Source organism: Drosophila suzukii, chromosome Y, assembly GCF_043229965.1.
Source record: "Drosophila suzukii chromosome Y, CBGP_Dsuzu_IsoJpt1.0, whole genome shotgun sequence".
Taxonomy (NCBI): Eukaryota; Metazoa; Arthropoda; class Insecta; order Diptera; family Drosophilidae; genus Drosophila; species Drosophila suzukii.
In genome coordinates, this window is record NC_092085.1 from 1,124,154 (window position 1) to 1,408,737 (window position 284,584).

The 284,584-nt window shown below is 41.5% G+C and overlaps 30 protein-coding genes, 11 long non-coding RNA genes and 1 pseudogene across 60 annotated transcripts; 17 read left to right on the forward strand and 25 right to left on the reverse strand.

Moving 5' to 3' along the window:
• Positions 1–24,332: 24,332 nt before the first annotated feature.
• On the reverse strand, positions 24,333–24,860 carry LOC139353575 (uncharacterized). Its single transcript, XM_070997930.1, has one exon. The coding sequence runs from the start codon at positions 24,858–24,860 to the stop codon at positions 24,333–24,335; it is 528 nt and encodes a 175-aa protein (XP_070854031.1).
• A 5,429-nt stretch (positions 24,861–30,289) lies between these two features.
• Positions 30,290–30,988, reverse strand: LOC139353576 (uncharacterized). The gene has a single exon (XM_070997931.1). It carries the CDS (start codon positions 30,986–30,988, stop codon positions 30,290–30,292), a length of 699 nt encoding a protein of 232 aa, XP_070854032.1.
• A 4,323-nt stretch (positions 30,989–35,311) lies between these two features.
• Positions 35,312–37,461, forward strand: LOC139353546 (uncharacterized). Its single transcript, XM_070997904.1, has 2 exons — positions 35,312–35,497; positions 35,549–37,461. Exon 2 carries the CDS (start codon positions 36,061–36,063, stop codon positions 37,459–37,461), a length of 1,401 nt encoding a protein of 466 aa, XP_070854005.1. The 5' UTR covers positions 35,312–35,497; positions 35,549–36,060.
• A 450-nt stretch (positions 37,462–37,911) lies between these two features.
• On the forward strand, positions 37,912–45,579 carry LOC139353577 (uncharacterized). Its single transcript, XM_070997932.1, has 3 exons — positions 37,912–39,228; positions 43,697–44,884; positions 44,968–45,579. Exons 1-3 carry the CDS (start codon positions 37,912–37,914, stop codon positions 45,577–45,579), a joined length of 3,117 nt encoding a protein of 1,038 aa, XP_070854033.1.
• A 1,173-nt stretch (positions 45,580–46,752) lies between these two features.
• LOC139353578 (uncharacterized) lies at positions 46,753–47,419 on the reverse strand. Its single transcript, XM_070997933.1, has 2 exons — positions 46,928–47,419; positions 46,753–46,830 (listed from the first exon to the last, which is right to left on the reverse strand). Exons 1-2 carry the CDS (start codon positions 47,417–47,419, stop codon positions 46,753–46,755), a joined length of 570 nt encoding a protein of 189 aa, XP_070854034.1.
• A 3,327-nt stretch (positions 47,420–50,746) lies between these two features.
• Positions 50,747–51,445, reverse strand: LOC139353579 (uncharacterized). The gene has a single exon (XM_070997934.1). The coding sequence runs from the start codon at positions 51,443–51,445 to the stop codon at positions 50,747–50,749; it is 699 nt and encodes a 232-aa protein (XP_070854035.1).
• An 11,061-nt stretch (positions 51,446–62,506) lies between these two features.
• On the reverse strand, positions 62,507–62,905 carry LOC139353580 (RNA-binding protein Raly-like). The gene has a single exon (XM_070997935.1). The coding sequence runs from the start codon at positions 62,903–62,905 to the stop codon at positions 62,507–62,509; it is 399 nt and encodes a 132-aa protein (XP_070854036.1).
• Positions 62,906–76,944: 14,039 nt separating this feature from the next.
• LOC139353645 (uncharacterized) lies at positions 76,945–77,907 on the forward strand. Of its 2 annotated transcripts, none has more exons than XM_070997989.1 (3): positions 76,945–77,367; positions 77,425–77,654; positions 77,725–77,907. In XM_070997989.1, the coding sequence occupies exons 2-3, from the start codon at positions 77,472–77,474 to the stop codon at positions 77,881–77,883; spliced, it is 342 nt and encodes a 113-aa protein (XP_070854090.1). In that variant the 5' UTR covers positions 76,945–77,367; positions 77,425–77,471; the 3' UTR covers positions 77,884–77,907. The 2 variants fall into 2 exon arrangements, with proteins under 2 accessions (XP_070854090.1, XP_070854091.1); XM_070997990.1 differs by having other exon boundaries at positions 76,945–77,318; positions 77,441–77,654.
• Positions 77,908–82,213: 4,306 nt separating this feature from the next.
• LOC136117803 (uncharacterized) lies at positions 82,214–88,990 on the reverse strand (annotated as a pseudogene).
• A 969-nt stretch (positions 88,991–89,959) lies between these two features.
• LOC139353581 (uncharacterized) lies at positions 89,960–91,142 on the reverse strand. The gene is made up of 2 exons (XM_070997936.1): positions 90,574–91,142; positions 89,960–90,134 (listed from the first exon to the last, which is right to left on the reverse strand). Exons 1-2 carry the CDS (start codon positions 91,140–91,142, stop codon positions 89,960–89,962), a joined length of 744 nt encoding a protein of 247 aa, XP_070854037.1.
• Positions 91,143–92,892: 1,750 nt separating this feature from the next.
• LOC139353660 (uncharacterized) lies at positions 92,893–93,588 on the forward strand. The gene is made up of 3 exons (XR_011604876.1): positions 92,893–92,942; positions 93,117–93,405; positions 93,463–93,588. It is a non-coding gene; the product is annotated as an uncharacterized lncRNA (long non-coding RNA).
• Positions 93,589–97,681: 4,093 nt separating this feature from the next.
• LOC139353582 (uncharacterized) lies at positions 97,682–98,395 on the reverse strand. Its single transcript, XM_070997937.1, has one exon. It carries the CDS (start codon positions 98,393–98,395, stop codon positions 97,682–97,684), a length of 714 nt encoding a protein of 237 aa, XP_070854038.1.
• Positions 98,396–99,822: 1,427 nt separating this feature from the next.
• LOC139353680 (uncharacterized) lies at positions 99,823–100,829 on the forward strand. Of its 2 annotated transcripts, none has more exons than XR_011604902.1 (3): positions 99,823–100,174; positions 100,349–100,637; positions 100,695–100,829. It is a non-coding gene; the product is annotated as an uncharacterized lncRNA (long non-coding RNA). The 2 variants fall into 2 exon arrangements; XR_011604903.1 differs by having other exon boundaries at positions 100,349–100,588; positions 100,711–100,807.
• Positions 100,830–101,001: 172 nt separating this feature from the next.
• LOC139353679 (uncharacterized) lies at positions 101,002–101,618 on the forward strand. The gene is made up of 3 exons (XR_011604901.1): positions 101,002–101,157; positions 101,221–101,385; positions 101,476–101,618. It is a non-coding gene; the product is annotated as an uncharacterized lncRNA (long non-coding RNA).
• Positions 101,619–104,943: 3,325 nt separating this feature from the next.
• LOC139353583 (uncharacterized) lies at positions 104,944–105,657 on the reverse strand. The gene has a single exon (XM_070997938.1). It carries the CDS (start codon positions 105,655–105,657, stop codon positions 104,944–104,946), a length of 714 nt encoding a protein of 237 aa, XP_070854039.1.
• Positions 105,658–107,180: 1,523 nt separating this feature from the next.
• On the forward strand, positions 107,181–108,881 carry LOC139353659 (uncharacterized). Of its 4 annotated transcripts, none has more exons than XM_070998009.1 (6): positions 107,181–107,457; positions 107,632–107,920; positions 107,978–108,207; positions 108,278–108,344; positions 108,504–108,668; positions 108,759–108,881. In XM_070998009.1, exons 3-5 carry the CDS (start codon positions 108,025–108,027, stop codon positions 108,539–108,541), a joined length of 288 nt encoding a protein of 95 aa, XP_070854110.1. In that variant the 5' UTR covers positions 107,181–107,457; positions 107,632–107,920; positions 107,978–108,024; the 3' UTR covers positions 108,542–108,668; positions 108,759–108,881. The 4 variants fall into 4 exon arrangements, with proteins under 4 accessions (XP_070854110.1, XP_070854109.1, XP_070854107.1 ...); XM_070998008.1 differs by having other exon boundaries at positions 107,195–107,457; positions 108,278–108,440; XM_070998006.1 differs by having other exon boundaries at positions 107,302–107,457; positions 107,978–108,344.
• A 3,316-nt stretch (positions 108,882–112,197) lies between these two features.
• On the reverse strand, positions 112,198–112,911 carry LOC139353584 (uncharacterized). Its single transcript, XM_070997939.1, has one exon. The coding sequence runs from the start codon at positions 112,909–112,911 to the stop codon at positions 112,198–112,200; it is 714 nt and encodes a 237-aa protein (XP_070854040.1).
• Positions 112,912–114,470: 1,559 nt separating this feature from the next.
• LOC139353615 (uncharacterized) lies at positions 114,471–115,453 on the forward strand. 2 transcript variants are annotated; one of them, XR_011604854.1, is made up of 3 exons: positions 114,471–114,630; positions 114,805–115,093; positions 115,151–115,453. It is a non-coding gene; the product is annotated as an uncharacterized lncRNA (long non-coding RNA). The 2 variants fall into 2 exon arrangements; XR_011604855.1 differs by having other exon boundaries at positions 114,805–115,044; positions 115,167–115,453.
• Positions 115,454–119,768: 4,315 nt separating this feature from the next.
• On the reverse strand, positions 119,769–120,482 carry LOC139353585 (uncharacterized). Its single transcript, XM_070997940.1, has one exon. The coding sequence runs from the start codon at positions 120,480–120,482 to the stop codon at positions 119,769–119,771; it is 714 nt and encodes a 237-aa protein (XP_070854041.1).
• A 1,443-nt stretch (positions 120,483–121,925) lies between these two features.
• On the forward strand, positions 121,926–123,707 carry LOC139353650 (uncharacterized). Of its 4 annotated transcripts, none has more exons than XM_070997998.1 (6): positions 121,926–122,283; positions 122,458–122,697; positions 122,820–123,033; positions 123,104–123,275; positions 123,330–123,494; positions 123,585–123,707. In XM_070997998.1, the coding sequence occupies exons 3-4, from the start codon at positions 122,851–122,853 to the stop codon at positions 123,260–123,262; spliced, it is 342 nt and encodes a 113-aa protein (XP_070854099.1). In that variant the 5' UTR covers positions 121,926–122,283; positions 122,458–122,697; positions 122,820–122,850; the 3' UTR covers positions 123,263–123,275; positions 123,330–123,494; positions 123,585–123,707. The 4 variants fall into 4 exon arrangements, with proteins under 4 accessions (XP_070854099.1, XP_070854100.1, XP_070854097.1 ...); XM_070997999.1 differs by having other exon boundaries at positions 121,934–122,283; positions 123,104–123,170; XM_070997996.1 differs by having other exon boundaries at positions 121,935–122,283; positions 123,104–123,266.
• Positions 123,708–127,422: 3,715 nt separating this feature from the next.
• Positions 127,423–128,136, reverse strand: LOC139353586 (uncharacterized). Its single transcript, XM_070997941.1, has one exon. It carries the CDS (start codon positions 128,134–128,136, stop codon positions 127,423–127,425), a length of 714 nt encoding a protein of 237 aa, XP_070854042.1.
• Positions 128,137–136,501: 8,365 nt separating this feature from the next.
• LOC139353587 (uncharacterized) lies at positions 136,502–137,215 on the reverse strand. The gene has a single exon (XM_070997942.1). The coding sequence runs from the start codon at positions 137,213–137,215 to the stop codon at positions 136,502–136,504; it is 714 nt and encodes a 237-aa protein (XP_070854043.1).
• Positions 137,216–143,806: 6,591 nt separating this feature from the next.
• Positions 143,807–144,418, reverse strand: LOC139353588 (RNA-binding protein 4.1-like). The gene has a single exon (XM_070997943.1). The coding sequence runs from the start codon at positions 144,416–144,418 to the stop codon at positions 143,807–143,809; it is 612 nt and encodes a 203-aa protein (XP_070854044.1).
• A 2,125-nt stretch (positions 144,419–146,543) lies between these two features.
• On the forward strand, positions 146,544–147,384 carry LOC139353653 (uncharacterized). 2 transcript variants are annotated; one of them, XM_070998003.1, is made up of 4 exons: positions 146,544–146,662; positions 146,720–146,949; positions 147,020–147,182; positions 147,246–147,384. In XM_070998003.1, exons 2-3 carry the CDS (start codon positions 146,767–146,769, stop codon positions 147,176–147,178), a joined length of 342 nt encoding a protein of 113 aa, XP_070854104.1. In that variant the 5' UTR covers positions 146,544–146,662; positions 146,720–146,766; the 3' UTR covers positions 147,179–147,182; positions 147,246–147,384. The 2 variants fall into 2 exon arrangements, with proteins under 2 accessions (XP_070854104.1, XP_070854105.1); XM_070998004.1 differs by having other exon boundaries at positions 147,020–147,086; positions 147,246–147,311.
• Positions 147,385–150,950: 3,566 nt separating this feature from the next.
• On the reverse strand, positions 150,951–151,664 carry LOC139353589 (uncharacterized). The gene has a single exon (XM_070997944.1). The coding sequence runs from the start codon at positions 151,662–151,664 to the stop codon at positions 150,951–150,953; it is 714 nt and encodes a 237-aa protein (XP_070854045.1).
• A 2,414-nt stretch (positions 151,665–154,078) lies between these two features.
• Positions 154,079–154,835, forward strand: LOC139353672 (uncharacterized). 2 transcript variants are annotated; one of them, XR_011604891.1, is made up of 3 exons: positions 154,079–154,279; positions 154,439–154,603; positions 154,694–154,835. It is a non-coding gene; the product is annotated as an uncharacterized lncRNA (long non-coding RNA). The 2 variants fall into 2 exon arrangements; XR_011604890.1 differs by having other exon boundaries at positions 154,080–154,375.
• Positions 154,836–158,140: 3,305 nt separating this feature from the next.
• LOC139353590 (uncharacterized) lies at positions 158,141–158,838 on the reverse strand. Its single transcript, XM_070997945.1, has 2 exons — positions 158,293–158,838; positions 158,141–158,218 (listed from the first exon to the last, which is right to left on the reverse strand). The coding sequence occupies exons 1-2, from the start codon at positions 158,836–158,838 to the stop codon at positions 158,141–158,143; spliced, it is 624 nt and encodes a 207-aa protein (XP_070854046.1).
• A 2,052-nt stretch (positions 158,839–160,890) lies between these two features.
• Positions 160,891–161,759, forward strand: LOC139353665 (uncharacterized). 2 transcript variants are annotated; one of them, XR_011604883.1, is made up of 3 exons: positions 160,891–161,094; positions 161,152–161,614; positions 161,678–161,759. It is a non-coding gene; the product is annotated as an uncharacterized lncRNA (long non-coding RNA). The 2 variants fall into 2 exon arrangements; XR_011604884.1 differs by having other exon boundaries at positions 160,894–161,045; positions 161,168–161,614.
• Positions 161,760–165,401: 3,642 nt separating this feature from the next.
• Positions 165,402–166,099, reverse strand: LOC139353592 (uncharacterized). The gene is made up of 2 exons (XM_070997947.1): positions 165,554–166,099; positions 165,402–165,479 (listed from the first exon to the last, which is right to left on the reverse strand). Exons 1-2 carry the CDS (start codon positions 166,097–166,099, stop codon positions 165,402–165,404), a joined length of 624 nt encoding a protein of 207 aa, XP_070854048.1.
• A 2,635-nt stretch (positions 166,100–168,734) lies between these two features.
• On the forward strand, positions 168,735–169,271 carry LOC139353640 (uncharacterized). Its single transcript, XR_011604860.1, has 3 exons — positions 168,735–168,810; positions 168,874–169,038; positions 169,129–169,271. It is a non-coding gene; the product is annotated as an uncharacterized lncRNA (long non-coding RNA).
• A 3,304-nt stretch (positions 169,272–172,575) lies between these two features.
• Positions 172,576–173,273, reverse strand: LOC139353593 (uncharacterized). Its single transcript, XM_070997948.1, has 2 exons — positions 172,728–173,273; positions 172,576–172,653 (listed from the first exon to the last, which is right to left on the reverse strand). Exons 1-2 carry the CDS (start codon positions 173,271–173,273, stop codon positions 172,576–172,578), a joined length of 624 nt encoding a protein of 207 aa, XP_070854049.1.
• A 6,565-nt stretch (positions 173,274–179,838) lies between these two features.
• Positions 179,839–180,536, reverse strand: LOC139353594 (uncharacterized). Its single transcript, XM_070997949.1, has 2 exons — positions 179,991–180,536; positions 179,839–179,916 (listed from the first exon to the last, which is right to left on the reverse strand). Exons 1-2 carry the CDS (start codon positions 180,534–180,536, stop codon positions 179,839–179,841), a joined length of 624 nt encoding a protein of 207 aa, XP_070854050.1.
• Positions 180,537–187,405: 6,869 nt separating this feature from the next.
• Positions 187,406–187,804, reverse strand: LOC139353595 (uncharacterized). Its single transcript, XM_070997950.1, has one exon. It carries the CDS (start codon positions 187,802–187,804, stop codon positions 187,406–187,408), a length of 399 nt encoding a protein of 132 aa, XP_070854051.1.
• Positions 187,805–189,879: 2,075 nt separating this feature from the next.
• Positions 189,880–191,077, forward strand: LOC139353649 (uncharacterized). Of its 3 annotated transcripts, none has more exons than XM_070997995.1 (5): positions 189,880–190,058; positions 190,116–190,345; positions 190,416–190,482; positions 190,642–190,806; positions 190,897–191,077. In XM_070997995.1, exons 2-4 carry the CDS (start codon positions 190,163–190,165, stop codon positions 190,677–190,679), a joined length of 288 nt encoding a protein of 95 aa, XP_070854096.1. In that variant the 5' UTR covers positions 189,880–190,058; positions 190,116–190,162; the 3' UTR covers positions 190,680–190,806; positions 190,897–191,077. The 3 variants fall into 3 exon arrangements, with proteins under 3 accessions (XP_070854096.1, XP_070854095.1, XP_070854094.1); XM_070997994.1 differs by having other exon boundaries at positions 190,416–190,578; positions 190,897–191,075; XM_070997993.1 differs by having other exon boundaries at positions 190,116–190,482; positions 190,897–191,046.
• A 3,600-nt stretch (positions 191,078–194,677) lies between these two features.
• On the reverse strand, positions 194,678–195,076 carry LOC139353596 (uncharacterized). The gene has a single exon (XM_070997951.1). It carries the CDS (start codon positions 195,074–195,076, stop codon positions 194,678–194,680), a length of 399 nt encoding a protein of 132 aa, XP_070854052.1.
• A 1,533-nt stretch (positions 195,077–196,609) lies between these two features.
• LOC139353674 (uncharacterized) lies at positions 196,610–197,363 on the forward strand. 2 transcript variants are annotated; one of them, XR_011604894.1, is made up of 3 exons: positions 196,610–196,735; positions 196,910–197,198; positions 197,256–197,363. It is a non-coding gene; the product is annotated as an uncharacterized lncRNA (long non-coding RNA). The 2 variants fall into 2 exon arrangements; XR_011604895.1 differs by having other exon boundaries at positions 196,910–197,149; positions 197,272–197,357.
• Positions 197,364–197,409: 46 nt separating this feature from the next.
• Positions 197,410–198,184, forward strand: LOC139353675 (uncharacterized). Of its 2 annotated transcripts, XR_011604897.1 has the most exons (4): positions 197,410–197,485; positions 197,556–197,718; positions 197,782–197,946; positions 198,037–198,184. It is a non-coding gene; the product is annotated as an uncharacterized lncRNA (long non-coding RNA). The 2 variants fall into 2 exon arrangements; XR_011604896.1 differs by lacking the exon at positions 197,410–197,485 and having other exon boundaries at positions 197,503–197,718; positions 198,037–198,178.
• Positions 198,185–201,481: 3,297 nt separating this feature from the next.
• LOC139353597 (uncharacterized) lies at positions 201,482–202,195 on the reverse strand. The gene has a single exon (XM_070997952.1). The coding sequence runs from the start codon at positions 202,193–202,195 to the stop codon at positions 201,482–201,484; it is 714 nt and encodes a 237-aa protein (XP_070854053.1).
• A 10,461-nt stretch (positions 202,196–212,656) lies between these two features.
• LOC139353668 (uncharacterized) lies at positions 212,657–213,537 on the forward strand. Of its 3 annotated transcripts, none has more exons than XM_070998013.1 (4): positions 212,657–212,784; positions 212,842–213,071; positions 213,142–213,208; positions 213,368–213,537. In XM_070998013.1, the coding sequence occupies exons 2-4, from the start codon at positions 212,889–212,891 to the stop codon at positions 213,403–213,405; spliced, it is 288 nt and encodes a 95-aa protein (XP_070854114.1). In that variant the 5' UTR covers positions 212,657–212,784; positions 212,842–212,888; the 3' UTR covers positions 213,406–213,537. The 3 variants fall into 3 exon arrangements, with proteins under 3 accessions (XP_070854114.1, XP_070854113.1, XP_070854112.1); XM_070998012.1 differs by having other exon boundaries at positions 212,658–212,784; positions 213,142–213,304; XM_070998011.1 differs by having other exon boundaries at positions 212,689–212,784; positions 212,842–213,208.
• Positions 213,538–234,827: 21,290 nt separating this feature from the next.
• Positions 234,828–236,056, reverse strand: LOC139353681 (uncharacterized). 2 transcript variants are annotated; one of them, XM_070998014.1, is made up of 2 exons: positions 235,001–236,056; positions 234,828–234,942 (listed from the first exon to the last, which is right to left on the reverse strand). In XM_070998014.1, exon 1 carries the CDS (start codon positions 235,920–235,922, stop codon positions 235,086–235,088), a length of 837 nt encoding a protein of 278 aa, XP_070854115.1. In that variant the 5' UTR covers positions 235,923–236,056; the 3' UTR covers positions 234,828–234,942; positions 235,001–235,085. The 2 variants fall into 2 exon arrangements, with proteins under 2 accessions (XP_070854115.1, XP_070854116.1); XM_070998015.1 differs by having other exon boundaries at positions 234,995–236,056.
• Positions 236,057–243,529: 7,473 nt separating this feature from the next.
• Positions 243,530–245,041, reverse strand: LOC139353670 (uncharacterized). The gene is made up of 2 exons (XR_011604888.1): positions 243,932–245,041; positions 243,530–243,873 (listed from the first exon to the last, which is right to left on the reverse strand). It is a non-coding gene; the product is annotated as an uncharacterized lncRNA (long non-coding RNA).
• A 13,551-nt stretch (positions 245,042–258,592) lies between these two features.
• On the reverse strand, positions 258,593–260,003 carry LOC139353677 (uncharacterized). The gene is made up of 2 exons (XR_011604899.1): positions 258,991–260,003; positions 258,593–258,932 (listed from the first exon to the last, which is right to left on the reverse strand). It is a non-coding gene; the product is annotated as an uncharacterized lncRNA (long non-coding RNA).
• Positions 260,004–284,584: the final 24,581 nt, after the last annotated feature.

Genomic DNA, 284,584 nt, shown 5'->3' on the forward strand with positions numbered 1-284,584 from the left:
CTTTGTTTTCGATATTAAATTTATTTTGGATTTCTTTTACTACTAAAAATTTTGAGTAAGCGTCAATACAAGTTATGAAAGTTAGACTCTGCGCGTAATATATGTCGATGTGTAAATTTTCGCCTTCTTTACTCGGGATTGCAATTTTACAATTTTTTATATATTCTTTTAGTTTTGTAAGTAAGTTTGGCCAATAATACAATCTACTGATTTGTTTATAATTTTCGTCAAGTCCCCTGTGTGCTCTGCAATGTGTTTCTTCGATTATAAGTGCTCTGTCCTCAGGAGTTTCTACATCTTGGAAAAATATTTTTGTATACAAAAATTTATTCACAAAATTATCTTTAAGTGGTTTTTGAATTCTATAAAAGTCCTCTAAAGTACAATGAATACCTACCGTTAAATTAGGAGGAATATATTCTCTTAAGATTGATATCAAATTTTCGGGAGTGTCAAATTCTATTATATGTCTGGTATTTTCGAATATATTAATCGACTCATGTATTGTATACCTCCCCGTTGCTAATAGCAATTGTTGCTTAAACTGGTTTAAGGGTTTACGGGTTTCTCAAAACTACTCTCTGCTGAATGCTGAGTGATTTGATCTGAGACCGATTCGTTACTGTCAGTTAAGTTGTTGATCTGAATTCTTGATAAGGCGTCTGCAACTACATTAGTTGTACCTGGCTTATAAATGACTTTAGGAGTGAAACTTTCTATGAAGGAGTACCAGCGTTTCATTTCAATATTAGGATTTTTATCAGAGATTGCGAAAGATAATGGTTGATGATCGGTTTGGATTTCAATTCCAATCACTCCGTATAAGTACTTTCTTAGATTTTTAAGAGCCCATACTATGGCTAAAAGTTCCTTCTTATTAGTTGCATAAACTTGTTCCGTTTTAGTCAAGGTTTTTGAAATAAAAGTAATTGGTTTACCTTCTTGAGATAATACTGCACCAATTGCGACGTCCGAAGCTTCGGTGGTCAGGGTAAATTTTTTATTATAATCCGGTTGAACTAATTCTACTTGAGCAATGAGATTTTCTTTCAGCTCGTTAAAAGCTTTAATAGCTGGGTCATCCAGCTGAATTAACATTTTTGTTGACATTCTTTTTGAAATTTTGCCATTATGACCTCCAAGATATTTTGTTAGAGGTTTGGCTATAGAGGCGTAATTTAAAACAAATTTTCTATAATAGCCCGTAAGGCCTAAGAAACTTCATAGTTCCCGAATATTTTTTGGAAGGGGATATTTAATTATGGTGTCAATTTTTTCTGGGTCTGTCTTGATGACGTTATAAGATACGATGTATCCTAGAAAACTGGTTTCACGTTTAAAAATCTTTGATTTTTTTTTTTTTTTTTTTATCTTTATTTTTATTTACAATCTGTTTGTTTAAACAATAAGTAAATTGTATAATTTATATTAAATTAACAGAAATAGCAGTTTTCCAGTGAGCCCTGCTATTATATATAACATCTTTCCTGTTTGTTGAATTTATCTATGAGGGAGATCGAGAATATGATATCTTTTCAGTCTTCTTACTGTTAAACTGTTGTCTACTAGACTTAAGGCTAAATTATTTTCGTGGTTGTGAAGTCTGTCGATATATTTCTTACTAGTTTTATTTATTTCTTCTTTTATGGTTGGAATATTAAGATCTTTATGAATATTTGCATTGGATACGTAAAAAGGAGCATTGACAATTTGTCGCAAAGTTTTTGATTGGTAACGCTGAAGTATCTCAATATTTGTGTTGCTAGCAGTTCCCCAGAGCTGTATAGCGTAGGTCCAAACAGGCTTCAGTATGGATTTGTAGAGGCGAATTTTGTTTTCCAAAGTGGTTTCCGATTTTCGACTTATCAACCAGGACATTTTTAGTGTTTTAAGTCTGAGCTGCTGGCATTTTGCTTTAATGTGGTTTTTCCATGTTAATCTCCGGTCGAGATGCAAGCCGAGATACTTCACACAGTTACTTTGTGGAATTGGTGAGCCGTTAAGTGTAACATTTGGGCAGCTACCTTGTCTTAACGAAAAAGTTTTGATTTTTCTAAAGAGATTTTCATGTTTGCCTTTAATAATATATTTATAATTTTGTTTAAGTCTTTATAATGTTGTTCAATCGAGTTTGAGAATATTATAATGTCGTCCATGTAGACATGACATGTTTTCCCTATTTGTTCTCTTAGGATGTCGTCCATTGCTCTCTGAAAAATTCTTGGTGCATTTGTTAGTCCGAATGGCATTCTTAAAAATTCGTATTTTTCATTGTTTATTGAGAAGGATGTTTTTTCTACATCAGATTCTTTCATTAATATCTGATGAAAACCTGATTCTAAATCTATTGTTGAAAAATATCTTGCTTTTCCCAAATTAGATAGAATTACTGATGGGTCTTGCATTGGGTACCTGTCAGGTATGGTATTTTCATTTAATTTTTTATAGTCAATGACGAGTCTTAATTTACGGCTTCCGTCTTGATTTTCTCCTTTCTTTGGTACTACCAGAACTGGTGAATTATAAGGGCTTCGACTAGGCCTTATAATTTCCTCTGCTAACATTCTACTGATTTCGCTGTTCACAAAGTCGGTGACAGAAAAAGCGTACGGATATTGTTTCCCGTATATTGGCCTGTCGTGAATAAGATTTATTTCCCCCTTTATGTCTGTTCTAAAAGGAATTTGCATATTTATCTTTGAATGCTCTTTTTCAATATAGAGAACTATTTTTTCCTTTAGTCCGTCTAATTGATCAGTACCTATATTGTTTATCTGTTGTTTGTCGGATAACTCAACGACGGCGGGCTTGAAATTTTTATATTTCAAGCGATTTTTATTTATTTGATTTTTGACGGTAATTACTTCGTCGGCACTCTCAGGATTTTTAATTCCCAAGATAATTGTATTTTTATTGACGGTATTTACTTCGTCGGCACTCTCAGGATTTTGAATTCCCAAGATATTTGTATTTTTATTGATGGTATTTACTTCGTCGGCACTCTCAGGATTTTGAATTCCCAAGATATTTGTATTTTTATTGACGGTATTTACTTCGTCGGCACTCTCAGGATTTTGAATTCCCAAGCTTTTTTCACTAGTTTCCACAAATAATAAATCTGTGTTTTCGCTATTTTTTTCATCAAAATATTTTTTTATAATAAATTCTTTTAACGGAAGAATATTATTTTCTTCAATTAAACTTATTTCATTTTTTTCCTCATTGCCATAATATTTTAACTTTTCTGTTTTCCCTTTATATTCCAAGACTCCCTTTTCTATATTTATTATAGCTCCAATTTTTCTTAATAAATTAAATCCAATTAGCAGATCGGATTCTAATCCTTCGATTTCATAAAATAATTGCCTTGTTTCAAATATATTTATAATATGGTAATACCTAATAATTGAATACCCATGAACTGTAGTTACCTTTTTGTATATTGATAACTCATTTTTATTTTCGAAAATTCCCTCTTTTATATAACAAGCAGTGGCTCCTGTATCTATTAAAATCTTTAACTGCTTCTTGGTTTTTCGGTCTGTCCTATTTAAATAATGCATTCCCCTGTAGGGGTCTGGTCTAAAAAATGATCTTCGTTGATATTGTTTAATATGGTTACTTTATTAGCTGGCTGATTTACTGTTCCTTCTGGTTCCCTTTTCTGAGCTTGAGTTTGCTCTTTATTTTGATTAGCGCGATAGTAATTTGATCGATTATTATTTTGATTATAATTATTATTGTATCTACCTCGATTATTATTTGCCTGCCAATTATTATTCGGCTGTCGATTATAACTAGGTTTATTCTGGAGTTGAATCGATGGGTCAACATCCATTGGCTCGACGGCTTGTTGCTTTTGATTATTATTATGATTATCGTTTTGCCAAAAATTTCCCTTTTGTGGCCAATTATAATTCTGGTTATTACTCCAATAATTTCCCGTTTTATTAGTATTATTGTTCTGTCTTTTTTGATCAAATCGTAAGTTGTTTCCCTGATATTTATTTTCATTTTTAAATCCATTAAACCTGTTTGCAAATTGTGCACGGAAATTGTTTGATTCTAGTTCTTGGACCTTTGCCAAAGCATTGGGTAAATCTGGTGGATTTAATGAGAAAAGAGTTTCTGAGATAGATCCATTTAGCCCAGATATAAAAATTCGTAAAGCATTGCTCCTTATTGTTTTGTTTGTTTCTTTGGCAATTACGCTGTCCTTTAGTAGTAGGGAAAGACGGGTTCTGGGACAATTAGCATATTAATGGCCCCCGCCCCCTTACTAATTAGCATATTAATGACCCCCGCCTCTCACTAATTAACATATTAATGACCCCCGCCTCTTCATTAATGTAAGCGGGTTCTGGGACAATTAACATAATCCATAAATTATCTGATTTTAAGGGGTTTAGATGTCATAAAAATGTCACGATCATATCCATAAAGAGTGTACTAAATTGCCCCCCCAACCCCACACCACCATGTGACAATACTGATCACGTGACCTTTTTGCCTCATTATCAGCAATTAATATTCAGCAGGTGTTGCTGTACACGGGAGAAAGGTCGCACACTTTCCCCACATCTCCATGTGACAATATTGATCACGTATTCTTTTCCTTATTATCAGCAATTAATATTCAGCAGGTGTTGCTGTGCACGTGAGAAAGGTCGCAAACCCAAAACATCTAAAGCTGGTTGCCTTAGAGGGACATGTCCGATCATGTTGGGGAATAACGTTTCCTATGATTGTAAAACTAATTTAGAAATCAAAAGAACCCCAAATAAAATAAATCCCACAAGTTAATGATTCTCAGATGTCGAATATTTTCAAACAGACTTTTTTTTCTCCCCAGAATGTTTAACTGGTAAATTTTTTCAAGATCTCTCCTTTCTACAAACGGGTCATAAACATATCATAAAAGGGATTCAAGCAAGAGCTACCCGAACATGCGCACCTGTCTATTACCTGACCGGAATAAAAGGGACACATGCACAAGTCTGAAGGCGCACGCCCATTGACAAAATCATGAGCCTCACGCCAACGACCTCACGGCTAAGTGCGAGCTCTAATACGTTCCCATAATAGGGGTTGAAGTCACGACCGCGCAACAACTCGCAAGTAGCCGACATATCTCAGTCAAGGAAATATTTTCCATTCTCCGTACCTGTAATTTTAACTCGAAATAAAATGTCAGAAGTTTATTTTGTACCATAAAAATACATTTATTCATTTACATTTATTTATTTTGGTATTGCGAACATTTTTTTTGTATATATAGAAATTTATTTTCTGCTATGATTCCGGCGATTTGCATAGAAGAAGCAGGCGCACGTTTCCGACGTCATTTCTGGATTACAAAATGTAAAGTGTTCACCATAATTCGTAGTTTTGAGGTCATGTCCACCTCGATTCATGAACATAGTTTTTGTGTTTAGAAGGTATTGAAAATGCTGACCAATTATCTCTCCTTTAAATTGTTCAATAAATTGGTCAATTTCCTCATGAAACTTAATTTGGTTAATTTTGTTTTCTTGCACATCCTTACACATCTAGTCTCAACTTTAAAATAATGTATAAAAATTATTTTATTGTTTTGAAGCTACTTTTAAAAAATGTCAAAATAATGTATGCATTGTTTAGAGCACAAACCCCGCCCTTAAGGTGTGTTTCACAATAGGGAAACCGGTTTCCTTTAAACCTGTTTAATGACGGACAGCCCATTTCCTCGACATTAATGAGCTGACGACTCCCAAAAAACGTCTGTAGAAATCGTTTCTTTTCCACACCTTTACAAATAATTTGTTTTCCGCTTGTAATTGTCCTTAGATACTTTCGAGTTTGTGGAAAACTATTTTCTCCATCGTTCCAAAAAATTTTGTGATGTGTATTGGTTAACCAAATTGCAGTCTTTCGAGATTTTGTATTTAGCAAAGTAAAATCATATGGTGGTTCTATTAAAAAACTTTTATTCAAGTTTGGATCTTTTTCGAATACAATTCCAATTTCCTTTAGAATAAAATTTTTATTATTATCAAAGAAACCTTGAACATCAATCGAAACAGTATCTTTCAACATTTTTCTAATGTTAAACAACTCGTTGTACTAGTCCGTTTAGTGGGTTATATTCAACTAAACGGTCTTGTATGAGGAGACAATAATCTTGGGTATTTTCATGACTTGGTGTCTTTAGTTCTATTGAAATTCTCACATCAATAGGACCAATTTTACTGATTCATTTTGATATGAAAGATCAACCACAATAATAGGGGTCTTCAATTTAAATTCATTTGGGGTCAAAAATGGTTGTGATTCACGATTATAGTAACTAGATTGAAATCTTGTATACATTTCATATAGGTGAGCATACTAATTCTTACTAAAATCAACATTCAGATTATCATATGGATATGACTCAGAATTAAAGTGAACTTTCAAGTTTGATAAGTTATTTGTGATAAGTTCTCCATTTAGTGTAAATCCAATTATGGCAAGTCTTGGTTTTTCGCGGTTAGCCGACAATTTCACATTCCAGCTTTGTTGACTTCCATACCCCAATTTGGGGTTAACATATGAATCCCAACTCCGGAATGCGATTGGTAGGTTTACACCACTTTTAATAATATCGTACATCTTAATTTTTTGCAAAATCGCTCAGAGTTACATGGGGAATTTTCCAGATTTTATTCGTAATTTCCAACTTAAAAGTTTGTTCATTTCTGGTTTGCTCAAACACATCACCAAGATTCTTAGTTAGCATCAACACTAGTTCATGCTTACAATTTAACAAAACTTTTTTATAATCCTCAGTCAATCCCAACAAATTTTTTAATGGTACAGAAAAATTTTAATTGGGGATCCCGTAGAAATTTCGTCTCCACTGCTCCATCCAGAATTTAATAGGTATTGACTTTGAAGATTATCCAGAGATATACAATTTTTTAGGGTAGTAGCCATACCGACATAGACTTGACACGTTGGACTCGTTGTATTTAGTTGTTACCTAGCAGTATTTTGATGGTTACTTTCTTTTTAGTCTTGCTTTTGGATGGTTACTTTTTGTATAGTACCTGTACAGTACTTGATTTTGGATGGTTACTATCTGTATAGTATCTGTAAAGTACTTGGTTTTAGATGATAACTAAATGTTAACAAGTATTATGAGTCGCTATAGTCTCTTATTAAGAACTATCAAAGTACACAAGTTAAAGTTTCTAAGATGTGTTAGCCAAACACACTTGCAGTGAACTATCATTACCTGACCGTCATCAAAGTCACATGCCCAAGACCCAAGGACATTGAATAAAATACTTCCCCTTCATTTGTACCTGGAGTTTTAATTACAGTCAGATACAAAATTTGTAGGATTATTCAATATTTCTTTATATATTTTATTATTGTAAACATATTTCATTAAATTCATAATTAATTATATTTTATGTATATTTGTATATAATTAATTTTCTTACTTCAGCCCTCTGTAAGAAACATGTCGCTTATTAATCTTCGTTCCAAGCGTAGATTTTCGCTTGGTTCCCATAGATAGATGTAAAATAGTTCTCACAATGTAATCTTTCTCAGATGCTGAATTATTTTTAAAGCATTCATTTGTTCCATCCCATAATAATATTGTAACATATTTCGAAGGCATCATTAGCTAGCATAGGAGCGCCTATCAATTTAATTTTTGATTGAAGTTTATGATAGAGGTGTTGGGACCTGATAATATCGGTTTTTGTTGTCAACTATTTTTCTAGTTCTAGTTTTCTAATTCTATTCTATTTGTATACTATTTGTATGAGTAAGGCATCATTGTCTAAGATTCTGAATAAGTTTAATAAACTCTTTAATTACAATACTGATTAGCTGGTTACTATATATTTAGTAGATGTATACAAGTTGTTTAGTATCTGGTTTGATATGTTTAATAGATGTATACAAGTTGTTTACTAGATGTATACAAGTTGTTTACTAGATGTTTAGTATCTGGCTACTATATATTTAGTAGATGTATACAAGTTGTTTAGTATCTGGTTACTATATATTTAGTAGATGTATACAAGTTGTTTAGTATCTGGTTTCTATATGTTTAATAGATGTATACAAGTTGTTTACTAGATGTATACAAGTTGTTTACTAGCTATTTAGTATCTGGTTACTATACATTTAGTAGATGTATACAAGTTGTTGAGTTCTGGTTACAATATATTTAGTAGATGTATGCAAGTTGTTTAGTATCTATGTTTAGTAGATGTATATAAGTTGTTTACTAGATGTATACAAGTTGTTTACTAGCTGTATAGTATCTGGTTTCTATATGATTAGTAGATGTATACAAGGTGTTTAATAGATGTATACAAGTTGCTTACTAGCTGTTTAGTAACTGGTTTATATATCTTTAATATCTGTTTACTTGATGTTTACTATTTATTAGCTGGTTACTAGTTGTTATTAACGTCTACGAGCTTTTATAGTCTTTTGTTAAGAATGATCAAAAATTCTTGATCACTAGACGACTTTCGATGTGAAGTAAAAACTTACACTCTGATTTTCAGTGTGTTTGCTATGTACGTAAGAAAGAATGCAAAGCCAAAATAGCTCAAGATTGATATATAAATCTTAGAGGAACATGTCCGATTATGTTGGGGGAAGATGTGTCCTGTGATTGTAAAACTAATTAAGATATAAATTGTTCACAAGTTGTCTAAAAGCTGTGTAGAAGCTGCTTTGATAAACAATTTTGATTCATAATTACAGATATTAAGAATATATAATAATATCATCCACTTTAACTAGTATATTGTTAAAATAAAACATTTCCATTTTTCATATTCTTTCATCTTATGTAGGTATAATAAATGTAATCTTAACTACGATAGCTAGCCTTACATCCCATAACTATAGTTATTAGCTACAATAAAATGTCTAGAAAGAACAAAATATATGAATGTCCAAAAACCATTTAAAACTAACTATAATTGGGAAAGTAATTGAAATCGCTCCGGCGTAATACAGTAAAAAACAAAAAACACTGTGGTTATCCCATTTTCTATCACCATAACAAATGTGTATACCCACACCTAAATGACCAATTATATCCTTTGTCCAAAAATGTCTGTGACTTTCACTTATAAATTTGTCACCGATAATTTAAATCCCATTAAGCAAACCACCCATTGCTAACCGTACCATAACCCCAGAGTCAAGTTGGTTACCTACAATAAACATAGGTGGTGGTGTAAAGGATTGCTAAAATGCCTCGACGCAGGCGCAAATGTCATAAAAAATGATCATAAAAATATAATTAGGAAAGTATTTTTTATTTGCGAACCATTTATAACTGTTACCAACAACACAAATAGTTATGTTACAAAGGATTTGCTTCAATGCCTCGACGCAGGCGCAAAGGTCAAGGTATTGGAAAAAAATTCATGGAATATTATCCCTTCATAAAAGAGGTCATATAATATATAATTAGGAAAGTATTTTTTATTTGCGAACAATTTATAAATGTTACCAACAACACAAATAGTTGTTACAAAGGATTGCTAAAATACCTTGATGCAGGCGCAAAGGTCAAGGTATTGGAAAAAAATTCATGGAATATTATCCCTTCATAAAAGAGGTCATAAAATATATAATTAGGAAAGTATTTTTTATTTGCGAACAATTTATAAATGTTACCAACAACACAAATAGTTGTTACAAAGGATTGCTAAAATACCTTGATGCAGGCGCAAAGGTCAAGGTAAAGGAAAAATTCATGGAATATTATCCCTTGACCAAAAACGAAAGTTTCTTCTATTTGGATAATAAAAAAATATATATTAATTCAATACTTTGATTTTTCCATCAAAATGCTTGATAAATCTAGTTGTTTGATATTCTCTAACTAATTGAGTAATATGTTTTCATGTGCCTATTTAATTTACCAAAAACAGTATTAGTCTTCTCTCATAAAATCCCTCTAATTCCCCACCGGTGAAATATATGTTCCTCATATTTAATAATGATGGTTTGTCATAGATGGGTACTTGTAATTCATATTTAAGATACTTACATCCTTCTCTAACTAATATCCTTTTATCCATCATGTAAACTGGTTTAGAATTGTATTGCGTGCTTCAACCCCTAGCCACACCCACCACTGTAACAGATTTCACTTTTCCAATGGCTGCCCCAGCTACCTAAACTGTACATTTCTTTTGATTTTCTCTTTTCCTTTCTAAGCAATGTACACAATTTTTAAACTGGTTCTGACCTCCCTCTTTAATGGCATCCTCTACTTTATTTTCGTTATATTTCTGATCTTTTCCTAACAGTAGGTTGTTAAACTTTTGTTATTTTATGGGATTATTGAGCACCCGAAATCCCTGATATTAAGTCATAACATGTAACTAGCAGAATATAGTAAAAGACATTAGACTCTAAAAAGACTAGATTTACCTACAATTCAATTTACCATCTACAATCCCTGGAGAAGAGCTTAGTATTTGCAGTTTAATTTTCAAATTTATTGATTTCACAGATTCCCGCTGGTAAATACCAATTTTTAACAAATGGCTGCCAACTCCATACCATTCAGACACTGGTTTACAACCTCATAGAACTGACTCTCAAGGTATCTGTAATGCACAATATATTTCTGTCTCTTTTCTTCTAATCAATATTAAAAAATTTCATAAACTGGTTTTGGAGTTCATTTTATTCTTAGAATTAAATTATTAAAAATTATTAAGCCAACAGAGATAATAATGATTTTGTGATAGTATCCCGTTAATAATACATACATAATTCTTATTTGTATATTTTCAAATTTTTTTTTTTTTTAGAAAATTATTCATTAATCACATTCAAATAATATTCATAATATATCTTACAATTTTTTAAATTTATCAATAATGTTTCCCAATTATTAATATTAAATGATATTGCATCATATCTATTTTTAAGATTAAATATTAAGATGGGGTCGTCCTCGCGAGACATAGCGCTGACCAACTCACATTGCTCTGCCTCACCATTAAATTTAAGATACTCTAAGTCTGATATTGAATCCCTTATACGAAAAATCATCTCCTTAACTTCCAGGAGCAGTCGTGAGAGCGGATTATTTTCGATTTCCGCATCGTGAAGATCAATTTGCTGTTGAAACTTGGTTGTCTCCATCATCAGCTCGGTGATTCGATTTTCCACGTTCTCAATATCAAAGAGATGGGAATCGTTATTGTTTTCGCTCTGCAAATCCACCAAGCGCCATTTCAGGATGTCCAACTCTTCTATAGTATCATAATAGATACTACCGAATTCTCGCCGCGACTCTTTGGAAACCTTTAAAATTTCCTTGAAGATTCCTATCTCAACCAACAAATCTTCATTTATTTTAAAATCACAGTGGTTGATTTGCTTGTTGATTTCAGTCATCTTATGTCCTTCGATTCAAATTTTGTACTGTTTTAGGTTTTGTAATCTCATCAACCAGGAAAAGAGAGAACGTAGAATCGAGCAGGTACTTTATATCCAAGGATCAAACCCCCTCCCCCAAGAATCAAACCACCATCCTATGCGATTGGCTTAAGTAAAACCATTCCATACTGTGTCAAAGTGAGAAGAAGAATACATAAGAAACCGGAAATCAAAGGCAAAGTAAGATTGTAGGCCAGCATATATCGATATTGGGAACTGTTGTTATATGAGTACGCATACATTTAATTGTATTTAATATAATAGTTGTTGATAATTATAATTTTATAATGGTCATCATTAAGTAGGAGGAGTGGAAAAGAATTTTTATTCTTAATATTTAATCTTAAAAATAGATATGATGCAATATCATTTAATATTAATAATTGGGAAACATTATTGATAAATTTAAAAAATTGTAAGATATATTATGAATATTATTTGAATGTGATTAATGAATAATTTTCTAAAATAAAAAAATTTGAAAATATACAAATAAGAATTATGTATGTATTATTAACGGGATACTATCACAAAATCATTATTATCTCTGTTGGCTTAATAATTTTTAATAATTTAATTCTAAGAATAAAATGAACTCCAAAACCAGTTTATGAAATTTTTTAATATTGATTAGAAGAAAAGAGACAGAAATATATTGTGCATTACAGATACCTTGAGAGTCAGTTCTATGAGGTTGTAAACCAGTGTCTGAATGGTATGGAGTTGGCAGCCATTTGTTAAAAATTGGTATTTACCAGCGGGAATCTGTGAAATCAATAAATTTGAAAATTAAACTGCAAATACTAAGCTCTTCTCCAGGGATTGTAGATGGTAAATTGAATTGTAGGTAAATCTAGTCTTTTTAGAGTCTAATGTCTTTTACTATATTCTGCTAGTTACATGTTATGACTTAATATCAGGGATTTCGGGTGCTCAATAATCCCATAAAATAATAAAAGTTTAACAACCTACTGTTAGGAAAAGATCAGAAATATAACGAAAATAAAGTAGAGGATGCCATTAAAGAGGGAGGTCAGAACCAGTTTAAAAATTGTGTACATTGCTTAGAAAGGAAAAGAGAAAATCAAAAGAAATGTACAGTTTAGGTAGCTGGGGCAGCCATTGGAAAAGTGAAATCTGTTACAGTGGTGGGTGTGGCTAGGGGTTGAAGCACGCAATACAATTCTAAACCAGTTTACATGATGGATAAAAGGATATTAGTTAGAGAAGGATGTAAGTATCTTAAATATGAATTACAAGTACCCATCTATGACAAACCATCATTATTAAATATGAGGAACATATCTTTCACCGGTGGGGAATTAGAGGGATTTTATGAGAGAAGACTAATACTGTTTTTGGTAAATTAAATAGGCACATGAAAACATATTACTCAATTAGTTAGAGAATATCAAACAACTAGATTTATCAAGCATTTTGATGGAAAAATCAAAGTATTGAATTAATATATATTTTTTTATTATCCAAATAGAAGAAACTTTCGTTTTTGGTCAAGGGATAATATTCCATGAATTTTTCCTTTACCTTGACCTTTGCGCCTGCATCAAGGTATTTTAGCAATCCTTTGTAACAACTATTTGTGTTGTTGGTAACATTTATAAATTGTTCGCAAATAAAAAATACTTTCCTAATTATATATTTTATGACCTCTTTTATGAAGGGATAATATTCCATGAATTTTTTTCCAATACCTTGACCTTTGCGCCTGCATCAAGGTATTTTAGCAATCCTTTGTAACAACTATTTGTGTTGTTGGTAACATTTATAAATTGTTCGCAAATAAAAAATACTTTCCTAATTATATATTATATGACCTCTTTTATGAAGGGATAATATTCCATGAATTTTTTTTCCAATACCTTGACCTTTGCGCCTGCGTCGAGGCATTGAAGCAAATCCTTTGTAACATAACTATTTGTGTTGTTGGTAACAGTTATAAATGGTTCGCAAATAAAAAATACTTTCCTAATTATATTTTTATGATCATTTTTTATGACATTTGCGCCTGCGTCGAGGCATTTTAGCAATCCTTTACACCACCACCTATGTTTATTGTAGGTAACCAACTTGACTCTGGGGTTATGGTACGGTTAGCAATGGGTGGTTTGCTTAATGGGATTTAAATTATCGGTGACAAATTTATAAGTGAAAGTCACAGACATTTTTGGACAAAGGATATAATTGGTCATTTAGGTGTGGGTATACACATTTGTTATGGTGATAGAAAATGGGATAACCACAGTGTTTTTTGTTTTTTACTGTATTACGCCGGAGCGATTTCAATTACTTTCCCAATTATAGTTAGTTTTAAATGGTTTTTGGACATTCATATATTTTGTTCTTTCTAGACATTTTATTGTAGCTAATAACTATAGTTATGGGATGTAAGGCTAGCTATCGTAGTTAAGATTACATTTATTATACCTACATAAGATGAAAGAATATGAAAAATGGAAATGTTTTATTTTAACAATATACTAGTTATAGTGGATGATATTATTATATATTCTTAATATCTGTAATTATGAATCAAAATTGTTTATCAAAGCAGCTTCTACACAGCTTTTAGACAACTTGTGAACAATTTATATCTTAATTAGTTTTACAATCACAGGACACATCTTCCCCCAACATAATCGGACATGTTCCTCTAAGATTTATATATCAATCTTGAGCTATTTTGGCTTTGCATTCTTTCTTACGTACATAGCAAACACACTGAAAATCAGAGTGTAAGTTTTTACTTCACATCGAAAGTCGTCTAGTGATCAAGAATTTTTGATCATTCTTAACAAAAGACTATAAAAGCTCGTAGACGTTAATAACAACTAGTAACCAGCTAATAAATAGTAAACATCAGGTAAACAGATATTAAAGATATATAAACCAGTTACTAAACAGCTAGTAAGCAACTTGTATACATCTATTAAACACCTTGTATACATCTACTAATCATATAGAAACCAGATACTATACAGCTAGTAAACAACTTGTATACATCTAGTAAACAACTTATATACATCTACTAAACATAGATACTAAACAACTTGCATACATCTACTAAATATATTGTAACCAGAACTCAACAACTTGTATACATCTACTAAATGTATAGTAACCAGATACTAAATAGCTAGTAAACAACTTGTATACATCTAGTAAACAACTTGTATACATCTATTAAACATATAGAAACCAGATACTAAACAACGTGTATACATCTACTAAATATATAGTAACCAGATACTAAACAACTTGTATACATCTACTAAATATATAGTAGCCAGATACTAAACATCTAGTAAACAACTTGTATACATCTAGTAAACAACTTGTATACATCTATTAAACATATCAAACCAGATACTAAACAACTTGTATACATCTACTAAATATATAGTAACCAGCTAATCAGTATTGTAATTAAAGAGTTTATTAAACTTATTCAGAATCTTAGACAATGATGCCTTACTCATACAAATAGTATACAAATAGAATAGAATTAGAAAACTAGAACTAGAAAAATAGTTGACAACAAAAACCGATATTATCAGGTCCCAACACCTCTATCATAAACTTCAATCAAAAATTAAATTGATAGGCGCTCCTATGCTAGCTAATGATGCCTTCGAAATATGTTACAATATTATTATGGGATGGAACAAATGAATGCTTTAAAAATAATTCAGCATCTGAGAAAGATTACATTGTGAGAACTATTTTACATCTATCTATGGGAACCAAGCGAAAATCTACGCTTGGAACGAAGATTAATAAGCGACATGTTTCTTACAGAGGGCTGAAGTAAGAAAATTAATTATATACAAATATACATAAAATATAATTAATTATGAATTTAATGAAATATGTTTACAATAATAAAATATATAAAGAAATATTGAATAATCCTACAAATTTTGTATCTGACTGTAATTAAAACTCCAGGTACAAATGAAGGGGAAGTATTTTATTCAATGTCCTTGGGTCTTGGGCATGTGACTTTGATGACGGTCAGGTAATGATAGTTCACTGCAAGTGTGTTTGGCTAACACATCTTAGAAACTTTAACTTGTGTACTTTGATAGTTCTTAATAAGAGACTATAGCGACTCATAATACTTGTTAACATTTAGTTATCATCTAAAACCAAGTACTTTACAGATACTATACAGATAGTAACCATCCAAAATCAAGTACTGTACAGGTACTATACAAAAAGTAACCATCCAAAAGCAAGACTAAAAAGAAAGTAACCATCAAAATACTGCTAGGTAACAACTAAATACAACGAGTCCAACGTGTCAAGTCTATGTCGGTATGGCTACTACCCTAAAAAATTGTATATCTCTGGATAATCTTCAAAGTCAATACCTATTAAATTCTGGATGGAGCAGTGGAGACGAAATTTCTACGGGATCCCCAATTAAAATTTTTCTGTACCATTAAAAAATTTGTTGGGATTGACTGAGGATTATAAAAAAGTTTTGTTAAATTGTAAGCATGAACTAGTGTTGATGCTAACTAAGAATCTTGGTGATGTGTTTGAGCAAACCAGAAATGAACAAACTTTTAAGTTGGAAATTACGAATAAAATCTGGAAAATTCCCCATGTAACTCTGAGCGATTTTGCAAAAAATTAAGATGTACGATATTATTAAAAGTGGTGTAAACCTACCAATCGCATTCCGGAGTTGGGATTCATATGTTAACCCCAAATTGGGGTATGGAAGTCAACAAAGCTGGAATGTGAAATTGTCGGCTAACCGCGAAAAACCAAGACTTGCCATAATTGGATTTACACTAAATGGAGAACTTATCACAAATAACTTATCAAACTTGAAAGTTCACTTTAATTCTGAGTCATATCCATATGATAATCTGAATGTTGATTTTAGTAAGAATTAGTATGCTCACCTATATGAAATGTATACAAGATTTCAATCTAGTTACTATAATCGTGAATCACAACCATTTTTGACCCCAAATGAATTTAAATTGAAGACCCCTATTATTGTGGTTGATCTTTCATATCAAAATGAATCAGTAAAATTGGTCCTATTGATGTGAGAATTTCAATAGAACTAAAGACACCAAGTCATGAAAATACCCAAGATTATTGTCTCCTCATACAAGACCGTTTAGTTGAATATAACCCACTAAACGGACTAGTACAACGAGTTGTTTAACATTAGAAAAATGTTGAAAGATACTGTTTCGATTGATGTTCAAGGTTTCTTTGATAATAATAAAAATTTTATTCTAAAGGAAATTGGAATTGTATTCGAAAAAGATCCAAACTTGAATAAAAGTTTTTTAATAGAACCACCATATGATTTTACTTTGCTAAATACAAAATCTCGAAAGACTGCAATTTGGTTAACCAATACACATCACAAAATTTTTTGGAACGATGGAGAAAATAGTTTTCCACAAACTCGAAAGTATCTAAGGACAATTACAAGCGGAAAACAAATTATTTGTAAAGGTGTGGAAAAGAAACGATTTCTACAGACGTTTTTTGGGAGTCGTCAGCTCATTAATGTCGAGGAAATGGGCTGTCCGTCATTAAACAGGTTTAAAGGAAACCGGTTTCCCTATTGTGAAACACACCTTAAGGGCGGGGTTTGTGCTCTAAACAATGCATACATTATTTTGACATTTTTTAAAAGTAGCTTCAAAACAATAAAATAATTTTTATACATTATTTTAAAGTTGAGACTAGATGTGTAAGGATGTGCAAGAAAACAAAATTAACCAAATTAAGTTTCATGAGGAAATTGACCAATTTATTGAACAATTTAAAGGAGAGATAATTGGTCAGCATTTTCAATACCTTCTAAACACAAAAACTATGTTCATGAATCGAGGTGGACATGACCTCAAAACTACGAATTATGGTGAACACTTTACATTTTGTAATCCAGAAATGACGTCGGAAACGTGCGCCTGCTTCTTCTATGCAAATCGCCGGAATCATAGCAGAAAATAAATTTCTATATATACAAAAAAAATGTTCGCAATACCAAAATAAATAAATGTAAATGAATAAATGTATTTTTATGGTACAAAATAAACTTCTGACATTTTATTTCGAGTTAAAATTACAGGTACGGAGAATGGAAAATATTTCCTTGACTGAGATATGTCGGCTACTTGCGAGTTGTTGCGCGGTCGTGACTTCAACCCCTATTATGGGAACGTATTAGAGCTCGCACTTAGCCGTGAGGTCGTTGGCGAGAGGCTCATGATTTTGTCAATGGGCGTGCGCCCTCAGACTTGTGCATGTGTCCCTTTTATTCCGGTCAGGTAATAGACAGGTGCGCATGTTCGGGTAGCTCTTGCTTGAATCCCTTTTATGATATGTTTATGACCCGTTTGTAGAAAGGAGAGATCTTGAAAAAATTTACCAGTTAAACATTCTGGGGCGAAAAAAAAGTCTGTTTGAAAATATTCGACATCTGAGAATCATTAACTTGTGGGATTTATTTTATTTGGGGTTCTTTTGATTTCTAAATTAGTTTTACAATCATAGGAAACGTTATTCCCCAACATGATCGGACATGTCCCTCTAAGGCAACCAGCTTTAGATGTTTTGGGTTTGCGACCTTTCTCACGTGCACAGCAACACCTGCTGAATATTAATTGCTGATAATAAGGAAAAGAATACGTGATCAATATTGTCACATGGAGATGTGGGGAAAGTGTGCGACCTTTCTCCCGTGTACAGCAACACCTGCTGAATATTAATTGCTGATAATGAGGCAAAAAGGTCACGTGATCAGTATTGTCACATGGTGGTGTGGGGTTGGGGGGGCAATTTAGTACACTCTTTATGGATATGATCGTGACATTTTTATGACATCTAAACCCCTTAAAATCAGATAATTTATGGATTATGTTAATTGTCCCAGAACCCGCATACATTAATGAAGAGGCGGGGGTCATTAATATGTTAATTAGTGAGAGGCGGGGGTCATTAATATGCTAATTAGTAAGGGGGCGGGGGCCATTAATATGCTAATTGTCCCAGAACCCGTCTTTCCCTACTACTTCCTTTCCGTATGTCATTATGGTTTTGTTTATTAGTAGTGTCATTTTTTTATTGACTTCATTATAGTATTCTGTAACTGTCATTCGTCCCTGCCTGAGGATACTCAGTTCTGACTCGAGAATATGTATTGGTCGTTTATCGCTATATATAAAGTCCAATCTAGATAAGATTGCTCTAAAATTTAAAACGGTGCCATGATTGGTAAGAGCATCATGGGCAGCTCCCAAAATTTTATTTCGTAGAATTGTTAAGGCGATAAAATATTGTTCACTTTGAATTTTATAGAGACTCATTACAGTTCTGCGGCTTCCCTCCAACCTACATATTGTGTTGGTTCCCCCATGAATTTTGGTAAAGATTTTACCACTTCAAGTGTTGTATCGCATTTTATAGTTGGGTCGATTGTTTGTATTTTATAATCCTCCACAGTGTTTGCATCTGTGGCTAACTTTCCTTCCAAACCTTCTATTTTCCTGCTCACTTCATTTAATTAAACATTTATCAATCTATTTATTAATTCCACTGTTAAGCCGCCTGCTGTGGCTATACTACCTGCAGAAAAATTTGGTGCTGAACCTCCGGTTGCCATGGTTAGATTTATTTCACCAAAGCTATTTATTAAATCTTCCAGATTGTTTAATATTTTTTTTTTTTTTAAATCGTGAATCTATTTTACTTTCTATCAATGTTTAAATCTTATATTATTTATATTTTTTTTTTTTTTTTTTTTAATTCCCTGATCTTAGATTATAATTTTTAATTTAATTTTTTTTATTGAAAATTAATTTCTCACGAGACTGTCCCGATGGGGTCTTCCTTCTGCGAGGTTGTAGGTTGATCTTCCTTCCTGGACTCAGTAGAAATTATTGGCAATAAAATGCCCTTCCTTCCTTCTTTAATTTTTCCTGTTTCAGCGATTTGTGATTTTGTTGTTGTTGTTGTAAGAGCTGGTTTGTTTAACTGTTTTTGTTTAGTGCGTTTCTGGTTTTGCTTTATTTTGTGTTCTTGTATTTTTTTTTATTTAAGATTTTGGTCCACCCTTTTTTTAAAAGTTCACCTTTAAATGGATTATTTCATTTATTAGTTTCCATTTAATTACTGTTAACGACCACTGTCACTTTGTTGTGATGTTTGGTGGATTTTTTAATTTCTCCACTAGAAATGTTGAGTTGTTGGCCGCGCGAGCTCCGTTTATATTTAACTTATTTTTCACTAAATAATTTTTGGAACTTTTTAATTAACGCGGCCCCACATTGGGCGCCAATTAAATTCGTCGTTAATAGATGAATTAAAAAAATTTATTTTTTTTTATTTTTTAAAACTTGGGTGATAAACCTTTATTCTTAAACTGAATTAATACAAGACACTATTTAAAGATTGTGAACCGATCGCGGTCTCGGATAAAATAGGACTGAATCTTAATTCTAAAAAATTATCCAATGAACCTCGGCCAGAAGCTTTCCTTTTCTTAAGCTTCCAGAACTTTAATTTTTGTTTAAAATAAAAGCTTATGCTGAAACTGTCGCATCTCGTTGTGAAATGAAATTATGCTGACCGATGCAATTTGATTGAAAATCGGAACGCAATATGTTCTGAACTTAGAACGCAATACTGTGGGCTTTGAACGGAAAAGTTTGGGCTTCGAACGGAAGCCCACGATTGGTTTATTTATCTTAGCAGGACGGTCAAGCGCGGCCCTCGACGTAAATGGCAAAGGCAAAGGCAGAGTCTTTAAACAAAGGCAATGTCGCTGAAGGCAAGGGTAACATAAATGAGATTGAATTCAAAAATTTGTTTATAAATTCCATAAGTGGAACCGTTTCACGGGTTGGATAACTTACACACACATACACGCGTAAAAACATTTAGCATTGTCTGGCTCTGACGTCATAGCTTTTTTCTTTGGAGGTTTGTGGGCGTTAGAGTGGGCGTAGCTAAATTTTTTTTTGGTCAATCGATAGGTATTGACAAGACTAATACATTTCAGTTAAAATTTTCTATCTAGCATCAAAACTGTAGGAGTTACATTTTAGGGCGGTTTGTGGGCGTTAGAGTGGGCGTGGCATTCTACTGAAACAAACTTATGCTGCGTAAGAAGCTCAGGAATCTGTACGCCAAATCTCAATAGCCTAGCTCTCATAGTTTCCGAGATCTCAGCGTTCATCCGGACAGACGGACATGGCTAGATCGACTCGGCTAGTGATCCTGATCAAGAATATATATACTTTATGGGGTCGGAAACGCTTCCTTCTGCCTGTTACATACTTTCCGACGAATCTAGTATACCCTTTTACTCTACGAGTAACGGGTATAATAATAATTATAGTTTGTGGCATGAGAGGCTAGGTCAATTGAGTAAGGGAAAGTTTTTAGAAATTAAAACCAAAAATATGTTTGACGATACAGATTTGCTGAATAACATAAAACCAGAAAATGAATTATATGAAGCTTGTGTCAAGGGAAAGCAGGCGAGATTAAGTTTTAATAAATTTAAAAATAAGGACCACATAAATCGACCATTATTTGTTGTACATTCTGATGCGTGTGGTCCAATAACCCCATCTACTGTTGATCATAAGAATTATTATGTAGTTTTTATTGATGAGTATACGCATTATTGTGTAACTTACCTGTTGAGTTATAAGTCAGAAGTTTTTAGTGTATTTCAAGACTATGTAGCTAAAACGCAAGCTTTGTTTAATTTAAATATAGTTAACCTTTATATTGATAATGGTAGGGAGTATTTATCGAATGAAATGAAAGAGTTCTGTGTTCAAAAAGGCATTAGTTACCACTTAACCGTTCCACATACTCCACAACAAAATGGTGTATCCGAAAGGATGATTAGATCTATAACGGAAAAAGCTCGAGCTTTAGTTATAGGGGGCAAGATTCAGAAAACTTTCTGGGGTGAAGCAGTGCTAACAGCCACCTACCTTATTAATAGAAGCCCAACTAGTGCATTACATGAATGCAGAAAGACACCTTTTGAAATGTGGCACAGCAAAAAGCCGTGCATGAAGTTCTTAAGAGTTTTTGGTTCGACAGTATACGTTCTCAATAAAACGAGAAAAAGAAAATTTGATGACAAATCATGGAAAGGTATACTTGTCAGGTATGAACCAAATGGATATAAAGTATGGGATGTGGAGAATAACAAATTTGTTATTGCAAGAGATGTAGTGTTTGATGAATCAAGCAGGATAATGTCTAGAGCTGTGGATGGTGATAACAACATGGATTTTCCCATTCTTGAAGAAAATATTGAACCTGCTTTTCAAGTCTCTGGTCTTATTGAGAGTGAAACGGTTCAGAAAAACACTGATATGGTAGTATCAGATGTGCAGCCTAGTGAAATTGAAAATGAAGTGGAGAATGAAGTGGAAAATGCCGATCCAGAGATATCTGGTGTTTTATCTGAAGGTGAACCAAGTGACTCTAATACTCAAATTCGAAAAAGCAATAGACTAAAAGAAAAGCCCAAATTGTCATATAGAGATATGATTAAAAATTGTGTTATGAATGCGCAAACTTTAACAGGTAGTGCTCCAATATCATTTGATGAAATTAATAATAGGAGTGATAAAGAACAGTGGAGAGCAGCTATTGAAGATGAGCTTAATTCTCATGAAATTAACAAAACATGGTCACTGGTAGAAAGACCTGAAAACAAAAACATAGTCGATTGTAAATGGATATTTACAATAAAACAGAACGAGTTTGGTAGACCAGTAAAATATAAAGCCAGACTTGTAGCACGAGGATTTACACAGGAATGTTTAATCGATTACGACGAAACATTTGCCCCTGTGACTAGAATTGCAAGTTTCAGACTTATAATGTCTTTTTCAAACCAGTATAGCCTTAAAGTACATCATATGGATGTAAAAACTGATTTTTTAAATGGAGATTTAAAAGAGAAAATATACATGAGAGTTCCTCAAGGACTGTCTTGTAATAGCAGTCATGTTTGTAAATTGAATAAAGCAATTTATGGTTTTAAGCAGGCGGCTAGATGTTGGTTTAAAGTGTTTGAAAAGGCTTTAAAAGATATTCGTTTTAAAAATTCACCTGTAGATAGATGTATATATATTTTGGATAAAGGGACTATTTTAAAAAATATATATGTTTTGTTATACGTAGATGACTTGGTTATTTGTACAGAAAACATTTTAACAATGAATAAATTTCAGTCATATTTAATGAGCAAGTTTCAAATGACAGATTTAATGGAAATTAAGTATTTTATTGGTATTAAAATAGACACAAAAGAAAGTAAAGTGGAATTAAGCCAATCAGCTTATATTAAAAATATTTTATTAAAATTTAAAATGGAGCAATGTAGTTCTGTAAATTTACCACTTCCAAGTAAACTGAACTTTGATTTATTAGACTCTGATGAAAGAGACGATTCTCCTTGTCAAAGTTTGATTGAATGCCTTATGTATGTAATGCTATGTACAAGGCCAGATCTCAGTATATCTGTAAATCTTTTGAGTCGGTATAGTCAGAAAAATAATAAAGAGCTTTGGCTATGCTTAAAAAAGGTATTAAGATATCTGAAAGGTACAATTGATTTTAAGCTAACACTCACTAAAACTGAGAAGAATGACGACTTCTTTGTTGGATATGTAGATTCAGATTGGGGTGGAAGTCAATTCGATAGGAGAAGTACAACTGGATATCTTTTCAAGATGTTTAAAACAAACGTTCAAAACATATAGACATCAAATATCATTTTTCACGTGAACAAGTTGAAAATAAACTAATAAAACTTGAGTATATTTCTACAGATCATCAACTGGCGGATATATTAACAAAACCACTCCCAGCTCCACGCTTCGCACAACTAAGACAGCGTCTTGGCTTAACCGATTGATGGATGCAGACGACAATTTTTTTTTATATACTTACATAAAAGTTGAAGACATAATTTAATTTATCATTTAAAAGAATAATTTTTTGAAACTATGTTATTGAATTTAAAATCTGTTATATTTTCTAGTTATTAAGTTTGGAAACAGAAGATATTCCTAATTACTTTACAAATTTCAAATTTATAAGATTACTTCCTGAAATTGCCTTTAATTGTTTTGTATGTTAATTTTGCATCACATCATTTTGTCATTTTGAATATTCATTTTTCTTTGTATTAATTTTAAGATTGACCTAATTGGGTTTTACTGGGTTTCCCCAATTCAAGCAACTAATGTTGGGTCAATGTGCACTCCCAGAAATATCTTGTCTTGCCAATTCAAATTTCAAATTTTTTATTAAACTTTAAATTTATAAATCATGAGCATCAGACTTTTGAGGAGGTGTGTTGGAATATAACATTACTTCATATCGATAAGAATATCGTATAAGCAAAAGTATTCTGCTCACTACTGGTAACACAAATATCGTTTTGGTTCCGATGAGCTGGTTCAGCTCTCACTTATTCCGCATAATTTTGAAGTGAAAAGACGTGAAATCTGGATTCTGACGAAATAGTGTGACGCTTCCAGGAAATCACACACACACATAAATAAATTGTGTGTATTCTTATATTTACAAATTAACTTTACCGTGATTCCTGGAGTATTATCACAGGGTTTTGAATAGAATTTTATTATAAGTTAACAACCTCAGTCACGAACACCATGCGCTGAATTAAAGACATGGCGGCGGTTGAAGTCCGACACAACCATCTCGATGGCCTGATCCTTCGGCAAGTCGGGATGCTCAGAGCGGTCCTCATACAAGTAGTGCACTGACGCCGAGCCCATGCTCTCATTCACGGACGTCAAGACAATGGCCTACTGGGTGCCAAGTGCTGCGAGCTCCTCCAGACTGGAGAGCGGTTCGTTATCATCCATTGCGATCGGCGAGCGAACTTCCGTGCACAGTCCCTTGGCGATGAGGCGATCCCGGTTGCGCATAGCACCTCGGAAGCCTTGGAGATCCATGGCTATGATCTCGCAGTCGGCAATCAGATCCTGCCCCGAAGAGTCGGCCTCGGCGACGAGCACATCCTCCCCGAACTGTCTGGAGTCATGTCCGTGTTCCTCCATAGATTGAAAGGTGGAGCTGTGGACAGTCAGGGTTTTGGCCTTGAATCGCGACTGGTGCAGAGCCAGAATAGCTATGTTGGCCTGTCTTTCGCTCTCGAACTGAACAAAACCAAACGTCTCCTCTATCATTGTACCCAAAACTTTTCCATAACGTGCACATAGCTGAGCAAGTTCCTTGCGTCTGCATGGCGTCAGGTTTCCTACGAAGATTCGACTGGTAAGATGGGTTGGTCCCCTGAGCAGCAAATATCCTTCGATCGGCGTATTGGACATGTTGAAAACTTTCACTCGAGCTTGTCAAACGTGAAATAGTTTCCATTGACACGTGCGACTAGAGATTAACCTTTCTCAGTGTTGGAAAATGTTGTTGCGATAGTATCAGATAACGTTGACAACCCTGTACCATACTCACGGTACCAATTATTAACTTTGAAAATTATATTAATACTCTCCTTTTCTTGTGGAACTGGTAACTATTGGTTTTAAAAGGTCGTTCCTTGAGTTATGAAAATGTTTGGTGCATTTTCAATAATCCCGTGCTTGTTAAATAAATAAGTATTCGTCTGGTGTAGCTTTGAAGGATGAGTATACTTTCTTTTCTTTTAATTATAAAAACAAGGAAGAACGCTATAGTCGAGTACCTCGACTATCAGATACCCGTTACTCAGATAACAAACTTTAAAATAAGTTAGCCGCGCACTTTGTTCTCTCTCCCTTGCTCTCATTTCTCGGCTCTGCTTTTGTTTCAGCCAGCGCCAAGAATGAGAAAGCAACACATAAAATAGACAAAAAACATTTATATTTATGTATGCTTGCTAAACATACACAATTTTAAAGCACATTCTGTATTTCAAAATATTTGGTTGAATTGCTTTGTTTGAAAGAACTCTATTTGCCGCGGATATTAGATTGCAATTTTGTACGTCCACACACATGCATAAATACATATGTATGTATGTATGTCGTTTTCTGGCTCTAGTGTCAAGGCTTGTCCTAACTACTTTGGTTTGAGAGCATTGGACTGAAAACGGAAAAGTTTTTTTGGGACAATCTATAGGTAATTCATATTCTTTGAAAGAGATAAATAAAGATGTACAGATCTATAAAGGTTTTTGCCCGTCAATGGGACAAATGGATAAAGGGTTCATTATTCAATAGAATAAGTTAGCCGCGCACTTTGCTCTCTCTGAGCGCAAGCAGGGCTTTTTTCTTTGCCGCTAAGTTCGGCCGGAAACTACATACACGCGTAAAAACATTTCGCATTGTCTGGCTCTGACGTCATAGCTTTATTCTTTGGAGGGTTGTGGGCGTTAGAGTGGGCGTAGCAAAATTTTTTTTGGGTCAATCGATAGGTACTGACAAGACTAATACATTTCAGTTAAAATTTTCTATCTAGCATCAAAACTGTAGGAGTTACATTTTAGGGCGGTTTGTGGGCGTTAGAGTGGGCGTGGCAGTCTACTGAAACAAACTTACGCTGCGTAAGAAGCTCAGGAATCTGTACGCCAAATCTAAATAGCCTAGCTCTCATAGTTTCCGAGATCTCAGCGTTCATCCGGACAGACGGACAGACGGACATGGCTAGATCGACTCGGCTAGTGATCCTGATCAAGAATATATATACTTTATGGGGTCGGAAACGCTTCCTTCTGCCTGTTACATACTTTCCGACGAATCTAGTATACCCTTTTACTCTACGAGTAACGGGTATAATAATAATTATAGTTGGCATGAGAGGCTAGGTCATTTGAGTAAGGGAAAGTTTTTAGAAATTAAAATCAACAAGGAAGAACGCTATAGTCGAGTACCTCGACTATCAGATACCCGTTACTCAAAGGGAAATGGAGATATGCAAGCAGCAAAGCGAAATTAAAATGCGCCACCTACCGGCGGTAGACAGATTTAAGCGTTATGGGCGTTAGAGTGGGCGTGGCAAATTTATTTTTAGATCAATCGATAGGTATTGATGACACCAATACATTTCAGTTAAATTTTTTATCTAGCATGCAAATTGTGGGCGTCACAGGTTTTCGCGGTTTGTGGGCGTTTAAGTGGGCGTGGCAAACTTTTTTTTAGGTCAATCGATAGGTATTGATGAGAACAATACATTTCAGCTAAAATTTTCTGTCTAGCATCAAAACTGTAGGAGTTACAGTTTTGGGCGGTTTGTGGGCGTTAGAGTGGGCGTGGCAGTCTACTGAAACAAACTTGCGCTGCGTAAGAAGCTCAGGAATCTGTACGCCAAATTTTAATAGCCTAGCTCTCATAGTTTCCGAGATCTCAGCGTTCATCCGGACAGACAGACGGACAGACGGACAGACGGTCAGACGGACAGACGGACATGGCTAGATCGACTCGGCTAGTGATCCTGATCAAGAATATATATACTTTATGGGGTCGGAAACGCTTCCTTCTGCCTGTTACATACTTTCCGACGAATCTAGTATACCCTTATACTCTACGAGTAACGGGTATAAAAATATGTTTGACGATACAGATTTGCTGAATAACATAAAACCAGAAAATGAATTATGTGAAGCTTGTGTCAAGGGAAAGCAGGCGAGATTAAGTTTTAATAAATTTAAAAATAAGGACCACATAAATGACCATTATTTGTTGTACATTCTGATGTGTGTGGTCCAATAACCCCCTCTACTGTTGATCATAAGAATTATTATGTATTTTTTATTGATGAGTATACGCATTATTGTGTAACTTACCTTTTGAGTTATAAGTCTGAAGTTTTTAGTGTATTTCAAGACTATGTAGCTAAAACGCATGCTTTGTTTAATTTAAATATAGTTAACCTTTATATTGATAATGGTAGAAAGTATTTATCGAATGAAATGAAAGAGTTCTGTGTTCAAAAAGGCATTAGTTACCACTTAACGGTTCCACATAATCCACAACAAAATGGTGTATCCGAAAGGATGATTAGATCTATAACGGAAAAAGCTCGAGCTTTAGTTATAGGGGGCAAGATTCAGAAAACTTTCTGGGGTGAAGCAGTGCTAACAGCCACCTACCTTATTAATAGAAGCCCAACTAGTGCATTACATGAATGCAGAAAGACACCTTTTGAAATGTGGCACAGCAAAAAGACGTGCCTAAAGTACTTAAGAGTTTTTGGCTCGACAGTATACGTTCTCAATAAAACAAAAAAGAAAATTTGATGACAAATCATGGAAAGGTATACTTGTCGGGTATGAACCAAATGGATATAAAGTATGGGATGTGGAGAATAACAAATTTGTTATTGCAAGAGATGTAGTGTTTGATGAATCAAGCAGGATAATGTCTAGAGCTGTGGATGTTGATAACAACATGGATTTTCCCATTCTTGAAGAAAATATTGAACCTGCTTTTCAAGACTCTGGTCTTATTGAGAGTGAAACGGTTCAGAAAAACACTGATATGGTAGTATCAGATGTGCAGCCTAGTGAAATTGAAAATGAAGAGGAGAATGAAGTGGAAAATGCCGATCCAGAGATATCTGGTGTTTTATCTGAAGGTGAACCAAGTGACTCTAATACTAAAATTCGAAAAAGCAATAGACTAAAAGAAAAGCCCAAATTGTCATATAGAGATATGATTAAAAATTGTGTTATGAATGCGCAAACTTTAACAGGTAGTGCTCCAATATCTTTTGATGAAATTAATATTAGGAGTGATAAAGAACAGTGGAGAGCAGCTATTGAAGATGAGCTTAATTCTCATGAAATTAACAAAACATGGTCACTGGTAGAAAGACCTGAAAACAAAAACATAGTCGATTGTAAATGGATATTTACAATAAAACAGAACGAGTTTGGTAGACCAGTAAAATATAAAGCCAGACTTGTAGCACGAGGATTTACACAGGAATGTTTAATCGATTACGACGAAACATTTGCCCCTGTGACTAGAATTGCAAGTTTCAGACTTATAATGTCTTTTTCAAACCAGTATAGCCTTAAAGTACAATATATGGATGTAAAAACTGATTTTTTAAATGGAGATTTAAAAGACGAAATATACATGAGAGTTCCTCAAGGACTGTCTTGTAATAGCAGTCATGTTTGTAAATTGAATAAAGCAATTTATGGTCTTAAGCAGGCGGCTAGATGTTGGTTTAAAGTGTTTGAAAAGGCTTTAAAAGATATTGGTTTTAAAAATTCACCTGTAGATAGATGTATATATATTTTGGATAAAGGGACTATTTTAAAAAATATATATGTTTTGTTATACGTAGATGACTTGGTTATTTGTACAGAAAACATTTTAACAATGAATAAATTTCAATCATATTTAATGAGCAAGTTTCAAATGACAGATTTAATGGAAATTAAGTATTTTATTGGTATTAAAATAGACACAAAAGAAAGTAAAGTGGAGTTAAGCCAATCAGCTTATATTAAAAATACTTTATTAAAATTCAAAATGGAGCAATGTAATTCTGTAAATTTACCACTTCCAAGTAAACTGAACTTTGATTTATTAGACTCTGATGAAAGAGACGATTCTCCTTGTCAAAGTTTGATTGGATGCCTTATGTATGTAATGCTATGTACAAGGCCAGATCTCAGTATATCTGTAAATCTTTTGAGTCGGTATAGTCAGAAAAATAATAAAGAGCTTTGGCTATGCTTAAAAAGGGTATTAAGATATCTGAAAGGTACTGTTGATTTTAAGCTAACATTCACTAAAACTGAGAAGAATGACGACTTCTTTGTTGGATATGTAGATTCAGATTGGGGTGGAAGTCAATTGGATAGGAGAAGTACAACAGGATATCTTTTCAAGATGTTTAAAACAAACGTTCAAAACATATAGACATCAAATATCATTTTTCACGTGAACAAGTTGAAAATAAACTAATAAAACTTGAGTATATTTCTACAGATCATCAACTGGCGGATATATGAACAAAACCACTCCCAGCTCCACGCTTCGCACAACTAAGACAGCGTCTTGGCTTAACCGATTGATGGATGCAGACGACAATTTTTTTTTATATACTTACATAAAAGTTGAAGACATAATTTAATTTATCATTTAAAAGAATAATTTTTTGAAACTATGTTATGGAATTTAAAATCTGTTATATTTTCTAGTTATTAAGTTTGGAAACAGAAGATATTCCTAATTACTTTATAATTTTCAAATTTATAAGATTACTTCCTGAAGTTGCCTTTAATTGTTTTGTATGTTAATTTTGCATCACATCATTTTGTCATTTTGAATATTCATTTTTCTTTGTATTAATTTTAAGATTGACCTAATTGGGTTTTACTGGGTTTCCCCAATTCAAGCAACAAATGTTGGGTCAATGTGCACTCCCAGAAATATCTTGCCTTGCCAATTCAAATTTCAAATTTTTTATTAAACTTTAAATTTATAAATCATGAGCATCAGACTTTTGAGGAGGTGTGTTGGAATATGACATTACTTCATATCGATAAGAATATCGTATAAGCAAAAGTATTCTGCTCACTACTGGTAACACTAATATCGTTTTGGTTCCGATGAGCTGGTTCAGCTCTCACTTATTCCGCATAATTTTGAAGTGACAAGATTCTGACGAAATAGTGTGACGCTTCCAGGAAATCACACACACACATAAATAAATTGTGTGTATTCTTATATTTACAAATTAACTTTACCGTGATTCCTGGAGTATTATCACAGGGTTTTGAATAGAATTTTATTATAAGTTAACAACCTCAGTCACGAACACCATCCGCTGAATTAAAGACATGGCGGCGGTTGAAGTCCGACACAACCATCTCGATGGCCTGATCCTGCGGCAAGTCGGGATGCTCAGAGCGGTCCTCATACAAGTAGTGCACTGACGCCGAGCCCATGCTCTCATTCACGGACGTCAAGACAATGGCGTACTGGGTGCCAAGTGCTGCGAGCTCCTCCAGACTGGAGAGCGGTTCGTTATCATCCATTGCGATCGGCGAGCGAACTTCCGTGCACAGTCCCTTGGCGATGAGGCGATCCCGGATGCGCATAGCACCTCGGAAGCCTTGGAGACCCATGGCTATGATCTCGCAGTCGGCAATCAGATCCTGCCCCGAAGAGTCGGCCTCGGCGACGAGCACATCCTCCCCGAACTGTCTGGAGTCATGTCCGTGTTCCTCCATAGATTGAAAGGTGGAGCTGTGGACAGTCAGGGTTTTGGCCTTGAATCGCGACTGGTGCAGAGCCAGAATAGCTATGTTGGCCTGTCTTTCGCTCTCGAACTGAACAAAACCAAACGTCTCCTCTATCATTGTACCCAAAACTTTTCCATAACGTGCACATAGCTGAGCAAGTTCCTTGCGGCTGCATGGCGGCAGGTTTCCTACGAAGATTCGACTGGTAAGATGGGTTGGTCCCCTGAGCAGCAAATATCCTTCGATCGGCGTATTGGACATGTTGAAAACTTTCACTCGAGCTTTTGGACTAGAGATTAACCTTTCTCAGTGTTGGAAAATGTTGTTGCGATAGTATCAGATAACGTTGACAACCCTGTACCATACTCACGGTACCAATTATAAACTTTGAAAATTATATTAATACTCTTCTTTTCTTGTGGAACTGGTAACTATTGGTTTTAAAAGGTCGTTCCTTGAGTTATGAAAATGTTTGGTGCATTTTCAATAATCCCGTGCTTGTTAAATAAATAAGTATTCGTCTGTAGTAGCTTTGAAGGATGAGTACACTTTCTTTTCTTTTAAATATAAAAACAAGGAAGAACACTATAGTCGAGTACCTCGACTATCAGATACCCGTTACTCAGATAACAAACTTTAAAATAAGTTAGCCGCGCACTTTGTTCTCTCTCCCTTGCTCACATTTCTCGGCTCTGCTTTTGTTTCAGCCAGCGCCAAGAATGAGAAAGCAACACATAAAATAGACAAAAAACATTTATATTTATGTATGCTTGCTAAACATACACAATTTTAAGGCACATTCTGTATTTCAAAATATTTGGTTGAATAGCTTTGTTTGAAAGAATTATATTTGCCGCGCATATTAGATCGCAATTTTTTACGTCCACACACATGCATAAATACATATGTATGTATGTATGTCGTTTTCTGGCTCTACCCTTCAGTTCCAAAAAAAAAGTTTCACTTGTGAATCACCTTGGGAATCACCTGGGACATGTCCTCGTGCACAAGTGAAGAACAAGTGACGCTCCATATAGAAAATTGAATGGGATGTCCGCATTTTCACAAGTGAAAATTCAAATGAAAATATTTCGAAGTCCTACGGGATTTCACTTGTTCCTTATAATCATTTTTCGTATGGCCTGTCACGTGCCGGTGACACGTCCCAAGTGAATCACTTGGAAAAATCACCATTTTTCCTTGAGTTTTCACTAGTGAAATCACTTGCAAGGGACACGTCCCAAGTGAATCACTTGGGAAAATCAGAATTTTTCCTTGAGTTTTCACTTGTGAAATCACTTGCAAGGGACACGTCCCAAGTGAATCACTTGGGAAAATCAGAATTTTTCCTTGAGTTTTCAATTATAAATCAAGGGAGAACCAAAGACCATAGAATAACAAGATGCGTAACAGCCATACAACTGAATGTACGGCATAATTTTTGGTGTGGATTTTCGATGTGGATTTTCGATCTTGCTTGTGAGCGTTGTCCGTGTAAAGCTCTTTGGTTTTGTTGGTGAATCATTTCGTGTTGTCTGCTGCAATAAGGGCTCAATGTCGCAATCGACTAACGCAAGTTGTCAAAGGCCTGTAGGCCAGGAGTCTAGTCGCTCAACCGCGAGAATTGCAGGTCGGAGTTCAACCCCAGCAAAAGATGTGAAGCGATTATTTTAAAACAGGGAGAAATGTTAAATTCGCCTTCCGAAATTTTTATTGCAGAAAAAAATTTCTGTAACGATTCGGACTTTGGAAAGTTAAGTGCTCTTTCAGATATATTTTTAATGTATGTAAAATACATATAAAGGTTTTTGAAAACATTTTTAATACTAATAAGAAACAAGAACACATTTAACAGTTTATAATGAGTAAACGTGTAACGTGTACTGGAGAAAGCCATTTTTCATCGTGGTTTGATGAAAATGTTGAGTGCTATTCACATAAAATGCTAATGTTAGATAAATTAATTAGAGTTTTGCTGTACAAACATTGTAAGTGGCTAGACTCCGCAGACAAGTGTAAAAGTAGCGATAAGCTTAATATACTGCGTCATAAATAAATAAATATCTGGGGATCTTTGAACAGTAAAGCTGAAATCTATTTATCGAACATTTGCATTTTATATGGAAAGCACTCACCATATTCATCAAAATATAATGAAAAATCCTTTTCTCGAGTACATACTTTGATTCAAAGTGAATTACTTATTGTGTTCATGTTTTTATTGTTATTAGATATTTTATTAAAACCTTTAATATGTAATTTACACAAAATAAAATATATCTATAGGAGCGATTAATTCCTAAAGTCCCAGTTGGTACATCTAAAAAAACATTAAAAAAACTAAAAAAAAAAAGGAAGAAAAACTAAAAAAAATAAAAAAAAACAAAAAATAAATTTAAAAAAAACTAAGAAATCTATTTGAGAAAAACTAAAAACAATAAAAAAACAAAAACGAATTTAAAAAAACTAAAAATACTATCAAAAATATTAAAAAAAAAATTGTCAAAAAAGTACAGCTAAAAAAATATTAAAATAAAAAAAAAATATAAAAAAATATTAAGTTGAATCCAGCCTCAGAGTGGACTCGAACATCGAACTCAAATCCATTATCCACGGGCCACCAACATACGCAGAGCGCAACAGCCCTCTTATAATTCGCATTAGCAATACGTCTTTTAGATCGATTCCTTTTCGTCAACATATTTCAAGAATCGACAAATGAGACAAAAATTGAATTTTGACTACACGCGAAGTGTAGTGAGCGAGATAGCAAGAGAGAGGTAAAGAGAAGGAAGCAAAGCAACGGCATTCTAAAAATAGATTCCTATACGTGTAAGGGTTGCTTTGCAAAAATTAGCCCGCCTGTGTACATTTTCTTACTCCTAGTTACGCATCTTGTTATTCTATGGTCTTTGGGAGAACGCTATAGTCGAGTAGCTCGACTATCAGATACCCGTTACTCAGCTAAATGGAGATATGCAAGCAGCAAAGCGAGATTAAAATGCGCCACCTACCGGCGGTATACAGATTTAAGAGTTATGGGCGTTAGAGTGGGCGTGGCAAAATTTTTTTTGGATCAATCGATAGGTATTGACGAGACCAATACATTTCAGTTAAAATTTTTTATCTAGCATGAAAATTGTGGGCGTCACAGGGTTTTGCGGTTTGTGGGCGTTAAAGTGGGCGTGGCAAACTTTTTTTTGGGTCAATCGATAGGTATTGATGAGAACATTACATTTCAGTTAAAATTTTCTATCTAGCATCAAAACTGTAGGAGCCACAGTTTTGGGCGGTTTGTGGGCGTTAGAGTGGGCGTGGCAGTCTACTGAAACAAACTTGCGCTGCGTAGGAAGCTCAGGAATCTGCACGCCAAATCTCAATAGCCTAGCTCCCGTAGTTTCCGAGATCTCAGCGTTACATACATACTTTCCGACGAATCTAGTATACCCTTTTACTCTAAGAGTAACGGGTATAATAATAATTATAGTTTGTGGCATGAGGGGCTTGGTCATTTGAGTAAGGGAAAGTTTTTAGAAGTTAAAACCAAAAATATGTTTGACGATACAGATTTGCTGAATAACATAAAACCAGAAAATATATTATGTGAAGCTTGTGTCAAGGGAAAGCAGGCGAGATTAAGTTTTAATAAATTTAAAAATAAGGACCACATAAATCGACCATTATTTGTTGTACATTCTGATGTGTGTGGTCCAATAACCCCGTCTACTGTTGATCATAAGAATTATTATGTAGTTTTTATTGATGAGTATACGCATTATTGTGTAACTTACCTGTTGAGTTATAAGTCAGAAGTTTTTAGTGTATTTCAAGACTATGTAGCTAAAACGCATGCTTTGTTTAATTTAAATATAGTTAACCTTTATATTGATAATTGTAGGGAGTATTTATCGAATGAAATGAAAGAGTTCTGTGTTCAAAAAGGCATTAGTTACCACTTGACGGTTCCACATACTCCACAACGAAATGGTGTATCCGAAAGGATGATTAGATCTATAACGGAAAAAGCTCGAGCTTTAGTTATAGGGGGCAAAATTCAGAAAACTTTCTGGGGTGAAGCAGTGCTGACAGCCACCTACCTTATTAATAGAAGCCCAACTAGTGCATTACATGAATGCAGAAAGACACCTTTTTAAATGTGGCACAGCAAAAAGCCGTGCCTACCGTACTTAAGAGTTTTTGGTTCGACAGTATACGTTCTCAATAGAACGAGAAAAAGAAAAGATCTCAGTATATCTGTAAATCTTTTGAGTCGGTATAGTCAGAAAAATAATAAAGAGCTTTGGCTATGCTTAAAAAGGGTATTAAGATATCTGAAAGGTACTATTGATTTTAAGCTAACATTCACTAAAACTGAGAAGAATGACGACTTCTTTGTTGGATATGTATATTCAGATTGGGGTGGAAGTCTATTGGATAGGAGAAGTACAACAGGATATCTTTTCAAGATGTTTAAAACAAACGTTCAAAACATATAGACATCAAATATCATTTTTCACGTGAACAAGTTGAAAATAAACTAATAAAACTTGAGTATATTTATACAGATCATCAGCTGGCGGTGTCGACGGTCGAACATTGTAATCGATAGGTAGACTAAGTATTGTAAGAGAAATCTAGTATTTGTTAATTTATCCGATCTCGTATGGATTTCTTGGCCCTTGAAGTGCGGGCCTACTAATATCGGTTTAATGGATGCCGCCATAAATTGTGCTTCTCATTGTCTTGTGAATCGTAGGAGGGCACACTGCGGTAAGATTAAGTTAGTTTGAAATGTATGAGGCTGATTTGAATTGTTAACAGAATAAAACGATCGCCCCGATCGCACCAATCGAGCGCCACCAGGCGCACGCCGCCCTTAAAGTTCACCCTCTCTTCGGACCTACGCGTGTGGGGTAGTCGTTAACAAGGCAACTCCATATGATGCAAGACAACTCCTTTTATTCGCAGTCCTAGGGAGACTGTGAGGGCAACTTGCGCTGGAGGACGGCTTGACGACCAGCTAGAGAGTTGCCAGGAGCAATTCCCGTACCAGTAGAGGAGTCGCAGGCAGCGACATAGACGGGCGCAGACAGCGCCGAACACTGGGTACGGACGGAGTCGCAGTCAGCGACAGGGAGACGCAGGCCGCGTCAGTTAAGGAGACCGCAGACAGCGGTCAGGAGGCGCAAGGAGCGCCAAGCACGGGGTCCGCAGACAGCGGGCCAGAAGACGCAAGGAGCGTCAAGCATCGCCTGCCGCAGCCAGCGGCTAGAAGGCACAGGTGCCGCCATTTTGGAGAGCGCTGAGGCAGCGCCGTATTTGGACCTGTTAGGATGCAGCATTCCCCGAAGAGGAGCTCGCGGCTGAGAGGAGGGGAAGCCACCCCTACAGCAAGGCGAGCGGATCAGCAGCCAGTGAGTAGTGGAGCAGAAAACCGGCCGCGAGTGAACATAACCTCGGCGGCGGCCATTTCTAGCCCAGCCACTACGGTGACTACAGTAGCGTCCCAACCGAGGAGTACTGCTGTGACAGCTGCGGGATCAGAGCCAGAGCGGGAGACGAACCAGTCCCTCACGTCGGACCTTTTGAAAAGGATCGCGGCGTTGGAGGAGGAGCTAAAGCAGGTTAAAGCCCTGAACAGTGTGAGCACCGCCAATTGCGCGCCAATCGCAGTTGGCCCAAGCGCAGATGGCGCCATCAGTGGAGCGTCGGTGCGGCCGCCATCTTGGAGCGGACCGCCATTAGCCACATCTAACGGTGAGGCCTCAACTAACGGGGTCGGGCCGGTCCCACATAGCGGTGTCGGTGCGAGCAGTGCGGCCTGCACGCTGCCGCCATCTTGGAGTGGACCGCCATTGCTAACGACTAGCAATCATTTTGTGGAGCCACTGTGTGCTACAAGTGTTGCGCAGACAGCGCATGGATTCGTGCTACCGGGCGGGAGCACCCACAACGTGGCAACAGCATCGCCATTTGTCGGATCCTACGCCCCGATAACGCCGAATGAATCCCAAAGAGTGTACGGGCCAAGGAAGCTTCCGGACCTGCCTGTATTTGGAGGGCAGCCCGAGGAGTGGCCGATCCTTAACTGTGCGTTTGTGGAGACGACCCAAGCATACAACTGCACAGACTTGGAGAACAACCAGAGGTTGTTGAAGGCGCTGAAGGATGAAGCACGCGAGACAGTGAAGTCGCTGCTGATTCACCCTGGGAACGTCAGCGCCGTGATGGAGCAGCTGCACTTTAGGTTCGGCCGACCGGAGCAGCTTATACGCAGCCAGCTGAACAGCGTGCGAGAGGTGCCGCCGATTTCGGAGCAGCACCTGGCGAGGATCGTTCCCTTCGCAACCCGAGTGAGTAACCTCACGGCCTTCTTGCAGTCAGCGAAGGCGGAGCAGCACCTGCGGAACCCAACGCTAATGGAGGAGCTTGTGGCAAAGCTTCCTACGAGCAAGCGAGTAGACTGGGCCAGGCACGCTGCATCGATCGAACCCTTTCCCACTGTGGCGCACTTCAGCGTGTGGCTGCAGGAGTACGCAAACGTCGTGTGTACGGTTTTGGGCGTCGAGGGAAAGGAGCCGAGGCGTCGAGTTCTACATGCGAGCGTCGACCAGAACGGATGCGATCAACAGATGATCGGCATGGAGGTTGTCCAATTTGTGGAGGGCAACATGCTGCGACGAGCTGCAGGGAGTTCATTGGAGCTTCGCCACCGGGTAGGTGGAGCATGGTGAGGAGGCATCGGCTCTGCTTCACATGCTTACGGAGTGGACATACGACCAGAACCTGCGATGTACATGGCGGGTGCCAGATCAACGGATGCCGCAGATTGCATCACCGTCTGCTACATGGTGCGGACGAGGAGCGAAGATGGCCGGCGCAGCGAGGTGGCTTCAGGAGCCACAACGGAGGAAACCAGCAGTCAGCAGTTTCCAGACGCGGCCCGGACAGGAGGTCTTCGCCACGAGGTGGTTACAGGGACCACGAGGGGAGCCTACAGTCGGCTGTCCCCAGAAACAGCCTGGAGATAAGGGCCCCGCAGCCAGCGGAGGCGCCCGTGCAGAGGAACTTAAACTGCGTTGACGCCGAGGGAGGCCGACTTTTGTTCCGTATACTGCCAGTAACGCTGTACGGAGCGCCAGGTGGATACATACGCGCTCTTGGATGAAGGATCCTCCGTCACGATGATCGATGACGAGCTACGGAGGAATCTGGGAGTGCGAGGCGTGCATCGACAGCTGAATATACAATGGTTTGGAGGAAGGGCCAGCAGAGAGCCCAGCAACGTGGTGAGCCTAGAGATAAGTGGAGCTGGGAAGCCCACTCGCCACGCTTTGAGGAACGTGTACTCCGTTTCGAGCCTGAGTCTGCCAATGCAGACGTTAGGTCGACAAGATGTCCAGGGCGTGCATAAGGATGCGCGTCTGCCGATGAAGCCCTACATCAATGTGGTGCCTAAGTTGCTCATCGGACTGGACCATGGACATTTGGGATTGCCACTTAGGACGAGGCGGTTTGCCAGAGAGGGACCGTATGCGGCCGCAACCGAGCTTGGATGGGTTGTGTTTGGGCCAGTAAGTGGGCAACCGACTACGCCGTCACCGAGGTCCTGCCTTCTAGCCGTGTCAATGGATGATACGATGGAAAAGATGGTGGAGGACTACTTCGAGATGGAAGGCTTTGGTGTGAAGCTCGCGCCACAGGTCGCAGGCAGCGATGACGCGCGGGCACAAATGATCCTCGAAGATACCACGGTGAAAGTGGGGCGTCGCTACCAGACGGGATTACTCTGGAAGGACGACTACGCTGTGCTGCCACGGAGCTATGAGATGGCGCACAGACGGCTGATCAATGTGGAGAAGAAGTTGAAGCGCAACGGGCAGTTGGCGCTGGAATACGATCGTATCATTAAGGATTACGTATCCAAAGGATATGCGAGGAAGCTGCAGCAGGATGAGGTCGCGGTGACGAGCGACCGGCTATGGTATTTGCCACATTTTGGTGTCGAAAACCCGAACAAGCCCGGTAAGGTCCGGCTTGTGTTCGATGCTGCAGCCAAGGTTGGAGGAACCTCGCTAAATTCGGCGCTGGACAAGGGGCCTCAGCATTACAAGCCCTTGCCAGCCGTGCTCTTCCACTTCAGGGAAGGAGCAGTCGGAGTCTGCGGTGACATCAAGGAGATGTTCCACCAAGTGCTGATCCGACCCGAGGATCGATGTTCCCAACGATTCCTTTGGAGAGATGGCAACGACGATCGAGACCCGGATACGTACGAGGATGACAACGTGATGGTTAGCTTCGTGTGCGCAAAGACGAAGTGCGCGCCGATGAGAACGATGTCGATCCCAAGGTTGGAGCTGCAGGCAGCGGTTCTTGGAACCAGACTGATGAACACTGTCCAGGAGGAGCACAGTGTGGACATCAGCGAGACGGTGTTGTGGACGGACTCAAAGACGGTGCTGAGATGGATCGGCAGCACCCACCGCCGGTACAAGCAGTTTGTTCGTACCCAACGGTACTCAACATGACCACACCCAACAAATCAAGCAGTAGCCAAGTTGGGAACAGTACCAGGCGCTCAGTAGCACCCACTGCATATGAGAATGGCTGATCAGCATATTATATGTCTCACTAACTCACCGTCTCACCGACTCAACGGCACACTGACCGGCCAATGCAGTCAGCACATTTTGCAATGTCTGCCGAGCTAACCAGACAAACTGCTACCATAATCAAAACTCCCTGACCTACCTACCTACTTTAGAATATAGCGCACTTCACTAATCATTCCACTAAACTTCCGTGTTCCAAGTAGTATATAAGCAGGTATCAAATGAAGAATAAATCAGTTATCAACACACCTCTTAACTCCGCGGTTCTACTTCCTACAACTGGGAACAGGTCTCGTAATACACTATCTCCACTAGCAGCTAACCACGTTAGCTCACCCTCATCGCAGTTCGGCATCGCCTGTGGTCCGGCATCGCAGTAACTATCGTTACCATTGCCGCGACGCGATCGTCCTGCCAGCAAAGCGTCCCCGTGCCAGCGACAAGTGCTCATTACCCCCTTGTCCCGCGGTGTGACCCGGAAGTGTCTACTTCGGTTAGGCACAAACATTGGTGACCCCGACGTGATCCTTTAACAACAAAGGATCACACTCAAGCAACCCCCTTCCCACTAAAGGACTCACAGCTTTATCCAGCTTCACAGGATACGCTTCGTCTTCCAGCGTCACAGGAACTTCAGCTTAATCCAGCTTCACAGGATTCGCTTCATCTTCCAGCGTCACAGGAACTTCAGCTTCATCCAGCTTCACAGGACTCGCTTCTTCTTCCAGCGTCACAGGAACTTCAGCTTCATCCAGCTTCACAGGATTCGCTTCTTCTTCCAGCGTCACAGGAACTTCAGCTTAATCCAGCTTCACAGGATTCGCTTCATCTTCCAGCGTCACAGGAACTTCAGCTTCATCCAGCTTCACAGGACTCGCTTCTTCTTCCAGCGTCACAGGAACTTCAGCTTCATCCAGCTTCACAGGATTCGCTTCTTCTTCCAGCGTCACAGGAACTTCAGCTTAATCCAGCTTCACAGGACTCGCTTCTTCTTCCAGCGTCACAGGAACTTCAGCTTAATCCAGCTTCACAGGATACGCTTCTTCTTCCAGCGTCACAGGAACTTCAGCTTCATCCAGCTTCACAGGATACGCTTCTTCTTCCAGCGTCACAGGAACTTCAGCTTCATCCAGCTTCACAGGATACTCAGCTTCATCCAGCTTCACAGGATACTCAGCTTCATCCAGCTTCACAGGATACTCAGCTGCATCCAGCTTCACAGGATACTCAGCTTCATCCAGCTTCACAAGATTCTTTGTTTCCAAGACACACAATATGTCTACTTCATTCATTGAGGAAACAAGTCACACAAGAATCGATTTACACAATCGATTACTAGACACCCAAAACGAGCTGCAAGGGAAAATCCAACAGCTCATTAAGAATTATGGCAAGGATTCTGCCGACCGACGCCACCGAGACGGCTATTATTCCGGTAAGCTAAATCAGTTAAACGATCTCTGGCAGCAGTTTTGCGACCTAGATGAAGAAGTCCAGCAAGCGGCATTACCCACTGGAAGTGAGTACTCTTCACGATTACTAGCACTTAAGGAGCTGGTCGAAAAATATCAGAATATCTTTCTGGACAACATGCCGACTGGAAGCGGGCTTCCGAAGGCCCCGAGACGAACGTCGGCCAACATCAAGATCACAACAAGAGATCAAGTCAAAGGAGATTCCGCAACTGACACGGTGATCCGACAGTTGCAGAGAAGATGCAACGAATTGGAGTCATCATTAACATTAGCATCGAACGCCCCAACCGTCACCCCAGCCCTACAAAGGCACCTGGATCTCCATTGGGCGTTGCTGAGGCAAGCCCACGACGAATTGGACAGCACACCTGGAGCCGCAGCCCTGGCAGAAGCAGAGCTAGCTCAGTTCCACACATTATACGAGGAATACGAAATGAACCTGCTTCGAGAAAACGACTCGCCAATGAGCCTAAACTTGGCACTACCGCCAATTAGCATTCCGGAGTTTAACGGCGAGTATCTAGACTGGCCACGGTTCCATGATCTCTTTGTGGAATTGGTACATAATAAACCATATTCGGCCAGTCAAAAACTACATATTCTACAGAGTTCGCTTCGTGGTGAAGCGAGAAACGTCTTGACAGACACAGCCTTCTCACAGGGTGGCTATGACGACACCTGGTTGCGTTTAAAGGCCAGGTACCAGAACGGAAAAATACTAGTATTTACCGCCGTTGCAAAAATTATTGACCATACGCCTATAGAAGGTTCCTCGCGCCAACTAAGGGCCTTACATGACACTATAAAAAACTCAATGAGTACTCTTCAAAACCTCGATATCAGCACAAAATCTTGGGATCCAATCCTGTGTTTTCTTATCAGAAGAAAACTAGACCAGCAGTCTCTAGCTGCTCTAGAAAATTCAGCAGATGCACCAACGGAAATTCCAACGTTATGGAGTGTACTGACGTTTATTGAGCGGCGCGCTTGCATGCTGGAGACGATAAGCGCTCAACCTACAGCAACACTACGACATCAGTCAGTTCACAACGAAGAGAGCTGTAAGATTTGTCACCTAGGACCACATAATCTTAGAGCATGTAGCCGTTTCCAGGAAATGGACCCCAAAACACGGCGCCAAGCCATTATTCAAATAGGAGCATGCACAAATTGTTTGTCTACAGCTCATATGGTTGAAAACTGTGGATCACCGACCAATTGTCGAGTCTGCCAGCAACGGCATCATTCACTGTTACACAAAGGACCAACTAGCAATCCAGTGGCCGGGGCAGTAACCATTGCAGGCTACGACGACGGAGGAGGATATACTCTGCTCGCGACCGCCAAGGTCTCATTACAAGGGCCAAACGGTCAATTACAAACATGTCGCGCTGTAATAGATGGTGGATCACAGGTGAATCTTATCTCAAGGAGAATGGCAGATCTGCTATCTCTTAAGGAAAGGTCATCGATTGAAATATCTGGAATCGGAGGAAAGATATCAACAGCAATTAGATCAACACTGAATCTCTCATCATGTACATCAGGGTTTGAAAAACTATTAGAGGTATTTATTATGCCCACAGTCATTACAGACCAACCGTCAGTACCGATTACAACCGATCTTAATATTCCCGAGGGACTGCCATTAGCAGATCCTGACTTTCGGCAACCTGGACCCATTGACCTAACCTTAGGGGCTGAGGTGTATTCTCGAGTAATAACCGGTGAACTTCTTGAACTAGGACCTAATAAACCTTTGGCACAAGGCACTAGGCTTGGTTATGTAATCACAGGTTATCTCAATAAAGAAACCTCATCTGATACGGAAATCAACACTAATCTGGTAGAAGGCAGAGGTGATTTTGCAGGACCGAACGCTGCTTATGAGCCAACAAAAGATAAAAATCCGATGAATATAGAACCGACTTCTCATCAATCTAAAACCTACAAGAAGGCTGACTTTGGTTCAACATGTCCAAACCTAACCAAGAAATATCTTAGTTTTATTGCAGAATGTCCACATACCATAGACGTGCCAAATGATCAAGTTCTACGAGAGCACAATTTCAGTCCCCACGGTAATGTCAATTTTATCGCAAAGGGGAGTGTTAAGCAGCATCAAGAAGATGTGAAGGACCTGAATAACAAACCGCAGTTGAAGGAAAGATCCCCCTTGGTCAATGATTTGTAAGGTTCTTCCGATACAATTCGGTCAAGGGCTGACCGACATCACGACCTAATTGAGGGTACCCCTCAATGGGGGGGAGAATGTTCGTACCCAAAGGTACTCAACATGACCACACCCAACAAATCAAGCAGTAGCTAAGTTGGGAACAGTACCAGGCGCTCAGTAGCACCCACTGCATATGAGAATGGCTGATCAGCATATTATATGTCTCACTAACTCACCGTCTCACCGACTCAACGGCACACTGACCGGCCAATGCAGTCAGCACATTTTGCAGTGTCTGCCGAGCTAACCACACAAACTGCTACCATAATCAAAACTCCCTGACCTACCTACCTACTTTAGAATATAGCGCACTTCACTAATCATTCCACTAAACTTCCGTGTTCCAAGTAGTATATAAGCAGGTACCAAATGAAGAATAAATCAGTTATCAACACACCTCTTAACTCCGCGGTTCTACTTCCTACAACTGGGAACAGGGCTCGTAATACACTATCTCCACTAGCAGCTAACCACGTTAGCTCACCCTCATCGCAGTTCGGCATCGCCTGTGGTCCGGCATCGCAGTAACTATCGTTACCATTGCCGCGACGCGATCGTCCTGCCAGCAAAGCGTCCCCGTGCCAGCGACAAGTGCTCATTACCCCCTTGTCCCGCGGTGTGACCCGGAAGTGTCTACTTCGGTTAGGCACAAACACAGTTTCTTGGCAACCGAGTGGCGGAGATTTTGGAGTTGTCGAAGGTTTCCCAGTGGAGGTGGGTACCTACAGCTGACAACGCAGCGGATGATGCGACGCGGTCGCAGAATAAGGCGGACCTTAGCCCGGAATCACGTTGGTTAAGCGGACCCGCATTTTTGAGGCAGCCAGCGAGCGGCTGGCCGGCGCCTAAGGAGGGAACTAAGCGTGTTCCAGATGCGCCTGAGGAGGGAACTAAGCGTGTTCCAGATGCGCCTGAGGAGGGAACTAAGCGTGTTCCAGATGCGCCTGATGAAGAGGAGATGCCCGGTGAGTTTGCATTGATGGCCGCGGATGAATTTGCCATTCCGCTCCAGAGATTCTCGAGCTTCAGTCGCCTGGTGAGGACCACAGCATGGGTCTTGAGGTTTGCGCGTTGGTGTCGCAAGCAGAGAAGCAAGATCGAGGAGTACGGACTCACTGCATCGGAGTGTGAGGCCGCGGAGAACCTGTTAGTCAGACAGGACCAGTTGGAGTCGTTCCCCGACGAGATGAGGTCGGCGGAATGCGGAAAGGACGTTGCCAGCTCGAGTGAGATTCGAGGTCTGGCGCCTTACGTGGATGAACATGGAGTTCTGCGAGTTTATGGCAGAGTTGATGCCGCGCTGTGCATGCCGTACAGTGCGAGGAGGCCCGTAATACTGTCACACAGGCACAGTCTTACGGAATTGATTGTGAGGCACTTTCATGCCCAGATGAAGCATCAAAACGTGGATGCGACGATTGCTCAGATTCGGACGAGATTCTGGGTCACGAAGATGAGACGAGTGCTGAAGGAAGTAATCTCGTCGTGCAACGAGTGCAAGTTGCAGCGAACGCGGGCGATGCCGCCGATAATGGGACCCCTACCAGAGGATCGACTGGAAGCGGGAGGATGGCCATTCAAGTACACCGGATTGGATTACTTTGGGCCACTGCTGGTGACTGTATCCCGTCACAGAGAGAAGCGTTGGGTCGCCTTGTTCACATGCTTGACGACAAGGGCGATTCATCTGGAGTTGGCTAATGACCTGTCGACGGATTCCTGCATAATAGCGATCAGGAACTTCGTCTGCCGTAGAGGACCAGTACATAGACTGCGGAGTGATAACGGCAAGAACTTCGTGGGAGCTGACAGGGAGGCCAAGCGATTTGGAGACGTGTTCGAGACGGAGAGGATACAGAGTGAGCTGTCCAGCAGAACATTGAATGGGATTTCAATTGCCCATCGAACCCGTCTGAGGGCGGAGTATGGGAGCGGATGGTGCAGTGCGTCAAACGAGTGCTGCGCCATACCCTGAAGGAAGTTGCGCCGAGGGATCATGTGTTGGAGAGTTTCCTGATCGAGGCGGAGAATGTAGTCAACTCGCGTCCGCTCACCCACTTGCCGGTGGATGCGGACCAAGAGGCGCCGTTGACGCCAAATGATCTGCTCAAGGGAGCAGCTAACCTGCCGAATACGCCTGGATTGGATGCGGAGCTGCCCAAAGAGGGTTCTACGCGAAAGCAGTGGAGGATTGCTCGCATGCTGCGAGACCGTTTCTGGAGGAGGTGGGTCCTGGAGTACCTGCCTACGCTTGTGCGCCGCGAGAAGTGGTGCCGGAGAACGGAGCCCATCCGCCAGGGCGATATGGTCTTCGTCTGCGATCCTGCCTTGCCCAGACGAGAGTGGCGCAAGGGAATCGTGGAGGAGGTCTACAGCGGAGCTGATGGAGTCGTCAGACGCGCTACTGTGCGCGTGAACGACAATGGCCTATCTCGGACAATGTTGCGGCCCGTCTCAAAACTTGCAGTTTTGGATTTGAGTGAAGCGGTTCTTCACGGGGTCGGGGATGTCGACGGTCGAACATTGTAATCGATAGGTAGACTAAGTATTGTAAGAGAAATCTAGTATTTGTTAATTTATCCGATCTCGTATGGATTTCTTGGCCCTTGAAGTGCGGGCCTACTAATATCGGTTTAAGGATGCCGCCATAAATTGTGCTTCTCATTGTCTTGTGAATCGTAGGAGGGCACACTGCGGTAAGATTAAGTTAGTTTGAAATGTATGAGGCTGATTTGAATTGTTAACAGAATAGAACGATCGCCCCGATCGCACCAATCGAGCGCCACCAGGCGCACGCCGCCCTTAAAGTTCACCCTCTCTTCGGACCTACGCGTGTGGGGTAGTCGTTAACAAGGCAACTCCATATGATGCAAGACAGGCGGATATATTAACAAAACCACTCCCAGCTCCACGCTTCGCACAACTAAGACAGCGTCTTGGCTTAACCGATTGATGGATGCAGACGACAATTTTTTTTTATATACTTACATAAAAGTTGAAGACATAATTTAATTTATCATTTAAAAGAATAATTTTTTAAAACTATGTTATTGAATTTAAAATCTGTTATATTTTCTAGTTATTAAGTTTGGAAACAGAAGATATTCCTAATTACTTTATAATTTTCAAATTTATAAGATTACTTCCTGAAATTGCCTTTAATTGTTTTGTATGTTAATTTTGCATCACATCATTTTTGTCATTTTGAATATTCATTTTTCTTTGTATTAATTTTAAGATTGACCTAATTGGGTTTTACTGGGTTTCCCCAATTCAAGCAACAAATGTTGGGTCAATGTGCACTCCCAGAAATATCTTGTCTTGCCAATTCAAATTTCAAATTTTTTATTAAACTTTAAATTTATAAATCATGAGCATCAGACTTTTGAGGAGGTGTGTTGGAATATGACATTACTTCATATCGATAAGAATATCGTATAACCAAAGGAATTCTGCTCACTACTGGTAACACTAATATCGTTTTGGTTCCGATGAGCTGGTTCAGCTCTCACTTATTTCGCATAATTTTGAAGTGACAAGACGTGAAATCTGGATTCTGACGAAATAGTGTGACGCTTCCAGGAAATCACACACACACATAAATAAATTGTGTGTATTCTTATATTTACAAATTAACTTTACCGTGATTCCTGGAGCATTATCACAGGTTTTTGAATAGAATTTTATTATAAGTTAACAACCTCAGTCACGAACACCATCCGCTGAATTAAAGACATGGCGGCGGTTGAAGTCCGACACAACCATCTCGATGGACTGATCCTGCGGCAAGTCGGGATGCTCAGAACGGTCCTCATACAAGTAGTGCACTGACGCCGAGCCCATGCTCTCATTCACGGACGTCAAGACAATGGCGTACTGGGAGCGGTTCGTTATCATCCATTGCGATCGGCGAGCGAGCTTCCGTGCACAGTCCCTTGGCGATGAGGCGATCCCGGATGCGCATAGCACCTCGGAAGCCTTGGAGATCCATGGCTATGATCTCGCAGTCGGCAATCAGATCCTGCCCCGAAGAGTCGGCCTCGGCGACGAGCACATCCTCCCCGAACTGTCTGGAGTCATGTCCGTGTTCCTCCATAGATTGAAAGGTGGCGCTGTGGACAGTCAGGGTTTTGGCCTTGAATCGCGACTGGTGCAGAGCCAGAATAGCTATGTTGGCCTGTCTTTCGCTCTCGAACTGAACAAAACCAAACGTCTCCTCTATCATTGTACCCAAAACTTTTCCATAACGTGCACATAGCTGAGCAAGTTCCTTGCGGCTGCATGGCGGCAGGTTTCCTACGAAGATTCGACTGGTAAGATGGGTTGGTCCCCTGAGCAGCAAATATCCTTCGATCGGCGTATTGGACATGTTGAAAACTTTCACTCGAGCTTGTCAAACGTGAAATAGTTTCCATTGACACGTGCGACTATAGATTAACCTTTCTCAGTGTTGGAAAATATTGTTGCGATAGTATCAGATAACGTTGACAACCCTGTTCCATACTCACGGTACCAATTATTAACTTTGAAAATTATATTAATACTCTCCTTTTCTCATGGAACTGGCAACTATTGGTTTTAAAAGGTCGTTCCTTGAGTTATGAAAATGTTTGGTGCATTTTCAATAATCCCGTGCTTGTTAAATAAATAAGTATTCGTCTGGTGTAGCTTTGAAGGATGAGTACACTTTCTTTTCTTTTAAATATAAAAACAAGGAAGAACGCCATAGTCGAGTACCTCGACTATCAGATACCCGTTACTCAGATAACAAACTTTAAAATAAGTTAGCCGCGCACTTTGTTCTCTCTCCCTTGCTCTCATTTCTCGGCTCTGCTTTTGTTTCAGCCAGCGCCAAGAATGAGAAAGCAACACATAAAATAGACAAAAAACATTTATATTTATGTATGCTTGCTAAACATACACAATTTAAAGGCACATTCTGTATTTCAAAATATTTGGTTGAATAGCTTTGTTTGAAAGAATTATATTTGCCGCGGATATTAGATTGCAATTTTTTACGTCCACACACATGCATAAATACATATGTATGTATGTATGTCGTTTTCTGGCTCTAGTGTCAAGGCTTGTCCTAACTACTTTGGTTTGAGAGCATTGGACTGAAAACGGAAAAGTTTTTTTGGGACAATCTATAGGTATTTATTAAGCTAATTCATATTCTTTGAAAGAGATAAATAAAGATGTACAGATCTTTAAAGGTTTATGCCCGTCAATGGGACAAATGGATAAAGGGTTCCATATTCAATAGAATAAGTTAGCCGCGCACTTTGCTCTCTCTGAGCGCCGGCAGGGCTTTTTTCTTTGCCGCTAAGTTCGGCCGGCAACTATTTACATACACACACATACACATACACTTTGGAGGTTTGTGGGCGTTAGAGTGGGCGTAGCGAAATTTTTTTTGGTCAATCGATAGGTATTGACAAGACTAATACATTTCAGTTAAAATTTTCTATCTAGCATCAAAACTGTAGGAGTTACATTTTAGGGCGGTTTGTGGGCGTTAGAGTGGGCGTGGCAGTCTACTGAAACAAACTCGCGCTGCGTAAGAAGCTCAGGAATCTGTACGCCAAATCTCAATAGCCTAGCTCTCATAGTTTCCGAGATCTCAGCTTTCATCTGGACAGACGGACAGTCGGACAGTAATCCTGATCAAGAATATATACACTTTATGGGGTCGGAAACGCTTCCTTCTGCCTGTTACATACTTTCCGACGAATCTAGTATACCCTTTTACTCTACGAGTAACGGGTATAATAATAATTATAGTTTGTGGCATGAGAGGCTAGGTCATTTGAGTAAGGGAAAGTTTTTAGAAATTAAAACCAAAAATATGTTTGACGATACAGATTTGCTGAATAACATAAAACCAGAAAATGAATTATGTGAAGCTTGTGTCAAGGGAAAGCAGGCGAGATTAAGTTTTAATAAATTTAAAAATAAGGACCACATAAATCGACCATTATTTGTTGTACATTCTGATGTGTGTGGTCCAATAACCCCATCTACTGTTGATCATAAGAATTATTATCTAGTTTTTATTGATGAGTATACGCATTATTGTGTAACTTACCTGTTGAGTTATAAGTCAGAAGTTTTTAGTGTATTTCAAGACTATGTAGCTAAAACGCATGCTTTGTTTAATTTAAATATAGTTAACCTTTATATTGATAATGGTAGGGAGTATTTATCGAATGAAATGAAAGAGTTCTGTGTTCAAAAAGGCATTAGTTACCACTTGACGGTTCCACATACTCCACAACGAAATGGTGTATCCGAAAGGATGATTAGATCTATAACGGAAAAAGCTCGAGCTTTAGTTATAGGGGGCAAGATTCAGAAAACTTTCTGGGGTGAAGCAGTGCTAACAGCCACCTACCTTATTAATAGAAGCCCAACTAGTGCATTACATGAATGCAGAAAGACACCTTTTGAAATGTGGCACAGCAAAAAGCCGTGCCTGAAGTACTTAAGAGTTTTTGGTTCGACAGTATACGTTCTCAATAGAACGAGAAAAAGAAAAGATCTCAGTATATCTGTAAATCTTTTGAGTCGGTATAGTCAGAAAAATAATAAAGAGCTTTGGCTATGCTTAAACAGGGTATTAAGATATCTGAAAGGTACAATTGATTTTAAGCTAACACTCACTAAAACTGATAAGAATGACGACTTCTTTGTTGGATATGTAGATTCAGATTGGGGTGGAAGTCAATTGGATAGGAGAAGTACAACATGATATCTTTTCAAAATGTTTAAAACAAACGTTCAAAACATATAGACATCAAATATCATTTTTCACGTGAACAAGTTGAAAATAAACTAATAAAACTTAAGTATATTTCTACAGATTATCAACTGGCGGATATATTAACAAATCCACTCCCAGCTCCACGCTTCGCACAACTAAGACAGCGTCTTGGCTTAACCGATTGATGGATGCAGACGACAATTTTTTTTTATATACTTACATAAAAGTTGAAGACATAATTTAATTTATCATTTAAAAGAATAATTTTTTGAAACTATGTTATTGAATTTAAAATCTGTTATATTTTCTAGTTATTAAGTTTGGAAACAGAAGATACACCTAATTACTTTATAATTTTCAAATTTATAAGATTACTTCCTGAAATTGCCTTTAATTGTTTTGTATGTTAATTTTGCATCACATCATTTTGTCATTTTGAATATTCATTTTTCTTTGTATTAATTTTAATATTGACCTAATTGGGTTTTACTGGGTTTCCCCAATTCAAGCAACAAATGTTGGGTCAATGTGCACTCCCAGAAATATCTTGTCTTGCCAATTCAAATTTCAAATTTTTTATTAAACTTTAAATTTATAAATCATGAGCATCAGACTTTTGAGGAAGTGTGTTGGAATATGACATTACTTCATATCGATAAGAATATCGTATAAGCAAAAGTATTCTGCTCACTACTGGTAACACTAATATCGTTTTGGTTCCGATGAGCTGGTTCAGCTCTCACTTATTTCGCATAATTTTGAAGTGACAAGACGTGAAATCTGGATTCTGACGAAATAGTGTGACGCTTCCAGGAAATCACGCACACACATAAATAAATTGTGTGTATTCTTATATTTACAAATTAACTTTACCGTGATTCCTGGAGTATTATCACAGGTTTTTGAATAGAATTTTATTATAAGTTAACAACCTCAGTCACGAACACCATCCGCTGAATTAAAGACATGGCGGCGCTTGAAGTCCGACACAACCATCTCGATGGCCTGATCCTGCGGCAAGGCGGGATGCTCAGAACGGTCCTCATACAAGTAGTGCACTGACGCCGAGCCCATTCTCTCATTCACGGACGTCAAGACAATGGCGTACTGGGTGCCAAGTGCTGCGAGCTCCTCCAGACTGGAGAGCGGTTCGTTATCATCCATTGCGATCGGCGAGCGAACTTCCGTGCACAGTCCCTTGGCGATGAGGCGATCCCGGATGCGCATAGCACCTCGGAAGCCTTGGAGATCTATGGCTATGATCTCGCAGTCGGCAATCAGATCCTGCCCCGAAGAGTCGGCCTCGGCGACCAGCACATCCTCCCCGAACTGTCTGGAGTCATGTCCGTGTTCCTCCATAGATTGAAAGGTGGCGCTGTGGACAGTCAGGGTTTTGGCCTTGAATCGCGACTGGTGCAGAGCCAGAATAGCTATGTTGGCCTGACTTTCGCTCTCGAACTGAACAAAACCAAACGTCTCCTCTATCATTGTACCCAAAACTTTTCCATAACGTGCACATAGCTGAGCAAGTTCCTTGCGGCTGCATGGCGGCAGGTTTCCTACGAAGATTCGACTGGTAAGATGGGTTGGTCCCCTGAGCAGCAAATACCCTTCGATCGGCGTATTGGACATGTTGAAAACTTTCACTCGAGCTTGTCAAACGTGAAATAGTTTCCATTGACACGTGCGACTAGAGATTAACCTTTCTCAGTGTTGGAAAATGTTGTTGCGATAGTATCAGATAACGTTGACAACCCTGTACCATACTCACGGTACCAATTATTAACTTTGAAAATTATATTAATACTCTCCTTTTCTTGTGGAACTGGTAACTATTGGTTTTAAAAGGTTGTTCTTTGAGTTATGAAAATGTTTGGTGCATTTTCAATAATCCCGTGCTTGTTAAATAAATAAGTATTCGTCTGGTGTAGCTTTGAAGGATGAGTACACTTTCTTTTCTTTTAAATATAAAAACAAGGAAGAACGCTATAGTCGAGTACCTCGACTATCAGATACCCGTTACTCAGATAACAAACTTTAAAATAAGTTAGCCGCGCACTTTGTTCTCTCTCCCTTGCTCTCATTTCTCGGCTCTGCTTTTGTTTCAGCCAGCGCCAAGAATGAGAAAGCAACACATAAAATAGACAAAAAACATTTATATTTATGTATGCTTGCTAAACATACACAATTTTAAGGCACATTCTGTATTTCAAAATATTTGGTTGAATAGCTTTGTTTGAAAGAATTCTATTTGCCGCGGATATTAGATTGCAATTTTTTACGTCCACACACATGCATAAATACATATGTATGTATGTATGTCGTTTTCTGGCTCTAGTGTCAAGGCTTGTCCTAACTACTTTGGTTTGAGAGCATTGGACTGAAAACGGAAAAGTTTTTTTGGGACAATCTATAGGTATTTGTTAAGCTAATTCATATTCTTTGAAAGAGATAAATAAAGATGTACAGATCTTTAAAGGTTTTTGCCCGTCAATGGGACAAATGGATAAAGGGTTAATTATTCAATAGAATAAGTTAGCCGCGCACTTCGCTCTCTCTGAGCGCCGGCAGGGCTTTTTTCTTTGCCGCTAAGTTCGGCCGGCAACTATTTACATACACACACATAAACGCGTAAAAACATTTCGTTTTGTCTGGCTCTGACGTCATAGCTTTTTTCTTTAGAGGTTTGTGGGCGTTAGAGTGGGCGTAGCAAAATAGACTAAAGACTAATACATTTCAGTTAAAATTTTCTATCTAGCATCAAAACTGTAGGAGTTACATTTTAGGGCGGTTTGTGGGCGTTAGAGTGGGCGTGGCAGTCTACTGAAACAAACTTGCGCTGCGTAAGAAGCTCAGGAATCTGTACGCCAAATCTCAATAGCCTAGCTCTCATAGTTTCCGAGATCTCAGCGTTCATCCGGACAGACGGACATGGCTAGATCGACTCGGCTAGTGATCCTGATCAAGAATATATATACTTTATGGGGTCGGAAACGCTTCCTTCTGCCTGTTACATACTTTCCGACGAATCTAGTATACCCTTTTACTCTACGAGTAACGGGTATAATAACAATTATAGTTTGTGGCATGAGAGGCCAGGTCATTTGAGTAAGGGAAAGTTTTTAGAAATTAAAACCAAAAATATGTTTGACGATACAGATTTGCTGAATAACATAAAACCAGAAAATGAATTATGTGAAGCTTGTGTCAAGGGAAAGCAGGCGAGATTAAGTTTTAATAAATTTAAAAATAAGGACCACATAAGTCGACCATTATTTGTTGTACATTCTGATGTGTGTGGTCCAATAACCCCATCTACTGTTGATCATAAGAATTATTATGTAGTTTTTATTGATGAGTATACGCATTATTGTGTAACTTACCTGTTGAGTTATAAGTCAGAAGTTTTTAGTGTATTTCAAGACTATGTAGCTAAAACGCATGCTTTGTTTAATTTAAATATAGTTAACCTTTTTATTGATAATGGTAGGGAGTATTTATCGAATGAAATGAAAGAGTTCTGTGTTCAAAAAGGCATTAGTTACCACTTGACGGTTCCACATACTCCACAACGAAATGGTGTATCCGAAAGGATGATTAGATCTATAACGGAAAAAGCTCGAGCTTTAGTTATAGGGGGCAAGATTCAGAAAACTTTCTGGGGTGAAGCAGTGCTAACAGCCACCTACCTTATTAATAGAAGACCAACTAGTGCATTACATGAATGCAGAAAGACACCTTTTGAAATGTGGCACAGCAAAAAGCCGTGCCTGAAGTACTTAAGAGTTTTTGGTTCGACAGTATACGTTCTCAATAAAACGAGAAAAAGAAAATTTGATGACAAATCATGGAAAGGTATACTTGTCGGGTATGAACCAAATGTATATAAAGTATGGGATGTGGAGAATAACAAATTTGTTATTGCAAGAGATGTAGTGTTTGATGAATCAAGCAGGATAATGTCTAGAGCTGTGGATGTTGATAACAACATGGATTTTCCCATTCTTGAAGAAAATATTGAACCTGCTTTTCAAGACTCTGGTCTTATTATACCCGTTACTCGTAGAGTAAAAGGGTATACTAGATTCGTCGGAAAGTATGTAACAGGCAGAAGGAAGCGTTTCCGACCCCACAAAGTATATATATTCTTGATCAGGATCACTAGCCGAGTCGATCTAGCCATGTCCGTCTGTCCGTCTGTCTGTCCGTTTGGATGAACGCTGAGATCTCGGAAACTATGGGAGCTAGGCTATTGAGATTTGGCGTGCAGATTCCTGAGCTTCTTACGCAGCGCAAGTTTGTTTCAGCACAAACCGCCCAAAACTGTGGCTCCTACAGTTTTGATGCTAAAATAAAAATTTTAACTGAAATGTATTGTTCTCACCAATACCTATCGATTGACCCAAAAAAAAGTTTGCCACGCCCACTTTAACGCCCACAAACCGCGAAAACCTGTGACGGCCACAATTTTCATGCTAGATAAAAAATTTTAACTGAAATGTATTGGTCTCGTCGATACCTATCGATTGATCCAAAAAAAATTTGCAACGCCCACTCTAACGCCCATAACGCTTAAATCTGTATACCTCCGGTAGGTGGCGCATTTTAACCTCGCTTTGCTGCTTGCATATCTCCATATAGCTGAGTAACGGGTATCTGATAGTCGAGGTACTCGACTATAGCGTTCTTCCTTGTTGAGAGTGAAACGGTTCAGAAAAACACTGATCCAGAGATGTCTGGTGTTTTATCTGAAGGTGAACCAAGTGACTCTAATACTCAAATTCGAAAAAGCAATAGACTAAAAGAAAAGCCCAAATTGTCATATAGAGATATGATTAAAAATTGTGTTATGAATGCGCAAACTTTAACAGGTAGTGCTCCAATATCTTTTGATGAAATTAATAATAGGAGTGATAAAGAACAGTGGAGAGCAGCTATTGAAGAAGAGCTTAATTCTCATGAAATTAACAAAACATGGTCACTGGTAGAAAGACCTAAAAACAAAAACATGGTCGATTGTAAATGGATATTTACAATAAAACAGAACGAGTTTGGTAGACCAGTAAAATATAAAGCCAGACTTGTAGCACGAGGATTTACACAGGAATGTTTAACCGATTACGACGAAACATTTGCCCCTGTGACTAGAGTTGCAAGTTTCAGACTTATAATGTCTTTTTCAAACCAGTATAGCCTTAAAGTACATCATATGGATGTAAAAACTGCTTTTTTAAATGGAGATTTAAAAGAGGAAATATACATGAGAGTTCCTCAAGGACTGTCTTGTAATACCAGTCATGTTTGTAAATTGAATAAAGCAATTTATGGTCTTAAGCAGGCGGCTAGATGTTGGTTTAAAGTGTTTGAAAAGGCTTTAAAAGATATTGGTTTTAAAAATTCACCTGTAGATAGATGTATATATATTTTGGATAAAGGGACTATTTTAAAAAATATATATGTTTTGTTATACGTAGATGACTTGGTTATTTGTATAGAAAACATTTTAACAATGAATAAATTTCAGTTTTATTTCAGCAAGTTTCAAATGACAGATTTAATGGAAATTAAGTATTTTATTGGTACTAAAATAGACACAAAAGAAAGTAAAGTGGAATTAAGCCAATCAGCTTATATTAAAAATATTTTATTAAAATTTAAAATGGAGCAATGTAATTCTGTAAATTCACCACTTCCAAGTAAACTGAACTTTGATTTATTAGACTCTGATGAAAGAGACGATTCTCCTTGTCAAAGTTTGATTGGATGCCTTATGTATGTAATGCTATGTACAAGGCCAGACCTCAGTATATCTGTAAATCTTTTGAGTCGGTATAGTCAGAAAAATAATAAAGAGCTTTGGCTATGCTTAAAAAGGGTATTAATATATCTGAAAGGTACTATTGATTTTAAGCTTACATTCACTAAAACTGAGAAGAATGACGACTTCTTTGTTGGATATGTAGATTCAGATTGGGGTGGAAGTCAATTGGATAGGAGAAGTACAACAGGATATATTTTCAAGATGTTTAAAACAAACGTTCAAAACATATAGACATCAAATATCATTTTTCACGTGAACAAGTTGAAAATAAACTAATAAAACTTGAGTATATTTCTACAGATCATCAACTGGCGGATATATTAACAAAACCACTCCCAGCTCCACGCTTCGCACAACTAAGACAGCGTCTTGGCTTAACCGATTGATGGATGCAGACGACAATATTTATACCCGTTACTCGTAGAGTAAAAGGGTATACTAGATTCGTCGGAAAGTATGTAACAGGCAGAAGGAAGCGTTTCCGACCCCGTAAAGTATATATATTCTTGATCAGGATCACTAGCCGAGTCGATCTAGCCATGTCCATCTGTCCGTCTGTCCGGATGAACGCTGAGATCTCGGAAACTATGAGAGCTAGGCTATTGAGATTTGGCGTACAGATTCGTGAGCTTCTTACGCAGCGCAAGTTTGTTTCAGTAGACTGCCACGCCCACTCTAACGCCCACAAACCGCCCTAAAATGTAACTCCTACAGTTTTGATGCTAGGTAGAAAGTTTTAACTGAAATGTATTATTATTATTATCGATTGACAAATAAAATTTTGCTACGCCCACAAACCTCCAAAGAAAAAAGCTATGACGTCAGAGCCAGACAATGCAAAATGTTTTTACGCGTGTATGTGTGTGTATGTAAATAGTTGCCGGCCGAACTTAGCGGCAAAGAAAAAAGCCCTGCCGGCGCTCAGAGAGAGCAAAGTGCGCGGCTAACTTATTCTATTGAATAATTAATCCTTTATCCATTTGTCCCATTGACGGGCAAAAACCTTTAATGATCTTTACATAAAAGTTGAAGACATAATTTAATTTATCATTTAAAAGAATAATTTTTTGAAACTATGTTATTGAATTTAAAATCTGTTATATTTTCTAGTTATTAAGTTTGGAAACAGAAGATATTCTTAATTACTTTATAATTTTCAAATTTATAAGATTACTTCCTGAAATTGCCTTTAATTGTTTTGTATGTTAATTTTGTCATTTTGAATATACATTTTTCTATGTATTAATTTTAAGATTGACCTAATTGGGTTTTACTGGGTTTCCCCAATTCAAGCAACAAATGTTGGGTCAATGTGCACTCCCAGAAATATCTTGTCTTGCCAATTCAAATTTCAAATTTTTTATTAAACTTTAAATTTATAAATCATGAGCATCAGACTTTTGAGGAGGTGTGTTGGAATATGACATTACTTCATATCGATAAGAATATCGTATAAGCAAAAGTATTCTGCTCACTACTGGTAACACTAATATCGTTTTGGTTCCGATGAGCTGGTTCAGCTCTCACTTATTCCGCATAATTTTGAAGTGACAAGACGTGAAATCTGGATTCTGACGAAAAAGTGTGACGCTTCCAGGAAATCACACACACACATAAATAAATTGTGTGTATTCTTATATTTACAAATTAACTTTACCGTGATTCCTGGAGTATTATCACATGTTTTTGAATAGAATTTTATTATAAGTTAACAACCTCAGTCACGAACACCATCCGCTGAATTAAAGACATGGCGGCGGTTGAAGTCCGACACAACCATCTCGATGGCCTGATCCTGCGGCAAGTCGGGATGCTCAGAACGGTCCTCATACAAGTAGTGCACTGACGCCGAGCCCATGCTCTCATTCACGGACGTCAAGACAATGGCGTACTGGGTGCCAAGTGCTGCGAGCTCCTCCAGACTGGAGAGCGGTTCGTTATCATCCATTGCGATCGGCGAGCGAACTTCCGTGCACAGGAATAAATTGTTAACAAGGATGTCCCTGTCCATTTCGCCGTTCATAATGCCTTCTATCTTCCCTAGGGGACCTACGCCCGATGCGGTGAAACGGCCCCAGACCATAATCGAAGCCCCACCATGTTTAATAGTCTTCTTCGTGTATTTGGGGTCCAATTGTTTGTTGGGAGAACGTCGTACATATGGTTTACCATCACTCCCAAAGACATTAAACTTGCATTCGTCGCTCCAAACAAGCATGTTCCAAAAATTGGGCTCTCTGGCGAATTGAAGGCGCTTTTTAACATTTTTAATTGACAGCAATGGTTTTTTTAGGCAATGCGTCCATATAACCCAAATTCATTTAGCCGTCTTCTTATGGTCTGAGGTGACACATTCACGCCATAATCTGCCACCATTTGACCCCTGATTTGCGTCCAAGTCTAGAACAGATCGGCTTTACTGATTTTGGAAATCCGTCTATCGTCGTTTAAAGTGGTTTTTCTGGGCTTTTCACGTGGAACACTTTCCCAGGTTCCATGTTTCTTATAAAATGCAATCGCATTTCTGACTTGGCCACGCGAAAAATGTAAAGTCTTACAAATTTGTAGAATATTTGTGTTTTTCTTTCGGCCGAATTTGAATTCTTATTTTTAGCCATAGCGGTCAAATTGTTTTCGGAAACGTATTTAGTATTCAATACATTAGTTTAGAAAATAACTAGCACAACTTTTCCGGAAAAAACACAAGTTTGACGATTTTAGCTAAAGGTGGCTTAAGTATATGAGCAGAGCACAATACTCCTTTTTGACATTTAGTCAATTTTTTGGAAAATACGAATACCTACTTGTCATTTTTTACTGTGATCAGATGCTTAAATAACAGTGTTGCAAAATGCAAAAATTTCAGGCCGAAATAAATATCTTCAAAAAAGTTATTAAGAAAACAGTTTATGGTAGTGTCAGTGGCCTAAGTCTATGAGCACCACTGTATGTATGTCGTTTCTGGCTCTAGTGTCAAGGCTTGTCCTAACTACTTTGGTTTGAGAGCATTGGACTGAAAACGGAAAAGTTTTTTTGGGACAATCTATAGGTATTTATTAAGCTAATTCATATTCTTTGAAAGAGATAAATAAAGATGTACAGATCTTTAAAGGTTTTTGCCCGTCAATGGGACAAATGGATAAAGGGTTAATTATTCAATAGAATAAGTTAGCCGCGCACTTTGCTTTCTCTGAGCGCCGGCAGGGCTTTTTTCTTTGCCGCTAAGTTCGGCCGGCAACTATTTACAAACACACACATACGCGCGTAAAAACATTTCGCATTGTCTGGCTCTGACGTCATAGCTTTTTTCTTTGGAGGTTTGTGGGCGTTAGAGTGGGCGTAGCAAAATAGACTAAAGACTAATACATTTCAGTTAAAATTTTCTATCTAGCATCAAAACTGTAGGAGTTACATTTTAGGGCGGTTTGTGGGCGTTAGAGTGGGCGTGGCAGTCTACTGAAACAAACTTGCGCTGCGTAAGAAGCTCAGGAATCTGTACGCCAAATCTCAATAGCCTAGCTCTCATAGTTTCCGAGATCTCAGCGTTCATCCGGACAGACGGACATGGCTAGATCGACTCGGCTAGTGATCCTGATCAAGAATATATACACTTTATGGGGTCGGAAACGCTTCCTTCTGCCTGTTACATACTTTCCGACGAATCTAGTATACCCTTTTACTCTACGAGTAACGGGTATAAATATGTTTGACGATACAGATTTGCTGAATAACATAAATTCAGAAAATAAATTATGTGAAGCTTGTGTCAAGGGAAAGCAGGCGAGATTAAGTTTTAATAAATTTAAAAATAAGGACCACATAAATCGACCATTATTTGTTGTATATTCTGATGTGTGTGGTCCAATAACCCCATCTACTGTTGATCATAAGAATTATTACGTAGTTTTTATTGATGAGTATACGCATTATTGTGTAACTTACCTGTTGAGTTATAAGTCAGAAGTTTTTAGTGTATTTCAAGACTATGTAGCTAAAACGCATGCTTTGTTTAATTTAAATATAGTTAACCTTTATATTGATAATGGTAGGGAGTATTTATCGAATGAAATGAAAGAGTTCTGTGTTCAAAAAGGCATTAGTTACCACTTAACGGTTCCACATACTCCACAACAAAATGGTGTATCCGAAAGGATGATTAGATCTATAACGGAAAAAGCTCGAGCTTTAGTTATAGGGGGCAAGATTCAGAAAACTTTCTGGGGTGAAGCAGTGCTAACAGCCACCTACCTTATTAATAGAAGCCCAACTAGTGCATTACATGAATGCAGAAAGACACCTTTTGAAATGTGGCACAGCAAAAAGCCGTGCCTGAAGTACTTAAGAGTTTTTGGTTCGACAGTATACGTTCTCAATAAAACGAGAAAAAGAAAATTTGATGACAAATCATGGAAAGGTATACTTGTCGGGTATGAACCAAATGGATATAAAGTATGGGATGTGGAGAATAACAAATTTGTTATTGCAAGAGATGTAGTGTTTGATGAATCAAGCAGTATAATGTCTAGAGCTGTGGATGTTGATAACAACATGGATTTTCCCATTCTTGAAGAAAATATTGAACCTGATTTTCAAGACTCTGTACTTATTGAGAGTGAAACGGTTCAGAAAAACACTGATATGGTAGTATCAAATGTGCAGTGGAGAAGTGGAGAATGAAGTGGAAAATGCCGATCCAGAGATATCTGGTGTTTTATCTGAAGGTGAACCAAGTGACTCTAATACTCAAATTTGAAAAAGCAATAGACTAAAAGAAAAGCCCAAATGTTCATCGATTACGACGAAACATTTGCCCCTGTGACTAGAATTGCAAGTTTCAGACTTATAATGTCTTTTTCAAACCAGTATACCCTTAAAGTACATCATATGGATGTAAAAACTGCTTTTTTAAATGGAGATTTAAAAGATGAAATATACATGAGAGTTCCTCAAGGACTGTCTTGTAATAGCAGTCATGATTGTAAATTGAATAAAGCAATTTATGGTCTTAAGCAGGCGGCTAGATATTGGTTTAAAGTGTTTGAAAAGGCTTTAAAAGATATTGGTTTTAAAAACTCACCTGTAGATAGATGTATATATATTTTGGATAAAGGGACTATTTTAAAAAATATATATGTTTTGTTATACGTAGATGACTTGGTTATATGTACAGAAAACACTTTAACAATGAATAAATTTCAGTCATATTTAATGAGCAAGTTTCAAATGACAGATTTAATGGAAATTAAGTATTTTATTGGTATTAAAATAGACACAAAAGAAAGTAAAGTGGAATTAAGCCAATCAGCTTATATTAAAAATATTTTATTAAAATTTAAAATGGAGCAATGTAATTCTGTAAATTCACCACTTCCAAGTAAACTGAACTTTGATTTATTAGACTCTGATGAAAGAGACGATTCTCCTTGTCAAAGTTTGATTGGATGCCTTATGTATGTAATGCTATGTACAAGGCCAGATCTCAGTATATCTGTAAATCTTTTGAGTCGGTATAGTCAGAAAAATAATAAAGAGCTTTGGCTATGCTTAAAAAGGGTATTAAGATATCTGAAAGGTACTATTGATTTTAAGCTAACATTCACTAAAACTGAGAAGAATGACGACTTCTTTGTTGGATATGTAGATTCAGATTGGGGTGGAAGTCAATTGGATAGGAGAAGTACAACAGGATATCTTTTCAAGATGTTTAAAACAAACGTTCAAAACATATAGACATCAAATATCATTTTTCACGTGAACAAGTTGAAAATAAACTAATAAAACTTGAGTATATTTCTACAGATCATCAACTGGCGGATATATTAACAAAACCACTCCCAGCTCCACGCTTCGCACAACTAAGACAGCGTCTTGGCTTAACCGATTGATGGATGCAGACGACAATTTTTTTTTATATACTTACATAAAAGTTGAAGACATAATTTAATTTATCATTTAAAAGAATAATTTTTTGAAACTATGTTATTGAATTTAAAATCTGTTATATTTTCTAGTTGTTAAGTTTGGAAACAGAAGATATTCCTAATTACTTTATAATTATCAAATTTATAAGATTACTTCCTGAAATTGCCTTTAATTGTTTTGTATGTTAATTTTGCATCACATCATTTTGTCATTTTGAATATTCATTTTTCTTTGTATTAATTTTAGGATTGACCTAATTGGGTTTTACTGGGTTTTTCCAATTTAAGCAACAAATGTTGGGTCAATGTGCACTCCCAGAAATATCTTGTCTTGCCAATTCAAATTTCAAATTTTTTATTAAACTTTAAATTTATAAATCATGAGCATCAGACTTTTGGTTTTTTCTGCTCACTACTGGTAACACTAATATCGTTTTGGTTCCGATGAGCTGGTTCAGCTCTCACTTATTCCGCATAATTTTGAAGTGACAAGACGTGTAATCTGGATTCTGACGAAATAGTGTGACGCTTCCAGGAAATCACACACACACATAAATTGTGTGTATTCTTATATTTACAAATTAACTTTACCGTGATTCCTGGAGTATTATCACAGGTTTTTGAATAGAATTTTATTATAAGTTAACAACCTCAGTCACGAACACCATCCGCTGAATTAAAGACATTGCGGCGGTTGAAGTCCGATACAACCATCTCGATGGCCTGATCCTGCGGCAAGTCGGGATGCTCAGAACGGTCCTCATACAAGTAGTGCACTGACGCCGAGCCCATGCTCTCATTCACGGACGTCAAGACAATGGCGTACTGGGTGCCAAGTGCTGCGAGCTCCTCCAGACTGGAGAGCGGTTCGTTATCATCCATTGCGATCGGCGAGCGAACTTCCGTGCACAGTCCCTTGGCGATGAGGCGATCCCGGATGCGCATAGCACCTCAGAAGCCTTGGAGATCCATGGCTATGATCTCGCAGTCGGCAATCAGATCCTGCCCCGAAGAGTCGGCCTCGGCGACGAGCACATCCTCCCCAAACTGTCTGGAGTCATGTCCGTGTTCCTCCATAGATTGAAAGGTGGCGCTGTGGACAGTCAGGGTTTTGGCCTTGAATCGCGGCTGGTGCAGAGCCAGAATAGCTATGTTGGCCTGTCTTTCGCTCTCGAACTGAACAAAACCAAACGTCTCCTCTATCATTGTACCCAAAACTTTTCCATAACGTGCACATAGCTGAGCAAGTTCCTTGCGGCTGCATGGCGGCAGGTTTCCTACGAAGATTCGACTGGTAAGATGGGTTGGTCCCCTGAGCAGCAAATATCCTTCGATCGGCGTATTGGACATGTTGAAAACTTTCACTCGAGCTTGTCAAACGTGAAATAGTTTCCATTGACACGTGCGACTAGAGATTAACCTTTCTCAGTGTTGGAAAATGTTGTTGCGATAGTATCAGATAACGTTGACAACCCTGTACCATACTCACGGTACCAATTATTAACTTTGAAAATTATATTAATACTCTCCTTTTCTTGTGGAACTAGTAACTATTGGTTTTAAAAGGTCGTTCCTTGAGTTATGAAAATGTTTGGTGCATTTTCAATAATCCCGTGCTTGTTAAATAAATAAGTATTCGTCTGGTGTAGCTTTGAAGGATGAGTACACTTTCTTTTCTTTTAAATATAAAAACAAGGAAGAACGCTATAGTCGAGTACCTCGACTATCAGATACCCGTTACTCAGATAACAAACTTTAAAATAAGTTAGCCGCGCACTTTGTTCTCTCTCCCTTGCTCTCATTTCTCGGCTCTGCTTTTGTTTCAGCCAGCGCCAAGAATGAGAAAGCAACACATAAAATAGACAAAAAACATTTAAACATACACAATTTTAAGGCACATTCTGTATTTCAAAATATTTGGTTGAATAGCTTTGTTTGAAAGAATTCTATTTGCCGCGTATATTAGATTGCAATTTTTCTCTCGAACTGAACAAAACCAAACGTCTCCTCTATCATTGTACCCAAAACTTTTCCATAACGTGCACATAGCTGAGCAAGTTCCTTGCGGCTGCATGGCGGCAGGTTTCCTACGAAGATTCGACTGGTAAGATGGGTTGGTCCCCTGAGCAGCAAATATCCTTCGATCGGCGTATTGGACATGTTGAAAACTTTCACTCGAGCTTGTCAAACGTGAAATAGTTTCCATTGACACGTGCGACTAGAGATTAACCTTTCTCAGTGTTGGAAAATGTTGTTGCGATAGTATCAGATAACGTTGACAACCCTGTACCATACTCACGGTACCAATTATTAACTTTGAAAATTATATTAATACTCTCCTTTTCTTGTGGAACTAGTAACTATTGGTTTTAAAAGGTCGTTCCTTGAGTTATGAAAATGTTTGGTGCATTTTCAATAATCCCGTGCTTGTTAAATAAATAAGTATTCGTCTGGTGTAGCTTTGAAGGATGAGTACACTTTCTTTTCTTTTAAATATAAAAACAAGGAAGAACGCTATAGTCGAGTACCTCGACTATCAGATACCCGTTACTCAGATAACAAACTTTAAAATAAGTTAGCCGCGCACTTTGTTCTCTCTCCCTTGCTCTCATTTCTCGGCTCTGCTTTTGTTTCAGCCAGCGCCAAGAATGAGAAAGCAACACATAAAATAGACAAAAAACATTTAAACATACACAATTTTAAGGCACATTCTGTATTTCAAAATATTTGTTGGAATAGCTTTGTTTGAAAGAATTCTATTTGCCGCGTATATTAGATTGCAATTTTTTACGTCCACACACATGCATAAATACATATGTATGTATGTATGTATGTCGATTTCTGGCTCTAGTGTCAAGGCTTGTCCTAACTACTTTGGTTTGAGAGCATTGGACTGAAAACAAAAAAGTTTTTTTTGGGACAATCTATAGGTATTTATTAAGCTAATTCATATTCTTTGAAAGAGATAAATAAAGATGTACAGATCTTTAAAGGTTTTTGCCCGTCAATGGGATAAATGGATAAAGGGTTCATTATTCAATAGAATAAGTTAGCCGCGCACTTTGCTCTCTCTAAGCGCCGGCAGGGCTTTTTTCTTTGCCGCTAAGTTCGGCCGGCAACTACATACACGCGTAAAAACATTTCGCATTGTCTGGCTCTGACGTCATAGCTTTTTTCTTTGGAGGGTTGTGGGCGTTAGAGTGGGCGTAGCAAAATTTTTTTTTGGTCAATCGATAGGTATTGACAAGACTAATACATTTCAGTTAAAATTTTCTACCTAGCATCAAAACTGTAGGAGTTACATTTTAGGGCGGTTTGTGGGCGTTAGAGTGGGCGTGGCAGTCTACTGAAACAAACTTGCGCTGCGTAAGAAGCTCAGGAATCTGTACGCCAAATCTCAATAGCCTAGCTCTCATAGTTTCCGAGATCTCAGCGTTCATCCGGACAGACGGACAGACGGACATGGCTAGATCGACTCGGCTAGTGATCCTGATCAAGAATATATACACTTTATGGGGTCGGAAACGCTTCCTTCTGCCTGTTACATACTTTCCGACGAATCTAGTATACTCTTTTACTCTACGAGTAACGGGTATAAAAATATTAGCAAAGATACCAGTCTAAAGGTTATGCAGGCTGTAAAAAAGGACAGTAAGCCTCAATTTTCTTATAAGAAAAGTAGCAAATTTGCAACAAATAGAGTTTCAAAGTTCCAGAAAAAATGTTTTCATTGCGGCAAGAGTGGTCACATTTAAAAAGATTGCTTTGCTCTAAAAAGGGAAAAGGAGAAACATGGAAATGGCAAACAGGCGCAGATGACTTCCACACAAAGCCAAGGAAATCATAATGGGATCGCATTTATGATGAGACGCGCAAATAGCCAACCAAACATTGGGTTCTTATTGGATTCTGGCGCATCAGACCATTTGGCCAACAATGAGAGTTTGTTTACAACTATCACTGAACTAGATGAACCTATTAAAATTTCTGTTGCCAAGAACGATGTATTCATTTATGCAGTTAAGAAAGGAACAGTGAAGCTGTACACAGATTCAAATGATAAAATCGAGCTTAAAGATGTCTTATACTGTCCTGATATCCCTGAAAACTTGATCTCAGTTAAAAAAAGTGCAGGAGGCAGGCCTTACCATTGTATTTCACCCAGGAGGTGTAACTGTTAGAAAAGGTAAAATAATTGTAATGAATGGAAGTATATTTGGAAATGTTCCATTGGTTAATTTCTTTTCTAATAAACTAGCTTGTATTGCAAATGCAGCTAAAAATAATAATTATAGTTTGTGGCATAAGAGGCTAGGACATTTGAGTAAGGGAAAGTTTTTAGAAATTAAAACCAAAAATATGTTTGACGATACAGATTTGCTGAATAACATAAAACAGAAAATGAATTATGTGAAGCTTGTGTCAAGGGAAAGCAGGCGAGATTAAGTTTTAATAAATTTAAAAATAAGGACCACATAAATCGACCATTATTTGTTGTACATTCTGATGTGTGTGGTCCAATAACCCCATCTACTGTTGATCATAAGAATTATTATGTAGTTTTTATTGATGAGTATACGCATTATTGTGTAACTTACCTGTTGAGTTATAAGTCAGAAGTTTTTAGTGTATTTCAAGACTATGTAGCTAAAACGCATGCTTTGTTTAATTTAAATATAGTTAACCTTTATATTGATAATGGTAGGGAGTACTTATCGAATGAAATGAAAGAGTTCTGTGTTCAAAAAGGCATTAGTTACCACTTGACGGTTCCACATACTCCACAACAAAATGGTGTATCCGAAAGGATGATTAGATCTTTACCGGAAAAACTCGAGCTTTAGTTATAGGGGGCAAGATTCAGAAAACTTTCTGGGGTGAAGCAGTGCTAACAGCCACCTACCTTATTAATAGAAGCCCAACTAGTGCATTACATGAATGCAGAAAGACACCTTTTGAAATGTGGCACAGCAAAAAGCCGTGCCTGAAGTACTTAAGAGTTTTTGGTTCGACAGTATACGTTCTCAATTAAACGAGAAAAAGAAAATTTAATGACAAATCATGGAAAGGTATACTTGTCGGGTATGAACCAAATGGATATAAAGTATGGGATGTGGAGAATAACAAATTTGTTATTGCAAGAGATATAGTGTTTGATGAATCAAGCAGGATAATGTCTAGAGCTGTGGATGTTGATAACAACATGGATTTTCCCATTCTTGAAGAAAATATTGAACCTGATTTTCAAGACTCTGTACTTATTGAGAGTGAAACGGTTCAGAAAAACACTGATATGGTAGTATCAGATGTGCAGCCTAGTGAAATTGAAAATGGAGTGGAGAATGAAGTGGAAAATGCCGATCCAGAGATATCTGGTGTTTTATCTGAAGGTGAACCAAGTGACTCTAATACTCAAATTCGAAAAAGCAATAGACTAAAAGAAAAGCCCAAATTGTCATATAGAGATATGATTAAAAATTGTGTTATGAATGCGCAAACTTTAACAGGTAGTGCTCCAATATCATTTGATGAAATTAATAATAGGAGTGATAAAGAACAGTGGAGAGCAGCTATTGAAGATGAGCTTAATTCTCATGAAATTAACAAAACATGGTCACTGGTAGAAAGACCTGAAAACAAAAACATAGTCGATTGTAAATGGATATTTACAATAAAACAGAACGAGTTTGAAGGACCAGTAAAATATAAAGCCAGACTTGTAGCACGAGGATTTACACAGGAATGTTTAATCGATTACGACGAAACATTTGCCCCTGTGACTAAAATTGCAAGTTTCAGACTTATAATGTCTTTTTCAAACCAGTAAACCCTTAAAGTACATCATATGGATGTAAAAACTGCTTTTTTAAATGGAGATTTAAAAGAGGAAATTTACATGAGAGTTCCTCAAGGACTGTCTTGTAATAGCAGTCATGTTTGTAAATTGAATATAGCAATTTATGGTCTTAAGCAGGCGGCTAGATATTGGTTTAAAGTGTTTGAAAGGCTTTAAAAGATATTGGTTTTAAAAACTCACCTGTAGATAGATGTATATATATTTTGGATAAAGGGACTATTTTAAAAAATATATATGTTTTGTTATACGTAGATGACTTGGTTATTTGTACAGAAAACACTTTAACAATGAATAAATTTCAGTCATATTTAATGAGCAAGTTTCAAATGACAGATTTAATGGAAATTAAGTATTTTATTGGTATTAAAATAGACACAAAAGAAATAAAGTGGAATTAAGCCAATCATCTTATATTAAAAATATTTTATTAAAATTTAAAATGGAGCAATGTAATTCTGTAAATTCACCACTTCCAAGTAAACTTAACTTTTATTTATTAGACTCTGATGAAAGAGACGATTCTCCTTGTCAAAGTTTGATTGGATGCCTTATGTATGTAATGCTATGTACAAGGCCAGATCTCAGTATATCTGTAAATCTTTTGAGTCGGTATAGTCAGAAAAATAATAAAGAGCTTTGGCTATGCTTAAAAAGGGTGTTAAGATATCTGAAAGGTACTATTGATTTTAAGCTAACATTTACTAAAACTGAGAAGAATGACGACTTCTTTGTTGGATATGTAGATTCAGATTGGGGTGGAAGTCAGTTGGATAGGAGAAGTACAACAGGATATCTTTTCAAGATGTTTAAAACAAACGTTCAAAACATATAGACATCAAATATCATTTTTCACGGGAACAAGTTGAAAATAAACTAATAAAACTTGAGTATATTTCTACAGATCATCAACTGGCGGATATATTAACAAAACCACTCCCAGCTCCACGCTTCGCACAACTAAGACAGCGTCTTGGCTTAACCGATTGATGGATGCAGACGACAATTTTTTTTTATATACTTACATAAAAGTTGAAGACATAATTTAATTTATCATTTAAAAGAATAATTTTTTGAAACTATGTTATTGAATTTACAATCTGTTATATTTTCTAGTTATTAAGTTTGGAAACAGAAGATATTCCTAATTACTTTATAATTTTCAAATTTATAAGATTACTTCCTGAAATTGCCTTTAATTGTTTTGTATGTTAATTTTGCATCACATCATTTTGTCATTTTGAATATTCATTTTTCTTTGTATTAATTTTAAGATTGACCTAATTGGGTTTTACTGGGTTTCCCCAATTCAAGCAACAAATGTTGGGTCAATGTGCACTCCCAGAAATATCTTGCCTTGCCAATTCAAATTTCAAATTTTTTATTAAACTTTAAATTTATAAATCATGAGCATCAGACTTTTGAGGAGGTGTGTTGGAATATGACATTACTTCATATCGATAAGAATATCGTGTAAGCAAAAGTATTCTGCTCACTACTGGTAACACTAATATCGTTTTGGTTCCGATGAGCTGGTTCAGCTCTCACTTATTCCGCATAATTTTGAAGTGACAAGACGTGAAATCTGGATTCTGACGAAAAAGTGTGACGCTTCCAGGAAATCACACACACACATAAATAAATTGTGTGTATTCTTATATTTACAAATTAACTTTACCGTGATTCCTGGAGTATTATCACATGTTTTTGAATAGAATTTTATTATAAGTTAACAACCTCAGTCACGAACACCATCCGCTGAATTAAAGACATGGCGGCGGTTGAAGTCCGACACAACCATCTCGATGGCCTGATCCTGCGGCAAGTCGGAATGCTCAGAACGGTCCTCATACAAGTAGTGCACTGACGCCGAGCCCATGCTCTCATTCACGGACGTCAAGACAATGGCGTACTGGGTGCCAAGTGCTGCGAGCTCCTCCAGACTGGAGAGCGGTTCGTTATCATCCATTGCGATCGGCGAGCGAACTTACGTGCACAGTCCCTTGGCGATGAGGCGATCCCGGATGCGCATAGCACCTCGGAAGCCTTGGAGATCCATGGCTATGATCTCGCAGTCGGCAATCAGATCCTGCCCCGAAGAGGCGGCCTCGGCGACGAGCACATCCTCCCCGAACTGTCTGAAGTCATGTCCGTGTTCCTCCGTAGATTGAGAGGTGGCGCTGTGGACAGTCAGGGTTTTGGCCTTGAATCGCGACTGGTGCCGAGCCAGAATAGCTATGTTGGCCTATCATCCTATCATTGTACCCAAAACTTTTCCATAACGTGCACATAGCTGAGCAAGTTCCTTGCGGCTGCATGGCGGCAGGTTTCCTACGAAGATTCGACTGGTAAGATGGGTTGGTCCCCTGAGCAGCAAATATCCTTCGATCGGCGTATTGGACATGTTGAAAACTTTCACTCGAGCTTGTCAAACGTGAAATAGTTTCCATTGACACGTGCGACTAGAGATTAACCTTTCTCAGTGTTGGAAAATGTTGTTGCGATAGTATCAGATAACGTTGACAACCCTGTACCATACTCACGGTACCAATTATTAACTTTGAAAATTATATTAATACTCTCCTTTTCTTGTGGAACTGGTAACTATTGGTTTTAAAAGGTTGTTCTTTGAGTTATGAAAATGTGCATTTTCAATAATCCCGTGCTTGTTAAATAAATAAGTGTTAGTCTGGTGTAGCTTTGAAGGATGAGTACACTTTCTTTTCTTTTAAATATAAAAACAAGGAAGAACGCTATAGTCGAGTACCTCGACTATCAGATACCCGTTACTCAGATAACAAACTTTAAAATAAGTTAGCCGCGCACTTTGTTCTCTCTCCCTTGCTCTCATTTCTCGGCTCTGCTTTTGTTTCAGCCAGCGCCAAGAATGAGAAAGCAACACATAAAATAGACAAAAAATATTTATATTTATGTATGCTTGCTAAACATACACAATTTTAAGGCACATTCTGTATTTCAAAATATTTGGTTGAATAGCTTTGTTTGAAAGAATTCTATTTGCCGCGGATATTAGATTGCAATTTTTTACGTCCACACACATGCATAAATACATATGTATGTATGTATGTCGTTTTCTGGCTCTAGTGTCAAGGCTTGTCCTAACTACTTTGGTTTGAGAGCATTGGACTGAAAACGGAAAAGTTTTTTTGGGACAATCTATAGGTATTTATTAGGCTAATTCATATTCTTTGAAAGAGATAAATATAGATGTACAGATCTTTAAAGGTTTTTGCCCGTCAATGGGACAAATGGATAAAAGGTTCATTATTCAATAGAATAAGTTAGCCACGCACTTTGCTCTCTCTGAGCGCCGGCACGGCTTTTTTATTTGCCGCTTCGGCCGGCAACTATTTACATACACACACATACACGCGTAAAAACATTTCGCATTGTCTGGCTCTGACGTCATAGCTTTTTTCTTTGGAGGTTTGTGGGCGTTAGAGTAAGCGTAGCAAAATTTTTTTTTGGTCAATCGATAGGTATTGACAAGACTAATACATTTCAGTTAAAATTTTCTATCTAGCATCAAAACTGTAGGAGTTACATTTTAGGGCGGTTTGTGGGCGTTAGACTGGGCGTGGCAGTCTACTGAAACAAACTTGCGCTGCGTAAGAAGCTCAGGAATCTGTACGCCAAATCTCAATAGCCTAGCTCTCATAGTTTCCGAGATCTCAGCGTTCATCCGGACAGACGGACAGACGGACATGGCTAGATCGACTCGGCTAGTGATCCTGATCAAGAATATATATACATTATGGGGTCGGAAACGCTTCCTTCTGCCTGTTACATACTTTCCGACGAATCTAGTATACCCTTTTACTCTACGAGTAACGGGTATAATAATAATTATAGTTTGTGGCATGAGAGGCTAGGTCATTTGAGTAAGGGAAAGTTTTTAGAAATTAAAACCAAAAATATGTTTGACGATACAGATTTGCTGAATAACATAAAACCAGAAAATGAATTATGTGAAGCTTGTGTCAAGGGAAAGCAGGCGAGATTAAGTTTTAATAAATCGACCATTATTTGTTGTACATTCTGATGTGTGTGGTCCAATAACCCCATCTACTGTTGATCATAAGAATTATTATGTAGTTTTTATTGATGAGTATACGCATTATTGTGTAACTTACCTGTTGAGTTATAAGTCAGAAGTTTTTAGTGTATTTCAAGACTATGTAGCTAAAACGCATGCTTTGTTTAATTTAAATATAGTTAACCTTTATATTGATAATGGTAGGGAGTATTTATCGAATGAAATGAAAGAGTTCTGTGTTTAAAAAGGCATTAGTTACCACTTGACGGTTCCACATACTCCACAACAAAATGGTGTATCCGAAAGGATGATTAGATCTATAACGGAAAAAGCTCGAGCTTTAGTTATAGGAGGCAAGATTCAGAAAACTTTCTGGGGTGAAGCAGTGCTAACAGCCACCTACCTTATTAATAGAAGCCCAACTAGTGCATTACATGAATGCAGAGACACCTTTTGAAATGTGGCACAGCAAAAAGCCGTGCCTGAAGTACTTAAGAGTTTTTGGTTCGACAGTACACGTTCTCAATAAAACGAGAAAAAGAAAATTTGATGACAAATCATGGAAAGGTATACTTGTCGGGTATGAGCCAAATGGATATAAAGTATGGGATGTGGAGAATAACAAATTTGTTATTGCAAGAGATGTAGTGTTTTATGAATCAAGCAGGATAATGTCTAGAGCTGTGGATGTTGATAACAACATGGATTTTCCCATTCTTGAAGAAAATATTGAACCTGCTTTTCAAGACTCTGGTCTTATTGAGAGTGAAACGGTTCAGAAAAACACTGATATGGTAGTATCAGATGTGCAGCCTAGTGAAATTGAAAATGAAGTGGAGAATGAAGTGGAAAATGCCGATCCAGAGATATCTGGTGTTTTATCTGAAGGTGAACCAAGTGACTCTAATACTCAAATTCGAAAAAGCAATAGACTAAAAGAAAAGCCCAAATTGTCATATAGAGATATGATTAAAAATTGTGTTATGAATGCGCAAACTTTAACAGGTAGTGCTCCAATATCTTTTGATGAAATTAATAATAGGAGTGATAAAGAACAGTGGAGAGCAGCTATTGAAGATGAGCTTAATTCTCATGAAATTAACAAAACATGGTCACTGGTAGAAAGACCTCAAAACAAAAACATAGTCGATTGTAAATGGATATTTACAATAAAACAGAACGAGTTTGGTAGACCAGTAAAATATAAAGGCAGACTTGTAGCACGAGGATTTACACAGGAATGTTTAATCGATTACGACGAAACATTTGCCCCTGTGACTAGAATTGCAAGTTTCAGACTTATAATGTCTTTTTCAAACCAGTATAGCCTTAAAGTACATCATATGGATGTACAAACTGCTTTTTTAAATGGAGATTTAAAAGAGGAAATTGTTGTGTCCTGCTTTTCGCGCAGTGTAGATGCCGGCTAGTCAACGAACATCTCAGGGAGGGGAACAACCAACAATGTTGTCTACGCAGCAGACACAACAAAAACAAAACGGAAATTCAAAATCGGACAACGGCAATTTCACGACAGATTTTTCTCGAACATCTGGACTGGACAACACAGCTGGTCCTGGAGTCTCTCCCAACCATGAGCGTATCCTTCAACACCCTTTGGACACATCTCCCAATCCTGTTCGGTGGATCATGCTACTTCGCCTAACTCATCTCACCCCCCAACACGAATTTCTACTCACACGACTTCATTTCTTTTCACGTTATAATTCACTATTTTCTCTTAAATTTTAACATTTTATAATCCTACCTACGGTACCGCACTTTTACAGGGAACACATATATATATATATAAATAAATAAATAACAATAAACAATATTCCAATAGTTTTGGATTGGTGTAAGTGAATGGGTTAAATAAATAATTAATTTAAATGGATATAATTAGGAATAAATTAATTTGGGCGGGTTACATAATCAATAACGTCAGTCTCAATTTTTTTTTTGTATTAATTTTCGGCTTTTTGAATTTGTTTGCCGCTTGTAGTTTTCGTGAACCTTTTGCTAATTCTGGGTGGCAAATATAAGGGGCGAATAAAAACCTGGGGCCACCCGGGGATGAGTGGCCAATTTTCTTGTCGAAAATGTAGATCTCCTCCTGGTGGCTGGTCTTCGTCTCTCCTTACGTCAGTATATTTTCCTGCTCCAGGCTTTTCCCTCACGGAATATTCTATAAATATTTATATTTCAACTACACTCACATTAACAAGGATTTTTTTTATCACTCACTGGAACTTGACTTCTAATCTTATATATATTTTTTTCCACCAGAACCGTCTGCGACCAACTATATTTGCCCTTTAAACACCCTTGCTTGTTTCAAATTTTCAAGCCTCTCTTCGCCCAAAAACCACTCCAACTTTTCGAATTTCAACCTTGGTTCATTTGGGAGTTATCCGGTTTAAGGAACCAGTTCCATGAACACACGAGTCGTCGATAGTGTTGTATCGATTTTTCGCCTATCGTTATCAGTCTTAAGGTAAACAGCTTTGCTAAATTCCAATTTGTGCATATTTTTGTCGTTTAGCACATAACAAGCACACTACGGTTTCGATGCTCGTCTCGGAACTGGAGTGGAGGATGTGCGTGTTCTGCTGGTTGTACTGCCCAACGTAGGCCACCACCCACAACCCTGAGATTAATGCCTGGTGAGTGTGATTTGCTAGCCGGGCACTATTGTTTCAGATCCTTTGCATGGAAAACTCCCAAAGGATTGCCGCGCAAGTTTTCTAAAGCGTACAAAGAGTTTCCCAACGCTTTTGTGACTCGACATTTAGTGTACTTTCTGCAAAACTTGGAATTCCTATTCTTGCTGAAGTCACTTAGGACAAAGTTTCTCTTGTATATTTCTTGCCCCGGTGAGTATCGAATCTCTCGGGCCTTTAAGTTGTAACTCTTCGCTGCTTTCTCGTAGGCCTGATGTATCCTTTCCTTTATTTTTTCTCTGGATATCTGTTGTCGTTCCGACCTGGGCAATAGGGCTATCTCAGCTTCATTCAGGGCATTCAACTTGCGAGCCAGCGAGTAATCTTTCCCGTTCGTGAACATGTGCTGTCCGAACATGGCAAAACACGGCGAAGTTCCGGTGCTGCTATGTATGGATGACCTCAGCGACGCTTGTATGTCCGGTAAGTGTTCATCCCATCGCGTGTGGTCATCTTGGATGTTTACTCGGATTGCTGCTAATACGGATTGGTTCACTCTCTCCGAAGCATTGAATTGTGGTGCGTATCTCCCTGTCTTCCTGTGTGTAACTCCATATTCTTGTAGCATATTCTCGAATTCCTTGGATATAAACTGTCTTCCGTTGTCCGTGTGGATTGTTTCCGGCACTCCGAATTGGGTGAATATTTCTTCTTGCAGGTATCGGAATACACCTGTCGATGTGGCCTTCGGCATCGCTTTTAGCCACACAAACTTGGTCAAGTGATCTAATGCGATAAATAGCATGGTATTTCCTCGGCGAGACCGCGGATATTTTCCTAAGAAATCCAGGTACATCTTTTGCATGGGTCGATCTGTCCGTACTTCCTTCCCCATCACTGGTCGCTTTATCTGTGTGGTGTGCTTGTTCTCTTTGCAGTTTTCGCAGGCTGCTACAAAGTCTCGGACTTGAACTACCATTTTGGGCCAGTAATACATCTGCTGAAGTCTCGCCAAGGTCTTTGCCATACCCCCATGCATCGCCATGTCGCCGCCGTGGGCTTGCTGAATTAGAGTTGTCGTCAATGCTTCCGGAATCCACAGTTTCCATTCAAATTTCCCACTTTCCTCTCTATTGAAGTGTGTCTTTTTGAATAGAAGTCCTTCTTCCACACGTAAGTCCGGAAATTTATCTCTTCCTTGCTTTTCAACCAACTGCAGTCTTTCCAGGTATTCAGGACTCTCAAACTCAGTTGTTTCAAACTCGAAGAACTCTACTTCGGCGGTTTCATTCGGCCGAGATAGCATGTCGGCCACGATGTTGTCTTTCCCTTTCCGATGCTCTATGTTGAAGTCGAATGCCTGTAACGCTAATGACCACCGCGCCAGCCTCCCGTTCAAGTCCTTGAGCGTCATAAGCCATTGCAGGCTTGCATGGTCGGTAACGATCGTGAACGGCATCAACTCCACATAGGGACGGAATCTTTCTACGGCTTTTACTGCTGCGAGACACTCTTTTTCCGTTACGCTGTAATTGAGTTGTGCTCCTCTCAGCTTCGCCGAAAAGAATGCTATTGGCCGGTCCGATCCTTCTACGTCTTGCTGGTATAATACTGCCCCAATTCCTTCATGGCTGGCGGAACACCAGAAGTGTTTTCCAAAGTCTGGATGAGCTAATACCGGCGCACAGGTAAGTGCTTTCTTCAGCGTTTCGAATGCCGTAGTTGCTTCCTCCGTCCACATAAATTTTGTTTTATTTTTAAGGCAGTCCGTGAGCGGCGCACTTACACCGGAGAAAGTTTGGATGAATCTGCGATACCAGCCTGCGGTTCCTAAGAAGCTGCGTAGTTGTCGCGTATTTTTGGGCACCTCTATCTTCATAATCGCCTCAACTTTCTTCAGATCCGTCCGCAAGGCCCCATCACCGATTATGAATCCCAAATATCGCAAGTATTTAAAACAAAATTTTGACTTGTGTAGCCCGATCGTCAAATTTGCTTTATTCAAACACTCTGCCACTTCTTTCAGCAACATGCAGTGATCTTCGAAAGTCTTGGATATCATCAACAAGTCATCCAAGTATACAAAGACGCGGCTGCGAAGACGCTGTGGGATTACCTTGTCCATTACCCTACACAACCTTTGAGCCGAATTACATAATCCGAATGGCATCCGTCGAAACTGGTAAAGTGGCGTTCCAGGTATTGTGAAAGCGGTCAAGGGACGACTTTTCTCATCGAGTTCCACTTGCCAGAACGCATGTTTCAAATCGATACTGCTGATGAAAATCGTCTCATCCACCCGGCTTAAAATCGACTCAATGTTCTGTAGCGGGTAAGCATCCTTCACTGTAAGTGTGTTCAGTTTTCTTGCGTCTAAGCACAGCCTATTCTTTCCAGGTTTCTGTACCAGCGTCGTTCGGTTGTTCCAGGGAGTTTCACTTAACTCGATGACTCCTAACCGTAGCATTTCATCGACTTCTGCGAATAGCAGTTGTTGTTTCGCCGGAGACACGGGAAAGAATCTCTCCTTGACGGGTACAGCTCCTTCAACTAACTGGATCGAGTGTTCTTCTACTTTGGTAAGTCATAATCCTTGACTTTCGTAGGTCAGAAAACGTCCTTTTGCTTCTTCCAGTTGCTCAGTCTGTTCGGGGGATAGGATATGTGCCTCTATCGGTTCTCCTTTGGCCATAAATTCGGATTCCACCTGGTGTAAGGATTCTACACCCACCACCTCTGGTGCCAATTCGAATTTTCTCAGAAATCTATGCCCAGGTACAATTTTTGTTTCAAGGATGGACAAAGGAGTATCGGCAATCGATGTGTTACCCCATTATACGAGATGCTGGGTTGAATCTTCCCCACTACTCGATGCTGTGTACCTCCTGCTGATTTCATTATCGATTGTGATCTCTCTAATTTCAGTCCTAACCTTTCCACTGTTTCTAGGCAACCTTCCCCAAGCAAGCTTACTGATGCCCCGGAATCCAAGAGACCCACGAACTCCAGGTCTTCGATCTTCACCTGTGCGAATGGTCTGTTGTCGCCTTCCACCGCAGCTCTGATGGCCGAACAAATCATCCTTCTTTCTGCCTTCCGCTGCTGACTTCTCCTACGGGCTCTGGCAATTTTTGGCGAAATGTTCCGGTCCGGATCATTTTTCCCAAATATTCGGTTCCTGACCTCTTGGTAATGTGCTTCCCGGACTGCTATCGGTTCACGTTTCGACCATTTAATGGTATGTGCTGGTTTATTTATATTTATCAGAATTTTACTAATTTTATTCTCCTTACAGCTATCCTTATCATTAGGCATGCAATTTGACGAGGCTTTCACTTGTTCATGGCAAACGGATTGGAGCGTGGTTCCTTGTTCTTGCCCAAGCTCCTCACGCCGTTTCCCGTCTGGCATCGAGTACATCTTGGAGTCCTCACACCGGGTAGTCCACACTTGAAACAGAACACCTTTAAAACCTCCGATTCACACGCGTTGAATGGGTGTCCCACGGTTCCACAATTCCAGCATGTCAGTGGCTGTCGTTCCCTGTTGGTCTCCCAGTGTCTAGCTAATGCCTCCACTTTCTCTTGTTCTCCAGGTACACTCTCTTCTCCGACTGATTCCGGACAAAGCTCATCGATCCTCGGACGATCTTTATACCCTCGGTGAGTTTCGAGGTTGCTGGGATGTCGGGTCCACCGAGTCGCCAATATTCTCTCCGCATCGTGGCAATCATGTCGGAGTTGATCCATATTAGTGATGTATATCGGGTATATAATTCTCGAAATCTGATCCCTAATGTTCATTTTTATTACTTTTATCAGGTCAAAGTAGGAAAACGGCATCTCTAGTCGAGATCTGAGCGCTAGCATGGTCTGGATATACACCTCAATGGTTTCTCCCGGCTTCTGCTTCCGTTCTCGCAGCTCATACTCTCGCTCGAAGTTGGATCGGTGACTCTGGAACTGCTGCTGTAGTGCGTACCTCAGGTAAGTCCACTCTTGCATCTCCGTTGACCTCACGTACATCCAGTACCATTCCTTGGCTTGTCCTTCAACTAACACGTGAAATTCTCTTAGGACCTCCTTCCACGGCACCTGATACGACCTTTGGAGATGTTCGAGGCGGAATATAAACTCTGACACGGGCATGCTTCTGGGACTTCCATCAAAACTGAGCCCCCACTTCCGCAGTTGGCCGACTTTAAACGCAGAATCGCCCACTGCCCCGCTTGACCGACGCTGATCCGGCCCTGGATTGAAGTTGTTGTAAGTCCCACCGTTTCCAGGAGGATGCTCTGGCGGCGTCATGTGAGACCCATTCCATCTCCTTGGTTCCTGCTCCGTCGACCAGGCGGTTTGCCGATACCCTTCCGATGCGTGACGATTCATCTCCTGCTTCTCGGACAGAGCCCCAGATGTTGGCGGCGGGAAACCCATGTGGTGACTTACCCCCGGCAGTATGATTGGCGGAGGTTGTTGTAGCATCCTCGGGTGGAATGGTGGCAACTGACTCGGATTTGCCCGCGGCTGCTCGGCAAGGCCATGAGGTGGCGGCATCGGCGTCCCCGAAGAAGGTATTTGGCCCTGTCCAACTTGTTGTCCTTGGGCCTGGCGAACCTGCGTAGATGCCTGCCATGCTGCTTTTTCCTTTACGAAATCCCTGCGCCACTCCGCCATGCAGTCATTGATGTCCTTCATGAACTGCATCATATCCTGCTGCATCTGCTGTTTAAACATTTCGTACTCCGTCGACATTCCCACCTGGTACGTATGTTGAGCCTGAACCAGTGCCGCATTAACCCCTGATTTTATCTCAGATGGCAAAGACTTTGGTATGGCCCCGGTTCCGCCTACCGCTTGAAGACCACTAGCTTCTCCTGGACTTCCGCTTCCCATTCCTTCAGGATTCTGCTCCCTTAGCGACTTCATGCCTTCGGGTGCCGATATGTTCTCCAATTTCTCCTCTTGATTTGCTTGTGAACGAGTTACTGGCGGAGTCATACCTGCTGGTCCCCTATTCCGGATGAACTCCAAACTTCTCCTCAATTTTCTTCCGATTTGAACTCTATTCCTATCACTATTTGGCATATCCTAGTTCCTTTCTCATGTATATTTGTTTTTCTTATCTCTTTCTTCAAATTTTTCTAATCTGTGGGGGATGAGACGTAGCTATTTACATTATCCACTAACTTTTCTCTCCTTTCCTTCAGTTCCTAATCCGTTCGTGTCAATTTTTCACAAGTATTTAAACGATTTTAATAATTTAATTTACTCCTTATCTTTCAGACTCTACTTGAAACTGGCTGGGCACCGATGTCACACTTTATTCACAGCGTTCATGGACCACACCAACTCCAAACATAGACAACCAATTTAGATAAGTTACTACACATTTACTTTACCACAGACAACATATTAAAAAGACAATTGTTTTCTTTTTCTATTTCATATACTGATGAACCTCCTAGCCTGGCTTCGCATGTCCCGCTTTACTCGGTCATGGGTCCACTTCTAATCGGTCTTCTCTCTCTCAGCAAGGATTGTGCTTAGCAGAAAGGACCTTTCGGAATTTCACTCACTGGGGCTACGATGGGTTCGACCTTTTAAGCCCGCCCACGGTCCAAACAGCTGGTTTCCGATGTCGCTTTCTATTGACGCACTCTCTGGTGAGTATTTACTTTCTACGTTATGCTTGAAAATTTTTACTTTTATTGATTCCATTTCATTAATTTCTTATATTTTCATTGGGCGCCATTTGTTGTGTCCTGCTTTTCGCGCAGTGTAGATGCCGGCTAGTCAACGAACATCTCAGGGAGGGGAACAACCAACAATGTTGTCTACGCAACAGACACAACAAAATATACATGAGAGTTCCTCAAGGACTGTCTTGTAATAGCAGTCATGTTTGTAAATTGAATAAAGCAATTTATGGTCTTAAGCAGGGGGCTAGATGTTGGTTTAAAGTGTTTGAAAAGGCTTTAAAAGATATTGGTTTTAAAAAATCCACCTGTAGATAGATGTGTATATATTTTGGATAAAGGGACTATTTTAAAAAATATATATGTTTTGTTATACGTAGATGACTTGGTTATTTGTACAGAAAACATTTTAACAATGAATAAATTTTAATCATATTTAATGAGCAAGTTTCAAATGACAGATTTAATGGAAATTAAGTATTTTATTGGTATTAAAATAGACACAAAAGAAAGTAAAGTGGAATTAAGCCAATCAGCTTATATTAAAAATATTTTATTAAAATTTAAAATGGAGCAATGTAATTCTGTAAATTCACCACTTCCAAGTAAACTGAACTTTGATTTATTAGACTCTGATGAAAGAGACGATTCTCCTTGTCAAAGTTTGATTGGATGCCTTATGTATGTAATGCTATGTACAAGGCCAGATCTCAGTATATCTGTAAATCTTTTGAGTCGGTATAGTCAGAAAAATAATAAAGAGCTTTGGCTATGCTTAAAAAGGGTATTAAGATATCTGAAAGGTACTATTGGTTTTAAGCTAACATTCACTAAAACTGAGAAGAATGACGACTTCTTTGTTGGATATGTAGATTCAGATTGGGGTGGAAGACAATTGGATAGGAGAAGTACAACAGGATATCTTTTCAAGATGTTTAAAGCAAACGTTCAAAACATATAGACATCAAATATCATTTTTCACGTGAACAAGTTGAAAATAAAGTAATAAAACTTGAGTATATTTCTACAGATCATCAACTGGCGGATATATTAACAAAACCACTCCCAGCTCCACGCTTCGCACAACTAAGACAGCGTCTTGGCTTAACCGATTGATGGATGCAGACGACAATTTTTTTTATATACTTACATAAAAGTTGAAGACATAATTTAATTTATCATTTAAAAGAATAATTTTTTGAAACTATGTTATTGAATTTAAAATCTGTTATATTTTCTAGCTATTAAGTTTGGAAACAGAAGATATTCCTAATTACTTTATAATTTTCAAATTTATAAGATTACTTCCTGAAGTTGCCTTTAATTGTTTGTATGTTAATTTTGCATCACATAATTTTGTCATTTTGAATATTCATTTTTCTTTGTATTAATTTTAAGATTGACCTAATTGGGTTTTACTGGGTTTCCCCAATTCAAGCAACAAATGTTGGGTCAATGTGCACTCCCAGAAATATCTTGTCTTGCCAATTCAAATTTCAAATTTTTTATTGAACTTTAAATTTATAAATCATGAGCATCAGACTTTTGAGGAGGTGTGTTGGAATATGACATTACTTCATATCGATAAGAATATCGTATAACCAAAGGAATTCTGCTCACTACTGGTAACACTAATATCGTTTTGGTTCCGATGAGCTGGTTCAGCTCTCACTTATTTCGCATAATTTTGAAGTGACAAGACGTGAAATCTGGATTCTGACGAAATAGTGGGACGCTTCCAGGAAATCACACACACACATAAATAAATTGTGTGTATTCTTATATTTACAAATTAACTTTACCGTGATTCCTGGAGCATTATCACAGGTTTTTGAATAGAATTTTATTATAAGTTAACAACCTCAGTCACTGTACGCCGGGGGGCCGCGGGGTACCGTGCTGGCGCTGGTGGAATGGCGTGGGAGGCGACGGCGGGAAAACGTTCGGCGTCGGCGGGCTGGTTCGAAGGGCTTCGCTGGCTTGCTGCTGGTGCGGTTTGCTGCTGGTGCTGATGAAGCTGTAGGGGAGAAACCACTCGAACGCGTATTTGCCCCTTAGTCGGAAATAAATGTGCACAAGAAGTTAACTGGGTAAAAGTAGGCGGGGGTACGACCGCGGTTTATTGTACTGAACTTCAGAAATCGAACTGACTTAGTCTAAGCTCCGCTCTGCGCTCCAAAGCGCAGCGGAGACTTCATGGTGGGAGCTAGGAACAGCGCAGAAGAGCGGGAGCGCGAGAGAGCGGGAGAGCGGTAGAGCGGTGCAGCTGGATAGCGGGGCCAGTCCAGATTCGCCGGACAGTGGGCCTGAACATTCCGCCCCCCTTGCAATCGCTAGCGTTGCAAAAATAATAACGGAGACGGAACTTCGGCCAGACGCCTACGTCTCAAGCCTGCGTACAGGCGCCGGAGACGATCCACCCGAACACCGTCTTCTGGGCTACCGGCAGTCCCTCGTCGACCATGTGAAAGCCCGGCTTTATCAACTTCGGGTAGACGTCTGCGCCCAGGATCAATGAGATCGTGGCTGGCCGGTGGAAAACCTCATCCGCGAGCGGTAGCTCCTTAAATTTTTGGACGACGCTCTCACTGAGCGCACGGATGGGAGTGCGGATGCGCACGTTCGGCTCGATCTTGAGGACCACCTCCAGCTTGATGGCCTCGTCGACCTTCGAACGAATCGTCGCCGTGCATATGCTCTCGTCGCCCACGTTCGTTGTCGGCAAACGCAACGCGGCGGCCAGGGATGCATCAATGGAGCTTGTCGGGGTGCACGGATCGATGAGTGCGGCGGTGTCGAACTTCTTCTCTCCAGTCTCGACGATCACCACAGCAGTCGGGAGGACATTAACGCTATGCCGCTGGAGAAGTGCGGCGAGCGACGGAGCTGGTGTCGAGGATGCTGAGCGCGGTGGAGGAGCAGGCGTTTGGCGAGTTGGCGGATCTTGCCGGCGCGAACGCTGCGGAGAAGCGGGCTGTGGCTTGGAGCGGGACTTTTGCTTGGAGCGGGACTTTTGCTTGGAGCCGGACTTTTTCCGGGAACCAAGGTCATGCATGTGCAGCAGCGTGTGATGATCCCGCTACGACAGCTCCCAGTGGAGTGCTCGTGTGCGAGACAGTTCGCGCAGTACTTGTTAATAAGCACTGCCCGCAGCCGCTTCTCTGCGCTCAGCTTTAGGAACCTCTGACACTTCCGAAGAGGATGGATTCCGCGGCAGACTCGGCATCGGTAGGACTGAGTACCTCGAGTACGTCTGCTATCCAGAGCCTGAGCGCTACGTGGACGGGGAGCCATTTTCCTGTTTAGAGCGTGGATAAGGAAAAAACAAACGGCAGATTAACACTGACGTGGAAAATGGCTACGGACTAGGGTGTGTAAGAAACGCGGCTCGTTACGAGGTAGTTTTGGGCGGCTCTCTTGGAAGAAGAACCACCTTGGTCACTGGACGTTTGACAATGCCGCGTGTCGTACTAATGTCGACTACGCGGACATTACCATCGGCTCCCGGAAAAACGGAGTCTATTCTTCCGAGTCGCCACTCATTTGAGGGCAAATTGTCATCCTTAATGACGACCAGATCGCCAACACGCAGATTTTCTGTGGGGACTTGCCACTTGTTGCGCTTGTGGAGCTCCTTAAGGTACTCATCCTTCCATCGAGTGCGGAATTGTTGATGGAGAGACTTTAAGTGCTGCCACCGGTTCAGAATGGACTTGGATTCGCCCTTTACTTCAGGTTCCACTATGGATAGAAGAGGTCCACCAACAAGAAAGTGCCCTGGTGTTAACGCTAAGAGATCAGTTGGATCCTCGGACATGGGAGATAGCGGTCTGGAATTCAGACAAGCTTCGATTCTCGCTAGGAGGGTGGACAGCTCTTCAAAGGTGTACTTCCGCGTAGCGGTGGACTTGTAAAACAAGGTCTTGAAGCTCTTGACACCAGCTTCCCATAGGCCTCCCATGTGGGGTGCCCCCGGAGGAATGAATTGCCAGGTGAGCTGCTGATGACTATAGGCATCGGTCACAGACTCCTTAACGGCTTGCATGAAGTCTCGGGAAAGCACGGTGGAGGCGCCGACGAAGGTCTTTCCATTGTCGGATTGGACTTGGCGAGGACACCCTCTTCTAGAGACGAAACGAGCGAAAGCGGCCAGAAACTTTTCAGTCGTTAAGTCGGATGTAGGCTCTAGATGGATGGCCTTTGTAGAAAAACAAACGAAAACCAACACATACCCTTTCGTAATGAGACAAGCTCTTCCGGTATAATTTTTTATGTCAAACGGGCCGGCGTAGTCCATCCCTGTGTACGTGAACGGGCGGGAAAAGGACACCCGCTCTTTCGGAAAACTTCCCATCATCTGGACTTGCAATCTCTTTTTGTGGATAACGCAGACCTTGCAGGAGTTAACCACTGCCTTCACCAAGTTCTTTATTCTCGGAACCCAGTATCTGGACCGAGTGAGACGCACCACTAACTGGTTGCCACCATGCAACGTAATGAGATGCGTGAATTTGACCAGAAGCCGCGAGAGTGCACATTCGTACGGCAGGATTATCGGATGTCGTTCATCATACCGCAAACTGTCGGAGGCCGTTACGCGGCCGCATGCCCTGATTACCCCTTTCTTATCTAGAAAGGGGTTCAGGGAGAGAATCGAACTCGCCGCGGGCACAGGACGCTTCTGACTCAAGCAGCGGTATTCTTCAGAAAAATACCTGCGCTGAGTGCAAATCGTCATGAGTTCTTCCGCGGCGGCAACGTCCTGGGCATCGTTGGACAAATCGATGGACATACGCGAGGACCCGCAAAGCTCTATCTAAATTGGAAAAACGATCTAGGAAATCTTCTGACGGCATAGACGCCACATGGACTTTAACGGCACGCTTTTCGATCTCAGTCACCGGCAGGTCGGTTCCCTGGCTGGGCCACTGATCGCGTGGACGTTGCAGCCAAGTGGGTCCATGCCACCAAAGCGGGTTATCCACCAGCTCTTGAAGGAGAACTCCTCGACTAGCCAAATCAGCTGGATTATGTTCGGATTGAACGTGCGACCAATTGGCCGCCTCAGTGGACTCGGTGATCTTCGTCACCCTGTTGGCAACGAACGTAGTCCAATGGCACGCTGGTTTTGCTAACCATGCTAGCACAATCGTGGAATCGGTCCAACAGTGGAATTTTGAGGTCAGCCTCGGCACAATTTGAAGAATGGCATCGGCCATCTCGGACAAAAGGAGAGCCCCACATAACTCCAGCCTGGGAAGGGACACCGTTTTGACTGGCGCCACACGCGTCTTGGCCGTGAGCAAGTGCACCATCGTCTTATGGCCCACTTCTACGCGCACATAGATCGCAGCACCGTATGCCTTTTGCGAGGCGTCACAGAATCCGTGATGCTCTACGCGGAACTCTGGACGGAAGGAAACCCATCTGGGTATTCTGACCTGGTCTAGGACCGAATAGCTCTGGAGAAAGCTGTTCCACCTTTGGCACAGCTCAATTGGAAGTTTATCGTCCCAGCCTAGATCCTGAAGCCAAATCTCTTGCATAAAGATTTTGGCACACACAACAAATGGAGCGAGCCAGCCTGCTGGATCAAATAGCTTGGCAATTTGGGAAAGGACTTGTCGTTTCGTGTCGGAGATTTCCGTTGCTAAATCTGGTGGGACGAAAAAGAACTCATCGGACGTCGCCTTCCATCGTACGCCGAGAGTTTTGGCTGTGCTCTCAGTGTCGATCTCGAGGAAGTCGGCTGTCAGAAGATGATCGCTTTGGATATGAGCTAATATTTCTTTGTGGCTGGAGGTCCATTTTCTCAGTGGAAACCCCGCGGAATCTAGAGCACTTTGTAGCTCGCGAACAATGGACTTAGCGTCCTCGGCGGAGTCAGCTCCCGAAAGGACATCGTCTACATACATATTATTTCGAATGACATTGCTCGCTCTTGGATGGCTGAGCTGCACGTCAGTTGCCAACTGTTGCAGGACTCGAATGGCCAGGAATGGCGCGCAATTGACTCCAAAAGTTACCGTCTGTAATTCGAAATCTCGAATGTGCCCCTCGCTGTTGCGGAATAAAATGCGTTGGAACGGGGAATGCTTCGGATCTACCCATATCTGCCGATACATTTTCTCGATATCGGCACTGTAGACGTATCGGAAATATCGCCACTTCAGGATCTGGATAGTTAGATCGGACTGTAAGACTGGGCCAGCATGAAGGATATCATTTAAGCTGACCCCATTCTCTGAAGGGCTGGAGGCATTGAAAACCACACGTAACTTAGTGGTTGTACTTTCCGGCTTGAGCACGGCATGATGCGGAAGGTAATAACTGGCAGAATTATGGGTAGGACGGACCTCTTTCATGTGATTGAGGTCGAGATACTCTTGAATCACGGAGTCGTATTTGGCTTTTAGCTGACAGTCCCTCTTCAGGCGTTGCTCGGTTCTTAGGAACTGCGACAACGCGGAAGATCTGGAGTGACCGAGGGCGGATTTTACGTTCTGAGGATCACGAAACGGAAGACTTACGACGTACCTGCCGTTATCGTCTCTCGTAGTCGTTCGGAGAAAATTTTCCTCACAAGCCAAATCGGAAGATTTTGTCACTTTTACTGGCAGATCCTCCACCTCCCAAAATTTGGTGAGAAGCCTATCCAAAGACGTGTCAACTGTGTGGGAGATTCGTGTGGAAAAAACGGAAATCTGATTTTCCCTTGGAGCAGGAACGGGTCCTGTTAGGATCCACCCGAAAATGGTTTCTTGCCCGAGGAGAGAGCCACAAATATTCGGCCGGGTGCCGCTTAGGAGAATGGATGGCAGTATGTCGGCCCCGACCAGAATATCTATCTGTGCACTCTCGTAGAACTTTGGATCCGCTAGTGACAGTTCGGGAAGATCACGTAGAAACTGTTGCGGAATCGGACAAGATGGAAGGTTTCCAGCTAATTGAGGAAGAACATAGGCCGTCGTGTTTATTTGCAAGCCAGGCCTGGTCGGAGAACGGATGGCAAACTGACAGAGCTTTTTGGATTCAGCGGATACTGTCTGGTTTAAACCTGATACTTGGGCTCGGATTACCTGGTGAGGCAACCTAATTAGTTTGAACAGCCGCTCAGAAATGAAGGTTGCCTCTGATCCTGAATCTATCAAGGCACGAGCTTTAAAATTCGACCCCAAGTGACATATGTCAATTATGGCGGTGCCCAGCAAGACGGATCTATACCCCGCCGCGAAGTAATTTTGTACTGTAGAGTCCGTGGACCGGGAAGCGGTGGCAACTGGTGTAATTGGTCTTGATCTGGGTCTTGGGGCGGGATTCGAAGGCGATTGGGAGGAGTTGCCTCTGTGTAGTAAGGTGTGATGGCGGCCGCGGCACGTAAAGCAACTATGAGTGCTCTCACAATCACGCAGCTGGTGCCCTCGTGCGAAGCAGTTTAGACAGAGCTGCTTCCTCTTTATGTATGTCGAACGCTCGTCGACCGTCATCTGGAGGAACCGTGCACATGTGCGGACAGGATGGTTTTCCTTCTTACAAAGGTCACATCCTTTTGGCTTGGGTGCTACCCTTGTCTCGTAAGAATTTATTCTTCGAGGCGCTGCAGTGGGGACGGATGTTTTTGGCAGAGATTGACTCGATCCCGACGGCCGTACGTCGTCTATGGCTTCTAAGGTCCGGTGACGCTCCGTAAGGAAGGCGTTCAGTTCCTGCCACGTCGGAATCTCTGCCTTATTGTGCAGGGACTGTTCCCACAAGGATAGCGTGAGCTTAGGAAGTTTGGAGGAGCACATGTACACTAGGAGGCAATCCCAATTTTCTTTTTCAATTCCGGACATTTCTAAAGCCGTAAGGCAACCCTGGATGGTACGTTGAAGTTCACGGATAGCTGACCCAGATTCCTGATTAACGGACTGCACATTGAAAAGTATTTTCAATTGGCTATTTACTAACAACCGCTTGTTTTCGAAACGCTCAGTTAGGTTAGCCCAAGCTGAGCGAAAGCCGTCGTTAGTAAGGGGGGAGTTTGACACTATCGTGTGTGCATCGCCGCTTGTTTTGGCATTTAGGTGAAACAATTTTTCGACTGGCGTCAGCCTTGGATTGTTTATGTAAATGGCCGTAAACAGATCCCTAAAGGTCGGCCACCGCAGATAATCTCCGGTGAAAACCTCGGTATCGCACGGAGGCAGCCGACATCCAGAGGGAATGTAAGTCTGGGTAGGAACAGCTTGAACTTGGGGAGCCTGGGCTATCATATCCGCGATCTGAGCCCCACATCTCTCGTAAACGGAATAGCAGTAGCCGTATTTAGCCTTGAGAACTGGCAAACTATCAGCTGCACTGTCTCCGGCTTCTGCTATGCACCCGGTGCATTCATCGTATTCTGCCTTGATGCGATCCCATAACGCGCGTATTTCTTCGCGGCGGATGTTCAGCATAGACAGAGTAGGAGGGATCGGCGAAGGAGTGTTTGCTCTGGATTCAAACTCACTCAGCCGATCTGAGACCTCAGTAAATTTGCTTAGAGCGATCTGGGAATGTGTTAGTGCCATTTTGACGTTTGCACGGGTGACCCTTTTTCGGGGCGACGAGGTCTTGGCAGTTAGTTCGGGTGTGGGCGGATCTACGGATATGCCTGGGACTACGGCAGGTGGAATAGACAACTTGTTGTTATCACTTCCAGCGGACATTTAAAGAGAAATTACCTTTATTTGGGTCTGAATCTGTTCGCCTTTGTTTATGTCGGATAAATAGGAAACCTGGCCCACTTCTGGAACAGTGGAACGAGGTGTCGACAAAAAAGTAGTGGATCGGAGAAATAGAAATTGGAAGCAAGCACCGACCTGGTTACTTTGCGGAATTAAACCCAATAATACGGATTAGGAACAGTGAGTGATGAGTTCGAATATCACCCGTTGAGAAGTAATTCTATAATATTTAACCCTTTTGGTATATGTATTATGGTTGGGATCAAGTTTGGTATATTTTTTGCTGGTATTTTTGCGTTTGGATAAATTGAGGGGGGAAAATACCAACTATGTGTATATATATAGTCCCCGGTGGAGTAATTGTAATATTTTCGCCTTTATTTAAACTTCTAAATGAAGAAAAAATACCAAAATTTGTTGGTCGGAGGATGCGATCGGTTGATTATTTAATATTGGAGTATTGCTTTATTTGATTTAATATTTCGAGGAAAAAATACTAAAAATATACCAAAAAATGGTGGACGGAGGATGCTATGCATGCAGTGGAGTGCTGGTATTTTTCCCGTTTAAATAAAATAACTTTTACGGAGTAAATACCAAATACCAAAAAAATACTAAAAAAGTTTGATGGTAAATAAAACACAATGACCAAAAAATTTTCTCGTCGGTTGGTGTAATTTTTGTATTTTATTATTTTTTACCGGATGGCCGACGGAAAACTTTAATTAGTCGGAACGGGATGGTGGAGTTAAAAATTATATGTGACTGTATGTAGATATGTGTATATATGTAGATTTTTGTATGGATTTAGATATGTGTATATATGTAGATATTTGTATGGATGTAGATATGTGTATATATGTAGATATTTGTATGGATGTAGATATTTGTATGGATGTAATATATTTGTATGTATGTAATTTTCGCCGGTTTTAAATTTGTTAAATAATTATTGCCGGCGGGGTATGTGTTGTTGTGGAAGTTTTCGATTTATTGTGTGTGGACTGTATTTGGAAAAACGAAAAAATATGTGCAAGTATTTTAGCGGCTGCGGATATACAGAGAGAAAAATCTTGAAAAGTTTTGGGGGCCTGAATTGGCAGAACACTAGAAATTTAATAATTCTCACTGTATGCTTGGCTTATATTTGCACAATATTTTCTCTAAGCTTGGAATTTTTTCTCGATGTGTATGTAAGTATGGATGAGCGGCCAAATGCAATTAAAAAAGGAGTCGGAAAAAATTGGCAATATGGCCGCACGTAGCAAAAGGAAAATCGAAGAAAAAAAATGGCGAAGTAATTTTTAATTGCCGTTGTCGGATTTAATCGGACTAGGATTTTAGACAAATCGTACAGAAAGTCAAACGAATTATTTTCGAGTGGCTGACTGCAGACCGGCAATTAATATAACGAAAACCTTTACTTATCTTATCGGCTCGAATGGATCAAAATGTACGCCGGGGGGCAGCGGGGTACCGTGCTGGCGCTGGTGGAATTGCGTGGGAGGCGACGGCGGGAAAACGTTCGGCGTCGGCGGGCTATTTCGAAGGGCTTCGCTGGCTTGCTGCTGGTGCGGTTTGCTGCTGGTGCTGATGAAGCTGTAGGGGAGAAACCACTCGAACGCGTATTTGCCCCTTAGTCGGAAATAAATGTGCACAAGAAGTTAACTGGGTAAAAGTAGGCGGGGGTACGACCGCGGTTTATTGTACTGAACTTCAGAAATCGAACTGACTTAGTCTAAGCTCCGCTCTGCGCTCCAAAGCGCAGCGGAGACTTCATGGCGGGAGCTAGGAACAGCGCAGGAGAGCGGGAGCGCGAGAGAGCGGGAGAGCGGGAGAGCGGTAGAGCGGTGCAGCTGGTGCAGCTGGATAGCGGGGCCAGTCCAGATTCGCCGGACAGTGGGCCTGAACAGTCACGAACACCATCCGCTGAATTAAAGACATGGCGGCGGTTGAAGTCCGACACAACCATCTCGATGGCCTGATCCTGCGGCAAGTCGGGATGCTCAGAACGGTCTCATACAAGTAGTGCACTGACGCCGAGCCCATGCTCTCATTCACGGACGTCAAGACAATGGCGTACTGGGTGCCAAGTGCTGCGAGCTCCTCCAGACTGGAGAGCGGTTCGTTATCATCCATTGCGATCGGCGAGCGAACTTCCGTGCACAGTCCCTTGGCGATGAGGCGATCCCGGATGCGCATAGCACCTCGGAAGCCTTGGAGATCCATGGCTATGATCTCGCAGTCGGCAATCAGATCCTGCCCCGAAGAGTCGGCCTCGGCGACGAGCACATCCTCCCCGAACTGTCTGGAGTCATGTCCGTGTTCCTCCACAGATTGAAAGGTGGCGCTGTGGACAGTCAGGGTTTTGGCCTTGAATCGCGACTGGTGCAGAGCCAGAATAGCTATGTTGGCCTGTCTTTCACTCTCGAACTGAAGAAAACCAAACGTCTCCTCAATTATTGTACCCAAAACTTTTCCATAACGTGCACATAGCTGAGCAAGTTCCTTGCGGCTGCATGGCGGCAGGTTTCCTACGAAGATTCGACTGGTAAGATGGGTTGGTCCCCTGAGCAGCAAATATCCTTCGATCGGCGTATTGGACATGTTGAAAACTTTCACTCGAGCTTGTCAAACGTGAAATAGTTTCCATTGACACGTGCGACTAGAGATTAACCTTTCTCAGTGTTGGAAAATGTTGTTGCGATAGTATCAGATAACGTTGACAACCCTGTACCATACTCACGGTACCAATTATTAACTTTGAAAATTATATTAACACTCTCCTTTTCTTGTGGAACTGGTAACTATTGGTTTTAAAAGGTCGTTCCTTGAGTTATGAAAATGTTTGGTGCATTTTCAATAAAATCGTGCTTGTTAAATAAGTAAGTATTCGTCTGGTGTAGCTTTGAAGGATGAGTACACTTTCTTTTCTTTTAAATATAAAAACAAGGAAGTACGCCATAGCCGAGTACCTCGACTATTAGATACCCGTTACTCAGATAACAAACTTTAAAATAAGTTAGCCGCGCACTTTGTTCTCTCTCCCTTGCTCTCATTTCTCGGCTCTGCTTTTGTTTCAGCCAGCGCCAAGAATGAGAAAGCAACACATAAAATAGACAAAAAACATTTATATTTATGTATGCTTGCTAAACATACACAATTTTAAGGCACATTCTGTATTTCAAAATATTTGGTTGAATAGCTTTGTTTGAAAGAATTCTATTTGCCGCGGATATTAGATTGCAATTTTTTACGTCCACACACATGCATAAATACATATGTATGTATGTATGTCGTTTTCTGGCTCTAGTGTCAAGGCTTGTCCTAACTACTTTGGTTTGAGAGCATTGGACTGAAAACGGAAAAGTTTTTTTGGGACAATCTATAGGTATTTATTAAGCTAATTCATATTCTTTGAAAGAGATAAATAAAGATGTACAGATCTTTAAAGGTTTTTGCCCGTCAATGGGACAAATGGATAAAGGGTTTATTATTCAATAGAATAAGTTAGCCGCGCACTTTGCTCTCTCTGAGCGCCGGCAGGGCTTTTTCTTTGCCGCTAAGTTCGGCCGGCAACTATTTACATACACACACATACACGCGTAAAAACATTTCGCATTGTCTGGCTCTTACGTCATAGCTTTTTTCTTTGGAGGTTTGTGGGCGTTAGAGTGGGCGTAGCAAAATTTTTTTTTGGTCAATCGATAGGTATAGACAAGATTAATACATTTCAGTTAAAATTTTCTATCTAGCATTAAAACTGTAGGAGTTACATTTTAGGGCGGTTTGTGGGCGTTAGAGTGGGCGTGGCAGTCTACTGAAACAAACTTGCGCTGCGTAAGAAGCTCAGGAATCTGTACGCCAAATCTCAATAGCCTAGCTCTCATAGTTTCCGAGATCTCGGCGTTCATCCGGACAGACGGACGGACGGCTTAAAATCGACTCAATGTTCTGTAGCGGGTAAGCATCCTTCACTGTAAGTGTGTTCAGTTTTCTTGCGTCTAAGCACAGCCTATTCTTTCCAGGTTTCTGTACCAGCGTCGTTCGGTTGTTCCAGGGAGTTTCACTTAACTCGATGACTCCTAACCGTAGCATTTCATCGACTTCTGCGAATAGCAGTTGTTGTTTCGCCGGAGACACGGGAAAGAATCTCTCCTTGACGGGTACAGCTCCTTCAACTAACTGGATCGAGTGTTCTTCTACTTTGGTAAGTCATTATCCTTGACTTTCGTAGGTCAGAAAACGTCCTTTTGCTTCTTCCAGTTGCTCAGTCTGTTCGGGGGATAGGATATGTGCCTCTGTCGGTTCTCCTTTGGCCATAAATTCGGATTCCACCTGGTGTAAGGATTCTACACCCACCATCTCTGGTGCCAATTCGAATTTTCTCCAGAAATCTATGCCCAGGTACAATTTTTGTTTCAAGGATGGACAAAGGAGTATCGGCAATCGATGTGTTACCCCATTATACGAGATGCTGGGTTGAATCTTCCCCACTACTCGATGCTGTGTACCTCCTGCTGATTTCATTATCGATTGTGATCTCTCTAATTTCAGTCCTAACCTTTCCACTGTTTCTAGGCAACCTTCCCCAAGCAAGCTTACTGATGCCCCGGAATCCAAGAGACCCACGAACTCCAGGTCTTCGATCTTCACCTGTGCGAATGGTCTGTTGTCGCCTTCCACCGCAGCTCTGATGGCCGAACAAATCATCCTTCTTTCTGCCTTCCGCTGCTGACTTCTCCTACGGGCTCTGGCAATTTTTGGCGAAATGTTCCGGTCCGGATCATTTTTCCCAAATATTCGGTTCCTGACCTCTTGGTAATGTGCTTCCCGGACTGCTATCGGTTCACGTTTCGACCATTTAATGGTATGTGCTGGTTTATTTATATTTATCAGAATTTTACTAATTTTATTCTCCTTACAGCTATCCTTATCATTAGGCATGCAATTTGACGAGGCTTTCACTTGTTCATGGCAAACGGATTGGAGCGTGGTTCCTTGTTCTTGCCCAAGCTCCTCACGCCGTTTCCCGTCTGGCATCGAGTACATCTTGGAGTCCTCACACCGGGTAGGCCACACTTGAAACAGAACACCTTTAAAACGTCCGATTCACACGCGTTGAATGGGTGTCCCACGGTTCCACAATTCCAGCATGTCAGTGGCTGTCGTTCCCTGTTGGTCTCCCAGTGTCTAGCTAATGCCTCCACTTCCTCTTGTTCTCCAGGTACACTCTCTTCTCCGACTGATTCCGGACAAAGCTCATCGATCCTCGGACGATCTTTATACCCTCGGTGAGTTTCGAGGTTGCTGGGATGTCGGGTCCACCGAGTCGCCAATATTCTCTCCATATTAGTGATGTATATCGGGTATATAATTCTCGAAATCTGATCCCTAATGTTCATTTTTATTACTTTTATCAGGTCAAAGTCGGAAAACGGCATCTCTAGTCGAGATCTGAGCGCTAGCATGGTCTGGATATACACCTCAATGGTTTCTCCCGGCTTCTGCTTCCGTTCACGCAGCTCATACTCTCGCTCGAAGTTGGATCGGTGACTCTGGAACTGCTGCTGTAGTGCGTACCTCAGGTAAGTCCACTCTTGCATCTCCGTTGACCTCACGTACATCCAGTACCATTCCTTGGCTTGTCCTTCAACTAACACGTGAAATTCTCTTAGGACCTCCTTCCACGGCACCTGATACGACCTTTGGAGATGTTCGAGGCGGAATATAAACTCTGACACGGGCATGCTTCTGGGACTTCCATCAAAACTGAGCCCCCACTTCCGCAGTTGGCCGACTTTAAACGCAGAATCGCCCACTGCCCCGCTTGACCGACGCTGATCCGGCCCTGGATTGAAGTTGTTGTAAGTCCCACCGTTTCCAGGAGGATGCTCTGGCGGCGTCATGTGAGACCCATTCCATCTCCTTGGTTCCTGCTCCGTCGACCAGGCGGTTTGCCGATACCCTTCCGATGCGTGACGATTCATCTCCTGCTTCTCGGACAGAGCCCCAGATGTTGGCGGCGGGAAACCCATGTGGTGACTTACCCCCGGCAGTATGATTGGCGGAGGTTGTTGTAGCATCCTCGGGTGGAATGGTGGCAACTGACTCGGATTTGCCCGCGGCTGCTCGGCAAGGCCATGAGGTGGCGGCATCGGCGTCCCCGAAGAAGGTATTTGGCCCTGTCCAACTTGTTGTCCTTGGGCCTGGCGAACCTGCGTAGATGCCTGCCATGCTGCTTTTTCCTTTACGAAATCCCTGCGCCACTCCGCCATGCAATCATTGATGTCCTTCATGAACTGCATCATATCCTGCTGCATCTGCTGTTTAAACATTTCGTACTCCGTCGACATTCCCACCTGGTACGTATGTTGAGCCTGAACCAGTGCCGCATTAACCCCTGATTTTATCTCAGATGGCAAAGACTTTGGTATGGCCCCGGTTCCGCCTACCGCTTGAAGACCACTAGCTTCTCCTGGACTTCCGCTTCCCATTCCTTCAGGATTCTGCTCCCTTAGCGACTTCATGCCTTCGGGTGCCGATATGTTCTCCCATTTCTCCTCTTAATTTCATTGTGAACGAGTTACTGGCGGAGTCATACCTGCTGGTCCCCTATTCCGGATGAACTCCAAACTTCTCCTCAATTTTCTTCCGATTTGAACTCTATTCCTATCACTATTTGCCATATCCTAGTTCCTTTCTCATGTATATTTGTTTTTCTTATCTCTTTCTTCAAATTTTTCTAATCTGTGGGGGATGAGACGTAGCTATTTACATTATCCACTAACTTTTCTCTCCTTTCCTTCAGTTCCTAATCCGTTTGTGTCAATTTTTCACAAGTATTTAAACGATTTTAATAATTTAATTTACTCCTTATCTTTCAGACTCTACTTGAAACTGGCTGGGCACCGATGTCACACTTTATTCACAGCGTACATGGACCACACCAACTCCAAACATAGACAACCAATTTAGATAAGTTACTACACATTTACTTTACCACAGACAACATATTAAAAAGAAAATTGTTTTCTTTTTCTATTTCATATACTGATGAACCTCCTAGCCTGGCTTCGCATGTCCCGCTTTACTCGGTCATGGGTCCACTTCTAATCGGTCTTCTCTCTCTCAGCAAGGATTGTGCTTAGCAGAAAGGACCTTTCGGAATTTCACTCACTGGGGCTACGATGGGTTCGACCTTTTAAGCCCGCCCACGGTCCAAACAGCTGGTTTCCGATGTCGCTTTCTATTGACGCACTCTCTGGTGAGTATTTACTTTCTACGTTATGCTTGAAAATTTTTACTTTTATTGATTCCATTTCATTAATTTCTTATATTTTCATTGGGCGCCATTTGTTGTGTCCTGCTTTTCGCGCAGTGTAGATGCCGGCTAGCCAACGAACATCTCAGGGAGGGGAACAACCAACAATGTTGTCTACGCAACAGACACAACAAAATATACATGAGAGTTCCTCAAGGACTGTCTTGTAATAGCAGTCATGTTTGTAAATTGAATAAAGCAATTTATGGTCTTAAGCAGGGGGCTAGATGTTGGTTTAAAGTGTTTGAAAAGGCTTTAAAAGATATTGGTTTTAAAAAATCCACCTGTAGATAGATGTGTATATATTTTGGATAAAGGGACTATTTTAAAAAATATATATGTTTTGTTATACGTAGATGACTTGGTTATTTGTACAGAAAACATTTTAACAATGAATAAATTTCAATCATATTTAATGAGCAAGTTTCAAATGACAGATTTAATGGAAATTAAGTATTTTATTGGTATTAAAATAGACACAAAAGAAAGTAAAGTGGAATTAAGCCAATCAGCTTATATTAAAAATATTTTATTATAATTTAAAATGGAGCAATGTAATTCTGTAAATTCACCACTTCCAAGTAAACTGAACTTTGATTTATTAGACTCTGATGAAAGAGACGATTCTCCTTGTCAAAGTTTGATTGGATGCCTTATGTATGTAATGCTATGTACAAGGCCAGATCTCAGTATATCTGTAAATCTTTTGAGTCGGTATAGTCAGAAAAATAATAAAGAGCTTTGGCTATGCTTAAAAAGGGTATTAAGATATCTGAAAGGTACTATTGGTTTTAAGCTAACATTCACTAAAACTGAGAAGAATGACGACTTCTTTGTTGGATATGTAGATTCAGATTGGGGTGGAAGTCAATTGGATAGGAGAAGTACAACAGGATATCTTTTCAAGATGTTTAAAGCAAACGTTCAAAACATATAGACATCAAATATCATTTTTCACGTGAACAAGTTGAAAATAAAGTAATAAAACTTGAGTATATTTCTACAGATCATCAACTGGCGGATATATTAACAAAACCACTCCCAGCTCCACGCTTCGCACAACTAAGACAGCGTCTTGGCTTAACCGATTGATGGATGCAGACGACAATTTTTTTTATATACTTACATAAAAGTTGAAGACATAATTTAATTTATCATTTAAAAGAATAATTTTTTGTAACTATGTTATTGAATTTAAAATCTGTTATATTTTCTAGTTATTAAGTTTGGAAACAGAAGATATTCCTAATTACTTTATAATTTTCAAATTTATAAGATTACTTCCTGAAGTTGCCTTTAATTGTTTGTATGTTAATTTTGCATCACATAATTTTGTCATTTTGAATATTCATTTTTCTTTGTATTAATTTTAAGATTGACCTAATTGGGTTTTACTGGGTTTCCCCAATTCAAGCAACAAATGTTGGGTCAATGTGCACTCCCAGAAATATCTTGTCTTGCCAATTCAAATTTCAAATTTTTTATTAAACTTTAAATTTATAAATCATGAGCATCAGACTTTTGAGGAGGTGTGTTGGAATATGACATTACTTCATATCGATAAGAATATCGTATAACCAAAGGAATTCTTCTCACTACTGGTAACACTAATATCGTTTTGGTTCCGATGAGCTGGTTCAGCTCTCACTTATTTCGCATAATTTTGAAGTGACAAGACGTGAAATCTGGATTCTGACGAAATAGTGTGACGCTTCCTGGAAATCACACACACACATAAATAAATTGTGTGTATTCTTATATTTACAAATTAACTTTACCGTGATTCCTGGAGCATTATCACAGGTTTTTGAATAGAATTTTATTATAAGTTAACAACCTCAGTCACGAACACCATCCGCTGAATTAAAGACATGGCGGCGGTTGAAGTCCGACACAACCATCTCGATGGCCTGATCCTGCGGCAAGTCGGGATGCTCAGAACGGTCTCATACAAGTAGTGCACTGACGCCGAGCCCATGCTCTCATTCACGGACGTCAAGACAATGGCGTACTGGGTGCCAAGTGCTGCGAGCTCCTCCAGACTGGAGAGCGGTTCGTTATCATCCATTGCGATCGGCGAGCGAACTTCCGTGCACAGTCCCTTGGCGATGAGGCGATCCCGGATGCGCATAGCACCTCGGAAGCCTTGGAGATCCATGGCTATGATCTCGCAGTCGGCAATCAGATCCTGCCCCGAAGAGTCGGCCTCGGCGACGAGCACATCCTCCCCGAACTGTCTGGAGTCATGTCCGTGTTCCTCCACAGATTGAAAGGTGGCGCTGTGGACAGTCAGGGCTTTGGCCTTGAATCGCGACTGGTGCAGAGCCAGAATAGCTATGTTGGCCTGTCTTTCACTCTCGAACTGAAGAAAACCAAACGTCTCCTCAATTATTGTACCCAAAACTTTTCCATAACGTGCACATAGCTGAGCAAGTTCCTTGCGGCTGCATGGCGACAGGTTTCCTACGAAGATTCGACTGGTAAGATGGGTTGGTCCCCTGAGCAGCAAATATCCTTCGATCGGCGTATTGGACATGTTGAAAACTTTCACTCGAGCTTGTCAAACGTGAAATAGTTTCCATTGACACGTGCGACTAGAGATTAACCTTTCTCAGTGTTGGAAAATGTTGTTGCGATAGTATCAGATAACGTTGACAACCCTGTACCATACTCACGGTACCAATTATTAACTTTGAAAATTATATTAACACTCTCCTTTTCTTGTGGAACTGGTAACTATTGGTTTTAAAAGGTCGTTCCTTGAGTTATGAAAATGTTTGGTGCATTTTCAATAAAATCGTGCTTGTTAAATAAGTAAGTATTCGTCTGGTGTAGCTTTGAAGGATGAGTACACTTTCTTTTCTTTTAAATATAAAAACAGAGCGCTATAGCCGAGTACCTCGACTATCAGATACCCGTTACTCAGATAACAAACTTTAAAATAAGTTAGCCGCGCACTTTGTTCTCTCTCCCTCGCTCTCATTTCTCGGCTCTGCTTTTGTTTCAGCCAGCGCCAAGAATGAGAAAGCAACACATAAAATAGACAAAAAACATTTATATTTATGTATGCTTGCTAAACATACACAATTTTAAGGCACATTCTGTATTTCAAAATATTTGGTTGAATAGCTTTGTTTGAAAGAATTCTATTTGCCGCGGATATTAGATTGCAATTTTTTACGTCCACACACATGCATAAATACATATGTATGTATGTATGTCGTTTTCTGGCTCTAGTGTCAAGGCTTGTCCTAACTACTTTGGTTTAAGAGCATTGGACTGAAAACGGAAAAGTTTTTTTGGGACAATCTATAGGTATTTATTAAGCTAATTCATATTCTTTGAAAGAGATAAATAAAGATGTACAGATCTTTAAAGGTTTTTGCCCGTCAATGGGACAAATGGATAAAGGGTTTATTATTCAATAGAATAAGTTAGCCGCGCACTTTGCTCTCTCTGAGCGCCGGCAGGGCTTTTTCTTTGCCGCTAAGTTCGGCCGGCAACTATTTACATACACACACATTTCGCATTGTCTGGCTCTTACGTCATAGCTTTTTTCTTTGGAGGTTTGTGGGCGTTAGAGTGGGCGTAGCAAAATTTTTTTTTGGTCAATCGATAGGTATAGACAAGATTAATACATTTCAGTTAAAATTTTCTATCTAGCATTAAAACTGTAGGAGTTACATTTTAGGGCGGTTTGTGGGCGTTAGAGTGGGCGTGGCAGTCTACTGAAACAAACTTGCGCTGCGTAAGAAGCTCAGGAATCTGTACGCCAAATCTCAATAGCCTAGCTCTCATAGTTTCCGAGATCTCGGCGTTCATCCGGACAGACGGACGGACGGCTTAAAATCGACTCAATGTTCTGTAGCGGGTAAGCATCCTTCACTGTAAGTGTGTTCAGTTTTCTTGCGTCTAAGCACAGCCTATTCTTTCCAGGTTTCTGTACCATCGTCGTTCGGTTGTTCCAGGGAGTTTCACTTAACTCGATGACTCCTAACCGTAGCATTTCATCGACTTCTGCGAATAGCAGTTGTTGTTTCGCCGGAGACACGGGAAAGAATCTCTCCTTGACGGGTACAGCTCCTTCAACTAACTGGATCGAGTGTTCTTCTACTTTGGTAAGTCATAATCCTTGACTTTCGTAGGTCAGAAAACGTCCTTTTGCTTCTTCCAGTTGCTCAGTCTGTTCGGGGGATAGGATATGTGCCTCTATCGGTTCTCCTTTGGCCATAAATTCGGATTCCACCTGGTGTAAGGATTCTACACCCACCACCTCTGGTGCCAATTCGAATTTTCTCCAGAAATCTATGCCCAGGTACAATTTTTGTTTCAAGGATGGACAAAGGAGTATCGGCAATCGATGTGTTACCCCATTATACGAGATGCTGGGTTGAATCTTCCCCACTACTCGATGCTGTGTACCTCCTGCTGATTTCATTATCGATTGTGATCTCTCTAATTTCAGTCCTAACCTTTCCACTGTTTCTAGGCAACCTTCCCCAAGCAAGCTTACTGATGCCCCGGAATCCAAGAGACCCACGAACTCCAGGTCTTCGATCTTCACCTGTGCGAATGGTCTGTTGTCGCCTTCCACCGCAGCTCTGATGGCCGAACAAATCATCCTTCTTTCTGCCTTCCGCTGCTGACTTCTCCTACGGGCTCTGGCAATTTTTGGCGAAATGTTCCGGTCCGGATCATTTTTCCCAAATATTCGGTTCCTGACCTCTTGGTAATGTGCTTCCCGGACTGCTATCGGTTCACGTTTCGACCATTTAATGGTATGTGCTGGTTTATTTATATTTATCAGAATTTTACTAATTTTATTCTCCTTACAGCTATCCTTATCATTAGGCATGCAATTTGACGAGGCTTTCACTTGTTCATGGCAAACGGATTGGAGCGTGGTTCCTTGTTCTTGCCCAAGCTCCTCACGCCGTTTCCCGTCTGGCATCGAGTACATCTTGGAGTCCTCACACCGGGTAGTCCGCACTTGAAACAGAACACCTTTAAAACCTCCGATTCACACGCGTTGAATGGGTGTCCCACGGTTCCACAATTCCAGCATGTCAGTGGCTGTCGTTCCCTGTTGGTCTCCCAGTGTCTAGCTAATGCCTCCACTTCCTCTTGTTCTCCAGGTACACTCTGTTCTCCGACTGATTCCGGACAAAGCTCATCGATCCTCGGACGATCTTTATACCCTCGGTGAGTTTCGAGGTTGCTGGGATGTCGGGTCCACCGAGTCGCCAATATTCTCTCCGCATCGTGGCATTCATGTCGGAGTTGATCCATATTAGTGATGTATATCGGGTATATAATTCTCGAAATCTGATCCCTAATGTTCATTTTTATTACTTTTATCAGGTCAAAGTCGGAAAACGGCATCTCTAGTCGAGATCTGAGCGCTAGCATGGTCTGGATATACACCTCAATGGTTTCTCCCGGCTTCTGCTTCCGTTCTCGCAGCTCATACTCTCGCTCGAAGTTGGATCGGTGACTCTGGAACTGCTGCTGTAGTGCGTACCTCAGGTAAGTCCACTCTTGCATCTCCGTTGACCTCACGTACATCCAGTACCATTCCTTGGCTTGTCCTTCAACTAACACGTGAAATTCTCTTAGGACCTCCTTCCACGGCACCTGATACGACCTTTGGAGATGTTCGAGGCGGAATATAAACTCTGACACGGGCATGCTTCTGGGACTTCCATCAAAACTGAGCCCCCACTTCCGCAGTTGGCCGACTTTAAACGCAGAATCGCCCACTGCCCCGCTTGACCGACGCTGATCCGGCCCTGGATTGAAGTTGTTGTAAGTCCCACCGTTTCCAGGAGGATGCTCTGGCGGCGTCATGTGAGACCCATTCCATCTCCTTGGTTCCTGCTCCGTCGACCAGGCGGTTTGCCGATACCCTTCCGATGCGTGACGATTCATCTCCTGCTTCTCGGACAGAGCCCCAGATGTTGGCGGCGGGAATCCCATGTGGTGACTTACCCCCGGCAGTATGATTGGCGGAGGTTGTTGTAGCATCCTCGGGTGGAATGGTGGCAACTGACTCGGATTTGCCCGCGGCTGCTCGGCAAGGCCATGAGGTGGCGGCATCGGCGTCCCCGAAGAGGGTATTTGGCCCTGTCCAACTTGTTGTCCTTGGGCCTGGCGAACCTGCGTAGATGCCTGCCATGCTGCTTTTTCCTTTACGAAATCCCTGCGCCACTCCGCCATGCAGTCATTGATGTCCTTCATGAACTGCATCATATCCTGCTGCATCTGCTGTTTAAACATTTCGTACTCCGTCGACATTCCCACCTGGTACGTATGTTGAGCCTGAACCAGTGCCGCATTAACCCCTGATTTTATCTCAGATGGCAAAGACTTTGGTATGGCCCCGGTTCCGCCTACCGCTTGAAGACCACTAGCTTCTCCTGGACTTCCGCTTCCCATTCCTTCAGGATTCTGCTCCCTTAGCGACTTCATGCCTTCGGGTGCCGATATGTTCTCCAATTTCTCCTCTTGATTTGCTTGTGAACGAGTTACTGGCGGAGTCATACCTGCTGGTCCCCTATTCCGGATGAACTCCAAACTTCTCCTCAATTTTCTTCCGATTTGAACTCTATTCCTATCACTATTTGGCATATCCTAGTTCCTTTCTCATGTATATTTGTTTTTCTTATCTCTTTCTTCAAATTTTTCTAATCTGTGGGGGATGAGACGTAGCTATTTACATTATCCACTAACTTTTCTCTCCTTTCCTTCAGTTCCTAATCCGTTCGTGTCAATTTTTCACAAGTATTTAAACGATTTTAATAATTTAATTTACTCCTTATCTTTCAGACTCTACTTGAAACTGGCTGGGCACCGATGTCACACTTTATTCACAGCGTACATGGACCACACCAACTCCAAACATAGACAACCAATTTAGATAAGTTACTACACATTTACTTTACCACAGACAACATATTAAAAAGACAATTGTTTTCTTTTTCTATTTCATATACTGATGAACCTCCTAGCCTGGCTTCGCATGTCCCGCTTTACTCGGTCATGGGTCCACTTCTAATCGGTCTTCTCTCTCTCAACAAGGATTGTGCTTAGCAGAAAGGACCTTTCGGAATTTCACTCACTGGGGCTACGATGGGTTCGACCTTTTAAGCCCGCCCACGGTCCAAACAGCTGGTTTCCGATGTCGCTTTCTATTGACGCACTCTCTGGTGAGTATTTACTTTCTACGTTATGCTTGAAAATTTTTACTTTTATTGATTCCATTTCATTAATTTCTTATATTTTCATTGGGCGCCATTTGTTGTGTCCTGCTTTTCGCGCAGTGTAGATGCCGGCTAGTCAACGAACATCTCAGGGAGGGGAACAACCAACAATGTTGTCTACGCAACAGACGCAACAAAATATACATGAGAGTTCCTCAAGGACTGTCTTGTAATAGCAGTCATGTTTGTAAATTGAATAAAGCAATTTATGGTCTTAAGCAGGGGGCTAGATGTTGGTTTAAAGTGTTTGAAAAGGCTTTAAAAGATATTGGTTTTAAAAAATCCACCTGTAGATAGATGTGTATATATTTTGGATAAAGGGACTATTTTAAAAAATATATATGTTTTGTTATACGTAGATGACTTGGTTATTTGTACAGAAAACATTTTAACAATGAATAAATTTCAATCATATTTAATGAGCAAGTTTCAAATGACAGATTTAATGGAAATTAAGTATTTTATTGGTATTAAAATAGACACAAAAGAAAGTAAAGTGGAATTAAGCCAATCAGCTTATATTAAAAATATTTTATTAAAATTTAAAATGGAGCAATGTAATTCTGTAAATTCACCACTTCCAAGTAAACTGAACTTTGATTTATTAGACTCTGATGAAAGAGACGATTCTCCTTGTCAAAGTTTGATTGGATGCCTTATGTATGTAATGCTATGTACAAGGCCAGATCTCAGTATATCTGTAAATCTTTTGAGTCGGTATAGTCAGAAAAATAATAAAGAGCTTTGGCTATGCTTAAAAAGGGTATTAAGATATCTGAAAGGTACTATTGGTTTTAAGCTAACATTCACTAAAACTGAGAAGAATGACGACTTCTTTGTTGGATATGTAGATTCAGATTGGGGTGGAAGTCAATTGGATAGGAGAAGTACAACAGGATATCTTTTCAAGATGTTTAAAGCAAACGTTCAAAACATATAGACATCAAATATCATTTTTCACGTGAACAAGTTGAAAATAAAGTAATAAAACTTAAGTATATTTCTACAGATCATCAACTGGCGGATATATTAACAAAACCACTCCCAGCTCCACGCTTCGCACAACTAAGACAGCGTCTTGGCTTAACCGATTGATGGATGCAGACGACAATTTTTTTTATATACTTACATAAAAGTTGAAGACATAATTTAATTTATCATTTAAAAGAATAATTTTTTGAAACTATGTTATTGAATTTAAAATCTGTTATATTTTCTAGTTATTAAGTTTGGAAACAGAAGATATTCCTAATTACTTTATAATTTTCAAATTTATAAGATTACTTCCTGAAGTTGCCTTTAATTGTTTGTATGTTAATTTTGCATCACATAATTTTGTCATTTTGAATATTCATTTTTCTTTGTATTAATTTTAAGATTGACCTAATTGGGTTTTACTGGGTTTCCCCAATTCAAGCAACAAATGTTGGGTCAATGTGCACTCCCAGAAATATCTTGTCTTGCCAATTCAAATTTCAAATTTTTTATTAAACTTTAAATTTATAAATCATGAGCATCAGACTTTTGAGGAGGTGTATTGGAATATGACATTACTTCATATCGATAAGAATATCGTATAACCAAAGGAATTCTGCTCACTACTGGTAACACTAATATCGTTTTGGTTCCGATGAGCTGGTTCAGCTCTCACTTATTTCGCATAATTTTGAAGTGACAAGACGTGAAATCTGGATTCTGACGAAATAGTGTGACGCTTCCAGGAAATCACACACACACATAAATAAATTGTGTGTATTCTTATATTTACAAATTAACTTTACCGTGATTCCTGGAGCATTATCACAGGTTTTTGAATAGAATTTTATTATAAGTTAACAACCTCAGTCACGAACACCATCCGCTGAATTAGGGACATGGCGGCGGTTGAAGTCCGACACAACCATCTCGATGGCCTGATCCTGCGGCAAGTCGGGATGCTCAGAACGGTCTCATACAAGTAGTGCACTGACGCCGAGCCCATGCTCTCATTCACGGACGTCAAGACAATGGCGTACTGGGTGCCAAGTGCTGCGAGCTCCTCCAGACTGGAGAGCGGTTCGTTATCATCCATTGCGATCGGCGAGCGAACTTCCGTGCACAGTCCCTTGGCGATGAGGCGATCCCGGATGCGCATAGCACCTCGGAAGCCTTGGAGATCCATGGCTATGATCTCGCAGTCGGCAATCAGATCCTGCCCCGAAGAGTCGGCCTCGGCGACGAGCACATCCTCCCCGAACTGTCTGGAGTCATGTCCGTGTTCCTCGACAGATTGAAAGGTGGCGCTGTGGACAGTCAGGGTTTTGGCCTTGAATCGCGACTGGTGCAGAGCCAGAATAGCTATGTTGGCCTGTCTTTCACTCTCGAACTGAAGAAAACCAAACGTCTCCTCAATTATTGTACCCAAAACTTTTCCATAACGTGCACATAGCTGAGCAAGTTCCTTGCGGCTGCATGGCGGCAGGTTTGCTACGAAGATTCGACTGGTAAGATGGGTTGGTCCCCTGAGCAGCAAATATCCTTCGATCGGCGTATTGGACATGTTGAAAACTTTCACTCGAGCTTGTCAAACGTGAAATAGTTTCCATTGACACGTGCGACTAGAGATTAACCTTTCTCAGTGTTGGAAAATGTTGTTGCGATAGTATCAGATAACGTTGACAACCCTGTACCATACTCACGGTACCAATTATTAACTTTGAAAATTATATTAACACTCTCCTTTTCTTGTGGAACTGGTAACTATTGGTTTTAAAAGGTCGTTCCTTGAGTTATGAAAATGTTTGGTGCATTTTCAATAAAATCGTGCTTGTTAAATAAGTAAGTATTCGTCTGGTGTAGCTTTGAAGGATGAGTACACTTTCTTTTCTTTTAAATATAAAAACAAGGAAGAACGCCATAGCCGAGTACCTCGACTATCAGATACCCGTTACTCAGATAACAAACTTTAAAATAAGTTAGCCGCGCACTTTGTTCTCTCTCCCTTGCTCTCATTTCTCGGCTCTGCTTTTGTTTCAGCCAGCGCCAAGAATGAGAAAGCAACACATAAAATAGACAAAAAACATTTATATTTATGTATGCTTGCTAAACATACACAATTTTAAGGCACATTCTGTATTTCAAAATATTTGGTTGAATAGCTTTGTTTGAAAGAATTCTATTTGCCGCGGATATTAGATTGCAATTTTTTACGTCCACACACATGCATAAATACATATGTATGTATGTATGTCGTTTTCTGGCTCTAGTGTCAAGGCTTGTCCTAACTACTTTGGTTTGAGAGCATTGGACTGAAAACGGAAAAGTTTTTTTGGGACAATCTATAGGTATTTATTAAGCTAATTCATATTCTTTGAAAGAGATAAATAAAGATGTACAGATTTTAAAAGGTTTTTGCCCGTCAATGGGACAAATGGATAAAGGGTTTATTATTCAATAGAATAAGTTAGCCGCGCACTTTGCTCTCTCTGAGCGCCGGCAGGGCTTTTTCTTTGCCGCTAAGTTCGGCCGGCAACTATTTACATACACACACATACACGCGTAAAAACATTTCGCATTGTCTGGCTCTTACGTCATAGCTTTTTTCTTTGGAGGTTTGTGGGCGTTAGAGTGGGCGTAGCAAAATTTTTTTTTGGTCAATCGATAGGTATAGACAAGATTAATACATTTCAGTTAAAATTTTCTATCTAGCATTAAAACTGTAGGAGTTACATTTTAGGGCGGTTTGTGGGCGTTAGAGTGGGCGTGGCAGTCTACTGAAACAAACTTGCGCTGCGTAAGAAGCTCAGGAATCTGTACGCCAAATCTCAATAGCCTAGCTCTCATAGTTTCCGAGATCTCGGCGTTCATCCGGACAGACGGACGGACGGCTTAAAATCGACTCAATGTTCTGTAGCGGGTAAGCATCCTTCACTGTAAGTGTGTTCAGTTTTCTTGCGTCTAAGCACAGCCTATTCTTTCCAGGTTTCTGTACCAGCGTCGTTCGGTTGTTCCAGGGAGTTTCACTTAACTCGATGACTCCTAACCGTAGCATTACATCGACTTCTGCGAATAGCAGTTGTTGTTTCGCCGGAGACACGGGAAAGAATCTCTCCTTGACGGGTACAGCTCCTTCAACTAACTGGATCGAGTGTTCTTCTACTTTGGTAAGTCATAATCCTTGACTTTCGTAGGTCAGAAAACGTCCTTTTGCTTCTTCCAGTTGCTCAGTCTGTTCGGGGGATAGGATATGTGCCTCTATCGGTTCTCCTTTGGCCATAAATTCGGATTCCACCTGGTGTAAGGATTCTACACCCACCACCTCTGGTGCCAATTCGAATTTTCTCCAGAAATCTATGCCCAGGTACAATTTTTGTTTCAAGGATGGACAAAGGAGTATCGGCAATCGATGTGTTACCCCATTATACGAGATGCTGGGTTGAATCTTCCCCACTACTCGATGCTGTGTACCTCCTGCTGATTTCATTATCGATTGTGATCTCTCTAATTTCAGTCCTAACCTTTCCACTGTTTCTAGGCAACCTTCCCCAAGCAAGCTTACTGATGCCCCGGAATCCAAGAGACCCACGAACTCCAGGTCTTCGATCTTCACCTGTGCGAATGGTCTGTTGTCGCCTTCCACCGCAGCTCTGATGGCCGAACAAATCATCCTTCTTTCTGCCTTCCGCTGCTGACTTCTCCTACGGGCTCTGGCAATTTTTGGCGAAATGTTCCGGTCCGGATCATTTTTCCCAAATATTCGGTTCCTGACCTCTTGGTAATGTGCTTCCCGGACTGCTATCGGTTCACGTTTCGACCATTTAATGGTATGTGCTGGTTTATTTATATTTATCAGAATTTTACTAATTTTATTCTCCTTACAGCTATCCTTATCATTAGGCATGCAATTTGACGAGGCTTTCACTTGTTCATGGCAAACGGATTGGAGCGTGGTTCCTTGTTCTTGCCCAAGCTCCTCACGCCGTTTCCCGTCTGGCATCGAGTACATCTTGGAGTCCTCACACCGGGTAGTCCACACTTGAAACAGAACACCTTTAAAACCTCCGATTCACACGCGTTGAATGGGTGTCCCACGGTTCCACAATTCCAGCATGTCAGTGGCTGTCGTTCCCTGTTGGTCTCCCAGTGTCTAGCTAATGCCTCCACTTCCTCTTGTTCTCCAGGTACACTCTCTTCTCCGACTGATTCCGGACAAAGCTCATCGATCCTCGGACGATCTTTATACCCTCGGTGAGTTTCGAGGTTGCTGGGATGTCGGGTCCACCGAGTCGCCAATATTCTCTCCGCATCGTGGCATTCATGTCGGAGTTGATCCATATTAGTGATGTATATCGGGTGTATAATTCTCGAAATCTGATCCCTAATGTTCGTTTTTATTACTTTTATCAGGTCAAAGTCGGAAAACGGCATCTCTAGTCGAGATCTGAGCGCTAGCATGGTCTGGATATACACCTCAATGGTTTCTCCCGGCTTCTGCTTCCGTTCTCGCAGCTCATACTCTCGCTCGAAGTTGGATCGGTGACTCTGGAACTGCTGCTGTAGTGCGTACCTCAGGTAAGTCCACTCTTGCATCTCCGTTGACCTCACGTACATCCAGTACCTTTCCTTGGCTTGTCCTTCAACTAACACGTGAAATTCTCTTAGGACCTCCTTCCACGGCACCTGATACGACCTTTGGAGATGTTCGAGGCGGAATATAAACTCTGACACGGGCATGCTTCTGGGACTTCCATCAAAACTGAGCCCCCACTTCCGCAGTTGGCCGACTTTAAGCGCAGAATCGCCCACTGCCCCGCTTGACCGACGCTGATCCGGCCCTGGATTGAAGTTGTTGTAAGTCCCACCGTTTCCAGGAGGATGCTCTGGCGGCGTCATGTGAGACCCATTCCATCTCCTTGGTTCCTGCTCCGTCGACCAGGCGGTTTGCCGATACCCTTCCGATGCGTGACGATTCATCTCCTGCTTCTCGGACAGAGCCCCAGATGTTGGCGGCGGGAAACCCATGTGGTGACTTACTCCCGGCAGTATGATTGGCGGAGGTTGTTGTAGCATCCTCGGGTGGAATGGTGGCAACTGACTCGGATTTGCCCGCGGCTGCTCGGCAAGGCCATGAGGTGGCGGCATCGGCGTCCCCGAAGAGGGTATTTGGCCCTGTCCAACTTGTTGTCCTTGGGCCTGGCGAACCTGCGTAGATGCCTGCCATGCTGCTTTTTCCTTTACGAAATCCCTGCTCCTTCATGAACTGCATCATATCCTGCTGCATCTGCTGTTTAAACATTTCGTACTCCGTCGACATTCCCACCTGGTACGTATGTTGAGCCTGAACCAGTGCCGCATTAACCCCTGATTTTATCTCAGATGGCAAAGACTTTGGTATGGCCCCGGTTCCGCCTACCGCTTGAAGACCACTAGCTTCTCCTGGACTTCCGCTTCCCATTCCTTCAGGATTCTGCTCCCTTAGCGACTTCATGCCTTCGGGTGCCGATATGTTCTCCAATTTCTCCTCTTGATTTGCTTGTGAACGAGTTACTGGCGGAGTCATACCTGCTGGTCCCCTATTCCGGATGAACTCCAAACTTCTCCTCAATTTTCTTCCGATTTGAACTCTATTCCTATCACTATTTGGCATATCCTAGTTCCTTTCTCATGTATATTTGTTTTTCTTATCTCTTTCTTCAAATTTTTCTAATCTGTGGGGGATGAGACGTAGCTATTTACATTATCCACTAACTTTTCTCTCCTTTCCTTCAGTTCCTAATCCGTTCGTGTCAATTTTTCACAAGTATTTAAACGATTTTAATAATTTAATTTACTCCTTATCTTTCAGACTCTACTTGAAACTGGCTGGGCACCGATGTCACACTTTATTCACAGCGTACATGGAGCACACCAACTCCAAACATAGACAACCAATTTAGATAAGTTACTACACATTTACTTTACCACAGACAACATATTAAAAAGACAATTGTTTTCTTTTTCTATTTCATATACTGATGAACCTCCTAGCCTGGCTTCGCATGTCCCGCTTTACTCGGTCATGGGTCCACTTCTAATCGGTCTTCTCTCTCTCAGCAAGGATTGTGCTTAGCAGAAAGGACCTTTCGGAATTTCACTCACTGGGCTACGATGGGTTCGACCTTTTAAGCCCGCCCACGGTCCAAACAGCTGGTTTCCGATGTCGCTTTCTATTGACGCACTCTCTGGTGAGTATTTACTTTCTACGTTATGCTTGAAAATGTTTACTTTTATTGATTCCATTTCATTAATTTCTTATATTTTCATTGGGCGCCATTTGTTGTGTCCTGCTTTTCGCGCAGTGTAGATGCCGGCTAGTCAACGAACATCTCAGGGAGGGGAACAACCAACAATGTTGTCTACGCAACAGACACAACAAAATATACATGAGAGTTCCTCAAGGACTGTCTTGTAATAGCAGTCATGTTTGTAAATTGAATAAAGCAATTTATGGTCTTAAGCAGGGGGCTAGATGTTGGTTTAAAGTGTTTGAAAAGGCTTTAAAAGATATTGGTTTTAAAAAATCCACCTGTAGATAGATGTGTATATATTTTGGATAAAGGGACTATTTTAAAAAATATATATGTTTTGTTATACGTAGATGACTTGGTTATTTGTACAGAAAACATTTTAACAATGAATAAATTTCAATCATATTTAATGAGCAAGTTTCAAATGACAGATTTAATGGAAATTAAGTATTTTATTGGTATTAAAATAGACACAAAAGAAAGTAAAGTGGAATTAAGCCAATCAGCTTATATTAAAAATATTTTATTAAAATTTAAAATGGAGCAATGTAATTCTGTAAATTCACCACTTCCAAGTAAACTGAACTTTGATTTATTAGACTCTGATGAAAGAGACGATTCTCCTTGTCAAAGTTTGATTGGATGCCTTATGTATGTAATGCTATGTACAAGTCCAGACTCAGTATATCTGTAAATCTTTTGAGTCGGTATAGTCAGAAAAATAATAAAGAGCTTTGGCTATGCTTAGAAAGGGTATTAAGATATCTGAAAGGTACTATTGGTTTTAAGCTAACATTCACTAAAACTGAGAAGATTGTCGACTTCTTTGTTGGATGTGTAGATTCAGATTGGGGTGGAAGTCAATTGGATAGGAGAAGTACAACAGGATATCTTTTCAAGATGTTTAAAGCAAACGTTCAAAACATATAGACATCAAATATCATTTTTCACGTGAACAAGTTGAAAATAAAGTAATAAAACTTGAGTATATTTCTACAGATCATCAACTGGCGGATATATTAACAAAACCACTCCCAGCTCCACGCTTCGCACAACTAAGACAGCGTCTTGGCTTAACCGATTGATGGATGCAGACGACAATTTTTTTATATACTTACATAAAAGTTGAAGACATAATTTAATTTATCATTTAAAAGAATAATTTTTTGAAACTATGTTATTGAATTTAAAATCTGTTATATTTTCTAGTTGTTAAGTTTGGAAACAGAAGATATTCCTAATTACTTTATAATTTTCAAATTTATAAGATTACTTCCTGAAGTTGCCTTTAATTGTTTATATGTTAATTTTGCATCACATAATTTTGTCATTTTGAATATTCATTTTTCTTTGTATTAATTTTAAGATTGACCTAATTGGGTTTTACTGGGTTTCCCCAATTCAAGCAACAAATGTTGGGTCAATGTGCACTCCCAGAAATATCTTGTCTTGCCAATTCAAATTTCAAATTTTTTATTGAACTTTAAATTTATAAATCATGAGCATCAGACTTTTGAGGAGGTGTGTTGGAATATGACATTACTTCATATCGATAAGAATATCGTATAACCAAAGGAATTCTGCTCACTACTGGTAACACTAATATCGTTTTGGTTCCGATGAGCTGGTTCAGCTCTCACTTATTTCGCATAATTTTGAAGTGACAAGACGTGAAATCTGGATTCTGACGAAATAGTGTGACGCTTCCAGGAAATCACACACACACATAAATAAATTGTGTGTATTCTTATATTTACAAATTAACTTTACCGTGATTCCTGGAGCATTATCACAGGTTTTTGAATAGAATTTTATTATAAGTTAACAACCTCAGTCACGAACACCATCCGCTGAATTAAAGACATGGCGGCGGTTGAAGTCCGACACAACCATCTCGATGGCCTGATCCTGCGGCAAGTCGGGATGCTCAGAACGGTCTCATACAAGTAGTGCACTGACGCCGAGCCCATGCTCTCATTCACGGACGTCAAGACAATGGCGTACTGGGTGCCAAGTGCTGCGAGCTCCTCCAGACTGGAGAGCGGTTCGTTATCATCCATTGCGATCGGCGAGCGAACTTCCGTGCACAGTCCCTTGGCGATGAGGCGATCCCGGATGCGCATAGCACCTCGGAAGCCTTGGAGATCCATGGCTATGATCTCGCAGTCGGCAATCAGATCCTGCCCCGAAGAGTCGGCCTCGGCGACGAGCACATCCTCCCCGAACTGTCTGGAGTCATGTCCGTGTTCCTCCACAGATTGAAAGGTGGCGCTGTGGACAGTCAGGGTTTTGGCCTTGAATCGCGACTGGTGCAGAGCCAGAATAGCTATGTTGGCCTGTCTTTCACTCTCGAACTGAAGAAAACCAAACGTCTCCTCAATTATTGTACCCAAAACTTTTCCATAACGTGCACATAGGTGAGCAAGTTCCTTGCGGCTGCATGGCGGCAGGTTTCCTACGAAGATTCGACTGGTAAGATGGGTTGGTCCCCTGAGCAGCAAATATCCTTCGATCGGCGTATTGGACATGTTGAAAACTTTCACTCGAGCTTGTCAAACGTGAAATAGTTTCCATTGACACGTGCGACTAGAGATTAACCTTTCTCAGTGTTGGAAAATGTTGTTGCGATAGTATCAGATAACGTTGACAACCCTGTACCATACTCACGGTACCAATTATTAACTTTGAAAATTATATTAATACTCTCCTTTTCTTGTGGAACTGGTAACTATTGGTTTTAAAAGGTCGTTCCTTGAGTTATGAAAATGTTTGGTGCATTTTCAATAAAATCGTGCTTGTTAAATAAGTAAGTATTCGTCTGGTGTAGCTTTGAAGGATGAGTACACTTTCTTTTCTTTTAAATATAAAAACAAGGAAGAACGCTATAGCCGAGTACCTCGACTATCAGATACCCGTTACTCAGATAACAAACTTTAAAATAAGTTAGCCGCGCACTTTGTTCTCTCTCCCTTGCTCTCATTTCTCGGCTCTGCTTTTGTTTCAGCCAGCGCCAAGAATGAGAAAGCAACACATAAAATAGACAAAAAACATTTATATTTATGTATGCTTGCTAAACATACACAATTTTAAGGCACATTCTGTATTTCAAAATATTTGGTTGAATAGCTTTGTTTGAAAGAATTCTATTTGCCGCGGATATTAGATTGCAACTACTTTGGTTTGAGAGCATTGGACTGAAAACGGAAAAGTTTTTTTGGGACAATCTATAGGTATTTATTAAGCTATTTCATATTCTTTGAAAGAGATAAATAAAGATGTACAGATCTTTAAAGGTTTTTGCCCGTCAATGGGACAAATGGATAAAGGGTTTATTATTCAATAGAATAAGTTAGCCGCGCACTTTGCTCTCTCTGAGCGCCGGCAGGGCTTTTTTCTTTGCCGCTAAGTTCGGCCGGCAACTATTTACATACACACACATACACGCGTAAAAACATTTCGCATTGTCTGGCTCTTACGTCATAGCTTTTTTCTTTGGAGGTTTGTGGGCGTTAGAGTGGGCGTAGCAAAATTTTTTTTTGGTCAATCGATAGGTATAGACAAGATTAATACATTTCAGTTAAAATTTTCTATCTAGCATCAAAACTGTAGGAGTTACATTTTAGGGCGGTTTGTGGGCGTTAGAGTGGGCGTGGCAGTCTACTGAAACAAACTTGCGCTGCGTAAGAAGCTCAGGAATCTGTACGCCAAATCTCAATAGCCTAGCTCTCACAGTTTCCGAGATCTCGGCGTTCATCCGGACAGACGGACGGACGGCTTAAGATCGACTCAATGTTCTGTAGCGGGTAAGCATCCTTCACTGTAAGTGTGTTCAGTTTTCTTGCGTCTAAGCACAGCCTATTCTTTCCAGATTTCTGTACCAGCGTCGTTCGGTTGTTCCAGGGAGTTTCACTTAACTCGATGACTCCTAACCGTAGCATTTCATCGACTTCTGCGAATAGCAGTTGTTGTTTCGCCGGAGACACGGGAAAGAATCTCTCCTTGACGGGTACAGCTCCTTCAACTAACTGGATCGAGTGTTCTTCTACTTCGGTAAGTCATAATCCTTGACTTTCGTAGGTCAGAAAACGTCCTTTTGCTTCTTCCAGTTGCTCAGTCTGTTCGGGGGATAGGATATGTGCCTCTATCGGTTCTCCTTTGGCCATAAATTCGGATTCCACCTGGTGTAAGGATTCTACACCCACCACCTCTGGTGCCAATTCGAATTTTCTCCAGAAATCTATGCCCAGGTACAATTTTTGTTTCAAGGATGGACAAAGGAGTATCGGCAATCGATGTGTTACCCCATTATACGAGATGCTGGGTTGAATCTTCCCCACTACTCGATGCTGTGTACCTCCTGCTGATTTCATTATCGATTGTGATCTCTCTAATTTCAGTCCTAACCTTTCCACTGTTTCTAGGCAACCTTCCCCAAGCAAGCTTACTGATGCCCCGGAATCCAAGAGACCCACGAACTCCAGGTCTTCGATCTTCACCTGTGCGAATGGTCTGTTGTCGCCTTCCACCGCAGCTCTGATGGCCGAACAAATCATCCTTCTTTCTGCCTTCCGCTGCTGACTTCTCCTACGGGCTCTGGCAATTTTTGGCGAAATGTTCCGGTCCGGATCATTTTTCCCAAATATTCGGTTCCTGACCTCTTGGTAATGTGCTTCCCGGACTGCTATCGGTTCACGTTTCGACCATTTAATGGTATGTGCTGGTTTATTTATATTTATCAGAATTTTACTAATTTTATTCTCCTTACAGCTATCCTTATCATTAGGCATGCAATTTGACGAGGCTTTCACTTGTTCATGGCAAACGGATTGGAGCGTGGTTCCTTGTTCTTGCCCAAGCTCCTCACGCCGTTTCCCGTCTGGCATCGAGTACATCTTGGAGTCCTCACACCGGGTAGTCCACACTTGAAACAGAACACCTTTAAAACCTCCGATTCACACGCGTTGAATGGGTGTCCCACGGTTCCACAATTCCAGCATGTCAGTGGCTGTCGTTCCCTGTTGGTCTCCCAGTGTCTAGCTAATGCCTCCACTTCCTCTTGTTCTCCAGGTACACTCTGTTCTCCGACTGATTCCGGACAAAGCTCATCGATCCTCGGACGATCTTTATACCCTCGGTGAGTTTCGAGGTTGCTGGGATGTCGGGTCCACCGAGTCGCCAATATTCTCTCCGCATCGTGGCATTCATGTCGGAGTTGATCCATATTAGTGATGTATATCGGGTATATAATTCTCGAAATCTGATCCCTAATGTTCATTTTTATTACTTTTATCAGGTCAAAGTCGGAAAACGGCATCTCTAGTCGAGATCTGAGCGCTAGCATGGTCTGGATATACACCTCAATGGTTTCTCCCGGCTTCTGCTTCCGTTCTCGCAGCTCATACTCTCGCTCGAAGTTGGATCGGTGACTCTGGAACTGCTGCTGTAGTGCGTACCTCAGGTAAGTCCACTCTTGCATCTCCGTTGACCTCACGTACATCCAGTACCATTCCTTGGCTTGTCCTTCAACTAACACGTGAAATTCTCTTAGGACCTCCTTCCACGGCACCTGATACGACCTTTGAAGATGTTCGAGGCGGAATATAAACTCTGACACGGGCATGCTTCTGGGACTTCCATCAAAACTGAGCCCCCACTTCCGCAGTTGGCCGACTTTAAACGCAGAATCGCCCACTGCCCGCTTGACCGACGCTGATCCGGCCCTGGATTGAAGTTGTTGTAAGTCCCACCGTTTCCAGGAGGATGCTCTGGCGGCGTCATGTGAGACCCATTCCATCTCCTTGGTTCCTGCTCCGTCGACCAGGCGGTTTGCCGATACCCTTCCGATGCGTGACGATTCATCTCCTGCTTCTCGGACAGAGCCCCAGATGTTGGCGGCGGGAAACCCATGTGGTGACTTACCCCCGGCAGTATGATTGGCGGAGGTTGTTGTAGCATCCTCGGGTGGAATGGTGGCAACTGACTCGGATTTGCCCGCGGCTGCTCGGCAAGGCCATGAGGTGGCGGCATCGGCGTCCCCGAAGAGGGTATTTGGCCCTGTCCAACTTGTTGTCCTTGGGCCTGGCGAACCTGCGTAGATGCCTGCCATGCTGCTTTTTCCTTTACGAAATCCCTGCGCCACTCCGCCATGCAGTCATTGATGTCCTTCATGAACTGCATCATATCCTGCTGCATCTGCTGTTTAAACATTTCGTACTCCGTCGACATTCCCACCTGGTACGTATGTTGAGCATGAACCAGTGCCGCATTAACCCCTGATTTTATCTCAGATGGCAAAGACTTTGGTATGGCCCCGGTTCCGCCTACCGCTTGAAGACCACTAGCTTCTCCTGGACTTCCGCTTCCCATTTTTTCAGGATTCTGCTCCCTTAGCGACTTCATGCCTTCGGGTGCCGATATGTTCTCCAATTTCTCCTCTTGATTTGCTTGTGAACGAGTTACTGGCGGAGTCATACCTGCTGGTCCCCTATTCCGGATGAACTCCAAACTTCTCCTCAATTTTCTTCCGATTTGAACTCTATTCCTATCACTATTTGGCATATCCTAGTTCCTTTCTCATGTATATTTGTTTTTCTTATCTCTTTCTTCAAATTTTTCTAATCTGTGGGGGATGAGACGTAGCTATTTACATTATCCACTAACTTTTCTCTCCTTTCCTTCAGTTCCTAATCCGTTCGTGTCAATTTTTCACAAGTATTTAAACGATTTTAATAATTTAATTTACTCCTTATCTTTCAGACTCTACTTGAAACTGGCTGGGCACCGATGTCACACTTTATTCACAGCGTACATGGACCACACCAACTCCAAACATAGACAACCAATTTAGATAAGTTACTACACATTTACTTTATCACAGACAACATAATTAGGGTATTCAATTGCGTTGCAATCGTTTGAAAAGTGTAAAAGTGTAAGCAGTTCCAACAACAATTTCCATACAAAATAGTTTTCAAGGCCTACAACACCCCAGCCTATGTATACAAATCTGTTGTACTTGTGTAGAAATAGGGGGTTAATAATGGGTAGGAATTTTATCTAAAATACTAAAAATATACTGAAAAGTTGGGTTTTAATGACAGAAAATATCATAGCCTTCTTTTCACAAAAATTTAAAAGTTGGCGTTATTTTGTACGTCAATTTCCTGCAACGATATTTAAAAATAGAGGGCGTTCACAATTCTCGTCTGGCAAACTTACAAAGTTTACACTTTTGCAACGCAATTGAATACCCTAATTAAAAAGACAATTGTTTTCTTTTTCTATTTCATATACTGATGAACCTCCTAGCCTGGCTTCGCATGTCCCGCTTTACTCGGTCATGGGTCCACTTCTAATCGGTCTTCTCTCTCTCAGCAAGGATTGTGCTTAGCAGAAAGGACCTTTCGGAATTTCACTCACTGGGGCTACGATGGGTTCGACCTTTTAAACCCGTCCACGGTCCAAACAGCTGGTTTCCGATGTCGCTTTCTATTGACGCACTCTCTGGTGAGTATTTACTTTCTACGTTATGCTTGAAAATTTTTACTTTTATTGATTCCATTTCATTAATTTCTTATATTTTCTTTGGGCGCCATTTGTTGTGTCCTGCTTTTCGCGCAGTGTAGATGCCGGCTAGTCAACGAACATCTCAGGGAGGGGAACAACCAACAATGTTGTCTACGCAACAGACACAACAAAATACACATGAGAGTTCCTCAAGGACTGTCTTGTAATAGCAGTCATGTTTGTAAATTGAATAAAGCAATTTATGGTCTTAAGCAGGGGGCTAGATGTTGGTTTAAAGTGTTTGAAAAGGCTTTAAAAGATATTGGTTTTAAAAAATCCACCTGTAGATAGATGTGTATATATTTTGGATAAAGGGACTATTTTAAAAAATATATATGTTTTGTTATACGTAGATGACTTGGTTATTTGTACAGAAAACATTTTAACAATGAATAAATTTCAATCATATTTAATGAGCAAGTTTCAAATGACAGATTTAATGGAAATTAAGTATTTTATTGGTATTAAAATAGACACAAAAGAAAGTAAAGTGGAATTAAGCCAATCAGCTTATATTAAAAATATTTTATTAAAATTTAAAATGGAGCAATGTAATTCTGTAAATTCACCACTTCCAAGTAAACTGAACTTTGATTTATTAGACTCTGATGAAAGAGACGATTCTCCTTGTCAAAGTTTGATTGGATGCCTTATGTATGTAATGCTATGTACAAGGCCAGATCTCAGTATATCTGTAAATCTTTTGAGTCGGTATAGTCAGAAAAATAATAAAGAGCTTTGGCTATGCTTAAAAAGGGTATTAAGATATCTGAAAGGTACTATTGGTTTTAAGCTAACATTCACTAAAACTGAGAAGAATGACGACTTCTTTGTTGGATATGTAGATTCAGATTGGGGTGGAAGTCAATTGGATAGGAGAAGTACAACAGGATATCTTTTCAAGATGTTTAAAGCAAACGTTCAAAACATATAGACATCAAATATCATTTTTCACGTGAACAAGTTGAAAATAAAGTAATAAAACTTGAGTATATTTCTATAGATCATCAACTGGCGGATATATTAACAAAACCACTCCCAGCTCCACGCTTCGCACAACTAAGACAGCGTCTTGGCTTAACCGATTGATGGATGCAGACGACAATTTTTTTTATATACTTACATAAAAGTTGAAGACATAATTTAATTTATCATTTAAAAGAATAATTTTTTGAAACTATGTTATTGAATTTAAAATCTGTTATATTTTCTAGTTATTAAGTTTGGAAACAGAAGATATTCCTAATTACTTTATAATTTTCAAATTTATAAGATTACTTCCTGAAGTTGCCTTTAATTGTTTGTATGTTAATTTTGCATCACATAATTTTGTCATTTTGAATATTCATTTTTCTTTGTATTAATTTTAAGATTGACCTAATTGGGTTTTACTGGGTTTCCCCAATTCAAGCAACAAATGTTGGGTCAATGTGCACTCCCAGAAATATCTTGTCTTGCCAATTCAAATTTCAAATTTTTTATTAAACTTTAAATTTATAAATCATGAGCATCAGACTTTTGAGGAGGTGTGTTGGAATATGACATTACTTCATATCGATAAGAATATCGTATAACCAAAGGAATTCTGCTCACTACTGGTAACACTAATATCGTTTTGGTTCCGATGAGCTGGTTCAGCTCTCACTTATTTCGCATAATTTTGAAGTGACAAGACGTGAAATCTGGATTCTGACGAAATAGTGTGACGCTTCCAGGAAATCACACACACACATAAATAAATTGTGTGTATTCTTATATTTACAAATTAACTTTACCGTGATTCCTGGAGCATTATCACAGGTTTTTGAATAGAATTTTATTATAAGTTAACAACCTCAGTCACGAACACCATCCGCTGAATTAAAGACATGGCGGCGGTTGAAGTCCGACACAACCATCTCGATGGCCTGATCCTGCGGCAAGTCGGGATGCTCAGAACGGTCTCATACAAGTAGTGCACTGACGCCGAGCCCATGCTCTCATTCACGGACGTCAAGACAATGGCGTACTGGGTGCCAAGTGCTGCGAGCTCCTCCAGACTGGAGAGCGGTTCGTTATCATCCATTGCGATCGGCGAGCGAACTTCCGTGCACAGTCCCTTGGCGATGAGGCGATCCCGGATGCGCATAGCACCTCGGAAGCCTTGGAGATCCATGGCTATGATCTCGCAGTCGGCAATCAGATCCTGCCCCGAAGAGTCGGCCTCGGCGACGAGCACATCCTCCCCGAACTGTCTGGAGTCATGTCCGTGTTCCTCCACAGATTGAAAGGTGGCGCTGTGGACAGTCAGGGTTTTGGCCTTGAATCGCGACTGGTGCAGAGCCAGAATAGCTATGTTGGCCTGTCTTTCACTCTCGAACTGAAGAAAACCAAACGTCTCCTCAATTATTGTACCCAAAACTTTTCCATAACGTGCACATAGCTGAGCAAGTTCCTTGCGGCTGCATGGCGGCAGGTTTCCTACGAAGATTCGACTGGTAAGATGGGTTGGTCCCCTGAGCAGCAAATATCCTTCGATCGGCGTATTGGACATGTTGAAAACTTTCACTCGAGCTTGTCAAACGTGAAATAGTTTCCATTGACACGTGCGACTAGAGATTAACCTTTCTCAGTGTTGGAAAATGTTGTTGCGATAGTACCAGATAACGTTGACAACCCTGTACCATACTCACGGTACCAATTATTAACTTTGAAAATTATATTAATACTCTCTTTTTCTTGTGGAACTGGTAACTATTGGTTTTAAAAGGTCGTTCCTTGAGTTATGAAAATGTTTGGTGCATTTTCAATAAAATCGTGCTTGTTAAATAAGTAAGTATTCGTCTGGTGTAGCTTTGAAGGATGAGTACACTTTCTTTTCTTTTAAATATAAAAACAAGGAAGAACGCTATAGCCGAGTACCTCGACTATCAGATACCCGTTACTCAGATAACAAACTTTAAAATAAGTTAGCCGCGCACTTTGTTCTCTCTCCCTTGCTCTCATTTCTCGGCTCTGCTTTTGTTTCAGCCAGCGCCAAGAATGAGAAAGCAACACATAAAATAGACAAAAAACATTTATATTTATGTATGCTTGCTAAACATACACAATTTTAAGGCACATTCTGTATTTCAAAATATTTGGTTGAATAGCTTTGTTTGAAAGAATTCTATTTGCCGCGGATATTAGATTGCAATTTTTTACGTCCACACACATGCATAAATACATATGTATGTATGTATGTCGTTTTCTGGCTCTAGTGTCAAGGCTTGTCTTAACTACTTTGGTTTGAGAGCATTGGACTGAAAACGGAAAAGTTTTTTTGGGACAATCTATAGGTATTTATTAAGCTAATTCATATTCTTTGAAAGAGGTAAATAAAGATGTACAGATCTTTAAAGGTTTTTGCCCGTCAATGGGACAAATGGATAAAGGGTTTATTATTCAATAGAATAAGTTAGCCGCGCACTTTGCTCTCTCTGAGCGCCGGCAGGGCTTTTTTCTTTGCCGCTAAGTTCGGCCGGCAACTATTTACATACACACACATACACGCGTAAAAACATTTCGCATTGTCTGGCTCTTACGTCATAGCTTTTTTCTTTGGAGGTTTGTGGGCGTTAGAGTGGGCGTAGCAAAATTTTTTTTTGGTCAATCGATAGGTATAGACAAGATTAATACATTTCAGTTAAAATTTTCTATCTAGCATCAAAACTGTAGGAGTTACATTTTAGGGCGGTTTGTGGGCGTTAGAGTGGGCGTGGCAGTCTACTGAAACAAACTTGCGCTGCGTAAGAAGCTCAGGAATCTGTACGCCAAATCTCAATAGCCTAGCTCTCATAGTTTCCGAGATCTCGGCGTTCATCCGGACAGACGGACGGACGGCTTAAAATCGACTCAATGTTCTGTAGCGGGTAAGCATCCTTCACTGTAAGTGTGTTCAGTTTTCTTGCGTCTAAGCACAGCCTATTCTTTCCAGGTTTCTGTACCAGCGTCGTTCGGTTGTTCCAGGGAGTTTCACTTAACTCGATGACTCCTAACCGTAGCATTTCATCGACTTCTGCGAATAGCAGTTGTTGTTTCGCCGGAGACACGGGAAAGAATCTCTCCTTGACGGGTACAGCTCCTTCAACTAACTGGATCGAGTGTTCTTCTACTTTGGTAAGTCATAATCCTTGACTTTCGTAGGTCAGAAAACGTCCTTTTGCTTCTTCCAGTTGCTCAGTCTGTTCGGGGGATAGGATATGTGCCTCTATCGGTTCTCCTTTGGCCATAAATTCGGATTCCACCTGGTGTAAGGATTCTACACCCACCACCTCTGGTGCCAATTCGAATTTTCTCCAGAAATCTATGCCCAGGTACAATTTTTGTTTCAAGGATGGACAAAGGAGTATCGGCAATCGATGTGTTACCTCATTATACGAGATGCTGGGTTGAATCTTCCCCACTACTCGATGCTGTGTACCTCCTGCTGATTTCATTATCGATTGTGATCTCTCTAATTTCAGTCCTAACCTTTCCACTGTTTCTAGGCAACCTTCCCCAAGCAAGCTTACTGATGCCCCGGAATCCAAGAGACCCACGAACTCCAGGTCTTCGATCTTCACCTGTGCGAATGGTCTGTTGTCGCCTTCCACCGCAGCTCTGATGGCCGAACAAATCATCCTTCTTTCTGCCTTCCGCTGCTGACTTCTCCTACGGGCTCTGGCAATTTTTGGCGAAATGTTCCGGTCCGGATCATTTTTCCCAAATATTCGGTTCCTGACCTCTTGGTAATGTGCTTCCCGGACTGCTATCGGTTCACGTTTCGACCATTTAATGGTATGTGCTGGTTTATTTATATTTATCAGAATTTTACTAATTTTATTCTCCTTACAGCTATTCTTATCATTAGGCATGCAATTTGACGAGGCTTTCACTTGTTCATGGCAAACGGATTGGAGCGTGGTTCCTTGTTCTTGCCCAAGCTCCTCACGCCGTTTCCCGTCTGGCATCGAGTACATCTTGGAGTCCTCACACCGGGTAGTCCACACTTGAAACAGAACACCTTTAAAACCTCCGATTCACACGCGTTGAATGGGTGTCCCACGGTTCCACAATTCCAGCATGTCAGTGGCTGTCGTTCCCTGTTGGTCTCCCAGTGTCTAACTAATGCCTCCACTTCCTCTTGTTCTCCAGGTACACTCTCTTCTCCGACTGATTCCGGACAAAGCTCATCGATCCTCGGACGATCTTTATACCCTCGGTGAGTTTCGAGGTTGCTGGGATGTCGGGTCCACCGAGTCGCCAATATTCTCTCCGCATCGTGGCATTCATGTCGGAGTTGATCCATATTAGTGATGTATATCGGGTATATAATTCTCGAAATCTGATCCCTAATGTTCATTTTTATTACTTTTATTAGGTCAAAGTCGGAAAACGGCATCTCTAGTCGAGATCTGAGCGCTAGCATGGTCTGGATATACACCTCGATCGTTTCTCCCGGCTTCTGCTTCCGTTCTCGCAGCTCATACTCTCGCTCGAAGTTGGATCGGTGACTCTGGAACTGCTGCTGTAGTGCGTACCTCAGGTAAGTCCACTCTTGCATCTCCGTTGACCTCACGTACATCCAGTACCATTCCTTGGCTTGTCCTTCAACTAACACGTGAAATTCTCTTAGGACCTCCTTCCACGGCACCTGATACGACCTTTGGAGATGTTCGAGGCGGAATATAAAATCTGACACGGGCATGCTTCTGGGACTTCCATCAAAACTGAGCCCCCACTTCCGCAGTTGGCCGACTTTAAACGCAGAATCGCCCACTGCCCCGCTTGACCGACGCTGATCCGGCCCTGGATTGAAGTTGTTGTAAGTCCCACCGTTTCCAGGAGGATGCTCTGGCGGCGTCATGTGAGACCCATTCCATCTCCTTGGTTCCTGCTCCGTCGACCAGGCGGTTTGCCGATACCCTTCCGATGCGTGACGATTCATCTCCTGCTTCTCGGACAGAGCCCCAGATGTTGGCGGCGGGAAACCCATGTGGTGACTTACCCCCGGCAGTATGATTGGCGGAGGTTGTTGTAGCATCCTCGGGTGGAATGGTGGCAACTGACTCGGATTTGCCCGCGGCTGCTCGGCAAGGCCATGAGGTGGCGGCATCGGCGTCCCCGAAGAGGGTATTTGGCCCTGTCCAACTTGTTGTCCTTGGGCCTGGCGAACCTGCGTAGATGCCTGCCATGCTGCTTTTTCCTTTACGAAATCCCTGCGCCACTCCGCCATGCAGTCATTGATGTCCTTCATGAACTGCATCATATCCTGCTGCATCTGCTGTTTAAACATTTCGTACTCCGTCGACATTCCCACCTGGTACGTATGTTGAGCCTGAACCAGTGCCGCATTAACCCCTGATTTTATCTCAGATGGCAAAGACTTTGGTATGGCCCCGGTTCCGCCTACCGCTTGAAGACCACTAGCTTCTCCTGGACTTCCGCTTCCCATTCCTTCAGGATTCTGCTCCCTTAGCGACTTCATGCCTTCGGGTGCCGATATGTTCTCCAATTTCTCCTCTTGATTTGCTTGTGAACGAGTTACTGGCGGAGTCATACCTGCTGGTCCCCTATTCCGGATGAACTCCAAACTTCTCCTCAATTTTCTTCCGATTTGAACTCTATTCCTATCACTATTTGGCATATCCTAGTTCCTTTCTCATGTATATTTGTTTTTCTTATCTCTTTCTTCAAATTTTTCTAATCTGTGGGGGATGAGACGTAGCTATTTACATTATCCACTAACTTTTCTCTCCTTTCCTTCAGTTCCTAATCCGTTCGTGTCAATTTTTCACAAGTATTTAAACGATTTTAATAATTTAATTTACTCCTTATCTTTCAGACTCTACTTGAAACTGGCTGGGCACCGATGTCACACTTTATTCACAGCGTACATGGACCACACCAACTCCAAACATAGACAACCAATTTAGATAAGTTACTACACATTTACTTTATCACAGACAACATAATTAGGGTATTCAATTGCGTTGCAATCGTTTGAAAAGTGTAAAAGTGTAAGCAGTTCCAACAACAATTTCCATACAAAATAGTTTTCAAGGCCTACAACACCCCAGCCTATGTATACAAATCTGTTGTACTTGTGTAGAAATAGGGGGTTAATAATGGGTAGGAATTTTATCTAAAATACTAAAAATATACTGAAAAGTTGGGTTTTAATGACAGAAAATATCATAGCCTTCTTTTCACAAAAATTTAAAAGTTGGCGTTATTTTGTACGTCAATTTCCTGCAACGATATTTAAAAATAGAGGGCGTTCACAATTCTCGTCTGGCAAACTTACAAAGTTTACACTTTTGCAACGCAATTGAATACCCTAATTAAAAAGACAATTGTTTTCTTTTTCTATTTCATATACTGATGAACCTCCTAGCCTGGCTTCGCATGTCCCGCTTTACTCGGTCATGGGTCCACTTCTAATCGGTCTTCTCTCTCTCAGCAAGGATTGTGCTTAGCAGAAAGGACCTTTCGGAATTTCACTCACTGGGGCTACGATGGGTTCGACCTTTTAAACCCGCCCACGGTCCAAACAGCTGGTTTCCGATGTCGCTTTCTATTGACGCACTCTCTGGTGAGTATTTACTTTCTACGTTATGCTTGAAAATTTTTACTTTTATTGATTCCATTTCATTAATTTCTTATATTTTCATTGGGCGCCATTTGTTGTGTCCTGCTTTTCGCGCAGTGTAGATGCCGGCTAGTCAACGAACATCTCAGGGAGGGGAACAACCAACAATGTTGTCTACGCAACAGACACAACAAAATATACATGAGAGTTCCTCAAGGACTGTCTTGTAATAGCAGTCATGTTTGTAAATTGAATAAAGCAATTTATGGTCTTAAGCAGGGGGCTAGATGTTGGTTTAAAGTGTTTGAAAAGGCTTTAAAAGATATTGGTTTTAAAAAATCCACCTGTAGATAGATGTGTATATATTTTGGATAAAGGGACTATTTTAAAAAATATATATGTTTTGTTATACGTAGATGACTTGGTTATTTGTACAGAAAACATTTTAACAATGAATAAATTTCAATCATATTTAATGAGCAAGTTTCAAATGACAGATTTAATGGAAATTAAGTATTTTATTGGTATTAAAATATACACAAAAGAAAGTAAAGTGGAGTTAAGCCAATCAGCTTATATTAAAAATATTTTATTAAAATTTAAAATGGAGCAATGTAATTCTGTAAATTCACCACTTCTAAGTAAACTGAACTTTGATTTATTAGACTCTGATGAAAGAGACGATTCTCCTTGTCAAAGTTTGATTGGATACCTTATGTATGTAATGCTATGTACAAGGCCAGATCTCAGTATATCTGTAAATCTTTTGAGTCGGTATAGTCAGAAAAATAATAAAGAGCTTTGGCTATGCTTAAAAAGGGTATTAAGATATCTGAAAGGTACTATTGGTTTTAAGCTAACATTCACTAAAACTGAGAAGAATGACGACTTCTTTGTTGGATATGTAGATTCAGATTGGGGTGGAAGTCAATTGGATAGGAGAAGTACAACAGGATATCTTTTCAAGATGTTTAAAGCAAACGTTCAAAACATATAGACATCAAATATCATTTTTCACGTGAACAAGTTGAAAATAAAGTAATAAAACTTGAGTATATTTCTACAGATCATCAACTGGCGGATACATTAACAAAACCACTCCCAGCTCCACGCTTCGCACAACTAAGACAGCGTCTTGGCTTAACCGATTGATGGATGCAGACGACAATTTTTTTTATATACTTACATAAAAGTTGAAGACATAATTTAATTTATCATTTAAAAGAATAATTTTTTGAAACTATGTTATTGAATTTAAAATCTGTTATATTTTCTAGTTATTAAGTTTGGAAACAGAAGATATTCCTAATTACTTTATAATTTTCAAATTTATAAGATTACTTCCTGAAGTTGCCTTTAATTGTTTGTATGTTAATTTTGCATCACATAATCTTGTCATTTTGAATATTCATTTTTCTTTGTATTAATTTTAAGATTGACCTAATTGGGTTTTACTGGGTTTCCCCAATTCAAGCAACAAATGTTGGGTCAATGTGCACTCCCAGAAATATCTTGTCTTGCCAATTCAAATTTCAAATTTTTTATTAAACTTTAAATTTATAAATCATGAGCATCAGACTTTTGAGGAGGTGTGTTGGAATATGACATTACTTCATATCGATAAGAATATCGTATAACCAAAGGAATTCTGCTCACTACTGGTAACACTAATATCGTTTTGGTTCCGATGAGCTGGTTCAGCTCTCACTTATTTCGCATAATTTTGAAGTGACAAGACGTGAAATCTGGATTCTGACGAAATAGTGTGACGCTTCCAGGAAATCACACACACACATAAATAAATTGTGTGTATTCTTATATTTACAAATTAACTTTACCGTGATTCCTGGAGCATTATCACAGGTTTTTGAATAGAATTTTATTATAAGTTAACAACCTCAGTCACGAACACCATCCGCTGAATTAAAGACATGGCGGCGGTTGAAGTCCGACACAACCATCTCGATGGCCTGATCCTGCGGCAAGTCGGGATGCTCAGAACGGTCTCATACAAGTAGTGCACTGACGCCGAGCCCATGCTCTCATTCACGGACGTCAAGACAATGGCGTACTGGGTGCCAAGTGCTGCGAGCTCCTCCAGACTGGAGAGCGGTTCGTTATCATCCATTGCGATCGGCGAGCGAACTTCCGTGCACAGTCCCTTGGCGATGAGGCGATCCCGGATGCGCATAGCACCTCGGAAGCCTTGGAGATCCATGGTTATGATCTCGCAGTCGGCAATCAGATCCTGCCCCGAAGAGTCGGCCTCGGCGACGAGCACATCCTCCCCGAACTGTCTGGAGTCATGTCCGTGTTCCTCCACAGATTGAAAGGTGGCGCTGTGGACAGTCAGGGTTTTGGCCTTGAATCGCGACTGGTGCAGAGCCAGAATAGCTATGTTGGCCTGTCTTTCACTCTCGAACTGAAGAAAACCAAACGTCTCCTCTATTATTGTACCCAAAACTTTTCCATAACGTGCACATAGCTGAGCAAGTTCCTTGCGGCTGCATGGCGGCAGGTTTCCTACGAAGATTCGACTGGTAAGATGAGTTGGTCCCCTGAGCAGCAAATATCCTTCGATCGGCGTATTGGACATGTTGAAAACTTTCACTCGAGCTTGTCAAACGTGAAATAGTTTCCATTGACACGTGCGACTAGAGATTAACCTTTCTCAGTGTTGGAAAATGTTGTTGCGATAGTATCAGATAACGTTGACAACCCTGTACCATACTCACGGTACCAATTATTAACTTTGAAAATTATATTAATACTCTCCTTTTCTTGTGGAACTGGTAACTATTGGTTTTAAAAGGTCGTTCCTTGAGTTATGAAAATGTTTGGTGCATTTTCAATAAAATCGTGCTTGTTAAATAAGTAAGTATTCGTCTGGTACACTTTCTTTTCTTTTAAATATAAAAACAAGGAAGAACGCTATAGCCGAGTACCTCGACTATCAGATACCCGTTACTCAGATAACAAACTTTAAAATAAGTTAGCCGCGCACTTTGTTCTCTCTCCCTTGCTCTCATTTCTCGGCTCTGCTTTTGTTTCAGCCAGCGCCAAGAATGAGAAAGCAACACATAAAATAGACAAAAAACATTTATATTTATGTATGCTTGCTAAACATACACAATTTTAAGGCACATTCTGTATTTCAAAATATTTGGTTGAATAGCTTTGTTTGAAAGAATTCTATTTGCCGCGGATATTAGATTGCAATTTTTTACGTCCACACACATGCATAAATACATATGTATGTATGTATGTCGTTTTCTGGCTCTAGTGTCAAGGCTTGTCCTAACTACTTTGGTTTGAGAGCATTGGACTGAAAACGGAAAAGTTTTTTTGGGACAATCTATAGGTATTTATTAAGCTAATTCATATTCTTTGAAAGAGATAAATAAAGATGTACAGATCTTTAAAGGTTTTTGCCCGTCAATGGGACAAATGGATAAAGGGTTTATTATTCAATAGAATAAGTTAGCCGCGCACTTTGCTCTCTCTGAGCGCCGGCAGGGCTTTTTTCTTTGCCGCTAAGTTCGGCCGGCAACTATTTACATACACACACATACACGCGTAAAAACATTTCGCATTGTCTGGCTCTTACGTCATAGCTTTTTTCTTTGGAGGTTTGTGGGCGTTAGAGTGGGCGTAGCAAAATTTTTTTTTGGTCAATCGATAGGTATAGACAAGATTAATACATTTCAGTTAAAATTTTCTATCTAGCATCAAAACTGTAGGAGTTACATTTTAGGGCGGTTTGTGGGCGTTAGAGTGGGCGTGGCAGTCTACTGAAACAAACTTGCGCTGCGTAAGAAGCTCAGGAATCTGTACGCCAAATCTCAATAGCCTAGCTCTCATAGTTTCCGAGATCTTGGCGTTCATCCGGACAGACGGACGGACGGCTTAAAATCGACTCAATGTTCTGTAGCGGGTAAGCATCCTTCACTGTAAGTGTGTTCAGTTTTCTTGCGTCTAAGCACAGCCTATTCTTTCCAGGTTTCTGTACCAGCGTCGTTCGGTTGTTCCAGGGAGTTTCACTTAACTCGATGACTCCTAACCGTAGCATTTCATCGACTTCTGCGAATAGCAGTTGTTGTTTCGCCGGAGACACGGGAAAGAATCTCTCCTTGACGGGTACAGCTCCTTCAACTAACTGGATCGAGTGTTCTTCTACTTTGGTAAGTCATAATCCTTGACTTTCGTAGGTCAGAAAACGTCCTTTTGCTTCTTCCAGTTGCTCAGTCTGTTCGGGGGATAGGATATGTGCCTCTATCGGTTCTCCTTTGGCCATAAATTCGGATTCCACCTGGTGTAAGGATTCTACACCCACCACCTCTGGTGCCAATTCGAATTTTCTCCAGAAATCTATGCCCAGGTACAATTTTTGTTTCAAGGATGGACAAAGGAGTATCGGCAATCGATGTGTTACCTCATTATACGAGATGCTGGGTTGAATCTTCCCCACTACTCGATGCTGTGTACCTCCTGCTGATTTCATTATCGATTGTGATCTCTCTAATTTCAGTCCTAACCTTTCCACTGTTTCTAGGCAACCTTCCCCAAGCAAGCTTACTGATGCCCCGGAATCCAAGAGACCCACGAACTCCAGGTCTTCGATCTTCACCTGTGCGAATGGTCTGTTGTCGCCTTCCACCGCAGCTCTGATGGCCGAACAAATCATCCTTCTTTCTGCCTTCCGCTGCTGACTTCTCCTACGGGCTCTGGCAATTTTTGGCGAAATGTTCCGGTCCGGATCATTTTTCCCAAATATTCGGTTCCTGACCTCTTGGTAATGTGCTTCCCGGACTGCTATCGGTTCACGTTTCGACCATTTAATGGTATGTGCTGGTTTATTTATATTTATCAGAATTTTACTAATTTTATTCTCCTTACAGCTATTCTTATCATTAGGCATGCAATTTGACGAGGCTTTCACTTGTTCATGGCAAACGGATTGGAGCGTGGTTCCTTGTTCTTGCCCAAGCTCCTCACGCCGTTTCCCGTCTGGCATCGAGTACATCTTGGAGTCCTCACACCGGGTAGTCCACACTTGAAACAGAACACCTTTAAAACCTCCGATTCACACGCGTTGAATGGGTGTCCCACGGTTCCACAATTCCAGCATGTCAGTGGCTGTCGTTCCCTGTTGGTCTCCCAGTGTCTAGCTAATGCCTCCACTTCCTCTTGTTCTCCAGGTACACTCTCTTCTCCGACTGATTCCGGACAAAGCTCATCGATCCTCGGACGATCTTTATACCCTCGGTGAGTTTCGAGGTTGCTGGGATGTCGGGTCCACCGAGTCGCCAATATTCTCTCCGCATCGTGGCATTCATGTCGGAGTTGATCCATATTAGTGATGTATATCGGGTATATAATTCTCGAAATCTGATCCCTAATGTTCATTTTTATTACTTTTATCAGGTCAAAGTCGGAAAACGGCATCTCTAGTCGAGATCTGAGCGCTAGCATGGTCTGGATATACACCTCAATGGTTTCTCCCGGCTTCTGCTTCCGTTCTCGCAGCTCATACTCTCGCTCGAAGTTGGATCGGTGACTCTGGAACTGCTGCTGTAGTGCGTACCTCAGGTAAGTCCACTCTTGCATCTCCGTTGACCTCACGTACATCCAGTACCATTCCTTGGCTTGTCCTTCAACTAACACGTGAAATTCTCTTAGGACCTCCTTCCACGGCACCTGATACGACCTTTGGAGATGTTCGAGGCGGAATATAAACTCTGACACGGGCATGCTTCTGGGACTTCCATCAAAACTGAGCCCCCACTTCCGCAGTTGGCCGACTTTAAACGCAGAATCGCCCACTGCCCCGCTTGACCGACGCTGATCCGGCCCTGGATTGAAGTTGTTGTAAGTCCCACCGTTTCCAGGAGGATGCTCTGGCGGCGTCATGTGAGACCCATTCCATCTCCTTGGTTCCTGCTCCGTCGACCAGGCGGTTTGCCGATACCCTTCCGATGCGTGACGATTCATCTCCTGCTTCTCGGACAGAGCCCCAGATGTTGGCGGCGGGAAACCCATGTGGTGACTTACCCCCGGCAGTATGATTGGCGGAGGTTGTTGTAGCATCCTCGGGTGGAATGGTGGCAACTGACTCGGATTTGCCCGCGGCTGCTCGGCAAGGCCATGAGGTGGCGGCATCGGCGTCCCCGAAGAGGGTATTTGGCCCTGTCCAACTTGTTGTCCTTGGGCCTGGCGAACCTGCGTAGATGCCTGCCATGCTGCTTTTTCCTTTACGAAATCCCTGCGCCACTCCGCCATGCAGTCATTGATGTCCTTCATGAACTGCATCATATCCTGCTGCATCTGCTGTTTAAACATTTCGTACTCCGTCGACATTCCCACCTGGTACGTATGTTGAGCCTGAACCAGTGCCGCATTAACCCCTGATTTTATCTCAGATGGCAAAGACTTTGGTATGGCCCCGGTTCCGCCTACCGCTTGAAGACCACTAGCTTCTCCTGGACTTCCGCTTCCCATTCCTTCAGGATTCTGCTCCCTTAGCGACTTCATGCCTTCGGGTGCCGATATGTTCTCCAATTTCTCCTCTTGATTTGCTTGTGAACGAGTTACTGGCGGAGTCATACCTGCTGGTCCCCTATTCCGGATGAACTCCAAACTTCTCCTCAATTTTCTTCCGATTTGAACTCTATTCCTATCACTATTTGGCATATCCTAGTTCCTTTCTCATGTATATTTGTTTTTCTTATCTCTTTCTTCAAATTTTTCTAATCTGTGGGGGATGAGACGTAGCTATTTACATTATCCACTAACTTTTCTCTCCTTTCCTTCAGTTCCTAATCCGTTCGTGTCAATTTTTCACAAGTATTTAAACGATTTTAATAATTTAATTTACTCCTTATCTTTCAGACTCTACTTGAAACTGGCTGGGCACCGATGTCACACTTTATTCACAGCGTACATGGACCACACCAACTCCAAACATAGACAACCAATTTAGATAAGTTACTACACATTTACTTTATCACAGACAACATAATTAGGGTATTCAATTGCGTTGCAATCGTTTGAAAAGTGTAAAAGTGTAAGCAGTTCCAACAACAATTTCCATACAAAATAGTTTTCAAGGCCTACAACACCCCAGCCTATGTATACAAATCTGTTGTACTTGTGTAGAAATAGGGGGTTAATAATGGGTAGGAATTTTATCTAAAATACTAAAAATATACTGAAAAGTTGGGTTTTAATGACAGAAAATATCATAGCCTTCTTTTCACAAAAATTTAAAAGTTGGCGTTATTTTGTACGTCAATTTCCTGCAACGATATTTAAAAATAGAGGGCGTTCACAATTCTCGTCTGGCAAACTTACAAAGTTTACACTTTTGCAACGCAATTGAATACCCTAATTAAAAAGACAATTGTTTTCTTTTTCTATTTCATTTACTGATGAACCTCCTAGCCTGGCTTCGCATGTCCCGCTTTACTCGGTCATGGGTCCACTTCTAATCGGTCTTCTCTCTCTCAGCAAGGATTGTGCTTAGCAGAAAGGACCTTTCGGAATTTCACTCACTGGGGCTACGATGGGTTCGACCTTTTAAACCCGTCCACGGTCCAAACAGCTGGTTTCCGATGTCGCTTTCTATTGACGCACTCTCTGGTGAGTATTTACTTTCTACGTTATGCTTGAAAATTTTTACTTTTATTGATTCCATTTCATTAATTTCTTATATTTTCATTGGGCGCCATTTGTTGTGTCCTGCTTTTCGCGCAGTGTAGATGCCGGCTAGTCAACGAACATCTCAGGGAGGGGAACAACCAACAATGTTGTCTACGCAACAGACACAACAAAATATACATGAGAGTTCCTCAAGGACTGTCTTGTAATAGCAGTCATGTTTGTAAATTGAATAAAGCAATTTATGGTCTTAAGCAGGGGGCTAGATGTTGGTTTAAAGTGTTTGAAAAGGCTTTAAAAGATATTGGTTTTAAAAAATCCACCTGTAGATAGATGTGTATATATTTTGGATAAAGGGACTATTTTAAAAAATATATATGTTTTGTTATACGTAGATGACTTGGTTATTTGTACAGAAAACATTTTAACAATGAATAAATTTCAATCATATTTAATGAGCAAGTTTCAAATGACAGATTTAATGGAAATTAAGTATTTTATTGGTATTAAAATATACACAAAAGAAAGTAAAGTGGAGTTAAGCCAATCAGCTTATATTAAAAATATTTTATTAAAATTTAAAATGGAGCAATGTAATTCTGTAAATTCACCACTTCCAAGTAAACTGAACTTTGATTTATTAGACTCTGATGAAAGAGACGATTCTCCTTGTCAAAGTTTGATTGGATACCTTATGTATGTAATGCTATGTACAAGGCCAGATCTCAGTATATCTGTAAATCTTTTGAGTCGGTATAGTCAGAAAAATAATAAAGAGCTTTGGCTATGCTTAAAAAGGGTATTAAGATATCTGAAAGGTACTATTGGTTTTAAGCTAACATTCACTAAAACTGAGAAGAATGACGACTTCTTTGTTGGATATGTAGATTCAGATTGGGGTGGAAGTCAATTGGATAGGAGAAGTACAACAGGATATCTTTTCAAGATGTTTAAAGCAAACGTTCAAAACATATAGACATCAAATATCATTTTTCACGTGAACAAGTTGAAAATAAAGTAATAAAACTTGAGTATATTTCTACAGATCATCAACTGGCGGATACATTAACAAAACCACTCCCAGCTCCACGATATTTAAAAATAGAGGGCGTTCACAATTCTCGTCTGGCAAACTTACAAAGTTTACACTTTTGCAACGCAATTGAATACCCTAATTAAAAAGACAATTGTTTTCTTTTTCTATTTCATTTACTGATGAACCTCCTAGCCTGGCTTCGCATGTCCCGCTTTACTCGGTCATGGGTCCACTTCTAATCGGTCTTCTCTCTCTCAGCAAGGATTGTGCTTAGCAGAAAGGACCTTTCGGAATTTCACTCACTGGGGCTACGATGGGTTCGACCTTTTAAACCCGTCCACGGTCCAAACAGCTGGTTTCCGATGTCGCTTTCTATTGACGCACTCTCTGGTGAGTATTTACTTTCTACGTTATGCTTGAAAATTTTTACTTTTATTGATTCCATTTCATTAATTTCTTATATTTTCATTGGGCGCCATTTGTTGTGTCCTGCTTTTCGCGCAGTGTAGATGCCGGCTAGTCAACGAACATCTCAGGGAGGGGAACAACCAACAATGTTGTCTACGCAACAGACACAACAAAATATACATGAGAGTTCCTCAAGGACTGTCTTGTAATAGCAGTCATGTTTGTAAATTGAATAAAGCAATTTATGGTCTTAAGCAGGGGGCTAGATGTTGGTTTAAAGTGTTTGAAAAGGCTTTAAAAGATATTGGTTTTAAAAAATCCACCTGTAGATAGATGTGTATATATTTTGGATAAAGGGACTATTTTAAAAAATATATATGTTTTGTTATACGTAGATGACTTGGTTATTTGTACAGAAAACATTTTAACAATGAATAAATTTCAATCATATTTAATGAGCAAGTTTCAAATGACAGATTTAATGGAAATTAAGTATTTTATTGGTATTAAAATATACACAAAAGAAAGTAAAGTGGAGTTAAGCCAATCAGCTTATATTAAAAATATTTTATTAAAATTTAAAATGGAGCAATGTAATTCTGTAAATTCACCACTTCCAAGTAAACTGAACTTTGATTTATTAGACTCTGATGAAAGAGACGATTCTCCTTGTCAAAGTTTGATTGGATACCTTATGTATGTAATGCTATGTACAAGGCCAGATCTCAGTATATCTGTAAATCTTTTGAGTCGGTATAGTCAGAAAAATAATAAAGAGCTTTGGCTATGCTTAAAAAGGGTATTAAGATATCTGAAAGGTACTATTGGTTTTAAGCTAACATTCACTAAAACTGAGAAGAATGACGACTTCTTTGTTGGATATGTAGATTCAGATTGGGGTGGAAGTCAATTGGATAGGAGAAGTACAACAGGATATCTTTTCAAGATGTTTAAAGCAAACGTTCAAAACATATAGACATCAAATATCATTTTTCACGTGAACAAGTTGAAAATAAAGTAATAAAACTTGAGTATATTTCTACAGATCATCAACTGGCGGATACATTAACAAAACCACTCCCAGCTCCACGGTTCGCACAACTAAGACAGCGTCTTGGCTTAACCGATTGATGGATGCAGACGACAATTTTTTTTATATACTTACATAAAAGTTGAAGACATAATTTAATTTATCATTTAAAAGAATAATTTTTTGAAACTATGTTATTGAATTTAAAATCTGTTATATTTTCTAGTTATTAAGTTTGGAAACAGAAGATATTCCTAATTACTTTATAATTTTCAAATTTATAAGATTACTTCCTGAAGTTGCCTTTAATTGTTTGTATGTTAATTTTGCATCACATAATCTTGTCATTTTGAATATTCATTTTTCTTTGTATTAATTTTAAGATTGACCTAATTGGGTTTTACTGGGTTTCCCCAATTCAAGCAACAAATGTTGGGTCAATGTGCACTCCCAGAAATATCTTGTCTTGCCAATTCAAATTTCAAATTTTTTATTAAACTTTAAATTTATAAATCATGAGCATCAGACTTTTGAGGAGGTGTGTTGGAATATGACATTACTTCATATCGATAAGAATATCGTATAACCAAAGGAATTCTGCTCACTACTGGTAACACTAATATCGTTTTGGTTCCGATGAGCTGGTTCAGCTCTCACTTATTTCGCATAATTTTGAAGTGACAAGACGTGAAATCTGGATTCTGACGAAATAGTGTGACGCTTCCAGGAAATCACACACACACATAAATAAATTGTGTGTATTCTTATATTTACAAATTAACTTTACCGTGATTCCTGGAGCATTATCACAGGTTTTTGAATAGAATTTTATTATAAGTTAACAACCTCAGTCACGAACACCATCCGCTGAATTAAAGACATGGCGGCGGTTGAAGTCCGACACAACCATCTCGATGGCCTGATCCTGCGGCAAGTCGGGATGCTCAGAACGGTCTCATACAAGTAGTGCACTGACGCCGAGCCCATGCTCTCATTCACGGACGTCAAGACAATGGCGTACTGGGTGCCAAGTGCTGCGAGCTCCTCCAGACTGGAGAGCGGTTCGTTATCATCCATTGCGATCGGCGAGCGAACTTCCGTGCACAGTCCCTTGGCGATGAGGCGATCCCGGATGCGCATAGCACCTCGGAAGCCTTGGAGATCCATGGCTATGATCTCGCAGTCGGCAATCAGATCCTGCCCCGAAGAGTCGGCCTCGGCGACGAGCACATCCTCCCCGAACTGTCTGGAGTCATGTCCGTGTTCCTCCACAGATTGAAAGGTGGCGCTGTGGACAGTCAGGGTTTTGGCCTTGAATCGCGACTGGTGCAGAGCCAGAATAGCTATGTTGGCCTGTCTTTCACTCTCGAACTGAAGAAAACCAAACGTCTCCTCAATTATTGTACCCAAAACTTTTCCATAACGTGCACATAGCTGAGCAAGTTCCTTGCGGCTGCATGGCGGCAGGTTTCCTACGAAGATTCGACTGGTAAGATGGGTTGGTCCCCTGAGCAGCAAATATCCTTCGATCGGCGTATTGGACATGTTGAAAACTTTCACTCGAGCTTGTCAAACGTGAAATAGTTTCCATTGACACGTGCGACTAGAGATTAACCTTTCTCAGTGTTGGAAAATGTTGTTGCGATAGTATCAGATAACGTTGACAACCCTGTACCATACTCACGGTACCAATTATTAACTTTGAAAATTATATTAATACTCTCCTTTTCTTGTGGAACTGGTAACTATTGGTTTTAAAAGGTCGTTCCTTGAGTTATGAAAATGTTTGGTGCATTTTCAATAAAATCGTGCTTGTTAAATAAGTAAGTATTCGTCTGGTGTAGCTTTGAAGGATGAGTACACTTTCTTTTCTTTTAAATATAAAAACAAGGAAGAACGCTATAGCCGAGTACCTCGACTATCAGATACCCGTTACTCAGATAACAAACTTTAAAATAAGTTAGCCGCGCACTTTGTTCTCTCTCCCTTGCTCTCATTTCTCGGCTCTGCTTTTGTTTCAGCCAGCGCCAAGAATGAGAAAGCAACACATAAAATAGACAAAAAACATTTATATTTATGTATGCTTGCTAAACATACACAATTTTAAGGCACATTCTGTATTTCAAAATATTTGGTTGAATAGCTTTGTTTGAAAGAATTCTATTTGCCGCGGATATTAGATTGCAATTTTTTACGTCCACACACATGCATAAATACTTATGTATGTATGTATGTCGTTTTCTGGCTCTAGTGTCAAGGCTTGTCCTAACTACTTTGGTTTGAGAGCATTGGACTGAAAACGGAAAAGTTTTTTTGGGACAATCTATAGGTATTTATTAAGCTAATTCATATTCTTTGAAAGAGATAAATAAAGATGTACAGATCTTTAAAGGTTTTTGCCCGTCAATGGGACAAATGGATAAAGGGTTTATTATTCAATAGAATAAGTTAGCCGCGCACTTTGCTCTCTCTGATCGCCGGCAGGGCTTTTTTCTTTGCCGCTAAGTTCGGCCGGCAACTATTTACATACACACACATACACGCGTAAAAACATTTCGCATTGTCTGGCTCTTACGTCATAGCTTTTTTCTTTGGAGGTTTGTGGGCGTTAGAGTGGGCGTAGAAAAATTTTTTTTTGGTCAATCGATAGGTATAGACAAGATTAATACATTTCAGTTAAAATTTTCTATCTAGCATCAAAACTGTAGGAGTTACATTTTAGGGCGGTTTGTGGGCGTTAGAGTGGGCGTGGCAGTCTACTGAAACAAACTTGCGCTGCGTAAGAAGCTCAGGAATCTGTACGCCAAATCTCAATAGCCTAGCTCTCATAGTTTCCGAGATCTCGGCGTTCATCCGGACAGACGGACGGACGGCTTAAAATCGACTCAATGTTCTGTATCGGGTAAGCATCCTTCACTGTAAGTGTGTTCAGTTTTCTTGCGTCTAAGCACAGCCTATTCTTTCCAGGTTTCTGTACCAGCGTCGTTCGGTTGTTCCAGGGAGTTTCACTTAACTCGATGACTCCTAACCGTAGCATTTCATCGACTTCTGCGAATAGCAGTAGTTGTTTCGCCGGAGACACGGGAAAGAATCTCTCCTTGACGGGTACAGCTCCTTCAACTAACTGGATCGAGTGTTCTTCTACTTTGGTAAGTCATAATCCTTGACTTTCGTAGGTCAGAAAACGTCCTTTTGCTTCTTCCAGTTGCTCAGTCTGTTCGGGGGATAGGATATGTGCCTCTATCGGTTCTCCTTTGGCCATATATTCGGATTCCACCTGGTGTAAGGATTCTACACCCACCACCTCTGGTGCCAATTCGAATTTTCTCCAGAAATATATGCCCAGGTACAATTTTTGTTTCAAGGATGGACAAAGGAGTATCGGCAATCGATGTGTTACCCCATTATACGAGATGCTGGGTTGAATCTTCCCCACTACTCGATGCTGTGTACCTCCTGCTGATTTCATTATCGATTGTGATCTCTCTAATTTCAGTCCTAACCTTTCCACTGTTTCTAGGCAACCTTCCCCAAGCAAGCTTACTGATGCCCCGGAATCCAAGAGACCCACGAACTCCAGGTCTTCGATCTTCACCTGTGCGAATGGTCTGTTGTCGCCTTCCACCGCAGCTCTGATGGCCGAACAAATCATCCTTCTTTCTGCCTTCCGCTGCTGACTTCTCCTACGGGCTCTGGCAATTTTTGGCGAAATGTTCCGGTCCGGATCATTTTTCCCAAATATTCGGTTCCTGACCTCTTGGTAATGTGCTTCCCGGACTGCTATCGGTTCACGTTTCGACCATTTAATGGTATGTGCTGGTTTATTTATATTTATCAGAATTTTACTAATTTTATTCTCCTTACAGCTATTCTTATCATTAGGCATGCAATTTGACGAGGCTTTCACTTGTTCATGGCAAACGGATTGGAGCGTGGTTCCTTGTTCTTGCCCAAGCTCCTCACGCCGTTTCCCGTCTGGCATCGAGTACATCTTGGAGTCCTCACACCGGGTAGTCCACACTTGAAACAGAACACCTTTAAAACCTCCGATTCACACGCGTTGAATGGGTGTCCCACGGTTCCACAATTCCAGCATGTCAGTGGCTGTCGTTCCCTGTTGGTCTCCCAGTGTCTAGCTAATGCCTCCACTTCCTCTTGTTCTCCAGGTACACTCTCTTCTCCGACTGATTCCGGACAAAGCTCATCGATCCTCGGACGATCTTTATACCCTCGGTGAGTTTCGAGGTTGCTGGGATGTCGGGTCCACCGAGTCGCCAATATTCTCTCCGCATCGTGGCATTCATGTCGGAGTTGATCCATATTAGTGATGTATATCGGGTATATAATTCTCGAAATCTGATCCCTAATGTTCATTTTTATTACTTTTATCAGGTTAAAGTCGGAAAACGGCATCTCTAGTCGAGATCTGAGCGCTAGCATGGTCTGGATATACACCTCAATGGTTTCTCCCGGCTTCTGCTTCCGTTCTCGCAGCTCATACTCTCGCTCGAAGTTGGATCGGTGACTCTGGAACTGCTGCTGTAGTGCGTACCTCAGGTAAGTCCACTCTTGCATCTCCGTTGACCTCACGTACATCCAGTACCATTCCTTGGCTTGTCCTTCAACTAACACGTGAAATTCTCTTAGGACCTCCTTCCACGGCACCTGATACGACCTTTGGAGATGTTCGAGGCGGAATATAAACTCTGACACGGGCATGCTTCTGGGACTTCCATCAAAACTCAGCCCCCACTTCCGCAGTTGGCCGACTTTAAACGCAGAATCGCCCACTGCCCCGCTTGACCGACGCTGATCCGGCCCTGGATTGAAGTTGTTGTAAGTCCCACCGTTTCCAGGAGGATGCTCTGGCGGCGTCATGTGAGACCCATTCCATCTCCTTGGTTCCTGCTCCGTCGACCAGGCGGTTTGCCGATACCCTTCCGATGCGTGACGATTCATCTCCTGCTTCTCGGACAGAGCCCCAGATGTTGGCGGCGGGAAACCCATGTGGTGACTTACCCCCGGCAGTATGATTGGCGGAGGTTGTTGTAGCATCCTCGGGTGGAATGGTGGCAACTGACTCGGATTTGCCCGCGGCTGCTCGGCAAGGCCATGAGGTGGCGGCATCGGCGTCCCCGAAGAGGGTATTTGGCCCTGTCCAACTTGTTGTCCTTGGGCCTGGCGAACCTGCGTAGATGCCTGCCATGCTGCTTTTTCCTTTACGAAATCCCTGCGCCACTCCGCCATGCAGTCATTGATGTCCTTCATGAACTGCATCATATCCTGCTGCATCTGCTGTTTAAACATTTCGTACTCCGTCGACATTCCCACCTGGTACGTATGTTGAGCCTGAACCAGTGCCGCATTAACCCCTGATTTTATCTCAGATGGCAAAGACTTTGGTATGGCCCCGGTTCCGCCTACCGCTTGAAGACCACTAGCTTCTCCTGGACTTCCGCTTCCCATTCCTTCAGGATTCTGCTCCCTTAGCGACTTCATGCCTTCGGGTGCCGATATGTTCTCCAATTTCTCCTCTTGATTTGCTTGTGAACGAGTTACTGGCGGAGTCATACCTGCTGGTCCCCTATTCCGGATGAACTCCAAACTTCTCCTCAATTTTCTTCCGATTTGAACTCTATTCCTATCACTATTTGGCATATCCTAGTTCCTTTCTCATGTATATTTGTTTTTCTTATCTCTTTCTTCAAATTTTTCTAATCTGTGGGGGATGAGACGTAGCTATTTACATTATCCACTAACTTTTCTCTCCTTTCCTTCAGTTCCTAATCCGTTCGTGTCAATTTTTCACAAGTATTTAAACGATTTTAATAATTTAATTTACTCCTTATCTTTCAGACTCTACTTGAAACTGGCTGGGCACCGATGTCACACTTTATTCACAGCGTACATAGACAACCAATTTAGATAAGTTACTACACATTTACTTTACCACAGACAACATATTAAAAAGACAATTGTTTTCTTTTTCTATTTCATATACTGATGAACCTCCTAGCCTGGCTTCGCATGTCCCGCTTTACTCGGTCATGGGTCCACTTCTAATCGGTCTTCTCTCTCTCAGCAAGGATTGTGCTTAGCAGAAAGGACCTTTCGGAATTTCACTCACTGGGGCTACGATGGGTTCGACCTTTTAAGCCCGCCCACGGTCCAAACAGCTGGTTTCCGATGTCGCTTTCTATTGACGCACTCTCTGGTGAGTATTTACTTTCTACGTGATGCTTGAAAATTTTTACTTTTATTGATTCCATTTCATTAATTTCTTATATTTTCATTGGGCGCCATTTGTTGTGTCCTGCTTTTCGCGCAGTGTAGATGCCGGCTAGTCAACGAACATCTCAGGGAGGGGAACAACCAACAATGTTGTCTACGCAACAGACACAACAAAATATACATGAGAGTTCCTCAAGGACTGTCTTGTAATAGCAGTCATGTTTGTAAATTGAATAAAGCAATTTATGGTCTTAAGCAGGGGGCTAGATGTTGGTTTAAAGTGTTTGAAAGGGCTTTAAAAGATATTGGTTTTAAAAAATCCACCTGTAGATAGATGTGTATATATTTTGGATAAAGGGACTATTTTAAAAAATATATATGTTTTGTTATACGTAGATGACTTGGTTATTTGTACAGAAAACATTTTAACAATGAATAAATTTCAATCATATTTAATGAGCAAGTTTCAATCTGTCAAGATTTAATGAAAATTAAGTATTTTATTGGTATTAAAATAGACACAAAAGAAAGTAAAGTGGAATTAAGCCAATCAGCTTATATTAAAAATATTTTATTAAAATTTAAAATGGAGCAATGTAATTCTGTAAATTCACCACTTCCAAGTAAACTGAACTTTGATTTATTAGACTCTGATGAAAGAGACGATTCTCCTTGTCAAAGTTTGATTGGATGCCTTATGTATGTAATGCTATGTACAAGGCCAGATCTCAGTATATCTGTAAATCTTTTGAGTCGGTATAGTCAGAAAAATAATAAAGAGCTTTGGCTATGCTTAAAAAGGGTATTAAGATATCTGAAAGGTACTATTGGTTTTAAGCTAACATTCACTAAAACTGAGAAGAATGACGACTTCTTTGTTGGATATGTAGATTCAGATTGGGGTGGAAGTCAATTGGATAGGAGAAGTACAACAGGATATCTTTTCAAGATGTTTAAAGCAAACGTTCAAAACATATAGACATCAAATATCATTTTTCACGTGAACAAGTTGAAAATAAAGTAATAAAACTTGAGTATATTTCTACAGATCATCAACTGGCGGATATATTAACAAAACCACTCCCAGCTCCACGCTTCGCACAACTAAGACAGCGTCTTGGCTTAACCGATTGATGGATGCAGACGACAATTTTTTTTATATACTTACATAAAAGTTGAAGACATAATTTAATTTATCATTTAAAAGAATAATTTTTTGAAACTATGTTATTGAATTTAAAATCTGTTATATTTTCTAGTTATTAAGTTTGGAAACAGAAGATACTCCTAATTACTTTATAATTTTCAAATTTATAAGATTACTTCCTGAAGTTGCCTTTAATTGTTTGTATGTTAATTTTGCATCACATAATTTTGTCATTTTGAATATTCATTTTTCTTTGTATTAATTTTAAGATTGACCTAATTGGGTTTTACTGGGTTTCCCCAATTCAAGCAACAAATGTTGGGTCAATGTGCACTCCCAGAAATATCTTGTCTTGCCAATTCAAATTTCAAATTTTTTATTAAACTTTAAATTTATAAATCATGAGCATCAGACTTTTGAGGAGGTGTGTTGGAATATGACATTACTTCATATCGATAAGAATATCGTATAACCAAAGGAATTCTGCTCACTACTGGTAACACTAATATCGTTTTGGTTCCGATGAGCTGGTTCAGCTCTCACTTATTTCGCATAATTTTGAAGTGACAAGACGTGAAATCTGGATTCTGACGAAATAGTGTGACGCTTCCAGGAAATCACACACACACATAAATAAATTGTGTGTATTCTTATATTTACAAATTAACTTTACCGTGATTCCTGGAGCATTATCACAGGTTTTTGAATAGAATTTTATTATAAGTTAACAACCTCAGTCACGAACACCATCCGCTGAATTAAAGACATGGCGGCGGTTGAAGTCCGACACAACCATCTCGATGGCCTGATCCTGCGGCAAGTCGGGACGTCAAGACAATGGCGTACTGGGTGCCAAGTGCTGCGAGCTCCTCCAGACTGGAGAGCGGTTCGTTATCATCCATTGCGATCGGCGAGCGAACTTCCGTGCACAGTCCCTTGGCGATGAGGCGATCCCGGATGCGCATAGCACCTCGGAAGCCTTGGAGATCCATGGCTATGATCTCGCAGTCGGCAATCAGATCCTGCCCCGAAGAGTCGGCCTCGGCGACGAGCACATCCTCCCCGAACTGTCTGGAGTCATGTCCGTGTTCCTCCACAGATTGAAAGGTGGCGCTGTGGACAGTCAGGGTTTTGGCCTTGAATCGCGACTGGTGCAGAGTCAGAATAGCTATGTTGGCCTGTCTTTCACTCTCGAACTGAAGAAAACCAAACGTCTCCTCAATTATTGTACCCAAAACTTTTCCATAACGTGCACATAGCTGAGCAAGTTCCTTGCGGCTGCATGGCGGCAGGTTTCCTACGAAGATTCGACTGGTAAGATGGGTTGGTCCCCTGAGCAGCAAATATCCTTCGATCGGCGTATTGGACATGTTGAAAACTTTCACTCGAGCTTGTCAAACGTGAAATAGTTTCCATTGACACGTGCGACTAGAGATTAACCTTTCTCAGTGTTGGAAAATGTTGTTGCGATAGTATCAGATAACGTTGACAACCCTGTACCATACTCACGGTACCAATTATTAACTTTGAAAATTATATTAATACTCTCCTTTTCTTGTGGAACTGGTAACTATTGGTTTTAAAAGGTCGTTCCTTGAATTATGAAAATGTTTGGTGCATTTTCAATAAAATCGTGCTTGTTAAATAAGTAAGTATTCGTCTGGTGTAGCTTTGAAGGATGAGTACACTTTCTTTTCTTTTAAATATAAAAACAAGGAAGAACGCTATAGCCGAGTACCTCGACTATCAGATACCCGTTACTCAGATAACAAACTTTAAAATAAGTTAGCCGCGCACTTTGTTCTCTCTCCCTTGCTCTCATTTCTCGGCTCTGCTTTTGTTTCAGCCAGCGCCAAGAATGAGAAAGCAACACATAAAATAGACAAAAAACATTTATATTTATGTATGCTTGCTAAACATACACAATTTTAAGGCACATTCTGTATTTCAAAATATTTGGTTGAATAGCTTTGTTTGAAAGAATTCTATTTGCCGCGGATATTAGATTGCAATTTTTTACGTCCACACACATGCATAAATACATATGTATGTATGTATGTCGTTTTCTGGCTCTAGTGTCAAGGCTTGTCCTAACTACTTTGGTTTGAGAGCATTGGACTGAAAACGGAAAAGTTTTTTTGGGACAATCTATAGGTATTTATTAAGCTAATTCATATTCTTTGAAAGAGATAAATAAAGATGTACAGATCTTTAAAGGTTTTTGCCCGTCAATGGGACAAATGGATAAAGGGTTTATTATTCAATAGAATAAGTTAGCCGCGCACTTTGCTCTCTCTGAGCGCCGGCAGGGCTTTTTTCTTTGCCGCTAAGTTCGGCCGGCAACTATTTACATACACACACATACACGCGTAAAAACATTTCGCATTGTCTGGCTCTTACGTCATAGCTTTTTTCTTTGGAGGTTTGTGGGCGTAGCAAAATTTTTTTTTGGTCAATCGATAGGTATAGACAAGATTAACACATTTCAGTTAACATTTTCTATCTAGCATCAAAACTGTAGGAGTTACATTTTAGGGCGGTTTGTGGGCGTTAGAGTGGGCGTGGCAGTCTACTGAAACAAACTTGCGCTGCGTAAGAAGCTCAGGAATCTGTACGCCAAATCTCAATAGCCTAGCTCTCATAGTTTCCGAGATCTCGGCGTTCATCCGGACGGACGGCTTAAAATCGACTCAATGTTCTGTAGCGGGTAAGCATCCTTCACTGTAAGTGTGTTCAGTTTTCTTGCGTCTAAGCACAGCCTATTCTTTCCAGGTTTCTGTACCAGCGTCGTTCGGTTGTTCCAGGGAGTTTCACTTAACTCGATGACTCCTAACCGTAGCATTTCATCGACTTCTGCGAATAGCAGTTGTTGTTTCGCCGGAGACACGGGAAAGAATCTCTCCTTGACGGGTACAGCTCCTTCAACTAACTGGATCGAGTGTTCTTCTACTTTGGTAAGTCATAATCCTTGACTTTCGTAGGTCAGAAAACGTCCTTTTGCTTCTTCCAGTTGCTCAGTCTGTTCGGGGGATAGGATATGTGCCTCTATCGGTTCTCCTTTGGCCATAAATTCGGATTCCACCTGGTGTAAGGATTCTACACCCACCACCTCTGGTGCCAATTCGAATTTTCTCCAGAAATCTATGCCCAGGTACAATTTTTGTTTCAAGGATGGACAAAGGAGTATCGGCAATCGATGTGTTACCCCATTATACGAGATGCTGGGTTGAATCTTCCCCACTACTCGATGCTGTGTACCTCCTGCTGATTTCATTATCGATTGGGATCTCTCTAATTTCAGTCCTAACCTTTCCACTGTTTCTAGGCAACCTTCCCAAAGCAAGCTTACTGATGCCCCGGAATCCAAGAGACCCACGAACTCCAGGTCTTCGATCTTCACCTGTGCGAATGGTCTGTTGTCGCCTTCCACCGCAGCTCTGATGGCCGAACAAATCATCCTTCTTTCTGCCTTCCGCTGCTGACTTCTCCTACGGTCTCTGGCAATTTTTGGCGAAATGTTCCGGTCCGGATCATTTTTCCCAAATATTCGGTTCCTGACCTCTTGGTAATGTGCTTCCCGGACTGCTATCGGTTCACGTTTCGACCATTTAATGGTATGTGCTGGTTTATTTATATTTATCAGAATTTTACTAATTTTATTCTCCTTACAGCTATCCTTATCATTAGGCATGCAATTTGACGAGGCTTTCACTTGTTCATGGCAAACGGATTGGAGCGTGGTTCCTTGTTCTTGCCCAAGCTCCTCACGCCGTTTCCCGTCTGGCATCGAGTACATCTTGGAGTCCTCACACCGGGTAGTCCACACTTGAAACAGAACACCTTTAAAACCTCCGATTCACACGCGTTGAATGGGTGTCCCACGGTTCCACAATTCCAGCATGTCAGTGGCTGTCGTTCCCTGTTGGTCTCCCAGTGTCTAACTAATGCCTCCACTTCCTCTTGTTCTCCAGGTACACTCTCTTCTCCGACTGATTCCGGACAAAGCTCATCGATCCTCGGACGATCTTTATACCCTCGGTGAGTTTCGAGGTTGCTGGGATGTCGGGTCCACCGAGTCGCCAATATTCTCTCCGCATCGTGGCATTCATGTCGGAGTTGATCCATATTAGTGATGTATATCGGGTATATAATTCTCGAAATCTGATCCCTAATGTTCATTTTTATTACTTTTATCAGGTCAAAGTCGGAAAACGGCATCTCTAGTCGAGATCTGAGCGCTAGCATGGTCTGGATATACACCTCAATGGTTTCTCCCGGCTTCTGCTTCCGTTCTCGCAGCTCAAACTCTCGCTCGAAGTTGGATCGGTGACTCTGGAACTGCTGCTGTAGTGCGTACCTCAGGTAAGTCCACTCTTGCATCTCCGTTGACCTCACGTACATCCAGTACCATTCCTTGGCTTGTCCTTCAACTAACACGTGAAATTCTCTTAGTACCTCCTTCCACGGCACCTGATACGACCTTTGGAGATGTTCGAGGCGGAATATAAACTCTGACACGGGCATGCTTCTGGGACTTCCATCAAAACTGAGCCCCCACTTCCGCAGTTGGCCGACTTTAAACGCAGAATCGCCCACTGCCCCGCTTGACCGACGCTGATCCGGCCCTGGATTGAAGTTGTTGTAAGTCCCACCGTTTCCAGGAGGATGCTCTGGCGGCGTCATGTGAGACCCATTCCATCTCCTTGGTTCCTGCTCCGTCGACCAGGCGGTTTGCCGATACCCTTCCGATGCGTGACGATTCATCTCCTGCTTCTCGGACAGAGCCCCAGATGTTGGCGGCGGGAAACCCATGTGGTGACTTACCCCCGGCAGTATGATTGGCGGAGGTTGTTGTAGCATCCTCGGGTGGAATGGTGGCAACTGACTCGGATTTGCCCGCGGCTGCTCGGCAAGGCCATGAGGTGGCGGCATCGGCGTCCCCGAAGAGGGTATTTGGCCCTGTCCCTGTTGTCCTTGGGCCTGGCGAACCTGCGTAGATGCCTGCCATGCTGCTTTTTCCTTTACGAAATCCCTGCGCCACTCCGCCATGCAGTCATTGATGTCCTTCATGAACTGCATCATATCCTGCTGCATCTGCTGTTTAAACATTTCGTACTCCGTCGACATTCCCACCTGGTACGTATGTTGAGCCTGAACCAGTGCCGCATTAACCCCTGATTTTATCTCAGATGGCAAAGACTTTGGTATGGCCCCGGTTCCGCCTACCGCTTGAAGACCACTAGCTTCTCCTGGACTTCCGCTTCCCATTCCTTCAGGATTCTGCTCCCTTAGCGACTTCATGCCTTCGGGTGCCGATATGTTCTCCAATTTCTCCTCTTGATTTGCTTGTGAACGAGTTAGTGGCGGAGTCATATTCCGGATGAACTCCAAACTTCTCCTTAATTTTCTTCCGATTTGAACTCTATTCCTATCACTATTTGGCATATCCTAGTTCCTTTCTCATGTATATTTGTTTTTCTTATCTCTTTCTTCAAATTTTTCTAATCTGTGGGGGATGAGACGTAGCTATTTACATTATCCACTAACTTTTCTCTCCTTTCCTTCAGTTCCTAATCCGTTCGTAACAATTTTTCACAAGTATTTAAACGATTTTAATAATTTAATTTACTCCTTATCTTTCAGACTCTACTTGAAACTGGCTGGGCACCGATGTCACACTTTATTCACAGCGTACATGGACCACACCAACTCCAAACATAGACAACCAATTTAGATAAGTTACTACACATTTACTTTACCACAGACAACATATTAAAAAGACAATTGTTTTCTTTTTCTGTTTCATATACTGATGAACCTCCTAGCCTGGCTTCGCATGTCCCGCTTTACTCGGTCATGGGTCCACTTCTAATCGGTCTTCTCTCTCTCAGCAAGGATTGTGCTTAGCAGAAAGGACCTTTCGGAATTTCCCTCACTGGGGCTACGATGGGTTCGACCTTTTAAGCCCGCCCACGGTCCAAACAGCTGGTTTCCGATGTCGCTTTCTATTGACGCACTCTCTGGTGAGTATTTACTTTCTACGTGATGCTTGAAAATTTTTACTTTTATTGATTCCATTTCATTAATTTCTTATATTTTCATTGGGCGCCATTTGTTGTGTCCTGCTTTTCGCGCAGTGTAGATGCCGGCTAGTCAACGAACATCTCAGGGAGGGGAACAACCAACAATGTTGTCTACGCAACAGACACAACAAAATATACATGAGAGTTCCTCAAGGACTGTCTTGTAATAGCAGTCATGTTTGTAAATTGAATAAAGCAATTTATGGTCTTAAGCAGGGGGCTAGATGTTGGTTTAAAGTGTTTGAAAAGGCTTTAAAAGATATTGGTTTTAAAAAATCCACCTGTAGATAGATGTGTATATATTTTGGATAAAGGGACTATTTTAAAAAATATATATGTTTTGTTATACGTAGATGACTTGGTTATTTGTACAGAAAACATTTTAACAATGAATAAATTTCAATCATATTTAATGAGCAAGTTTCAAATGACAGATTTAATGGAAATTAAGTATTTTATTGGTATTAAAATAGACACAAAAGAAAGTAAAGTGGAATTAAGCCAATCAGCTTATATTAAAAATATTTTATTAAAATTTAAAATGGAGCAATGTAATTCTGTAAATTCACCACTTCCAAGTAAACTGAACTTTGATTTATTAGACTCTGATGAAAGAGACGATTCTCCTTGTCAAAGTTTGATTGGATGCCTTATGTATGTAATGCTATGTACAAGGCCAGATCTCAGTATATCTGTAAATCTTTTGAGTCGGTATAGTCAGAAAAATAATAAAGAGCTTTGGCTATGCTTAAAAAGGGTATTAAGATATCTGAAAGGTACTATTGGTTTTAAGCTAACATTCACTAAAACTGAGAAGAATGACGACTTCTTTGTTGGATATGTAGATTCAGATTGGGGTGGAAGTCAATTGGATAGGAGAAGTACAACAGGATATCTTTTCAAGATGTTTAAAGCAAACGTTCAAAACATATAGACATCAAATATCATTTTTCACGTGAACAAGTTGAAAATAAAGTAATAAAACTTGAGTATATTTCTACAGATCATCAACTGGCGGATATATTAACAAAACCACTCCCAGCTCCACGCTTCGCACAACTAAGACAGCGTCTTGGCTTAACCGATTGATGGATGCAGACGACAATTTTTTTTATATACTTACATAAAAGTTGAAGACATAATTTAATTTATCATTTAAAAGAATAATTTTTTGAAACTATGTTATTGAATTTAAAATCTGTTATATTTTCTAGTTATTAAGTTTGGAAACAGAAGATACTCCTAATTACTTTATAATTTTCAAATTTATAAGATTACTTCCTGAAGTTGCCTTTAATTGTTTGTATGTTAATTTTGCATCACATAATTTTGTCATTTTGAATATTCATTTTTCTTTGTATTAATTTTAAGATTGACCTAATTGGGTTTTACTGGGTTTCCCCAATTCAAGCAACAAATGTTGGGTCAATGTGCACTCCCAGAAATATCTTGTCTTGCCAATTCAAATTTCAAATTTTTTATTAAACTTTAAATTTATAAATCATGAGCATCAGACTTTTGAGGAGGTGTGTTGGAATATGACATTACTTCATATCGATAAGAATATCGTATAACCAAAGGAATTCTGCTCACTACTGGTTACACTAATATCGTTTTGGTTCCGATGAGCTGGTTCAGCTCTCACTTATTTCGCATAATTTTGAAGTGACAAGACGTGAAATCTGGATTCTGACGAAATAGTGTGACGCTTCCAGGAAATCACACACACACATAAATAAATTGTGTGTATTCTTATATTTACAAATTAACTTTACCGTGATTCCTGGAGCATTATCACAGGTTTTTGAATAGAATTTTATTATAAGTTAACAACCTCAGTCACGAACACCATCCGCTGAATTAAAGACATGGCGGCGGTTGAAGTCCGACACAACCATCTCGATGGCCTGATCCTGCGGCAAGTCGGGATGCTCAGAACGGTCTCATACAAGTAGTGCACTGACGCCGAGCCCATGCTCTCATTCACGGACGTCAAGACAATGGCGTACTGGGTGCCAAGTGCTGCGAGCTCCTCCAGACTGGAGAGTGGTTCGTTATCATCCATTGCGATCGGCGAGCGAACTTCCGTGCACAGTCCCTTGGCGATGAGGCGATCCCGGATGCGCATAGCACCTCGGAAGCCTTGGAGATCCATGGTTATGATCTCGCAGTCGGCAATCAGATCCTGCCCCGAAGAGTCGGCCTCGGCGACGAGCACATCCTCCCCGAACTGTCTGGAGTCATGTCCGTGTTCCTCCACAGATTGAAAGGTGGCGCTGTGGACAGTCAGGGTTTTGGCCTTGAATCGCGACTGGTGCAGAGTCAGAATAGCTATGTTGGCCTGTCTTTCACTCTCGAACTGAAGAAAACCAAACGTCTTCTCAATTATTGTACCCAAAACTTTTCCATAACGTGCACATAGCTGAGCAAGTTCCTTGCGGCTGCATGGCGGCAGGTTTCCTACGAAGATTCGACTGGTAAGATGGGTTGGTCCCCTGAGCAGCAAATATCCTTCGATCGGCGTATTGGACATGTTGAAAACTTTCACTCGAGCTTGTCAAACGTGAAATAGTTTCCATTGACACGTGCGACTAGAGATTAACCTTTCTCAGTGTTGGAAAATGTTGTTGCGATAGTATCAGATAACGTTGACAACCCTGTACCATACTCACGGTACCAATTATTAACTTTGAAAATTATATTAATACTCTCCTTTTCTTGTGGAACTGGTAACTATTGGTTTTAAAAGGTCGTTCCTTGAGTTATGAAAATGTTTGGTGCATTTTCAATAAAATCGTGCTTGTTAAATAAGTAAGTATTCGTCTGGTACACTTTCTTTTCTTTTAAATATAAAAACAAGGAAGAACGCTATAGCCGAGTACCTCGACTATCAGATACCCGTTACTCAGATAACAAACTTTAAAATAAGTTAGCCGCGCACTTTGTTCTCTCTCCCTTGCTCTCATTTCTCGGCTCTGCTTTTGTTTCAGCCAGCGCCAAGAATGAGAAAGCAACACATAAAATAGACAAAAAACATTTATATTTATGTATGCTTGCTAAACATACACAATTTTAAGGCACATTCTGTATTTCAAAATATTTGGTTGAATAGCTTTGTTTGAAAGAATTCTATTTGCCGCGGATATTAGATTGCAATTTTTTACGTCCACACACATGCATAAATACATATGTATGTATGTATGTCGTTTTCTGGCTCTAGTGTCAAGGCTTGTCCTAACTACTTTGGTTTGAGAGCATTGGACTGAAAACGGAAAAGTTTTTTTGGGACAATCTATAGGTATTTATTAAGCTAATTCATATTCTTTGAAAGAGATAAATAAAGATGTACAGATCTTTAAAGGTTTTTGCCCGTCAATGGGACAAATGGATAAAGGGTTTATTATTCAATAGAATAAGTTAGCCGCGCACTTTGCTCTCTCTGAGCGCCGGCAGGGCTTTTTTCTTTGCCGCTAAGTTCGGCCGGCAACTATTTACATACACACACATACACGCGTAAAAACATTTCGCATTGTCTGGCTCTTACGTCATAGCTTTTTTCTTTGGAGGTTTGTGGGCGTAGCAAAATTTTTTTTTGGTCAATCGATAGGTATAGACAAGATTAACACATTTCAGTTAAAATTTTCTATCTAGCATCAAAACTGTAGGAGTTACATTTTAGGGCGGTTTGTGGGCGTTAGAGTGGGCGTGGCAGTCTACTGAAACAAACTTGCGCTGCGTAAGAAGCTCAGGAATCTGTACGCCAAATCTCAATAGCCTAGCTCTCATAGTTTCCGAGATCTCGGCGTTCATCCGGACGGACGGCTTAAAATCGACTCAATGTTCTGTAGCGGGTAAGCATCCTTCACTGTAAGTGTGTTTAGTTTTCTTGCGTCTAAGCACAGCCTATTCTTTCCAGGTTTCTGTACCACCGTCGTTCGGTTGTTCCAGGGAGTTTCACTTAACTCGATGACTCCTAACCGTAGCATTTCATCGACTTCTGCGAATAGCAGTTGTTGTTTCGCCGGAGACACGGGAAAGAATCTCTCCTTGACGGGTACAGCTCCTTCAACTAACTGGATCGAGTGTTCTTCTACTTTGGTAAGTCATAATCCTTGACTTTCGTAGGTCAGAAAACGTCCTTTTGCTTCTTCCAGTTGCTCAGTCTGTTCGGGGGATAGGATATGTGCCTCTATCGGTTCTCCTTTGGCCATAAATTCGGATTCCACCTGGTGTAAGGATTCTACACCCACCACCTCTGGTGCCAATTCGAATTTTCTCCAGAAATCTATGCCCAGGTACAATTTTTGTTTCAAGGATGGACAAAGGAGTATCGGCAATCGATGTGTTACCCCATTATACGAGATGCTGGGTTGAATCTTCCCCACTACTCGATGCTGTGTACCTCCTGCTGATTTCATTATCGATTGGGATCTCTCTAATTTCAGTCCTAACCTTTCCACTGTTTCTAGGCAACCTTCCCAAAGCAAGCTTACTGATGCCCCGGAATCCAAGAGACCCACGAACTCCAGGTCTTCGATCTTCACCTGTGCGAATGGTCTGTTGTCGCCTTCCACCGCAGCTCTGATGGCCGAACAAATCATCCTTCTTTCTGCCTTCCGCTGCTGACTTCTCCTACGGGCTCTGGCAATTTTTGGCGAAATGTTCCGGTCCGGATCATTTTTCCCAAATATTCGGTTCCTGACCTCTTGGTAATGTGCTTCCCGGACTGCTATCGGTTCACGTTTCGACCATTTAATGGTATGTGCTGGTTTATTTATATTTATCAGAATTTTACTAATTTTATTCTCCTTACAGCTATCCTTATCATTAGGCATGCAATTTGACGAGGCTTTCACTTGTTCATGGCAAACGGATTGGAGCGTGGTTCCTTGTCTGGCATCGAGTACATCTTGGAGTCCTCACACCGGGTAGTCCACACTTGAAACAGAACACCTTTAAAACCGATTCACACGCGTTGAATGGGTGTCCCACGGTTCCACAATTCCAGCATGTCAGTGGCTGTCGTTCCCTGTTGGTCTCCCAGTGTCTAGCTAATGCCTCCACTTCCTCTTGTTCTCCAGGTACACTCTCTTCTCCGACTGATTCCGGACAAAGCTCATCGATCCTCGGACGATCTTTATACCCTCGGTGAGTTTCGAGGTTGCTGGGATGTCGGGTCCACCGAGTCGCCAATATTCTCTCCGCATCGTGGCATTCATGTCGGAGTTGATCCATATTAGTGATGTATATCGGGTATATAATTCTCGAAATCTGATCCCTAATGTTCATTTTTATTACTTTTATCAGGTCAAAGTCGGAAAACGGCATCTCTAGTCGAGATCTGAGCGCTAGCATGGTCTGGATATACACCTCAATGGTTTCTCCCGGCTTCTGCTTCCGTTCTCGCAGCTCATACTCTCGCTCGAAGTTGGATCGGTGACTCTGGAACTGCTGCTGTAGTGCGTACCTCAGGTAAGTCCACTCTTGCATCTCCGTTGACCTCACGTACATCCAGTACCATTCCTTGGCTTGTCCTTCAACTAACACGTGAAATTCTCTTAGGACCTCCTTCCACGGCACCTGATACGACCTTTGGAGATGTTCGAGGCGGAATATAAACTCTGACACGGGCATGCTTCTGGGACTTCCATCAAAACTGAGCCCCCACTTCCGCAGTTGGCCGACTTTAAACGCAGAATCGCCCACTGCCCCGCTTGACCGACGCTGATCCGGCCCTGGATTGAAGTTGTTGTAAGTCCCACCGTTTCCAGGAGGATGCTCTGGCGGCGTCATGTGAGACCCATTCCATCTCCTTGGTTCCTGCTCCGTCGACCAGGCGGTTTGCCGATACCCTTCCGATGCGTGATGATTCATCTCCTGCTTCTCGGACAGAGCCCCAGATGTTGGCGGCGGGAAACCCATGTGGTGACTTACCCCCGGCAGTATGATTGGCGGAGGTTGTTGTAGCATCCTCGGGTGGAATGGTGGCAACTGACTCGGATTTGCCCGCGGCTGCTCGGCAAGGCCATGAGGTGGCGGCATCGGCGTCCCCGAAGAGGGTATTTGGCCCTGTCCAACTTGTTGTCCTTGGGCCTGGCGAACCTGCGTAGATGCCTGCCATGCTGCTTTTTCCTTTACGAAATCCCTGCGCCACTCCGCCATGCAGTCATTGATGTCCTTCATGAACTGCATCATATCCTGCTGCATCTGCTGTTTAAACATTTCGTACTCCGTCGACATTCCCACCTGGTACGTATGTTGAGCCTGAACCAGTGCCGCATTAACCCCTGATTTTATCTCAGATGGCAAAGACTTTGGTATGGCCCCGGTTCCGCCTACCGCTTGAAGACCACTAGCTTCTCCTGGACTTCCGCTTCCCATTCCTTCAGGATTCTGCTCCCTTAGCGACTTCATGCCTTCGGGTGCCGATATGTTCTCCAATTTCTCCTCTTGATTTGCTTGTGAACGAGTTACTGGCGGAGTCATATTACGGATGAACTCCAAACTTCTCCTTAATTTTCTTCCGATTTGAACTCTATTCCTATCACTATTTGGCATATCCTAGTTCCTTTCTCATGTATATTTGTTTTTCTTATCTCTTTCTTCAAATTTTTCTAATCTGTGGGGGATGAGACGTAGCTATTTACATTATCCACTAACTTTTCTCTCCTTTCCTTCAGTTCCTAATCCGTTCGTGTCAATTTTTCACAAGTATTTAAACGATTTTAATAATTTAATTTACTCCTTATCTTTCAGACTCTACTTGAAACTGGCTGGGCACCGATGTCACACTTTATTCACAGCGTACATGGACCACACCAACTCCAAACATAGACAACCAATTTAGATAAGTTACTACACATTTACTTTACCACAGACAACATATTAAAAAGACAATTGTTTTCTTTTTCTATTTCATATACTGATGAACCTCCTAGCCTGGCTTCGCATGTCCCGCTTTACTCGGTCATGGGTCCACTTCTAATCGGTCTTCTCTCTCTCAGCAAGGATTGTGCTTAGCAGAAAGGACCTTTCGGAATTTCACTCACTGGGGCTACGATGGGTTCGACCTTTTAAGCCCGCCCACGGTCCAAACAGCTGGTTTCCGATGTCGCTTTCTATTGACGCACTCTCTGGTGAGTATTTACTTTCTACGTGATGCTTGAAAATTTTTACTTTTATTGATTCCATTTCATTAATTTCTTATATTTTCATTGGGCGCCATTTGTTGTGTCCTGCTTTTCGCGCAGTGTAGATGCCGGCTAGTCAACGAACATCTCAGGGAGGGGAACAACCAACAATGTTGTCTACGCAACAGACACAACAAAATATACATGAGAGTTCCTCAAGGACTGTCTTGTAATAGCAGTCATGTTTGTAAATTGAATAAAGCAATTTATGGTCTTAAGCAGGGGGCTAGATGTTGGTTTAAAGTGTTTGAAAAGGCTTTAAAAGATATTGGTTTTAAAAAATCCACCTGTAGATAGATGTGTATATATTTTGGATAAAGGGACTATTTTAAAAAATATATATGTTTTGTTATACGTAGATGACTTGGTTATTTGTACAGAAAACATTTTAACAATGAATAAATTTCAATCATATTTAATGAGCAAGTTTCAAATGACAGATTTAATGGAAATTAAGTATTTTAAGAAAGTAAAGTGGAATTAAGCCAATCAGCTTATATTAAAAATATTTTATTAAAATTTAAAATGGAGCAATGTAATTCTGTAAATTCACCACTTCCAAGTAAACTGAACTTTGATTTATTAGACTCTGATGAAAGAGACGATTCTCCTTGTCAAAGTTTGATTGGATGCCTTGTGTATGTAATGCTATGTACAAGGCCAGATCTCAGTATATCTGTAAATCTTTTGAGTCGGTATAGTCAGAAAAATAATAAAGAGCTTTAGCTATGCTTAAAAAGGGTATTAAGATATCTGAAAGGTACTATTGGTTTTAAGCTAACATTCACTAAAACTGAGAAGAATGACGACTTCTTTGTTGGATATGTAGATTCAGATTGGGGTGGAAGTCAATTGGATAGGAGAAGTACAACAGGATATCTTTTCAAGATGTTTAAAGCAAACGTTCAAAACATATAGACATCAAATATCATTTTTCACGTGAACAAGTTGAAAATAAAGTACTAAAACTTGAGTATATTTCTGCAGATCATCAACTGGCGGATATATTAACAAAACCACTCCCAGCTCCACGCTTCGCACAACTAAGACAGCGTCTTGGCTTAACCGATTGATGGATGCAGACGACAATTTTTTTTATATACTTACATAAAAGTTGAAGACATAATTTAATTTATCATTTAAAAGAATAATTTTTTGAAACTATGTTATTGAATTTAAAATCTGTTATATTTTCTAGTTATTAAGTTTGGAAACAGAAGATATTCCTAATTACTTTATAATTTTCAAATTTATAAGATTACTTCCTGAAATTGCCTTTAATTGTTTTGTATGTTAATTTTGCATCACATAATTTTGTCATTTTGAATATTCATTTTTCTTTGTATTAATTTTAAGATTGACCTAATTGGGTTTTACTGGGTTTCCCCAATTCAAGCAACAAATGTTGGGTCAATGTGCACTCCCAGAAATATCTTGTCTTGCCAATTCAAATTTCAATTTTTTATTAAACTTTAAATTTATAAATCATGAGCATCAGACTTTTGAGGAGGTGTGTTGGAATATGACATTACTTCATATCGATAAGAATATCGTATAAGCAAAAGATTTCTGCTCACTACTGGTAACACTAATATCGTTTTGGTTCCGATGAGCTGGTTCAGCTCTCACTTATTTCGCATAATTTTGAAGTGACAAGACGTGAAATCTGGATTCTGACGAAATAGTGTGACGCTTCCAGGAAATCACACACACACATAAATAAATTGTGTGTATTCTTATATTTACAAATTAACTTTACCGTGATTCCTGGAGCATTATCACAGGTTTTTGAATAGAATTTTATTATAAGTTAACAACCTCAGTCACGAACACCATCCGCTGAATTAAAGACATGGCGGCGGTTGAAGTCCGACACAACCATCTCGATGGCCTGATCCTGCGGCAAGTCGGGATGCTCAGAACGGTCTCATACAAGTAGTGCACTGACGCCGAGCCCATGCTCTCATTCACGGACGTCAAGACAATGGCGTACTGGGTGCCAAGTGCTGCGAGCTCCTCCAGACTGGAGAGTGGTTCGTTATCATCCATTGCGATCGGCGAGCGAACTTCCGTGCACAGTCCCTTGGCGATGAGGCGATCCCGGATGCGCATAGCACCTCGGAAGCCTTGGAGATCCATGGTTATGATCTCGCAGTCGGCAATCAGATCCTGCCCCGAAGAGTCGGCCTCGGCGACGAGCACATCCTCCCCGAACTGTCTGGAGTCATGTCCGTGTTCCTCCACAGATTGAAAGGTGGCGCTGTGGACAGTCAGGGTTTTGGCCTTGAATCGCGACTGGTGCAGAGCCAGAATAGCTATGTTGGCCTGTCTTTCACTCTCGAACTGAAGAAAACCAAACGTCTCCTCTATTATTGTACCCAAAACTTTTCCATAACGTGCACATAGCTGAGCAAGTTCCTTGCGGCTGCATGGCGGCAGGTTTCCTACGAAGATTCGACTGGTAAGATGAGTTGGTCCCCTGAGCAGCAAATATCCTTCGATCGGCGTATTGGACATGTTGAAAACTTTCACTCGAGCTTGTCAAACGTGAAATAGTTTCCATTGACACGTGCGACTAGAGATTAACCTTTCTCAGTGTTGGAAAATGTTGTTGCGATAGTATCAGATAACGTTGACAACCCTGTACCATACTCACGGTACCAATTATTAACTTTGAAAATTATATTAATACTCTCCTTTTCTTGTGGAACTGGTAACTATTGGTTTTAAAAGGTCGTTCCTTGAGTTATGAAAATGTTTGGTGCATTTTCAATAAAATCGTGCTTGTTAAATAAGTAAGTATTCGTCTGGTGTAGCTTTGAAGGATGAGTACACTTTCTTTTCTTTTAAATATAAAAACAAGGAACAACGCTATAGCCGAGTACCTCGACTATCAGATACCCGTTACTCAGATAACAAACTTTAAAATAAGTTAGCCGCGCACTTTGTTCTCTCTCCCTTGCTCTCATTTCTCGGCTCTGCTTTTGTTTCAGCCAGCGCCAAGAATGAGAAAGCAACACATAAAATAGACAAAAAACATTTATATTTATGTATGATTGCTAAACATACACAATTTTAAGGCACATTCTGTATTTCAAAATATTTGGTTGAATAGCTTTGTTTGAAAGAATTCTATTTGCCGCGGATATTAGATTGCAATTTTTTACGTCCACACACATGCATAAATACATATGTATGTATGTATGTCGTTTTCTGGCTCTAGTGTCAAGGCTTGTCCTAACTACTTTGGTTTGAGAGCATTGGACTGAAAACGGAAAAGTTTTTTTGGGACAATCTATAGGTATTTATTAAGCTAATTCATATTCTTTGAAAGAGATAAATAAAGATGTACAGATCTTTAAAGGTTTTTGCCCGTCAATGGGACAAATGGATAAAGGGTTTATTATTCAATAGAATAAGTTAGCCGCGCACTTTGCTCTCTCTGAGCGCCGGCAGGGCTTTTTTCTTTGCCGCTAAGTTCGGCCGGCAACTATTTACATACACACACATACACGCGTAAAAACATTTCGCATTGTCTGGCTCTTACGTCATAGCTTTTTTCTTTGGAGGTTTGTGGGCGTTAGAGTGGGCGTAGCAAAATTTTTTTTTGGTCAATCGATAGGTATAGACAAGATTAACACATTTCAGTTAAAATTTTCTATCTAGCATCAAAACTGTAGGAGTTACATTTTAGGGCGGTTTGTGGGCGTTAGAGTGGGCGTGGCAGTCTACTGAAACAAACTTGCGCTGCGTAAGAAGCTCAGGAATCTGTACGCCAAATCTCAATAGCCTAGCTCTCATAGTTTCCGAGATCTCTGCGTTCATCCGGACGGACGGCTTAAAATCGACTCAATGTTCTGTAGCGGGTAAGCATCCTTCACTGTAAGTGTGTTCAGTTTTCTTGCGTCTAAGCACAGCCTATTCTTTCCAGGTTTCTGTACCAGCGTCGTTCGGTTGTTCCAGGGAGTTTCACTTAACTCGATGACTCCTAACCGTAGCATTTCATCGACTTCTGCGAATAGCAGTTGTTGTTTCGCCGGAGACACGGGAAAGAATCTCTCCTTGACGGGTACAGCTCCTTCAACTAACTGGATCGAGTGTTCTTCTACTTTGGTAAGTCATAATCCTTGACTTTCGTAGGTCAGAAAACGTCCTTTTGCTTCTTCCAGTTGCTCAGTCTGTTCGGGGGATAGGATATGTGCCTCTATCGGTTCTCCTTTGGCCATATATTCGGATTCCACCTGGTGTAAGGATTCTACACCCACCACCTCTGGTGCCAATTCGAATTTTCTCCAGAAATATATGCCCAGGTACAATTTTTGTTTCAAGGATGGACAAAGGAGTATCGGCAATCGATGTGTTACCCCATTATACGAGATGCTGGGTTGAATCTTCCCCACTACTCGATGCTGTGTACCTCCTGCTGATTTCATTATCGATTGTGATCTCTCTAATTTCAGTCCTAACCTTTCCACTGTTTCTAGGCAACCTTCCCCAAGCAAGCTTACTGATGCCCCGGAATCCAAGAGACCCACGAACTCCAGGTCTTCGATCTTCACCTGTGCGAATGGTCTGTTGTCGCCTTCCACCGCAGCTCTGATGGCCGAACAAATCATCCTTCTTTCTGCCTTCCGCTGCTGACTTCTCCTACGGGCTCTGGCAATTTTTGGCGAAATGTTCCGGTCCGGATCATTTTTCCCAAATATTCGGTTCCTGACCTCTTGGTAATGTGCTTCCCGGACTGCTATCGGTTCACGTTTCGACCATTTAATGGTATGTGCTGGTTTATTTATATTTATCAGAATTTTACTAATTTTATTCTCCTTACAGCTATCCTTATCATTAGGCATGCAATTTGACGAGGCTTTCACTTGTTCATGGCAAACGGATTGGAGCGTGGTTCCTTGTTCTTGCCCAAGCTCCTCACGCCGTTTCCCGTCTGGCATCGAGTACATCTTGGAGTCCTCACACCGGGTAGTCCACACTTGAAACAGAACACCTTTAAAACCTCCGATTCACACGCGTTGAATGGGTGTCCCACGGTTCCACAATTCCAGCATGTCAGTGGCTGTCGTTCCCTGTTGGTCTCCCAGTGTCTAGCTAATGCCTCCACTTCCTCTTGTTCTCCAGGTACACTCTCTTCTCCGACTGATTCCGGACAAAGCTCATCGATCCTCGGACGATCTTTATACCCTCGGTGAGTTTCGAGGTTGCTGGGATGTCGGGTCCACCGAGTCGCCAATATTCTCTCCGCATCGTGGCATTCATGTCGGAGTTGATCCATATTAGTGATGTATATCGGGTATATAATTCTCGAAATCTGATCCCTAATGTTCATTTTTATTACTTTTATCAGGTCAAAGTCGGAAAACGGCATCTCTAGTCGAGATCTGAGCGCTAGCATGGTCTGGATATACACCTCAATGGTTTCTCCCGGCTTCTGCTTCCGTTCTCGCTCGAAGTTGGATCGGTGACTCTGGAACTGCTGCTGTAGTGCGTACCTCAGGTAAGTCCACTCTTGCATCTCCGTTGACCTCACGTACATCCAGTACCATTCCTTGGCTTGTCCTTCAACTAACACGTGAAATTCTCTTAGGACCTCCTTCCACGGCACCTGATACGACCTTTGGAGATGTTCGAGGCGGAATATAAACTCTGACACGGGCATGCTTCTGGGACTTCCATCAAAACTGAGCCCCCACTTCCGCAGTTGGCCGACTTTAAACGCAGAATCGCCCACTGCCCCGCTTGACCGACGCTGATCCGGCCCTGGATTGAAGTTGTTGTAAGTCCCACCGTTTCCAGGAGGATGCTCTGGCGGCGTCATGTGAGACCCATTCCATCTCCTTGGTTCCTGCTCCGTCGACCAGGCGGTTTGCCGATACCCTCCCGATGCGTGACGATTCATCTCCTGCTTCTCGGACAGAGCCCCAGATGTTGGCGGCGGGAAACCCATGTGGTGACTTACCCCCGGCAGTATGATTGGCGGAGGTTGTTGTAGCATCCTCGGGTGGAATGGTGGCAACTGACTCGGATTTGCCCGCGGCTGCTCGGCAAGGCCATGAGGTGGCGGCATCGGCGTCCCCGAAGAGGGTATTTGGCCCTGTCCAACTTGTTGTCCTTGGGCCTGGCGAACCTGCGTAGATGCCTGCCATGCTGCTTTTTCCTTTACGAAATCCCTGCGCCACTCCGCCATGCAGTCATTGATGTCCTTCATGAACTGCATCATATCCTGCTGCATCTGCTGTTTAAACATTTCGTACTCCGTCGACATTCCCACCTGGTACGTATGTTGAGCCTGAACCAGTGCCGCATTAACCCCTGATTTTATCTCAGATGGCAAAGACTTTGGTATGGCCCCGGTTCCGCCTACCGCTTGAAGACCACTAGCTTCTCCTGGACTTCCGCTTCCCATTCCTTCAGGATTCTGCTCCCTTAGCGACTTCATGCCTTCGGGTGCCGATATGTTCTCCAATTTCTCCTCTTGATTTGCTTGTGAACGAGTTACTGGCGGAGTCATACCTGCTGGTCCCCTATTCCGGATGAACTCCAAACTTCTCCTCAATTTTCTTCCGATTTGAACTCTATTCCTATCACTATTTGGCATATCCTAGTTCCTTTCTCATGTATATTTGTTTTTCTTATCTCTTTCTTCAAATTTTTCTAATCTGTGGGGGATGAGACGTAGCTATTTACATTATCCACTAACTTTTCTCTCCTTTCCTTCAGTTCCTAATCCGTTCGTGTCAATTTTTCACAAGTATTTAAACGATTTTAATAATTTAATTTACTCCTTATCTTTCAGACTCTACTTGAAACTGGCTGGGCACCGATGTCACACTTTATTCACAGCGTTCATGGACCACACCAACTCCAAACATAGACAACCAATTTAGATAAGTTACTACACATTTACTTTACCACAGACAACATATTAAAAAGACAATTGTTTTCTTTTTCTATTTCATATACTGATGAACCTCCTAGCCTGGCTTCGCATGTCCCGCTTTACTCGGTCATGGGTCCACTTCTAATCGGTCTTCTCTCTCTCAGCAAGGATTGTGCTTAGCAGAAAGGACCTTTCGGAATTTCACTCACTGGGGCTACGATGGGTTCGACCTTTTAAGCCCGCCCACGGTCCAAACAGCTGGTTTCCGATGTCGCTTTCTATTGACGCACTCTCTGGTGAGTATTTACTTTCTACGTTATGCTTGAAAATTTTTACTTTTATTGATTCCATTTCATTAATTTCTTATATTTTCATTGGGCGCCATTTGTTGTGTCCTGCTTTTCGCGCAGTGTAGATGCCGGCTAGTCAACGAACATCTCAGGGAGGGGAACAACCAACAATGTTGTCTACGCAACAGACACAACAAAATATACATGAGAGTTCCTCAAGGACTGTCTTGTAATAGCAGTCATGTTTGTAAATTGAATAAAGCAATTTATGGTCTTAAGCAGGGGGCTAGATGTTGGTTTAAAGTGTTTGAAAAGGCTTTAAAAGATATTGGTTTTAAAAAATCCACCTGTAGATAGATGTGTATATATTTTGGATAAAGGGACTATTTTAAAAAATATATATGTTTTGTTATACGTAGATGACTTGGTTATTTGTACAGAAAACATTTTAACAATGAATAAATTTCAATCATATTTAATGAGCAAGTTTCAAATGACAGATTTAATGGAAACTAAGTATTTTATTGGTATTAAAATAGACACAAAAGAAAGTAAAGTGGAATTAAGCCAATCAGCTTATATTAAAAATATTTTATTAAAATTTAAAATGGAGCAATGTAATTCTGTAAATTCACCACTTCCAAGTAAACTGAACTTTGATTTATTAGACTCTGATGAAAGAGACGATTCTCCTTGTCAAAGTTTGATTGGATGCCTTATGTATGTAATGCTATGTACAAGGCCAGATCTCAGTATATCTGTAAATCTTTTGAGTCGGTATAGTCAGAAAAATAATAAAGAGCTTTGGCTATGCTTAAAAAGGGTATTAAGATATCTGAAAGGTACTATTGGTTTTAAGCTAACATTCACTAAAACTGAGAAGAATGACGACTTCTTTGTTGGATATGTAGATTCAGATTGGGGTGGAAGTCAATTGGATAGGAGAAGTACAACAGGATATCTTTTCAAGATGTTTAAAGCAAACGTTCAAAACATATAGACATCAAATATCATTTTTCACGTGAACAAGTTGAAAATAAAGTAATAAAACTTGAGTATATTTCTACAGATCATCAACTGGCGGATATATTAACAAAACCACTCCCAGCTCCACGCTTCGCACAACTAAGACAGCGTCTTGGCTTAACCGATTGATGGATGCAGACGACAATTTTTTTTATATACTTACATAAAAGTTGAAGACATAATTTAATTTATCATTTAAAAGAATAATTTTTTGAAACTATGTTATTGAATTTAAAATCTGTTATATTTTCTAGTTATTAAGTTTGGAAACAGAAGATACTCCTAATTACTTTATAATTTTCAAATTTATAAGATTACTTCCTGAAGTTGCCTTTAATTGTTTGTATGTTAATTTTGCATCACATAATTTTGTCATTTTGAATATTCATTTTTCTTTGTATTAATTTTAAGATTGACCTAATTGGGTTTTACTGGGTTTCCCCAATTCAAGCAACAAATGTTGGGTCAATGTGCACTCCCAGAAATATCTTGTCTTGCCAATTCAAATTTCAAATTTTTTATTAAACTTTAAATTTATAAATCATGAGCATCAGACTTTTGAGGAGGTGTGTTGGAATATGACATTACTTCATATCGATAAGAATATCGTATAACCAAAGGAATTCTGCTCACTACTGGTTACACTAATATCGTTTTGGTTCCGATGAGCTGGTTCAGCTCTCACTTATTTCGCATAATTTTGAAGTGACAAGACGTGAAATCTGGATTCTGACGAAATAGTGTGACGCTTCCAGGAAATCACACACACACATAAATAAATTGTGTGTATTCTTATATTTACAAATTAACTTTACCGTGATTCCTGGAGCATTATCACAGGTTTTTGAATAGAATTTTATTATAAGTTAACAACCTCAGTCACGAACACCATCCGCTGAATTAAAGACATGGCGGCGGTTGAAGTCCGACACAACCATCTCGATGGCCTGATCCTGCGGCAAGTCGGGATGCTCAGAACGGTCTCATACAAGTAGTGCACTGACGCCGAGCCCATGCTCTCATTCACGGACGTCAAGACAATGGCGTACTGGGTGCCAAGTGCTGCGAGCTCCTCCAGACTGGAGAGTGGTTCGTTATCATCCATTGCGATCGGCGAGCGAACTTCCGTGCACAGTCCCTTGGCGATGAGGCGATCCCGGATGCGCATAGCACCTCGGAAGCCTTGGAGATCCATGGTTATGATCTCGCAGTCGGCAATCAGATCCTGCCCCGAAGAGTCGGCCTCGGCGACGAGCACATCCTCCCCGAACTGTCTGGAGTCATGTCCGTGTTCCTCCACAGATTGAAAGGTGGCGCTGTGGACAGTCAGGGTTTTGGCCTTGAATCGCGACTGGTGCAGAGTCAGAATAGCTATGTTGGCCTGTCTTTCACTCTCGAACTGAAGAAAACCAAACGTCTTCTCAATTATTGTACCCAAAACTTTTCCATAACGTGCACATAGCTGAGCAAGTTCCTTGCGGCTGCATGGCGGCAGGTTTCCTACGAAGATTCGACTGGTAAGATGGGTTGGTCCCCTGAGCAGCAAATATCCTTCGATCGGCGTATTGGACATGTTGAAAACTTTCACTTGAGCTTGTCAAACGTGAAATAGTTTCCATTGACACGTGCGACTAGAGATTAACCTTTCTCAGTGTTGGAAAATGTTGTTGCGATAGTATCAGATAACGTTGACAACCCTGTACCATACTCACGGTACCAATTATTAACTTTGAAAATTATATTAATACTCTCCTTTTCTTGTGGAACTGGTAACTATTGGTTTTAAAAGGTCGTTCCTTGAGTTATGAAAATGTTTGGTGCATTTTCAATAAAATCGTGCTTGTTAAATAAGTAAGTATTCGTCTGGTACACTTTCTTTTCTTTTAAATATAAAAACAAGGAAGAACGCTATAGCCGAGTACCTCGACTATCAGATACCCGTTACTCAGATAACAAACTTTAAAATAAGTTAGCCGCGCACTTTGTTCTCTCTCCCTTGCTCTCATTTCTCGGCTCTGCTTTTGTTTCAGCCAGCGCCAAGAATGAGAAAGCAACACATAAAATAGACAAAAAACATTTATATTTATGTATGCTTGCTAAACATACACAATTTTAAGGCACATTCTGTATTTCAAAATATTTGGTTGAATAGCTTTGTTTGAAAGAATTCTATTTGCCGCGGATATTAGATTGCAATTTTTTACGTCCACACACATGCATAAATACATATGTATGTATGTATGTCGTTTTCTGGCTCTAGTGTCAAGGCTTGTCCTAACTACTTTGGTTTGAGAGCATTGGACTGAAAACGGAAAAGTTTTTTTGGGACAATCTATAGGTATTTATTAAGCTAATTCATATTCTTTGAAAGAGATAAATAAAGATGTACAGATCTTTAAAGGTTTTTGCCCGTCAATGGGACAAATGGATAAAGGGTTTATTATTCAATAGAATAAGTTAGCCGCGCACTTTGCTCTCTCTGAGCGCCGGCAGGGCTTTTTTCTTTGCCGCTAAGTTCGGCCGGCAACTATTTACATACACACACATACACGCGTAAAAACATTTCGCATTGTCTGGCTCTTACGTCATAGCTTTTTTCTTTGGAGGTTTGTGGGCGTAGCAAAATTTTTTTTTGGTCAATCGATAGGTATAGACAAGATTAACACATTTCAGTTAAAATTTTCTATCTAGCATCAAAACTGTAGGAGTTACATTTTAGGGCGGTTTGTGGGCGTTAGAGTGGGCGTGGCAGTCTACTGAAACAAACTTGCGCTGCGTAAGAAGCTCAGGAATCTGTACGCCAAATCTCAATAGCCTAGCTCTCATAGTTTCCGAGATCTCGGCGTTCATCCGGACGGACGGCTTAAAATCGACTCAATGTTCTGTAGCGGGTAAGCATCCTTCACTGTAAGTGTGTTTAGTTTTCTTGCGTCTAAGCACAGCCTATTCTTTCCAGGTTTCTGTACCACCGTCGTTCGGTTGTTCCAGGGAGTTTCACTTAACTCGATGACTCCTAACCGTAGCATTTCATCGACTTCTGCGAATAGCAGTTGTTGTTTCGCCGGAGACACGGGAAAGAATCTCTCCTTGACGGGTACAGCTCCTTCAACTAACTGGATCGAGTGTTCTTCTACTTTGGTAAGTCATAATCCTTGACTTTCGTAGGTCAGAAAACGTCCTTTTGCTTCTTCCAGTTGCTCAGTCTGTTCGGGGGATAGGATATGTGCCTCTATCGGTTCTCCTTTGGCCATAAATTCGGATTCCACCTGGTGTAAGGATTCTACACCCACCACCTCTGGTGCCAATTCGAATTTTCTCCAGAAATCTATGCCCAGGTACAATTTTTGTTTCAAGGATGGACAAAGGAGTATCGGCAATCGATGTGTTACCCCATTATACGAGATGCTGGGTTGAATCTTCCCCACTACTCGATGCTGTGTACCTCCTGCTGATTTCATTATCGATTGGGATCTCTCTAATTTCAGTCCTAACCTTTCCACTGTTTCTAGGCAACCTTCCCAAAGCAAGCTTACTGATGCCCCGGAATCCAAGAGACCCACGAACTCCAGGTCTTCGATCTTCACCTGTGCGAATGGTCTGTTGTCGCCTTCCACCGCAGCTCTGATGGCCGAACAAATCATCCTTCTTTCTGCCTTCCGCTGCTGACTTCTCCTACGGTCTCTGGCAATTTTTGGCGAAATGTTCCGGTCCGGATCATTTTTCCCAAATATTCGGTTCCTGACCTCTTGGTAATGTGCTTCCCGGACTGCTATCGGTTCACGTTTCGACCATTTAATGGTATGTGCTGGTTTATTTATATTTATCAGAATTTTACTAATTTTATTCTCCTTACAGCTATCCTTATCATTAGGCATGCAATTTGACGAGGCTTTCACTTGTTCATGGCAAACGGATTGGAGCGTGGTTCCTTGTCTGGCATCGAGTACATCTTGGAGTCCTCACACCGGGTAGTCCACACTTGAAACAGAACACCTTTAAAACCGATTCACACGCGTTGAATGGGTGTCCCACGGTTCCACAATTCCAGCATGTCAGTGGCTGTCGTTCCCTGTTGGTCTCCCAGTGTCTAGCTAATGCCTCCACTTCCTCTTGTTCTCCAGGTACACTCTCTTCTCCGACTGATTCCGGACAAAGCTCATCGATCCTCGGACGATCTTTATACCTTCGGTGAGTTTCGAGGTTGCTGGGATGTCGGGTCCACCGAGTCGCCAATATTCTCTCCGCATCGTGGCATTCATGTCGGAGTTGATCCATATTAGTGATGTATATCGGGTATATAATTCTCGAAATCTGATCCCTAATGTTCATTTTTATTACTTTTATCAGGTCAAAGTCGGAAAACGGCATCTCTAGTCGAGATCTGAGCGCTAGCATGGTCTGGATATACACCTCAATGGTTTCTCCCGGCTTCTGCTTCCGTTCTCGCAGCTCATACTCTCGCTCGAAGTTGGATCGGTGACTCTGGAACTGCTGCTGTAGTGCGTACCTCAGGTAAGTCCACTCTTGCATCTCCGTTGACCTCACGTACATCCAGTACCATTCCTTGGCTTGTCCTTCAACTAACACGTGAAATTCTCTTAGGACCTCCTTCCACGGCACCTGATACGACCTTTGGAGATGTTCGAGGCGGAATATAAACTCTGACACGGGCATGCTTCTGGGACTTCCATCAAAACTGAGCCCCCACTTCCGCAGTTGGCCGACTTTAAACGCAGAATCGCCCACTGCCCCGCTTGACCGACGCTGATCCGGCCCTGGATTGAAGTTGTTGTAAGTCCCACCGTTTCCAGGAGGATGCTCTGGCGGCGTCATGTGAGACCCATTCCATCTCCTTGGTTCCTGCTCCGTCGACCAGGCGGTTTGCCGATACCCTTCCGATGCGTGATGATTCATCTCCTGCTTCTCGGACAGAGCCCCAGATGTTGGCGGCGGGAAACCCATGTGGTGACTTACCCCCGGCAGTATGATTGGCGGAGGTTGTTGTAGCATCCTCGGGTGGAATGGTGGCAACTGACTCGGATTTGCCCGCGGCTGCTCGGCAAGGCCATGAGGTGGCGGCATCGGCGTCCCCGAAGAGGGTATTTGGCCCTGTCCAACTTGTTGTCCTTGGGCCTGGCGAACCTGCGTAGATGCCTGCCATGCTGCTTTTTCCTTTACGAAATCCCTGCGCCACTCCGCCATGCAGTCATTGATGTCCTTCATGAACTGCATCATATCCTGCTGCATCTGCTGTTTAAACATTTCGTACTCCGTCGACATTCCCACCTGGTACGTATGTTGAGCCTGAACCAGTGCCGCATTAACCCCTGATTTTATCTCAGATGGCAAAGACTTTGGTATGGCCCCGGTTCCGCCTACCGCTTGAAGACCACTAGCTTCTCCTGGACTTCCGCTTCCCATTCCTTCAGGATTCTGCTCCCTTAGCGACTTCATGCCTTCGGGTGCCGATATGTTCTCCAATTTCTCCTCTTGATTTGCTTGTGAACGAGTTACTGGCGGAGTCATATTCCGGATGAACTCCAAACTTCTCCTTAATTTTCTTCCGATTTGAACTCTATTCCTATCACTATTTGGCATATCCTAGTTCCTTTCTCATGTATATTTGTTTTTCTTATCTCTTTCTTCAAATTTTTCTAATCTGTGGGGGATGAGACGTAGCTATTTACATTATCCACTAACTTTTCTCTCCTTTCCTTCAGTTCCTAATCCGTTCGTGTCAATTTTTCACAAGTATTTAAACGATTTTAATAATTTAATTTACTCCTTATCTTTCAGACTCTACTTGAAACTGGCTGGGCACCGATGTCACACTTTATTCACAGCGTACATGGACCACACCAACTCCAAACATAGACAACCAATTTAGATAAGTTACTACACATTTACTTTACCACAGACAACATATTAAAAAGACAATTGTTTTCTTTTTCTATTTCATATACTGATGAACCTCCTAGCCTGGCTTCGCATGTCCCGCTTTACTCGGTCATGGGTCCACTTCTAATCGGTCTTCTCTCTCTCAGCAAGGATTGTGCTTAGCAGAAAGGACCTTTCGGAATTTCACTCACTGGGGCTACGATGGGTTCGACCTCTTAAGCCCGCCCACGGTCCAAACAGCTGGTTTCCGATGTCGCTTTCTATTGACGCACTCTCTGGTGAGTATTTACTTTCTACGTGATGCTTGAAAATTTGTACTTTTATTGATTCCATTTCATTAATTTCTTATATTTTCATTGGGCGCCATTTGTTGTGTCCTGCTTTTCGCGCAGTGTAGATGCCGGCTAGTCAACGAACATCTCAGGGAGGGGAACAACCAACAATGTTGTCTACGCAACAGACACAACAAAATATACATGAGAGTTCCTCAAGGACTGTCTTGTAATAGCAGTCATGTTTGTAAATTGAATAAAGCAATTTATGGTCTTAAGCAGGGGGCTAGATGTTGGTTTAAAGTGTTTGAAAAGGCTTTAAAAGATATTGGTTTTAAAAAATCCACCTGTAGATAGATGTGTATATATTTTGGATAAAGGGACTATTTTAAAAAATATATATGTTTTGTTATACGTAGATGACTTGGTTATTTGTACAGAAAACATTTTAACAATGAATAAATTTCAATCATATTTAATGAGCAAGTTTCAAATGACAGATTTAATGGAAATTAAGTATTTTAAGAAAGTAAAGTGGAATTAAGCCAATCAGCTTATATTAAAAATATTTTATTAAAATTTAAAATGGAGCAATGTAATTCTGTAAATTCACCACTTCCAAGTAAACTGAACTTTGATTTATTAGACTCTGATGAAAGAGACGATTCTCCTTGTCAAAGTTTGATTGGATGCCTTGTGTATGTAATGCTATGTACAAGGCCAGATCTCAGTATATCTGTAAATCTTTTGAGTCGGTATAGTCAGAAAAATAATAAAGAGCTTTAGCTATGCTTAAAAAGGGTATTAAGATATCTGAAAGGTACTATTGGTTTTAAGCTAACATTCACTAAAACTGAGAAGAATGACGACTTCTTTGTTGGATATGTAGATTCAGATTGGGGTGGAAGTCAATTGGATAGGAGAAGTACAACAGGATATCTTTTCAAGATGTTTAAAGCAAACGTTCAAAACATATAGACATCAAATATCATTTTTCACGTGAACAAGTTGAAAATAAAGTACTAAAACTTGAGTATATTTCTGCAGATCATCAACTGGCGGATATATTAACAAAACCACTCCCAGCTCCACGCTTCGCACAACTAAGACAGCGTCTTGGCTTAACCGATTGATGGATGCAGACGACAATTTTTTTTATATACTTACATAAAAGTTGAAGACATAATTTAATTTATCATTTAAAAGAATAATTTTTTGAAACTATGTTATTGAATTTAAAATCTGTTATATTTTCTAGTTATTAAGTTTGGAAACAGAAGATATTCCTAATTACTTTATAATTTTCAAATTTATAAGATTACTTCCTGAAATTGCCTTTAATTGTTTTGTATGTTAATTTTGCATCACATAATTTTGTCATTTTGAATATTCATTTTTCTTTGTATTAATTTTAAGATTGACCTAATTGGGTTTTACTGGGTTTCCCCAATTCAAGCAACAAATGTTGGGTCAATGTGCACTCCCAGAAATATCTTGTCTTGCCAATTCAAATTTCAATTTTTTATTAAACTTTAAATTTATAAATCATGAGCATCAGACTTTTGAGGAGGTGTGTTGGAATATGACATTACTTCATATCGATAAGAATATCGTATAAGCAAAAGATTTCTGCTCACTACTGGTAACACTAATATCGTTTTGGTTCCGATGAGCTGGTTCAGCTCTCACTTATTTCGCATAATTTTGAAGTGACAAGACGTGAAATCTGGATTCTGACGAAATAGTGTGACGCTTCCAGGAAATCACACACACACATAAATAAATTGTGTGTATTCTTATATTTACAAATTAACTTTACCGTGATTCCTGGAGCATTATCACAGGTTTTTGAATAGAATTTTATTATAAGTTAACAACCTCAGTCACGAACACCATCCGCTGAATTAAAGACATGGCGGCGGTTGAAGTCCGACACAACCATCTCGATGGCCTGATCCTGCGGCAAGTCGGGATGCTCAGAACGGTCTCATACAAGTAGTGCACTGACGCCGAGCCCATGCTCTCATTCACGGACGTCAAGACAATGGCGTACTGGGTGCCAAGTGCTGCGAGCTCCTCCAGACTGGAGAGTGGTTCGTTATCATCCATTGCGATCGGCGAGCGAACTTCCGTGCACAGTCCCTTGGCGATGAGGCGATCCCGGATGCGCATAGCACCTCGGAAGCCTTGGAGATCCATGGTTATGATCTCGCAGTCGGCAATCAGATCCTGCCCCGAAGAGTCGGCCTCGGCGACGAGCACATCCTCCCCGAACTGTCTGGAGTCATGTCCGTGTTCCTCCACAGATTGAAAGGTGGCGCTGTGGACAGTCAGGGTTTTGGCCTTGAATCGCGACTGGTGCAGAGCCAGAATAGCTATGTTGGCCTGTCTTTCACTCTCGAACTGAAGAAAACCAAACGTCTCCTCTATTATTGTACCCAAAACTTTTCCATAACGTGCACATAGCTGAGCAAGTTCCTTGCGGCTGCATGGCGGCAGGTTTCCTACGAAGATTCGACTGGTAAGATGAGTTGGTCCCCTGAGCAGCAAATATCCTTCGATCGGCGTATTGGACATGTTGAAAACTTTCACTCGAGCTTGTCAAACGTGAAATAGTTTCCATTGACACGTGCGACTAGAGATTAACCTTTCTCAGTGTTGGAAAATGTTGTTGCGATAGTATCAGATAACGTTGACAACCCTGTACCATACTCACGGTACCAATTATTAACTTTGAAAATTATATTAATACTCTCCTTTTCTTGTGGAACTGGTAACTATTGGTTTTAAAAGGTCGTTCCTTGAGTTATGAAAATGTTTGGTGCATTTTCAATAAAATCGTGCTTGTTAAATAAGTAAGTATTCGTCTGGTGTAGCTTTGAAGGATGAGTACACTTTCTTTTCTTTTAAATATAAAAACAAGGAACAACGCTATAGCCGAGTACCTCGACTATCAGATACCCGTTACTCAGATAACAAACTTTAAAATAAGTTAGCCGCGCACTTTGTTCTCTCTCCCTTGCTCTCATTTCTCGGCTCTGCTTTTGTTTCAGCCAGCGCCAAGAATGAGAAAGCAACACATAAAATAGACAAAAAACATTTATATTTATGTATGCTTGCTAAACATACACAATTTTAAGGCACATTCTGTATTTCAAAATATTTGGTTGAATAGCTTTGTTTGAAAGAATTCTATTTGCCGCGGATATTAGATTGCAATTTTTTACGTCCACACACATGCATAAATACATATGTATGTATGTATGTCGTTTTCTGGCTCTAGTGTCAAGGCTTGTCCTAACTACTTTGGTTTGAGAGCATTGGACTGAAAACGTTTTTTTGGGACAATCTATAGGTATTTATTAAGCTAATTCATATTCTTTGAAAGAGATAAATAAAGATGTACAGATCTTTAAAGGTTTTTGACCGTCAATGGGACAAATGGATAAAGGGTTTATTATTCAATAGAATAAGTTAGCCGCGCACTTTGCTCTCTCTGAGCGCCGGCAGGGCTTTTTTCTTTGCCGCTAAGTTCGGCCGGCAACTATTTACATACACACACATACACGCGTAAAAACATTTCGCATTGTCTGGCTCTTACGTCATAGCTTTTTTCTTTGGAGGTTTGTGGGCGTTAGAGTGGGCGTAGCAAAATTTTTTTTTGGTCAATCGATAGGTATAGACAAGATTAACACATTTCAGTTAAAATTTTCTATCTAGCATCAAAACTGTAGGAGTTACATTTTAGGGCGGTTTGTGGGCGTTAGAGTGGGCGTGGCAGTCTACTGAAACAAACTTGCGCTGCGTAAGAAGCTCAGGAATCTGTACGCCAAATCTCAATAGCCTAGCTCTCATAGTTTCCGAGATCTCGGCGTTCATCCGGACAGACGGACGGACGGCTTAAAATCGACTCAATGTTCTGTAGCGGGTAAGCATCCTTCACTGTAAGTGTGTTCAGTTTTCTTGCGTCTAAGCACAGCCTATTCTTTCCAGGTTTCTGTACCAGCGTCGTTCGGTTGTTCCAGGGAGTTTCACTTAACTCGATGACTCCTAACCGTAGCATTTCATCGACTTCTGCGAATAGCAGTTGTTGTTTCGCCGGAGACACGGGAAAGAATCTCTCCTTGACGGGTACAGCTCCTTCAACTAACTGGATCGAGTGTTCTTCTACTTTGGTAAGTCATAATCCTTGACTTTCGTAGGTCAGAAAACGTCCTTTTGCTTCTTCCAGTTGCTCAGTCTGTTCGGGGGATAGGATATGTGCCTCTATCGGTTCTCCTTTGGCCATATATTCGGATTCCACCTGGTGTAAGGATTCTACACCCACCACCTCTGGTGCCAATTCGAATTTTCTCCAGAAATATATGCCCAGGTACAATTTTTGTTTCAAGGATGGACAAAGGAGTATCGGCAATCGATGTGTTACCCCATTATACGAGATGCTGGGTTGAATCTTCCCCACTACTCGATGCTGTGTACCTCCTGCTGATTTCATTATCGATTGTGATCTCTCTAATTTCAGTCCTAACCTTTCCACTGTTTCTAGGCAACCTTCCCCAAGCAAGCTTACTGATGCCCCGGAATCCAAGAGACCCACGAACTCCAGGTCTTCGATCTTCACCTGTGCGAATGGTCTGTTGTCGCCTTCCACCGCAGCTCTGATGGCCGAACAAATCATCCTTCTTTCTGCCTTCCGCTGCTGACTTCTCCTACGGGCTCTGGCAATTTTTGGCGAAATGTTCCGGTCCGGATCATTTTTCCCAAATATTCGGTTCCTGACCTCTTGGTAATGTGCTTCCCGGACTGCTATCGGTTCACGTTTCGACCATTTAATGGTATGTGCTGGTTTATTTATATTTATCAGAATTTTACTAATTTTATTCTCCTTACAGCTATCCTTATCATTAGGCATGCAATTTGACGAGGCTTTCACTTGTTCATGGCAAACGGATTGGAGCGTGGTTCCTTGTTCTTGCCCAAGCTCCTCACGCCGTTTCCCGTCTGGCATCGAGTACATCTTGGAGTCCTCACACCGGGTAGTCCACACTTGAAACAGAACACCTTTAAAACCTCCGATTCACACGCGTTGAATGGGTGTCCCACGGTTCCACAATTCCAGCATGTCAGTGGCTGTCGTTCCCTGTTGGTCTCCCAGTGTCTAGCTAATGCCTCCACTTCCTCTTGTTCTCCAGGTACACTCTCTTCTCCGACTGATTCCGGACAAAGCTCATCGATCCTCGGACGATCTTTATACCCTCGGTGAGTTTCGAGGTTGCTGGGATGTCGGGTCCACCGAGTCGCCAATATTCTCTCCGCATCGTGGCATTCATGTCGGAGTTGATCCATATTAGTGATGTATATCGGGTATATAATTCTCGAAATCTGATCCCTAATGTTCATTTTTATTACTTTTATCAGGTCAAAGTCGGAAAACGGCATCTCTAGTCGAGATCTGAGCGCTAGCATGGTCTGGATATACACCTCAATGGTTTCTCCCGGCTTCTGCTTCCGTTCTCGCTCGAAGTTGGATCGGTGACTCTGGAACTGCTGCTGTAGTGCGTACCTCAGGTAAGTCCACTCTTGCATCTCCGTTGACCTCACGTACATCCAGTACCATTCCTTGGCTTGTCCTTCAACTAACACGTGAAATTCTCTTAGGACCTCCTTCCACGGCACCTGATACGACCTTTGGAGATGTTCGAGGCGGAATATAAACTCTGACACGGGCATGCTTCTGGGACTTCCATCAAAACTGAGCCCCCACTTCCGCAGTTGGCCGACTTTAAACGCAGAATCGCCCACTGCCCCGCTTGACCGACGCTGATCCGGCCCTGGATTGAAGTTGTTGTAAGTCCCACCGTTTCCAGGAGGATGCTCTGGCGGCGTCATGTGAGACCCATTCCATCTCCTTGGTTCCTGCTCCGTCGACCAGGCGGTTTGCCGATACCCTCCCGATGCGTGACGATTCATCTCCTGCTTCTCGGACAGAGCCAAAGATGTTGGCGGCGGGAAACCCATGAGTTCACTTACCCCCGGCAGTATGATTGGCGGAGGTTGTTGTAGCATCCTCGGGTGGAATGGTGGCAACTGACTCGGATTTGCCCGCGGCTGCTCGGCAAGGCCATGAGGTGGCGGCATCGGCGTCCCCGAAGAGGGTATTTGGCCCTGTCCAACTTGTTGTCCTTGGGCCTGGCGAACCTGCGTAGATGCCTGCCATGCTGCTTTTTCCTTTACGAAATCCCTGCGCCACTCCGCCATGCAGTCATTGATGTCCTTCATGAACTGCATCATATCCTGCTGCATCTGCTGTTTAAACATTTCGTACTCCGTCGACATTCCCACCTGGTACGTATGTTGAGCCTGAACCAGTGCCGCATTAACCCCTGATTTTATCTCAGATGGCAAAGACTTTGGTATGGCCCCGGTTCCGCCTACCGCTTGAAGACCACTAGCTTCTCCTGGACTTCCGCTTCCCATTCCTTCAGGATTCTGCTCCCTTAGCGACTTCATGCCTTCGGGTGCCGATATGTTCTCCAATTTCTCCTCTTGATTTGCTTGTGAACGAGTTACTGGCGGAGTCATACCTGCTGGTCCCCTATTCCGGATGAACTCCAAACTTCTCCTCAATTTTCTTCCGATTTGAACTCTATTCCTATCACTATTTGGCATATCCTAGTTCCTTTCTCATGTATATTTGTTTTTCTTATCTCTTTCTTCAAATGTTTCTAATCTGTGGGGGATGAGACGTAGCTATTTACATTATCCACTAACTTTTCTCTCCTTTCCTTCAGTTCCTAATCCGTTCGTGTCAATTTTTCACAAGTATTTAAACGATTTTAATAATTTAATTTACTCCTTATCTTTCAGACTCTACTTGAAACTGGCTGGGCACCGATGTCACACTTTATTCACAGCGTTCATGGACCACACCAACTCCAAACATAGACAACCAATTTAGATAAGTTACTACACATTTACTTTACCACAGACAACATATTAAAAAGACAATTGTTTTCTTTTTCTATTTCATATACTGATGAACCTCCTAGCCTGGCTTCGCATGTCCCGCTTTACTCGGTCATGGGTCCACTTCTAATCGGTCTTCTCTCTCTCAGCAAGGATTGTGCTTAGCAGAAAGGACCTTTCGGAATTTCACTCACTGGGGCTACGATGGGTTCGACCTTTTAAGCCCGCCCACGGTCCAAACAGCTGGTTTCCGATGTCGCTTTCTATTGACGCACTCTCTGGTGAGTATTTACTTTCTACGTTATGCTTGAAAATTTTTACTTTTATTGATTCCATTTCATTAATTTCTTATATTTTCATTGGGCGCCATTTGTTGTGTCCTGCTTTTCGCGCAGTGTAGATGCCGGCTAGTCAACGAACATCTCAGGGAGGGGAACAACCAACAATGTTGTCTACGCAACAGACACAACAAAATATACATGAGAGTTCCTCAAGGACTGTCTTGTAATAGCAGTCATGTTTGTAAATTGAATAAAGCAATTTATGGTCTTAAGCAGGGGGCTAGATGTTGGTTTAAAGTGTTTGAAAAGGCTTTAAAAGATATTGGTTTTAAAAAATCCACCTGTAGATAGATGTGTATATATTTTGGATAAAGGGACTATTTTAAAAAATATATATGTTTTGTTATACGTAGATGACTTGGTTATTTGTACAGAAAACATTTTAACAATGAATAAATTTCAATCATATTTAATGAGCAAGTTTCAAATGACAGATTTAATGGAAACTAAGTATTTTATTGGTATTAAAATAGACACAAAAGAAAGTAAAGTGGAATTAAGCCAATCAGCTTATATTAAAAATATTTTATTAAAATTTAAAATGGAGCAATGTAATTCTGTAAATTCACCACTTCCAAGTAAACTGAACTTTGATTTATTAGACTCTGATGAAAGAGACGATTCTCCTTGTCAAAGTTTGATTGGATGCCTTATGTATGTAATGCTATGTACAAGGCCAGATCTCAGTATATCTGTAAATCTTTTGAGTCGGTATAGTCAGAAAAATAATAAAGAGCTTTGGCTATGCTTAAAAAGGGTATTAAGATATCTGAAAGGTACTATTGGTTTTAAGCTAACATTCACTAAAACTGAGAAGAATGACGACTTCTTTGTTGGATATGTAGATTCAGATTGGGGTGGAAGTCAATTGGATAGGAGAAGTACAACAGGATATCTTTTCAAGATGTTTAAAGCAAACGTTCAAAACATATAGACATCAAATATCATTTTTCACGTGAACAAGTTGAAAATAAAGTAATAAAACTTGAGTATATTTCTACAGATCATCAACTGGCGGATATATTAACAAAACCACTCCCAGCTCCACGCTTCGCACAACTAAGACAGCGTCTTGGCTTAACCGATTGATGGATGCAGACGACAATTTTTTTTATATACTTACATAAAAGTTGAAGACATAATTTAATTTATCATTTAAAAGAATAATTTTTAGAAACTATGTTATTGAATTTAAAATCTGTTATATTTTCTAGTTATTAAGTTTGGAAACAGAAGATATTCATAATTACTTTATAATTTTCAAATTTATAAGATTACTTCCTGAAGTTGCCTTTAATTGTTTGTATGTTAATTTTGCATCACATAATTTTGTCATTTTGAATATTCATTTTTCTTTGTATTAATTTTAAGATTGACCTAATTGGGTTTTACTGGGTTTCCCCAATTCAAGCAACAAATGTTGGGTCAATGTGCACTCCCAGAAATATCTTGTCTTGCCAATTCAAATTTCAAATTTTTTATTAAACTTTAAATTTATAAATCATGAGCATCAGACTTTTGAGGAGGTGTGTTGGAATATGACATTACTTCATATCGATAAGAATATCGTATAACCAAAGGAATTCTGCTCACTACTGGTAACACTAATATCGTTTTGGTTCCGATGAGCTGGTTCAGCTCTCACTTATTTCGCATAATTTTGAAGTGACAAGACGTGAAATCTGGATTCTGACGAAATAGTGTGACGCTTCCAGGAAATCACACACACACATAAATAAATTGTGTGTATTCTTATATTTACAAATTAACTTTACCGTGATTCCTGGAGCATTATCACAGGTTTTTGAATAGAATTTTATTATAAGTTAACAACCTCAGTCACGAACACCATCCGCTGAATTAAAGACATGGCGGCGGTTGAAGTCCGACACAACCATCTCGATGGCCTGATCCTGCGGCAAGTCGGGATGCTCAGAACGGTCTCATACAAGTAGTGCACTGACGCCGAGCCCATGCTCTCATTCACGGACGTCAAGACAATGGCGTACTGGGTGCCAAGTGCTGCGAGCTCCTCCAGACTGGAGAGCGGTTCGTTATCATCCATTGCGATCGGTGAGCGAACTTCCGTGCACAGTCCATTGGCGATGAGGCGATCCCGGATGCGCATAGCACCTCGGAAGCCTTGGAGATCCATGGCTATGATCTCGCAGTCGGCAATCAGATCCTGCCCCGAAGAGTCGGCCTCGGCGACGAGCACATCCTCCCCGAACTGTCTGGAGTCATGTCCGTGTTCCTCCACAGATTGAAAGGTGGCGCTGTGGACAGTCAGGGTTTTGGCCTTGAATCGCGACTGGTGCAGAGCCAGAATAGCTATGTTGGCCTGTCTTTCACTCTCGAACTGAAGAAAACCAAACGTCTCCTCAATTATTGTACCCAAAACTTTTCCATAACGTGCACATAGCTGAGCAAGTTCCTTGCGGCTGCATGGCGGCAGGTTTCCTACGAAGATTCGACTGGTAAGATGGGTTGGTCCCCTGAGCAGCAAATATCCTTCGATCGGCGTATTGGACATGTTGAAAACTTTCACTCGAGCTTGTCAAACGTGAAATAGTTTCCATTGACACGTGCGACTAGAGATTAACCTTTCTCAGTGTTGGAAAATGTTGTTGCGATAGTATCAGATAACGTTGACAACCCTGTACCATACTCACGGTACCAATTATTAACTTTGAAAATTATATTAATACTCTCCTTTTCTTGTGGAACTGGTAACTATTGGTTTTAAAAGGTCGTTCCTTGAGTTATGAAAATGTTTGGTGCATTTTCAATAAAATCGTGCTTGTTAAATAAGTAAGTATTCGTCTGGTGTAGCTTTGAAGGATGAGTACACTTTCTTTTCTTTTAAATATAAAAACAAGGAAGAACGCTATAGCCGAGTACCTCGACTATCAGATACCCGTTACTCAGATAACAAACTTTAAAATAAGTTAGCCGCGCACTTTGTTCTCTCTCCCTTGCTCTCATTTCTCGGCTCTGCTTTTGTTTCAGCCAGCGCCAAGAATGAGAAAGCAACACATAAAATAGACAAAAAACATTTATATTTATGTATGCTTGCTAAACATACACAATTTTAAGGCACATTCTGTATTTCAAAATATTTGGTTGAATAGCTTTGTTTGAAAGAATTCTATTTGCCGCGGATATTAGATTGCAATTTTTTACGTCCACACACATGCATAAATACATATGTATGTATGTATGTCGTTTTCTGGCTCTAGTGTCAAGGCTTGTCCTAACTACTTTGGTTTGAGAGCATTGGACTGAAAACGGAAAAGTTTTTTTGGGACAATCTATAGGTATTTATTAAGCTAATTCATATTCTTTGAAAGAGATAAATAAAGATGTACAGATCTTTAAAGGTTTTTGCCCGTCAATGGGACAAATGGATGAAGGGTTTATTATTCAATAGAATAAGTTAGCCGCGCACTTTGCTCTCTCTGAGCGCCGGCAGGGCTTTTTTCTTTGCCGCTAAGTTCGGCCGGCAACTATTTACATACACACACATACACGCGTAAAAACATTTCGCATTGTCTGGCTCTTACGTCATAGCTTTTTTCTTTGGAGGTTTGTGGGCGTTAGAGTGGGCGTAGCAAAATTTTTTTTGGTCAATCGATAGGTATAGACAAGATTAATACATTTCAGTTAAAATTTTCTATCTAGCATCAAAACTGTAGGAGTTACATTTTAGGGCGGTTTGTGGGCGTTAGAGTGGGCGTGGCAGTCTACTGAAACAAACTTCCGCTGCGTAAGAAGCTCAGGAATCTGTACGCCAAATCTCAATAGCCTAGCTCTCATAGTTTCCGAGATCTCGGCGTTCATCCGGACAGACGGACGGACGGCTTAAAATCGACTCAATGTTCTGTAGCGGGTAAGCATCCTTCACTGTAAGTGTGTTCAGTTTTCTTGCGTCTAAGCACAGCCTATTCTTTCCAGGTTTCTGTACCAGCGTCGTTCGGTTGTTCCAGGGAGTTTCACTTAACTCGATGACTCCTAACCGTAGCATTTCATCGACTTCTGCGAATAGCAGTTGTTGTTTCGCCGGAGACACGGGAAAGAATCTCTCCTTGACGGGTACAGCTCCTTCAACTAACTGGATCGAGTGTTCTTCTACTTTGGTAAGTCATAATCCTTGACTTTCGTAGGTCAGAAAACGTCCTTTTGCTTCTTCCAGTTGCTCAGTCTGTTCGGGGGATAGGATATGTGCCTCTATCGGTTCTCCTTTGGCCATAAATTCGGATTCCACCTGGTGTAAGGATTCTACACCCACCACCTCTGGTGCCAATTCGAATTTTCTCCAGAAATCTATGCCCAGGTACAATTTTTGTTTCAAGGATGGACAAAGGAGTATCGGCAATCGATGTGTTACCCCATTATACGAGATGCTGGGTTGAATCTTCCCCACTACTCGATGCTGTGTACCTCCTGCTGATTTCATTATCGATTGTGATCTCTCTAATTTCAGTCCTAACCTTTCCACTGTTTCTAGGCAACCTTCCCCAAGAAAGCTTACTGATGCCCCGGAATCCAAGAGACCCACGAACTCCAGGTCTTCGATCTTCACCTGTGTGAATGGTCTGTTGTCGCCTTCCACCGCAGCTCTGATGGCCGAACAAATCATCCTTCTTTCTGCCTTCCGCTGCTGACTTCTCCTACGGGCTCTAGCAATTTTTGGCGAAATGTTCCGGTCCGGATCATTTTTCCCAAATATTCGGTTCCTGACCTCTTGGTAATGTGCTTCCCGGACTGCTATCGGTTCACGTTTCGACCATTTAATGGTATGTGCTGGTTTATTTATATTTATCAGAATTTTACTAATTTTATTCTCCTTACAGCTATCCTAATCATTAGGCATGCAATTTGACGAGGCTTTCACTTGTTCATGGCAAACGGATTGGAGCGTGGTTCCTTGTTCTTGCCCAAGCTCCTCACGCCGTTTCCCGTCCGGCATAGAGTACATCTTGAAGTCCTCACACCGGGTAGTCCACACTTGAAACAGAACACCTTTAAAACCTCCGATTCACACGCGTTGAATGGGTGTCCCACGGTTCCACAATTCCAGCATGTCAGTGGCTGTCGTTCCCTGTTGGTCTCCCAGTGTCTAGCTAATGCCTCCACTTCCTCTTGTTCTCCAGGTACACTCTCTTCTCCGACTGATTCCGGGCAAAGCTCATCGATCCTCGGACGATCTTTATACCCTCGGTGAGTTTCGAGGTTGCTGGGATGTCGGGTCCACCGAGTCGCCAATATTCTCTCCGCATCGTGGCATTCATGTCGGAGTTGATCCATATTAGTGATGTATATCGGGTATATAATTCTCGAAATCTGATCCCTAATGTTCATTTTTATTACTTTTATCAGGTCAAAGTCGGAAAACGGCATCTCTAGTCGAGATCTGAGCGCTAGCATGGTCTGGATATACACCTCAATGGTTTCTCCCGGCTTCTGCTTCCGTTCTCGCTCGAAGTTGGATCGGTGACTCTGGAACTGCTGCTGTAGTGCGTACCTCAGGTAAGTCCACTCTTGCATCTCCGTTGACCTCACGTACATCCAGTACCATTCCTTGGCTTGTCCTTCAACTAACACGTGAAATTCTCTTAGGACCTCCTTCCACGGCACCTGATACGACCTTTGGAGATGTTCGAGGCGGAATATAAACTCTGACACGGGCATGCTTCTGGGACTTCCATCAAAACTGAGCCCCCACTTCCGCAGTTGGCCGACTTTAAACGCAGAATCGCCCACTGCCCCGCTTGACCGACGCTGATCCGGCCCTGGATTGAAGTTGTTGTAAGTCCCACCGTTTCCAGGAGGATGCTCTGGCGGCGTCATGTGAGACCCATTCCATCTCCTTGGTTCCTGCTCCGTCGACCAGGCGGTTTGCCGATACCCTTCCGATGCGTGACGATTCATCTCCTGCTTCTCGGACAGAGCCCCAGATGTTGGCGGCGGGAAACCCATGAGTTCACTTACCCCCGGCAGTATGATTGGCGGAGGTTGTTGTAGCATCCTCGGGTGGAATGGTGGCAACTGACTCGGATTTGCCCGCGGCTGCTCGGCAAGGCCATGAGGTGGCGGCATCGGCGTCCCCGAAGAGGGTATTTGGCCCTGTCCAACTTGTTGTCCTTGGGCCTGGCGAACCTGCGTAGATGCCTGCCATGCTGCTTTTTCCTTTACGAAATCCCTGCGCCACTCCGCCATGCAGTCATTGATGTCCTTCATGAACTGCATCATATCCTGCTGCATCTGCTGTTTAAACATTTCGTACTCCGTCGACATTCCCACCTGGTACGTATGTTGAGCCTGAACCAGTGCCGCATTAACCCCTGATTTTATCTCAGATGGCAAAGACTTTGGTATGGCCCCGGTTCCGCCTACCGCTTGAAGACCACTAGCTTCTCCTGGACTTCCGCTTCCCATTCCTTCAGGATTCTGCTCCCTTAGCGACTTCATGCCTTCGGGTGCCGATATGTTCTCCAATTTCTCCTCTTGATTTGCTTGTGAACGAGTTACTGGCGGAGTCATACCTGCTGGTCCCCTATTCCGGATGAACTCCAAACTTCTCCTCAATTTTCTTCCGATTTGAACTCTATTCCTATCACTATTTGGCATATCCTAGTTCCTTTCTCATGTATATTTGTTTTTCTTATCTCTTTCTTCAAATTTTTCTAATCTGTGGGGGATGAGACGTAGCTATTTACATTATCCACTAACTTTTCTCTCCTTTCCTTCAGTTCCTAATCCGTTCGTGTCAATTTTTCACAAGTATTTAAACGATTTTAATAATTTAATTTACTCCTTATCTTTCAGACTCTACTTGAAACTGGCTGGGCACCGATGTCACACTTTATTCACAGCGTACATGGACCACACCAACTCCAAACATAGACAACCAATTTAGATAAGTTACTACACATTTACTTTACCACAGACAACATATTAAAAAGACAATTGTTTTCTTTTTCTATTTCATATACTGATGAACCTCCTAGCCTGGCTTCGCATGTCCCGCTTTACTCGGTCATGGGTCCACTTCTAATTGGTCTTCTCTCTCTAAGCAAGGATTGTGCTTAGCAGAAAGGACCTTTCGGAATTTCACTCACTGGGGCTACGATGGGTTCGACCTTTTAAGCCCGCCCACGGTCCAAACAGCTGGTTTCCGATGTCGCTTTCTATTGACGCACTCTCTGGTGAGTATTTACTTTCTACGTTATGCTTGAAAATTTTTACTTTTATTGATTCCATTTCATTAATTTCTTATATTTTCATTGGGCGCCATTTGTTGTGTCCTGCTTTTCGCGCAGTGTAGATGCCGGCTAGTCAACGAACATCTCAGGGAGGGGAACAACCAACAATGTTGTCTACGCAACAGACACAACAAAATATACATGAGAGTTCCTCAAGGACTGTCTTGTGATAGCAGTCATGTTTGTAAATTGAATAAAGCAATTTATGGTCTTAAGCAGGGGGCTAGATGTTGGTTTAAAGTGTTTGAAAAGGCTTTAAAAGATATTGGTTTTAAAAAATCCACCTGTAGATAGATGTGTATATATTTTGGATAAAGGGACTATTTTAAAAAATATATATGTTTTGTTATACGTAGATGACTTGGTTATTTGTACAGAAAACATTTTAACAATGAATAAATTTCAATCATATTTAATGAGCAAGTTTCAAATGACAGATTTAATGGAAATTAAGTATTTTATTGGTATTAAAATAGACACAAAAGAAAGTAAAGTGGAATTAAGCCAATCAGCTTATATTAAAAATATTTTATTAAAATTTAAAATGGAGCAATGTAATTCTGTAAATTCACCACTTCCAAGTAAACTGAACTTTGATTTATTAGACTCTGATGAAAGAGACGATTCTCCTTGTCAAAGTTTGATTGGATGCCTTATGTATGTAATGCTATGTACAAGGCCAGATCTCAGTATATCTGTAAATCTTTTGAGTCGGTATAGTCAGAAAAATAATAAATAGCTTTGGCTATGCTTAAAAAGGGTATTAAGATATCTGAAAGGTACTATTGGTTTTAAGCTAACATTCACTAAAACTGAGAAGAATGACGACTTCTTTGTTGGATATGTAGATTCAGATTGGGGTGGAAGTCAATTGGATAGGAGAAGTACAACAGGATATCTTTTCAAGATGTTTAAAGCAAACGTTCAAAACATATAGACATCAAATATCATTTTTCACGTGAACAAGTTGAAAATAAAGTAATAAAACTTGAGTATATTTCTACAGATCATCAACTGGCGGATATATTAACAAAACCACTCCCAGCTCCACGCTTCGCACAACTAAGACAGCGTCTTGGCTTAACCGATTGATGGATGCAGACGACAATTTTTTTTATATACTTACATAAAAGTTGAAGACATAATTTAATTTATCATTTAAAAGAATAATTTTTTGAAACTATGTTATTGAATTTAAAATCTGTTATATTTTCTAGTTATTAAGTTTGGAAACAGAAGATATTCCTAATTACTTTATAATTTTCAAATTTATAAGATTACTTCCTGAAGTTGCCTTTAATTGTTTGTATGTTAATTTTGCATCACATAATTTTGTCATTTTGAATATTCATTTTTCTTTGTATTAATTTTAAGATTGACCTAATTGGGTTTTACTGGGTTTCCCCAATTCAAGCAACAAATGTTGGGTCAATGTGCACTCCCAGAAATATCTTGTCTTGCCAATTCAAATTTCAAATTTTTTATTAAACTTTAAATTTATAAATCATGAGCATCAGACTTTTGAGGAGGTGTGTTGGAATATGACATTACTTCATATCGATAAGAATATCGTATAACCAAAGGAATTCTGCTCACTACTGGTAACACTAATATCGTTTTGGTTCCGATGAGCTGGTTCAGCTCTCACTTATTTCGCATAATTTTGAAGTGACAAGACGTGAAATCTGGATTCTGACGAAATAGTGTGACGCTTCCAGGAAATCACACACACACATAAATAAATTGTGTGTATTCTTATATTTACAAATTAACTTTACCGTGATTCCTGGAGCATTATCACAGGTTTTTGAATAGAATTTTATTATAAGTTAACAACCTCAGTCACGAACACCATCCGCTGAATTAAAGACATGGCGGCGGTTGAAGTCCGACACAACCATCTCGATGGCCTGATCCTGCGGCAAGTCGGGATGCTCAGAACGGTCTCATACAAGTAGTGCACTGACGCCGAGCCCATGCTCTCATTCACGGACGTCAAGACAATGGCGTACTGGGTGCCAAGTGCTGCGAGCTCCTCCAGACTGGAGGGCGGTTCGTTATCATCCATTGCGATCGGCGAGCGAACTTCCGTGCACAGTCCCTTGGCGATGAGGCGATCCCGGATGCGCATAGCACCTCAGAAGCCTTGGAGATCCATGGCTATGATCTCGCAGTCGGCAATCAGATCCTGCCCCGATGAGTCGGCCTCGGCGACGAGCACATCCTCCCCGAACTGTCTGGAGTCATGTCCGTGTTCCTCCACAGATTGAAAGGTGGCGCTGTGGACAGTCAGGGTTTTGGCCTTGAATCGCGACTGGTGCAGAGCCAGAATAGGTATGTTGGCCTGTCTTTCACTCTCGAACTGAAGAAAACCAAACGTCTCCTCAATTATTGTACCCAAAACTTTTCCATAACGTGCACATAGCTGAGCAAGTTCCTTGCGGCTGCATGGCGGCAGGTTTCCTACGAAGATTCGACTGGTAAGATGGGTTAGTCCCCTGAGCAGCAAATATCCTTCGATCGGCGTATTGGACATGTTGAAAACTTTCACTCGAGCTTGTCAAACGTGAAATAGTTTCCATTGACACGTGCGACTAGAGATTAACCTTTCTCAGTGTTGGAAAATGTTGTTGCGATAGTATCAGATAACGTTGACAACCCTGTACCATACTCACGGTACCAATTATTAACTTTGAAAATTATATTAATACTCTCCTTTTCTTGTGGAACTGGTAACTATTGGTTTTAAAAGGTCGTTCCTTGAGTTATGAAAATGTTTGGTGCATTTTCAATAAAATCGTGCTTGTTAAATAAGTAAGTATTCGTCTGGAAGGATGAGTACACTTTCTTTTCTTTTAAATATAAAAACAAGGAAGAACGCTATAGCCGAGTACCTCGACTATCAGATACCCGTTACTCAGATAACAAACTTTAAAATAAGTTAGCCGCGCACTTTGTTCTCTCTCCCTTGCTCTCATTTCTCGGCTCTGCTTTTGTTTCAGCCAGCGCCAAGAATGAGAAAGCAACACATAAAATAGACAAAAAACATTTATATTTATGTATGCTTGCTAAACATACACAATTTTAAGGCACATTCTGTATTTCAAAATATTTGGTTGAATAGCTTTGTTTGAAAGAATTCTATTTGCCGCGGATATTAGATTGCAATTTTTTACGTCCACACACATGCATAAATACATATGTATGTATGTATGTCGTTTTCTGGCTCTAGTGTCAAGGCTTGTCCTAACTACTTTGGTTTGAGAGCATTGGACTGAAAACGGAAAAGTTTTTTTGGGACAATCTATAGGTATTTATTAAGCTAATTCATATTCTTTGAAAGAGATAAATAAAGATGTACAGATCTTTAAAGGTTTTTGCCCGTCAATGGGACAAATGGATAAAGGGTTTATTATTCAATAGAATAAGTTAGCCGCGCACTTTGCTCTCTCTGAGCGCCGGCAGGGCTTTTTTCTTTGCCGCTAAGTTCGGCCGGCAACTATTTACATACACACACATACACGCGTAAAAACATTTCGCATTGTCTGGCTCTTACGTCATAGCTTTTTTCTTTGGAGGTTTGTGGGCGTTAGAGTGGGCGTAGAAAAATTTTTTTTTGGTCAATCGATAGGTATAGACAAGATTAATACATTTCAGTTAAAATTTTCTATCTAGCATCAAAACTGTAGGAGTTACATTTTAGGGCGGTTTGTGGGCGTTAGAGTGGGCGTGGCAGTCTACTGAAACAAACTTGCGCTGCGTAAGAAGCTCAGGAATCTGTACGCCAAATCTCAATAGCCTAGCTCTCATAGTTTCCGAGATCTCGGCGTTCATCCGGACAGACGGACGGACGGCTTAAAATCGACTCAATGTTCTGTAGCGGGTAAGCTTCCTTCACTGTAAGTGTGTTCAGTTTTCTTGCGTCTAAGCACAGCCTATTCTTTCCAGGTTTCTGTACCAGCGTCGTTCGGTTGTTCCAGGGAGTTTCACTTAACTCGATGACTCCTAACCGTAGCATTTCATCGACTTCTGCGAATAGCAGTTGTTGTTTCGCCGGAGACACGGGAAAGAATCTCTCCTTGACGGGTACAGCTCCTTCAACTAACTGGATCGAGTGTTCTTCTACTTTGGTAAGTCATAATCCTTGACTTTCGTAGGTCAGAAAACGTCCTTTTGCTTCTTCCAGTTGCTCAGTCTGTTCGGGGGATAGGATATGTGCCTCTATCGGTTCTCCTTTGGCCATAAATTCGGATTCCACCTGGTGTAAGGATTCTACACCCACCACCTCTGGTGCCAATTCGAATTTTCTCCAGAAATCTATGCCCAGGTACAATTTTTGTTTCAAGGATGGACAAAGGAGTATCGGCAATCGATGTGTTACCCCATTATACGAGATGCTGGGTTGAATCTTCCCCACTACTCGATGCTGTGTACCTCCTGCTTATTTCATTATCGATTGTGATCTCTCTAATTTCAGTCCTAACCTTTCCACTGTTTCTAGGCAACCTTCCCCAAGCAAGCTTACTGATGCCCCGGAATCCAAGAGACCCACGAACTCCAGGTCTTCGATCTTCACCTGTGCGAATGGTCTGTTTTCGCCTTCCACCGCAGCTCTGATGGCCGAACAAATCATCCTTCTTTCTGCCTTCCGCTGCTGACTTCTCCTACGGGCTCTGGCAATTTTTGGCGAAATGTTCCGGTCCGGATCATTTTTCCCAAATATTCGGTTCCTGACCTCTTGGTAATGTGCTTCCCGGACTGCTATCGGTTCACGTTTCGACCATTTAATGGTATGTGCTGGTTTATTTATATTTATCAGAATTTTACTAATTTTATTCTCCTTACAGCTATCCTTATCATTAGGCATGCAATTTGACGAGGCTTTCACTTGTTCATGGCAAACGGATTGGAGCGTGGTTCCTTGTTCTTGCCCAAGCTCCTCACGCCGTTTCCCGTCTGGCATCGAGTACATCTTGGAGTCCTCACACCGGGTAGTCCACACTTGAAACAGAACACCTTTAAAACCTCCGATTCACACGCGTTGAATGGGTGTCCCACGGTTCCACAATTCCAGCATGTCAGTGGCTGTCGTTCCCTGTTGGTCTCCCAGTGTCTAGCTAATGCCTCCACTTCCTCTTGTTCTCCAGGTACACTCTCTTCTCCGACTGATTCCGGACAAAGCTCATCGATCCTCGGACGATCTTTATACCCTCGGTGAGTTTCGAGGTTGCTGGGATGTCGGGTCCACCGAGTCGCCAATATTCTCTCCGCATCGTGGCATTCATGTCGGAGTTGATCCATATTAGTGATGTATATCGGGTATATAATTCTCGAAATCTGATCCCTAATGTTCATTTTTATTACTTTTATCAGGTCAAAGTCGGAAAACGGCATCTCTAGTCGAGATCTGAGCGCTAGCATGGTCTGGATATACACCTCAATGGTTTCTCCCGGCTTCTGCTTCCGTTCTCGCAGCTCATACTCTCGCTCGAAGTTGGATCGGTGACTCTGGAACTGCTGCTGTAGTGCGTACCTCAGGTAAGTCCACTCTTGCATCTCCGTTGACCTCACGTACATCCAGTACCATTCCTTGGCTTGTCCTTCAACTAACACGTGAAATTCTCTTAGGACCTCCTTCCACGGCACCTGATACGACCTTTGGAGATGTTCGAGGCGGAATATAAACTCTGACACGGGCATGCTTCTGGGACTTCCATCAAAACTGAGCCCCCACTTCCGCAGTTGGCCGACTTTAAACGCAGAATCGCCCACTGCCCCGCTTGACCGACGCTGATCCGGCCCTGGATTGAAGTTGTTGTAAGTCCCACCGTTTCCAGGAGGATGCTCTGGCGGCGTCATGTGAGACCCATTCCATCTCCTTGGTTCCTGCTCCGTCGACCAGGCGGTTTGCCGATACCCTTCCGATGCGTGACGATTCATCTCCTGCTTCTCGGACAGAGCCCCAGATGTTGGCGGCGGGAAACCCATGAGTTCACTTACCCCCGGCAGTATGATTGGCGGAGGTTGAATGGTGGAGGAGGTGGAATGGTGGCAACTGACTCGGATTTGCCCGCGGCTGCTCGGCAAGGCCATGAGGTGGCGGCATCGGCGTCCCCGAAGAGGGTATTTGGCCCTGTCCAACTTGTTGTCCTTGGGCCTGGCGAACCTGCGTAGATGCCTGCCATGCTGCTTTTTCCTTTACGAAATCCCTGCGCCACTCCGCCATGCAGTCATTGATGTCCTTCATGAACTGCATCATATCCTGCTGCATCTGCTGTTTAAACATTTCGTACTCCGTCGACATTCCCACCTGGTACGTATGTTGAGCCTGAACCAGTGCCGCATTAACCCCTGATTTTATCTCAGATGGCAAAGACTTTGGTATGGCCCCGGTTCCGCCTACCGCTTGAAGACCACTAGCTTCTCCTGGACTTCCGCTTCCCATTCCTTCAGGATTCTGCTCCCTTAGCGACTTCATGCCTTCGGGTGCCGATATGTTCTCCAATTTCTCCTCTTGATTTGCTTGTGAACGAGTTACTGGCGGAGTCATACCTGCTGGTCCCCTATTCCGGATGAACTCCAAACTTCTCCTCAATTTTCTTCCGATTTGAACTCTATTCCTATCACTATTTGGCATATCCTAGTTCCTTTCTCATGTATATTTGTTTTTCTTATCTCTTTCTTCAAATTTTTCTAATCTGTGGGGGATGAGACGTAGCTATTTACATTATCCACTAACTTTTCTCTCCTTTCCTTCAGTTCCTAATCCGTTCGTGTCAATTTTTCACAAGTATTTAAACGATTTTAATAATTTAATTTACTCCTTATCTTTCAGACTCTACTTGAAACTGGCTGGGCACCGATGTCACACTTTATTCACAGCGTACATGGACCACACCAACTCCAAACATAGACAACCAATTTAGATAAGTTACTACACATTTACTTTACCACAGACAACATATTAAAAAGACAATTGTTTTCTTTTTCTATTTCATATACTGATGAACCTCCTAGCCTGGCTTCGCATGTCCCGCTTTACTCGGTCATGGGTCCACTTCTAATTGGTCTTCTCTCTCTAAGCAAGGATTGTGCTTAGCAGAAAGGACCTTTCGGAATTTCACTCACTGGGGCTACGATGGGTTCGACCTTTTAAGCCCGCCCACGGTCCAAACAGCTGGTTTCCGATGTCGCTTTCTATTGACGCACTCTCTGGTGAGTATTTACTTTCTACGTTATGCTTGAAAATTTTTACTTTTATTGATTCCATTTCATTAATTTGTTATATTTTCATTGGGCGCCATTTGTTGTGTCCTGCTTTTCGCGCAGTGTAGATGCCGGCTAGTCAACGAACATCTCAGGGAGGGGAACAACCAACAATGTTGTCTACGCAACAGACACAACAAAATATACATGAGAGTTCCTCAAGGACTGTCTTGTAATAGCAGTCATGTTTGTAAATTGAATAAAGCAATTTATGGTCTTAAGCAGGGGGCTAGATGTTGGTTTAAAGTGTTTGAAAAGGCTTTAAAAGATATTGGTTTTAAAAAATCCACCTGTAGATAGATGTGTATATATTTTGGATAAAGGGACTATTTTAAAAAATATATATGTTTTGTTATACGTAGATGACTTGGTTATTTGTACAGAAAACATTTTAACAATGAATAAATTTCAATCATATTTAATGAGCAAGTTTCAAATGACAGATTTAATGGAAATTAAGTATTTTATTGGTATTAAAATAGACACAAAAGAAAGTAAAGTGGAATTAAGCCAATCAGCTTATATTAAAAATATTTTATTAAAATTTAAAATGGAGCAATGTAATTCTGTAAATTCACCACTTCCAAGTAAACTGAACTTTGATTTATTAGACTCTGATGAAAGAGACGATTCTCCTTGTCAAAGTTTGATTGGATGCCTTATGTATGTAATGCTATGTACAAGGCCAGATCTCAGTATATCTGTAAATCTTTTGAGTCGGTATAGTCAGAAAAATAATAAAGAGCTTTGGCTATGCTTAAAAAGGGTATTAAGATATCTGAAAGGTACTATTGGTTTTAAGCTAACATTCACTAAAACTGAGAAGAATGACGACTTCTTTGTTGGATATGTAGATTCAGATTGGGGTGGAAGTCAATTGGATAGGAGAAGTACAACAGGATATCTTTTCAAGATGTTTAAAGCAAACGTTCAAAACATATAGACATCAAATATCATTTTTCACGTGAACAAGTTGAAAATAAAGTAATAAAACTTGAGTATATTTCTACAGATCATCAACTGGCGGATATATTAACAAAACCACTCCCAGCTCCACGCTTCGCACAACTAAGACAGCGTCTTGGCTTAACCGATTGATGGATGCAGACGACAATTTTTTTTATATACTTACATAAAAGTTGAAGACATAATTTAATTTATCATTTAAAAGAATAATTTTTTGAAACTATGTTATTGAATTTAAAATCTGTTATATTTTCTAGTTATTAAGTTTGGAAACAGAAGATATTCCTAATTACTTTATAATTTTCAAATTTATAAGATTACTTCCTGAAGTTGCCTTTAATTGTTTGTATGTTAATTTTGCATCACATAATTTTGTCATTTTGAATATTCATTTTTCTTTGTATTAATTTTAAGATTGACCTAATTGGGTTTTACTGGGTTTCCCCAATTCAAGCAACAAATGTTGGGTCAATGTGCACTCCCAGAAATATCTTGTCTTGCCAATTCAAATTTCAAATTTTTTATTAAACTTTAAATTTATAAATCATGAGCATCAGACTTTTGAGGAGGTGTGTTGGAATATGACATTACTTCATATCGATAAGAATATCGTATAACCAAAGGAATTCTGCTCACTACTGGTAACACTAATATCGTTTTGGTTCCGATGAGCTGGTTCAGCTCTCACTTATTTCGCATAATTTTGAAGTGACAAGACGTGAAATCTGGATTCTGACGAAATAGTGTGACGCTTCCAGGAAATCACACACACACATAAATAAATTGTGTGTATTCTTATATTTACAAATTAACTTTACCGTGATTCCTGGAGCATTATCACAGGTTTTTGAATAGAATTTTATTATAAGTTAACAACCTCAGTCACGAACACCATCCGCTGAATTAAAGACATGGCGGCGGTTGAAGTCCGACACAACCATCTCGATGGCCTGATCCTGCGGCAAGTCGGGATGCTCAGAACGGTCTCATACAAGTAGTGCACTGACGCCGAGCCCATGCTCTCATTCACGGACGTCAAGACAATGGCGTACTGGGTGCCAAGTGCTGCGAGCTCCTCCAGACTGGAGGGCGGTTCGTTATCATCCATTGCGATCGGCGAGCGAACTTCCGTGCACAGTCCCTTGGCGATGAGGCGATCCCGGATGCGCATAGCACCTCAGAAGCCTTGGAGATCCATGGCTATGATCTCGCAGTCGGCAATCAGATCCTGCCCCGATGAGTCGGCCTCGGCGACGAGCACATCCTCCCCGAACTGTCTGGAGTCATGTCCGTGTTCCTCCACAGATTGAAAGGTGGCGCTGTGGACAGTCAGGGTTTTGGCCTTGAATCGCGACTGGTGCAGAGCCAGAATAGGTATGTTGGCCTGTCTTTCACTCTCGAACTGAAGAAAACCAAACGTCTCCTCAATTATTGTACCCAAAACTTTTCCATAACGTGCACATAGCTGAGCAAGTTCCTTGCGGCTGCATGGCGGCAGGTTTCCTACGAAGATTCGACTGGTAAGATGGGTTAGTCCCCTGAGCAGCAAATATCCTTCGATCGGCGTATTGGACATGTTGAAAACTTTCACTCGAGCTTGTCAAACGTGAAATAGTTTCCATTGACACGTGCGACTAGAGATTAACCTTTCTCAGTGTTGGAAAATGTTGTTGCGATAGTATCAGATAACGTTGACAACCCTGTACCATACTCACGGTACCAATTATTAACTTTGAAAATTATATTAATACTCTCCTTTTCTTGTGGAACTGGTAACTATTGGTTTTAAAAGGTCGTTCCTTGAGTTATGAAAATGTTTGGTGCATTTTCAATAAAATCGTGCTTGTTAAATAAGTAAGTATTCGTCTGGAAGGATGAGTACACTTTCTTTTCTTTTAAATATAAAAACAAGGAAGAACGCTATAGCCGAGTACCTCGACTATCAGATACCCGTTACTCAGATAACAAACTTTAAAATAAGTTAGCCGCGCACTTTGTTCTCTCCCTTGCTCTCATTTCTCGGCTCTGCTTTTGTTTCAGCCAGCGCCAAGAATGAGAAAGCAACACATAAAATAGACAAAAAACATTTATATTTATGTATGCTTGCTAAACATACACAATTTTAAGGCACATTCTGTATTTCAAAATATTTGGTTGAATAGCTTTGTTTGAAAGAATTCTATTTGCCGCGGATATTAGATTGCAATTTTTTACGCCCACACACATGCATAAATACATATGTATGTATGTATGTCGTTTTCTGGCTCTAGTGTCAAGGCTTGTCCTAACTACTTTGGTTTGAGAGCATTGGACTGAAAACGGAAAATTTTTTTGGGACAATCTATAGGTATTTATTAAGCTAATTCATATTCTTTGAAAGAGATAAATAAAGATGTACAGATCTTTAAAGGTTTTTGCCCGTCAATGGGACAAATGGATAAAGGGTTTATTATTCAATAGAATAAGTTAGCCGCGCACTTTGCTCTCTCTGAGCGCCGGCAGGGCTTTTTTCTTTGCCGCTAAGTTCGGCCGGCAACTATTTACATACACACACATACACGCGTAAAAACATTTCGCATTGTCTGGCTCTTACGTCATAGCTTTTTTCTTTGGAGGTTTGTGGGCGTTAGAGTGGGCGTGGCAGTCTACTGAAACAAACTTGCGCTGCATAAGAAGCTCAGGAATCTGTACGCCAAATCTCAATAGCCTAGCTCTCATAGTTTCCGAGATCTCGGCGTTCATCCGGACAGACGGACGGACGGCTTAAAATCGACTCAATGTTCTGTATCGGGTAAGCATCCTTCACTGTAAGTGTGTTCAGTTTTCTTGCGTCTAAGCACAGCCTATTCTTTCCAGGTTTCTGTACCAGCGTCGTTCGGTTGTTCCAGGGAGTTTCACTTAACTCGATGACTCCTAACCGTAGCATTTCATCGACTTCTGCGAATAGCAGTTGTTGTTTCGCCGGAGACACGGGAAAGAATCTCTCCTTGACGGGTACAGCTCCTTCAACTAACTGGATCGAGTGTTCTTCTACTTTGGTAAGTCATAATCCTTGACTTTCGTAGGTCAGAAAACGTCCTTTTGCTTCTTCCAGTTGCTCAGTCTGTTGGGGGGATAGGATATGTGCCTCTATCGGTTCTCCTTTGGCCATAAATTCGGATTCCACCTGGTGTAAGGATTCTACACCCACCACCTCTGGTGCCAATTCGAATTTTCTCCAGAAATCTATGCCCAGGTACAATTTTTGTTTCAAGGATGGACAAAGGAGTATCGGCAATCGATGTGTTACCCCATTATACGAGATGCTGGGTTGAATCTTCCCCACTACTCGATGCTGTGTACCTCCTGCTGATTTCATTATCGATTGTGATCTCTCTAATTTCAGTCCTAACCTTTCCACTGTTTCTAGGCAACCTTCCCCAAGCAAGCTTACTGATGCCCCGGAATCCAAGAGACCCACGAACTCCAGGTCTTCGATCTTCACCTGTGCGAATGGTCTGTTGTCGCCTTCCACCGCAGCTCTGATGGCCGAACAAATCATCCTTCTTTCTGCCTTCCGCTGCTGACTTCTCCTACGGGCTCTGGCAATTTTTGGCGAAATGTTCCGGTCCGGATCATTTTTCCCAAATATTCGGTTCCTGACCTCTTGGTAATGTGCTTCCCGGACTGCTATCGGTTCACGTTTCGACCATTTAATGGTATGTGCTGGTTTATTTATATTTATCAGAATTTTACTAATTTTATTCTCCTTACAGCTATCCTTATCATTAGGCATGCAATTTGACGAGGCTTTCACTTGTTCATGGCAAACGGATTGGAGCGTGGTTCCTTGTTCTTGCCCAAGCTCCTCACGCCGTTTCCCGTCTGGCGTCGAGTACATCTTGGAGTCCTCACACCGGGTAGTCCACACTTGAAACAGAACACCTTTAAAACCTCCGATTCACACGCGTTGAATGGGTGTCCCACGGTTCCACAATTCCAGCATGTCAGTGGCTGTCTTTCCCTGTTGGTCTCCCAGTGTCTAGCTAATGCCTCCACTTCCTCTTGTTCTCCAGGTACACTCTCTTCTCCGACTGATTCCGGACAAAGCTCATCGATCCTCGGACGATCTTTATACCCTCGGTGAGTTTCGAGGTTGCTGGGATGTCGGGTCCACCGAGTCGCCAATATTCTCTCCGCATCGTGGCATTCATGTCGGAGTTGATCCATATTAGTGATGTATATCGGGTATATAATTCTCGAAATCTGATCCCTAATGTTCATTTTTATTACTTTTATCAGGTCAAAGTCGGAAAACGGCATCTCTAGTCGAGATCTGAGCGCTAGCATGGTCTGGATATACACCTCAATGGTTTCTCCCGGCTTCTGCTTCCGTTCTCGCAGCTCATACTCTCGCTCGAAGTTGGATCGGTGACTCTGGAACTGCTGCTGTAGTGCGTACCTCAGGTAAGTCCACTCTTGCATCTCCGTTGACCTCACGTACATCCAGTACCATTCCTTGGCTTGTCCTTCAACTAACACGTGAAATTCTCTTAGGACCTCCTTCCACGGCACCTGATACGACCTTTGGAGATGTTCGAGGCGGAATATAAACTCTGACACGGGCATGCTTCTGGGACTTCCATCAAAACTGAGCCCCCACTTCCGCAGTTGGCCGACTTTAAACGCAGAATCGCCCACTGCCCCGCTTGACCGACGCTGATCCGGCCCTGGATTGAAGTTGTTGTAAGTCCCACCGTTTCCAGGAGGATGCTCTGGCGGCGTCATGTGAGACCCATTCCATCTCCTTGGTACCTGCTCCGTCGACCAGGCGGTTTGCCGATACCCTTCCGATGCGTGACGATTCATCTCCTGCTTCTCGGACAGAGCCCCAGATGTTGGCGGCGGGAAACCCATGTGGTGACTTACCCCCGGCAGTATGATTGGCGGAGGTTGTTGTAGCATCCTCGGGTGGAATGGTGGCAACTGACTCGGATTTGCCCGCGGCTGCTCGGCAAGGCCATGAGGTGGCGGCATCGGCGTCCCCGAAGAGGGTATTTGGCCCTGTCCAACTTGTTGTCCTTGGGCCTGGCGAACCTGCGTAGATGCCTGCCATGCTGCTTTTTCCTTTACGAAATCCCTGCGCCACTCCGCCATGCAGTCATTGATGTCCTTCATGAACTGCATCATATCCTGCTGCATCTGCTGTTTAAACATTTCGTACTCCGTCGACATTCCCACCTGGTACGTATGTTGAGCCTGAACCAGTGCCGCATTAACCCCTGATTTTATCTCAGATGGCAAAGACTTTGGTATGGCCCCGGTTCCGCCTACCGCTTGAAGACCACTAGCTTCTCCTGGACTTCCGCTTCCCATTCCTTCAGGATTCTGCTCCCTTAGCGACTTCATGCCTTCGGGTGCCGATATGTTCTCCAATTTCTCCTCTTGATTTGCTTGTGAACGAGTTACTGGCGGAGTCATACCTGCTGGTCCCCTATTCCGGATGAACTCCAAACTTCTCCTCAATTTTCTTCCGATTTGAACTCTATTCCTATCACTATTTGGCATATCCTAGTTCCTTTCTCATGTATATTTGTTTTTCTTATCTCTTTCTTCAAATTTTTCTAATCTGTGGGGGATGAGACGTAGCTATTTACATTATCCACTAACTTTTCTCTCCTTTCCTTCAGTTTCTAATCCGTTCGTGTCAATTTTTCACAAGTATTTAAACGATTTTAATAATTTAATTTACTCCTTATCTTTCAGACTCTACTTGAAACTGGCTGGGCACCGATGTCACACTTTATTCACAGCGTACATGGACCACACCAACTCCAAACATAGACAACCAATTTAGATAAGTTACTACACATTTACTTTACCACAGACAACATATTAAAAAGACAATTGTTTTCTTTTTCTATTTCATATACTGATGAACCTCCTAGCCTGGCTTCGCATGTCCCGCTTTACTCGGTCATGGGTCCACTTCTAATCGGTCTTCTCTCTCTAAGCAAGGATTGTGCTTAGCAGAAAGGACCTTTCGGAATTTCACTCACTGGGGCTACGATGGGTTCGACCTTTTAAGCCCGTCCACGGTCCAAACAGCTGGTTTCCGATGTCGCTTTCTATTGACGCACTCTCTGGTGAGTATTTACTTTCTACGTTATGCTTGAAAATTTTTACTTTTATTGATTCCATTTCATTAATTTCTTATATTTTCATTGGGCGCCATTTGTTGTGTCCTGCTTTTCGCGCAGTGTAGATGCCGGCTAGTCAACGAACATCTCAGGGAGGGGAACAACCAACAATGTTGTCTACGCAACAGACACAACAAAATATACATGAGAGTTCCTCAAGGACTGTCTTGTAATAGCAGTCATGTTTGTAAATTGAATAAAGCAATTTATGGTCTTAAGCAGGGGGCTAGATGTTGGTTTAAAGTGTTTGAAAAGGCTTTAAAAGATATTGGTTTTAAAAAATCCACCTGTAGATAGATGTGTATATATTTTGGATAAAGGGACTATTTTAAAAAATATATATGTTTTGTTATACGTAGATGACTTGGTTATTTGTACAGAAATCATTTTAACAATGAATAAATTTCAATCATATTTAATGAGCAAGTTTCAAATGACAGATTTAATGGAAATTAAGTATTTTATTGGTATTAAAATAGACACAAAAGAAAGTAAAGTGGAATTAAGCCAATCAGCTTATATTAAAAATATTTTATTAAAATTTAAAATGGAGCAATGTAATTCTGTAAATTCACCACTTCCAAGTAAACTGAACTTTGATTTATTAGACTCTGATGAAAGAGACGATTCTCCTTGTCAAAGTTTGATTGGATGCCTTATGTATGTAATGCTATGTACAAGGCCAGATCTCAGTATATCTGTAAATCTTTTGAGTCGGTATAGTCAGAAAAATAATAAAGAGCTTTGGCTATGCTTAAAAAGGGTATTAAGATATCTGAAAGGTACTATTGGTTTTAAGCTAACATTCACTAAAACTGAGAAGAATGACGACTTCTTTGTTGGATATGTAGATTCAGATTGGGGTGGAAGTCAATTGGATAGGAGAAGTACAACAGGATATCTTTTCAAGATGTTTAAAGCAAACGTTCAAAACATATAGACATCAAATATCATTTTTCACGTGAACAAGTTGAAAATAAAGTAATAAAACTTGAGTATATTTCTACAGATCATCAACTGGCGGATATATTAACAAAACCACTCCCAGCTCCACGCTTCGCACAACTAAGACAGCGTCTTGGCTTAACCGATTGATGGATGCAGACGACAATTTTTTTTATATACTTACATAAAAGTTGAAGACATAATTTAATTTATCATTTAAAAGAATAATTTTTTGAAACTATGTTATTGAATTTAAAATCTGTTATATTTTCTAGTTATTAAGTTTGGAAACAGAAGATATTCCTAATTACTTTATAATTTTCAAATTTATAAGATTACTTCCTGAAGTTGCCTTTAATTGTTTGTATGTTAATTTTGCATCACATAATTTTGTCATTTTGAATATTCATTTTTCTTTGTATTAATTTTAAGATTGACCTAATTGGGTTTTACTGGGTTTCCCCAATTCAAGCAACAAATGTTGGGTCAATGTGCACTCCCAGAAATATCTTGTCTTGCCAATTCAAATTTCAAATTTTTTATTAAACTTTAAATTTATAAATCATGAGCATCAGACTTTTGAGGAGGTGTGTTGGAATATGACATTACTTCATATCGATAAGAATATCGTATAACCAAAGGAATTCTGCTCACTACTGGTAACACTAATATCGTTTTGGTTCCGATGAGCTGGTTCAGCTCTCACTTATTTCGCATAATTTTGAAGTGACAAGACGTGAAATCTGGATTCTGACGAAATAGTGTGACGCTTCCAGGAATATATATATATATATATTTACAAATTAACTTTACCGTGATTCCTGGAGCATTATCACAGGTTTTTGAATAGAATTTTATTATAAGTTAACAACCTCAGTCACGAACACCATCCGCTGAATTAAAGACATGGCGGCGGTTGAAGTCCGACACAACCATCTCGATGGCCTGATCCTGCGGCAAGTCGGGGTGCTCAGAACGGTCTCATACAAGTAGTGCACTGACGCCGAGCCCATGCTCTCATTCACGGACGTCAAGACAATGGCGTACTGGGTGCCAAGTGCTGCGAGCTCCTCCAGACTGGAGAGCGGTTCGTTATCATCCATTGCGATCGGCGAGCGAACTTCCGTGCACAGTCCCTTGGCGATGAGGCGATCCCGGATGCGCATAGCACCTCGGAAGCCTTGGAGATCCATGGCTATGATCTCGCAGTCGGCAATTAGATCCTGCCCCGAAGAGTCGGCCTCGGCGACGAGCACATCCTTCCCGAACTGTCTGGAGTCATGTCCGTGTTCCTCCACAGATTGAAAGGTGGCGCTGTGGACAGTCAGGGTTTTGGCCTTGAATCGCGACTGGTGCAGAGCCAGAATAGATATGTTGGCCTGTCTTTCACTCTCGAACTGAAGAAAACCAAACGTCTCCTCAATTATTGTACCCAAAACTTTTCCATAACGTGCACATAGCTGAGCAAGTTCCTTGCGGCTGCATGGCGGCAGGTTTCCTACGAAGATTCGACTGGTAAGATGGGTTGGTCCCCTGAGCAGCAAATATCCTTCGATCGGCGTATTGGACATGTTGAAAACTTTCACTCGAGCTTGTCAAACGTGAAATAGTTTCCATTGACACGTGCGACTAGAGATTAACCTTTCTCAGTGTTGGAAAATGTTGTTGCGATAGTATCAGATAACGTTGACAACCCTGTACCATACTCACGGTACCAATTATTAACTTTGAAAATTATATTAATACTCTCCTTTTCTTGTGGAACTGGTAACTATTGGTTTTAAAAGGTCGTTCCTTGAGTTATGAAAATGTTTGGTGCATTTTCAATAAAATCGTGCTTGTTAAATAAGTAAGTATTCGTCTGGTGTAGCTTTGAAGGATGAGTACACTTTCTTTTCTTTTAAATATAAAAACAAGGAAGAACGCTATAGCCGAGTACCTCGACTATCAGATACCCGTTACTCAGATAACAAACTTTAAAATAAGTTAGCCGCGCACTTTGTTCTCTCTCCCTTGCTCTCATTTCTCGGCTCTGCTTTTGTTTCAGCCAGCGCCAAGAATGAGAAAGCAACACATAAAATAGACAAAAAACATTTATATTTATGTATGCTTGCTAAACATACACAATTTTAAGGCACATTCTGTATTTCAAAATATTTGGTTGAATAGCTTTGTTTGAAAGAATTCTATTTGCCGCGGATATTAGATTGCAATTTTTTACGTCCACACACATGCATAAATACATATGTATGTATGTATGTCGTTTTCTGGCTCTAGTGTCAAGGCTTGTCCTAACTACTTTGGTTTGAGAGCATTGGACTGAAAACGGAAAAGTTTTTTTGGGACAATCTATAGGTATTTATTAAGCTAATTCATATTCTTTGAAAGAGATAAATAAAGATGTACAGATCTTTAAAGGTTTTTGCCCGTCAATGGGACAAATGGATAAAGGGTTTATTATTCAATAGAATAAGTTAGCCGCGCACTTTGCTCTCTCTGAGCGCCGGCAGGGCTTTTTTCTTTGCCGCTAAGTTCGGCCGGCAACTATTTACATACACACACATACAAGTTATATGACACATTATTTAGGGGCTCTTACCCAATTTATAAACAACTTTGAGCCGAGAGCTAATTTCCAAAGAACTCTGACAGACCCGAGATAAATCCGTGGTCAGCTATTTCTGCCAAGCAGGCCTCCAAATCATTCCCACCCAGATCAATTTCACGCAGTCCGAATCAAACGGATGCTGTAAACATCCAAACCGATATTGTAAACAATCGGAGACCCAAGCGAGCCCTGAGTCCGCTAACGTAAACAAAAGATCCCCAAAGCGAGTCCCGAGTCCGCTAACGTAAACAAAAAGATCCCCAAAGCGGTCCCTAAACTCCGCTAATGTAAACACCAATTTCCGGCCAAGATTGGACTTCGAATTTAATGGGCAAATTGCATCATCCTATTTTCCGACTCTCTTGAGTCATTCTCTTTATCAATTTTTGGGGATAAAATCTCTTAAGCCGAGGTTTGATTATTGATCATTGAACTAGAGAGCAGGCAGTCCGTTTTTGAGATCCGAATCGAGCAGAACAAATATTCGAGAATAAATACAAGAGCAGTGAATTAAATAAGTTCGACCTATTGTAAAATTGTAATAGTGAATAAGTGATTGTTAAAAATAAAAATAAATTTTTTTAATCAATTCACTAGTGAGAAACTTAATTGGCGCCCAACGTGGGGCCGTGTGATTAAAAAATTCTAAAGCAAAGCTTTTAAATAAACCCCAAAAAAGTTTAAAAGTGAAAAAGGAATTTTGCGCGGCCAACAACCCGATACAACCGACGAAAATATAAAGCCTGTGTTGAAAAAAATAAGGTGGAAATTAATAAATGCAATAATCCCCTTAAACTCTATACAACCGGCAAAAAAATAAAAAGTTTGTGTTGATCAAAAAATAATAAGGTGGAAAATAATTAATGGAATAATCCCCTTAAAATCTCACATTACAAAATAGTGTTCGTAACATAAATTCACTGCTCGGACAAAATAAAAAATTTAAAAAGTGACAACAAAATTCATCGAAATAAATAACCATTGTGGAAAACAATTTAATTAAAAAAATATCTAAAAGCAAAAATCTACAAACAAATCTTCGAAAAGACATTTAAAGACAAAAAGGCTGAAGGGCAATCCCTCGCCAAGAAATAAACACTGAAGAAAGAAGGAAGACATCAATTTAAAAACCCGAAGAAGGAAGGAAGACCCCAAGATACAAAAAAAGGAAGGACGACCCCAAGCAGGATCATCATCTAAGAAAAACAACAACCCCAAAAACAACGACAAGAAAAATAAGGAGGACGATTCGTGAGCGATATAATCCTTTTTTTTATTATTATTATTATTTAATAAGAAATTTGTAAAAAAAATATAATTATACAAAGTGGAAGAATTAATTTCTGATTTCGAAAATATTCTCAAAATGTCAGAACCTTCAACAAGCCAGAACGGAGCAAATAAAAGACTCCACATAAGTTCGCCTCAAGAACATCATCAGGCGATAACAAACAATACCATGTTAAATGTAGGAGATTTAATTAAACAAATTGTAAATTTTGAATTGAATCCATTAAAGGAAGAGATCGTTAACTTAAGATCGCAGCTTTCCCATAAAGTTAAAACGGTTGAAGATTATCAGATAGAGATTATAGATCCAAATATAAAGTGCGACACATCTTATGAGATCATCAAATCTGTTAGGGAATATAAAGGAGAAGAAGATAAATATGTAAGCTGGAGAGAATCGGCTGAAATAGCCATGGGGCAATATGCCAGAGGGAGTGAAAGATTTTATTCCGCCCTATCAATATTAAGAAACAAAATAACGGGAATGGCAAACGATGCCTTAACCCATAACGGAACGGTATTAAATTTCGATGCCATAATGGCCAGACTTGACTTTGTCTTTAGCGACAAACGTCCTATTCATATTATTGAACAGGAACTAAGTGTTTTGAGTCAGGGAAAATTATCAATTATGGATTATTATGGTACAGTTAATAGAAAGTTAACTCTACTTATTAATAAAACAATTATGACCTACGGGAGAAACAAACCGATAACAGCAGAAATGAATGAAAAACATAGGAAGACTGCTCTTAGAGTTTTCATTACCGGCCTAAACGGCCAAATTTCAGACACAATTTTCTCAATGAATCCACCTGACCTACCGAATGCAATGGTCATAGTTCAGGAATTGGAAAGCAACAACATGAGGGCGCATTTCGCAAACAGTTTCTCAACCACTCAGAGAAAAAATAGTGAGCCAAACTCTGGTGGAAATGGACAAACACATTTCAACCAAAAGCAAAGACAACAAAACAACAATTACAATAACCAGCGAAATAGTAATAATTTAAGGTTTAATCATGACAACAACCAGAACAAAAATAATTATGGTTATTATAATCAGAACAAAAATAATTCCTGGAACCAGGGTAGATTTAATAATAACCAACAAAATCAGTGGAACACCTATAGGCAGCCACAAAATAAGCCAGAACCAATGGAGGTAGACGAATCTATCCAGGTTCAGAATAGGGCTAACAACGGCTATAATCAAAACTATAATAAATATCAAAATAATAATTATAGCCAAAACAAGTGGGATCAAACAAAAAAGTTTGAGACCCAGAATACTCAGCAAGGACAAGCCCAAAATAAAAGGGTACCAACTGGAACTGTTAACCAACCGGCTAACAAGACAATGAGACTAAACAACATTGAGGAGAACCATTTTTTAGACAAAAGTCAGGAGTAGGCTTACCCTACTTATTTAGAAATGACCCGAAAATAAATAAAAAATTAAAAATATTAATTGACACTGGGGCAACCTCGTGTTATATTAGAACTGGAGTTTACAAAAATAAGAATGAGCTTCCAATATACAAAAGAGTATCCACAGTGAATGGATATTCAATAATTAAATATTATCATATGATAACTATTTTTGATACACGATATACTTTTTATGAAATAGAAGGGCTAGACTCAGATCTACTGATCGGCTATAACCTATTGAAAAAAATAGGAGCGGTGATTGATACAGCTAAGGGAGCTATTAAATATAACGGAATAGAAGAGAAATTAAATTATGACAACGGAAACAATTTAAACCAACATTCTTTAACAGAAGAAAACACCATTCTTCCATTAAAAGAATTTATATTAAAAAAATACTTTGATGAAAAGGCTCAAATCAGATCCGAATCTGAAATGGGTAATCAAAGCGAATTTAGTTTGGGATATACAAATCCTGAACACGCCGTCGTTGAAATATCCGACAAAAATAAAAGTTTGGAATTTAAAAATTCCGAACACGCCGTCGTTGAAATATCCGACAAAAATAAAAGTTTGGAATTGAAAAACTCTGAACACGCCGTCGTTGAAATATCCGACAAAAATAAAAGTTTGGAATTGAAAAATTCTGAACACGCCGTCGTTGAACTATCCGACAATCAAAAAATAAACAACATAAAAATATCATCTGCAGATCAAAGAAAAGATCTGGAGAATGAAATATTAAATATTATAAATGAAGAGCATTCAAAAATAAATATGCAGATTCCTTTTAGGACAGATATACGCGGTGAAATAAACACCGTAAATGATAGGGCCATTTACAGCAAACAATACCCTTATGCTTTATCAGCTTCAGATTTTGTAAATTCTGAAATAAGTCGAATGCTAAAAGAAGAAATTATAAGGCCAAGTAGAAGTCCTTATAATTCCCCAGTACTAGTGGTACCAAAAAAGGGTTTCAATGAAGATGGAACTCCAAAACTAAGACTCGTAATTGACTATAAAAAACTAAATGAAAATACTATACCTGATAGGTATCCAATGCAGGACCCTTCAGTGATTTTATCAAATCTCGGAAAAGCCAAATACTTTTCAACAATTGACTTGGAATCTGGATTTCATCAGATTCTCATGAACGAACCTGACATACAAAAAACCTCATTTTCAATAAATAATGGGAAATACGAATTCCTAAGAATGCCTTTCGGTTTGACAAACGCTCCTAGAATATTCCAACGAGCGATGGACGATATTTTGAGAGAACAAGTGGGTAAAACATGTCATGTTTATATGGATGACATAATCATATTTTCAAAAACAATTGAGCAACATTACAAAGACCTAATTGTCATTATTAAAATTTTGCTGAACGCAAACATGAAAATTTCGATTGAAAAATCAAAGTTCTTTAAATTAGAAACAAACTTTCTCGGTTACGTTGTTTCTCACAATGTGATCAAAACCGATCCCGAAAAAATTTCAACAATTGTAAAATATCCGATCCCTAAAAATATTCGAGAGCTTAGAAGCTTCCTAGGCCTTACAGGATATTACAGGAAATTTGTGCAAAATTACGCAAAGATAGCTAAACCATTAACAAAATATTTAGAAGGCCAAAACGGCAAAGTATCTAAAAAAGCATCACGTAAAACTTTAATACAGTTTGATGATTCAGCTGTAAGAGCTTTTAACGAGCTCAAAGAAAATTTAATTGCACAAGTAGAACTAGTACAACCGGACTATAATAAAAAATTTACCCTAACAACTGACGCGTCTGACTTAGCAATTGGTGCGGTTCTTTCTCAGGAAGGAAAACCAATCACATTTATTTCAAAAACTCTAACCAAAACTGAACAATTATACGCGACAAATAAAAAGGAACTTTTAGCCATAGTATGGGCTTTTAAAAACCTTCGTAATTACTTATATGGGGTTAACAACATCGAGATCTATACCGATCACCAACCTCTTTCATTTTCCATTTCTCAAAAAAATCCAAATATCGAAATGAAAAGATGGTATTCTTTTATTGAAAGCTATTCACCCAAAATAATTTATAAGCCAGGAGCAACAAATGTTGTTGCGGACGCTTTATCAAGGATACAAATTAATAACTTAACGGAAAGTAATGAATCGGTCTCAGATCAAAATACTCAGCATTCAGCAGAGAGTAGTTTTGAGAATGTTATACAAGAAACCCGAAAACCCTTAAACCAGTTTAAGCAACAATTGCTAATAGCAACGGGGAGGTAAACAATACATGAGTCGATTAATGTATTCGGAAATACTAGACATATAATAGAGTATGATACTCCAGAAAATTTAATATCAATATTAAGAGAATATATTCCACCCAATATAACAATAGGAGTTCACTGTACTCTAGAAGATTTTTATAGAATTCAAAAACCACTTAAAGACAATTTTATAAATACATTTTTATACACTAAGACATTTGTCCAGGATGTCGAAGACGCTGAAGACAGATCCGTGATTATCACAGAAACTCATTGTAGAGCTCATAGAGGGCTTGATGAAAATTATAAGCAAATAACTAGACTCTATTATTGGCCTAATTTATACAAAAAGCTTAAGGAATTTATAAAGAATTGCACAATCTGCAATCAAAACAAATACAACAGACACCCAGTACAGATTCCTATCGGTCAAGCGCCTATTCCAGAAAGAGAAGGTGAAAATTTGCATCTTGACATATATTACGCCCAAAATCTTATATTCATTACTTGTATAGATTCCTATTCGAAATATTTGGTCGTAAAAGAAATCCCTAACAAACTAAATATAGAAAATAAAGTTTCAGAAATTTTACAACAATTTCCATTAGCCAAATCTTTGATGATAGATAACGAACCAAGTTTCTCTTCATCCCAATTCAAATCCTTTGCTCAAAGAAATGGGATATCTCTATTCTTTGCAGATCCTCGACATAGTACGTCCAACGGACAAATAGAAAGGGCACACTCTACTTTAACAGAAATTGCTCGCTGCATTAAAGATGAGCTTAATTTAGTTGACTATTCCGAAATTATTATTAAAGCAGCACAAAAATATAATTTAACAATTCACTCAATAACCAACCAACGACCTTTTGACATACTATTTAATAAAATCAAACACGAAGATATGCCTAAATTATTGCAACAAGCTCAAGAGAAAATGTTGCATTCCCACAATAAAGATAGACAAAATAAGAATTATCACGTAGGAGAAATAATTTACGAAAAGAAACATGGGGAAAGAAACAAGCTAAATTCTAGATATAAAAAACAAGTAGTTAAGGAAAATCTCCCTAATAAAGTTATTATAAATAACAGAAACCGTACGATTCATAAAGATAATATAAAATAATTTGTTTCAAATTACAGATAATGATTTCAATAATGTACTTATTACTGCTGGTAGCTACAACCAAATCCGAAATTATGGATTACACGAGCCATGATTTCCTTCTTTACAAGGATACCAAAGATGTTCTTATTTATGAATCATACGCAGATTTATTTCATATAACTAATATAAGTCTTTATAGAGATATAATTAATCTTGAAACAGAATTTCTGAAGAGTCACGACAGCAACAATTTTCTTTGGGAAATATCCCACGATTTAAAAATTATCCAAATACTTATCTCCCTAATTATACCCAGTAGATCGAAAAGAGGCATTAATGAAATAGGCACTATTTGGAAATGGATAGCGGGAACACCAGATCATGATGATTTCATAACTGTTCAAAATAAAATCGATGATTTAATACAAAATAATAACGATCAATACGTTATTAATTCTAAAATATTTAAAGAGATAAAATCTTTATCTGAAGAATTCAAAACAGCCTTTAAAGATCAAGAAATTCCGCTTAGAAAATATCGTCTGCGTTTGCTTACTTACGATCTTATGAATTTAATGGACACAATTACACTCGCCAAAATCGATGTATTTAATACTAAAATTCTAAACAACGACGATATACAAGAAATTTATAAGCACGAAAATAGACCTGTAGTTATAACAGACCTTTTAGATATATCTGAATTTAAAATCGCTTTGCATCAAGATCTTATTATAATTTACATAAAATACCCTATTATTACCGATCGCTGTGACGTTTACAATTCAAGATCCATTTCACATGATGATGGAAAATTATTAATTGATAATCACGTCGCAAAATGTAGAAATAAGTACTATGTAATGTCTAATTTTAAGACAGAAATATTTAACAATTATTGCACACTTAACCCAGAAGGTTCTTGTTTCACCAGATTACTAAATGGAGAAAAATCTTTTTGTAACAAAATCAGAGAAAAAAATAAAAAAGTAGATGTAATCCAAGATGGAGCCATTTTTGTAAATGGAGAAAATACGGTTAATGACACTCATTTAAATGGGTCATATTTAATTACTTTTAATGGCACCTCTATAATTAATAATATTTCCTACACCAATGTAGACAATAAGATATTGGAATACATCACAGCTCGAAAATATACAGATTTTTTAATATCCGAATATATTATATCTAATGATTCGGAACTCTCATTTGATAATATTAACGTACTAAATCCATTTATTCAAATTAAACAAACTCAAATACCAATTACGTTAATATTAATCATATTAGCATTAATATACTTAATTATTATGATTATAATCAAATTCAGAAAATTTTTAATATTCAAACCATGGCAAATTCGTATAGAAATCGAACCAGAAAGCAATATTTCCGATATTGAGATAAATAATACACCCGACAATGAAAATACCCTAGAAGAAAATATCATTGTCGAATTAACCAATCAATTACATTCAATATACCCAACAGTTCCAATGAATCGGGACGATTCAATTTAGAATGGGGGGAGTTATATGACACATTATTTAGGGGCTCTTACCCAATTTATAAACAACTTTGAGCCGAGAGCTAATTTCCAAAGAACTCTGACAGACCCGAGATAAATCCGTGGTCAGCTATTTCTGCCAAGCAGGCCTCCAAATCATTCCCACCCAGATCAATTTCACGCAGTCCGAATCAAACGGATGCTGTAAACATCCAAACCGATATTGTAAACAATCGGAGACCCAAGCGAGCCCTGAGTCCGCTAACGTAAACAAAAGATCCCCAAAGCGAGTCCCGAGTCCGCTAACGTAAACAAAAAGATCCCCAAAGCGGTCCCTAAACTCCGCTAATGTAAACACCAATTTCCGGCCAAGATTGGACTTCGAATTTAATGGGCAAATTGCATCATCCTATTTTCCGACTCTCTTGAGTCATTCTCTTTATCAATTTTTGGGGATAAAATCTCTTAAGCCGAGGTTTGATTATTGATCATTGAACTAGAGAGCAGGCAGTCCGTTTTTGAGATCCGAATCGAGCAGAACAAATATTCGAGAATAAATACAAGAGCAGTGAATTAAATAAGTTCGACCTATTGTAAAATTGTAATAGTGAATAAGTGATTGTTAAAAATAAAAATAAATTTTTTTAATCAATTCACTAGTGAGAAACTTAATTTACACGCGTAAAAACATTTCGCATTGTCTGGCTCTTACGTCATAGCTTTTTTCTTTGGAGGTTTGTGGGCGTTAGAGTGGGCGTAGCAAAATTTTTTTTTGGTCAATCGATAGGTATAGACAAGATTAATACATTTCAGTTAAAATTTTCTATCTAGCATCAAAACTGTAGGAGTTACATTTTAGGGCGGTTTGTGGGCGTTAGAGTGGGCGTGGCAGTCTACTGAAACAAACTTGCGCTGCGTAAGAAGCTCAGGAATCTGTACGCCAAATCTCAATAGCCTAGCTCTCATAGTTTCCGAGATCTCGGCGTTCATCCGGACAGACGGACGGACGGCTTAAAATCGACTCAATGTTCTGTAGCGGGTAAGCATCCTTCACTGTAAGTGTGTTCAGTTTTCTTGCGTCTAAGCACAGCCTATTCTTTCCAGGTTTCTGTACCAGCGTCGTTCGGTTGTTCCAGGGAGTTTCACTTAACTCGATGACTCCTAACCGTAGCATTTCATCGACTTCTGCGAATAGCAGTTGTTGTTTCGCCGGAGACACGGGAAAGAATCTCTCCTTGACGGGTACAGCTCCTTCAACTAACTGGATCGAGTGTTCTTCTACTTTGGTAAGTCATAATCCTTGACTTTCGTAGGTCAGAAAACGTCCTTTTGCTTCTTCCAGTTGCTCAGTCTGTTCGGGGGATAGGATATGTGCCTCTATCGGTTCTCCTTTGGCCATAAATTCGGATTCCACCTGGTGTAAGGATTCTACACCCACCACCTCTGGTGCCAATTCGAATTTTCTCCAGAAATCTATGCCCAGGTACAATTTTTGTTTCAAGGATGGACAAAGGAGTATCGGCAATCGATGTGTTACCCCATTATACGAGATGCTGGGTTGAATCTTCCCCACTACTCGATGCTGTGTACCTCCTGCTGATTTCATTATCGATTGTGATCTCTCTAATTTCAGTCCTAACCTTTCCACTGTTTCTAGGCAACCTTCCCCAAGCAAGCTTACTGATGCCCCGGAATCCAAGAGACCCACGAACTCCAGGTCTTCGATCTTCACCTGTGCGAATGGTCTGTTGTCGCCTTCCACCGCAGCTCTGATGGCCGAACAAATCATCCTTCTTTCTGCCTTCCGCTGCTGACTTCTCCTACGGTCTCTGGCAATTTTTGGCGAAATGTTCCGGTCCGGATCATTTTTCCCAAATATTCGGTTCCTGACCTCTTGGTAATGTGCTTCCCGGACTGCTATCGGTTCACGTTTCGACCATTTAATGGTATGTGCTGGTTTATTTATATTTATCAGAATTTTACTAATTTTATTCTCCTTACAGCTATCCTTATCATTAGGCATGCAATTTGACGAGGCTTTCACTTGTTCATGGCAAACGGATTGGAGCGTGGTTCCTTGTTCTTGCCCAAGCTCCTCACGCCGTTTCCCGTCTGGCATCGAGTACATCTTGGAGTCCTCACACCGGGTAGTCCACACTTGAAACAGAACACCTTTAAAACCTCCGATTCACACGCGTTGAATGGGTGTCCCACGGTTCCACAATTCCAGCATGTCAGTGGCTGTCGTTCCCTGTTGGTCTCCCAGTGTCTAGCTAATGCCTCCACTTCCTCTTGTTCTCCAGGTACACTCTCTTCTCCGACTGATTCCGGACAAAGCTCATCGATCCTCGGACGATCTTTATACCCTCGGTGAGTTTCGAGGTTGCTGGGATGTCGGGTCCACCGAGTCGCCAATATTCTCTCCGCATCGTGGCATTCATGTCGGAGTTGATCCATATTAGTGATGTATATCGGGTATATAATTCTCGAAATCTGATCCCTAATGTTCATTTTTATTACTTTTATCAGGTCAAAGTCGGAAAACGGCATCTCTAGTCGAGATCTGAGCGCTAGCATGGTCTGGATATACACCTCAATGGTTTCTCCCGGCTTCTGCTTCCGTTCTCGCAGCTCATACTCTCGCTCGAAGTTGGATCGGTGACTCTGGAACTGCTGCTGTAGTGCGTACCTCAGGTAAGTCCACTCTTGCATCTCCGTTGACCTCACGTACATCCAGTACCATTCCTTGGCTTGTCCTTCAACTAACACGTGAAATTCTCTTAGGACCTCCTTCCAGCTTTTCATACGGCGACATGAGTTCTCCTCACTAGAGGGGCTTACCCAACTGGCAACTGCGTTCGAAATCACACGGGATCGAGACCCCGTTCGACATGCAGCCCTAATTCCAACCGCAAGCTGGAATTCCGGCAGGGAGAGCAGCGGAAGACCCACACCTCGACTCCAGAACTTTCTCGCTCCAACGCCCTCTGGACCCAGGAGGCCGGCGATATCCAACGGGATGATCGCCCAGGAAGCGGAACCACCGGTTGACGTCGGCCGAGCTTGTCACCGCTGCGGAGAAATTGGACACTTCACACGAGAATGCCGAAACCCACCGCTGATGTACTGCTGGGACTGTGGGAAACGAAGCATCCGTACCATCGACTGCTGCCGCCGGACGGAAAACGGCCAGGGTCGCCGCCCACGTCGGGAGCCCGCGGTGACCCACTCGGTGCTCCCCCATCACTAGATTCCCCACTCAATGTCACCATCGTCCAATGTTACCATCGAGGGACAACCTTTCTCGGCAACAATTGACACAGGAGCCTCGCGAAGCTTTGTCAGCGAAGCGATCGCCAAGCGCTTAGACTCAGGAAGAAACAGCAGAGAACTCCGCTCCCGCATCTCTCTGGCGGATGGATCCCAGAAAGAGGTGACCAAGGCCCTCCGGGCGCAAGTCGGCTTAAACGACCGACAGATCGGGCTGACGCTACTAGTCCTGCCAACGATCCTGGATGAAGTGATTTTGGGCATCGACTTTCTTTGCGCCATCAGCGCAACTCTAATCTGCGGGCAAGTCTGTTTGCAACTAGCCCCACCTGCCACCCGGAAGGTAGAACCAACCCCAGATACGCGGGCGACTCCTACGGCCGCAACCGCGCAATCCCCAAGGACACCCGGTACGCCGCAATCATCGCAAGGCACCGAGGGGGGGACCAAAACAGTCCCAAAGCCTGCTCCGAGGACTCACATAAAGCCAAACGCGCCAGTGCGGAAGACAAGTTCTGACCCCTCGGGACCCCCGTTGTCAAGGAACCCGTCAGGCGACACCGCGGGAACCTGCATCACCACGGATAACAGGTACGGCCTACAACCGCAGGCGGACGCCGCCACGGCAAAGGAGAAGATCCCGTTTCGACGCCCCTCCACGAGCGCCCTGTTGGCCACCACAACGGTGGAAACTCACACGCGCAAACCAGCCACCTCACCTGGGCCTGGGGAACCACAACGGAAAATCGGTGTATATCAGCTGCCAGCCCAGTCGGACGCAGCCAGCGCACGGAAGCACAACCCGTTCCGGGGCCACTGTCCCCACGGACACCTGGCCACTGTAGCGGAGGACCCAACCAGGCTACAGGTGACCGAAGAACCTCACGCCGAGGAAACCGCCCACTTTCTACAGGAGGAGTTACAGCTTTTCGACGAGCTAAGCGGGCCAACGGAGATCGCCGAGCATACCATCACTCTCCGGGAGAATAAGCCACTAAAGCAGCGGTATTATCCAAAGAACCCCGCCATGCAGAGCATAATAAACCAGCAGTTGGACGAGCTATTACGAGACGACCGAATCGAGCCCTCCCGTAGCCCGCACGGTGCCCCGCTGGTGCTCGTGCGGAAGAAGACAGGTTCATCTCAACGCTGGATCTTAAGAATGGATACTGGCAGATCCCTATGGCGGAAGGAAGCCGCGAATGCACGGCTTTTACCGTCCCTGGGCGTGGACTCTTCCACTGGAAAGTCATGCCCTTTGGACAGCATTCTGCCCCAGCAACGTTCCAGCGAGCCCTTGACAGCGTCATCGGGCCGGATATGGAACCCCACGCCTTTGCCTACTTGGATGACATCATCGTCATCGGGGCGACGTGGGAGGAACATGCCAGGAATCTCAGGGAAGTCTTCCGACGACTGCGGGAAGCAAAGTTTCGGCTGAATCAAGGCAAGTGCAAGTTTTTCCAGAAAAAGCTGGTATACTTAGGCCACTTGATCAGCGAAGAAGGCATCAGGACGGACCCAGATAAGATAGCTGCTATCCAGGGACTACGCCCGCCAACCAACGTCAAGGAACTCCGTCGCCATTTGGGCATCGCATCTTGGTATCGACGCTTCGTCCAGGATTTCGCCTCCATCGTTCAGCCCATGTCCCGACTCCTCAGGAAGGGGGTCAAGTGGAGCTGGGAGGAGCCCCAACAGCAGGCATTCGAGAAACTCAAAGCCAGACTAACGGCCGCACCGGTACTGGCCTGCCCAAATTTTGAATACAAGTTCCAGCTTCAGACGGATGCAAGTGATACAGGACTTGGAGCAGTCCTCACTCAGAGCATCGATGGAGAGGAGAAGGTCATCGCCTACGTAAGTCGACGCCTCGAGCGAGCCGAGGAAAACTACTCCACTACCGAAAAGGAGTGCCTCGCCATAGTTTGGGCCACGCGGAAGCTACGCTGCTACTTGGAGGGCTACCAGTTTGACGTGATTACGGATCACCTCGCTCTCAAGTGGTTGAACTCGATTGAAAACCCCACGGGCCGTATAGCCCGGTGGGCTCTGGAGCTGCAACAATACCAGTTTACCGTCCTCTATCGGAAGGGCAAATACAACGTTGTCGCCGACGCCCTCTCCCGACAACCCCTAGGGATGCTTCAGCTGCTCGCGGAACACGGAACTCAGTGCAAATGGATCCGGAGGATGCAAGAAGAAGTCCAGAGGCGCCCCGAAAAGTTTCCGGATTACTCTCTGGATCACGGACAGCTGTATCGACACATCGGACACACCACAGACGTGGGAAACAGCAACCCATGGAAGCTTTGCGTGCCTCGGGAGCAGAGACAACGAGTGCTGGAGGAATGCCACGACCACCCTTCTGCTGGTCACCTGGGCATCCGGAAGACTCGCAGACGGATTGCCCAACGATATTTCTGGCCGGGATTACATCGAGACGTTGTGCGGTACGTCACCAGCTGCTTGGTTTGCCAACAATACAAGGTGAGTCAACGCAAACCTGCGGGCAAAATGCTCACCCGCCATCTCACGGAGCCATTTGCGCTCGTCGGAGCCGACTTCGTTGGACCTCTTCCTCGGACCCGACGAGGAGATACCATGCTGCTCGTATTTATAGATGTCTTTTCCAAATGGGTCGAGATCATACCCCTAAAGAAGGCCACAGCCGCCCAACTGGAGTTTGGATTTCGGGAAAGGATAATATCCCGCTTTGGAGCACCCAGGACTTTGATCTGCGACAACGGCACGCAGTTCACCAGCCGCGGTTTCAAGACATTCTGTCGCACTAACGGCATCAAACTGAAATACACAGCTCCCTATTCCCCGCAGCAGAACCCCACCGAACGGGCAAACCGGACCATCAAGACAATGATAGCCCAGTGCGTGGACCAGGATCACAGGACATGGGATCAGCTACTGCCAGAGATCTCGCTGGCCATAAACACGAGCATCTCAGATAGCACCGGTTTCAGCCCCGCCTATCTGGTGCAGGGTAGGGAACCCAGATTGCCAGGGGCCCTCTTTGATGTGGTCACGCCTGGTCTACACTCGTCGCCGTTGGACCCCACTGAGCGAGCTAAACGACTTCAGGAAGCTTTCCGCACTGCGCTGGAAACCAACCAGATGGCTTCTCAGGAACAAGGCCGCCTTTACAATTTGCGACGTCGCGAGTGGAGACCTCAGCTCGGATCACAGGTTATGGTCCGCCTCCACCACCTGTCAAAGGCCAGCGAAGGCTTTAACGCGAAGCTTGCTCCTAAGTACTCGGGGCCATTTAAGGTGCTGAAGTTCCTCTCCCCGAATATCGTCAGGATACAACATATGGAAAACAGGAAGAGGCGAACAGCAGGAGTAGGCGACCTGAAGGAGTACCACCAACGCAGTGATCAACTAGGGGACCCGGAAGAAGCCACCGGAGAGTGCGCGTGCCCAACATAAGGGAGTCGACGAATGTACCCAAAGCATCGTAGTAATAACTTTAGTAGAAAACAAGGAAGAACGCTATAGTCGAGTACCTCGGCTATCAGATACCCGTTACTCAGCTATATGGAGATATGCAAGCAGAAAAGCGATATTAAAATGCGCCACCTACCGGCGGTATACAGATTTAAGCGTTATGGGCGTTAGAGTGGGCGTGGCAAATTTTTTTTGGATCAATCGATAGGTATCGACGAGACCAATACATTTCAGTTAAAATTTTTTATCTAGCATGAAAATTGTGGGCGTCACAGGTTTTCACGGTTTGTGGGCGTTAAAGTGGGCGTGGCAAACTTTTTTTTGGGTCAATCGATAGGTATTGATGAGAACAATACATTTCAGTTAAATTTTTATTCTAGCATCAAAACTGTAGGAGCCACAGTTTTGGGCGGTTTGTGGGCGTTAGAGTGGGCGTGGCACTGTGCTGAAACAAACTTGCGCTGCGTAAGAAGCTCAGCAATCTGCACGCCAAAATCTTAATATCCTAGCTCCCATAGTTTCCGAGATCTCAGCGTTCATCCGGACGGACAGACAGACGGACAGACGGACATTGCTAGATCGACTCGGCTAGTGATCCTGATCAAGAATATATATACTTTGTGGGGTCGGAAACGCTTCCTTCTGCCTGTTACATACTTTCCGACGAATCTAGTATACCCTTTTACTCTACGAGTAACGGGTATAACTAGGTTAAGCTGAGAGTTGTACCCACTAGATAAGTCGATCCTCGCACTCAGGCAGGGCCAGTAAGGAACGTAGGCCTAGGCTAATATTCTAGCAATTTACAGATCCTTTCTACCCAAACTTCGTCGCAGGGGTCTACCAACCGGTCGACCACCGTGACTCGGACACGGATACCAACGACGGCGCACCCCCCAGCCGGGACTCGGTCCTGTCAGACCGGAGCCCCACACCACCCCGCTTCAGCCCAATCCTCAGCCTCCAGTCACGCGAAGCTCGTAACGGCGACTCCATCTCCACCGTGCCGTGGTCGCCGGACGCAAGCATCGCAGTTAGCGGCGAGCCACCTGCGGCGTTTGCAGTTGGAGCATCGGGGGACGAGGACGACGACACGACAGCACCCACGGTAGCCCGTTTGGCACGGCTGCAGGTCTTCGAATCCGGCGAACCGGGGACGGCAACAGTTCACCGTTCGGTGGATGCTTGGATCCAGAGCCAGGAGCACCACGCGTTCGCACCCGGCTACCTTGAGCAATGCCGGTGGGAAGCCGAACGATGCCCCTCGGGAAGCCCGATGTCTTCCGATGACTCCTCCGTGGCGATGGACGGTCGCTTTATAGCCGGCAACTTCGCGCGCCCCAACAGCCGGTCATCGACGAAGCTAACCGGGCCTGGGAGGACTACGGCGGCTACGTCAACCCAGAGCCTGGGGAAGCCGACGCTGGGAGGAGACTCAGCTCCGGGCAACTTTCCGACGAAGCCAACGAGGAGGAGGACGAAGCCAACGAGGAGGAGGACGAAGCCAACGAGGAGGAGGACGAAGCTAACGAGGAGGAGGACGACGCCAACGAGGAGGACGCAGGACCCGCTGCTGGCCAGGACCCAGGAGTCGGAGGAAACGCTCCCCAGGATTTCGTAGACCCGCCACCGCCGGCCCTACCAGAGGCATCGCCCGGATCACCACCAGAGCGGCCCCCGAGGGCATCTCCCAGAACGCCGCGACAGACGTCACCCCCAGGAGGTGGAAGCCACTATACCAGTCCGCTACCACGAACGCCCGGACGTTGGCAAAGCTCCCCACGAACCCCGGAAGGGATGTTTCGACCACACAGCCAGCGATCGCCGCACCCAATATCGCCGGGCCTGGGCACCTCTGCGCGCGCCGTACCGCAAACTCCCGGCCTCACGATCGCACCAAGCGAGCTGGGCTGGGAACCGGACCTGAAATTGTTCCTCAGCAGGGAAGAGGAGGATGAGGTCCTGCAAGCCCTCCGGGAGTGTCCGGACGCTGGACAAGTTATGGAGGAGGCCCAGTGGATCGTCGCCCCAGTCGGCTGGAGGGTAGACACCCACCAGCGACGACTGCCTACAGCCCTAGTCGCATCCATCCAGGAGCAGGATCGACGGAGGGTGCGCTACCTGCGCCAGATCGAGGGTCATCGGTTCCGAGTCACCATCACCGCCGGGCGGGAGGTGATCGTTTCCCTCCGCCATAATCACGCCGAAGAAAAGGGGGGGTGTGAGGATGCGTGAAACACACCCTCCACATTTCGCCATTTCTATTTCCGCCACGAAGGCATACAATTGGAGATTACGCCACGAAGGCCATTAATTTATAAGTTGTAATATATAATATAATTATAATATAAATCGTTACGCCACGAAGGCAATTTATATAAGTTCAAACTAGAAGCTAAGCTTATCCGATTTAAATATTTGCGCGCACCAGGGCTGGAAAACCACCCAGTGTTGGTCGACCGAGGGCCAACAGCTGATAGTGCCGATAGCGATAGGCGGGAGGTTCGATAAGAAACTGTGTTGGGAAACGAAGAAACCCGGCAAGCCGGGCTTACATGCGGCCGCAAGGACGGAAGCTCGTTCATTCTCGAATGGCAGCCAAGGCGATCAGACCTAGGAGCGGACTACAACCCGGAGTGGTACAGCGGCACGAGCGTCGGCACGCCGGATCCAAGGAGTAAGTGGGACGGACAATAGCGATCAGACTGAGTGCGAGTAGGTGTAGTAGCAGTAGTAGTACTAGCGCATAATAAAGACAAGCGAGAATGAAGAAATATGTGTCCGTGTGAATTTGTGCATTTTTCGGGAACCCACGTGCAGTGATTTGTGCCGGTCGGGAATCGTGTTGCGCCAGAGCTGCTTACTCAGTGCAAACGACCCCCCGATCGCCCACAAGGAGCATAGGAAAGGATCGCATCTGGCCACCCTCTCCTGGGAACCCCGCCCCAAATACGGTTTAGGTAGTCGCGAGCCACGTGCAGTGATCTGTGCCGGTCGGGAATCGGGTTGCGCCAGAGAAGCTTACTTAGTGCAAACGACCACTCGATCGACCACAGGGAGCACAGGGAAGGGTCGCCTCCGGCCATCCTCCCCTCGGATCCCTACCCCCCTACCCCAGTAGCTTGTGAGTCGCACATCCAGGGGGAACGGCCACGCCGTCCAGTTTTGTTGGTATTTTCTCAGGGATCGGCTACGCCGCTCGTTTCGTTAGTATTTTCGCCGGGAGCAGCCCCGCCCTCTCCTATACCTTTCGGGTGCCGTGTTGCGCTAGAGCTGCCTACTCGGTGCAACGCGGATACTCTGGCCTCCTTTCCCCACAAATCCCCGCGGCAACTCCCCGTCCAGTTTCGTCCCAACTCCATTCTACAAATTTAACTGTAGAGGACCCTGGCCGGACTGAGTTTTATCCCAGCCCATGAAAAAGGTCCTTACAGTTTGGCGCCCGAGCAGGGACGAATAAGGACGACTAGATATCCTTCAGGAGAGTTGGGTTTTTACCACCAACCGCATGGCCTAAAGACCCATGTCCAGTAGACGAGATTTAGAGAAAGATAGGAGACCGCAGGAATAGTTATAGTAGGGGATCCCGTAACGCTGCGCCCGCCAATGCCACCCACTCCCGGAGCGCCACATAGCCACGTGGTCTCCCACGAAGCCGTCAAGCGCATACCGCGCCCCGAGCAGCGCCAACAGAGCGGCCCAGCAGCGCCCAACAAGCGTCCAGCGATCGGCGTCAGTGCACCACCAGCGGCACCCACCCACGTGCCCACCAGGCGCCCAGCCGCGCCCTCAGCAGCGCCAACCGCGCCGGATACGTGGTCACTAGCCACGCTCCGAGCGCCACCAGGAGCGCCCAACGATCAGCGCCGCCGCTCACCAGCCGCACTCACCGAGCGCCAACGGTAGCGCTAGCCGCAACCACATCGGTCAGCCAGTGCCGCACGTCAGCAGCACCTGCCGTGCGCCCAGCGCCCAGTCACGCCACTAGGAGCGCTCACCAAGTGATCCCCAGCAGAGCCATCGGCAGCGCCACCGCGCGTATGCCCAGTGTCTCGGGAAAGAAAACGTCAGAGGACGCAGAATCAAAGCCAGATCCGGCAGCTGCCGGACTGGAAGAGTACAGGTTTTTCACCGCATCCGGGGGTGATTCCACGACCGCAAACATGGGGGTCAGGTGGATCGCCTACCGCCGGAAGGACGAGCTGCAGGCTCTGCTAAAAGAGTTTGGACTTGACCCGAACGGCCAAGTGGACGAACTACGACCACGATTGGCATCCTTCATCGGAGGAGGAGACCACAGCCCGGCTCTACGAAAGCGCTTTGCCGCACTGGAGGCAATATAACCGGAAGCACCCACCCACCAGTCGGGCCACCTCACCGATGCCCGGAATTGAGGATCACACGCTTCCCGTGCCCTGCTTAGGGAACCTACGGAAAAGCCCTGGACGGGAGATACCGGCCGCGAACCCAGCCGCCCATCTTCCGCACAGCCCTATATCCGCGGCAGTGTTCGCCGAGAAACTGCGAGGATGGGGCGTACTGTTTGACGGACAGTCAGACCCCGTTCATTTTATAGAACGCATCGAGGAAGGTGCCACTGCCTACAATGTGAGAACGAGTGACATACCGAGGGCCGTCATTGGACTTCTCTCAGGCCGCGCCGAAGGCTGGTACCGGGCATACCAAATGCACACCGAGCCATGGGAAACTTTCCGGAGAGAGTTTCTGGAGTTTTTCTTGCCCCCGCGGTACTACCAGAGCCTAGAAGATGCCATCCGGACCAGGCAACAACAAGTGGGCGAGCCCTTCAAAATATACGTAGTGGAATTACGCCTGATGATGCAACGCGCCAAGTACTCACTAGGCCAGGAGCTCGAGCGGATCTACGAGAATTTGATGCCGGAGTACCAGCTTTTCATACGGCGACATGAGTTCTCCTCACTAGAGGGGCTTACCCAACTGGCAACTGCGTTCGAAATCACACGGGATCGAGACCCCGTTCGACATGCAGCCCTAATTCCAACCGCAAGCTGGAATTCCGGCAGGGAGAGCAGCGGAAGACCCACACCTCGACTCCAGAACTTTCTCGCTCCAACGCCCTCTGGACCCAGGAGGCCGGCGATATCCAACGGGATGATCGCCCAGGAAGCGGAACCACCGGTTGACGTCGGCCGAGCTTGTCACCGCTGCGGAGAAATTGGACACTTCACACGAGAATGCCGAAACCCACCGCTGATGTACTGCTGGGATTGTGGGAAACGAAGCATCCGTACCATCGACTGCTGCCGCCGGACGGAAAACGGCCAGGGTCGCCGCCCACGTCGGGAGCCCGCGGTGACCCACTCGGTGCTCCCCCATCACTAGATTCCCCACTCCGCCTGGCGGGGGGGCGAATTGTTGCCAATGTTACCATCGAGGGACAACCTTTCTCGGCAACAATTGACACAGGAGCCTCGCGAAGCTTTGTCAGCGAAGCGATCGCCAAGCGCTTAGACTCAGGAAGAAACAGCAGAGAACTCCGCTCCCGCATCTCTCTGGCGGATGGATCCCAGAAAGAGGTGACCAAGGCCCTCCGGGCGCAAGTCGGCTTAAACGACCGACAGATCGGGCTGACGCTACTAGTCCTGCCAACGATCCTGGATGAAGTGATTTTGGGCATCGACTTTCTTTGCGCCATCAGCGCAACTCTAATCTGCGGGCAAGTCTGTTTGCAACTAGCCCCACCTGCCACCCGGAAGGTAGAACCAACCCCAGATACGCGGGCGACTCCTACGGCCGCAACCGCGCAATCCCCAAGGACACCCGGTACGCCGCAATCATCGCAAGGCACCGAGGGGGGGACCAAAACAGTCCCAAAGCCTGCTCCGAGGACTCACATAAAGCCAAACGCGCCAGTGCGGAAGACAAGTTCTGACCCCTCGGGACCCCCGTTGTCAAGGAACCCGTCAGGCGACACCGCGGGAACCTGCATCACCACGGATAACAGGTACGGCCTACAACCGCAGGCGGACGCCGCCACGGCAAAGGAGAAGATCCCGTTTCGACGCCCCTCCACGAGCGCCCTGTTGGCCACCACAACGGTGGAAACTCACACGCGCAAACCAGCCACCTCACCTGGGCCTGGGGAACCACAACGGAAAATCGGTGTATATCAGCTGCCAGCCCAGTCGGACGCAGCCAGCGCACGGAAGCACAACCCGTTCCGGGGCCACTGTCCCCACGGACACCTGGCCACTGTAGCGGAGGACCCAACCAGGCTACAGGTGACCGAAGAACCTCACGCCGAGGAAACCGCCCACTTTCTACAGGAGGAGTTACAGCTTTTCGACGAGCTAAGCGGGCCAACGGAGATCGCCGAGCATACCATCACTCTCCGGGAGAATAAGCCACTAAAGCAGCGGTATTATCCAAAGAACCCCGCCATGCAGAGCATAATCAATCAGCAGTTGGACGAGCTATTACGAGACGACCGAATCGAGCCCTCCCGTAGCCCGCACAGTGCCCCGCTGGTGCTCGTGCGGAAGAAGACAGGGGATATGCGGATGTGCGTCGACTATCGACAACTCAACGCACATTCCATACCCGATGCGTACCCACTCCCACGAATCAACCACATATTGGAGCGGCTACGGAACGCCCGGTTCATCTCAACGCTAGATCTTAAGAATGGATACTGGCAGATCCCTATGGCGGAAGGAAGCCGCGAATGCACGGCTTTTACCGTCCCTGGGCGTGGACTCTTCCACTGGAAAGTCATGCCCTTTGGACAGCATTCTGCCCCAGCAACGTTCCAGCGAGCCCTTGACAGCGTCATCGGGCCGGATATGGAACCCCACGCCTTTGCCTACTTGGATGACATCATCGTCATCGGGGCGACGTGGGAGGAACATGCCAGGAATCTCAGGGAAGTCTTCCGACGACTGCGGGAAGCAAAGTTTCGGCTGAATCAAGGCAAGTGCAAGTTTTTCCAGAAAAAGCTGGTATACTTAGGCCACTTGATCAGCGAAGAAGGCATCAGGACGGACCCAGATAAGATAGCTGCTATCCAGGGACTACGCCCGCCAACCAACGTCAAGGAACTCCGTCGCCATTTGGGCATCGCATCTTGGTATCGACGCTTCGTCCAGGATTTCGCCTCCATCGTTCAACCCATGTCCCGACTCCTCAGGAAGGGGGTCAAGTGGAGCTGGGAGGAGCCCCAACAGCAGGCATTCGAGAAACTCAAAGCCAGACTAACGGCCGCACCGGTACTGACCTGCCCAAACTTTGAATACAAGTTCCAGCTTCAGAAGGATGCAAGTGATACAGGACTTGGAGCAGTCCTCACTCAGAGCATCGATGGAGAGGAGAAGGTCATCGCCTACGTAAGTCGACGCCTCGAGCGAGCCGAGGAAAACTACTCCACTACCGAAAAGGAGTGCCTAGCCATAGTTTGGGCCACGCGGAAGCTACGCTGCTACTTGGAGGGCTACCAGTTTGACGTGATTACGGATCACCTCGCTCTCAAGTGGTTGAACTCGATTGAAAACCCCACGGGCCGTATAGCCCGGTGGGCTCTGGAGCTGCAACAATACCAGTTTACCGTCCTCTATCGGAAGGGCAAATACAACGTTGTCGCCGACGCCCTCTCCCGACAACCCCTAGGGATGCTTCAGCTGCTCGCGGAACACGGAACTCAGTGCAAATGGATCCGGAGGATGCAAGAAGAAGTCCAGAGGCGCCCCGAAAAGTTTCCGGATTACTCTCTGGATCACGGACAGCTGTATCGACACATCGGACACACCACAGACGTGGGAAACAGCAACCCATGGAAGCTTTGCGTGCCTCGGGAGCAGAGACAACGAGTGCTGGAGGAATGCCACGACCACCCTTCTGCTGGTCACCTGAGCATCCGGAAGACTCGCAGACGGATTGCCAACGATATTTCTGGCCGGGATTACATCGAGACGTTGTGCGGTACGTCACCAGCTGCTTGGTTTGCCAACAATACAAGGTGAGTCAACGCAAACCGGCGGGCAAAATGCTCACCCGCCATCCCACGGAGCCATTTGCGCTCGTCGGAGCCGACTTCGTTGGACCTCTTCCTCGGACCCGACGAGGGGATACCATGCTGCTCGTATTTATAGATGTCTTTTCCAAATGGGTCGAGATCATACCCCTAAAGAAGGCCACAGCCGCCCAACTGGAGTTTGGATTTCGGGAAAGGATAATATCCCGCTTTGGAGCACCCAGGACTTTGATCTGCGACAACGGCTCGCAGTTCACCAGCCGCGGTTTCAAGACATTCTGTCGCACTAACGGCATCAAACTGAAATACACAGCTCCCTATTCCCCGCAGCAGAACACCACCGAACGGGCAAACCGGACCATCAAGACAATGATAGCCCAGTACGTGGACCAGGATCACAGGACATGGGATCAGCTACTGCCAGAGATCTCGCTGGCCATAAACACGAGCATCTCAGATAGCACCGGTTTCAGCCCCGCCTATCTGGTGCAGGGTAGGGAACCCAGATTGCCAGGGGCCCTCTTTGATGTGGTCACGCCTGGTCTACACTCGTCGCCGTTGGTCCCCACTGAGCGAGTTAAACGACTTCAGGAAGCTTTCCGCACTGCGCTGGAAACCAACCAGATGGCTTCTCAGGAACAAGGCCGCCACTACAATTTGCGACGTCGCGAGTGGAGACCTCAGCTCGGATCACAGGTTATGGTCCGCCTCCACCACCTGTCAAAGGCCAGCGAAGGCTTTAACGCGAAGCTTGCTCCTAAGTACTCGGGGCCATTTAAGGTGCTGAAGTTCCTCTCCCCGAATATCGTCAGGATACAACATATGGAAAACAGGAAGAGGCGAACAGCAGGAGTAGGCGACCTGAAGGAGTACCACCAACGCAGTGACCAACTAGGGGACCCGGAAGAAGCCACCGGAGAGAGCGCGTGCCCAACATAAGGGAGTCGACGAATGTACCCAAAGCATCGTAGTAATAACTTTAGTAGAAAACAAGGAAGAACGCTATAGTCGAGTGCCTCGGCTATCAGATACCCGATACTCAGCTATATGGAGATATGCAAGCAGAAAAGCGATATTAAAATGCGCCACCTACCGGCGGTATACAGATTTAAGCGTTATGGGCGTTAGAGTGGGCGTGGCAAATTTTTTTTTGGATCAATCGATAGGTATCGACGAGACCAATACATTTCAGTTAAAATTTTTTATCTAGCATGAAAATTGTGGACGTCACAGGTTTTCACGGTTTGTGGGCGTTAAAGTGGGCGTGGCAAACTTTTTTTTGGGTCAATCGATAGGTATTAATGAGAACAATACATTTCAGTTAAATTTTTATTCTAGCATCAAAACTGTAGGAGCCACAGTTTTGGGCGGTTTGTGGTCGTTAGAGTGGGCGTGGCACTGTGCTGAAACAAACTTGCGCTGCGTAAGAAGCTCAGCAATCTGCACGCCAAATCTCAATATCCTAGCTCCCATAGTTTCCGAGATCTCAGCGTTCATCCGGACGGACAGACAGACGGACAGACGGACAGACGGACATGGCTAGATCGACTCGGCTAGTGATCCTGATCAAGAATATATATACTTTGTGGGGTCGGAAACGCTTCCTTCTGCCTGTTACATACTTTCCGACGAATCTAGTATACCCTTTTACTCTACGAGTAACGGGTATAACTAGGTTAAGCTGAGAGTTGTACCCACTAGATAAGTCGATCCTCGCACTCAGGCAGGGCCAGTAAGGAACGTAGGCCTAGGCTAATATTCTAGCAATTTACAGATCGGAACTACAACAACAGGATGGAGCCTTTCTACCCATACTTCGTCGCAGGGGTCTACCAACCGGTCGACCACCGTGACTCGGACACGGATACCAACGACGGCGCACCCCCCAGCCGGGACTCGGTCCTGTCAGACCGGAGCCCCACACCACCCCGCTTCAGCCCAATCCTCAGCCTCCAGTCACGCGAAGCTCGTAACGGCGACTCCATCTCCACCGTGCCGTGGTCGCCGGACGCAAGCATCGCAGTTAGCGGCGAGCCACCTGCGGCGTTTGCAGTTGGAGCATCGGGGGACGAGGACGACGACACGACAGCACCCACGGTAGCGGGGACGGCAACAGTTCACCGTTCGGTGGATGCTTGGATCCAGAGCCAGGAGCACCACGCGTTCGCACCCGGCTACCTTGAGCAATGCCGGTGGGAAGCCGAACGATGCCCCTCGGGAAGCCCGATGTCTTCCGATGACTCCTCCGTGGCGATGGACGGTCGCTTTGGAGCCGGCAACTTCGCGCGCCCCAACAGCCGGTCATCGACGAAGCTAACCGGGCCTGGGAGGACTACTGCGGCTACGTCAACCCAGAGCCTGGGGAAGCCGACGCTGGGAGGAGACTCAGCTCCGGGCACGGTTCCGACGAAGCCAACGAGGAGGAGGACGAAGCCAACGAGGAGGAGGACGAAGCCAACGAGGAGGAGGACGAAGCTAACGAGGAGGAGGACGACGCCAACGAGGAGGACGCAGGACCCGCTGCCGGCCAGGACCCAGGAGTCGGAGGAAACGCTCCCCAGGATTTCGTAGACCCGCCACCGCCGGCCCTACCAGAGGCATCGCCCGGATCACCACCAGAGCGGCCCCCGAGGGCATCTTCGTTAGTAGTAACGCCGCGACAGACGTCACCCCCAGGAGGTGGAAGCCACTATACCAGTCCGCTACCACGAACGCCCGGACGTTGGCAAAGCTCCCCACGAACCCCGGAAGGGATGTTTCGACCACACAGCCAGCGATCGCCGCACCCAATATCGCCGGGCCTGGGCACCTCTGCGCGCGCCGTACCGCAAACTCCCGGCCGCACGATCGCACCAAGCGAGCTGGGCTGGGAACCGGACCTGAAATTGTTCCTCAGCAGGGAAGAGGAGGATGAGGTCCTGCAAGCCCTCCGGGAGTGTCCGGACGCTGGACAAGTTATGGAGGAGGCCCAGTGGATCTTCGCCCCAGTCGGCTGGAGGGTAGACACCCACCAGCGACGACTGCCTACAGCCCTAGTCGCATCCATCCAGGAGCAGGATCGACGGAGGGTGCGCTACCTGCGCCAGATCGAGGGTCATCGGTTCCGAGTCACCATCACCGCCGGGCGGGAGGTGATCGTTTCCCTCCGCCATGATCACGCCGAAGAAAAGGGGGGGTGTGAGGATGCGTGAAACACACCCTCCACATTTCGCCATTTCTATTTCCGCCACGAAGGCATACAATTGGAGATTACGCCACGAAGGCCATTAATTTATAAGTTGTAATATATAATATAATTATAATATAAATCGTTACGCCACGAAGGCAATTTATATAAGTTCAAACTAGAAGCTAAGCTTATCCGATTTAAATACTTGCGCGCACCAGGGCTGGAAAACCACCCAGTGTTGGTCGACCGAGGGCCAACAGCTGATAGTGCCGATAGCGATAGGCGGGAGGTTCGATAAGAAACTGTGTTGGGAAACGAAGAAACCCGGCAAGCCGGGCTTACATGCGGCCGCAAGGGCGGAAGCTCGTTCATTCTCGAATGGCAGCCAAGGCGATCAGACCTAGGAGCGGACTACAACCCGGAATGGTACAGCGGCACGAGCGTCGCCACGCCGGATCCAAGGAGTAAGTGGGACGGACAAAAGCGATCAGACTGAGTGCGAGTAGGTGTAGTAGTAGTAGTAGTACTAGCGCATAATAAAGACAAGCGAGAATGAAGAAATATGTGTCCGTGTGAATTTGTGCATTTTTCGGGAACCCACGTGCAGTGATTTGTGCCGGTCGGGAATCGTGTTGCGCCAGAGCTGCTTACTCAGTGCAAACGACCCCCCGATCGCCCACAAGGAGCATAGGAAAGGATCGCATCTGGCCACCCTCTCCTGGGAACCCCGCCCTAAATACGGTTTAGGTAGTCGCGAGCCACGTGCAGTGATCTGTGCCGGTCGGGAATCGGGTTGCGCCAGAGAAGCTTACTTAGTGCAAACGACCACTCGATCGACCATAGGGAGCACAGGGAAGGGTAGCCTCCGGCCATCCTCCCCTCGGATCCCTACCCCCCTACCCCAGTAGCTTGTGAGTCGCACATCCAGGGGGAACGGCCACGCCGTCCAGTTTTGTTGGTATTTTCTCAGGGATCGGCTACGCCGCTCGTTTCGTTAGTATTTTCGCCGGGAGCAGCCCCGCCCTCTCCTATACCTTTCGGGTGCCGTGTTGCGCTAGAGCTGCCTACTCGGTGCAACGCGGATACTCTGGCCTCCTTTCCCCACAAATCCCCGCGGCAACTCCCCGTCCAGTTTCGTCCCAACTCCTTTCTACAAATTTAACTGTAGAGGACCCTGGCCGGACTGAGTTTTATCCCAGCCCATGAAAAAGGTCCTTACAAATGCATTAGTATTGTCAATACCTATCGATTGACCAAAAAAAAATTTTGCTACGCCCACTCTAACGCCCACAAACCTCCAAAGAAAAAAGTTATGACGTCAGAGCCAGACAATGCGAAATGTTTTTACGCGCGTATGTGTGTGTATGTAAAGAGTTGCCGGCCGAACTTAGCGGCAAAGAAAAAAGCCCTGCCGGCGCTCAGAGAGAGCAAAGTGCGCGGCTAACTTATTCTATTGAATATTGAACCCTTTATCCATTTGTCCCATTGACGGGCATAAACCTTTAAAGATCTGTACATCTTTATTTATCTCTTTCAAAGAATATGAATTAGCTTAATAAATACCTATAGATTGTCCTAAAAAAACTTTTCCGTTTTCAGTCCAATGCTCTCAAACCAAAGTAGTTAGGACAAGCCTTGACACTAGAGCCAGAAAACGACATACATACATGCATATGTATTTATGCATGTGTGTGGACGTAAAAAATTGCAATCTAATATCCGCGGCAAATAGAATTCTTTCAAACAAAGCTATTCAACCAAATATTTTGAAATACAGAATGTGCCTTAAAATTGTGTATGTTTAGCAAGCATACATAAATATAAATGTTTTTTGTCTATTTTATGTGTTGCTTTCTCATTCTTGGCGCTGGCTGAAACAAAAGCAGAGCCGAGAAGTGAGAGCAAGGGAGAGAGAACAAAGTGCGCGGCTAACTTATTTTAAAGTTTGTTATCTGAGTAACGGGTATCTGATAGTCGAGGTACTCGACTATAGCGTTCTTCCTTGTTTTTTTTGGCATCGCCTCCATGCAGCCACATACATAAATTCCATCTGTAATCTGTCTTATCTATTCCATTTATCTCTATTTATTACCGGTCTTTGCTCGCTTTCTACTTGACATTCTTTGGCTGGTTCTTCTTACCCTTTCACTGGATTCTTCGCTTTCTCCGCAGCCCCTGCTCCGCCGCTCGATGGTCTTTAATCTGCTCCTTCATCGCTGATAGTTCCGTTCATTCCATTTTAATTCGTTTCTCATAAAAAATGTCTTACTTTAAATCCCACCCCCCATTTTCGCGACTCCCGACTCCTTTCGCCACCCCTTAACCCATCTTCCAGCAGATTTTCCAGCCTGTCCTCGCCCCTCGCTCGAGTCCTTGCTTTTCATTGTATCTGGATGAACTTCTTTACGGTTGCTTCTTCAACTTTCCTGCGCTTATCGCCCATCTGCCACCCCCTGAAGCAGCACCACCTCCTCACCTACCACCCCCACCTTCCACCCCCTCGTTGGCCTTTCAATCGCTTTCATTTCAGCTCGTCTAGCAGCAATCCACTTGAAGGATGCCACAATCTTTCGTCTGCTCCCGCTGATTCTGATGCTGATGATGCGTCTTCATCCGCGTCCTCATCTTTGTCTCGTCCTTGGTCCTGGTCCTCTTCTTGGTCCTGACCAGGAGCAACATCAGCATCGGTACGCACTGGGAAAAAGTTTTCAAAAAGAAATGGGCACTTCAGAAAAATATCATGTTGAATATCATCATTTTTATAGCGTTATTTGTTAGGGGATATTAGGTTTTCCTTATTTTTTCAAACTGATCTTTGGTAAAAGTATTCAACATTTATATTTCTTTAAAATCTATTACACTTTGCCCACTTTTTTCGCTGTGTAACTTGAGAATGGCCCGCATCGGCATCAAACCAAAACAAATTGCAAAAAACATTTCCATGCGACTTACTTACATTTCTTTGTGGCTCCTGCGAGCTGTCTGAAGTCTGTGCTTTGGTTGCCAGTGCTCCAGATCCTTGCGGATCCTGCCATCCTACCATCCTGCCACACTTGTCTGCCCCACTTAATGCCTATTTATTGCCCCTTTAATCTGCTGCCAGCGAGGAGGAATCGGCTAAACTGGAATCCGAGTTTGGAGGCCGGGGATTCGGAACATCGGGGCATCGGGGCATATAGAATCGGCCATCGTGAGTCGGGAATCGGGGGGCATCGAGGCATTCAAGTGAACGGTCGAAGCTGGGAATCGCCTCGCTTGGAATTGAATCTTCAGCATGCGGTGTTCGACAATTTAACAATTATGCTACGCACCAGCAGCAGCCCACAGACAAGCTCACATGTGTGCACACTGTAATAATCGTCGATATGATATATATTGAAGTAATCTTTTATAATGTACGATCTTTCATTTACTTTTTGTTTTATGATTCCATATTCCCATTCATTGGCATTTTTTCTAAATTGGACTTTATCTCCTATATTTAATGGCCGCAGAGTTTTTGAGTGCATATTATAATAGGCCTTTTGTTTCGCCTTTTTATGACCGAATCTTTTAATAATCTTTTCCTCCTCAATGTGATTTCTCAACAGCTCCGATTTCTTAATTGGCATTTTTGTCTTACACATTCTTCCAAAGAAAAGTTCGCATGGAGCAAGACCTAAACTAGCTACGGGAGTAGCATTGTACTCAAGGATTCTATACTGGTAATCAGTTGCTTTAGAGCAACGTTTTAAAATATTCTTCGCAATCGCCACCCCTTTTTCTGCTAGTCCGTTGCTTTGTGGGTACCTAGGACTCGAAAACTGCAATAATGTATTACATTCATTAGCAAAGTTGCTAAACAAAAATGAATTAAAGGGATTGTTATCACATTTGAGCTTTGATGGGTACCCATAATTATCAAATGTTTTTCTTAGTTCTTCAATGACATTTGCAACTGATTTCCCTTTTAGCCGACTAACAATCAAGAAATTAGAATATGCATCAAAGATTGACAAAAAATTGTTTCCCCTGTAATCAAAAATATCCATTCCTGCCATATGAAATGGATATTCTGGTGTTTCATCATCTATTAGCGGTTCCTTTTGATTGTTTCTTCTGAACCTTTCACATACCTCGCAAGAGTGCACCAATTCCTTAATTTGTACGCTAATGTCTGGCCAGTAGTAAAGTTTTCGTGCTCGAGCTAAGGTTTTCTCCACACCTAAATGGGACTCATGAACTTGGTTTGAGATTGATTTCTGTAACTTGGACTGGATCACCAGCCTATCAGCACGAAATAGAAGACCGTTTTCAAAGTGTAATTCCGATTTGAATTTATAGAAGTTTTGACAAAATTGGTTTAATTTATGGAATGATGGCCACCCATTTTTAACAAATTCAGCTATTTTCCAATAATTTTCATCGTTTTCCAAAACCCTAAGATAGCATTCATAATTTTCTTGCGAGAAAGAGGCTGCTTGGCTTATTATATGAATTACATTGGCCAGTTCCGGGATGACTGATTCATCCGGTAGTTGAGCTCGAGATAAACAGTCTGCAACTAACATGTCTCTTCCAGGTTTATATTTTACGGACATTTTTGGGTATTTTAGAAGATATAGCAGCATTCGCTGTAATCGCATTGTTACTGAGTCAATGTCACGGCTTAATAAGACTTCCAGAGGCTTGTGGTCACTTTCTACTAAAAATTCTCTACCGTAGACATAGTAGTGAAACCTTTCACACGCAAAAACAATTGCTAAAAGCTCTTTTTCAATTTGAGCCCACTTTTGTTCACTCTTTGTAAGCGTACGTGACGCAAAACTGATTGGATGTCCGTTTTGTAGAATAAATCAACCGAGACCGTTTTTTGAGGCATCGGTTTGAATGACAACAGGCTTAGCGCTGTCATAGACGGCTAAAATCGGATCACTTGTTATAGTTCTAAGCAAGTCATTGAGTTCGTTTTGATGTTGTACAGTCCACTCAAACGAAGTATCATTCCTAGTCAGATTTCTCAGGTTTGTAGTTCTAGAAGATAAGTCTGGGATAAACTTGGCTAAATATTTAAAAAGTCCAAGAATACGTAGCACTCCCGCTTTATCTTCTGGGACTTTAATATTCTGAATGGCTTCTAAATGCTTTCTTTGAGGTTATTTGCCCTTCTGATAAAATATGACCCATAAATTCAACTTCTTGTTTCCTATATTGAACTTTGTCCGGGTTAAAACGTATTCCATTTTCTTGAGCCCGCTGAAGTACTTGTAACAACGTGTTATCATGATCTTCAAGATTTTTCCCTAATGTTCCTATGTCATCAAAGTAAACTATTACATTTGGTATGCCTCCAAAAATTTGAACCATATTTCGTTGAAACATTTCAGGAGCGCTATTGGTTCCAAATGGAACCCGGTTAAATTTAAATCTCCCGAATGGAGTCATGAATGTCGTTAAATCTGAACTAGCTTCATCCAGCTCCATTTGCCAGAATCCATGGGACAGATCCAGGATAGTAAAAACCTTTTTCCGAGTTAATTGTATCATAAAATCATCTATTGTTGGTATAAGGTAATGTTCTCTTTTAATTGCGTTATTTAACGGCTTAGGGTCTAAACAAAGTCGGAGTTTTCCGTTTGATTTTTCCACTACTTGCAAATTGTTCACCCAACTAGTCGGGTATGTTACTGGGGAGATTATATTTTCCTTTACCATAGCATTTAACTCTTGCTCCAATGACCCTAACAAACTTTGTGGGAACTTTTTTTGTAATGGAGCACAGGCTGAGCACCTTCCTTCAAAATGATTGATTGTTTCTTTGGCAGCTTACCGAGTCCCCGAAATAATTGACTAAATTTTTCCACAAATTCCTCCCTGGTTTGAGGTAATCTACATATTGAATCAATATTTAAATGTTTAATGAGTTTTAATTCTACAGAGGACTTAAGACCTAATAGTGGTTCACATTTCGCATCAACAACTAAAAATTCAATACATTTTGCTGTTTCTGAATTCAGATCATAACAGTTTGCTTTAACTTTTCCAAAATTATTAACTTTAACATTATTATAGTCAAAAATTAGTCAAAATTAAAACCAAGAATCACTTGGGATGCAGTTAACATCAGCGCCTGTGTCCACTTTAAACGTAATATTTTTCCCATTTATTTTATATGTTTTCGTCCATCTTACTCTGTTTAGCCCGCACTCGCTTATTCTAAAATTACTTTCATTAATGTAAGCCTCTGATTTAAATACTCTTTCCTTACTTTTACCTGATTCTATCCAATTAATAACTGCTCCGGCTGTTTGCTTGCGATCCACATCTATCTGCTTGCTTTTGTAGTTGTTGTTATCCACTCATTTGTTGCTGATGTTGTTGTTATCCACTCGTCTATTGCTGCTGTTGTAGTTGTTGTTATCCACTCGTTTCTTCTGCTGCTTGCAGTACTTGGAAAAATGTCCAATTTTTCCGCAATAGTAACATGCCATTTCCTTTGCACGGCACTCGGAAAGATGATTCGGGTTGAAAATTGCTCCGCAATTATAACAGCGACGGACAACTGCGTCAACGGACTTTTCATAATGGGGATTCCGTAGAAATTCATTGTTTTTTGCGGCCGCTTCAAAGGCTTTGCACTCAGTGATGATCTCCTCGAGTTTCTTGTTTTTTGATTCAAGGAGTTTAAGCTGCAGCCTTTTATCTTGAATGCCAATTATGAAGCGGTCTAGCAACATACGTTCTTCGTATGTTCGGCCACAGTCACATTTGTAGTCACATAACTGTACCTGCTTGCGGAGTTGCGTCTCAAACTCTATGAAAGGCTGTCCCTCAGTTTGAACAATGTTGTTGAATTTGTAGGATTCCATTGTGATGTTTCGGAACGGGATGCTGTAGTCATCGAATGCCTTTAGTACGTCCTCCAGTGTACGGCTGACGACCGCGGCAGAGGTAGACGGGTCTGAAGACGTCACCATGGTGCCGACCATGCCATGTGCGGTTCCATCGTTGGGAAACAATGTACTGTATATTTCCGTGACCTTTGATCCAGCCAACCATAGGAATGTGGCAATCTTTTTGGCTTCTGGCTCTGAGTCTTTGCCTGACGCCATCATGTACATGATAAACGACCTCTTCCATTTTGGCCACTCTAATGCCAGCATTGAGCAGTCGATTTCTTGTAGAACTCGCTCCATTTTGTTCCTTTTTAGTTTGCAATTGATATTTTCACTTCTGACACCATGTAATAATTGTTGATATGCAGATTATTAATGATTTTGTAAGACGTGTATTGAAGCGTGTCTTTATTGATGCCACTTTTTAAACGGAAGCGCGCTTGTCCAGTGTGACCGTCTCTAACGAACATACGTACATTCAATATGAGCTTATACATTATTGACACTTACTACCTAATTATGAGAATACTGCATTCTCACTATTATTACACACACAAGTGCAAACCATTATTGATTTTGGTATTACAAAATTTGCCCGAAATTCGATTCGAAATCATTTGAATTAACAATACACAAGCAAAACAAGGAAGAACGCTTTAGTCGAGTACCTCGACTATCAGATAACCGTTACTCAGATAACAAACTTTAAAATAATTTAGCCGCGCACTTTGCTCTCTCTCCCTTGCTCTCATTTGTCGGCTCAGCCAGCGCCAAGAATGAGAAAGCAACACATAAAATAGACAAAAAACATTTATATTTATGTATGCTTGCTAAACATACACAATTTTAAGGCACATTCTGTATTTCAAAATATTTGGTTGAATAGCTTTGTTTGAAAGAATTCTGTTTGCCCGGGTATTAGATTGCAATTTTTTACGTCCACACACATGCATAAATACATATGTATGTATGTATGTCGTTTTCTGGCTCTAGTGTCAAGGATTGTCCTAACTACTTTGGTTTGAGAGCATTGGACTGAAAACGGAAAAGTTTTTTTGGGACAATCTATAGGTATTTATTAAGCTAATTCATATTCTTTGAAAGAGATAAATAAAGATGTACAGATCTTTAAAGGTTTATGCCCGTCAATGGGACAAATGGATAAAGGGTTCAATATTCAATAGAATAAGTTAGCCGCGCACTTTAGGGCGGTTTGTGGGCGTTAGAGTGGGCGTGGCAGTCTACTGAAACAAACTTGCGCTGCGTAAGAAGCTCAGGAATCTGTACGCCAAATCTCAATAGCCTAGCTCTCATAGTTTCCGAGATCTCAGCGTTCATCCGGACAGACGGACAGACGGACATGGCTAGATCGACTCGGCTAGTGATCCTGATCAAGAATATATATACTTTATGGGGTCGGAAACGCTTCCTTCTGCCTGTTACATACTTTCCGACGAATCTAGTATACCCTTTTACTCTACGAGTAACGGGTATAAATATTATGAAAGAGTATCCAAATAATTTTAAAATATTATGAAAGAATATTCAAATAGAGATTAAACTCAAAATTTCGTTTACTAATGCCCAAGGAAGGGGTATCTGAAGCACCCTCTTAAAAACCCCTCAACTATTTCGCTTTACTTGGTTAAAAACAATTATTCGCTGAATTATGATAAGTTCACAGCACATTTGAAATTCCAAAAATGTACTCCTTTAGCAGGGGGTTTTCTTCAAGTGCAAGGAACAGAAGCTGAAGCAGCAGCAAACGAACTTAGAAACACAAACACGCGCCACACACAGACACACTCACTGACACGCACACAATGCCATATTATACGTACACACTCAGAGGAAGAGATACAAGCGCATACACTGATGCTTACAATTGTAATGTCCGTGTGCCAGTGGGCCAGCAAGGGTTAAGGGACAGAGCGGAGGGGTTAAGGCACAAGGGCCAAGACAACCTGGATCATCCCCCGCTGGAATCCAAATCCGAAACCAACGCCAAGTGGAAAAGTCAAGCCCACGAAGCTTAGAATATTGAAAAAGTATGGGGAACATAAAGTGTCCAAGGAGCACTCATAAATACACCGATATATTTTTAAAAGTGTTGCATTGGCTTGCGATATCCGATATATTTGACCGATATTAAAGTACCGCAAAAAACACCAATGATCTTATTGCATACTACGTTGTATTAACTTAAAGTACCGAAACAAAAAATTATTTTAATAAATTATATACAATAAATAACATTGTTTTTAACATTCTAATTCTAAAGTCCTTGATAACCATGAGTACTTTGTGTTTTGTTTCAAAAATATCTGTGATATTTTAGCTTTAAATAACCCTTGATAGAAACTTGGTAATATCGTCCTTAAGCCAGGCTTGAAACTTCGCGCTCTTTTCGGGCAGAAAACAGAGCGAGAGCCAAACTCACCACAGAGTCCTTGCAGCGGAGCTTCCACTCATTGCTCCTTCCTCTGCACAGCAAATCCGAATGCCTTCGGCAGTCCCTCGTGTTCGGCCGTCGTCTGTTGGCCTTTATTCCATCTGGTCGTTGGCTCATCTCATCCTGATTCCTTTCGCTTTGTGTAGCACAACTCTTCCATTTGATTTCTTTGGGGGCTTCCTTCGTCCTTTTCTAGCTGGCGACGCTCTGCCTTAGCCAAAGACCAGAAAGTGAATCATTTAAACGAGCAGGACTCCGATTCTTTAGCTTCATCTGAGACTGCAACTCAGGCCGACTGAGTCTGAGTCCTGAGTTCTGTTCTTGTTAAATAAACCATGCTGGCGCAGAGATGTGTTGTTAAGGGTACACAGCGAAAAATGATTAAATAATATGCACTTATGACGCACCGGAACAAACTTGGATTGATCGATATGCATACGAAAAATGCCAATTTATAAACTTTTCGTTAAAAACTTGTACCGCTAAAAGAATTGTTATACCCGTTACTCGTAGAGTAAAAGGGTATACTAGATTCGTCGGAAAGTATGTAACAGGCAGAAGGAAGCGTTTCCGACCCCATAAAGTATATATATTCTTGATCAGGATCACTAGCCGAGTCGATCTAGCCATGTCCGTCTGTCCGGATGAACGCTGAGATCTCGGAAACTATGAGAGCTAGGCTATTGAGATTTGGCGTACAGATTCCTGAGCTTCTTACGCAGCGCAAGTTTGTTTCAGTAGACTGCCACGCCCACTCTAACGCCCACAAACCGCCCTAAAATGTAACTCCTACAGTTTTGATGCTAGATAGAAAATTTTAACTGAAATGTATTAGTCTTGTCAATACCTATCGATTGACCAAAAATTTTGCTACGCCCACTCTAACGCCCACAAACCTCCAAAGAAAAAAGCTATGACGTCAGAGCCAGACAATGCGAAATGTTTTTACGCGTGTATGTGTGTGTATGTAAATAGTTGCCGGCCGAACTTAGCGGCAAAGAAAAAAGCCCTGCCGGCGCTCAGAGAGAGCAAAGTGCGCGGCTAACTTATTCTATTGAATAATGAACCCTTTATCAATTTGTCCCATTGACGGGCAAAAACCTTTAAGGATCTGTACATCTTTATTTATCTCTTTCAAAGAATATGAATTAGCTTAATAAATACCTATAGATTGTCCCAAAAAAACTTTTCCGTTTTCAGTCCAATGCTCTCAAACCAAAGTAGTTAGGACAAGCCTTGACACTAGAGCCAGAAAACGACATACATACAACATATGTATTTATGCATGTGTGTGGACGTAAAAAATTGCAATCTAATATCCGCGGCAAATAGAATTCTTTCAAACAAAGCTATTCAACCAAATATTTTGAAATACAGAATGTGCCTTAAAATTGTGTATGTTTAGCAAGCATACATAAATATAAATGTTTTTTGTCTATTTTATGTGTTGCTTTCTCATTCTTGGCGCTGGCTGAAACAAAAGCAGAGCCGAGAAATGAGAGCAAGGGAGAGAGAACAAAGTGCGCGGCTAACTTATTTTAAAGTTTGTTATCTGAGTAACGGGTATCTGATAGTCGAGGTACTCGACTATAGCGTTCTTCCTTGTTTTTTTTGGCATCGCCTCCATGCAGCCACATACATAAATTCCATCTGTAATCTGTCTTATCTATTCCATTTATCTCTATTTATTACCGGTCTTTGCTCGCTTTCTACTTGACATTCTTTGGCTGGTTCTTCTTACCCTTTCACTGGATTCTTCGCTTTCTCCGCAGCCCCTGCTCCGCCGCTCGATGGTCTTTAATCTGCTCCTTCATCGCTGATAGTTCCGTTCATTCCATTTTAATTCGTTTCTCATAAAAAATGTCTTACTTTAAATCCCACCCCCCATTTTCGCGACTCCCGACTCCTTTCGCCACCCCTTAACCCATCTTCCAGCAGATTTTCCAGCCTGTCCTCGCCCCTCGCTCGAGTCCTTGCTTTTCATTGTATCTGGATGAACTTCTTTACGGTTGCTTCTTCAACTTTCCTGCGCTTATCGCCCATCTGCCACCCCCTGAAGCAGCACCACCTCCTCACCTACCACCCCCACCTTCCACCCCCTCGTTGGCCTTTCAATCGCTTTCATTTCAGCTCGTCTAGCAGCAATCCACTTGAAGGATGCCACAATCTTTCGTCTGCTCCCGCTGATTCTGATGCTGATGATGCGTCTTCATCCGCGTCCTCATCTTTGTCTCGTCCTTGGTCCTGGTCCTCTTCTTGGTCCTGACCAGGAGCAACATCAGCATCGGTACGCACTGGGAAAAAGTTTTCAAAAAGAAAAGGGCACTTCAGAAAAATATCATGTTGAATATCATCATTTTTATAGCGTTATTTGTTAGGGGATATTAGGTTTTCCTTATTTTTTCAAACTGATCTTTGGTAAAAGTATTCAACATTTATATTTCTTTAAAATCTATTACACTTTGCCCACTTTTTTCGCTGTGTAACTTGAGAATGGCCCGCATCGGCATCAAACCAAAACAAATTGCAAAAAACATTTCCATGCGACTTACTTACATTTCTTTGTGGCTCCTGCGAGCTGTCTGAAGTCTGTGCTTTGGTTGCCAGTGCTCCAGATCCTTGCGGATCCTGCCATCCTACCATCCTGCCACACTTGTCTGCCCCACTTAATGCCTATTTATTGCCCCTTTAATCTGCTGCCAGCGAGGAGGAATCGGCTAAACTGGAATCCGAGTTTGGAGGCCGGGGATTCGGAACATCGGGGCATCGTGAGTCGGGAATCGGGGGGCATCGAGGCATTCAAGTGAACGGTCGAAGCTGGGAATCGCCTCGCTTGGAATTTAATCTTCAGCATGCGGTGTTCGACAATTTAACAATTATGCTAAGCACCAGCAGCAGCCCACAGACAAGCTCACATGTGTGCACACTGTAATAATCGTTGATATGATATATATTGAAGTAATCTTTTATAATGTACGATCTTTCATTTACTTTTTGTTTTATGATTCCATATTCCCATTCATTGGCATTTTTTCTAAATTGGACTTTATCTCCTATATTTAATGGACGCAGAGTTTTTGAGTGCATATTATAATAGGCCTTTTGTTTCGCCTTTTTATGACCGAATCTTTTAATAATCTTTTCCTCCTCAATGTGATTTCTCAACAGCTCCGATTTCTTAATTGGCATTTTTGTCTTACACATTCTTCCAAAGAAAAGTTCGCATGGAGCAAGACCTAAACTAGCTACGGGAGTAGCATTGTACTCAAGGATTCTATACTGGTAATCAGTTGCTTTGGAGCAACGTTTTAAAATATTCTTCGCAATCGCCACCCCTTTTTCTGCTAGTCCCTTGCTTTGTGGGTACCTAGGACTCGAAAACTGCAATAATGTATTACATTCATTAGCAAAGTTGCTAAACGAAAATGAATTAAAGGGATTGTTATCACATTTGAGCTTTGATGGGTACCCATAATTATCAAATGTTTTTCTTAGTTCTTCAATGACATTTGCAACTGATTTCCCTTTTAGCCGACTAACAATCAAGAAATTAGAATATGCATCAAAGATTGACAAAAAATTGTTTCCCCTGTAATCAAAAATATCCATTCCTGCCATATGAAATGGATATTCTGGTGTTTCATCATCTATTAGCGGTTCCTTTTGATTGTTTCTTCTGAACCTTTCACATACCTCGCAAGAGTGCACCAATTCCTTAATTTGTACGCTCATGTCTGGCCAGTAGTAAAGTTTTCGTGCTCGAGCTAAGGTTTTCTCCACACCTAAATGGGACTCATGAACTTGGTTTGAGATTGATTTCTGTAACTTGGACGGGATCACCAGCCTATCAGCACGAAATAGAAGACCGTTTTCAAAGTGTAATTCCGATTTGAATTTATAGAAGTTTTGACAAAATTGGTTTAATTTATGGAATGATGGCCACCCATTTTTAACAAATTCAGCTATTTTCCAATAATTTTCATCGTTTTCCAAAACCCTAAGATAGCATTCATAATTTTCTTGCGAGAAAGAGGCTGCTTGGCTTATTATATGAATTACATTGGCCAGTTCCGGGATGTCTGATTCATCCGGTAGTTGAGCTCGAGATAAACAGTCTGCAACTAACATGTCTCTTCCAGGTTTATATTTTACGGACATTTTTGGGTATTTTAGAAGATATAGCAGCATTCGCTGTAATCGCATTGTTACTGAGTCAATGTCACAGCTTAATAAGACTTCCAGAGGCTTGTGGTCACTTTCTACTAAAAATTCTCTACCGTAGACATAGTAGTGAAACCTTTCACACGCAAAAACAATTGCTAAAAGCTCTTTTTCAATTTGAGCCCACTTTTGTTCACTCTTTGTAAGCGTACGTGACGCAAAACTGATTGGATGTCCGTTTTGTAGAATAAATCAACCGAGACCGTTTTTTGAGGCATCGGTTTGAATGACAACAGGCTTAGCGCTGTCATAGACGGCTAAAATCGGATCACTTGTTATAGTTCTAAGCAAGTCATTGAGTTCGTTTTGATGTTGTACAGTCCACTCAAACGAAGTATCATTCCTAGTCAGATTTCTCAGGTTTGTAGTTCTAGAAGATAAGTCTGGGATAAACTTGGCTAAATATTTAAAAAGTCCAAGAATACGTAGCACTCCCGCTTTATCTTCTGGGACTTTAATATTCTGAATGGCTTCTAAATGCTTTCTTTGAGGTTTTATTTGCCCTTCTGATAAAATATGACCCATAAATTCAACTTCTTGTTTCCTATATTGAACTTTGTCCGGGTTAAAACGTATTCCATTTTCTTGAGCCCGCTGAAGTACTTGTAACAACGTGTTATCATGATCTTCAAGATTTTTCCCTAATGTTCCTATGTCATCAAAGTAAACTATTACATTTGGTATGCCTCCAAAAATTTGAACCATATTTCGTTGAAACATTTCAGGAGCGCTATTGGTTCCAAATGGAACCCGGTTAAGTTTAAATCTCCCGAATGGAGTCATGAATGTCGTTAAATCTGAACTAGCTTCATCCAGCTCCATTTGCCAGAATCCATGGGACAGATCCAGGATAGTAAAAACCTTTTTCCGAGTTAATTGTATCATAAAATCATCTATTGTTGGTATAAGGTAATGTTCTCTTTTAATTGCGTTATTTAACGGCTTAGGGTCTAAACAAAGTCGGAGTTTTCCGTTTGATTTTTCCACTACTTGCAAATTGTTCACCCAACTAGTCGGGTATGTTACTGGGGAGATTATATTTTCCTTTACCATAGCATTTAACTCTTGCTCCAATGACCCTAACAAACTTTGTGAGAACTTTTTTTGTAATGGAGCACAGGCTGAGCACCTTCCTTCAAAATGATTGATTGTTTCTTTGGCAGCTTACCGAGTCCCCGAAATAATTGACTAAATTTTTCCACAAATTCCTCCCTGGTTTGAGGTAATCTACATATTGAATCAATATTTAAATGTTTAATGAGTTTTAATTCTACAGAGGACTTAAGACCTAATAGTGGTTCACATTTCGCATCAACAACTAAAAATTCAATACATTTTGCTGTTTCTGAATTCAGATCATAACAGTTTGCTTTAACTTTTCCAAAATTATTAACTTTAACATTATTATAGTCAAAAATTAGAATGTTTTCTTTTTTAACTTCAAGTTTTAATTCTTTAACTAAATCACTTGGGATGCAGTTAACATCAGCGCCTGTGTCCACTTTAAACGTAATATTTTTCCCATTTATTTTATATGTTTTCGTCCATCTTACTCTGTTTAGCCCGCACTCGCTTATTCTAAAATTACTTTCATTAATGTAAGCCTCTGATTTAAATACTCTTTCCTTACTTTTACCTGATTCTATCCAATTAATAACTGCTCCGGCTGTTTGCTTGCGATCCACATCTATCTGCTTGCTTTTGTAGTTGTTGTTATCCACTCGTTTGTTGCTGATGTTGTTGTTATCCACTCGTCTATTGCTGCTGTTGTAGTTGTTGTTATCCACTCGTTTCTTCTGCTGCTTGCAGTACTTGGAAAAATGTCCAATTTTTCCGCAATAGTAACATGCCATTTCCTTTGCAATTATAACAGCGACGGACAACTGCGTCAACGGACTTTTCATAATGGGGATTCCGTAGAAATTCATTGTTTTTTGCGGCCGCTTCAAAGGCTTTGCACTCAGTGATGATCTCCTCGAGTTTCTTGTTTTTTGATTCAAGGAGTTTAAGCTGCAGCCTTTTATCTTGAATGCCAATTATGAAGCGGTCTAGCAACATACGTTCTTCGTATGTTCGGCCACAGTCACATTTGTAGTCACATAACTGTACCTGCTTGCGGAGTTGCGTCTCAAACTCTATGAAAGGCTGTCCCTCAGTTTGAACAATGTTGTTGAATTTGTAGGATTCCATTGTGATGTTTCGGAACGGGATGCTGTAGTCATCGAATGCCTTTAGTACGTCCTCCAGTGTACGGCTGACGACCGCGGCAGAGGTAGACGGGTCTGAAGACGTCACCATGGTGCCGACCATGCCATGTGCGGTTCCATCGTTGGGAAACAATGTACTGTATATTTCCGTGACCTTTGATCCAGCCAACCATAGGAATGTGGCAATCTTTTTGGCTTCTGGCTCTGAGTCTTTGCCTGACGCCATCATGTACATGATAAACGACCTCTTCCATTTTGGCCACTCTAATGCCAGCATTGAGCAGTCGATTTCTTGTAGAACTCGCTCCATTTTGTTCCTTTTTAGTTTGCAATTGATATTTTCACTTCTGACACCATGTAATAATTGTTGATATGCAGATTATTAATGATTTTGTAAGACGTGTATTGATGCGTGTCTTTATTGATGCCACTTTTTAAACGGAAGCGCGCTTGTCCAGTGTGACCGTCTCTAACGAACATACGTACATTCAATATGAGCTTATACATTATTGACACTTACTACCTAATTATGAGAATACTGCATTCTCACTATTATTACACACACAAGTGCAAACCATTATCTAATTGATTTTGGTATTACAAAATTTGCCCGAAATTCGATTCGAAATCATTTGAATTAACAATACACAAGCAAAACAAGGAAGAACGCTTTAGTCGAGTACCTCGACTATCAGATAACCGTTACTCAGATAACAAACTTTAAAATAATTTAGCCGCGCACTTTGTTCTCTCTCCCTTGCTCTCATTTGTCGGCTCAGCCAGCGCCAAGAATGAGAAAGCAACACATAAAATAGACAAAAAACATTTATATTTATGTATGCTTGCTAAACATACACAATTTTAAGGCACATTCTGTATTTCAAAATATTTGGTTGAATAGCTTTGTTTGAAAGAATTCTGTTTGCCCGGGTATTAGATTGCAATTTTTTACGTCCACACACATGCATAAATACATATGTATGTATGTATGTCGTTTTCTGGCTCTAGTGTCAAGGATTGTCCTAACTACTTTGGTTTGAGAGCATTGGACTGAAAACGGAAAAGTTTTTTTGGGACAATCTATAGGTATTTATTAAGCTAATTCATATTCTTTGAAAGAGATAAATAAAGATGTACAGATCTTTAAAGGTTTATGCCCGTCAATGGGACAAATGGATAAAGGGTTCAATATTCAATAGAATAAGTTAGCCGCGCACTTTAGGGCGGTTTGTGGGCGTTAGAGTGGGCGTGGCAGTCTACTGAAACAAACTTGCGCTGCGTAAGAAGCTCAGGAATCTGTACGCCAAATCTCAATAGCCTAGCTCTCATAGTTTCCGAGATCTCAGCGTTCATCCGGACAGACGGACAGACGGACATGGCTAGATCGACTCGGCTAGTGATCCTGATCAAGAATATATATACTTTATGGGGTCGGAAACGCTTCCTTCTGCCTGTTACATACTTTCCGACGAATCTAGTATACCCTTTTACTCTACGAGTAACGGGTATAAATATTATGAAAGAGTATCCAAATAATTTTAAAATATTGTGAAAGAATATTCAAATAGAGATTAAACTCAAAATTTCGTTTACTAATGCCCAAGGAAGGGGTATCTGAAGCACCCTCTTAAAAACCCCTCAACTATTTCGCTTTACTTGGTTAAAAACAATTATTCGCTGAATTATGATAAGTTCACAGCACATTTGAAATTCCAAAAATGTACTCCTTTAGCAGGGGGTTTTCTTCAAGTGCAAGGAACAGAAGCTGAAGCAGCAGCAAACGAACTTAGAAACACAAACACGCGCCACACACAGACACACTCACTGACACGCACACAATGCCATATTATACGTACACACTCAGAGGAAGAGATACAAGCGCATACACTGATGCTTACAATTGTAATGTCCGTGTGCCAGTGGGCCAGCAAGGGTTAAGGGACAGAGCGGAGGGGTTAAGGCACAAGGGCCAAGACAACCTGGATCATCCCCCGCTGGAATCCAAATCCGAAACCAACGCCAAGTGGAAAAGTCAAGCCCACGAAGCTTAGAATATTGAAAAAGTATGGGGAACATAAAGTGTCCAAGGAGCACTCATAAATACACCGATATATTTTTAAAAGTGTTGCATTGGCTTGCGATATCCGATATATTTGACCGATATTAAAGTACCGCAAAAAACACCAATGATCTTATTGCATACTACGTTGTATTAACTTAAAGTACCGAAACAAAAAATTATTTTAATAAATTATATACAATAAATAACATTGTTTTTAACATTCTAATTCTAAAGTCCTTGATAACCATGAGTACTTTGTGTTTTGTTTCAAAAATATCTGTGATATTTTAGCTTTAAATAACCCTTGATAGAAACTTGGTAATATCGTCCTTAAGCCAGGCTTGAAACTTCGCGCTCTTTTCGGGCAGAAAACAGAGCGAGAGCCAAACTCACCACAGAGTCCTTGCAGCGGAGCTTCCACTCATTGCTCCTTCCTCTGCACAGCAAATCCGAATGCCTTCGGCAGTCCCTCGTGTTCGGCCGTCGTCTGTTGGCCTTTATTCCATCTGGTCGTTGCCTCATCTCATCCCGATGCCTTTCGCTTTGTGTAGCACAACTCTTCCATTTGATTTCTTTGGGGGCTTCCTTCGTCCTTTTCTAGCTGGCGACGCTCTGCCTTAGCCAAAGACCAGAAAGTGAATCATTTAAACGAGCAGGACTCCGATTCTTTAGCTTCATCTGAGACTGCAACTCAGGCCGACTGAGTCTGAGTCCTGAGTTCTGTTCTTGTTAAATAAACCATGCTGGCGCAGAGATGTGTTGTTAAGGGTACACAGCGAAAAATGATTAAATAATATGCACTTATGACGCACCGGAACAAACTTGGATTGATCGATATGCATACGAAAAATGCCAATTTATAAACTTTTCGTTAAAAACTTGTACCGCTAAAAGAATTGTTATACCCGTTACTCGTAGAGTAAAAGGGTATACTAGATTCGTCGGAAAGTATGTAACAGGCAGAAGGAAGCGTTTCCGACCCCATAAAGTATATATATTCTTGATCAGGATCACTAGCCGAGTCGATCTAGCCATGTCCGTCTGTCCGGATGAACGCTGAGATCTCGGAAACTATGAGAGCTAGGCTATTGAGATTTGGCGTACAGATTCCTGAGCTTCTTACGCAGCGCAAGTTTGTTTCAGTAGACTGCCACGCCCACTCTAACGCCCACAAACCGCCCTAAAATGTAACTCCTACAGTTTTGATGCTAGATAGAAAATTTTAACTGAAATGTATTAGTCTTGTCAATACCTATCGATTGACCAAAAATTTAGCTACGCCCACTCTAACGCCCACAAACCTCCAAAGAAAAAAGCTATGACGTCAGAGCCAGACAATGCGAAATGTTTTTACGCGTGTATGTGTGTGTATGTAAATAGTTGCCGGCCGAACTTAGCGGCAAAGAAAAAAGCCCTGCCGGCGCTCAGAGAGAGCAAAGTGCGCGGCTAACTTATTCTATTGAATAATGAACCCTTTATCCATTTGTCCCATTGACGGGCAAAAACCTTTAAGGATCTGTACATCTTTATTTATCTCTTTCAAAGAATATGAATTAGCTTAATAAATACCTATAGATTGTCCCAAAAAAACTTTTCCGTTTTCAGTCCAATGCTCTCAAACCAAAGTAGTTAGGACAAGCCTTGACACTAGAGCCAGAAAACGACATACATACAACATATGTATTTATGCATGTGTGTGGACGTAAAAAATTGCAATCTAATATCCGCGGCAAATAGAATTCTTTCAAACAAAGCTATTCAACCAAATATTTTGAAATACAGAATGTGCCTTAAAATTGTGTATGTTTAGCAAGCATACATAAATATAAATGTTTTTTGTCTATTTTATGTGTTGCTTTCTCATTCTTGGCGCTGGCTGAAACAAAAGCAGAGCCGAGAAATGAGAGCAAGGGAGAGAGAACAAAGTGCGCGGCTAACTTATTTTAAAGTTTGTTATCTGAGTAACGGGTATCTGATAGTCGAGGTACTCGACTATAGCGTTCTTCCTTGTTTTTTTTTGGCATCGCCTCCATGCAGCCACATACATAAATTCCATCTGTAATCTGTCTTATCTATTCCATTTATCTCTATTTATTACCGGTCTTTGCTCGCTTTCTACTTGACATTCTTTGACTGGTTCTTCTTACCCTTTCACTGGATTCTTCGCTTTCTCCGCAGCCCCTGCTCCGCCGCTCGATGGTCTTTAATCTGCTCCTTCATCGCTGATAGTTCCGTTCATTCCATTTTAATTCGTTTCTCATAAAAAATGTCTTACTTTAAATCCCACCCCCCATTTTCGCGACTCCCGACTCCTTTCGCCACCCCTTAACCCATCTTCCAGCAGATTTTCCAGCCTGTCCTCGCCCCTCGCTCGAGTCCTTGCTTTTCATTGTATCTGGATGAACTTCTTTACGGTTGCTTCTTCAACTTTCCTGCGCTTATCGCCCATCTGCCACCCCCTGAAGCAGCACCACCTCCTCACCTACCACCCCCACCTTCCACCCCCTCGTTGGCCTTTCAATCGCTTTCATTTCAGCTCGTCTAGCAGCAATCCACTTGAAGGATGCCACAATCTTTCGTCTGCTCCCGCTGATTCTGATGCTGATGATGCGTCTTCATCCGCGTCCTCATCTTTGTCTCGTCCTTGGTCCTGGTCCTCTTCTTGGTCCTGACCAGGAGCAACATCAGCATCGGTACGCACTGGGAAAAAGTTTTCAAAAAGAAAAGGGCACTTCAGAAAAATATCATGTTGAATATCATCATTTTTATAGCGTTATTTGTTAGGGGATATTAGGTTTTTCTTATTTTTTCAAACTGATCTTTGGTAAAAGTATTCAACATTAATATTTCTTTAAAATCTATTACACTTTGCCCACTTTTTTCGCTGTGTAACTTGAGAATGGCCCGCATCGGCATCAAACCAAAACAAATTGCAAAAAACATTTCCATGCGACTTACTTACATTTCTTTGTGGCTCCTGCGAGCTGTCTGAAGTCTGTGCTTTGGTTGCCAGTGCTCCAGATCCTTGCGGATCCTGCCATCCTACCATCCTGCCACACTTGTCTGCCCCACTTAATGCCTATTTATTGCCCCTTTAATCTGCTGCCAGCGAGGAGGAATCGGCTAAACTGGAATCCGAGTTTGGAGGCCGGGGATTCGGAACATCGGGGCATCGTGAGTCGGGAATCGGGGGGCATCGAGGCATTCAAGTGAACGGTCGAAGCTGGGAATCGCCTCGCTTGGAATTGAATCTTCAGCATGCGGTGTTCGACAATTTAACAATTATGCTAAGCACCAGCAGCAGCCCACAGACAAGCTCACATGTGTGCACACTGTAATAATCGTTGATATGATATATATTGAAGTAATCTTTTATAATGTACGATCTTTCATTTACTTTTTGTTTTGTGATTCCATATTCCCATTCATTGGCATTTTTTCTAAATTGGACTTTATCTCCTATATTTAATGGACGCAGAGTTTTTGAGTGCATATTATAATAGGCCTTTTGTTTCGCCTTTTTATGACCGAATCTTTTAATAATCTTTTCCTCCTCAATGTGATTTCTCAACAGCTCCGATTTCTTAATTGGCATTTTTGTCTTACACATTCTTCAAAAGAAAAGTTCGCATGGAGCAAGACCTAAACTAGCTACGGGAGTAGCATTGTACTCAAGGATTCTATACTGGTAATCAGTTGCTTTGGAGCAACGTTTTAAAATATTCTTCGCAATCGCCACCCCTTTTTCTGCTAGTCCCTTGCTTTGTGGGTACCTAGGACTCGAAAACTGCAATAATGTATTACATTCATTAGCAAAGTTGCTAAACGAAAATGAATTAAAGGGATTGTTATCACATTTGAGCTTTGATGGGTACCCATAATTATCAAATGTTTTTCTTAGTTCTTCAATGACATTTGCAACTGATTTCCCTTTTAGCCGACTAACAATCAAGAAATTAGAATATGCATCAAAGATTGACAAAAAATTGTTTCCCCTGTAATCAAAAATATCCATTCCTGCCATATGAAATGGATATTCTGGTGTTTCATCATCTATTAGCGGTTCCTTTTGATTGTTTCTTCTGAACCTTTCACATACCTCGCAAGAGTGCACCAATTCCTTAATTTGTACGCTCATGTCTGGCCAGTAGTAAAGTTTTCGTGCTCGAGCTAAGGTTTTCTCCACACCTAAATGGGACTCATGAACTTGGTTTGAGATTGATTTCTGTAACTTGGACGGGATCACCAGCCTATCAGCACGAAATAGAAGACCGTTTTCAAAGTGTAATTCCGATTTGAATTTATAGAAGTTTTGACAAAATTGGTTTAATTTATGGAATGATGGCCACCCATTTTTAACAAATTCAGCTATTTTCCAATAATTTTCATCGTTTTCCAAAACCCTAAGATAGCATTCATAATTTTCTTGCGAGAAACAGGCTGCTTGGCTTATTATATGAATTACATTGGCCAGTTCCGGGATGTCTGATTCATCCGGTAGTTGAGCTCGAGATAAACAGTCTGCAACTAACATGTCTCTTCCAGGTTTATATTTTACGGACATTTTTGGGTATTTTAGAAGATACAGCAGCATTCGCTGGAATCGCATTGTTACTGAGTCAATGTCACGGCTTAATAAGACTTCCAGAGGCTTGTGGTCACTTTCTACTAAAAATTCTCTACCGTAGACATAGTAGTGAAACCTTTCACACGCAAAAACAATTGCTAAAAGCTCTTTTTCAATTTGAGCCCACTTTTGTTCACTCTTTGTAAGCGTACGTGACGCAAAACTGATTGGATGTCCGTTTTGTAGAATAAATCAACCGAGACCGTTTTTTGAGGCATCGGTTTGAATGACAACAGGCTTAGCGCTGTCATAGACGGCTAAAATCGGATCACTTGTTATAGTTCTAAGCAAGTCATTGAGTTCGTTTTGATGTTGTACAGTCCACTCAAACGAAGTATCATTCCTAGTCAGATTTCTCAGGTTTGTAGTTCTAGAAGGTAAGTCTGGGATAAACTTGGCTAAATATTTAAAAAGTCCAAGAATACGTAGCACTCCCGCTTTATCTTCTGGGACTTTAATATTCTGAATGGCTTCTAAATGCTTTCTTTGAGGTTTTATTTGCCCTTCTGATAAAATATGACCCATAAATTCAACTTCTTGTTTCCTATATTGAACTTTGTCCGGGTTAAAACGTATTCCATTTTCTTGAGCCCGCTGAAGTACTTGTAACAACGTGTTATCATGATTGTTGAACTAATAAGCTTTTTTATTAGTTGTTGCTAAATTAAAATACGAATTTCAGGTTGCTTTAGGCTTGTTAACAATTTATTAGCGAGAGAGAGTACAGCAGGCGAGACGAGAATGCGTTTTATGTCGAGATCAGAATTCGTACTGATTTACAAAGAGACGGCCAGCCGAATGCAGGGCCCAAGAATGCAAGTACACAAAAAACGAGAGAGCTAGAATGGCAAGAGCTACCTTTCGCGATGCAATTAATATAAGAGATCGAATTAAGACGTTAATTAGCTGCTGCGGCTGCGTGACCCAACATACTCCCCCCGTTGGAAGCCTGGGTTTCAACATCATCCTTAAGGGGTAGCAGACACAGCTTGTTTACTGCTCGCTTTGTCACTCCTGATGCTGTTTTCAGAACGGCAACTCGAGCAACCCCGTCTCCACCGAACAGAAGCTCGATCACTCTGGCGAGGGGCCACTTCATGGGAGGCAAGTTTTCGTCCTTGACCAGAACTAAGTCATCGACAACCAGGCCAGGTTTTGGGGTGCGCCACTTGGAGCGCTGCTGCAGTAATGTTAAGTATTCTTCCTTTCATCGGGACCAAAAGATCTGCTGCAATTATGCCACGCGTTGCCATCCATCCAAGCGATTGAAGTTAAGACTGGTCACATCCGGCTCGACGAAAGAGGAAGACGGACCACCATTCAAAAAGTGCGCTGGGGTTAATACATCCAGATCAGCCGGGTTTTCTGAAATCGAGACTAATGGTCGAGAACTAACAACCGCCGAAATGTGACACACCAGGGTCCGCAGCTCCTCAAAGGCTAAAACAGCAGTGCCAACAGCGCGGTAGAAATGATGCTTAGCGATCTTCACAGCCGCTTCCCAAAGACCGCCAAAGTGTGGCGACCTAGGAGGAATGAAACACCAATCAATAGCCTCCGCTAGGCAAAAGTCCAATGTAGGTCTCTGATGATCACTGCTGAGGAATAGGCGCCTTAGTTCGAGCAACTCATTGCGAGCTCCAACAAAGTTGGTTGCATTATCAGACCAAATCTGCCGCGGCCTTCTTCTAGTGCATACAAATCGTTTGAGGCCATGTAGAAAAGATACCGTAGAGAGATCCTTGACCAACTCCAGATGAATAGCCTTTGTGGCGAAGCAAATGAAGACACAAACGTAGCATTTTACTGGAGGCTTGCTTCGCACCTCTGACTTGTAGAGAAATGGCCCGCAAAAGTCAATGCCAGTGACTTCGAATGCATGAGATCCATCAAGTCGTTCCTTTGGAAGATCCGCCATTATATGCTCCACTACTCGAGGCTTCATTCGAAAGCATCTAATGCATTTGATTACCGCCTTCATCACCGTCTTTCTCCCCCCAATAGGCCAATATTGGGATCGAATAATGCCGAGTAGTGCCCGTGGCCCAGTGTGCAGATTGCGTTCATGAAAGTGAGTAATAATGGCAATAGTGACCGAATGACCACGTGGCAATATAATTGGATGACGTCCATTAAAATCCAGAGAAGAATTCCTTAGCCGGCTATCCACTCTAAGAAGCCCAAATTGGTCAATGAATGGCGAAAGAGATGCGAGCGAGCTAGAGGAGTGCACCATTCCCTTTGACTGCAATGATTTGATGTCATCCCATAAATGTGAGCGCTGGACAAGACGAAGCAACAGCAGAGTACCGCCTGAAGGTCAGACACCGTGAGCGTAGGGCGCCGGATGCGATTACTAAACTTATAAACGTATCCGAAAATTCTTTGAAGGGCCGCAAAGGAATTGGCAAATTTTGAACTGGCCACTATGTCTTCGTATGGAGATTTTGTTAGTAGAATCCTCCGGCGAACCTCAAGTGTTGGCTTTTCAGCAGTGATTGGGATAGGCCAGTCAGCTTTGGGGCCACAGAGGAATTTTGGTCCGTGTGCCCAGAGAGGAGACTCGTTGAGCTCAGCAGGAAAAGCACCTCGGGAGAGAATGTCAGCTGGATTTAAAGAAGTTGGAACATATCGCCACTCCACTGACTCAGTTAGCTCTTGAATGGCAGCTACTCGGTTCGCTACAAAAATATTGAATCTGGACGGCTCGTCTTGGATCCATGAAAGCGCAACAGCAGAGTCGCTCCAGCAGTAAAACTTTCCATCAAATGCACTCGTCCTAGCCACTTCTGCGATGAGCCTAGACAGGAGTTCCGCCCCACATAGCTCCAGCTTGGGCACAGTGAGTGTTTTCAAGGGGGCTACCCTTGACTTTGAGCAAAGTAATTGAGATCGACCGTTGCAAACGATGTAGACACACGCACCATATGCTTCTATGCTGGCATCACAAAATCCATGATTTTCACTCTCAGAGTTTGGAGAACGAACCAGCCGAGGAAATGACGCATGTCTAATCTGCCCAAAACTCGTACATATAGCACTCCATTCTGTATTCTGTGATTCAGGAAGGCTTTCATCCCAGGATAACTTCTCCTTGCACAGTTGTTGAAGGAAAATTTTCGATTTGGTGATCACAGGTCCAACCAACCCGAGAGGATCGTAAAATCGCGCTATTGCAGACAGGACAGATCGCCTGCAGGGGCTTGATGTTGACTGTAAGACCGAAAAGGAAAACAATAGTTGGTCAGAAACTGGATCCCAAGCGAGACCTAAGGTTTTTGCAAAATCAGTGCCATCATCAAACTTCAAATAAAACTCCTTATCCTTGTCTGCAACTCCATCCAACACAGCTGACACATTTGAGCACCACTTTCTAAGCTTAAATTTTCCCTTGGCTAGAAGTTTTGATGCCTGATCCATAATGATGACTGCCTCTTCCTTGGACTTGGCTCCAGATATCAAATCATCCACATAAAAATCGCGACGTATGACCTCAGCCCCAAGCGGAAACGCTGTATGCTCGTCTGCTGCCAACTGATGCATAGCTCGCACAGCCAGAAATGATGCTGGCTTCGTGCCATAAGTAACGGTGTCTAGCTTAAACACCCGCAATTGATCCTGGGGGGAATCCTTCCACAAAATGCATTGCAAATGGCTGTCCTCAGGCTGAACCCTAACGCAACGGTACATTTTGCAAATGTCTCCTGTGATTGCTACTGGGTGTGAACGAAACCGTAGAAGAATCTGGAACAGCTTAGACTGAATAACAGGGCCTGCCATAAGAACATCGTTGAGAGAATAGCCTGAGGAACTGGCTGCCGATCCATCAAAAACTACGCGAAGCTTTGTAGTGGAGCTATCTTTCTTTATGACGCAATGATGAGGCAAGAAGTATCGGCACAACCCAATGTCAGCGGCAGAAACTGATGACATATGTCCTAGATCGAGGTATTCTTTTATGAATGCTGCATATTGAGCCTTCAAAGATGGCTGACGATTCAACTTTCTCTCTAGGGACAAGAATCTTCGATAAGCTTGCTGGTAGGACTCTCCCAAAAGATCTAGATTGAACTTGGCAGGCAGCCGAACAGAATAATCGCCAGCTGGCAAACGAACGACGTGTCTTACGAAATGTGCTTCACAGTCCAATTCTTCCTTAGTAGCGCGTATAATTGGCTCGGCGCAGCTTTCCACTTCCCAAAATCGTCGAAGAAGATCATCTAACCGATCGAAACTATTCTCTCTACTATCGAGAAGTACATCTTGAGACGACATTAGAGCCGAGCCATTGGAAAGGCCATAGCCTCCAGAAACAACCCAACCCAGACGCGTCTTTTGAATTAGGGGTAATCCAGGTGGGAGCTTGATTTGGCCAACGCACAACATCTCGAAAAAGAGGCTGGCTCCGATTAAAAGATCCACCCGCTGGGGAGCATGAAACCTTGGGTCAGCTAACTGTGTATTTTTGGGTATGTTCCAGCTGCCAATGTCGACGTTGAAGCTAGGCTGTCGCTCTGTTATGTTCGGAGCAATCACCGCGGTAATGTTGGCCGAGTATTCGGAAGTTCGGGACTGAATCGTAATATTGACCGAGTGACCGTCCGTCACAAAACTGGAATCTCCAACTCCAGTTACAGATGCTGAGGATTTCACTTTCTTTACTTGAAGCTGATTTGCGAATCGGGACGTTATTAGATGCAGTTGGGAGCCCGAATCGAGTAGAGCTCGACAGGGAACGAAAACCCCAGAACGGTTTTTTACCAAAATGCTAGCCGTTGCTAAGAGCACAATATCATTACTAAACTCCTGTGCAATAAGAGCAGTCGAAGTGGAAGGCAGTGCAGAGGGTGAAGCAGAGGGAAGTACTTCTTGAAGCTGTGCTCCTTCTTGTGAAGGAAAAGAAGGTGAGTTTCCCAGGTGAATCAGGGTGTGGTGCTTAGATCCGCATGAACGACAACTACTAGAGTTGCATTGCCGAACTTGATGACCAACCTTAAGACAATTTATGCAAAGACCGAGCCGCTTCGCTTCTTGAAGCCTATTCGCAGGAGACAGGATTTTAAAATTCTGACAATAAGAAATGGAATGCCCTGTATCATTACAGAATATACAAATCCAGGGGTTAGCGTTCGAGGCAACAAATGCTGATCTACGCGCATTGGGTATTCTGTTACTTCCCACCTGATTGCCCGGCATATAGTTTGCCATGGCGAAATCCATAGTCTCCAACGTCCTGCATCGCTGCTCCAGAAATGATGCCATTGACTCCCACGTAGGAATTAAATTGACGAAGGCAGGGTCCTCTAAACGCTCTTCCCACTTTGCCTGACTTGTCGGATCCAACCTTTGGAACAGAACTTGGACGATGATGCATCCTGCGATTTGTTCTGTCGTGCCCAGTCCCTTGAGAGCACGAATACGAGCATTGAATTTATCGGACAGATCCCGAAGTGTCGAGACGGAACCACTCTGCACCGCCTTTAGTCCCAGGATCTCAATAATGTGTGCCTGAAAAACCAAACGTCGATTATCAAATCTATTTTTCAGCAAATCTAAAGCAATTGCGTAGTTGCCATCCGAAATTTCCAATGAGCGAATAGTTTCCAACGCTGCGTCCCTCAGACATGATCGTAGATGCTGCAGCTTTTCTACGTTGGTGAGGTCCGGATGACTATCTATGATCGTGGTAAACATAGAATAAAAGTCAGACCAATTTGCATAACCTCCAGCGAATTTTGGAAGCTCCAGTGGGGGCAGCAATGCTGCCCTATGTCGAGGCTGACGCTGCTGGGGGCCGAAAACTCCCGGAGTGATGCCGTCAGCAAAGGTTGAATGCGAAAGAAGCTGTGAGGCGCGCTTTGAAATTTCGGATCGAACCGATGAGTTCAGAGTTACGAGAATGTCATCAAATTTCTCACTTAAATCACTTTCAATTTCCTTGAAATCCAATTCTTCGAGCTCACCGAGCACCTTTTTAAATGACTCTTGAAGCTCATCGATCAACTCTAACCTCACATGAAGACCGGATTCGTCGCATGAAGTTAACGCCGCACTTGATAGGGAATCCACTAAGCGCTCCACTCTATTAAATAAAGCCGTTGCCTTGCGCTTTAAAAATATTGCCCTGTTTGCATCAGCGGTAACATCTCCAAAAGTTCCCGTAGGCATGGCTACAACAACAACAGCAGACGAAATGCCCGAAATTCGGCTCAAGCGGGAAGATGAGCGCAAAGCAAACGAAGGAATAACAGCCCGTTACTTGGCTATGTACGCTTCTATGTATAGCTGATTTTGCGCCTTATATGTAAATTTCCGCAATCACCAACTGCTATTTATTTTATAGCGCTCACTGCATTTAAGGCCTTATGATTGTTGCTCCGCCAATGCACCGCAGCAGCAAGAATGAAAAGGTCAATAAATAGACTTATATGATTTGCACTTAGTGTTATTTATGCACAAATCACGTCGGGGTCACCAATGTTGAACTAATAAGCTTTTTTATTAGTTGTTGCTAAATTAAAATACGAATTTCAGGTTGCTTTAGGCTTGTTAACAATTTATTAGCGAGAGAGAGCACAGCAGGCGAGACGAGAATGCGTTTTATGTCGAGATCAGAATTCGTACTGATTTACAAAGAGACGGCCAGCCGAATGCAGGGCCCAAGAATGCAAGTACACAAAAAACGAGAGAGCTAGAATGGCAAGAGCTACCTTTCGCGATGCAATTAATATAAGAGATCGAATTAAGACGTTAATTAGCTGCTGCGGCTGCGTGACCCAACAATGATCTTCAAGATTTTTCCCTAATGTTCCTATGTCATCAAAGTAAACTATTACATTTGGTATGCCTCCAAAAATTTGAACCATATTTCGTTGAAACATTTCAGGAGCGCTATTGATTCCAAATGGAACCCGGTTAAATTTAAATCTCCCGAATGGAGTCATGAATGTCGTTAAATCTGAACTAGCTTCATCCAGCTCCATTTGCCAGAATCCATGGGACAGATCCAGGATAGTAAAAACCTTTTTCCGAGTTAATTGTATCATAAAATCATCTATTGTTGGTATAAGGTAATGTTCTCTTTTAATTGCGTTATTTAACGGCTTAGGGTCTAAACAAAGTCGGAGTTTTCCGTTTGATTTTTCCACTACTTGCAAATTGTTCACCCAACTAGTCGGGTATGTTACTGGGGAGATTATATTTTCCTTTACCATAGCATTTAACTCTTGCTCCAATGACCCTAACAAACTTTGTGAGAACCTTTTTTTGTAATGGAGCACAGGCTGAGCACCTTCCTTCAAAATGATTGATTGTTTCTTTGGCAGCTTACCGAGTCCCCGAAATAATTGACTAAATTTTTCCACAAATTCCTCCCTGGTTTGAGGTAATCTACATATTGAATCAATATTTAAATGTTTAATGAGTTTTAATTCTACAGAGGACTTAAGACCTAATAGTGGTTCACATTTCGCATCAACAACTAAAAATTCAATACATTTTGCTGTTTCTGAATTCAGATCATAACAGTTTGCTTTAACTTTTCCAAAATTATTAACTTTAACATTATTATAGTCAAAAAGTAGAATGTTTTCTTTTTTAACTTCAAGTTTTAATTCTTTAACTAAATCACTTGGGATGCAGTTAACATCAGCGCCTGTGTCCACTTTAAACGTAATATTTTTTTCCATTTATTTTATATGTTTTCGTCCATCTTACTCTGTTTAGCCCGCACTCGCTTATTCTAAAATTACTTTCATTAATGTAAGCCTCTGATTTAAATACTCTTTCCTTACTTTTACCTGATTCTATCCAATTAATAACTGCTCCGGCTGTTTGCTTGCGATCCACATCTATCTGCTTGCTTTTGTAGTTGTTGTTATCCACTCGTTTGTTGCTGATGTTGTTGTTATCCACTCGTCTATTGCTGCTGTTGTAGTTGTTGTTATCCACTCGTTTCTTCTGCTGCTTGCAGTACTTGGAAAAATGTCCAATTTTTCCGCAATAGTAACATGCCATTTCCTTTGCAATTATAACAGCGACGGACAACTGCGTCAACGGACTTTTCATAATGGGGATTCCGTAGAAATTCATTGTTTTTTGCGGCCGCTTCAAAGGCTTTGCACTCAGTGATGATCTCCTCGAGTTTCTTGTTTTTTGATTCAAGGAGTTTAAGCTGCAGCCTTTTATCTTGAATGCCAATTATGAAGCGGTCTAGCAACATACGTTCTTCGTATGTTCGGCCACAGTCACATTTGTAGTCACATAACTGTACCTGCTTGCGGAGTTGCGTCTCAAACTCTATGAAAGGCTGTCCCTCAGTTTGAACAATGTTGTTGAATTTGTAGGATTCCATTGTGATGTTTCGGAACGGGATGCTGTAGTCATCGAATGCCTTTAGTACGTCCTCCAGTGTACGGCTGACGACCGCGGCAGAGGTAGACGGGTCTGAAGACGTCACCATGGTGCCGACCATGCCATGTGCGGTTCCATCGTTGGGAAACAATGTACTGTATATTTCCGTGACCTTTGATCCAGCCAACCATAGGAATGTGGCAATCTTTTTGGCTTCTGGCTCTGAGTCTTTGCCTGACGCCATCATGTACATGATAAACGACCTCTTCCATTTTGGCCACTCTAATGCCAGCATTGAGCAGTCGATTTCTTGTAGAACTCGCTCCATTTTGTTCCTTTTTAGTTTGCAATTGATATTTTCACTTCTGACACCATGTAATAATTGTTGATATGCAGATTATTAATGATTTTGTAAGACGTGTATTGAAGCGTGTCTTTATTGATGCCACTTTTTAAACGGAAGCGCGCTTGTCCAGTGTGACCGTCTCTAACGAACATACGTACATTCAATATGAGCTTATACATTATTGACACTTACTACCTAATTATGAGAATACTGCATTCTCACTATTATTACACACACAAGTGCAAACCATTATCTAATTGATTTTGGTATTACAAAATTTGCCCGAAATTCGATTCGAAATCATTTGAATTAACAATACACAAGCAAAACAAGGAAGAACGCTTTAGTCGAGTACCTCGACTATCAGATACCCGTTACTCAGATAACAAACTTTAAAATAATTTAGCCGGGCACTTTGTTCTCTCTCCCTTGCTCTCATTTGTCGGCTCTGCTTTTGTTTCAGCCAGCGCCAAGAATGAGAAAGCAACACATAAAATAGACAAAAAACATTTATATTTATGTATGCTTGCTAAACATACACAATTTTAAGGCACATTCTGTATTTCAAAATATTTGGTTGAATAGCTTTGTTTGAAAGAATTCTGTTTGCCCGGGTATTAGATTGCAATTTTTTACGTCCACACACATGCATAAATACATATGTATGTATGTATGTCGTTTTCTGGCTCTAGTGTCAAGGATTGTCCTAACTACTTTGGTTTGAGAGCATTGGACTGAAAACGGAAAAGTTTTTTTGGGACAATCTATAGGTATTTATTAAGCTAATTCATATTCTTTGAAAGAGATAAATAAAGATGTACAGATCTTTAAAGGTTTATGCCCGTCAATGGGACAAATGGATAAAGGGTTCATTATTCAATAGAATAAGTTAGCCGCGCACTTTGCTCTCTCTGAGCGCCGGCAGGGCTTTTTTCTTTGCCGCTAAGTTCGGCCGGCAACTATTTACATACACACACATACGCGCGTAAAATCATTTCGCATTGTCTGGCTCTGACGTCATAGCTTTTTTCTTTGGAGGTTTGTGGGCGTTAGAGTGGGCGTAGCAAAATTTTTTTTGGTCAATCGATAGGTATTGACAAGACTAATACATTTCAGTTAAAATTTTCTATCTAGCATCAAAACTGTTGGAGTTACATTTTAGGGCGGTTTGTGGGCGTTAGAGTGGGCGTGGCAGTCTACTGAAACAAACTTGCGCTGCGTAAGAAGCTCAGGAATCTGTACGCCAAATCTCAATAGCCTAGCTCTCATAGTTTCCGAGATCTCAGCGTTCATCCGGACAGACGGACATGGCTAGATCGACTCGGCTAGTGATCCTGATCAAGAATATATATACTTTATGGGGTCGGAAACGCTTCCTTCTGCCTGTTACATACTTTCCGACGAATGTAGTATACCCTTTTACTCTACGAGTAACGGGTATAACTATACATAAAGTGTATTTAATTTGGTTTGTAAGTTGGTGGGAAGTGTAGTATTGCGCCGAGCACATTATACATGCTGTGGGAGGACCACAGGACGAATACAAGAGACAACACGTGAAATCTGGATTCTGACGAAATAGTGTGACGCTTCCAGGAAATCACACACACACATAAATAAATTGTGTGTATTCTTATAGGTTATGGGCCCAGACCACGCCATAACTGCAGCTAAGTAAAAGTGTCATTTTATTATATATATTAAACAAAAAAATGGAGAAAACCAATAAACGAAATATAAGGCCATTTGATGGAGAAAAATATTCCATCTGGAAATTTCGTATAAGGGCATTGTTAAACGAAATAGATGTGTTGAAGGTTATAGACCAAGAAGAAGAAGAAGAAGAAGATTTGGTTGAATGGCAGAAAAAGGAGAAATGCGCAAAAAGCGTGATCATTGAGTACTCAAGTGACTCGTTTTTAGGTTTTGCTAAAAGTGAAGATACTGCAAGGCAGGTTTTCCAAAATTAAGATTCAATCTATGAGAGGAAGAGTTTGGCCTCACAGTTGTCTAAACGCAAGCAACTGCTATCCTTAAAACTTAAGAGCGATTCTCAGTTATTAAGCCATTTTAATTTGTTTCATTGCCGAATTGCTAGCATCAGGTGCTAAAGTTGAAGAAATGGACAAGGTTTCGCATTTACTACTAACACTGCCATCTTCGTATGACGGCGTTATAACGGCAATAGAAACTTTAGCAGAAAACAATTTAACCTTGGCCTTTGTAAAAAATCGCCTGTTGGATCACGAGATCAAGCTAAACAAGGAAGAACGCTATAGTCGAGTACCTCGACTATCAGATACCCGTTACTCAGATAACAAACTTTAAAATAAGTTAGCCGCGCACTTTGTTCTCTCTCCCTTGCTCTCATTTCTCGGCCCTGCTTTTGTTTCAGCCAGCGCCAAGAATGAGAAAGCAACACATAAAATAGACAAAAAACATTTATATTTATGTATGCTAGTGACGTATACGCAAATACCCTGGATACCAAACTCAACATACAACCTGTATATCCCGAGATACCCATTATTCCAATTGTCAATAACATAAGTCCAGAGCCTACTATCGCAGTTATTCAAATCAATCCGACATAAACATTTAACCCCTCAGACACAAATCTTTCCCACGCCTTCAATCGGCAGCACCAGAATTATAAACACTTCTCACGCCTTTATCGACGACGGTAGACATAAACAATAGTCAAACATTTAAACAAAGGGTCCAGCCTGAGAACCCATTCGTCAGCATAAAAGCTTTGGCCAATTCAAATTAATTGAACAAAAGATGCAGCCTAGAAACCGTTTCATCGGGCCACAGATTTGACCAATCAAAATTCTCAATCAAAGTCCACTTTCGCTGCTCGCGTCGCTGTCACCGCTAAAAGCCATAGTTATAAGAATAATGCATTTTGTAAAATCAGTTTAAGATTGGGGATCTAACTTGAAAGAACTTTACCAATAAAAACTCCGCTATATATTAAAATAAAAATCGCTTTTTTTTAATATATCCCGAAGCAAAAAACATAATTGGCGCAGTCGGTAGGATACAAGTAATATCCTCGCGAGTGACTACCTAAAAAGGACTTAAAAAATCACTTCGCGAAAATTAAAACATTATTTGTATCCGCAAAACGAACTTACCAACATTAGTTAAATCACGAATGAGGATTTCTAATGTCTAACCCAGCGATAATAAATCTAATTAATTTCGCCTAAAAAAAAAAAAAAGTCAAAACTTTTATTACATTAAGTAAATTTGATATTTCGTCTCCTCTTAAATTAAAACAAGCTGCCCAAGCTGTAGGAATCTTTGAAGATAAATCCATAAACAATCGTTCTTATATGTTCAAAAACTCTCAGGAAGATGATGAATTTCAGGATTTTAAAACATCAAAATCATACTCAAATACAAAACCCAACTATCATTCAGATAATAACCAAGGGGGTAGATTCCAAAATAACAATTATCAAAACAAATATAACAACAACCAGCAGAGACAGAATAGATTTGACTCTAATAGAAATTGGGGTAACAACAATAATTCTAATAATAATAATTCAGGAAATAATTATTATTCTAAAACTTTTCAAAACAATCAAGGACAGGGTAACCAAAGTACTCAGAGTACCAATGTTTCCCAAAAACGTCCCCGAGTTTCAGATTCAGATCAACAACGTAATTCTGAGCCAATGCACACATTTGAAAATTTTCAGACAACAGCCTCCGACGAAACACCACAGCCATAAAAATTAAAATTGATAATAAACCATGCCTCTGTCTTATCGATACAGGATCAAGCATAAATTTAATTAACGAAAACTTCTTTAACTACCCAATTAAAAACAAGGGAGAACGCTATAGTCGAGTACCTCGACTATCAGATACCCGTTACTCAGCTAAATAGAGATATGCAAGCAGCAAAGCGAGATTAAAATGCGCCACCTACCGGCGGTATACAGATTTAAGCGTTATGGGCGTTAGAGTGGGCGTGGCAAATTCATTGTTTTTTGCGGCCGCTTCAAAGGCTTTGCACTCAGTGATGATCTCTTCGAGTTTCTTGTTTTTTGATTCAAGGAGTTTAAGCTGCAGCCTTTTATCTTGAATGCCAATTATGAAGCGGTCTAGCACATACGTTCTTCGTATGTTCGGCCACAGTCACATTTGTAGTCACATAACTGTACCTGCTTGCGGAGTTGCGTCTCAAACTCTATGAAAGGCTGTCCCTCAGTTTGAACAATGTTGTTGAATTTGTAGGATTCCATTGTGATGTTTCGGAACGGGATGCTGTAGTCATCGAATGCCTTTAGTACGTCCTCCAGTGTACGGCTGACGACCGCGGCAGAGGTAGACGGGTCTGAAGACGTCACCATGGTGCCGACCATGCCATGTGCGGTTCCATCGTTGGGAAACAATGTACTGTATATTTCCGTGACCTTTGATCCAGCCAACCATAGGAATGTGGCAATCTTTTTGGCTTCTGGCTCTGAGTCTTTGCCTGACGCCATCATGTACATGATAAACGACCTCTTCCATTTTGGCCACTCTAATGCCAGCATTGAGCAGTCGATTTCTTGTAGAACTCGCTCCATTTTGTTCCTTTTTAGTTTGCAATTGATATTTTCACTTCTGACACCATGTAATAATTGTTGATATGCAGATTATTAATGATTTTGTAAGACGTGTATTGAAGCGTGTCTTTATTGATGCCACTTTTTAAACGGAAGCGCGCTTGTCCAGTGTGACCGTCTCTAACGAACATACGTACATTCAATATGAGCTTATACATTATTGACACTTACTACCTAATTATGAGAATACTGCATTCTCACTATTATTACACACACAAGTGCAAACCATTATCTAATTGATTTTGGTATTACAAAATTTGCCCGAAATTCGATTCGAAATCATTTGAATTAACAATACACAAGCAAAACAAGGAAGAACGCTTTAGTCGAGTACCTCGACTATCAGATACCCGTTACTCAGATAACAAACTTTAAAATAATTTAGCCGGGCACTTTGTTCTCTCTCCCTTGCTCTCATTTGTCGGCTCTGCTTTTGTTTCAGCCAGCGCCAAGAATGAGAAAGCAACACATAAAATAGACAAAAAACATTTATATTTATGTATGCTTGCTAAACATACACAATTTTAAGGCACATTCTGTATTTCAAAATATTTGGTTGAATAGCTTTGTTTGAAAGAATTCTGTTTGCCCGGGTATTAGATTGCAATTTTTTACGTCCACACACATGCATAAATACATATGTATGTATGTATGTCGTTTTCTGGCTCTAGTGTCAAGGATTGTCCTAACTACTTTGGTTTGAGAGCATTGGACTGAAAACGGAAAAGTTTTTTTGGGACAATCTATAGGTATTTATTAAGCTAATTCATATTCTTTGAAAGAGATAAATAAAGATGTACAGATCTTTAAAGGTTTATGCCCGTCAATGGGACAAATGGATAAAGGGTTCATTATTCAATAGAATAAGTTAGCCGCGCACTTTGCTCTCTCTGAGCGCCGGCAGGGCTTTTTTCTTTGCCGCTAAGTTCGGCCGGCAACTATTTACATACACACACATACGCGCGTAAAATCATTTCGCATTGTCTGGCTCTGACGTCATAGCTTTTTTCTTTGGAGGTTTGTGGGCGTTAGAGTGGGCGTAGCAAAATTTTTTTTGGTCAATCGATAGGTATTGACAAGACTAATACATTTCAGTTAAAATTTTCTATCTAGCATCAAAACTGTTGGAGTTACATTTTAGGGCGGTTTGTGGGCGTTAGAGTGGGCGTGGCAGTCTACTGAAACAAACTTGCGCTGCGTAAGAAGCTCAGGAATCTGTACGCCAAATCTCAATAGCCTAGCTCTCATAGTTTCCGAGATCTCAGCGTTCATCCGGACAGACGGACATGGCTAGATCGACTCGGCTAGTGATCCTGATCAAGAATATATATACTTTATGGGGTCGGAAACGCTTCCTTCTGCCTGTTACATACTTTCCGACGAATGTAGTATACCCTTTTACTCTACGAGTAACGGGTATAACTATACATAAAGTGTATTTAATTTGGTTTGTAAGTTGGTGGGAAGTGTAGTATTGCGCCGAGCACATTATACATGCTGTGGGAGGACCACAGGACGAATACAAGAGACAACACGTGAAATCTGGATTCTGACGAAATAGTGTGACGCTTCCAGGAAATCACACACACACATAAATAAATTGTGTGTATTCTTATAGGTTATGGGCCCAGACCACGCCATAACTGCAGCTAAGTAAAAGTGTCATTTTATTATATATATTAAACAAAAAAATGGAGAAAACCAATAAACGAAATATAAGGCCATTTGATGGAGAAAAATATTCCATCTGGAAATTTCGTATAAGGGCATTGTTAAACGAAATAGATGTGTTGAAGGTTATAGACCAAGAAGAAGAAGAAGAAGATTTGGTTGAATGGCAGAAAAAGGAGAAATGCGCAAAAAGCGTGATCATTGAGTACTCAAGTGACTCGTTTTTAGGTTTTGCTAAAAGTGAAGATACTGCAAGGCAGGTTTTCCAAAATTAAGATTCAATCTATGAGAGGAAGAGTTTGGCCTCACAGTTGTCTAAACGCAAGCAACTGCTATCCTTAAAACTTAAGAGCGATTCTCAGTTATTAAGCCATTTTAATTTGTTTGACGAACTCATTGCCGAATTGCTAGCATCAGGTGCTAAAGTTGAAGAAATGGACAAGGTTTCGCATTTACTACTAACACTGCCATCTTCGTATGACGGCGTTATAACGGCAATAGAAACTTTAGCAGAAAACAATTTAACCTTGGCCTTTGTAAAAAATCGCCTGTTGGATCACGAGATCAAGCTAAACAAGGAAGAACGCTATAGTCGAGTACCTCGACTATCAGATACCCGTTACTCAGATAACAAACTTTAAAATAAGTTAGCCGCGCACTTTGTTCTCTCTCCCTTGCTCTCATTTCTCGGCCCTGCTTTTGTTTCAGCCAGCGCCAAGAATGAGAAAGCAACACATAAAATAGACAAAAAACATTTATATTTATGTATGCTAGTGACGTATACGCAAATACCCTGGATACCAAACTCAACATACAACCTGTATATCCCGAGATACCCATTATTCCAATTGTCAATAACATAAGTCCAGAGCCTACTATCGCAGTTATTCAAATCAATCCGACATAAACATTTAACCCCTCAGACACAAATCTTTCCCACGCCTTCAATCGGCAGCACCAGAATTATAAACACTTCTCACGCCTTTATCGACGACGGTAGACATAAACAATAGTCAAACATTTAAACAAAGGGTCCAGCCTGAGAACCCATTCGTCAGCATAAAAGCTTTGGCCAATTCAAATTAATTGAACAAAAGATGCAGCCTAGAAACCGTTTCATCGGGCCACAGATTTGACCAATCAAAATTCTCAATCAAAGTCCACTTTCGCTGCTCGCGTCGCTGTCACCGCTAAAAGCCATAGTTATAAGAATAATGCATTTTGTAAAATCAGTTTAAGATTGGGGATCTAACTTGAAAGAACTTTACCAATAAAAACTCCGCTATATATTAAAATAAAAATCGCTTTTTTTTAATATATCCCGAAGCAAAAAACATAATTGGCGCAGTCGGTAGGATACAAGTAATATCCTCGCGAGTGACTACCTAAAAAGGACTTAAAAAATCACTTCGCGAAAATTAAAACATTATTTGTATCCGCAAAACGAACTTACCAACATTAGTTAAATCACGAATGAGGATTTCTAATGTCTAACCCAGCGATAATAAATCTAATTAATTTCGCCTAAAAAAAAAAAAGTCAAAACTTTTATTACATTAAGTAAATTTGATATTTCGTCTCCTCTTAAATTAAAACAAGCTGCCCAAGCTGTAGGAATCTTTGAAGATAAATCCATAAACAATCGTTCTTATATGTTCAAAAACTCTCAGGAAGATGATGAATTTCAGGATTTTAAAACATCAAAATCATACTCAAATACAAAACCCAACTATCATTCAGATAATAACCAAGGGGGTAGATTCCAAAATAACAATTATCAAAACAAATATAACAACAACCAGCAGAGACAGAATAGATTTGACTCTAATAGAAATTGGGGTAACAACAATAATTCTAATAATAATAATTCAGGAAATAATTATTATCCTAAAACTTTTCAAAACAATCAAGGACAGGGTAACCAAAGTACTCAGAGTACCAATGTTTCCCAAAAACGTCCCCGAGTTTCAGATTCAGATCAACAACGTAATTCTGAGCCAATGCACACATTTGAAAATTTTCAGACAACAGCCTCCGACGAAACACCACAGCCATAAAAATTAAAATTGATAATAAACCATGCCTCTGTCTTATCGATACAGGATCAAGCATAAATTTAATTAACGAAAACTTCTTTAACTACCCAATTAAAAACAAGGGAGAACGCTATAGTCGAGTACCTCGACTATCAGATACCCGTTACTCAGCTAAATAGAGATATGCAAGCAGCAAAGCGAGATTAAAATGCGCCACCTACCGGCGGTATACAGATTTAAGCGTTATGGGCGTTAGAGTGGGCGTGGCAAATTTTTTTTTGGATCAATCGATAGGTATTGACGAGACCAATACATTTCAGTTAAAAATTTTTATCTAGCATGAAAATTGTGGGCGTCACAGGGTTTTGCGGTTTGTGGGCGTTAAAGTGGGCGTGGCAAACTTTTTTTGGGTCAATCGATAGGTATTGATGAGAACATTACAATTCAGTTAAAATTTTCTATCTAGCATGAAAACTGTAGGAGCCACAGTTTTGGGCGATTTGTGGGCGTTAGAGTGGGCGTGGCAGTCTACTGAAACAAACTTGCGCTGCGTAGGAAGCTCAGGAATCTGCACGCCAAATCTCAATAGCCTAGCTCCCATAGTTTCCGAGATCTCAGCGTTCATCCGGACAGACGGACAGACGGACAGACGGACATGGCTTGATCGACTCGGCTAGTGATTCTGATCAAGAATATATATACTTTATGGGGTCGGAAACGCTTCCTTCTGCCTGTTACATACTTTCCGACGAATCTAGTATACCCTTTTACTCTACGAGTAACGGGTGTAATAATTTTACTAAAATTGAAACAATTGGTGAATGTGTAACTTTGAATAAATATATTCAGTTTAGTATTCCAAATTTATTTTCATCTAAGCAAACATTTTTTATAAAAAACTTTTCAAAACATTATGACATTCTTATAGGAAGACAAATTCTGAAAGAATCGTCAGCAAAAATTGATTTTATGAAAAACACCATTGAATTACATAATTATGAATTCCCTATGGTAAATACAACGGAAAAATGTAATCAAACTGCTTCAAATGTAGTAGATGATGAAGAATATAATTATGCCTTACAAACGGACTTATCTGACAATAATATTAGAGACGATCACTTAAATAATGAAGAAAAAACTGAACTTCATTATTTAATGTCAAAATATTTTGATATTCAGTATCATGAAGGTGAAAATTTGACTTTCACGAACGAAATCAAACACGTTATAAAAACAAAACATGAAGAACCGATTTATAGGAGACCATATAGTTGTCCTTACATTTACGATACAGAAGTAGAAAAACAAATTGAAGAAATGATAAGACAAGGTATTATCAGAAAATCCAAATCTCCTTATTGCAGTCCAATTGTAATGGTACCCAAGAAAAGGGATGCATCGGGCATACCCAAATTTCGTATGGCTATTGATTACAGAGGACTGAATGAAATAACTATCAATGATAAATTCCCTATTCCGAACATGGACGAAATATTAGACAAGTTAGGGAAATGTCAATACTTTACAACATTAGATCTTGCTAAAGGGTTCCATCAAATTGAAATGGACCCGGACTCTATTCAAAAAACTGCATTCTCCACTAAGAAGGGTCACTTTGAATATACTAGAATGCCCTTCGGCCTTAAAAATGCACCCGCCACATTTCAGCGTTGTATGAATAATATATTACACGACATAATAGGTACCCATTGTCTAGTATATTTAGACGACATTGTTATATTTTCAACCTCTTTACAAGAGCATATTCAATCTTTAAACAAAGTATTCGAACGTCTTCGCAGATCGAATCTCAAACTACAATTAGATAAATGTGAGTTTATGAAACGAGAAACTGAATTTTTAGGTCACATAATTTCAACTGAAGGAATCAGAGCAAATCCAAATAAAATTCAAGATATTCAAGATTTTAAAATTCCAAACTCTCCAAACAAATAAAATCATTTTTAGGCCTTTGTGGTTTTTATCGTAAATTTATAAAAGATTTCGCAAAAATTGCCAAACCAATGACTCTCTGCTTAAAGAAAGGAGCAAAAATAAATATAAACGATCCTAGTTACAATGAAGCGTTTGAAAAATTAAAAACTTTAATAAGTAACGATCCAATTCTCATATATCCAGATTTTGAAAAGAAGTTTGATCTAACTACAGATGCAAGCAATTATGCATTAGGTGCTGTACTATCCCAAGAAGGGAAACCCATTTGTTTTGCCAGTAGAACTTTAAATGAACATGAGTTAAATTATGCAGCTATTGAAAAAGAATTATTAGCTATCGTATGGGCGACTAAGTATTTCCGCCCCTATCTCTTTGGAAGAAGTTTTAAAATATGTTCTGACCATAAACCACTTGTTTGGTTACACAATATAAAGGAACCTAATATGAAATTACAACGTTGGAAAATAAAGCTTAGAGAGTTTGATTATGAAATAAAGTACATTAAAGGGAAAGAGAATCATGTAGCAGATGCTCTATCCAGGATTACAAAAAAGGAATCAAAAGATAACAAAATTGAAGAAGTATTTCAAAATGAAGACGATGTAGATACTACTGCAGCAACAGTGCATAGTGCACAAGAAGATAATGGCGATTGCATACAAATTACCGAACGACCAGTTAACGTTTTTAATCACCAACTTATATTTGAAAAGGGAAATCAAGACACAAACGAACTTACTCACTACTTTAACAAAACTATTAGTAAAATTATTTACAGTAACATGACTGAGACTTTGGCAAAAGACATAATTATAAAATTTATATGTGGACACAATTTTGTTATGTACATTAATAATGACGAACATTTTGCAATTTTTCAACGAGCCTATATGAAATTAATTAAACCAAATACTGGTACGAAATTAATGAAAACTTCAGTAGCACTTCCCAACTTGCCCACATATGCAGACTTTCATGAAAAAATATTAGAAATACATGAGAAAACAATACACCAAGGAATTAAAAAGACTTATGACACTTTTAAAATGAAATACTACTTCCCAGACGCACAAAAACTTATTCAAAACATTATTAATAAATGTGAAATTTGTAATTTATGCAAAGCGGAGCACAGAAAAGTTGCTCTTCCGTTTGAAAAAACTCCAGAAACCAAAAATATTCGCGATAAATATGTTATAGACTATTACTTTATTGACCAACGTAAATTTTTAACATGCATCGACATTCATTCAAAATTCATTTCTGTTATTGAAACAAAAACCACAGATTGGATTGAAAGTAAAAAAGCTCTTCTTAAAATCTTTAATATGATAGGTAAACCGAAAACAATTAAAATGGATCAAGATCCTGGCCTAGTATCTAAATCATTACAAAATTGGTTACAAAAAGAAAATATTAACATTGAAATTACAACTAGCAAGAATGGTATAGCCGATATAGAAAGGGTACATAAAACAATCAATGAAAAACTTAGAATTATTAATACACTTACGGACGCTGAAGATAAGTTAATGAACATAGAAAAGGCAACATATGTTTATAATCATGAAATAACCCACGATGCCACAGGTAAAACTCCTGCTGAAATATTTATTTATGGAATAAAGCCAAGCAAAAATATGCAAAAACAAAAGGAACATAAGATAGATAAACTTAATAAAGACCGCGAGGAACATGAAGTAGATCTGGAATACACTAAAGTTGAAAAAGAAATGAAACGTAAAGCTAAATTAGTAAACCCATTCAAAAAGACAGGAGCGTTAGAACCAAAAGACGAAAAGCACTGGCAAGAAACTAATAGGGGTCATAAAGTAGTAAAACACATAAGTAAATTTAAAAAATCTCTCTCCTCATTCCAGGGAAACTGACAGTACTGATTCTGATAATGAAAATGATCATGATAGTGACATGGACGAAAATACCATTGACAACAGCTCAACAAATTAGCATTACACCCATTACTTCGAACAACGGTTATTTACTTCTGAACACAGGGACTATAAAAATACCTCTAAAGTATGAACATCATATGATTAAAATAAATCAAACTAAAATATTTGAAACATATCAGGAATTTATAAATTATAAACCGGATTATGTACCGGACATTGCATTTACATTGAAACAATTAAAACATGAAATCAAAGGAATTACTTCATCATCGAGACAAAAACGGGGATTAATTAACTTTTTAGGGACAGCTCACAAGTATCTATTTGGAACATTAACTGAAGATGTTAAAAAAGAGTTGGAAGATAAACTACAAAACTTACAAGAAATGTTAATTGAAAACAAAGAATTTAAAGAAATAATTCAAATAATAAATGAACAATCAAAAGATATAAGCAAACTCGTAAAAGATAAACAAGAAGAAAAAGCTTTGCACATTTTTAGATATTCCTTAAATATGTTCCTAGAATACATTGAAGATTTACAAATGAGTTTACAAATAACAAGAGTTGGAATATTTAATCCTAAAATACTAAAACATGAAGAGTTGGAGAACATAAACGAAGAAAAATTACTCTCAATCAAAACTTCAGCTTGGTTAAGCAGTCAAACTAAAGACACTTTTATTCTAGCCCATATACCCACTTCTTTTAAAGAAACACAAAAATATAGAATTATTAAATATCCAGATAATATGGGCCGACAAATTGATATAAATGATAATTATGAATATTTTGTAAATGACGAAAAGAAAGTATTTTACTTGAAAAATTCACCAAATTCATTAGCAAATATTTTAGACCAAAAATTTATTATCACTGATCAATGTATCTCTCAAATCCTTACTAATCAATTTGCGAAATGTCAACACACTTTTGTATCAGAAAATGAATCTTTAAAATATATTGAGCCTAACATCATTATTACTTATAATTTAAAAGAGACACAAATTAATCAAGATTGCGAAATATTCAACAAAACAATTCAGGGTAACAATATAATACAATTAAGTCAATGTACTTTAGAAATAAGAGATATTAAAATTACAACATCAAAGAACATAAAAGAATATAAAATTATATTATCCAGCACTAATATTACTTTATATGAACCAATACGATTGTTAAAACTTAAAAACTCTATTACCTATCAACAAAAACAAGAATCAATTTATAAGTGGATTGTTTTTACAATATTAATAATTATACTTTTAAGTATTACTACTTATATCATATTTACCTATAGGCGCCTAGCCAACAAAAAAGAAATTTTGTTTAAATTCAACAAGGATGTTGAATCTTCTAAAGGAGGGGCGAGTGACGTATACGCAAATACCCTGGATACCAAACCCAACATACAACCTGTATATCCCGATATACCCATTAATCCAATTTTCAATAACATAAGTCCAGAGCCTACTATCGCAGTTATTCAAATCAATCCGACATAAACATTTAACCCCTCAGACAGAAGTCTTTCCCACGCCTTCAATCGGCAGCACCAGAATTATAAACACTTCTCACGCCTTTATCGACGACGGTAGACATAAACAATATTCAAACATTTAAACAAAGGGTCCAGCCTGAGAACCCATTCGTCAGCATAAAAGCTTTGGCCAATCCAAATTAATTAAACAAAAGATGCAGCCTAGAAACCGTTTCATCGGGCCACAGATTTGACCAATCAAAATTCTCAATCAAAGTCCACTTTCCCTGCTCGCGTCGCTGTCACCGCTAAAAGCCATAGTTATAAGAATAATGCATTTTGTAAAATCAGTTTAAGATTGGGGATCTAACTTGAAAGAACTTTACCAATAAAAACTCCGCTGTATATTAAAATAAAAATCGCTTTTTTTTAATATATCCCGAAGCAAAAAACATAATTTGTATGTATGTCGTTTTCTGGCTCTAGTGTCAAGGCTTGTCCTAACTACTTTGGCTTGAGAGCATTGGACTGAAAACGGAAATGTTTTTTTGGGACAATCTATAGGTATTTGTTAAGCTAATTCATATTCTTTGAAAGAGATAAATAAAGATGTACAGATCTTTAAAGGTTTTTGCCCGTCAATGGGACAAATAGATAAAGGGTTCATTATTCAATAGAATAAGTTAGCCGCGCACTTTGCTCTCTCTGAGCGCCGGCAGGGCTTTTTTCTTTGCCGCTAAGTTCGGCCGGCAACTATTTACATACACACACATACACGCGTAAAAACATTTCGCATTGTCTGGCTCTGACGTCATAGCTTTTTTCTTTGAAGGTTTGTGGGCGTTAGAGTGGGCGTAGCAAAATTTTTTGTCAATCGATAGGTACTGACAAGACTAATACATTTCAGTTAAAATTTTCTATCTACCATCAAAACTGTAGGAGCCACAGTTTTGGGCGGGTTGTGGGCGTTAGAGTGGGCGTGGCAGTCTACTGAAACAAACTTGCGCTGCGTAAGAAGCTCAGGAATCTGCACGCCAAATCTCAATAGCCTAGCTCTCATAGTTTCCGAGATCTCAGCGTTCATCCGGACAGACGGACAGACGGACAGACGGACATGGCTAGATCGACTCGGCTAGTGATCCTGATCAAGAATATATATACTTTATGGGGTCGGAAACGCTTCCTTCTGCCTGTTACATACTTTCCGACGAATCTAGTATACCTTTTACTCTACGAGTAACTGGTATAATTAGAGAACTGTATTTTGCTTAGATCTATGAGTTAACAGCTCTAGTCATCTCTTTCATTTTTATTATGAAGAAATCTATAGTAATTTAGTATTCGGTACTTATTCCATTGTCCATATTTTTTATGTCAACCTTTTTATACCCGTTAGCTATTCAACCAAATATTTTGAAATACAGAATGTGCCTTAAAATTGTGTATGTTTAGCAAGCATACATAAATATAAATGTTTTTTGTCTATTTTATGTGTTGCTTTCTCATTCTTGGCGCTGGCTGAAACAAAACCAGAGCCGAGAAATGAGAGCAAGGGAGAGAGAACAAAGTGCGCGGCTAACTTATTTTAAAGTTTGTTATCTGAGTAACGGGTATCTGATAGTCGAGGTACTCGACTATAGCGTTCTTCCTTGTTTTAGGTATGTTTATTTTTGAACTGATTTTAGCTCAGTGCAGCTACAGCTTTTCTTCATCCTGCAGTTGATGATGGGGATGATGGGGACGATGGATTCGATGGTGGGCATGGGCATGGGCATTGACTAATTGATGCCGATGACATCGAAGGGGTTCTGGTGATGGGAAGGGGAAGGGCAGTGATACGGGCAACTTAAACTGGAGCTGCGATTGGTGACATTTTGATTGATGGCCAAATAATTTTAATTGGCTTTGGTTTTCGGTCTGACCACGCGATTGATTGAGCCCTTGATTGATTTGTCGAGTGTTTGATTCATTAATTGAATTGGTTATTTGATTGCGAGTACAATTGGCCAGCGTTTGAAATTGATGGCGACACGGAGTTATGATATGATTGATATGAGGCGGGAAAACGTATTATTTCTAAAAATAATAAATGAATGTTGAATGAATCAATTTTATACAACAGCAGGATGCCTCAAAATGGATATTACGGGGACCCATCCACAAAAACAGCGAGTCACTTCGAGAGTAAATACATAAATAACCTAACATTTTTATACAAAATTGGAACTAAAACTATTCCCCACACACTGGGCTGAACACTCTTGGTTACTGTCCACCCTAATCTCTCGGTGGGAGGATATCATCCGTTTAATGGGCTCAAGGTGGCTCCCGGGTGATTGATTGATGACGAAGACGCCGTGGTGAGGGCCAAGGTCCGAATCGCATATTCTATATTGCATATGGCCAGGCCCGCAGGTGGGCCACCGCTGCGTTATCCTCCGTGGCAGACGGACGATGATGAATCCATGATTTATTCGCATTCCCCAAAAGCCTCCAGACCAACTGGCCACGCAGCCATTAGCATTTCTCTCGCAGTACCTCCCTTTCGACCTTTCCATTTCCCATTTTCCACTGCTAATTGCCTAATGACTGACTGCAGCCAGGAAAATGCACTGACATCGGACAGAAACAGAAACCGGATAGTGCACTCGGACTTCAAGTCGGCCCAGGCAAGCGACTCACTTGGAGAATATTTGCAGTCGTACGAAGCTAGCCTTACATTCCACATTTTACTTCTGGTCTGCGGAAAAAGGTTAATTTATTTTTAGGATAAATACACTTCTGATGGAAATAAATGAAAACCCTTCTTATAATAATTTAAATCCAAAGTGTATGTTTTTTAATATGAAAACCTCAATGTACCGCACTTTTAAACTTATTGCAAGGTTAAATTGAAAAATATGATTAACATGTTGTACTTGTCCTTTTTTGGACACTTTTTTCACAGTGTACATTGAACAGCGAACAGGGTAAAGCAGTGTCATCGGCAGTAGCGCCTTTTCATGGGAGAAAAATTGGGAAAGGCAGCAGCAATCCATTTAAACAAAGCCGATGCTCGCTTTAATCACAAACAAATGCGTCCGGCGCAAGGCAGTAAAAATAAAAGCGGAAAACCCCCAACCAACCCACCCAAAAAAGAAAAAACACTGTGGAAACGGCAACAGAAACAACAGCAGCCAGCGGCGAGAACATTGCAGGGATCCCGATCCCCCTATTCCCGTCCCGAAAACCCCCTTAAATTTCCCCAAAAGCACGGCAACCCACAACTCTGGACAATGACAAAATGTTACACACTTTACCCGCTATTAATTATCGAAAAATAGCCAAAAAACGTATTCGAACAAAGAGCGCAGTGTTGGAAAGCAAATTTTGAAGCACCCTCGCCCGTGCGATTTTGTAGTGCAAATTATTTGGCATTGTAAAAAAGAGTGGTGAAAAGAAGTATCCTACATTGTAAATCACCAAAAAAGGGTGTGTTCAGTCCCACGGTACTTGGTTCGTATGCACAGCTGATCGCCCTGCCAACTGAAGACGAAGGTCAGGAGATCTGGCAACCCGACGAACGAAGGAGAAGGGCAGTAAGAACTACAAGCTTCAGCGACCGGAACAACATTGTCTTCTTTTTATTTTGCTGTCCATTGCGACCCATTATTTTGTTAAAGTTAATTAATGAAGAAGAGTGAAGTGTACACATTATAAGCTAAAGAATTAAAGGCTAAACTGTTATATTTGAACTTCAGTCGTTTAATCACTCCCAAGAGCCCCTCTTACAATGACAGCCGTACAGTGCTTTTTTTGCACGGCGTCACAAATGAACATGGTGGCCCATGAGGGAACTCTTGCTTGAAGTTTAAAAATCTCAGTTTGATCTTTCAATTGTGGGTTATAATGCATAACACCCAGCACTCCATCTAACACAAATTGCGATCGTCTCCGTTTGTGCCCCCAACAAGTGCTCTCACACCGATAGAGCACAGTCACCAATACCAACACACCCGGTCGCCTGACAGCCCTTCTACACACACACACACGGGTGCTGCAAGAAGGCCCGTTATAATTTCGCAACCAAGGAAAATCAAAGCGGAATCGAAAAACAGTACAGCCTGCGCTCACGCTATATTCAAAGTTACGTAACATCAGGCATAAGTAAAAAAAGGGAAAGATCACGTGAGTACGGGTGCTTTTTTATTTATCAAGCAGAGCTAGCTAGGTTCAAAATAAATTGGTAAAAATTCTCATAATATGTCTGACCACGAAGCTGATGATCCGGCCTTAGCAGGTTTTATTACACTTCAAAAGGAGCGTCTCCAAAGTCTAACACGTCTGCAGCAGAACTATAAGAAGGATGCCGCGTCTCGAAAAACCCAAAGTTATTATATGAAGCGCCTGCAGCAGATCGAGAGTTTAAACGCGGCTTTTGAGACCACCCATCAAGTAATCATCTGCACCGAGGGATATGTCGAAACGGACTATCACGCCAAGAAGATCGCCGTCAGTTTCGAGGATCTTTACATGGAAACCTATTGCCTTGTAGCTGAAGGCCAACGAATAAAGTTCCCAGTGACGCCGTCCTCAGCCTCGGCACCCACCGCCGTGTCGACGGTTGCCGACGCACGTGTCCACATGCCACAACTGCCAGTGCCCAAGTTTAGCGGAAACTGTGTGGACTGGCCTGAATATTATGACGCCTTCACTCGGTTAATTCATCAAAATGAGCGGCTGGACAATATTCAACGGTTTCATTTCCTCAAGGAATCTCTGCCAGCTGGTCGAGATTGCGATATTCGTCAAATTCCTTTGACGGCCGCTAACTATACGGTAGCATGGGACACACTAATTCAGCGCTATAACAATCCACGCGTGGTCTTCTCCAATCACATGAACATGTTGTACCAGTTGCCAAGCCTAAGCAAGGAGAAGCCCGATGATATACGATCTATGATCAGTGCAGTCAACGTCTGCGCAGCCGCCTGTAACACCATCAACGCGTCGTTGCAGAACGGGGATCACTGGCTCGCCCATTATTTGACTGCAAAATTACCGAAAGAGACGCACTCCGCCTGGGAACATCATCTCGGCAGTCAAACCCACATTCCCTCGTACAAGGATCTCGAACAGTTTCTCAACAACCGGTTAATCACCCTGGACGCCATTGAAAATAGAAACTGTTCGGGCACCAACAAATCTGGATCACCACTGGATCATCACCCCACAAAACGTATCTCGGTTCATAACACCCACGCGCAACCAAGCCCCCCTGTGCTTCGTTGCCCACACTGCAATGGTAATCATATCCTTCGTCGATGTCAGCAATTCCTTAGCTTGGATTGCTACCAACGTAAGGAGGTCGTGAGTAAGTCAAATCTATGCCTCAACTGCCTGAGCAAATCGCACATGCTGGCCCGCTGTTCAAGTGTAAAGAATTGCTACGACTGTGGACAACGCCACCATTCTTTACTTCATCCGGCCGCGGCGCCAAGCATCACTCAAGCACCCCAACCTTACTCGCCGACCGTATCATCCAGTCAACCACATACCGCTTCGATTATGAACAACGACACTTCACCAGTTAGCCCCCTTGCTAATCCAAACCTCCAATGTTATTCTTCCACAGCCTCCCATTCAACGCGACAGAATATCTTGCTAGCTACCGCACGGATTATTGTCTGCCACCCCCAGAGCGGCGCTCAAGCAACAATAACTGCCCTCATCGATCAGGGGTCGGAAGCTACAATAATCTCAGAGCATACCGTCCAAGCTCTCCAGCTTCCACGATGCAGAATCCGCGCTTCGATCGACGGCGTCGGCCAAACTACTGGTCAACGGTGCAACTTTACGGCAAGCTGCTGCATCCGAACGTCGCTAAACACAACGTTCAATCTAGATGTCGACTCTGCGTACGTTATGAACTCGCTGACCTCACATCTACCAAACCAATCGTTTTCGCCTCAAAACTGGAAACACATCAACGGACTCCAGCTCTCGGATCCTTTATACTATCGCTCGAAACGCATAGATCTCATCATCGGAGCCGACCTCATGGCGGGTCTTATCCTTCCGGGAACCCGAATCGGAAATCCATACGAACCTATTGCACAAAATTCTCACTTAGGTTGGATGATACTCGGCAAGTTCCAGGAATCAATCCACACACTTAATATTCGCTGTCATCAAACCACGCTAGACACGAAATCGCTTTTGAAGAATTTTTGCGAAATAGAATCTGTCCCAAGCCGATCACTTCAATCTGACGAAGAGCGGTGGTGTGAGTCCTTCTTTAAGGAAACGCACACACGTCAACCAAACGGTAGTTTTATGGTAAGACTACCTTTCAAATGGCATTTCGATTCCACAATGGCCCTAGGGAAATCGCATCAAGTCGCTTTAAACAGGTTTCTTCAATTAGAGCGGCGTTATGAACGGGATCCAGAAAAATGGATTCGCTACAAGGAGGGAATCGAAGAATATTTTGAATTGGGACAAATCACACCAGCAGTCACTAGTGAGAGATCAACCGTCAGTACCTCCAAAAAATTCTGTCGGGTTGAATCCTGCGTTCTTCCTCATCACGCTGTCTATAAAGAAGACAGTCTCACCACCAAACAGCGCATTGTATTCGACGCGTCGGCAAAGACCTCAAACGGTCGATCTCTAAACGATGTATTGTCCGTAGGACCCACTCTGCAAAATGATCTCCCTGCAGTGTTACTGAATTGGAGACAGTACCGACATGTTTTCACCGCCGACATCCAGCGCATGTATCGCTGCATCGACGTACATCCGGACGACACGCAATACCAGCGGATTTTATGGCGGGCGGCGGATGGAAACATCAAGGAATATTGCCTGTCAACTGTAACTTTCGGTACCGCTTCTGCACCATTCACCGCCATTAGAGTCGTTCGTCAACTTGCAGAGGATGAACGCGAAAATTATCCACTGGCGGAAGAGGTCTTAAAGCACGAAATCTACGTCGACTATATTCTTTCTGGTGATCACACTATCTCAGCAGCACAAAACAAGAGTTTACAAATCCAGAACGCTCTAAAATCCGCAAATATGGAATTGAGAAAATGGTCTAGTAACGACATAGCGCTTCTAGACAGCATTCCTTTATCAAACCGATGCAATCAAACGTCACGAAGCTGGGACAACTCTGATACAGTCAAAACCTTAGGAATGCATTGGTTACCTAACCAAGACTGTTTCACCTACAAATTGCAACCGAGCATTCCCACGGGTTCAACCAAAAGAGAAATTCTTTCGAGCATTGCCAGACTTTTCGATCCCTTAGGACTAATAGCCCCTATTCTCATTTCAGCAAAATTAATTCTAAAGGAAGTCACAATGGCACACCTCCATTCCGAGAACGATCGCAAGCACTTAGGGTGGGACGACCCAGTACCCAGTTCCATCGCTAACAAATGGAAAAGGTTCCGTGTCAATCTGGAGGACATCAGCAAAATCCGAATACCTCGCAGCGTACGGTATATGCCAGACTTTAGCCATGATATCCAGTTGCACGCTTTCTGCGACGGGTCCACTCACGCCTACGCAGCGGCGGTTTACATGCGTATACCCCAACCGGATTCATCGTTTTATACCACTCTCATCACTGCAAAATCCAAAATCTCTCCAACGAAACCCATCACGATCCCGAGGACCGAGTTATGCGGCGCTGTGCTGGCAACCAAACTAACTAAATGGGTAGTAGCAAACAATCGTTGGAAAAACGCTAAAATCTCCGTTACATACTGGACGGACGCCACTATCGTTCTCCACTGGATCAAAGGAGATGTTACTAGATGGAAAACGTTCGTTGCCAATCGCGTTGCCTACATTCTGGACCACAGCGATTCAAACCAATGGAGACAGCGCCACGAGAGGACTATCCCCATCAGAAATCTCCATCTTTGATCTCTGGTGGCACGGACCATCATGGTTGAGGCAACACTCCAGTGAGTGGCCGGACACAGAGGTACCGAACATAAAGTTTGATGAGCAGTCCCTAGAAGCAAAATCTTTGCAAATTCGTTTGCACACCACCCAAGTAGACATTAGTCTCATTGAGCGGTTTTCAACTTACACCAAACTCGTTCGAGTCATAGCATACATACTGCGCTTTTGTCACAACGCTCAATCGAAGAAAACCAGATCTTACAGTCAGCTGTCGCCAGAGGAACTGGACAATGCACTTCGCTGCGTCGTGAAAATAGTACAAGCAGAAACCTTTCAGTCCGACATGCACGCGATCCTCGCAGAAAATCCTCTGCCTCCGAAGAGCACCCTAAGAAATCTCACTCCCTTTCTTGACGACGGCATCTTACGCGTTCGCGGTCGTCTCAAACATTCCAACCTTTCTTTCGATCGCAAACATCCAATCATCTTACCGCAGCGTCATTTCCTTACAGAGCTGGTAATTCAGAACTCCCATCAAGCTACCCTGCACGGCGGCGCCCATCTTACTTTAGCCAACACGAGGTACAAGTTCTGGATTCCAAATGGAAGACAAGCCGTCCGAACAATCATTCGAAAATGCATCACGTGCTTCCGCGCGTCACCTAGCATCGGAAGTCAATTGATGGGCGACCTGCCGGTGCACAGAGTCAACCCACCAAACCGCCCATTCGTTGCGACCGGCGTCGATTATACCGGGGCAATCGAAATCCAGGCAGCACGGCTTCGTGGGACAAGTACTTACAAAGGATACATTGCTATTTTCGTCTGCTTGGCTACGAAGGCAGTTCACCTAGAAGCGGTTACCGGACTCTCGTCGGAACACTTCCTACTAGCATTTTCTCGTTTTACTGGTCGCCGAGGACCAGTTCAACATATGTATAGCGACAACGGAACAAATTTCGTTGGCGCCAATAAGTTATTAGCAAGCGCACAACAGGCGGATCGCGACCACGCTACGTGCCCTACATGGCATTTCACTCCGCCATACTCTCCCAATTTCGGAGGCCTTTGGGAGGCTGGGGTCAAGTCCGTCAAGCATCACCTGAAGAGGACTGTCGGAAGTCACAAGCAGACTTATGAGGAACTCGCAACGGTGCTCATCCGGATTGAAGCTTGCCTAAACTCTCGGCCACTTTGTCCGCTAACAGCTGATCCAGACGACTTAGAAGCTCTCACGCCGGCACATTTTCTCATTGGTGACACCCTGCTCGCACCTGCCCATTGTCGCCCTCAAAACTCGTCGTTCCGTGAGCAATTTCTGTCTCATCAAAATTTGATCCGTCAGTTTTGGACGCAATGGAGCCGAGATTGGCTGTCCCATCTTCAAACTCGCCCAAAATGGTGCCAGGAAAAGGAGAATTTTAAAATCAACGAATTAGTACTCATGAAGGACGATCAACTGCCTCCATCGCAATGGTCGCTCGGTAGAATTACCAGTCTCCATCCTGGAGAGGATTCACTCGTTCGAGTTGTAACACTGAAAACAAAATCAGGCAGTCAAAAACGCTCCATCTCCAAGCTTTGTCGCCTGCCGATCTCATGCTAATATGAACCAGCTATTGCTCCCTTGATAATCAATTGCATCCGTATGTCATTTCTCTTTCTCTTTGTCTTAGCCGCTACGAGTACAAGGGAAGTTAGATCCAGAATCCTGAACAACACATGTATCACGCGGATTTCGCATTGGCGGGCGGCATGTTCAGTCCCACGGTACTTGGTTCGTATGCACAGCTGATCGCCCTGCCAACTGAAGACGAAGGTCAGGAGATCTGGCAACCCGTCGAACGAAGGAGAAGGGCAGTAAGAACTACAAGCTTCAGCGACCGGAACAACATTGTCTTCTTTTTATTTTGCTGTCCATTGCGACCCATTATTTTGTTAAAGTTAATTAATGAAGAAGAGTGAAGTGTACACATTATAAGCTAAAGAATTAAAGGCTAAACTGTTATATTTGAACTTCAGTCGTTTAATCACTCCCAAGAGCCCCTCTTACAATGACAGCCGTACAGTGCTTTTTTTGCACGGCATCACAAATGAACAGGGTGAATGTTGCTCAGTTGTGTACTTAGCTGTTGAGAATTTCTATAACAGCTTTTGAAAACAAAACCATTTGTATAATTTAATTTGAACGTACCTACTTCTAATATGGCCATCTCGGATTCTACAAACATTTAGAACGTTAAAAAACTCGAAAAACATTAATATTTATCAGGATATTTCCCCTCAATTGTTGCAAGGCCCCGATCACAATTAAAATACCCTTAAAAGGTTTCGAAAATAAAGGAAAAAAGACTGTATATATCTGTGCTGCGGGGAAAGCTGTGTGAAAATTTTGTCGGTCAGTGGCAACAACAATGGGGACATAACTTTGCGGCTATACAAATATTGGGAGGAAAGGGGCGTGCCGTGAGGGGCGGTGGGCGGTGGGTGTGGCAGGGGCTTTACGGAATTGGGCACACACAAAAATAATTATCAGCGCGGTGATTTGCAGTTGTTGCAACAACGGCCGCGTCGAATCACTTACTTACAACACGGCTGCCGTTAAACCAAGGTCGCCGCCCCAGAATTTTCCACCACACAGCCCCCGATTTTCCACCCGATGTGGCCACAGGCATTTAACTGATTTGCGCTGCTGCGATGATTTCATTTTCATTTTGCACCGGCATGTTCTTGCTGCTGGAAAGCGCATAAAAAGCATAAGCGCGTAAATAAAGTCAACCTCATTTATTTTGAATATAAACTACATTTTTTTACGACTGCCAGTCGCAGTAGCAGCGCTTCCCCACTCGAAGAAAGCCAAAGTCAAAGCACATTTGCAGTGCGGGAAAATTCAGCGAAGAAAAAGAGGCGGGAAAGCGGGGAAAAGCAGTCAGCAGCTTGGCGACAACAACAAAGCAACAGTCACTGCAATTTGGCCGAACATTTCAGCTAGGACACCGGGAAAAATGTTGGCCTTTAGAGGATATTAATATTATAATAATATAACAATAACATTCCTTAAAAACGTACATATGCTATAAACATTGAATACATTGATAATTATAAC

Bases quoted from the DNA above. Each gene is read 5' to 3' on its own strand.
- LOC139353659 (XM_070998006.1), top strand. From the start codon at position 108,025: ATGGCAAACGGATTGGAGCGTGGTTCCTTGTTCTTGCCCAAGCTCCTC. The intron at 108,345-108,503 runs GTGAGTTTCGAG...TACTTTTATCAG, and splicing joins GGACGATCTTTATACCCTCG to GTCAAAGTCGGAAAACGGCA.
- LOC139353585 (XM_070997940.1), bottom strand. From the start codon at position 120,482: ATGTCCAATACGCCGATCGAAGGATATTTGCTGCTCAGGGGACCAACC.
- LOC139353589 (XM_070997944.1), bottom strand. From the start codon at position 151,664: ATGTCCAATACGCCGATCGAAGGATATTTGCTGCTCAGGGGACCAACC.
- LOC139353587 (XM_070997942.1), bottom strand. From the start codon at position 137,215: ATGTCCAATACGCCGATCGAAGGATATTTGCTGCTCAGGGGACCAACC.
- LOC139353586 (XM_070997941.1), bottom strand. From the start codon at position 128,136: ATGTCCAATACGCCGATCGAAGGATATTTGCTGCTCAGGGGACCAACT.
- LOC139353546 (XM_070997904.1), top strand. From the start codon at position 36,061: ATGCAGCATTCCCCGAAGAGGAGCTCGCGGCTGAGAGGAGGGGAAGCC.
- LOC139353588 (XM_070997943.1), bottom strand. From the start codon at position 144,418: ATGTCCAATACGCCGATCGAAGGATATTTGCTGCTCAGGGGACCAACC.
- LOC139353576 (XM_070997931.1), bottom strand. From the start codon at position 30,988: ATGTCCAATACGCCGATCGAAGGATATTTGCTGCTCAGGGGACCAACC.
- LOC139353592 (XM_070997947.1), bottom strand. From the start codon at position 166,099: ATGTCCAATACGCCGATCGAAGGATATTTGCTGCTCAGGGGACCAACC. The intron at 165,480-165,553 runs GTGAATGAGAGC...GACTTGCCGCAG, and splicing joins ACGCCATTGTCTTGACGTCC to GATCAGGCCATCGAGATGGT.
- LOC139353593 (XM_070997948.1), bottom strand. From the start codon at position 173,273: ATGTCCAATACGCCGATCGAAGGATATTTGCTGCTCAGGGGACCAACT. The intron at 172,654-172,727 runs GTGAATGAGAGC...GACTTGCCGCAG, and splicing joins ACGCCATTGTCTTGACGTCC to GATCAGGCCATCGAGATGGT.
- LOC139353584 (XM_070997939.1), bottom strand. From the start codon at position 112,911: ATGTCCAATACGCCGATCGAAGGATATTTGCTGCTCAGGGGACCAACC.
- LOC139353577 (XM_070997932.1), top strand. From the start codon at position 37,912: ATGATCGATGACGAGCTACGGAGGAATCTGGGAGTGCGAGGCGTGCAT. The intron at 39,229-43,696 runs GTTCGTACCCAA...TACTTCGGTTAG, and splicing joins ACCGCCGGTACAAGCAGTTT to GCACAAACACAGTTTCTTGG. The intron at 44,885-44,967 runs GTGTTCGAGACG...AACCCGTCTGAG, and splicing joins AGGCCAAGCGATTTGGAGAC to GGCGGAGTATGGGAGCGGAT.
- LOC139353594 (XM_070997949.1), bottom strand. From the start codon at position 180,536: ATGTCCAATACGCCGATCGAAGGATATTTGCTGCTCAGGGGACCAACC. The intron at 179,917-179,990 runs GTGAATGAGAGC...GACTTGCCGCAG, and splicing joins ACGCCATTGTCTTGACGTCC to GATCAGGCCATCGAGATGGT.
- LOC139353653 (XM_070998003.1), top strand. From the start codon at position 146,767: ATGGCAAACGGATTGGAGCGTGGTTCCTTGTTCTTGCCCAAGCTCCTC. The intron at 146,950-147,019 runs GTCAGTGGCTGT...CTTGTTCTCCAG, and splicing joins CGGTTCCACAATTCCAGCAT to GTACACTCTCTTCTCCGACT.
- LOC139353575 (XM_070997930.1), bottom strand. From the start codon at position 24,860: ATGTCCAATACGCCGATCGAAGGATATTTGCTGCTCAGGGGACCAACC.
- LOC139353581 (XM_070997936.1), bottom strand. From the start codon at position 91,142: ATGTCCAATACGCCGATCGAAGGATATTTGCTGCTCAGGGGACCAACC. The intron at 90,135-90,573 runs GTCAGTGCACTA...TCTCCCCTACAG, and splicing joins AATGAGAGCATGGGCTCGGC to CTTCATCAGCACCAGCAGCA.
- LOC139353582 (XM_070997937.1), bottom strand. From the start codon at position 98,395: ATGTCCAATACGCCGATCGAAGGATATTTGCTGCTCAGGGGACCAACC.
- LOC139353583 (XM_070997938.1), bottom strand. From the start codon at position 105,657: ATGTCCAATACGCCGATCGAAGGATATTTGCTGCTCAGGGGACCAACC.
- LOC139353595 (XM_070997950.1), bottom strand. From the start codon at position 187,804: ATGTCCAATACGCCGATCGAAGGATATTTGCTGCTCAGGGGACTAACC.
- LOC139353590 (XM_070997945.1), bottom strand. From the start codon at position 158,838: ATGTCCAATACGCCGATCGAAGGATATTTGCTGCTCAGGGGACCAACT. The intron at 158,219-158,292 runs GTGAATGAGAGC...GACTTGCCGCAG, and splicing joins ACGCCATTGTCTTGACGTCC to GATCAGGCCATCGAGATGGT.
- LOC139353681 (XM_070998014.1), bottom strand. From the start codon at position 235,922: ATGGAGCGAGTTCTACAAGAAATCGACTGCTCAATGCTGGCATTAGAG.
- LOC139353579 (XM_070997934.1), bottom strand. From the start codon at position 51,445: ATGTCCAATACGCCGATCGAAGGGTATTTGCTGCTCAGGGGACCAACC.
- LOC139353650 (XM_070997998.1), top strand. From the start codon at position 122,851: ATGGCAAACGGATTGGAGCGTGGTTCCTTGTTCTTGCCCAAGCTCCTC. The intron at 123,034-123,103 runs GTCAGTGGCTGT...CTTGTTCTCCAG, and splicing joins CGGTTCCACAATTCCAGCAT to GTACACTCTCTTCTCCGACT.
- LOC139353596 (XM_070997951.1), bottom strand. From the start codon at position 195,076: ATGTCCAATACGCCGATCGAAGGATATTTGCTGCTCAGGGGACTAACC.
- LOC139353580 (XM_070997935.1), bottom strand. From the start codon at position 62,905: ATGTCCAATACGCCGATCGAAGGATATTTGCTGCTCAGGGGACCAACC.
- LOC139353597 (XM_070997952.1), bottom strand. From the start codon at position 202,195: ATGTCCAATACGCCGATCGAAGGATATTTGCTGCTCAGGGGACCAACC.
- LOC139353649 (XM_070997993.1), top strand. From the start codon at position 190,163: ATGGCAAACGGATTGGAGCGTGGTTCCTTGTTCTTGCCCAAGCTCCTC. The intron at 190,483-190,641 runs GTGAGTTTCGAG...TACTTTTATCAG, and splicing joins GGACGATCTTTATACCCTCG to GTCAAAGTCGGAAAACGGCA.
- LOC139353668 (XM_070998011.1), top strand. From the start codon at position 212,889: ATGGCAAACGGATTGGAGCGTGGTTCCTTGTTCTTGCCCAAGCTCCTC. The intron at 213,209-213,367 runs GTGAGTTTCGAG...TACTTTTATCAG, and splicing joins GGACGATCTTTATACCCTCG to GTCAAAGTCGGAAAACGGCA.
- LOC139353645 (XM_070997989.1), top strand. From the start codon at position 77,472: ATGGCAAACGGATTGGAGCGTGGTTCCTTGTTCTTGCCCAAGCTCCTC. The intron at 77,655-77,724 runs GTCAGTGGCTGT...CTTGTTCTCCAG, and splicing joins CGGTTCCACAATTCCAGCAT to GTACACTCTCTTCTCCGACT.
- LOC139353578 (XM_070997933.1), bottom strand. From the start codon at position 47,419: ATGTCCAATACGCCGATCGAAGGATATTTGCTGCTCAGGGGACCAACC. The intron at 46,831-46,927 runs GTACGCCATTGT...GACTTGCCGCAG, and splicing joins ATGATAACGAACCGCTCCCA to GATCAGTCCATCGAGATGGT.